This window comes from Catharus ustulatus, chromosome 11 (assembly GCF_009819885.2).
Source record: "Catharus ustulatus isolate bCatUst1 chromosome 11, bCatUst1.pri.v2, whole genome shotgun sequence".
NCBI lineage: Eukaryota > Metazoa > Chordata > Aves > Passeriformes > Turdidae > Catharus > Catharus ustulatus.
The window spans coordinates 19,429,294-19,679,410 of NC_046231.1; the positions used below are offsets into that span (position 1 = coordinate 19,429,294).

Below are 250,117 nucleotides of genomic sequence, written 5' to 3' on the forward strand. Positions count from 1 at the left end.
ACCACCACCTCCATCCCTGAACCACACAGACAAACCTTCAACCATCAGCTCCATCCCTGAACCACAGCAAAAATGCACCCACCACCTCCATCCCTGAACTACAGCAAAACTTTAACCATCCCTTCCATCCCTGAACCACAGCAAACCTGCACCCACCACCTTCTGAACCACACTGACAAACTTTCAAACATCACCTCCATCCCTGAAACACAATAAAACTTCAACCATCAGCTCCATCCCTGAACCACACTGAGAACAAGCCTTCAACCACCACCTCCATCTATCCCTGCCTCACAGAGACGCCTCACCCAGACCGGGGATTGCACAACCAAGGCTGGGTTTGGAGAGCCCCAAGATGTTGGGTTGGTGGCCACGAGGACACCTCAGACACCTCTTCCCCCTGTCCCCAAACCACTGCCCAGCAGGAGGGAGGTGATGGGGCAGCATCACTCGAGTGCCAGTGAGTAAGAGGCCGTGGTTCCCCTCTGGTTTTGTGGGGCCAAGCTCCACGGTTGCGATGCTGCGATAGGTCCTGGGAGCCACCGCTGTGGTCAGCACTGAAGAAATAGTGCAGTGGAGCAGGCAGAGAAATTGCAGAGGGAGGTGGAGTGAGGAGAACCAAGGAACTGCTGCCACAGGACAGCTCAAGGTACCTGGGGCTGGGGCAGGAGCAGAGGAAGGGGCGCGATGGGGGAGGGAGAGGTGGGGTGGTGGTGCTGGATCACGCCAGAGTTGCTGGTGCTTGTCTGAGACTGGAAGGAAGGGTGGATACGAGGAGGAACGGGGAGGAAAATTGAAGAAAGGGATGAACAGAGCAAGGTGAGACATCTGTGCAGTCACCTGCAAGGTTCATCTCTGTGGGCTTGGACGGACTCACCAAAGGAGCCAACAATGACTCGATGGTGCCTGGAGCAGTGAGGAGGCACCAAGAGCCTGCTTCAGTTTAGGGAGGGAACCACAGGCTGCCAGCCTCACTGCTGGGAGGTGATCACAGCAAACCTCCCCCAGCATGGCAGCCAGGCTGCCTCGTTGGGTTGGGTTCACCTCTCCTGGTCACAGGTGACCCCGCTGCCACCCTGAGCACCAAAGCAAAGCAGGTGTTTGTCATCACCTCAGTGACAACAGGCTGTTTCCAGCTCCAAGAACAACATTAACCATAAATCCATCTTGTTCTTAATGGATGAAGGCACTGAGCGAAGGATTTGCATGGGAGTGGCATTCCCAGAAAGGGTGAGGCAAACACCTCCACTCTCCATGTTCTTGGACACAAATGCCCTAAATCAACTGTGTTAAACAGAAAAATATCTCCATGGCTTACAAGAATTCTGCTGGTCACCAACATCTGCTGCCAAAGTATGGCTGCCAAGGTTTCCAGGAAACCCTCTGAGCCTTTTTTATCATATTTACTCAGTGTTGTGACTCAGTGCTGGTGGCACGTTTTAGGAGAGCGTCTCAAGAGATTAAAGCCCTGTTTTAGACCCACACAAACAATCTAACAAGGATTGGGTGGAATACATGCTCAGGCACGAAGGGACTTTGTCCTGCTGGATTTTCAGACATGGATCTGCAGGTACTCAACCACAACAAACTGTTGCTTGGGCTGTCCCAACCCAGAAGACGACAGAGGCTGATTGCAGATCTGGGCCTGCAGCTCCATCTCCAGATGTTACCCCAGGTAACATCAGCCGCCCGTGGCTGCAGAGATGGCTTCACAGGAGGTGCCTACAATTCTTTTTCTCAACCAGCCCGACCAGCAGATCCTTCCAGTTAACCTCCAGGAGATGTTATCTAAATTGGCATCAGCTGGTGGTGTCTGCAGAGAGGTTTGATGGCAACCAGGAGCTCTGTGTGGCTGAACCCATGTGGAAGTGGGGGCCCTCCTGCAGTTTCATGCAGGTGGAACCAAGAACAACGGGAGGCACCAGCACCGAAAGTCCTGTCTTGGTTTCAATGGTGAACCACACGGTTTTGTTGTATTGTTTTTATTCTCAGGCCCAAAAATTACTCCCATCTGGTTATTTCCCCCGAAACCATCGCGAACCGGCACTCAGCCAATCGGAGCAGGGCTCCTCGCCCAAAATTCCGTTCTTCCCTTTTATGGTCACGATCTGGCCTCTCCAAAGATAAAAAAAGGTAGGCACGGACCACGCCAAGATGCGGGCGGTTGGTTCCACATGACAGGTTGTCCCGTGACCTGTCCCCGCCAGGCCACCACAGGGCCACAAAAGGGGAAAAAAACCCAGCGGGCAGAAGGTGATGGCACTTTTGGGCTCAAAAACCAGAGTCCCAACAGACATCTGAGTGGTGAGACACTGGTGGGTGTGGTGTCAGCCCCCCACCCCGACCTAATGAGTATCTGCTAATTGGGGTCTGGAAAACAGCACTGGGCACCATGGCTGGGCTGGGTGTGGTTCTGGGGAGATTTTCAAGGCTTGGCCCAGAGCTGGGTCCTTGTTGAGGAGAAATCCAATGGAGAGAGCTCGATCCAGAGAGGAAAGGGTTTTCCTCCTCCCAGCCCTGTCCATGGGAACTGACAGACACTGATTTCTGTTCATGCCTTCACACTCTGGTGGCATTTCCAGCCCTCAGCCTCAAATGTTGGCATGCAACACATCAGGCCTGTATGGATGGACTCGTGATCTGAGATTTGTCTGCAAATTCAGGGTCCTGGCTGAAAACACCAGAGGTCCAACCCCACCACCAAGGGCCAACCCCAGCCTTCCCAGAATCAGAGGTGTTTGGATCTTCAGGTGTTTTCTGAGCTCTTCCTGGTTCCCAACCAAGTCATTACACATCAGTCTCTGCTCATCTCACCCTGCACTCGAGAGCAGGCTGATAACCAAGAGAAAGGAAATCACTTTCACCCTCTGACCCTGAGCAGCCTCCCTCTGGGCCTTTAGGAACCTAACAGGATTTGCAATTATTTGCTCTTTTCAAGCAGGATGAGCTGCCAGAAGGAGTTGTGGAGGATCAGGGTCCCAAATCCTGGTCTCTGACCAGGCAACTCCACCAGATCCCCATGCACCCACCAGTACTCGCCATGCAGCTGCCTCCTCCTGCCCTTCAAAAAATGCAGAGCATTTCACAAGCACAGTCCCTCGTCATAGTTTGTGACTCTCTTAATTCCATTCTCAGACAGAAAAAGAAACAAATTACTGGAAGAGGCAAAGCACCCTTAGAGCAACATTTGCCTCCTGTCTGAGCCAGTCCTTAATCTGGGGCAGCCCTGTAAGATAAACAGATAAATTCCCTGGAACGTGTTTATTCCCGGCACCCCGATGTATTTCCTCATACTGATCATATTTAAATCTCCTCTCCTGGCATGAGTGCATTCAAGTATTTGGTTAGAAGGCGGATTCATCTGCCAAGTAGGAAAAAAATATAAAGGTGGCATTGCTTAAAGAGGATTTAATGGAAGTCGTGCTGGGCCCAAGCTGAGTTTTTGTCACTTGAAAGCTCTGTAACCAAGGCAGGAAATTTGGTATTAATGAGCAGGGGAGCAGCTTTGAGTTTCATCAACCCTTCTAGGGCAGCACAGGCACCCCAGAGCTGCGGAGGAGATCTCGTTTCTCTCATGTGCTGCTTCTGACAGTCCCATCATGTAAAATTAGAACATGGGAAGTTTCAGGAACGAATTCTCAAATGTGCTTCAGTTGCAAGAAGTAGAAGAAATTAATACCACGGGGAAAATTTCCTGCCAGGCTGAAACTCTTGCCCTGATGAATGAAGAGCAAAATGCTCTGCAGAGTCATGGGCACAGAGAATGGGGAAGGGGAGAGGAGGCCAAATATTGAATCTGCTTTTAATCTCCAAAATTCTTAACTCAGACTTTCACGGCTCTTCATACCAAGAGCGCAATTCCTGCTTTGCCAATTCCTGCTCGTTAAAGGGATGCAGCGACAGGAGAGGCAGGAACAGAAGGAGCATTTCTGGGCAGCCAAATCAGCCCCCAGACTCGTCTGCAAAGCCTGGGTAATGTCACTGTATAAATTCATGAGCCCATTCCTCTGGGGAGCCGGGCTTTAGTGCCAAAAGATATTGCAGAATTACAGCAATCAGAAAACAATAAAGAGCTTGGGAAAACGCTGATGAGGGAAACCGGAGAAATTAGGGTAGTTAGAAAGACAAATGAGAAGGAATAAAACCCAGGTATTAAATAATTGGTGGGAGGCAGGAGGTAGATTAAGAGCTGTTTTCATGGCTGGGACCCCGAGCACAAGGAGCCATTAGATGAAAGGAATAGATGGGAAATCAAACCCCCCCTCAAAGGGCAGCACTTGGCAGAGATAATTAGAGCAGGGAGTTCAGGCTGCAGCCACCATCTGAAGAGGTTCCTGTGAGTGTGCCGTGCCATTCACAGCCACAAAAGCAGCTCTGGAAGGGATTTCAGAAACCCAGCCTGGCCCCCTCCTCTCTCACTCTTTTCAACATCTGCAGGGAAGCAGCTGCTGGACCACAAGACTGAAGCAAGAGCCTGGTGAGATCTGGCATTGGCCAAGAGAGAGCTCAGCCACCCCAGGGACTGCTGACACCCACGGGAGTCTCCCCCCACAGCCTTGACCCACTCTGTCCTGCAGATATTTCAGATCATCCCCATTATTCGTGCCTAGGGATGACCTTAACTCAGCAGATTTCTGGGAATCCAGCACTGTCACAGCTCATTAATGTTTAACTCCAGATTAGGAGGTTGCTGCTATCAGAGCACGGGGGAGGCAATATTCCCCTGAGCCCTGATAACAGATAGCACATCCAGCTCCAGGAGTTAAATAATCAGGGATTAAATAATTAGGGGTTAAATAACACACCAGAGCTGATGGAGTTTATGGCCTGACTTGCTCACTCTTTGCCCCACATTGATATAATCCTATCAGCCAAAGCATATCCAAGAAGAAAAGTGAGAGTCCCTTCTTGCACAGTAGCTGACAGGACCAGAGGGAAGCACAGGTGATTATTCACCCTTTTAGGATGATTTGTTATTATTAACAATACTCTTTTTTTTTTTTTTTTCCTTGTAAATCTCCAGCTCACAGTGTCCTGTCATTACATGAGAATATCACTCTTCCTTTTTTTGAGAAACAAGAACTGCCAGGGCTCCCTGAATGGAAAGACAAGACACAAACGGGTATTTTTTGCAAAGATTGTGCCTTTTAATCCTAATTTCTTGTTTCTCTCTGGGCTGACTTGTGGCTCTCTGAGACATCTTGATTTTTTTTTGGCTTTTTTGCGCAATTCCTGACCTTGGCAAAAGCACAGTGAGATGGTGGCCAGCAAGATAAAATAACGGGGGTGATTAATGCTGCCTCTTAATTCTGCCAAACTTCATAAACTGCTTGACCTCAGCAGGCAAGAGCTCGAAAGTGAAAATAAAAGCCAGGACAAAGGTCACTTATTCCATGCTGGGAGTGGCAGAATTTGCTTGGCTTTCACAAATATTCTCCCAGAGGTTTTATGAATGACTTGTCAGATTTCTTGGTGAGTCTCATGTCCCCAAACAGCCTCCAGCAGCTGGGACCAGTCCAGATCCAGCACTCAGAGCTCCCAAAGTGGGACAGACAGGGCAGGGCCATCCCCATCCCTGCACCACAGGCTGAAAATGTGATTTCCTCTGCATTTCATTGCAAAACTTCCAGGTGGACAAGTATTTATTTCTAAGGGAAGAAGGGAATGGCAGCAACCTCTGCCTTTCCAGCCTCTACCTCTCCAAACATCAGGAGGTGACATTTGAAGAACAACCCAAACACTGAGGACCTTGACATTCAAAGCTGCACTGCAGATGTCCTTCTCTAAACAGTATTTTTAGTTCAGGAGCAGCAGCTCCATCTGCTTCTTCCTCCTTCCCTATAAGTTAAATAAAACCAGAATTCCTGGAATCTAAGCTCCTCGTTCACTTAAGTGAGCTTTTTTTAAAATCCCATCACGTTTTGAGTTTTCTCCTTCTGGCCCCATCAGTTTGCTTTAATACTAAAGGCCAATTTCCCAGCTACCACAAGTAGCTGGAATTTAGGATCTCATTTTCTCCTCTGTTATTCCCCTCTCTCCAATCAGCAAAAAAACATTTTCCTTTAGATGAGAAAATGTCACACCGTGCAGGGCTGCTATCACATCCTGGGGGCCAAAGGACACCTGAAACAGGGTTTTTTATATGGAATAACACTTTTTTTAGCTCATAAACCATGGTAAAAAAAGTCACAAACATCTGTATGACATCCCAGCATCTGCCCCACCTCCTGGAAGTGCCACCAGGAGATTGGCATTTTGTGGCATGTGCCTGGTCTGGAGTGGGGCCACCTCACCAGTTTTGCCTTCATCTTCTGTGGGGTTTTTCTGTTCTTTGGATGGTTTCAGGCAAAACCAGTGTTTCCACAAGCCAAAAATAGGCTTTCAAATGTGTTATTATTGTCAGGGTGCCTGCAGAGAGAGAGAGCTGCTGTGAAAGCCATGGTACATCAGGGACACATCCTTCCCCTCTGGTTTGGGCCAGCAAGTGGAAACACCAATAAATCAAAGGAAAAAGGAAAAACTGATGGGAATAGGATCCAAAAAACTCTCATTCCTCATGGTGTAGCTGTGAATACAAGATGCTGGAAGTCTGTTTGACTGAATCAAAAATTTTTGAGCTCTATGAGCATCCTTTGACAGGGAACACAGACACTCCTCACAATTCCCACCCCTGCTGCTATCAGCAGGGCTTGACATGGTTTTCTGCTTTTCTGCAGGTTTGCTCAGCCTTTCTGTGTCACCACCACCAGGTTTGCTCACCCTTTTTGGGACATCACCACCAGGTTTGCTCACCCTTTTTGGGATTTTACCACCAGGTTTGCTCACCCTTTTTGGGGCATCACCACCAGGTTTGCTCACCCTTTTTGGGATTTTACCACCAGGTTTGCTCACCCTTTTCTGTGGCATTCCCACCAGGTTTGTTCATCCTTTTTGGGATTTTACCACCAGGTTTGCTCACCCTTTTTGGGGCATCACCACCAGGTTTGCTCAGCCTTTCTGTGCCATCACCACCAGGTTTGCTCATCCTTTTTGGGATTTTACCACCAGGTTTGCTCAGCTTTTCTGGGGCATTCCCACCAGGTTTGCTCACCCTTCTCTGTGGCACCACCACCAGGTTTGCTCACCCTTTTTGGGACTTTACCACCAGCTTTGCTCAGCCCTTTCTGTGCCATCATCACCCTGGTGAAGCCACCCAGCAGGCAGAGGCTGAGCAGAGCTGTTTGAGCCCTTGCAAATCCCTTCATGGCTGGCTGGGGCTGTGTTTCCTTTCCTGGGAGGGCCATGCCAAGAGCTCACAACCGGGGTTGCACAACCCCAGGCCAGCGCCGGCTCCCAACCGTCAGCGCTCGGAGGCGGCAGCGCCGGCGGGAGGGGAGGACGTGCAAAGCCTTCTGTGGCCCCCCCAGGCTCTTTTTATACTTTAGAGAAGTTGGGTTCATCCCTAAGTTCCTCTCCCACAGATTGTTCCTGTTGTTGTCGCTGCTCCGACCTCGCAGATCATGTGGCTGGGGGTGACCTGGGCGCAGCCAAGCCGGTGGCTGGGAGCTCCTGCTGGGGACACTGGGGACACTGGGGATACTGGGGACACTGGGGATACTGGGGATACTGGGGACAGAGATCCCTATGACTCCACAGCTGCCTGTTTTCCTCTTCATCATCTCCTCACGCTCAGCTCATCCCTTTAGAGAACTCACTCCCATTTTAAGTTCCTAAATATGCAGCTCTGGCTGTTCTTCTGCCACCTCTACCTTGGCAGCTGTGCCAGGGAGAAGCTCTGGCTTCCAGCACCCCAAGCAGACAGAAGGGATTTCATTTTTGGGGAGCATCCCTTGAACATGCTTGGCAGGAAGGGCAGAGTCATGGTTAAAGGTGAAGCTTTCCCTCCCTCCGCTGGGTATCTCTCAGATTTTATCTGGCTGGGTTCAAATTCCTGGGTTGTTTGGGTGCAATAAATCCTGATTTATTTGTGGGGTCGGGTGTACTTGGAGGCTCAGCCAGGAAATTGAGCTGCAGCCCTGCTTTGATGCACAACTGGGCCAAAGTCGCCCGTCTTGGTCCCAGGGATTGCAGAAGGGAATAAACTCATGGAATAAACTGAGATCTGAGGAACCCACAAGGATCAGTGAGGACAACCCCAGGGATCATTTCAGGTTCTTGAGAGCATTTTCCAAAGCCATGTCCCTGCTCCCAGGGAACCAGGCAGGCAGGGAGGGCTTTAAAACCCAGAGCAAGCACAGAGTTCTGGGTTTTTAAAATTTTGCTGTGATTAACAGGTGATTAAAACTGAATTAGCAGCCGATGAGGCAGCTCCTTGGGATGGCTCTGCAGCAGCAATTCCCCCAGAGCTCCACTTGCAGCTGCTGGGTTTGGATGGGCACTCAGGGTTCTTTTCCAAGGTTTCCAGTGCTGGTGGCCAGTGGTGAATCCCATTCCCTTTGCCTCCCACCAGCTCCCAGGAGCACAGAGTGGATTTTAACACAAAAATCTATTTTTTCTCGGGGAAAAACCCCAAAGAGCAGAGCAGATACTTGGCAGGGAAGCATCCCACCCAAATCCCTGCCCTGCAAACCAGCCCACCCCGTTGAATATTGGAAATTTTCCATTCCAGTGACCATTTCCTGCTTTAACTGGATGGATTGGCAGCACAGTTCCTGCTGCAGGGAGCAGTCGGCGACTCAAAAGAGCAGCCCTGGTTGTTATATAACAGCAGGATGAGCAATAATGGTGAGACTCTGACCGTGCCCGTTACATTTATGGCTGGAGCACGTGGGGCAAGGGGATCAAGGTGTGCAGGGAGGAGAGACAGAGCCAAACCAGCCCCAAACCACGTGAAAAAAACACTGAGAGGGGTGGTGGAGGTTTTTTGGTTGGTTTTTTTTTGCTATCTTTCAGCTTCTAATTGAGGTATGGGAGGTGGTGATGGAGATCTTGCAGAAGGCACCAGCTGGGATTGTCACTGATGTCACAGCAGGGTTGGTAAAGCTGCAGGAATTTATGGCAGCAAGGAGAAAATTATGGAAAAGTTAAAAAAAAAAAAGTGAAATCAGAAGTTTCAGGGTTTGGAGGGAGATGGTTCCCAGTGGGATGGCCTCTCCTCTGAGCCCTTGAGGTTTTCCATCCTCTGAGCTGCAGAAATCTCATCCCAAAGGCCCTGTGGAGCTTCCCAGGCTGCCAGAACCCTTCCTCATTGGGATTTCCCTGCTTTCCCCACATTTTCCCTCAGTAACTCATCCTAACAGGGTGAATAATCACCTGAGCTTTCCCCTGCTGCAGTAAGGGACTCTCTCTTGTGTCCATCTGGTTCTTGCAGGATCAGTGGTGAAAGAGCAGTGAGGGTTTGGGGAAATGATTTTGCACAGCCCCAAAGCTTTGTCTGGAGAGAAGAGCTCTCTAAGGCAGGGCTGGATCCAACCAGGAGGTTTCTCCTGGATTCTCCATTCCCTCTTTCCCACCTTTTGAGGATTTGGAACCAGGAAGGATTCCTGCCTTCACATTCCTGGGATGCACATCCCTGGCAGAGCCATGGGATCTCCCAGGAGAGGATTCCCCATCACCCTCTGAGGGTGCAAAACGGGGCTGGATCTGCAGAGCAGAATTTTTTTCCATTTCTCTCAAAAAAAAAAAAAATTTCTTCCCAAACAAATTTTTATAAACAAAACATTTAAATTTACTTCCTAAGAAAAACCCTTTAAATTTTTTCTCCCAAAACCCAAACCAATACATTTAATTGGGCATTTCCAGGAATTGGGGTTGATGCCCAATTCCAGGCTCCTCCATCACTCAGGACTCAGAAAATCGCACCTGCTCGTGTATTTATATTTTTTTGTTAATTTTTTTCCCCTCTAACAACAGCCTGTGGTTTTCCCAGTGACTCAACACCGGCTCCCAGCAGCTCTGCCAGGCTCGGGTCAGACTCTGTTCTCAGTCAATCAACGCTAATTAACACTGACTAATGGTTCTCCATGGCTGTGGATTCTTCCCGTTCAGACAGAATATTCCCACTGTTCACTTTATTATTTCTAGCGAGATTTTTTTCCCCCATGAAGGGGGAAATCCACAAGGATTTCAAGCTCCTAATTTCTGAGGTTTGCTTAGAAGTCATGTTTTTCATGCTGTTCTATTTGTTACAAACAGAAAACCACTTTTTTTTTTCCCAAATAGCAAAGGATAAGCAGATAAAAAATAAATCAACATCCTGAACAAGTCCCTGTGATCTCAGCTCTGCGCTTTAGCAGCACTGGAATTGGGATATTTGCATTTTGTTAAGGCGTGAGCAAAGTTTGTTAGCAGCAAAATAACTCCCAGGCTCCCTATAAAACCCTCAGTACAAACATTCCCACTTCCAATGATCCAGAGGGTTGCTTTGGGGGCGGGATTTCAAGGAATCCACGCAGAGAGATGTTTTTAGCCCCTGGAAGCACCGAGGAAATATTCAATATATGTGGAAGGAGGGGTTTGGCTGGGGATATGCACAGCACCAGGGAATTTGGGATTCATGGCAGGTTTGGGATCAAGGAATGCACAAGGGTTGTCCATAAAAACAGAGGGAAAACCCTCTGGATTTGTTATTGGTGAGTTTAATCTTGTCTGGAAGAGCAGTTGGTGTCTGTGGAGGGTTTGTGGATTGGAGGGGGGATGATTTAACAATTATCACAGCCTGGAGGGGGAGAGTGTGTAATTTATGGGATGGTTTGGGTTGGAAATGGGCAAGGACTCCTTCCCAATGGATCTGTGCTCCCACAGCTTTGTTGGGAGCAGCACAATGTTCCAACCTGCAGGAATGAGAGGCACCAGGGGGATCAGGGGGATGGAGCAGGGAGGAAAAGATGGGAGAATTGGGATTGCTGGAAAGAGCAGGTTCAGGGTGAATTAATTGTGGCCTGAAGGGAGCCCACAGCAAAGGTGGAGAGAGATTTTGGGCAAGAGCTGCAGTGACAGGAAAGGGGGGATGGCTTCATGCTTAAGGGGCAGGGTTGGATATTGGGGTATTGGGATGTTGGGATATTGGGGTATTGGGACATTGGGATATTGGGATATTGGGATATTGGGGTATTGGGATATTGGGATATTAGGATATTGGGATATTGGGACATTGGGACATTGGGATATTGGGACATTGGGATATTGGGACAATGGGGATATTGGGACATTGGGACATTGAGATATTGGGACATTGGGGCATTGGGACATTGGGATATTGGGACATTGGGGCATTGGGACATTGGGACATTGGGATATTGGGAAGGAATTCCTCCCTGTGAGGGTGGCAGGCCCTGGCACAGGTACCCAGAGAAGCTGTGGCTGCCCCTGGATCCCTGGAAATGTCCAAGGCCAGGGTGGACAAGGCTTTGAGCAATCTGGGCTAGTGGAAGGTGCCCCTGCTGATGGCTGGGGTGGCACAAAATAAGATTTTAAATCCCTTCCATCTCAAACCTGTGATTTATGAGCCCACTCCCAGTGCTGCTCTGGCTGTTTCCCCTCCCCACCTCACTCTCAGGCCACCCTCCCTGGCCAAAAGCCACCCCAGAGCCACCCCAAGTGGCATTTCAGTGGCCCTTGGTGCCAAACACCCCCTGCCCTCCCCAGCCTGAGCAGCCCTGGCCAGGAAAGCGGTCGGAAAATGAAAATGAAGTTTCCCTCAGCAGCAGAAACGCTGGGGTGAGGTTTGATTATTTTGGGTGGCAGCTCCAGCCAAGCAGAACCAGGACTGGGCTGTCCCCACCTTCGAGCAGAGCCTGCTGTGCTCTCACCCCTCTCTAGCGTGGTTCCTGCCAGCACCCAGCGCTGCCAGGGGGGGATTTTGTCACTCATGCCCAGCTGGGTGGCATCAGGGAGGTGCCCAAACCCCCCCAGCACCATGCCCTGACTCCCCTCAGCACCCCCAGGAAGATCAAGGGGTGATCAGTGCAAGGCACAGCCAGAAAAAGTCTTTATTTCCTTATAAACTCCATAATTTCAACTCAAATCTGTTTGTTTTTTTCTCCCCACTGTGGCTTCTCACACGCAAGGAGCCTTTTCTTGAGAAAGCCGTGGCTCAGGGGGGATTTTGGAGGGTGGGTGACCTGCCCTGAGCTGTCCCCACAAAGGGGTGGAATGGGGAAACGCTCCTGAGATGCTGCACCCAAAGGCTGAGCCGCTTTTTTGAAATATTTTTAATTTTCTTTTCAGTTTTGCTCTACCTTGCGGCTTCATGGGAACTCATCTTTGGGCACCGAGCATTTTCATTAAGGAACAAGAATCCTGTTTTTTTTACAGCCCTTCCTCATCACCCAAACCCAAAGGGAAGAATGAAGATTATTACCCAGGAGACAACGAAAGTGGGGCCTTCCTAAATCTGGGCTTTGCAGCTCGTGGCTCCTTGCAAAAGCTGCAAACAGCAGGGACAAACCCCTGGATGAGGATGGGATGAGGCTGTGATGCTTCAGTCACAGAACTTGAATTTCCAGCTCTGTTGGGGCCAAAAAAAATGAGATTTTGGGGCTGGGAAAAGCCCCACAGTCTCTGTAACCATCCCCTTCACGTTTCCTGATTGCCTTTCTGCAGGGGTTATTATTGAGTAATGCCTATTTGGTTGAAAAATTGCACCATAAACAGCCAACAGGGAAGGAAATAAATAATTGCTAATAAATGTCAAAATGGATTTGCAAAGCAGAAAGGCCAAGAAAGAGCAAGTGGTTTTTTCTTATCTTTTTTTTTTTTTTTTTAGCTTGGAAAACAACTCCTTGCAAAGATTGGCTTTGATGAAAACTCTTTCAGTGCCTTGCAGGGGAGTTAATGCTTTGTCATTTCCTCAGAGTGGGTTAAAATCTGTCTGACTCCCCCACAGTCTGCAGCCAGCCTGGAAAAAAACAGCTTTTTCTTCTGTAAAACAAGGAAAAGGCATAAAAAAATTGATGGATTTCTCCTGAGCACACCAGGAGCTTGGAATATTGGATGCAAAGAGCTCAAGTGTTGAGAAAATTGGGAAATTTGGCAGGTTTTTAGTGGCACTCCAGGGTTTGAAATTTCACAAGATGATGTGCATCTCACTGATATTTAGCAAAAAATCAGCTTCCAGGCCCATTCAAAAGTGGGGGAAATAGGATTGAAAGCTTTAAATAAAGTGTAAAACCAGATATAAATTAGGAAAAAGTGAAATAACCAAGATGAAAATGCTGTTCCTTCCCAGCCAGGCAGTGTTTGGGAATTCTCTGTGCAGCCCCTTTCTAGAAGGAGACACCAGCTTTGCTTTGGCCACCACAAACCTTTGATTTAAGGACTCATTAACACCCCTGCAAAGCTGTGCTTGCCAGGCTGGCTGCTGGGAGCTGTAAAAGTGACTGATGGAGGAGGGAAAAATGGGAAAAATAAGGAGAAATCCACCCTCAGCTCTGCCCTTGGACCAGCAGCACCATTCCAGGGTGTTCCCCTTCACCAGGCAGGGCTGCTTCCTCTGATTGCTTCACTGATCTCAGGTTTTAAAGCTCAAAAATCTGATTTTTTAAAAACCACAATGCAAGGAAAGAGCCCCACTTTGAGCTACTTCATCACAAATCCGGGGCAATTCTTTTCTTTTCCTTTTCATTTTCTCCTCTTTCTGGGAGAAACTCGTATTTCCCTGCTGTTGTACTGAAGAAATAAAAACCTCAAGAGCACAGAGGATGCTGAAATGAATGGCCAACCCCTCTGCTATTCCTCGTGGCTCCCCTAACTCCTGCCAGCTCAACTTGTGGTTGAGATTACAGCGATAAATCACAAGCTCCTCTTTGAAATAACAGCTCTGATTTCACCCAGGGGGAGGAAGGAGAAGGAAAAGGACCCGGGAGGGTTGTGCAAGGTGGGGGGACGGGGATGGGATGGATTCCCCTGGGCTTGGTGGGGCATGGAGGGGTCCCAAATAGAAGCACACACAATCCCAGGGGTGTCCTCAGCTCGTGGGTCGTGGCTGGAAATATCAGAGAGAGATTTTCATGTTCCAGCTGCTGTCCTGGTGTAAGGATGGAGGGTTTGGGCTTCTCTTGGGCAAGACTGGAGTGTGCAGCTATGAGGCAAAGGCACCAAACCTGCAGATTTCTCCCCAAAAAACCTAAAATCGGTGGGTATAGCACAGCTTTAGCTCCTTTGTGCCCCAGAAAGCAGCTCCCTGCGAGGGTGGTGACCCCACAAAGCAAACACAGGTGATGGGGAGACCCCACTAAACCCATCCCCATTCCTCCTGCTCAGCCCCCACAAGCAGAAATAACCCCAAAGATACCCTCAGCTTTTCAGTTAACCCAGACCGAGTTTCACCTCATGCTTTGGGATCTTCAGAAACTTGCACCACACCCCTATTTTTAGCCTGTCCTCTCCCCAGCTGCTGTGGCTGGGAGACCCTCGCAGGACTGCTGTGGCCAGGCGTTATTTTGGGGTATTTTTAGCTGTGTCCATCTGTGATGGGCCAGGCTGCATGAAGAAAAGTGTGGTTTGAGCATCTGTGAGCGAGACAGGCCGGGCAGGAGGGGCAGAAACGGTTCCAAAGGCTTTTTGGCCGTGGCCAGCAGCAAATGTGGAAGTGGCTCCTGGATCCTGGGGTCGGGGAGGGTTAAATAAAGAAAAGAGTGGCTGTGACCAGTGGGGTTTGGTGCAGCTGAGCCCGACCTCATCAGCTGGAGGGGAGAAATGGAGCAGCTCCGTGCCCAAACCCATCTGTGCTCCTAATGGGGCAGAGAGGGGGGATAAGAGATTTCTCCTCTGGTGTCACCCCTGTATCTCCTTCTGCAGCTCCTGCATGTTGCACTGCCCTGGTGCAGCCCTGGGTGCTGGAGTTGACCCCAGTTTTTCTCTCCTGAGGGGCAGATTCACAACACCCCAGCAGCCACGGCCCCAGCGCTTCCCTTTTCTCAGAACAAAGGGTGATGTTTCTCCAAGAGCAACAACATTAAAAAAAAAAACAAACCCACCACCCCCAAAAAAGCAACGCTGGAACTTTTACTTTCCTTGTGCCTTTTGCAAAATTTCAGGTGGGATTTGGGAAGTTGCTGCAGGTTTGGCAGCTTTCGACTTCGTGTTTTCACTTTTTAAAGTCGGCTGCGGTGACTGAGATCCGCCGGCCTCTCCCACACTACCTTTGCCTGGAAATACCCACTGGTGCATGGAAAAAAATAAAAATGAAACCTCTCCAAAGGAGCCTCTGGTTTCTCTGAGGGTCTCACGGGATCCCTGGGGACTAGTGAGACCAGGAGGCCGTGGGTTGGTGGGAGGCAGCTCTGATGCTGCTGGGGACTTGAGCAGCTTCTCCAGATGTGGTGGCCAAAGCCAGTGGTGGTGACTCCTGGTGTGGACATGGAGTGGCCACCTGACCTTGCTGATCATGGAGTCTCTGAATGGTTTGTGTTGGAAGGGATCTTAAAGATCACCTCCTTCCAACCCCTGCAAAACTTCCACTACCAAGATGACTCCAAGCCCTGTCCAACCTGGCTTTAAACACTTCCAGCAATCCCATCCTGGATTTTAACCCCCTCATCACCCAGCCTCCATGGGGACACTGACCCACCCAGGATTTCAGCCAGGCAATGCAGGTTGGATCCCAGCATCACCTTCACCATCACCAGGCCCATGAGCTCCTGAGTAGATCTCGACCCCAAAACAGGTCACCCAGAGCTGTCCCATTCAAACCCCGCCATTTCCACCTGGACAGGGATCCAGGTCCTGGCGCAGAGCATCCAAACCTGCCCTGACCCCACCCCACACACCAGAGCTGGACTTGGTCCACACCGTGCTGGCTGCCCTTCCCCTCACCCTGTCCTGCACCCTTCCCAAGCAGGGCATGTCTTCAAAGCACAGGATTTATAAATAAAAGGAATAAATAAGGTCTTTTAATGTTCAAATTTAGCCCCAGGCAGACAATGTGTCCGCGCGGTGAAAGACTCGGTTTCCTGTCTGTTTGTCGGGGCTCCTTAGAAGCTTCCTCTGCACAACAAACCCGGCCAGAGGGCGGAAAGGGTAAGGACCGAGCTGAAACGTGAACAGTGGGATTGCACAACATCCCTGGCAGCCTCCAGGCTCTGGGATCCAGCTGGATCTGGAGCTGAGGGCGCAGCATCCCCTGCGCACCCACCTGGAGATGCCCAGGCAGCACCAGCAGGGCCGAGTGCCCGAGGAGGCGCACACACCCCGGCCCAAAATAGTTCTTGGGATCCACAAAATGAGTCATTTGATTTCTCGACCAAAAATATCTCAACGCGCAGGGCTGGAAGGAAAAGCCGGATGGCGCCTGCACCGGTGGGGCTGCGGCCTGCAGAGCTTTGGCCTGTGGAGCCTCAGCCTGCGGAGCCTCGGCCTGCGGAGTCTCGGCCTGTGGAGCCGTGGCTTGCGGAGCCTCGGCCTGCGGAGTCTCGGCCTGTGGAGCCTCGGCCTGTGGAACAGCGGCCTGCGGAGCCTCAGCCTGCGGAGCCTCGGCCTGCGGAGCCTCGGCCTGCGGAGCCTCAGCCTGCGGAGCCTCGGCCTGTGGAACCTTGGCCTGCGGAGCCTCAGCCTGCGGAGCCTCGGCCTGCGGAGCCTCGGCCTGCGGAGCCTCGGCCTGCGGAACCTCGGCCTGTGGAGCCTCAGCCTGTGGAACAGCGGCCTGCGGAGCCTCAGCCTGCGGAGCCTTGGCCTGCGGAGCCTTGGCAGATCTTGGAGGAGCTCTGGGAGGCTGATCCCAGCTGGGAGTGTGGGAAGAGCAGAGCCAGAGCTCAGAATGATGATGCAGCGTTGTTCTTGTGGTATTTCTGGCCCAGCCAGAAGTGGGAAGTGTCAGAAATCTCATGAGGCCCGACTCGGCCTTGTGAGATTTCCAGCTCTTTTGCAAACACCGCCTGAGGCCTGGATTAATCTCTGACTTGGTTTGCTCTCCCTTTTTGTTGTTTATTCCTATAAAACACCCTTTTGCTCTAAAGGGATGCTCAGTTCTGTGTTCCACCTCAGTGTAGATACAAGGATTAATGTCCCATTCCACCCTGCAACCTCCTGCACCAAAAACAGTGGGAAAAAAATGGACAAGGAGTCCATAAATAACAGCAGGAAAAAGGTACCAAAGCAGGAAAAATAGATTTCTCTCATTCCCTGCATACTGGCAGAACAAACCCTCCTCACCACCCCTGCAGCTTGTCTGACACAGCATTTTTTGGTTAAGGAAAGTTTGGGATGTCAAAAAATTCTCCTTTATTAAGGACTCTATTAAATGTGTCCCTTTCCCCATGAATGTCCCCAAGTTCAAGCTGGGGCTTTGGGGACATGGGATCCTGCAGCATTCCAGGGTCAGACCAAGGGAATCCAACTCCCAGCTCCTCTCCACAAAGCACTTTTATTTCCTTCAGGTCCAAAGAAAAACACTTGGACAAAAATAACCTTGTGGAATTTTTCTTGGAGAATTTTATTTGCTCCAAGCCCCATCCAACACTTCCAAGAAGGGAGCAACCCTCCTGGGAGGAGAAAATATGACAATGAAGTCATTTAGGTCAGAAAAAGATCTCTAAGATCATCAAGTCCAGATGTTTAATGAGGTCACCATGAATAGAGGTGACAAAGGAGAGGCTCAACCCCATTACCAGACACCAGCGAATCCACCCACAAGGAAAAGAGTTTTGACAGCTCTCAGGGCTTTTCCCCCTTCAAGATCTTGTTCCAGACCTGAGAGACACAAAACCAAGAGGGGGTTTTAGGGCCAAGCCTGGTGCTGACAGGAAAGCAGCTCACGCCCCGCTTCTCACCCGCCGAGATGTAAATGAGGCCACTCCTGCACCCGCTCCGGCACTCATCACTTTTTCTGACAGAATTTCTGCAAGGAAATTCTGATTTTGAAAGCAGGGGCACCCCCAGGCTCAGCGTCCCATGGTGGGAAACCCAGGAGCTGAGATCTCGTTAAGAGCAGAGCAAATTAATTAATTCTCGGCAGAGGCCAAAGTTCAAACTCAAGGCTTGTTTGTCACAGGGAATGGATCTCATCCTGGCTCATCCCAGCAGGAAAAGTCCTCCTTGACTATTCAGGAAGCTTCAGTAGAATAAAATAAATATTTATTTAGTGAATTTTGTTCTTCTCTGCACATGGGTTTTATGTATCACAGCTCATTTAGGTTTAATTTTTTTCCTACTTGCTTTTGAAAATTTGGTCTCAAGTGAGAAATTTCTTAAATCCCAGATTCAGCAGGAGGCTGTAACACAAGCACACAATAAATACCTGGAAAAGGAGAGGGGTTACAGGATGGGGAGGGCTTTTTTCAGCTCGTTTCAGTGAAACTCCAAGTTTCGCCTGTACAAAAACTGAGAGCAGCTCTTGCTGTTGGGGGAAAGGAGCTGGGGAACTTTTTTTGCATCTCTGTGAACTTTCAAAGCTTAAGCTCTGCCTTTTGTAGGCAGTGGAGCTGCCCCAGAACCAGTTGAGATGATCACACCTGCAGACTCCAAAGCTGAAGCATGTGATGGAAAGATGCTGGTTTTGGGGAAAATTGGCTTTGCCCCAAATCCAGCCTGAGAAAAGCTGATTGAAAGCACAGGACAGCAGCTCCGACTCTGCCAGCCTCCACTTGTGACCAAGAAAAACCCTAATAAAACAGCTAAAACAGCACAAAAGTAAGGAACAGGAGAGAGATGGTCAACTCACCACTAATTCTTATCTCAAGAAAAAAGCGAGGTGTGCTAAAGTCAGCTCAGATTGGGGTCACAGGTCCATGGGCCACCTCAGGCACAATTCCCGGAACGCCGGGGTTGCCACACCGTGCCCAACTGACAGCTCAGGCTGGAGGTGAACCTTTACAGCACGCCAATAAAAGGGAAAACAAACGTTGCCATTCATTGCCATCCTCCTATTTTAAGATCTGGCCCTGCCCTGAAATCAGATCCCATCTCTGGCAGCACCTCAGCGTCCATGGGTGACACAAATCGAGAGTGAATTATTAAATTCACCGGGCTCGTTTCCAGCCTCACCTCTCCCGATTTGATAAGGAGCAGGATGTCTCAAGGACTGGGTTCTGATGAATCAGCTCCTCTTGAACAGCTCCAGGTTGTTTGGAGATGAACAAATTCCTCGTGGGGCAAGGAGAGAACCAGCCCCAGGGTATTCAGCCTTTGGGAAATGAACCTTCGAGGACAGGCAAAGATTTTCCTGCACCTGGGGTTGCAGCTGGGATGCTGTGAAGAACCAAAATTAGGAGAGAAGACCAGAAATGACACAGTGACCCCTTTTCCTGCAGCAGCTCGGAAAGGTGATGTCACTTTACCAGAAACACGGAATAATTTCTCAACCAGGCAAAACCAAGGCCAGGTTTTGCTTTCACGTCAAGACCTCTGCAGTTTCAAACTCGCAGCAGGAAGAGTTCCAGGCCAGGTAAAATAATTTGGGATGGAAAGGATTGTTAAAGGTCATCTAAAATGATCCATCCAAATGGGATGGGTGCTGGCCAGACACCTGCCTGCTGCACAAAATCCTCCCTGGTACTCAAAACCCTCCAGCAATGGCATCTCTTGGCTTCATGACTCATCTTTGCAGCAAGAAGCTTCACCCAGAAAACCTGATGGGAGAAAATTAAGAAGTTGTGCTTTTTCTAAACACCCCAAACGAATCACCCTCCTCAAAAACCAACTGTGGCAATATTTCCTCAGCCTGAGAAGATGGGAAATTTCAGGGGATCACCATCCTGAGGGCTCACACCGATCCTGCCCTGCTCCAACTCGGATTTGATGTTTCTCCTGGGGGAGTTGCACCCCATGACTTTGAGTGCCCAGCCCAGCAAATCTGTAAAACCCCTCAGTTTCTCACAACCCACAGCAAGGTTAAAATTACCCCAGAATTTCCAGACTCTTGTCGAGACCGAGAGTTTCCCACATCCACCCCGAGGAAAGAGCCACACGGGGTGGGCACAGGGGGGTTGTTTCCCCACCCTTCAGCCTGGTGTTGGTGTCCTGCCCCACAAAAGGAGACCCAGCACCGTCACTGGCTGTGGGCAGGAAAGAGGAATCGAGCAGACACCAGAGATGCTCCTCAGGAGGAAGCCAGGAGAGCCCTTCTCTTCCAGGAGAGACTGGTGCTGTGTCCTGCCCAACGGAGTGGAACCCCTCTCTCCTTTCTGATCCCATCCCTGCATAATGCAGCTCGTGGCTGTCACTCCTCAGGGGCTTAACCCACAGCCAGGAGCAGCTTAAGGGCATTAATGGCCATGGAGAACTGCTGGGGGCTCTGACCCTTCATGCTGCAGCCACAACCCACAGTTCAGGTTTCTCTCAGCTGCTGGTTTTGGGGTTCATCTCAGCCACACTTCTCCTTCCCTCCCAGGGATCTGTTGGATGTTGTGTGGGACCAGGGCTGGACTTTTGGCAGATGTTCACCCTTCTCCTGAGCTGCAGTAGCAATGAGCCTCCCTCCAACCATCACCATCTCTCACTTTCCCCCACCTTTTCCATCTCCTGCTCGGTGGTGAGCACCGCAGACCACCTTCCCCACCTTCCCAACCACCAGCCTCCTTCCTCCAGGCTCTCTGACACCACCACCAATGAACATTTCCTGCTGATTTTCCCTTCCTTGCCTTAAATGTAAGCAAGTGGTCCCTTCCCTTCACCTGAAGCTGAGAGGCTCTTCCCATCTCTCCTTGGATCAGTCTCCTTCAGACCTCACCACCTGCCCAAGGAAGGACTGCAGGTCACATTGGTCACGAGCATTTAGGAGCAGACAGAGAAAACTTGGGTTGAAGCAGCAAAGCAAATCAGCAAATTTGAAATATTTGGTATTTTTACAAAAGAGGAGTCCAGATCCTCCTCCAAAACAAAACCAGACTGTATTTCTGGGGCAGAGGTACAAAAAGCATTCCCCAAAATGATCCCTCTTGCTATTTCCTAGCCATGATCCCAACCTGCCTTTTGCACCCTGCAGACCTGTCCATGAGCCAGATTTCTCTCAGGGAGAAGTGGTTACTTCTCAAATACAGAACAGAAAGGCACAGGCAGGGAATCACTTGTTTCAAACCACTGTTGCTTCCACATCCCTCAGACCTCCCTCTGAAGCCCAACAGAAGAAAAAGCAGGAACCATGGGATGCTGGAAATTAATATTATTTAAATTAATTGCTCCAAAGACTAAAAACTTGTTATTCTTTTGGGGGTTTGAGCAGCCTGGTCCAGTGGAAGATATTCCAACCTCTAGGGATGAGCTTTAAGGTCCCTTCCAACCCAATTCCTTCCATGTTTCTATGATTTGCATTTCTCTAAAAAACACCCAGCACAGAGCAAGGAGGTTTTACATAACCCATGAGAATTATTCTCTCAGCAAGAGCTGGAACAACTCTTCTGAACACCCATCAACATTCACACATTGGGGTGAGCAAGAAGGAAAAGGAATATTTCTCCAGCTTGGAGTGTGTTTTTAACCATCACATTGCAAAGACCTAAAAATGCCATTTTGCTTTTTCCTGTTCCCATTTGAGGGCTGAGACCAAGGAAGAGCAGCAGAGGCCCAGGTTACCTGGTGGCTCTGGGTCACAATTCTGCTTTGGGACACACAAAAAGCTCCGACTGGTTTTTATGGCTCCTCGGTGCATCCGGGTGTTTCGTTACCGCAAACAAATCACCCGCAATAAAAATATGTCAGAGCAGGACACAGCCCCTAAGCACATGCAAACTGAGGGGGAAGGGAGGGGATTTCAGCCTGGACTTGGTTTCAGACTTGCTCTCATTACAAACCCAAATATTGCCGTGTTTCTCCTCGTCCCTACGTTATCTTTGCTGCTGTGGCTTGGGTGGAGCCTGTTTTGACGAGCCTGGTGTCTGTGTTCAGGCAAAGAACTGCAGAGGGAGAGGGCATCTGTCAAAAGCTGATTCTGGAAATTAAGTGGCTGTCATATTTTCTGGGGTTTGGAATGTCCTTTCTTTCAGCCAAGCCCAGCTTGAGGAAATACTCACCTCAGCTCTTCCCACCACCTCCTCTTCATTCCTTTTGATGGAGATGGGATGCTCAGAGCTGAGGAGGTGCCTTGGCCAATCCTTGTGTTGCCTCCACAGGTCTGACCTCACAGTTTGGCCCTTGAACCAAGTCCCACCATCCACCCAAACCAAAAGACAACTGAAAAGTGTCGCATGAAACCACGTCCAAAAAAACCATCACAAAATGGGGCAAGACCCTTGAGATCCACCAAAGTCAACTCTGGATGGGTTTTCCTGCCAGATTTCCATCACAAATCATCATCCTTGGTCATAAAACCACCCAAGGGGCTATAAACCCCTTTGGAAAAGGGAGGCTCCATGCAACTTTCCTGCCTCCCCACGTGGAGGGGGCTGCTCCCATATTACAACACGCTGGCAGGAAGAGCCTGGAGCAGCTCTGGACAGGCTGCTGTGCTGAAACGGGGGCATTGAGCAATCAGACCAGTTGGAGAGCCCGGTGTCTAGAAATAAAAAGTGACTGTTTGTTTTCTAACGCCTCGAGAGGCGCCTGGGGGGGCCGGTGCCAAGCAGGGGCAGGCTGGAGGAAGCAGCTGGAGCTGGTGGCTCCTTGATTCCCGAGCAGTTCAACTGTGAGCTGGGACCTGCCACTCACTTGTGGTCGCACAGCACTGGATGGAGATGCCTGCAGAGTTTTTCCTCTGTCTCCGGGTTGAGTTGGGGTAAATCTCGGGGTTTAGCCAGGGCAAACCTCGCCTTCCTCCTCCCCAGCCCATCAAACTTGTTCTTCACACAGATTTGGCACTAGGCAACTCCTCACACTGGGTTTTAGGTATGTGGGAGGGGTGGGTAGACACTTGTTGTCCTCATGGACACTGAGTTCTTCTCCTGAAGCCACTTTTGGTGGTGTTCTGGGTGTTTGGTGAGGGAAACTCCAGAAATACATAATGAACAAGGTTAATAAAACCCAGGACATAACCCAGCTCATTTTCTTCCAAGGAGAATGCTTCCCAGAGGCCTGACTGCCTTCCAGCCATAAATCTCAGGAGAAAGGTTGGCTTTGAATCCAAATTACATCCCTGAGTCGGTGAACAAAACATCAAGGGGCTGCAGTGCTGATCACATCTTTTGCAGCACCCAGAAATCAAAATGTTCCTGTGTCCACCATGGAGTAGATGTCTCTAGGTTGGAAAATGTTAGAAAATTCCCCCAAATTTCCTGCCCTGGTCCACGCTTCTGTGCCAGATGTCAGGAGGATTCAGTAACTACATGGCTCCTTTCCAAATATTCTTGAGGGAAGCCTGTATGTCCTGCAAGTTAAGGTTTCCTTCATGGAAACCAAGCTCCACTCTCCTTCCCATGTGGAATCTTCTGCTCCTGAAGGCAGGAGTTCAGCCTGGGCAACTCCCAGAAACTCCCTTCCCATTCCCACAGGCCTTCTTGGGAAGCAAGGGGAGATCTTGACATCAAGCTCTGACTCCAAGTGTGGGAAAGCACCAAAAAAAGCAGCAAGAATTTTGGGGAGGGCAGTCTGAGCTTCTCACTTGTGCTCCACTGTCCTGCTGTGCCAGGAGGATCATTCAGTGGAGGGGATGCAGGGATAAATCACACCCAGGGTTTGGGGACAGGCTCCTCAGCCAAAATCTTGGGCCACTTTTGGGACTTGCCAGCAGCCAAGCCACTGACAGAGAGGAGCTGACACTGGCACTGAGGTTTCACTTCAGGGAGGTGACAGAGAGGAACCCAAATGAACAGAAACCAACGAAAGTATTTGAGTCACCAGTCACCCCAAACCACCAAGACAGGGCACAGCTGCACCAGCAGCTGCCTGGAGCTGCCCAGGGCTGGGAAAGGTGCAGGGATGGGTGCCAGGGATGCAGGCTCTGGACTGGGGCACTTCCAGGCCACTTCCCAGCTGGGGAAGTAGGAAAAGCGAGAGATGTGCAGGAGTTCCTTCTGGAATTTCACAAAAGCCATGGTGACTCTGGGGCCAGAGTGAAATCAATTGTTTTACCTTGAAATCTGGGACATCAGCCTTGGAGCCTTCCTCATGATGGATTGTAGGATGGGGAAACCCAGCTTAGGCCTAAACCAGGCATTAAACCTAAGCCCAGCACTTCTGCAAGCCCCACCTGAGCTAAAAGGGGATCCCTGCCCACAATGTTGTGCCCACCCCATTAACCTTCTTACATCCCACTGCCTCCTTCCCAGTCCCTCCTCACCCACCAGCTGTTTCCCCTTGGAATCCCTCTGGGGTGGAAGCTGTGGTGCTGGTTAAGGTCCCAAAACGAGCCCTGGGCTCTGAGACACGCTGACAACACTAAAAATAACCAATGCAATAAAAGGCACCTCAGCTCCCCACGGCTCTTCCGCGGTCTGGGGTGGAAAATGAAAGAGCCCTGGGCAGGAGCAGGTGGCTCCAGGCGAGCACAAGGTGGTTTCTGGGGAAGGACTTGGCCCTGCACATCTGGGGAAACCACGAGAGGGGTTTGGGGTGTCCCAGCTCCAGCCCATGGTGAGCTCCACGTGCTGCTCCAGCGCTGCCCACAGTGGGAACCTCGCTCCCACCTCCGCCCTGCCCCAGCCCACAGGAGGGGAGGGGAGGTTTCCTCACCCTCTGGGTGGGCAGCAAGGGCTGGATTTTAAAAGCAGGATTTTAAAAGCAGGATTAAAGCCCGTGGGATGCTCAGGAAGAGCAGAGAAAGGCTGAGCACAGTGCACCTGCAGGTGCACCTCACTGTCACAGCATCCCACAGCAGCTTTCAGCTTTCAGCCTTTAGGTGTGATTTAGGGTCCTGCTGCATCCCAAAAAAATGCTGCTGTGCAGCCAGCTCTTCTCACAAGCACCAAACCCAAGTGCTGCAGAGGATGGGCACCAGGGCATCCCCCAACAGGGCAGGGGCAAGGATGGAGGAATTCCCTTAATCCTCATGTTTGATCACAAAGTTCTCCCAGCTCAGGGCACCCCCCTTAGACCAGACCCCTGAGAAATCTGCATGGAGAAGGGTCCTGGTTTCTGCTGGGATAGAGTTCATTTTCTTAGTAGGGGTGAGCAATTGTATTGTGCATCACTTTGCTTTTATTCCTCTTTCCTTTTCATTACAATCACTATATTTTATATTTTTATGATTGGAATCCCTGAATGGTTTGCATTGAAAGGGACCTTAAAACTCATCTCATTCCAGCCCCTGCCATGGGCACGAACACCTTCCACTATCCCAGATTGTTCCAAGCACCATCAAACCTTGCCTGGAGTATTTCCAGGGATCCAGGGGCAGCCACATCTTCTCTGGGCAAGCTGTGCCAGGGCCTCACCTCCCTCCCAGGGAAGAATTTCTTCCCAAAGTAAAGGATTTCTCCCAAATATTAAACTGTTCTCCACCCACAAGGTTTTTCTTTCCAATTCCCCTCCCCCTGGAGGGGTAGCAGGGAATGAGGGAGGCACCTGGCTGGGATTACACCATGTGAGGACAGTGAGGAAACGCTCCCATTTCCCATGGGACAAGGAAAAGAGGAAGGTTTTGGACACAACCATAAAAAAATGACCTGGAAGCAGCACACCCAGCTCAGTGCTGAGGCAGATGAGCAGGGACACATCTTCCTCCTCCCTGGAATGAAGGCTCTCCAAGTGACCCCATTTCCCTCCCTCCACTGCACTACAGCATTTTTGTCTCATTTCTTTCCTGCCTGGAGATGAATCCAGGAAGTTCTGGAAGAGGAAGGAGGTGACAGAGGGTTACCACAGACCCCACCACAGGTAAAACCAAATCAGGGGCAAGTCAGAGGTCCCAGACTCCCCCCACAAACTCTGAGACCCCACTCATTCCACCCAAAAAACACATTGCAAGAGAAATACAAAATATAGCACTTTAATTGCAGGGAAATATAAAATTTACCCAAAAAAATTAATAAACCTCAGGCATACAATAAATAGGCAGCTTTGGTGGCACCAGCAGCTCCCCAGAGCTGGGGGCACACACAGAGGCTGTGAAAATGAGGATTTACACATGGATGATGCTGCCTGGACACGCTTGGGAGAGCCCCACACGTGTGTTTGGGAGGGTGAAGCCAAGCTATTCACACTGTGCTGCAATCTTGAAAAACTAAAATTCTATATCTTTATATAACCTCTGGCTCTGGTCAGGAAAAATTAAGATTCCTACATTTTCATATTCAATATTTACATCTAGAATCTCTGCATTGGTTTGCAAATTTCAATCCACTTTGGCATGAAAGAGAAACACAGAAATCTCACAGCAAAAACAAAGAGGAATTTCAGGAGTTCTCTTTGGGAGGCACGCCCTGCCTTCCACCAGCAGGGCTCTTTGAAGGGGGAAAGCTGATTCCTGGATATAATTTCCTAGATTTGAGCATTCTAAGGCTTTTCCAAGAGTCACCTCTTATCAAATTGCTGCTCTCAGCAAGGTCTGAGCTGCAGATTGTTGGGGCAGGTGGTTACAGCTGTTGATTTTTGGTTCTGCTTGACTGGCCATTAACAAAGGCAACACAAAGCAAAGCCAGCCCTGACCTTCCTGCACAGCTTGGATGCTCCCTTGTCCCCCATGAGCTACAGACAGTCCTGGCACTAGAAATTGTCATAAATTGTTTAGAGGACAAACACTGAACATCCAACCGCTGGATTTATACAGACTCTGCACTGGAAACGGCAAAGAATAAAACCCAGCTTTCCCAAAAAAAAAAAAAAAAAAAACAAAAAAAGTGAGGGGATTTTAGGCACTCATGGTACTAATCTGGGTCTGGCTAAGCTCAGACTAGCAGGCTGTGAGGGGAGCAGGGCTCAGACTGCAATCTGCTGGCTCTCTCGGAAGAGCGGCCGCGTGGGGCAAACATCCTGGAAGATCCGGTAGCTCTGGTCGTGCTGGGGCTCCTCAGCCATGGGGAGCATGGGGCTGGAGCTGCAGCTCTTGCCAGCCTCGTCCACCACCTGCCTCAGGTACAGCTGCTCCACCTGGGATAAAGGAAAAAAGGTCAGGATTTGATGAAGTGTCCTCTTTGGGCATCTCCTGATGCTCCATCCCCTGGATATGGGGTGGGGGACACACAGCAGGGCACAGTGGTGGCCAGGTCCTGCCAGGACAGCAGCTCTGACTCCACAAGCACCTCCAGGAGCAAAGGAGCAGCTCCAGGAGCTCCTGCCAGCAGTATTGAGGTGCAAGGACAGGCTGGGAGATGTCCCAGCACATCCAGAGGGATCCACAGGGGCAGACACCCAAGACAACAAGAGGTGACAAGGTCAGAAGTTGTGCAGGAGGCACAGGACCAGTCTCTGATCTTGTAAAATCCTCACAGAGCTCTGCTTGCTCAAGAGGGGATGCCACACCCTCCCTGTGCCCTCCCTGTTGTGTCCCTGCTGCCACAGCCCAAGAGGCTCCAGAAACTCCCTCCTGAGCCTTTTCAACCCTAGAACTGCTGCAGCTCCTCCAAGGAGAGGTTTCTGAGCAGAGCCATGAGGACTGACCCCACATCCCATCCCCTCCTTCACCCCCCTAAGGTTTCCCAACCCCACTGCTGCCAATCCCTGGCTGATGTTAAATCCACCAGTCCATTCCCCATTTCCCACAGGAGAAGTCCCAGTGCCAATGCAGGATCAGGAGGAAAGGGAAAAATTTCCCTGCAGTTCACAAAACTAATTAGGGAGTTTCATTTGCAAACCCAGCTCCAGGAATTTGACCATCACCAGCCCAAGCAGCTCTCAGGAGGCTGTGGGAAAGCACCACACTTCCACCCCCAACCCAGGCACCCCAAAGCTCCATGGGTGGAGCTCTGCTGGCAGAATTCCCACCTTGGCTGGGTCCCTTTTGCTCCCAGCCCCCCGTACCTGGACAAGGATGAGTTTACACCTCAGTGGCACCGCATCTGGGAACTCCTCCCCGAAGCACAGCATGACTCTGCTGTCTGGGAAGCGGCCCTGGTTGTTGTAAAACTGCTGCAGCTCTGCAAGGACAGAGGAAAACTTGGAATTTGCCCTCCAGAGGCTGCCAGCCTTTGTTACACATCCCTGGGATCAAACACCCCACAAGGAAGCTGTGGGCTCAAGCAAAGCCTCTAACTTGGGAATTGGCCACACAACCCAAAAAAAACCCATCAGATTATTCATTCCCAGGTCTGGTAGTGTCACCTGCTCATCCAGAGCACTGAAACCCAGCAGTGATGGATTCTAAGTGGTTAAAAGAAAAAGGGTTCCACCCTTTCAACCCCACCACAGGGCCCAAGGGATTCTCACACTGGGTTCAAGCTCCAGAAACCCTTTGTGCATTGTCCCAAGGCTTTGGGATCCCAGAATTGCCTCAGCTTCTCCAGAGTCATAGGGACTACCCCTGTTATCCCATCCCCTCAAGGTTTTCCAGCCCCAAACTGCTGCCATCCAGGGTTGATCACCACATCTTCAACCAGCCAATGCAGGGATTTATCTTCTACAGGTAAAAAAAAAAAGCAGGAAAAAAAAAAATTAAAAAAAGCAGGAGGCTCCTACAAACCTCGGAAGAACAAATTGGTGTCAAAGATCTTCACCACATCCTCCCGGTCCAGTTTGTTGGGTCTGTCCTTGTAGGCCATGGTGTTGCCACTCCAGAAGACCCTTCCCTGGCACAGCCTCTTGATGAAGATGCCCTGCTTGTTGCTGTGCAGGAGGACACCCTTCTCCAGGTGCCCAAAGAGCTTCCTGGTGATCTGCTTCTGGCGCTCGTTCTGGATGGCGTCGGCCGAGGGGAACCGCACGTGCTCCAGGGCATCGGGGGCGTAGAGCTTCTCCCCATGGCCCGAGGGCTGGCCCAGGGAGATCCTGCAGCCCTCAGAGCACGAGGTGCTGACGTGGCCCACCAGCCTCCCGCTGTAGTAGAAGCTGATCACCATCTGGGAGTAACCTGGGGGGTGATGGATGCGCACGTCTCGTCACCAAAGGACAAACCTGCTCCTCCCTGCCAAATCCCCAATTTCCTGGCAGTGACTCTCTCTTGGTGGAGGGACATCTCCCCCAGCCTGGCTCAGGGCTGAGCAGCAAGTGAGAGCTCCCAATGTTAGAGGATCATGGAATGGTTGGGGTTGGAAGGGACCTCTGGAGATCATCCAGATCGATCCCCCTGCCCAGGCAGGGTCACCTGGAGCAGTGACACAGGAAAAAATCCAGGTGGGGTTGGAATGTCTCCAGAGAGGGAAATCCCACAACTTCCTGGGCAGCTGTTCCAGTGCTCTGACAGCCTCCATGGGAAGTTTTTCCTCATGTTGAGGTGGAACTTTTGCTGGTTTAGTTTATGGCCATGAAATACATTGAACCTCTTCCTCCTGCCTTTACTCCACACTCCCCCCATGCCCTGGGCAGGTCCCCCCATTCCAAAGCACCCCAAGCTGCTGCTCTCTGCCCCCATGCCACCAGGCAGGATTCATCCCAGCCTGGAAATGTGGATAATCAAAGCAAAGCCCCCCTCAAGGTGGGGGACGGAGTCAGAGCCACCTCCTGCCCCCACAAACAGAGGCAGCTGCTGGCCAGGGGAGGTGCCTTACCTGAGTGATACTGCTCATAGCTGGAGTATCCATTCATCAGGGGCAACGCTGTGGGCACAGAAAGCCAAGCTGAGCCTGCATTCCCAGCTCCCAAATCCCAATCCTCCAGTTCCCCCCACCAACCCCCTCATTTTCTGTCCCAGGTTTCCCAGCTCCCACATAGGAAATGCCAGCAAAAGCTCCCAGCTGGATTTCTTGATAAATACTTCAAACATTCTTCATAAGGAAGATTAAATAACTGCTCCCCAGGAAGAATTTTCTGCCCAAAAATCTCCCAAATACCACCCAAGCTGTTGGCTACTTACCAGGGCTGGGCTGCTGCACCCACCAGTCGGGTATTGGGGGGTTCCTGCAGGTCTCCTGGGGGGGTGAGGGGCTCCTCTTGATGATCCCCAGGTATTCATCCACACAGGAGGGCTGTGGGACAGCAGACACCAAGGTCAGAGCAGGTTTGATGCTTCCAGCAAGGCACTCCAGCACTCACTGAGGGTCCAAATGGCAACGCCAACCAATTTTGGGGGGTTGGAAAGACCAAGTCTGGCATTGCCCAGGTTGGATTTTTGAATAAGAGCCTCAGGAGGTACAGAGGGGAAGCAGCCAGGTGTGAGAAGGGCAAGGAGGGGCACAGATCCATCCCCAGTCAAGGTCCCTCCCAGCTGGATGCACCAGGAAACCAAGAGCCAACATCAGAACTGTGCCCTGGTGCTGGCTCAGTTGCATGAACTGCAAAAACAGTGCAGCTTTGCAGGTGGAATTTGGGGCAGGCAGCTCGAGCCAAGCACTCCACCTGCAGCCAGGGTGAGGCCTCACCTCCTTGATGAGCTCATCGATGGCAGAGGAGCTGCAGTCCATCTCTGTCACATCGTTCAGGCTGCTCCCGTTGGCAATCCCTGCCTTGCCTGCAAGGAGAGGTGGGGGCACAGTGAGAACACCCACACTTGCCAAGCACAGCTCATCTTGAAGGGTTTCAGAAACCTTTCACCCAGTGAAAGTTATGAAACCAAGAACCACAGCAGAGCCACATAACAGCACTTTGGAGAGGATCACAGCCCCTCCAGAGCTGCTCTTTGGGGCCAAAAATCACTTTATAACTCATTTTCCTCCTGCACAAGGATCTGCAGCAAGAAAAATCAAAAGCCTGGCTGGTGACAGAGACAGAGCTGGAGCAGAGGAGAGGGTTTAGGGTTTTTTTTGAGCACCCCAGAGACGGGCTGGGGCTGCTGCTTCTCTTTTTTCCACCAGTCACCCCAGTGCAGTGGTGCTGCTGGTGGGAACCTGCAGTGCCATTTGCATAGAGGCAGCTCAGCCCCTGTGTGAACGGGGTTGAGGGGACAGAGATGCTAAAGGCAGATTTCCTGACTGCAAAATCATTCTTTTTTTTGCAAGTTTTTAACTTAAAAAAAAAAAAAAAAGACAAAGCACCCATGTTCCCCTAACCACAAAGTGAGTTATAGTTAGTGCGACCTGAGCCACACTGCACACCAGAGCAGCTCTCTGCAAAATTATTGCTCCTCCAGCTAGAAAAGGGATTTATTGCAGTTCCCCACCATCCTCATAGGGGTTAAAAAAACCAAGCCTGGCTTTTCTCCTCCCATCACTGTCACCCCATGGGGACACCTGAAAAGCAGGACAAGCCAAGATCCAGAGCACAGAGCAGGGCTGTGCTCACAGGATGGACCCAGAGCAGGGCTCAGTGCAATCCTGGGGAACTCACACTTCTGCTCCTCCTCTGGCACGATCCTATAAACCTTGTAGGGCTCAGAGATGTCCAGCTGGGACCTGTCTGTCACCTCCTCAAAGTCAGGGCTCTTGTTGAGGGCGCAGCGAAGCCGCGTCTTCCACGTGGCCGGCTCTGCTTTGTCACCTTCCTTGAACTTGCCTTTGAAAACAGCCCAGGCCTAAAGCAAAGAACAAAAAAAAAACCCTAAGAAAATCCTCCCTCTGAGCTCTACAAGGGAGGAAGAGCTGGGGTTGCAGAGAGCATTTTGCATCTTGCACCTCTCAAGCATCTCTTGGGGATTTGCTGTTTCACTCCTAGACTGCACAGCCACCACACCTGGGGGGTTTGGGGTGCAGAGCAGCACTACCTGCCTCAGAAATGCAGAAAAGTCTTTTAAAACTCAGGTTTTCAAAAAGCAGAGGTCTAAACCATCGTGTGTGACCTAAGGGTCAGGTCAAGGAATTGCTGCTCAATTAAAAATCAAAATTAATCTCATTTTCCAGCTCCTGACTAATACATTAATAAATAAACTGGTTTCTTCAAAACATATTTTGTGTTTTTGGTAGGATAACGTATTTTACCACTGAAGGAAGAATGAAAAATATTACACATTTTTAACTATACATATTGATTTCTTTTATAGATATTTCTTTATTTTCAGAGGGCTGAGTTCAGGGCCATCCTCATAACTCAGTGCTCCCAAACCGGTTGTTACTGAAATTAAACTCCTTCACCAGTACAGACACTGGAAGTGGGATCAGAGGGAAGGGAATTCCTGGGGAAGACCTGACTATTTTGCTTCAGGATGGAATTTTCCCATTTTTTCCAAAACTGGAAACTCCCCCTTCAGTGAAACCCTTCTTTCCCACCTGCAAAGTCTTTTAAATTTTTTTTAATATAAATCCAGCATTTTATCAAGAGAAGCTGATGAGAATTTTAGAGCAGGTCAAAAACTGTAACAACTGGATTCAAACATGCTGAAAACAAACCTAAAACTGGTCCTAACTTTTGACTAAAAGAAATAAATCATCCTAAAAAAAAAAAAAAAAAAAAAAAAAAAAGAAAAAAACACACAAAAAAACTGGGAGAGCAAGTGCAGGCTGTCCTGCAAGGGTTAAAGATGTAAAACCCAGAGACAGTCATGTCCCACCAAGGGACAAAACCAGCACCAGAGAGCACCAAGAAAAAGCATCAACCACCTGTGCCTACCTTGAAAATAGAAGCATCCACCTCCTGGTTGTAGTCCTGCTTGCCGGCGTGCTTCCAGGGGATGCGGAACATGGATTTGTGCTCGTTCTCCCAGATGAGCCCCGGGTAGAGCTCGCTGTCGATCTGCTCGATCAGCCACTGCCGCAGGCGCCTGCCGCCGTTCCGGTCACACATCCTGCGGGGACAGGTGCCAGCCCTGTCAGCTCTGCCATTGTCACCCCAGCCATGTCAGTTCTGCCATTGTCACCCCAGCATAGTCCCAGCCCTGTCAGCTCTGCCACTGTCACCCCAGCCCTGCCAGCTCTGCACTGCCACCCCAGCTCTGCCAGTTCTGCCATTGTCACCCCAGCACAGCCCCAGCCCTGTCAGCTCTGCCATTGTCACCCCAGCACAGTCCCAGCCCTGCCACTGCCACCCCAGCACAGTCCCAGCCCTGCCATTGTCACCCCAGCCCTGCCAATTCTGCCACTGTCACCCCAGCACAGTCTCAGCTCTGCCACTGCCACCCCAGCCCTGTCAGCTATGGCACTGTCACCCCAGCACAGCCCCAGCCCTGCCAGCTCTGCCACTGCCATCCCAGCACAGCCCCAGCCCTGCTATTCCCATCCCAGCCCTGCCAGTGCCACCCCAGCACAGTCCCAGCCCTGCCATTGTCACCCCAGCCCTGCCAGCTCTGCCACTGTCACCCCAGCACAGTCCCAGCTCTGCTATTCCCACCCCAGCCCTGCCAGCTCTGCCATTCCCATCCCAGCTCTGCCATTCCCATCCCAGCTCTGCCATTCCCATCCCAGCACAGTCCCAGCCCTGCCAGCTCTGCCCTTCCCATCCCAGCCCTGCCAGCCCTGCCATTCCCATCCCACACCAGGGATTGGGTTGCTCTGCCCCCTGCTCAGCTGGCACAGGCACCACCTGCAGTTTTTGGAAACCCCACATGCCAGTGTGTGCCCATGGAATTAAATGATCTTTAAGGTCCCTTCCTACCCAAACCTTTCTGGGATCCCACAGTTCTGTAATTCTAGGATTAAAATACGCCCAACCCCACCCCTACTTCTTTTAAAACAAAGAAAAAAAAAAAATCAAGACAATTTCCTTCTGAGTTACTACAAATTCTTCCTCCAGCTCTAGCAAAGTTCCGCTGCCAGAAGCGGCTGACTCAGTGCTCTGCTTATTCCTATTTTGCTGCAGGATAAATGACAGAAGAAGCAGATGGATGGGGATGTCACCTGAGCAAGTGACACTGGGCAGGCCACCCTGGGGTGCCAGAGCTGTTCCTGGCTGGTTTTGGCACAAGGATTTGTCCCGGAGGGGGCAGCAGCTCCTCTCACCAGGCACTATTTGGGGAGCAGATACCAACTCCAAACTGCATCCCAAATCCTCACAGGGACAAGCAACACACAACTGCTGGAAGCAAAGTGCCAGGCTCATCCCTCCCTGTCACCTCCATGGCGTGACAGCAGCTGGTGGCCTGGCAGAAGTGATCAGCAGCTCCTAAATCAACTTTCCAGGCATTTTGGGCTATAAATTTTTACTGGACTGCCTCGCCCTCATTTGTTTGTTATTTACTGCCCCACTGGAAGATTTTTGGGGAGAAAACAAGGATGCTCCCAGCACAGCCTGAGAGCCAGTGGTCCCCGCTTTGCCATGGGCTCCTACCACCAAATCCATCATTTTTCCTCTGCCCAGCAGGACACAGAGACAGCCCTGGTTACATCTCAGAGCACAGCCCCTGTTTTTTAGGCATGGCGAGCACCAACATCCCCAGCCCCAAAGGACATCCAGGAGGAGCGGGGGCACACGCAGCCTCTCCGGGAAATCCAGCACCCAACCCGAGTGATGCCCAAAGGGAAGAACCTGAGAAATCCCGCAGATTTAGGACAATCCTAAATCACCCCGTTTTCCAGAAAGCTTCTCCCCATCACTGCCAGAGGACAGAGCTCAGTCAAGGAGCCCCTTTCACCGGGCTGGCAGCTCCAACCTGCCCATCCCGGGCTCTGCGACTCTGCTCAGGGGACCGCGATGGGGACTTCCCGCATCTGTGCGATCCCAAAAACTCCCTGCCCTTCTCCGCAGCCGTGCGGGTAATCGGGGCAAGCGCCTGCCTTTCCGCCGCTCAGTGCCAGTGCCTTCCCGGTGTCCTCTCTCGGAGGATGCCGGTTTGCCGCGGTAGGTCCCTGTCCATCCCGCGGGGGATGCCGATGTCGGTCCCTGCCCTCCTACAGGGATGCCGGTGCGGGTACCACTCCCTCAGCCGCTCCCTGTCCATCCCCCGGGGATGCCGGTGCCGGTATCTGTTCCCCAGTCGCTCCCTGCCCTCCCCCGGGGGATGCCGATGTCGGTCCCTGCCCTCCCCCGGGGATGCCGGTGCCGGTATCTGTTCCCCAGCCGGTGCCGATCGTTGTCCCCCAGCCGCTCCCTGCCCACCCACGGAGGATGCTGATGCTGATGCTGATGCTGGTGCCGGTACCTGTCCCTCAGCCAGTCCCTGCCCACCCACGGGTGATGCCGGTACCTGCTCCCCGGTCGGTCCCGGTGACAGTCCCGTATCCGCGCTCCCGGTGCCGCGCCCGCGGTTTCACCGCGCTCATTTAATATACCAGTGCGACAACGAGGCCACGCCCACCGCCACGCCCCTCCCCGCTCCCCCGAGCCCAGACTCCGCCCCCTCCCCCGCCCTATCCAATGAGGAGGCGGGGCCGTGCGGGGCTGACCAATGAGAGGCGTCCCCGCGGGGCGCGCGCTGCAGTTTCTCTTAAAGCGCGGCTTTCCCCGAAATCAGCTGACCGGGAGGGGCGGGGCCTGGGCGGGAGGGGCGGGGCCTGGGCGGGAGGGGGCGTGGTTAACCCGCGCGTGTCCCGGCTGTGTCCCGGGCCCGTTCGGTGCTGCCGTTCCCAGTCCCAAATTTATCCATTCCCAGTTTTAATCCAGTTTCCCCAGTCCCCGAGCAGTCTGCCCAGACCCAGACTGGTCACTCTACCCCCAAATCCCAAATCAGCCTTCCCAATCTCAGACCAATGTCCCCATCCCAGCTCAGTCCATTCCCAGTCTCAGACTAAAATCACCAGTCTCAGACCAATCTCACCAGTCCCAGCTCAGTTCATTCCCAGTCTCAGACCAGTGTCCCCAGTCCCAGCTCAGTCCATCCCCAGTCCCAGCTCAGTCCATCCCCAGTCCCAGACCAATATTTCCAGTCCCAGACCAGTATTTCCAGTCCCAGATCAATCCATTCTCAGCTCATGGTCAGTATATCCCCGAATAAACCTCCCCAGTTCCAGACCAGTCTCCCCAGTCTCAGATTAATCTAATCCCATACCAGTCTTCCCAGTGCCTGATCAGTTTGCCCAGTCCCAGACTGGCCACTCTTCAGTCCCAGGTCATTCTATCCCCAATCCCAAATCAGCCTTCCCAGTCTCAGATCAATGTCCCCAGTCCCAAATCAGCCTTCCCAGTCTCAGACCAGTGTCCCCAATCCCAAGTCAGCCTTCCCAGTCTCAGACCAGTGTCCCCAATCCCAAATCAGCCCTCCCAGTCTCAGACCAGTGTCCCCAATCCCAAATCAGCCTTCCCAGTCTCAGACCAGTGTCCCCAGTCCCAGCTCAGTCCATCCCCAGCCTCACACCAGTGTCCCAGTCCCAGTTTAGTCACCCCCAGGCAGTTCCCAGTTTCTTCCTGGATCAAGCCCAGTCCTGGATCATTCCCTCCCTGCCCCAGCCCTTCCCACTGTTCCCAGTCCACATTTGGTGTCCTGACTGTGCCCCAGCCCAGCCAAACCCAGCCAGGGCCAGCAGAGCATGAAGGACCATCTGCAGCCTGACTTCAGAGGGGTTTTTTTTTTGGGATTACCAGATTACACACACATTTCTTGGAAGAAAACCATAATTACTCCCACGTGGGTAATACAGAGAAATGGGAAATGTATGGAGCTGCACAGATGGTTTAATAAAAATAACGCTCTGAGGTGCAAACCTTGCCTGTCATTTCTAATAAAGAATGGCTGGGATGCTCCTTGTTTTTAAACACCCCACTGATCCTCATTGGATCCCCCCCAGGAGATTTGGGATGAGCCAAAAACATCTTCTGCAATCAGATACAGCCATGAGGATTAATCCTCTTTTTTATACCAAAAATACAATTTTAAGCTTTGCAGGGGCTTTGCATCATTACCTCCCCCTGCTAGATAGAGACCCTCCTGTAAAAAATAAAATTCATTTTGTTAAAATTCTGGAAAACTTGTGATATTTGAAAGGGTTTTGCACACAACCAAACTCTCCATAGAAAAATAGATATATTCACCTGAGATACCCCTCAAATCCAGGGAGATTTGGGTTAGGAGGAGCTTTTTGGGCACAGTTCTCACTGGGATGCCAGGCATGGAGGGTGCTGCTGCTCTGGGGAAGCATTCCCTGTGATTCCCCAAATCTGGGGGGGATTCCCAGGTTTTGCTTCGGTGCTGTGGTTCCCTGGGGAATGTTTGAGCCCCAGGATGGGGCAGGGCTGTGGAGGTTATCACACCCCCTGCAAATCTAATCTCAGCTTATCACCCATCTCCAATGACTTCCTATTAACTCCCACTTTCTTCTCTTTTCTCTTCCTGCGTGCAAGTTCCATTTTTCTGCTTCCTAAAATGAAAACAGGGGCTGTAAATCCAATATTGATCCCGTTTGCTCAGCCTCAGTCTCATTAATTGCTTTCCCATTACAACAGCCACAAGGACCCTTCTCTCCATCTAAAAAAATGGGGAAAATCAGCATTTTTTTCTCCCCTGGAATTCTATACATCATGGCTATACACGGAATATTTAAAATTTTTTGTTTTGCTGGTGGTTCTCATCAAGAAAATGGGAAGCAGGGCAGTCATTTCAGTCCATCTCTGTATTCCCACCAGGAACACCACAAATCAAGTCCAGGCACCCTCATGATTTTAATCACTCTCTTCTTTATTAGAAGCTGAGCGAGTCACCCCTGGTGCTGTCACACGATGAATACCCAGAAATATCCCTCAAGAGAATTCCTAGAAATGTTTTTAATCCCTTTTTTTCTTAGAAGGAATTGCAGAACAGACATTTTTGAGTGGACAAACAAGGTATTTATAGTCAAAGGCTGAGATGGCACGGAGGGGTTGAAGGTTTCCATGTAAAAGGGATGAATCCATGGGATGGGACCCTCCTTGAAAGGCAGATGAGGGGGATTCCTGCCAAAGAAAGCTCTGGAAAAGCACAATCCGAGTTTGGGATGAAAAGCTGGACATGGCCATGGGTTTTAGCTTTTGGGGAGAGATAAAACTGGTCCATGGGTTGAGTGAATCCAACCAAGCTTTTGGTTTCTTTGGCAAGCAGGGACATTCAGATGGGGCTCAGGGAAAACCCAAACCCGCTCTGGTTCCAGGGATGGAGGCAGTGGGACAGGCACTGCTGGATTTCCCCCCTCCCTGGGGCTGGGATAAGGAAAATGCCAGATATCCACCTGCCAAGGACAGGCTGCACAGCGAGGGGCAGCCCCAAAACACCTCCAGCCCCTCTCCCCATCCCACAGCCCAGGATCCATCCCTGAAGCACAGGACAAGGTGACCTCTCTCCATCTCATCCCAGCTGGCGTTTCCAAGGTCTGCATCACCTTTTGTGCACCCAAATATTGTCATGGGGAGAGAGGGACAGGGCTGGCTGCTGCTCTGAGGGTGGAGAAGTGGCTGTGATCCGTTGGGAATGGGGGAATGGGACAGAGCAGGACTGTCACCCATTCCCTGGAGCTGGCAGAGGTGTCTGTGAGTGCTGTCCCCCTGCTCCAACCCTGCTGCTAGCACATTTCTGCCTTAGACATGAATCCCTGGAGGTGCTTGGCAAAGGGAAAACTGAGTTTTCCAAGCCCCAGGGCCTGCCTGGGAACAGCCTGGCTGTTTATCTGTTCATCCATCTGCTGCCAGCAGCGGTGCCACCTGCGTGGCAGGGAGGGGGGAAGGTGGGAGCTGGGGAGTGCAGACAAGAACAATCCCTGCTCCCCAGCTGCTGCTGGCCCAGCAAGCTCTGCAGCTCCTCCTGGTCCTGGAATGGGTTCCTGCCGTAATCCCGGCGGATCCAGGCACGGTACTGCCAGCAAAAAGCCAGGAAAAGTTGTCAGAGTGACCTGAAAAGCTGAGAGACCTCAGGCTGCGACAGCTCTGGTGGAAAGCAGCGAGCAAAGCGGTTCCTGCTGCATCTCCAGCGAGGCTGGGGGATCCCCAGGCACACCCAGCATGCAGGAAGGTCCCAATCCCACACCACAGATGCAGTGGCTCCCCCCATCCCAGCACTCCCCACATCCCCAGCCCAGCCCAGCTCAGCTGGGACAGCAGCTTTATTTATTTCTCCTTGCCAAGAAGCTGCTGCTGTTCCTCGTGTGCCTGAATTCCCGTAAGGAATGCTTCCCAAAGTTGTTTTGTTTTTTTTTTTTCCCACAAGCAGAGCTGGTCCTTGCAAGGTGAGGTGGATTTGTAGTCAGAGCACCTCGCTCACCACCGGGAGGTTGTGGGAACCTCTCCTGCCACTCATCCTGATTATTCCAGAGGCAGGAGCACCCTGGTGGCCAGGGGCCAGCTGGCAGCAGCCTGGGAGCAAGGGGTGATGCAGAGAAACTGTTCCCGTTACTGCTGGGATGAGCAAACAGCCAGACAGCCCCAAGGAGCGTGGGCAGGGAGGGGCAGCTCTGCCAGCATCCACCATTCCAGCTGCTCCCAGGGAACTGCCAGAACTCCCTGAGGAGCTGGGAACCAGCTGCTCCAGCAAGGAATCACTGGGGTGAGTGGTGGGAGCACAGCCAGCAACACCAAACATTCAAGGAAAGGATGGAGGGCACCTGGGGGTGCAAGGATCGGAGCCTGGGCAGGGTTGGGATGCAGGGATGGCAGTCAGGGGATCCAGGGGCAGAGGGAAGCAGCTCCCAGCCTTGGCACTCCCAGAGTGAGGTGCCCTCACTGTGGATTTGGCCTCCTGAATGGGCAGGAGGCACCGAATTCCCATAAAAAGTTTGGGATGCAGGACAGCAGGATTGGCAGCTCAGCACTGTCCTGGATGAGCCACAAGGGAAAAAAATTTTAGAGTGACCCTGGTGGTATCCCCCTCTCCTGCAGCCAGGGAAAATCAGCTGGGGCAGGGGGGATTTCCACTGGGAATGTCTGGATTTCCCAAATCCACTCTGTCCCACAGCAGGACTCACCAGGGCTGTGACACAATCACCACCTGCAAGCAGGGAGATCCCTGCTCAGGGAGTGCCACCTGTATTCCCTGCTAGAAAACAACCCCTGGGAAGTGAGACCCAAAGGGTTTGGGACGGGATTTGGGGCAAGATCCATGCCAGGATCTCGTGGGAGGAACACGAAGCTCCATGGGCAGCACTGCCTGGCACCCACCCAGGCTGGGAGCTGGCTCCCATATCCAGGGAGGAGGGAAGGAGAGGATGGGAGAAGAGCCAGAGCAAGAAGTGGTTCCAGCCCATTTCCTCCAGTGCTGACCCCCAGCCCTGTGCCCTCCTCCTCCTCCTCTCTCCCAGGCCAGGGGCACCCAGCCTGTCTGGGATGGCAGCAGGGGGAAAAGGCAGCCTGGCCATGGTGTGGGGGACAGGTCTGTCCCCAGAATGCCCATCTCTGTCCTCTGCCACATCCACACTGTCCTGTCTGTGCCCACTGACTTCCTTTTCTAACCTTACCCATCATCCTGCTGCTGCTCTTGGTCCCTTCCTTCCTTCTTTATCCCTCCAGCCCAGAGAAGCCTCATCTGCCAGCTTGAAACCACAGCTGCACGCTCCAGCAGCGAGGCTGGAGCATCTTCCCCATCCCTTCCTCCCATCTGAGCTCCCTGAGATGAACAAAACTGAGACACCACAGCCCCAGGATGTCTCCAGAAGGTCCAACCTGTTCCTCACAGGTTATAACCACCCAGCACTGAGGTTTTTTCCCCCTGAGCCCAGTGCTGACATCACAGGGAACACGAGTGGGAGTTTCAAGGAAAAGGCAGCTCTTGCTAAATCCCACAGACACAAAAACACAACCAAGCACCTCCACACTTGGCTGTGCCTGGGGTGTTTCAGGGAAAGGGCTGCAAAGCCACTGCCAAAACTGTGAGGTGATGGAAAAGGGAAAGGGAGGAAATTGTGGTGTCCACTGAGCCCAGTCTGGAATTTGGGAGCAGGAGGAATAACTGGGGTGGAGGGAGGGCACAACAAACCCCACAGCAGGGGCTGTGCTGAGCCTGGGAAGGGCTGGGGAGAGCTGGCCCAGCCAGGGGAAGCCCCACAGGGAATCTCCAGCACCGAGGGTGTTTTGTAATCTCTCGGAGAGCATTTTCCACCCTCCTCCACGGGCGTTTCTGCAAGCTGGTGATAATGGGGCAGAGCCACATCCCTCATGTGACAGCAGCCAGGGAAGGGAACTTGGGGCTGGGCTTGGGGCTGGCCTTTGGGCCAGTGTCAAGTGCTGTCCCTGCTCCCTCCAGGAGGAGAGGAATCCCCTCCAAGGGCTCCACAGGGTCCTGCTTGCCCCGATGGCTGCAGGGCTGGCACCGAGCTCAGGGGTGACAGAGCTGTGACATCCCTTGCTCAGGTCCTGGGCAGGGTTACCCTTTCCCTGCAGAGGTGTTTGTGTCCCATGGGAAGTTTGGGATGGGTGAAGGTCCAGAGTGGGAGGCTGGAGGCAGCTGGAGAGCCAGGTGGGAGCTGTGCTTTTAAAAGCCTGTTCAGGTCTTTGCCTTTCAAGGCCTTTCCCTCTGCTTTCCAAGGCTTTCCAGGTCAAAAGTGCAGCTCTGATCTGTGCACTGAGTGCTCTCCCAGCTGCTGGAATCCAGCTGGGCTCGGCTCCATCCTCCCTCCCCTGCACGGGATGGGAACTCATCCAGCCTGAGCTTCTGCTCTGCCCAAACCTGCTGCTCCACCTCGTTTTGGGGAGGAAATGGGAGATTTCTGCACCCACACGTGCTCCTGCCTCCCACCTGCCTCTGAGAGCAGATCCCAGAGTGCCCAGACATCCCAAATTCCCCACAAGAGCCTTCCCCCCTCTCCGTGCTGCATTCCTGGGAACTGGCCCAGCTCCTTCCTGAGCTTCCCAAGGGACAAACTGTTCTCCATCCCTCGAGCTGTGTCCCAACTCAGGAAAACAAGTTTAGGCTTTTCAGGTTTAGGATTTTCAAGTTTAGGCTTTTCAGGTTTAGGGTTTTCAAGTTTAGGCTTTTCAAGTTTAGAGTTTTCAGGTTTGGGATTTTCAAGTTTGAGGTTTTCAAGTTTGGGGTTTTAAAGTGTAGAGTTTTCAAGTTTAGGGTTTTCAAGTTTAGGATTTTCAAATTTAGGGTTTTCAAATTTAGGGTTTTCAACTTTAGGGTTTTCAAGTTTGGGGTTTTCAAGTTTAGAGTTTTCAGGTTTAGAGTTTTCAGGTTAGGGTTTTCAAGTTTATGGTTTTCAAGTTTAGGCTTTTCAAGTTTATGGTTTTCAAATTTAGGGTTTTCAAGTTTAGAGTTTTCAGGTTTAGGCTTTTCAAGTTTAGGATTTTCAAGTTTAGGGTTTTCAAGTTTAGGGTTTTCAAGTTTAGGGTTTTCAAGTTTGGGATTTTCAAGTTTAGGCTTTTCAAGTTTAGACTTTTCAGGTTTAGGCTTTTTTAAGTTTAGGGTTTTCAAGTTTAGGATTTTCAAATTTAGACTTTTCAGGTTTAGGATTTTCAAGTTTAGAGTTTTCAAGTTTAGGCTTTTCAAGTTTATGGGTTTTTAAGAGTTTTCTAAAGTGCACTCACATAATATCAAGGTGCTTCTTCTTTTTAAATTTTCTTTTTTTGTTCTCACATGCAAACCCCCAAATCCCCAGGTGACAAACGGCATTCCCAAAACCCATCTGGAGCAAACAGCTGCATGCACAGGAGCTTTGCTTTGAAAACCTCTCCAAAGCACATCCAAGGGGATCTCACCTCCTGGAGCAGGCTCCTCTCGTACTCCTGCAGCTGCTGCTGGAATCCCGAGTTGGGGCTGGCGTAGGAGCGGGCAGCCCTGGTGGCAGCCAGGCAGCTCTCCCAGCCCAGCTCTGTCACTGTCATCAGGTATGCCACCAGGATGGTGGTGCTGCGGGACACCCCAGCCAGGCTGGGATGGCCCCAGGAGGCAGCTCAGGGAGGGGAGGATCCCGCAGGAATCACCCGTGGGATGCACATTCCCTCACTGGGATAACCCTGACCCCCAAGCCTGTCCCATGTTTTGGATGCTCAGGTGGTCAGTGCAAGGAGCACCCACCCCTGGGAATGTTTTCCTTGAAATCTTTCCCAAAGTGATTGTTGCTCCTTCTTTCATCCCACCCCGTCTCAAAAGCAAAGCTTGCTCTTAAATGAGCACCTGGGTGTTGGAAAGGTGGGGTTTTCAGGTGAGTTTTGGTTCAGTTTTACATCAATTCCTTGGATGAGGGTTGTTCATTCCAGCCCAAGGCAAAGAGCTCCCACATGGGGAAGGACAGAAAATCCCCAAAAGGTGAGAATTGTTATTTAGCTTCCCAAAAACAGCACGGATTCAGAGGTGAAGACCTTCCCACGTCCCTCCCTGCTGTTCTGTGCCTCCTCCTCTCCTCCCTGCCCCTCCCCAGGGATGTCCCACACCAGGGACTTTTTGGGAGCCCATCCCCAGCTCCCAGAGGGTGGGTGGGGGTCCCAGCAGCTCTCACCAGTGCACCAGGCAGCCTCCCCCTGCGAGCCGGCACTCGTGGATGAACTGGATGCACTCCTTAAAATGCTGCAGCCTGCAGGGACAGAGGCAGCAGGTGAGGAGGGAAGGGCTGGCTGTCCCTGCAAACAGCACCAGTGTCACCCCAAAAGCGTTTCCCACACCCAGCGAGGTGTGGGAGCAGAGATCCTTCCCGTGCCAGGTGAAGGGAACGACCTGGGAGACATCCCAGGGGTTTTCTGGAGGGGTCAAGGAGTGAGGGTGATGCCCAGGGGCACAGCCTGCAGGGAAAGGGACACAAATTCTAACAGCTATCCTGCCAAAAACACCTGTCCCTTCCTAGGGAGAGATGGAGAGATGCCAGCAGGGAGGGGAGAGGGAGAGAGAGAAAGGGAGGAAGGAAAGGAGGAAGGGAAAAGGAGGAAGGGAAAAGGAAGAAGGGAAAAGGAGGAGGGAATGTTTTGACCCCATCACTGGAAGGCACAGAGAGGTGAGCACAGCACAGACACGTCCATGGATTGCTGCCTACATTCCCAAAAGCACAACAGGAGCTGCTGGCAAAGCAGAGGGAGCACATCCCCCCAAACCAGAGCATTTCACAGCAAAACAGGGCAGGTGGGAGCCAGGGCTTCCTGAGGGAGAGCTGGAAAACAGGATAACTAATTCCATGTGGACAGAGCTGGGTGCTCATGGCAGGCTCTGGGGACACACATCCCTGCTGTCACCCCTGGATGGGGTTCCAGGAGCTGACATCCCACACTGAGCCAGGGATTCCTCTCCTTCCAATCAAACCTGGCGCAGTTTTGAGGCAGAAAACCTGATTCTGGTAATTTTGTGCTGCTGGTGGCCCTCTCTGGGTTTTCCAGGAGGAGAAGAGGATCCCTTTGGCAGGGATCTGCTCCGGCGCCGGACTTCCTCAGCTCCGCGTGATGGGGTGGGCGTGAGCCCACGCAGCCTTCCTGATTTCTCAGAAGCCAAGGCATGACCTCCCACAGTTATTCCTGCTGTGTCCCTTGCCAAAGGAGCTGGTTTGCCTCTGGGAGCTCTCCAGAATCTCCTCCAAGGGAGCTCTTCACCCTGCCCTGGGAGCTCTGAGCTTGGCACCTTCTATGGGGCCAAAGATGAATTTATTCAGGAATAAATTCAGGGGGTTCTGCTGAGCAGGAACAGAGATGAGGGAGTCTCTGAGGTCATGATCAAGCTAAAAATACCGAGCCTCTCATTCCTGGAAAGAGCTATCAGTGCAAGGATCCTCCAGCAAACGGAGCATCACCATTTGGGAGGGTTTTCCCCACCCTAAGCTCGTCCCAGGGGGTTTCCCTGCCTGTCCTGCTGATGTGCACAGAGCAGGAACATCCCCCAGGGCCTGCAGGTGCTGCCCACACAGCTCCAAACCCTGCAGATCCCCTCCAGCCCCTCGGCAGGACCAGCAGGGATGTTCTTTGCCTGCAGCCTGCATCCCTGTCCCAACCCATCCTGAAGGAATGTGGCTCCCCCATCCCTCCTCACCACTCCACGGGTGTTTTACCCCCAGAAAAAGCTCAGCCTGGGCTTTTCCAGCCTCCAAGCGTGGGATCAGGGAGTGGGATTGCAGTGCTGAGAGCCACTGAGCTCCCAAATCACAAGCAGGACACAAAGTTCACCAGCATTGTGAAATCCAAGGCATAAACTGACAAGCAGAAAATAGTTTCTTGAATAACTCTTCCTTCCTGCAGGCTGCCTTATCTTATTTTTTTTTTTCCCCTCTCTTTTTTTTTTTTTTTTTTCCCTTTCGTAAACACGCCACAAAAGCAAAGAAATGAGCGAAGGGGAAAAAAAATAGCAACCAAAAATCCCAGTTCTTGCTGAGGCAGGGTTTTCTTGTAAAGCTTCTCTTTCCGCTCAGTGGGAGCATGAGCAAGCAGAATTCCACCCCTGGGCACGGCTGCTCCCAAGGATGCTGCAAAAAACCTTGGAAATTAGGTTTTGATGCTTTTTTAGGGTTTGATTGGAGAGAAAAATCCCGTGGATTTGCCAATTTGCTGCTGCAAATGGATGATTTGTGAGTGCTCATCACCCCAAAGCAGCAGCATCCCACAAAATCCTGGGAATTCCTCCCAGCTCCTCTCAGCAGCTTCATCTCCAAAACAGCATTCCAAGACTTATGAGCAGCTGTGCTTTAGATGGTAAAAAAAACCTGTATTTCAAGAAATTTAAGGTGAAAAAAAATTGTATTTTAATAAATTTCTCTTTCAAAAAAAAAGCCTGCAAGACTGACATAAATCATCTTTCTAACACTCCAATTTTCAATCCTGCCCAGTGGAATAATTCAGAAACTTGAGGAAAAATTACATTTCCTGACTGCAAACACACATTAAAAATAAATTTTAAGCCCTAAAATGTTGTTTACCACACGAAAATGAACCCCAGCTTCTGGAAAGCTCGGGGATTATGTGAAATTTCACGGCATGAAAGGACTAAAGCTGAACCTGAGCTGTTATTGAGCAGCAGCTGCCAACAGGAAAAAGGATGGGAAATCACTTACAGGTTTTGACTGGATGAATCCGAGGCTGAGATGCACAGATAGGTCATGTCCTGCAATACAAAATAAAATAGGAATTAAATACCTCCAAGAATCACAAAATCCTCCATTTCTCTCGGTTTTTTTTTCCTTTCTCAGTTGACCTTGAGGAGAGAAGAAAGCTGAAAACCACTTTGGGGTTCCTCTCAGGACAGGCCAGGCTGTGGGGACAACTCAAATATTCAGGAGCCCCCAAACAGAGCCAGGGAGCCCCAAACTGCACCAGGAAGACGTGCACTGACAAAGCCACTCTCATCAATGAGTTATTTCCTCCCCTGTCCTTTTAATACCCCATAAATCATCTGCTGCCTGCTGGCCTAGGTCAGATTACTTTCCTCTCCTTAAAACATCGCTTCCTCGATCCTCCCTGTTCAGAGCTAAATTTAGATCCTTTTTATCTGGGGGTTGGGTTTTTTTTTTAATCCTTTCTTAGCCAAAATAGGGGGGAAATCCTGTAGCCAGAGGGTCAGAGATTGCCCCATCTCCATCAAGTCCCTCCTGGCTCAGCCCAACCCCCTGGACCACCCTCCAGCCCAGGAGGCTGGAAAAAGTGGAATATTTAATGAAGGAAAAGGCAGAGCAAGGTGGGCACAGGGATAATTCCATGCTGGAATGACCCACGTTGGAAGGATGAGCATGGAGAGGTTCTCCATGCATCACCTCACCCCCAGCACCACGCCTGGTGCCATCCCAACATCTCCCTACATTGGGAAGAGCCACCAGGCCATCAAATCCACCGTGGAGCAGCCAAAACTACCTCAACTCACCCCAAACCCTGACCCACACCCCAAACCCCAAACCCCAACCCCCATCTCCCAGCCCTAGATTCATCCCTGCTCAACATGGAGTTGGGTGTCCCCATCTTGGGGTCGGGTGTCCCCATTTTGGGGTCAGGTGTCCCCATTTCAGGGTCAGGTGTCCCCGTTTCGGGGTTGGGTGTCCCCATTTCGGGGTCGGGTATCCCCATTTCAGGGTCGGGTATCCCCATTTCAGGGTTGGGTGTCCCCATCTCGGGGTTGGGTGTCCCCATTTTGGGGTCAGGTGTCCCCATTTCAGGGTTGGCTGTCCCCATTCGGGGTCAGGTGTCCCCATTTCAGGGTTGGGTGTCCCCATTTCGGGGTCAGGTGTCCCCATCTCGGGGTGAGGTGTCCCCATCTCCCCCCTGCATGGGAGCAGTGCCGGGGTTTGCGGTCACCGCCTGGGGCCGTGATTGACACATTGCTCAACCCCCTCCGTGCCTTTCCACTTCCCCTTTGCACGGCTTTGCTCCATGTTGTAAGTGCTCTGTGCAATTTTTCCCCTATTGTCAGTGCTCCGTGCACTTTGCTCCATGTTGTAAGCACTCCATGCACTTTTTTCCCTATTGTCAGTGCTCTGTGCGCTCTGCTCCCTGTTGTAAGCGCTCTGCCCTCTTTGCTCCATGTTGGAGTGTGCTCTGCTCCCCGTTGTAAGCATTCCATGCGCTTTGCTCCGTGTTGGAAGTGTTCCATGCACTTGCTCCCCATTGTAAGCACTCCACTCACTTCACTCTCTGTTGTAAGCACTCTGTGCGCTTTGCTCCTTGTTGGAAGCGCTGTGCACGCTCTGCTCCCCATTGGAAGTGCTCCGTGCGCTTTGCTCCATGTTGTAAGCTCTCCATGCACTTTGCGCCATGTTGGAAGCGCTCCGTGCGCTCTGCTCTCCATTGTAAGTGTTCCGTGCGCTCTGCTCCTCGTTGGAAGCGCTCTGTGTGCTTTGCTCCCCATTGGAAGCGCTCTGTGCACTCTGCTCCAAGTTGGAAGCACTCCATGCGCTCTGCTGTCTATTGTAAGTGCTCCATGTGCTTTGCTCCCTGCTTGAAGTGCTCCACACGCTTTGCTCCCCGTTGGAAGCGCTCTATGCGCTTTGCTCCATGTTGGAAGTGCTCCATGCGCTCTACTCCATGCCCTTTGCTCTGTGTTGTACGCTCTCTGTGTGCTCTGCTCCCCATTGTAAATGCTCTGTCTACTCTGCTCCCTGTTGTAAGTGCTCTGTGTATTCTGCTCCCCGTTGTAAGCTCTCTGTGTATTCTGCTCCCCATTGTAAGCGTTCTGTGTATTCTGCTCCCTGTTGTAAGTGCTCTGCGTATTCTGCTCCCCATTGTAAGTTCTCTGTGCGCTCTGCTCCCCATTGTAAGCACTCTGTGTATTCTGCTCCATGTCGGAAGCACTCCGTGCACTTTGCTCTGTGTTGTAAGCGCTCCATGTGCTTTGCTCCCTGGTTTAAGTGCTCCGTGTGCTTTGCTCCCCATCTGGCCAGCCCTGCGCTCACCAGCCCCAGCTGCTGTCCCGACCCCAGCCCCAAGCTGTTTGTCCTTCCCTGTGCTCTGTCTGTTTGTCCTTCCCTGTGCTCTGTCCGTTTGTCTTTCCCTGTGCTCTGTCCCACTCCCGTTACTCAATGCCTCAGCAGGGGAAAGGCTCCTCCCGGGCTGTTGTTGGGGTTTTCCCTCCCCGTGGTGGCCCCAAAAAGGGTGAGGGGTCCTGGTGGTCCCGTTCCCTTTCTGCAGATCCCAACATTGGGGTGAAGCACCACAGACAAGGAGGATGTGGAGCTGCTGGAGAGAGTCCAGAGGAGCCAGGGAAATGCTCCAAGGGCTGGAGCCCCTCTGCTCTGGAGCCAGGCTGGGAGAGCTGGGGGTGTTCATCTGGAGAAGGCTCCAGGGAGAGCTCAGAGCCCCTTCCAGTTCCTGCAGGAGTGCTGCAGAGGGACTGGGGACAGGGGATGGAGGGACAGGACACAGGGAATGGTTCCCACTGCCAGAGGGCAGGGATGGATGGGGTATTGGGAAGAGAAAATTGGATTGGATATGCCCAGAGAAGCTGTGGCAGCCCCTGGATCCCTGGAGGTGTCCAAGGCCAGGCTGGACAGGGCTTGGAGCACCCTGGGACAGTGAGAGGTGTCCCCGGGAGCGGGGACACGGAGCAGGCAGTGCGGGGACACGGAGCGGGCAGTGCGGGGACACGGAGCAGGCAGTGCGGGGACACGGAGCGGGCAGTGCGGGGACACGGAGCGGGCAGTGCGGGGACACGGAGCGGGCAGTGAGGGGACACGGAGCGGGCAGTGCCAGCTCAGGAGCGGTGACACGGAGCGGGCAGTGCGGGGACACGGAGCAGGCAGTGCGGGGACACGGAGCGGGGACACGGAGCGGGCAGTGCGGGGACACGGAGCGGGGACACGGAGCGGGCAGTGCGGGGACACGGAGCGGGCAGTGCCAGCTCAGGAGCGGGGACACGGAGCGGGCAGTGCCAGCTCCGGAGCCGGTCCCGCTCTGTCCCGTCCCCATCAGCCGCTCCATTCGCGGGGCGCCGCCGCCCTCTCGTGGGGACCCCCCGGCAGCACCGGGCACCCTCCCCGCCCCGCCTGTCCCCCAAAAAACACCGAGTGATGTCCCAAACACCCCGCTACCCCCTCCCCAAATCGCTGAGCCCCTCAGGGCAGCGCTGCCTGGTGTAAATCGGTGTAAATCGGTGTAAATTTGTGCAAATCCAGCATTGCTTCTCCCCAAGCCAGGAGAAGCTCCTGGGGGTTCCTTTCCCAGCTCCTACTGCCCTGGGTGGTCCCCAGACCCCCCACCCATGCACGAACCTCCAGCACGGGCTTGGCACGGTTGTGGACGGACAGGATGTGGGTCACCCCCTTCCTCAGCAGGTTCTCGTGGTCCTCAGAGTCTGGAAATGGGAGCCGAGTGGGAATTACCTGCCCTGCTGGCACACACCCATCACACACCCCCATTCCAGCCCTTCCCACTGCCTCTCATCCCACACAGTGCAGGGAAGGATTCTGGACACCTCCTTCCAAGCAAAATCCCCCTTGGATGCACTGGGTACCCAGCAGGTTCCTAAAGCCACCCCTAAAATCAGAAATTACCCTGAAAACTCAGAAAAGGCTGTTGTGTTCTTGTTGTTGAAGAGGATTCCAGACATGCCATGAATTTCCTGTGCTCCCAGTGCACAGCATCCCTTTCCTGGTCTAGACTGGGATCACTGGCAGTTGGGATGGAGCTCTGGAGCTTTGGAAGCTGAGATTCCCAGCTGGGAGCACATGGAGCTGCCAAGGAGAGGAATCCTCCAACCCTGCCAGCTGCACAAGGATCCCACAGCACCATGGAGGGGCAGGGAAAAACACTTACCACGAATATTCCCGAGGTAGAGGCCGGTGACAATCTGGGAGGTGACAAAAAGGAGAGGGAATTCAGATGGCACCAGGAACAAGGTACATCTGATGTGGTGGGCATGAGCTCCAGGTCTGGTTCCAGCACAACCAGGACACCTGGCACCAAACTCCCCAGGCCATGCCAAACCAAGCACCCACATCCATGGATCATCCTCATAAACAACCAGGAAAGGGTGAGCCCAAACACCTCAGGAGAGCAGAGCTCAGAAAAACTCAGCACAGAAATGGGAGGAGTTTGGATGTGATCCTCTGGAGTTTCAAAGGTTGCATCTGCCAGCTGGGGATGGATGGACACTATTTATAGCAGGATTTCTATTTATTGCAGTTAAGAGATTTCAAGGCTGCAAATTTGGACTCCAACTCACTGCTGCAGGGTTATGAAGGAGAAAAGGGACAGCTCAGGGTGTTTAAGGGGTGTAAAAACCCACCAGAGCATTTCCAGAGCCACAGAAAGACAGAGCTGATGATAGCTGGACTTGCTGGTGCCCATCTGGCAGAAGAGCCCTGCTTGGAGGAGTTTCAGGGTTTTCAACAGCACTGGGTGACATCCAGCTGAACCCCAGCCCATTCCTGGGTGCAAACACCTGGATTCAGCACAGCACACACTGTGAAGGGGAATGAAGAGCCCTGCATTTTATGGAGTCCAAAATTGCATCCTACAGAAGTGTCTGCAGCAATCCAGCCCTTGGCAACAACAGCCTGGGCTCCCCAGAAGGGTTTGGTGGCACTGTGGGGCTGTAAAAACCACTTTGCCTGTCAGGCTGATTTCACAGGGGGTGAATCCTCAGTGTTAAACCATGCAGAGGGAGTCTGCCCTGATCTGATCTCTCTGTTGTTGTCCCAGAGTCTAATTTTAAACTGGAGGACTCACATTCCAAGTGCTTATTTAAGAACACCGACAGAAACTGATGCCCTCCTCCAGCCCTGGAGGAAAAAGCAGCACTGAAACAACACTTCCCCCATTGCTGGGGCACCCCCAAGGGTGGAAAGGGGGTGTGCAGGTACCCCTGTTATCCCTGAGGATGAGAACACCAAGGTTTTACCACCCCAAGGATGAGCATTGAAAGCCAGCTGTCACTTTTCTGACATCTGCAGACACTGAGCTCTTCACCTCAGATCTAAACCTTGGATTTAAAGAAATCCATTTTTGTTTTCTTAATTCTCTTGAAGTGCTTGGAATTCCAAAGGGGTGTGGGAAAGGGGAATGTGCAGATGGCTGTATTTAGGGACCTGGGGAGGGCATCCATGGGCTCAGAAGAAGAGGACATGCTGGCCACCATCCCACTGTCCCCCTGTACCTTGCTCATTCCACTCCCCATGGATTTTCTCTCCCCAGGATCAGGATTCAGGTGGTTGATCAGCCTCCAAAGCTACCTGCAAATAAACACCCAAAATTCCCAAGGAGGGTGGTGAGATCTGAGCCCCTCCAAGAGCAGGAGGAAGGGGAACACAAGCAGAGCCCTGGCACACTCAGCTCACCTGCAGGCTGCTCTGGAGGGTCCTGCTGCTGCTCTGGAGGGAAAGGGAGCAGAGAGTGGCTGGTGCAGGGGAGGGGAGGATGAAATAAGGATCTGGGATCATGGCAAGGCTCAGGTTTCTCTCCTGGCCTCCCTGGGGTTTCACAACTTTTTGGGAAGGAGAGTCCTGGGAGGAACAACTCCCTTATCCCAGCAGCACAAACTCCAGCATTTGCCCCAAAACACCAATTTCCCAGGCACAAACTCGTGGCTCTGTGTTCCTCACCCAGGCAGGAGGTGTGCAAAGAGCAGGGAAAAGCACAATTCCAGCCATCAGCACCCTGGGATTGCCACCCTCATCCTTCTCAGCACCCCAGGGATAAATTTATCACTTAAGGGATTTTTCAGGTGTAGGAAGGGGAGCTTGTTGCTTAATTCCCACCAAACTACCTCACCTTAAAAACCTTCCCAAATTTCTGAGTGTGGAAGGGAAAGAGGGGCCAGCTGAGACCCCACCACAGCTCCTAAACCACAACATCAAGTTTCCTGATGGTTTCCTGTCTCAACTTAAATCCAAATTTGGTTTAGTCTTCAGAGGGGCCAAAGACCTTGGGAATAAAAACCATGGATGTCCACGTGTGGGCACACAAGGAGCTTCATCATAATTAAGAAAATTCCTTCATGGAACAGCTCTGCTCACAGAGACACTGGGAATAATGGGGATTAAGAGCTGTTTAAAGATTAAAAACCTGCTGAGTCCAGGAGACACCAGCTCAGCTGAAGGGAGAAATTTGGCAGCAGCTTTCTTGGCCCTGAAAACACTAAGCCAGGAAGAAAATCCTGTTCAGGAACCCATTGTCCCACCCCAACAAACCCATCCAGAGACCAGCAACAGGGAGCTCTCAAGTTAACCAGACATTTATTAGCATTTCTGGAGGTGGAGAGGGTGTTCCAGTACAACAAGCAACGAGGTCACACACAGGTGATGGAATCATTTCATATTCAAGCAGAGCAGGTTTCCACTGAGTCGCTTTATTTCTTCCATTCGTTCTTTTCAAAATCCCACTGGGCTGAGATGCCCTCCACTGGGTTAACCCTCATGTCCAACATCCTCTTGGTCTGAGCTGACACCCACTCCTCGGAGAAGGTGTGAGGGATGGGGCCATACACTGCAGGATGGGAAGGGAATCATTAAATTCTGTCCAGGTGGGAGTTTTGGGCTAAGTTTCACTAATAAAAGGGTTTTTTTTCCCCCCCTGAACTCATCCCACTGGTGGAGGTTGCACAGAGAAAATGTGGCTACCCTATCCCTGGGATAGTGGGAAGTGTCCCTGTGCATGGATGGAGGTGAAATGGGATAATCTTCAAGATCCCTTCCAACCCAAACCAGCCTGTGATTCTGTGAGCTGTTCAAATCTCCACTCCCCGCCTTCAGTTTCTGCAGCATCCAGCTCAGACCACACTCCCACATGGATTCTCCAGTGGTTTCCTTCATCACCAAGATAACAGCTTCCTGCTTTCCTATTTTTGGGAGCCTCAAGGCAGGGAGCAGCTCCTTTAACTGCTGCTCTGCCTCCTGCCAGCTGGAGGCTCCCTGGAGGTCAGATCCTTAGCTGGGAAAGCAGCCAAACGTGGCAGAAACCCAAATGTTCACTCCAAAGGCAGCAAAGGAGGGGAAGCTCTGGGTTCAGGAATCTCAGCACTCATTCCCTTCCATTTCCTGCCCTCCCTTTCTGTGAGTCAGCTTCCTGAATATTTCTGCTACATCCCCACAAGTTCCAACTCCAGGATGGAGTTTTCAGGGACTAACAGACAGCTCCTGCTGTTCCATAAACCATTCCACCCCACAGAATCCCCATCAGGCATCTCCTGACCCCACTCCCCACGGAACAGTTACTTACTGAAGTGCTTCTGCCAGATAAGGATGAGTCCAGTGAAACCAAGGAAGAACAAAACTCCCCCCAGAACGGTTTTCCACTCGTTTGTCCCTTTGTTCATCTCTGCGTAGGTCTCGTTGAATTTCATCCGATACACTGGGGGAAAAAAAGAATCAAATCCTCTCTTTTAACTTTTCCTGGGGTTTGCAGGTGACCAGGAACTCTGCAGAGGGAGGTGAACAAAGCCTGAGGCTGCCCAAATTGGCACACACCAAAGCCAATCAGTTGTTTCACCCCCACATCAATTTTACTCTCCATTTTACAGATTATCCTAAAGTTGGACAAAAGTTACAGTATAGACTTGAAAGAAGGAAAAACTGGGAGTTCTCCTCCCTCCCCTCCAATTCCCAGTGTGGTTATTGACCCCAAAGCTTCCTAGCACAATTAATTGCAACAGGAAATGCTTTGAGCTCAAAAGGCTTCTCAGCTGAAATCCACAGGAATTTAAAATCCAAAGCAACAGAAAATCTGGAGCTCTCAGAACTTCTGGTTTTTAAACCTTCCCCAGACCAGGTTCTCCCTTCATACCACGAGAGGAGTTAGAAAAGATGAGGCAGATTTATTTGCAAGTCAAAACACCCAGGGGGAACTTTCATCACCTGGAATTTGGTTCATGCCAAGGTCAGTGGTTATTAACATTCAAATCCACGGTTGTGTTTGGGGCTCACTTCACCCAGCTGCCCTAACAATGGCACGTTGTTGTAGTGAAGAGATTTTTTTTCCTGGCTTGTTGAAAGTAGATGAGAATCAAGAAATAAATCTAATTATTATTGTTTGGTTTGTGGGAGAGGAAGGAATGGTTGAATGTGGCCCCAGATATGGAACAGAAGCCACAGCAGGGCCATTTCATGTTCTGTAACAACACCAAAGATCTTGGGAATAAAAACCATGGAGCACACAAGGAGCTCCATCATAATTAAGAAAATTCCTTCATGGATCAGCTCTGCTCACAGAAACTGGGAAAACAGGGCTGAAGGGCTGTTCCAAGCATGGCCTGGAACAAAAAGCTGTCAAAAGACTTTGGAGAAGGGTCTGGAGTGACAGGACAAGGGAAATGGCTTTGAGCTGAGTGGGTTGAGATGGGATATTGGGATGGAATTGCTCACTGTCAGGGTGGCACAGGTGCCCAGAGAAGCTGTGGCTACCCCTGGATCCCTGGAAGTGCCCAAGACCAGGTTGGACAGGGCATGGAGCACTCTGGGATGGTGAAATGAGAGGATCTTCAATCTCCCTTCCCACTCAACCCATTCCACACCACCCAACACAGAAACTGTGCTGTTGCTGGACCCTGGGAGGTCCCTCAGAGCTCCCAACACCTACATTCCACCTTCTCCTCCACGGACAGGGCACTCCACGATGCCTTCTCCTTCTCCTTGAGCGCCTTCTGCTGCGCAGAGAGGTCCCTGACGAAGGCCACCTCGGGCAGGGGCACGTCCCGCCGGTCCACGTAGGCTGGCAGGGTGTAATCCTCAGCCTTGACCACTCCAGCTGAGGGGACACAGGGACATTGCTCAAGGGTCTGCACAAACAGCTCTGACTGCTGGCAACACGAAACCCAGCAGTGCAAAAGTGCAGGAGTGCAGAGTTCAGAATAAATCTAGTTCTAACAGCATAAAAATGGAATTACAGAATGGTTTGAGATGGAGTGGGAAGGGTGTTAAAGCTCATCCCACTGCCAGGGACAGCTCCCACTATCCCAGCACTCCAAGCATTGTCCAGCCTGGCCTTGGACACTGCCAGGGATCTCAGCTGGAGAAAAGGAGGCTCAGGGGGAATTCCTGGCTCTGCACAACTCCCTGAGAGGAGGGGACAGCCCCAAGTCAGGCTCTGATCCCAGGGAACAGGGACAGGAGGAGAGGGAACGGCCTCAGGCTGGACATCAGCTGGAATTTCCCCATGGAAAGGCTGCTCAGGAACTGGAAGTGCCCAGGGAGGGTTGGATCCCCATCCCTGGAGGTGTCCCAGCAATTCCTGGAGGTGACACTCAGAGCTCTGGGCTGGGGATGGGGCACAGCTTGGACTCAATGACCTTGGAGCTCTTTTCCATCCTCAACAACTGTGATTCCTGCCACCTCCCCAAGCTCCCTCCATCCCAACCCTCCCTTCACCCACACTCCACCTAGAGCAATTTTTTGTGTTCCTCCCCTCCAGGCCCTGTTTTATTCCCTCCCTGCTCCTCCAGGGACTCACAATTCAAGGCCTAAATGGACTCACCGTGTCCATGTGCCCTGAGGCACAGGGAGGTGGAGATGGATCTCCTCCCAACCAGGTTGAACACTCTGGAAGCCAACATCCTGCAGGGGCAGACTGCAACAGTCAGTGCCCAAGGTGAAATAAGAACCCTTTCCACGAGATTATATATTTTTAAATATTACACAGCCTCAAGATTTGCTGCTCCCTCTCCAGAGGGCAGCACATCACCCCATGCTGAAAAGGATATTTAGTGGGACATTCTCCCACTGAACTGACTTGGATGAGCCTTCATCTCCCTGTTTTTAACCCGAGCGTCCTGCTCGAAGCAAAGGACATTCCCTTATTTAAACCACGCCGTAATTCCAAAATAAACCATTCCTGGGCGGATTCCAGCCGCCCCAAGCGAGCCGAACCCGAGCACACCCCACAGCAATCCCTCAGCAGGGAGCACATCCCGGGGAAGGTATTCCCACCCCCACGGGATCCCAGCTCCTCCGGTGACCCCATCTGAGCCCAAAGCCGCCCAAGCTCCCGCAAGGATCCGCTGTCTGCCCCTGACCTTGCCCTCCCTGTCACCTCAGTCCCGCCCGACATGTCGCGACACGGGGGACAGAGCCCCGCACGGACACGCTGTAACCCACGGGAGGGGTCGCAGCGCTCCCCCCTCACAGCCCTCCCCCCAAACCCCCACCCTGCGCTGCCCCGCCAGCCCGGGCACGGGTAGGGATGGCGGGGGAGCTCCGTTCTCCCTCCCAGCCCGACGCCAGCCCGTTCCTGGGCTCCTCCCGGCCCGTCCCGGCCCCACGACCTGGCGACCGTCCTCTACGGCGGCGGGACCGGAAGGAGCCGGGACCGGAAGGAGCCGGGACCGGAAGCGCGGGCACGCCGGGAGCGCGGGGACACGAGGGGACGCGCCAGAGCGGCCGCGCGGGGGCTGACGGGATGCGGGCGGACAGATCTGGAGGTCTGTCCCGGATTCCCAAAATCTCTGGATGTTTGAGGATGGAATAAAGCTCCAAGGTCACTGAGTCCAAGCTGTGCCCCATCCTCACCTTGTGCCCAGCCCAGAGCTCTGAGTGCCACCTCCAGGAATTGCTGGGACACCTCCAGGGATGGGGATCCAACCCTCCCTGGGCACTTCCAGTTCCTGAGCAGCCTTTCCATGGGGAAATTGCTGCTGATGTCCAATCTAAACCTCCCTTGGCCCAGCCTGAGGCCAGAAGTTCCCTCTGAGCCTCCTTTTCTCCAGGCTGAGCTCCCTCAGGATTCTCCAGCCCCTTTCCAGCTCCGTTCCCTTCCCTGGACACGCTCCAGCCCCTCGAGGTCTTGTTGTGAGGGACCCAGAACTGGACACGAGGTTCAAGGTGTGGAGCCCAGGACCAGCCAAAAAAAAAAAAACACTGAGAGCTTCCAGGTGTTGGACAGGGAGGGATCAGTGTGACAGCTGGGGACAAATGTGCGTGAAGCATCACTGAAGTAATTTGGGGTGTTACGTCTTCTATAGAAACCATTTTTCCTTTATTATTTGGGATGCCACATCCCTGGCAGTGTCCAAGGCCACGCTGGATGGGGCTGGATGGTGGAAAGTGTCAGGGTTGGAAGCGGATGGGCTTTAAGGCCTTTCCAACCCAAAACACTGCATGATTCCCGATGACACAGAGGTGATCGGTCACAGCCTGGGCTGGATGTTCCCAGATGTCTTTTTCCAACCCGATAATCCCAGGATTTCTCCCACACCGCTGGCACCCACAGCACCCAACCTGCACTGCTCAGCCCACAGACCCCACACCCCTCATCCCACGGACTTTGAGGATCCTCCACAGATTTTTGAGACCCTCCGCAGATTTTTGGGATCCTCCACAGATTTCTGAGACCCTCCACACATTTTTGAGACCCTCCGCAGATTTCTGAGACCCTCCGCAGATTTTTTGGATCCTCCGCAGATTTTTGAGACCCTCTGCAGATTTCTGAGACCCTCCGCAGATTTTTTGGATCCTCCACACATTTCTGAGACCCTCTGCAGATTTTTGAGACCCTCCGCAGATTTTTGGGATCCTCCACAGATTTTTGAGACCCTCCACAGATTTTTGAGATCCTGCACAGATTTTTGAGACCCTCCACAGATTTTTGAAACCCTGCACAGATTTTTGAGACCCTGCACAGATTTTTGAGACCCTCCACAGATTTTTGAGACCCTCCGCAGATTTCTGAGACCCTCCGCAGATTTTTGAGACCCTGCACAGTTTTTTGAGACCCTGTGCAGATTTTTGAGACCCTCCATACATTTTTGGGATCCTCCGCAGATTGTGGGGATCTTCCACAGATTTTTGAGACCCTGCACAGATTTTTGAGACCCTTCTCAGATTTCTGAGACCCTCTGCAGATTTTTGAGACCCTCCACAGATTTTGGGGATCCTCCATAGATTTTTGACACCCTCCACAGATTTTTGAGACCCTGCGCAGATTTTTGAGACCCTCCGCAGATTTTTGAGATCCTCCACAGATTTTTGAGACCCTTCGCAGTTTTTTGAGACCCTCCGCAGATTTTTCAGACCCTGCACAGATTTTTGAGACCCTGCGCAGATTTTTGAGACCCTCCACAGATTTTAGAGACCCTCCACATATTTTTGAGATCCTCCGCAGATTTTTGAGATCCTCCGTAGATTTTGGGATCCTCTGCAGATTTTTGAGACCCTCCACAGATTTTTAAGACCCTCCACAGATTTTTGAGACCCTCCGCAGATTTTTGAGACCCTCCACAGATTTTGGGGATCCTCCACAGATTTTTGGGATCCTCCGCATATGGTAGGGACCCTGCACAGATTTCTGAGACTCTCCACACATTTTTGAGACCCTCCGCAGATTTTTCAGACCCTGCACAGATTTTTGAGACCCTGCACAGATTTTTGAGACCCTTCTCAGATTTTTGAGACCCTCCGCAGATTTTTGAGACCCTCCGCAGACTTTTGTGACCCTCCACAGATTTTTGAGACCCTCTACAGACTTTTGAGACCCTCCACAGATTTTTGAGACCCTGCACAGATTTTTGAGACCCTTCTCAGATTTCTGAGACCCTCTGCAGATTTTTGAGACCCTCCACAGAATTTTGAGACCCTCTGCAGATTTTTAAGACCCTCTACAGATTTTGGGGATCCTCCACAGATTTTTTGGGACCCTCCCCGCTCTCCCCTCACCCCAACCCGCTGTCGCAAAAGCGGCCGCGCCTGACGGCGCTTGGCGCCAGCGGCGGCGCTTGGCGGCGGGCGGGGAGCGGCGTGAGGCGGCTGCGGGGCCGCACCGGGCCGGGACCGGCAGCGGCACCGGGCACCATGAAGCTCACAACCCAGGCTTACTGCAAGATGGTTCTGCACGGCGCCAAGTACCCGCACTGCGCCGTCAACGGGCTGCTGGTGGCCGAGCGCCCGCCGGCCCCGCGGCCGCCGCAGCCCGCGCTGTTCGTGGATTGCATCCCGCTCTTCCACGGCACGCTGGCGCTCGCTCCCATGCTGGAGGTGGCCCTGACCCTGGTGAGGTGTTTCCCGAGGGGTGTGGGATGTGGGGAGGGGTTGTGGTGGAGTTTGCGGGGTGGAGGGAGGTGTTGGCACGGATGGGAGGAAGAGAAGGGTGGGGAGCGCTCGTGGAGATGCTGCAAAGGTTGGGGAAATTCTGCTGGGATAACTGGGGGTGTTCACATGGGGAAGAGAAGGCTCAGAGCCCTTTCCAGGGTCTAAAGGGGCTCCAGGAGAGCTGCAGAGAGACTGGGGACAAGGGATGGAGGGACAGAACACAGGGAGTGGATTTAGATGGGATTTTGGGCAGGAATTGTTCGCTGGGAGGGTGGGCAGGCCTGGCACAGATGCCCAGAGAAGCTGTGGCTGCCCCTGGATCCCTGCAACTGTCCAAGACCAGGATTGAATCAGTCTGGGATGGTGGAAAATGGAATGGGATGAGCTTTAAGGTCCCCTCCAACCCCAACCACTCCATGATTATATGATTGTGAGCACAAGAAGATCCATCCTTTTTTTATATCATTAAAAAGAACAAATTTCTGGTTCCTCCCGGCTCATCTTTAATGTTTCTCTCAGTCTTTTCCATCTCAATAAAAATTTTATTTGGAAACAAGTTCCAGTTGCTTGTAAATAAATTCCAGTTTTCTCCAGCTCTGATGGTGCCATGGGAATGTTGACATCTTTGTGAAGCCTGGAAATGATGAAATGCAGCCGGAGGCACAGGGCAGGAGCTGAGCCAGAGCCCTGATCAGTTAATTCTACCATAAAACACACAAAATTCATCATTTAAAATATCTTTACAGCAGTGTAGGAGTAGCAGAACACTGTGTGTGTTCATTAAATCAGGATTGAATGTCTTTCCACAGGGTTTGTGGCAGCGAATTTTGGTAAACTTTAGGCCTCCAGTGCAGCTTTTGGGTGTAGATCTTGCAGCAGGATCAGATATTAGGAAATAAATCCTGTTTCTTGCAACATCTGCAGGAAGAAAATTATCCTGGAGCCAAAGCAATGGCAGAATTTTTGGTACAAAAAGGTAAAGATTGGAAAACTCTTGGTGTTTCCCACAATAATTAGTGTTTGTGTGGTCCACAGCCACTCTAAAACACAGAATTTTGCAAAGATCTCGGCCTTTTGCTGCTTTTGTGGGTTTTAACAAAGGCAAAGGTGTCAATAAATCCTGTCAGAGCAACAGTGACAATTGGATTTTCTCATGGAAAAGGTTGGAAGGAGCTGGTTCCACATCTTCTGTACAGCCTGGCATGTGGATCCAGAATAAATCAGGGAGATCAGGGTCTTACACTCAACTTTTGTGGCAAAGCAGCTTCATTTCTAAAGGATTTCATGGGATCTGCTTCTTTCCACGTTCAATTATTGCTGATTTTTGGTCGAGGATGGTTCTGTGGGAGGGTTTTTAGAACCAACCCCACAAGTTTCACCTCCTCTTCCCTGCCTTGAGTCATCCCAGAATGGGATGGGAGCAAAAAATCTCCAGATTCCATCTGGAAATAGAGGAGGGACTTCCAAACTTTCAGGGGACACACAAAAAAAAAAAAAAAAAATTAAAACCAGGCACTGAATTCCCCAGGGAATTTTTGGGGTGTCTGTACAGGGTCAGGGATTGGATTGATGATCCTTGAGGGTCCCTTCCCAGCTCAGGATATTCCAGGATTCTCTGATTTCCCGAGATTCATAGCTCAGGAGGGCAGAGCAGAAACTCCCGTGTTCAATTTGCACTTTGAAATCCTTTCCCAAGCCAGAGTCATTAAGAAAAAGTGAATTAAGTTGCACTTGAGCCTCTGAATTTCTCAGCTAATTGATGTGGTTTTACAACCACAGCTCCAAAAAGGAGAAACTGAGGAGTGCTTCCCTCTCCTTTTCCTCCTCCTCCTTTTCTTCCTCCTCCTTTTCTTCCTCCTCCTCCTTTTCTTCCTCCTCCTTTTCTTCCTCCTCCTCCTTTTCCTCCCCCTCCTTTTCTTCCTCCTTCTCCTTTTCCTCTTCCTCCTTTTCCTTCTTCTTTCCTCCTCCTCCTCCTCAAATATTTCTAATATTAAAATATTTCTAATATTAAAATATTTCTAATAATAAAATTATTTCTAATAGGAGCTAATTGCTGTAGGATACCTGTGAGGATAGTGCTAGGCTTGGAAATTACAGCTGGAATCAGCTTTCATTCCAAAATTAGATTTTTTTTTTCCCCTTTTGTTTGATGCAGAAGCAATTTTTAATTATCAATTGGAAAAGTGAGAACTTCAAATAATTCTTTCTTTTCAAGATAATTTTTGGTATGGAACAAAAATGGGTTTATGACAATGGTTTTTAATTTTTAGATTGAGGATGATGATGATTATTGTTATTATTATTATTATTATTATTATTATTATTATTATTATTATTATTATTATAATTTTTATTTTTATTTTTATTATTTTTATTATTATTATTTTACTGTCTGGGCTGCTGTCTCTAATGCCAAGCTTTCAAACCACAACAATTAAAACCAGTCCTAAGCCCTCAAAATGGGTTTGGAATTGAAACAGCAACTCTTGCAGGGCTGCACAGCTCTTTTTTTTTTTTTAATCACTTAAATCCATGTCATCCCTTGGATTATTCACATGGCTGTGTTGTTTGGTTGGTTCTGCAGCCTAATACAATAATTATTGCTGAAAATGAGATTGATTTGACTCCCAGGATGCGACAGGTCAGCACCAGATGTATTTTTGGAGTCCTTTTTAATAGAGCTGGGGAGGGTTTTTTTGAGGCTGTGCTCTCTAGGGACTGCAAAGGAAAATTCGAGCTGCTTCCTCCCCTCCTGCCTTTGTGTTTTGCTGACTTGATACCCTCAATTCTAATAAAAAACATCATCTATATATATAGATGTCATATATATAGATAGAGAGATATTTTCAAAGTCAGACTCAGCAGGAGGAATCCAGCTCCAGTTTAAAGCAGCAAGAGCAGCAATGTTTAAACTCCTTCAATTAAAAAGCAACAACCAATAAAATGACCTAAGTTTTGTAATTGTGTAAATCAAAAATTGTGTAAATTATATGCCAAAAATACATCAGTTTAAGCATTTCCATAGAGATGTTAAATCAGGACAAACTCTCAAAGGAAAACAATTTTATCTCAGTTGGAAAGCTGCTAAATGGGCTGAACTTCTGCCTCACATTTACCTTTTCACCTCCAGCTTTTATTTTCTGATGAAGGCTTTAAATGGTTGTATTTTCCTCTAGAAATGTGACATTAGAAATAAAACCTTTCTGCAAAGGGCAGCCACACATCCACAAGGGCAGGTGAGCACTGACAAAAAGTTGTCCCAACCATTGGTAGGTGAGACCCAAACCCTCTCCAGACCAGGTTTAATTGTCCTGTCACTCAGATTTAGGCCAGGCTTTGACTGAGACAACTCCTTGCTCTTTTGCTCCATTTGGTTAATGCTTCCCATCATTCTCCAAATGCTCTGTTGGGTTTTTCCATCAAGGCTGAATCAACCCAACTGTGAGCACGCCCAGAACACAGAAATATTTCAGGATTTATTTCAACACCGCTTTATTTACACAACAACCATGAGATTTCCTTCATCTTGAGTTGGTTTGTTTTCTTGAATCCTGGAGAGTTTTTTTCCCCCCTAGGATTGATTGTTGCCATTGCTTTTCCAGATTGATTCCTGGTGCAAGGAGAACAGCTACGTGATAGCTGGATATTACCAGGCGAACGAACGCGTGAAAGATGCCAGGTGTGTTGGGCCAATATTTCCTTCTGTTTGCTCTTTTAGCTCGTACCTTGGACTCTGCCAGCAGCAATCATCCCCATAAATCAGGCGTGTGTGATTCACTCTGACAACTGTCAGCTGCTTCCACATTGTCTCCGTGGGGCTGCGGGATGTGGCCTTTGGTCAGGTGCAGAAAGTCCAGGCTTTGCAGAATCCCTGCTCTCCTCCCGTGCCTGCTATAAAAGGCCACTCTTTGAACCAGTGCCAGCTTCTTGAATTGCAGTTGTCAGGGAAAAAGCCAAAATCTGCAGAGTGTTTGCTCGTGCAGTATGGATCTTGGAAAGTCTGGCGACTCCCAGGATCGTATGGGAAGTCAGGAGTGACCTGATTCTTTTGAAATTTCTTAATCATCGCTCAGTTTTGTCAAAGCAGTTTTTTTATGTGGTAAAGAGGTGGGAGATGATGTCAGTCAGGCAGTGATATCTCTTATTTATCACTTCTTTTCCTCAGGATTAGTCATTTTTTTTCCCCTGCTGGCTGGCTCAGATTAGTCACTAAACAATGAGGAACCTTCCTGCGGAGCCACAGTTGAATTTTAAATCTGTGGATTCCATGTTTTCCCCTCTATCTATTGGACAAATCCAAGATTGGGACTAATTAAAATAAGAACAATTTATTTAAAGTGTTATGCCCCATTCCTGGAAGTGTCCAAGGTTGGGTGGGGCTTGGAGAAACCTGGGATAGTGGAAAGGGATGGAATGAGAGATCTTTAATGTCTCTCCCAACCCAAACTACTCCTTGGTGATCTGATTCCAGTTATTTGTTAATATATATTTTTAATATATATTTTTTAAGGAACACTTGTGACTTCTAAAGTATCTAAGAGGGACAAAAGCATTATTTGTCCTTTCATTATAAATCAGCTGGACACATTTTTAGGAGAAGTTATACAGTTTGTTCTCTTTGAGGTTTGAAAGAATATCACAGGCTTGATGGTTTTTCAGAAGTTCAGTTTGATTTCTGAAGATAACTGGCACCACACAGGGATTGTCACTGGCACCACATTAAGTGGCACTGCATAGAGATTGTCACTTTGAAAGGTTTTCAGAGGTTATCTGATTTTGGACAAGTTTTCAGTGCAGGCTGGGGAGAAAATTCAGTTTCTTTTTTAAATGCCTGCCTGGGCAGAGTCTTTGGTGTGGGGGAAGAAGATAGGAGGCCACAAAATGTTGATTCCTAAACCCAGCTGAGCTCCAGTCTGAGTGCTGCAGAGCCTTCTATCAGCTGTGCCATCAGCTCCTTTATCTTGTTCCTGTTTGCAAGCACCCAGAGTCACTCTCCCATCTCTCTGAGCTCATTTCCTGCTGCTTTCAGCTGAAACTCGTGGCTCCCATCACTCAGTTCCCTTTCCCTTCTGCTCCAGCCCAAACCAGGTTGCAGAGAAAGTGGCGTCCCGGATCGCCGAGGGTTTCACGGACACTGCGCTCATCATGGTAAAGAATTTCCTCCCCCTCACCCCCCTGTGTGCTCTGGCCCTGCTGCTGGACCAGGGAAATGCTGTTCTCTGCCTCCTTTCATGAGGAATTCAGGTTTTCTTCCCTTCCAAAATGCTCCAGGGAGGAGATGCAACAAGCAGTGAAGCGCAGAGTAAATCCACAGAGAGTCTGTGGTGAGCTCTTTGCCATCTCAGAGGAGCTGGAGGCCTTCTCTACATTTTCAGACAGCTCCAGCCCTCCTTGTGCAACCTAAATTCTTCTATTTAATGTCACAAACAGGGCTTTTCCTCCTCACTGCTGTGACAAAACACACTGGCAGCTTAAATCTGGCAGTTTGAGGGTAAAACAGTGGATGGGTGTAAAATGCCCTGTTTTTACAAACTGATTTTGGGTTTATCTCATCTCTCGGGGTGCTGAGGAAGAGACTGAGGTTGGTGTTTCTGTGTCCCACAGGTTGACAACACCAAATTCACCATGGAGTGTGTGGAGCCTGCCATCCATGTGTATGAGCTGCACGAGAACAAGTGGAGGTGCAAGGACCCACACGTGTGAGTGAGCAGAGCAGGGCTGCTTGCACCACCCCTGAAGTTTCTTCTGGTTTCACTCAGAGCCAGGATTAAAAAACACAAAAGGAAATGAATTTTCTCATAGTCGGGCTTGGTTGTTTATTAAATCTTATCTGAAGTACAGAGAGTTCTGTAAAAGATAAAAGTGAGCAAAATGGAGATGGATCAGCTGCTGCAAGGTCTCTTAGAGTTAACACTCCAACAGAGAATAAAACCTGTATTATGTAAACTTTTGACCCAATATCCATATTCCCATGACCCTCAGTGCAGCACTAACTGTCCAACCTGAAATCATGAAAGAGACATCACCCAAAATGCTCCATCTTGATCCATACCCGTTACTGTATTATAAAATCCTCAAATTTAAAACCCTTCATGTGAAATCAATTTAACTACACACCCGTGGTTTTAACTCCATCACTCAAATTTGGAAGCCTTCCCCAAGGCCTCAGCTCCAAAGCAGTGTTCTCCAGGGGGTCAGTGCCAGAAAGCACAGGAAGCCCCAAAATCCCAGATTTCTGGGATCCAGCAGTTTTTTGGGAATTGTGGGGGATTTGGGGAAAAGCAGCTTGTCTGTATGAGGACGCTGCAGCGTGCCTTCATTTTCCAGAGGTTTTTTTTTGTGTTGATTCCAACTGATGCCTGGTTCTTTTCCATCCCAGTGACTTCTGTGAAGATTGGACTGAAGCCCAGCGAATTGCTGCATCCCTCCTGGACAGCAAATCCTACGAGACACTGGTGGATTTTGACAATCACCTGGATGACATCCGCAACGACTGGACAAACCCCGAGATCAACAAAGCTGTGCTGCACCTGTGCTAGGAGGGATCCTCCTGACTAATCCATGGGCATTCCCACTCTGTACTGAAGAGAGAAAAAAAATGCTATTTTTGAATGTAAATAGAATTAATATTCAGTACCTTGTGTGGAAAGCTGACTGATTAAAGAGGAGTGGCTGTCCCGTGGCGCGGTGCTGTGTCCCTAAAGCCATGGAATGTTGGTGGTGACATTCCCTGGAAGAGCTGCCAGCTGTCCTCGTGGACACCATCCCACTTGTAGTGAATGTTGCTATTCCTTGGAAAACCAGAACTGCTTTCTGCTTGGCCCCCACTGTTCCTATTCCAAACTTTTGACTTCAGCTTTTCTAATCTTTAGAGAGGTTACTTTTTAACGATTTCTGGAAATACCTTTCCAAAAAAAAAAAAAAAAGAAAAAAAAGGAAAAAAAAAATCAATCCTGTCCTCAGATGAGAGGTTTTAAGGGCAAATAGATCAAATGAGAAGTGAATGGTTTCTTCTGGCCTGGGTTGGAATTGTAACTCTCTTGGCACAGTAAAATGCAACCTGCTGAGGATGTTCCATGCTCATGTGTCACCTGTTTTGCAGTGCTTTGGCATGACAGAGAGTTTTAAAGCAGTATTCCCAAATAATCTGGTGGTTCTGCTCTTGTGGGCTTGGCAAGCACAGTTACTGCTTGAATGTGTTAAACCCAAAGTAAATGATTTATAAAAAGGACTGGAAGCACACTACTAAGTTTGAATGTGCAGTTGGAGTCTACAGTAGTGAAATACTTTATTAATTTTGTGCATTTGGAGGGGGGTGTTAATCAGCAGATCTCATTTTCCACATGATCCAAGTTCATGGAATCAGGGAGCCTGGATACAGCCTAGTTCAGCTTGCCTTGTCTTTCCCTTTAATATTGATTTCCAAGGAGAAGTGTCCTGGACAATGCAGCTTTATACCAGCCTAGAGGAGCTCTTTGTAAGCCCTTGTTGCCTCACTCCTCGTGGTTGTTTGCCCAACTGTAGTTAAACACAGCCTCAACCTGCAACAATTCCTCCAGATTTCCTTCTCTTCCTACCCAGAAACGTTACAAGGAAAATCCAAATATCCACAAAATATCTGTGTGCCTGTCTCCAATCTTAGTGTTAAAATCTCAGCAAAGTTTGGGTTGGAAGGGACTCAGGGATCATCTCACTCCATGGGCAGGGACACCTTCCCCATGACCAGGTTGCCCCATCCAACCTGGGCTTATTTCAAAATGGAAATATCAGAACCTCTCCATTTTGAGTCAATCAGCCCAAGTGTTTTTGGAGAGGCAAGGTTAAAATCCCATTTGCAGCAGGGAATAGAGCCTGGATGCCCCCAGGCTGTGGAGTTCCCTCCAGGTGAGATTCCACAGGACTGTGAGGTGAGGTCTGAGGGAGGAGAGGAGGCTTTGGACACTTTGTGTTTTATCTCCCTGCTGTGCATGGGTGAGGTGTGATTACCAAAGAGATTGGCACCCAGTCAAGAACCTTCCCTAGGCTGAGTCAGGCTTGCAGAAGGGGGAAATGTTTTCACTTGTTGACTGAAAACATGTATTTAACTCCCAAAAACAGAGAGATAACACATTCCAGTGGCTGCTCCACTCCACATCTGTAGGAAAAATACCCTGGGAGCAGAATGCAAAGCACCCAGGCTGCAGGAAGAGCACTTTGTACAAACACCCAGGGAAATCCAAGGCATTGTTCCAGAGGCAGGTCGTTATCTCAGCCAGATTCCTCGTGTGGGGTTGTCACAAGGAGCTGCTGGGCTCCCGAGCTGGGGGAAATGGGAAATGCGTTTTTTGTTCTTTGTAACAGCATCTCCTAATCAAGCTTTGATCATAAATATGCAAATTCAGGCTAATCCTGCTCCCCCTGTGAGGCAGAGTTTGTCTCCTCAGTGTAACCTGCTGGAATATTCCCTGTGACTAACCTGGGACACGGTGCTGGCAGGGGAGCAGCTTTCAGTGCTTTGTCTTCCCCTTTTTTTAATCTTCCCTTTGCTTTCAAATGAGGATTTTTTGCCACCAGCCGAAGCCCAGGCTGGCTTGAAGCAAAGAGGACAAACCTGCAGATCTTATCTCCCCTGGCCTATTTGCATTGAAGGCTGGACAAAAGCAGCAATTCCATAAATCCAGGCAGCCACCGTGGCTCTCCTGAAAGAATGAGGAAGCTGCAGGGCTCGGGGAAGGCTGTGTTCCCCTTTCCTGCTGATGAGCCCGGAGCAAATGCTGCTTTCCTGGCTGCTTGATCCGCTGGATTCAGCGAGGGATTCAAGGTAATTCCTTTTAAAACTTCAGGGGGAGGAAATCTTGGGGAAAGCATCTCTTGCTGGAGCCCTGGTGAGAGCTGGGAAGGCAGCACTGGGAATGTGTGTCCTACTCTTTTTTTTGTTTGTTAGCAAGTAATGACTCAGGATTAACTTTTTTTCTCCCTATCCACCAAAATTTGGAGACTTGGCATGTGCCTGCCCAGATGTTTTAACTCCCAACTTTTTACCTCATCCACACAACATGAAGCACTTGGAAAAAAGAATCCCTGAATGGTTTGGGATGGAAGGGACCTTAAAATCATCCCATTCCACCCCCTGCCATGGGCAGGGACACCTTCCACTGTCCCAGGGTGCTCCAAAACCCATCCAATCTGGCCTTGGACACTTCCAGGGATCCAGGGGCAGCCACAGCTGCTCTGGGAATCTGTGCCAGGGCCTGCCCACCCTCCCAGGGAACAATTCCTTCCCAAAATCCCATCTAAGGGCAGTGGGAGCCATTCCCTGTGTCCTGTCCCTCCACACCTTGTCCCAGTCCCTCTCCAGCTCTCCTGGATCCTTCTCTTCCCCAGGTGAGCCCCCCCCAGCTCTCCCATCCTGTCAGATTCTCTTTTCCCCACTCAAGCTGATTTTTCAGAGCTGTGGCAAACATCCCCACAAGCAGATGGATGACAGGAGCCACAGAATCCCTGCTCAGCTGTTCCTGGGGCACTCACAAGTGAGGTCCCTGCTCCCAGGGAACGCCAGGCTCCGCGTTCTCCCTGAGCTCATCACTCTGTGTGTGCACACGAGGATTTGGGGAAGTTTTTTATCCCATCCAGCGAGCAAAGCAGCCTGCTGCTGGCATTTTCCCTCTCCCCATCTGCTCCTGGGATGTTCCCGAGCAGAGATGTAACAGCTCCAGCTCTCGGAGCAGGTGAGAGGCTCAGCATCACCTGGCACAGCTGGAGCCGGCAGCAGACAGATGTGCAGAGCCCACCCCAGCCCTGAGGGGCGTCCCCCAGCCCCCAAGAATTCCTTCTGCGAGGAGAGGTGACAGTGACAGATGCGTGAAGCAGTGCCGGGGCTCTCTGCTCCCTGGCTCCGTTCCTAATCGCTGCACTCCGCGATCTGGGAAGCGTCTGGAGATGCCGGAGGAGGAGGGCAGTGCCAGGGAGAGCAGGGATGATGCTAATGGAGGAGGCTCTTAGCGGGGTGGGCTTGCGGCTGAGTGCAGCCTGGAAAATGGCCTCGAGGGGAAATGAGCTCGGTTTGTGAGCTCTGCTTCTCGTTTGGGTGAAATTCAGCTCCTGGAGCCGAGCCGGGGCACCCACCCGAGCTGGTCCCTATTGGGCTGCTCCCCTCTCACCCTGCCCAGGCTCTGCCATTCCCAGTTGGACTTAAACACCTCCACACACCCCAGTCCTGCCCCACAACCCCGTCCTTGCTTCCCCCAGCGCCCTGACCCATCCCTCCCGCAGCCGGCAGCGCTTTCTGTGTGCCCAAGGATCCGCTGAGGACTTTATCGATTTCCCTTTTGTTGGTTTTTTTTTTTTTTTCACTGTCGCTTTTAGACCACATTTTCACCCAGCCTTCTCCTCCGAAAGTACACCCCAGCTGCATCCCTTCCTCTCGGTTTCCCGTGCAAGGCGGCAGAGGCACATTCGGAGAGGACGGAGCCGGGGGGCTGGCAGGGGGGACACTGCGTGTGGTACTTCCAGCCTGCCGGAGCTGGGATGAGTGAAACAGGGAATTCTGCTCTTAAAAACACCCGGTAGGTGGGTTGGGGGTGTGGGGTCCCTCGGTGAGTGCTTCCAGGCAGTGCCACTCCGGCTGCAGCGCTTTAGCGGGATGCGGGCAGGAGCCGTGCCAGGCATGGCCCTCTCTGCGCACAGCCAAGGCCGAGGGAAACGACTCAGCCCTTCCTAGAAATGCAGCCTGGAGCTTAAAAGATGGACCTAATTGGAAAAAAAAAAAAAAAAACCTCTATCGAGGTTGTAGCAGCTGGGGATAAAAGGGAAAGCTGGGCCCAGATTAACCTGGAGCTCAGCGAGCCGGGAAGCGCAGGCAGGTCCCTGAGCCAGATCCCGGCCGTGGCCTGGGCTCAATCCGTGCTGGGAGAGAGGTGCTTTGTGCTGGATGCAGGAGGTCTCTGTGCCTCAGGTACGTGCTCACTCAATCCATGCTGGGAGAGAGGTGCTTTGTGCTGGATGCAGGAGGTCTCTGTGCCTCAGGTACGTGCTCACTCAATCCATGCTGGGAGAGAGGTGCTTTGTGCTGGATGCAGGAGGTCTCAGTGCCTCAGGTACGTGCTCGCTCCCGACCCCGCTCCCGCCTCATCCCGCTGGATTTTCTCCGGGGGTGCCTCCAGCCCACGCGGTTCCTGCTGGTCCTGCCAAGAGCCCGTGCTTGGGGAATGCTGGAGCTGCTCCAGTTTCCCCGGATCCTGCATCTTCAGCTGCCTCCTCGTGACATCCTCCTCCCTCCCCACGCCTGGCATCCCCTCCGGGCACCGCTCGCCAGCCCCGGATGGCTCTGGATCTCCGGGAGGGAATTTCTTCTCTGCTCCCTGGTTGCCACTTCCAGCTCCTGCAAACCTCTTTCTGGGGCAGCTCCAGAGCCAGGCTGGGAGCAGCCCCTTCCCCTGCTCGGGCCAGAAGGGACGGGGGCAGGAGGGGACAGGTGGCCTCGTTGCTGGGTTAGCACAGAGCCAGGGTGACGTGTCACCTGCGTTAGCAGACCCTGGCACTCGGTGACCCAGAAAGCTGCTTCCTCCCCCTCCCTGCTGAAAGGGGAGCCCAGCTGGTGTTTGCAGGAGCAGCTCCTGAAGGCAGCCAGCAGAGCTGCTCCGGGCTCTCCAGCCAAAGCTTTTCTTGTGGCCGGTGTTTGCACAACACGTCCCTTGTCCCTGCGGTTCTTCTGGCGCCTGGGAAGCATCGGCTCTCCCTTGCCCTTGCCCCGAGGGGAATTTGGGAGGCTGCCCTCCATCCTCACCCCCCAGCAGGGCTTCAGGATGGAGCAGGAGGGTTGGGAAGCACCGGGAGAGGAGCAGCACGGCTACCAAAGGGACACAGCCAGGGCTGGAAATCAGCCGGTGACCACCTCAGGGGACAGCCAGGTGCTGGCCAGCTCTGGAATTTCCCCCAGGGAGTGAAGGTGGCTCCATATCCCCCCACCCCCTGAGCCCACCCTCCTTTGGCCACTTGCCCTGACGTGATGCTCAGAGCCTTGTGACTGGAATCAGGAACTCCTGGAAGGGATGTGACCCTGCAAAGGGGGTGTTGAGCCCACTGGGCTGCTCCTGTTCCTGGCACTCAGCCCTCCCTAACCCTCCTCACCCAGCAGTGACCAGGACCCCACCCCAGAGGGGCTCCAGGCCATTCCCAGCCACCTCAAGATGAACAAACCCCGCCTTTTAAACCTTCACAAAGGTTTTTACTTTGCTCACCGGCGCTGGGGAGGACGGGAAAGGGTGTTTGACGCTGTGTTTGTGCCTATCAGGTGTCAGCAGAGCAGCTGGAGCTGTGCTGCACCCACAGAACTAACCACAGGTATTTTAGCAGCCGGGTGTTTATGTTTCCCACCGCTGCTGCAGCAAGACAATCACTTTTTGTCACTGTTGTAGCAACAACTGCTGCTCCAGGCCGGGCTAATTCCAGCCCTCGTGGGTTTGGGGCTGTTTGTTCTCACCCAGCAGCAGCAAACAGGTAGTTTTGGAGACAGGCAGTGAAAAAGCTCAGGGTGGAGGTGGGATTTGTGCTGCTCTTACTGGATTTGTGCTGCCAGGGAGCGATCCCTGGCTCCATGGGATGCTGCTCTGAGTTTGGGATGGCATCTTGAAAGGTCAGGTTTGCCAGGCTCTGGTTCAGGACTTGTCTCTAACTCTTCAAATTTGCAGATGTACAGGGGAAATAAATCCACATAAACCACTTAATTTGTTGTTTTCTGGGTGTAAAAAGGAGCTGTGGGTTGCAAGTATCTGCCCAGGACCGTGCCTGCAGCTGGAGCTGCAGCCTTGCCCCTGTGGCAGACTCCCTGCTCCTGGAGCTCTGCAATAACTCAGTTATTTGACAAATCTGAGAAGTCAGATCGGGAAGGAAACCAGCTCTTCCCAGATTTCTGATTTTCATCAGACATGGCAGCACCAAACCAGCAGAAAGTGGAACAAAACCACCCATTCCATCTCCCTGCTGCCCTCCATGCCCATCCCAGCCGGGCTCGGTGGGGCTGTGATCCCATCCCAAACTCCTGCCATCACTTCTCTCCCGCTGCCTGGGTGAGGTGCCAAGCTTTCCTTCCCTTCCATTCCCAGCCTCCCGCAGCCGGGGGGTGTTTAATGTGCGGCCGGCGTTCCCTGCAGGCCGGCGCCCTGCATTTGAACCGATGCTTTTCAGCTCCGGCTCAAAAGGAGCCGGCGCGGGGCCTCGCCTCTTAATTGCGGAGGAGGGGGAACATGGAAAAGCCTCTGGCTGCTGTTAATGCAGGAGAAAGCGGCTGCTCCGGAGGCACAGCCTCCTCCCGGGCATCCTCCCAGCGGGGTGGGAGCCGAGCCGGAGCGCTCATCCTGGGAATGGTGAGGAACCCGCTGCCAGGCTGCCTTTGGGGCTGGGAAGGGGAAAAGATCCTTCCCGCGAGCTGGAGGAGGTGGAGATGCTCCAGAGGTTGATGTCTGTTGGCATCCGGAGCTCAGGGATGCCAGAGCTGGGTGTGGGCACTCACTGGCCCTTTGCTGGCACTTGGTAGCCCTCGGGCTGCTTGTAGGGGGTGAAGGATGCTCGGGGGCTTTGCCGGCAGCCCAGGGCGCTCCTTCCTCTCCGTGTCTCAGCTCCGGACTGGCTTGTGCAGCGGGGTGAGAGTAAAGCAGCGTTTCCTCATCACCCCAGGGCTTTGCTGGGCATGGATGGGGTTGGAGTGGGGGCTGGATGGGAGGAGCCGGGGCTCCGCTAACCTGATTAACCAGGTTCCCAACCAACCTCGCCAAACCCAAAGCCGGCCGGGTGCCACCTCCTCCTCCTGGGGGAACCCCCCTGCCAGGCTCCGGCACCCCGGAGCAGCCGGCTGCGGTGGGAGGTGGGATGCGACCGCGGGCATCGCCCCTCCGGCCACCGGGTAAGTGCCACCCCCTCGGAGCTTTGTCCCTTTTTCCCCTCCCCAGCGCAGCCTCGGAGTGTCCCCCCTGCCCGGGCTGCTCGGTCCCCGCTCCAGTGACGCCTGCGATGAGTGTCTGGGGCTTTTTGGAGCGTGAACTCGTCGGGATGCAAACATTCCTTTGGCCTGGTGCTGGCACACGGGAGAGAACTTGGAGCCCCAGCAGCGAGCACCAGGAATCCCAAATTCTATCCTAAATTCTCTATCCAAATTCTGTCCTAAATTCTCTACCCAAATTCTATCCTAAATTCTCTACCCAAATTCTATCCTAAATTCTCTACCCAAATTCTATCCTAAATTCTCTATCCCAATTCTATCCTAAATTCTCTATCCCAATTATATCCTAAATTCTCTACCCAAATTCTATCCTAAATTCTCTATCCAAATTCTGGAGCTGGAACCTGACCCTCGGCCATGGGGAGGGGGCTGCTGAGTCCTGCAAGGGTTTGGCCACGGGATCAGATCCCAGAGGAGCAGATCCCACAGGATCAGATCCCAAAGAATTAGACCCCAGAGGATGAGATCCCAGAGGATCAAATCCCACAGGATCAGATCCCAAAGAATCCCAGAGGACATCCCCTGTGCCCGGAGCTGGGTGTCCCCAGCGTGACCCTCCTCTGTCCCTGAGTGGTGTGAGCCACCAGCAGGTGCCAAAATCTACAGGATTTGCCTCAAAACAGATTTCTTTATATTTGGACAGTGAGGTCCTGGTTGAGGACTCCACTCCCCAACCCTGGGGATGTCACAGCTCAGGCTGCACCTGGGGAACTGATAAAAATGCAGAACTAAAGCAGAGAGAGCAAATTTTCACTTCCCCTTGCTGGCTGCTGCCGACCCACCTCAGGGCTTCTTGGAAAGGCAGAGGTCAGGCAGGGGGAGCAGAGGCTTTCCTTGGCTCTTTGTGTGGCTCAGAGCTTGGAGGAGCCAAAATGAGTCACTGACCCTCATCCCAATAAGCTTTTCCCAGCAGCAGTGGGAGGAGGGGTGAAGATTTCCCAATAAAGGGACTTTTTTTTTTGGCAGAAAAATTTTCAGCATCTCGAAAAAATGATGTCCCGCAGTGGGAATCATCCATTAAGAAACTCTTGGGACATCAGGGATGCCCAAGAGGGCAGGATGATGTGAATTCCAGCAGTGAATCCCGACAGCTGCTCCAGCTCAGCCCGAGGGAGGCAGCCCTGGGAGCATCCCTCTGTTTCCTTGTGTGGACTCGGGGTTTTCTCTGCAAGAACCAACCCAAAACCAACCCAGTTCCTCCTGCTCACAACCTTCTCATCCACAAATATTTTCATCCCAGTCTTTAGGAGTGGAGAAGCTGGGATGGGACCCCTCACCCAACAACAGGCTCCTTCTCCACCCTCCCAAAAAGTTCTTCCTGACCCCCATCGGGCTGATTGAGTCACTGAAGTGCCGTGACATCACTGGTGGTTTTGCGAGCGAGCAGCCGCGTTTCCTGTGGTGCCTGGGCTCCTGTAGACACAGACACGCAGGGAGAGATGTGAGCTTTCAGCTCCTGCTCCTTCCTCCCTGCCAGGATCGCTTCCCCCAAGCCTCACCTCTCTTCCCCAGCGCCAGCGAGGGCCGGCGGCGGAGCTGGAGAGCTGGATCCCGCTGAGAGGATGAAAACATGGGGCTCAAGTTATCCTGCCTGAAAGGTGAGCCTGTCGTGGGGTTTTGGGGTGCTGCTGCTGCTCCCTGAAGGCATCTCAGGGATGGTTGTACCTGGAGGGGATGCAGGTGTGGGTGGGATTGTGGAGTTTGGGGATGTGGTGGGGTTTCTGAAGTCCTGAGGGTGACCTGTTGCACCTGGATCACTCCAGAGAGGATTTCCCCAGCTTTATTTTCCTCACTCCTGTGCTCGTCCTACACCCTTGGCTCTGGAGAATCCAGAAGTCAGGTGGTTTTCCCTGGAGGCAGGAAAGGGCAGCTCAGGGCCACGTGGATGGGATGCAGGGCTCAGCCCAGGGCCAGGTCCCAGCTCCTGGCTGTCCCCAAGCATCCCCCACTGCTCCACTCTCCCCAGGGATGCTCCAACCAGGAGCTTCTTCCCCAACTTTAATTTTCTTAATGGATTTCTGCTGGGAATGGCGTCAGGGATGTCTGCACTGGGGTGAAGTGGGAGCTTTTAATGCTGCTGGCCTCGCAGGGCGAGGGCTGGAGATCGCATCTCCCATTAGCTCTGCATCCCTCTGACTCCTGATAATCGTCCTTGGGGTCGTTAGGGATGGGATTTAATGAGGATCCCTCTCCAGGAGGCAGGGCTGCCTCTTCCCTGGCTTTTCCCAAGCCCAGATTCTGAGGGATTCTGGTTGTGATGGGCACAGAGTTGGATGCATCACCCAAAAATGAGTTCTGCTCCCTCTTTCCATCAGGGATGTTGGGAGGTTTGAGGTTTCACAAGCCCCTCTGTCCAACAAGGGATAACTGAAGAGGGGAAGCAAGCAGCCAGAGAATCCCAGTCCTGCCCCAAATCCAGGACAGAGCACCAAATATTCTCCCATGCCTCCAGACCCCTGTGATGAGCTTGGAGTCTGAAATAAAAGAAAAGACCCTCCCCCTTTTCCAGCTCCCTTACATAAGGCAAGGCTTTATCCTTAATTAAAAAGAGATTAAAAATATCAGTGTCTGTCCCCTCCGGGCATTTTCCTGCTTGGGAAGAGCTGAAACCTCCCTGGATGCCGCCTGTGCCGCACGGGGGCTTTTCTGCTGATTAAAAAAGCAGATTAAAGCGATCTGCTCCCCTCGGGGGGGGGGGGGGGTGGGCTGAGCAGGTGGGTGAAGGGGGGATCCACCTATGAAACCCCCCAAAATCCAAGGTGGATGCTCTGGATTCTCCAGTGGCTCATAAAGACACCGATAAGGGTGGAGAGCTCGAGGATGCCTGATCTCCTTTTATCCCCCCACTCTCAAAATTTCCCCAGGCTTGAAGATGTGTGTGAGCAACGGGAACGGCAGCGACGGGACCCCGACGGCATCCTCGGGCCAGAAGCACCTGCACGTGCCCTCCATCATCGTCACACCTCCCACGCCCACCGGGACCACGCTGTCCCGCGAGGGGCGGCGCGGCGAGGGCGCCTCGCCCTGCAGCCAGTGCTGAGCGGGGACACGGGGGACAGCCAGCCTGGCAGGACCTGTCCCTGCCCCGTCGGGATGGAGCCACAGCCCGCAGGGTGCGGCTGCCAGGGACACGCGGGGCACCCACCAGGGTGGGTTTGGACGCCAAGGACTGGGGTTTGTGTCTTTTGTTAATAAAACCCCTGGGGCTCCGCACCCCCGGTTTGGCTGTGTCGGCACAGGTGGGGTGAGTTGTGCCCCCCAAAACACTCCCCCACCCGGAGCTGCCCGTGGATGGCCAAAAGTGAGACCTCCACCTCTCCAGCGGGGATTGAAGAATTCATTTCAGCAAACAGCAGCGGGAAAATGAACTCGGCCGCATCCCGGGAGGGAGCCGGGGGCGATGCTTCCCGGGGAGCGGCGGCACCCGGAGCCGGCGGGAGAGGCGGGAGTGTGAAAGCAGATGGAAATTTAATTTTTTAATGACAGCAGCAGATGGCAAAAGACACGCGAGGGGAGGCGCAGCGTGGGGGAGACGTTCCTGGAGCGCCCAGCACGTGCTGGCGGCACCGGGGGCTGCTCTGGGAATGGGGGCTCGGGGACCCTCCTCGTGCCACCCAGGGTGGGGGTGGGTTGGTGTCCTCAAGGCTTGGCTCCCACCCCAGGATCATCCCAAGGGTCGTGGTTGCTGCGTGGGTGGTGCCAGGGCTGAGGCTGAGGTGGTTTGGGAGAGGGATTGGGGAGAGGTGGGTTTGTCTGGTGAGGAGGAGTTTCCGTGGGGCCTTGCAAAGGGGATGCTGACCCCAAAAATCATCCAGAAACCCCCTGGCTGAGCTGGGTATGGGGAAGGGGGTGGATGGAGGGAGGAATGGAGGGATGGATGGATGGAGGGATGGATGGAGGGATGACGGATGGATGATGGATGGATGGATGGATGGATGGATGATGGATGATAGAGGGATGGATGGATAGATGATGGATGGATGATGGAAGGATGGATGATGGATGGATGATGGATGGATGGATGATGGATGATGGATGGATGGATGGATGGATGGATGATGGATGATGGATGGATGGATGGATGGATGATGGATGGATGGATGGATGGATGGATGGATGGATGGATGATGGATGGATGATGGATGGATGGATGGATGGATGGATGGATGGATGATGGATGATGGATGGATGGATGGATGGATGGATGGATGGATGGATGGATGGATGGGTGGATGATGGATGATGGATGTTGGATGGATGGATGACGGATGGATAGATGGATGATGGAGGCATGGATGGATGGATGTGCATGGATAGGGGACAGGTGAGTGATGGCAGCTGCCTGAGCTTGGGTGTCTTCACAGGGGCCACTGAATAGGCAGACAGACAGGTAGCTGCTGCTGGTCTGTGCACAGGAGGGCGGCTGCTGAGGCCTGGGCACAGCCAAGGCCAGAGCCAGAGTCACCAGCCCACAGCCCATGTCACCCATCACAACTCTGTGTCACCCATCACAACTCTGCGTCACCCATCCCAGCCCGTGTCACCCATCAAAACCCAGTGTCACCCATCACAGTCCATGTCACCTATCACAATCTTGTGTCACCCATCCCAGCCCAGGTCACCCATCCCAGTCCGTGTCACCCATCCCAGCCCGTGTCACCCATCCCAGTCCGTGTCACCCATCAAAACCCAGTGTCACCCATCACAGTCCATGTCACCTATCACAATCCTGTGTCACCCATCCCAGCCCAGGTCACCCACCCCAGCCCCAGGGGTCGCGGGGACCCGCGCGCGTTCCCGCAGAGCGCTGCCGCTCCCGCCCGCCAGGGGGCGGCAGAGGAGGGCGCAGCCACTCCCGCGGCGCCCCGGCAACAAGTGCTGAGCTCTGATTGGCTGAGCGCCCGCGGGGAGCGCTGCGATTGGTCCCCGTGCCCCCATCCGGGCCTCCCCCCGCGGGGCAGGGCGGAATTGGACAGCCAATCAGAGACGCGTGCGCCACGGCAACAGGAGTGGACAGCCAATCAGCGTGCGCCGCGCCGAGCCAGGCCCCGCCTACTCCAGGAGACCGCGAAAATGCGCCGGGAGGCGGGAACGGGGCACCGGGAGGCGGGAACCGGGCGCCGGGAGGCGGGGCCTGAGGGGTGCGCAGCCAATAGGGAGCGAGGGCGCGCGGCGGGCTCGGAACCGGCCCGGTCCCGGTGCGACCCCGGTTCCATCCCAGCCTGGTACCGGAGAGGTCCCGGTTCGATCCCGGTCTGATCCCGGTCTGATCCCGGTGAGATCCCGGTGCGATTCCGGTTCCATCCCAGCCTGGTGCCGGAGAGGTCCCGGTTCGATCCCGATCTGATCCCGGTTCGATCCCGGTGCCATCCTGGTTCGATCCCGGTCCGATCTCAGTCCGATCCCGGCGTGATCCCGGTCCCATCCCGGTTCGGTCCCGGTCTGATCCCGGTTCGGCCCCCCCGGGCCCATGGAGCCGGCCGAGGTGGAGTTCCTGGCCGAGAAGGAGCTGGTGACGATCGTGCCCAACTTCAGCCTGGACCGGATTCACCTGATCGGGGTCGGCGGGGCCGGGACTGGGAGGGGTCTGGGGCCGTGGGGACACGAGAACAAGTTCGGGGGGGTTATGGGGCGGGACAGGGGCTGGGTAGATCTTGGGGGGTTGGGTCTGGGGATTGGGTTGGAGGGTTTGGGATTGGGATGGGTCTGGGGTGTTTGGGAGCAGGGGGAGGAGATGGGGGTGATGGGGATGGAGGGGTGGATTTGGGGTGATGGGGATGGAGGGGTGGATTTGGGATGATGGGGATGGAGGGGTGGATTTGGTGATGGGGATGGAGGGGTGGATTTGGGGTGATGGGGATGGAGGGGTGGATTTGGGATGATGGGGATGGAGGATGGATTTGGGGTGATGGGGATGGAGGATGGATTTGGGGTGATGGGGATGGAGGGGTGGATTTGGGGTGATGGGGATGGAGGGGTGGAATTGGTGATGGGGATGGAGGGATGGATTTGGTGATGGGGATGGAGGGATGGATTTGGTGATGGGGATGGAGGGATGGATTTGGTGATGGGGATGGAGGGGTGGATTTGGGGTGATGGGGATGGAGGGGTGGATTTGGGGTGATGGGGATGGAGGGGTGGATTTGGTGATAGGGACGGAGGGATGGATTTGGTGATGGGGATGGAGGGATGAAGGAATTCAGGAATGACAGGGTTGGGAGAAGAGGCAGTGCAGCCCCCCAGGAGGTTGAGGAGGGGGCTGTGCTGTCCCCCACATCTCTGGGGTTCTGTGCACACCCTGAGCCCTGGCTGGGAGTGTCTGGCTGTCCTGGGTGCTGACCAGAACCTGGCCATGTCCAGGGAGATGGAATTTGTGGCTGTAATCCTGTGAAACACCTCAAAATAGAAAATGCACTGGAAATTGCTTATTCCTTCTTGAGGGAGATGAGAAAAAGTCTGAGAGCAAGAATTCTGGGAAGCAAGAGGAGGAAATGCAGGATCAAGCATTTGGCTCAGGCTTTTCCAAATCCTCTGGAAACTCTCAGCACATTAGCAGACGAGTTGTGTGCAGTCCAAGCCTTGGTTGTTGCCCGTCTCTCATCCCTAATTTGTTTTCCAGGGAGATCTGGGTCCCTTCAATCCTGGTTTGCCCGTGGAAGTTCCTGTGTGGTTGGCCATTAATCTGAAGCAGAGGCAGAAGTGTCGGCTCATTCCCCCAGAATGGATGGATGTTGGTGAGGATGGAGGCTCTGCCTTCAGCTCTGGCCTTCAGTGGGTGCAGTGGGAACATGAAATTAAAAATAATTTGTTTTACATCATTAGTGGGGAGCTTAATTCAAAAACACAAAGGAACTGAGAGAGAAGGATCCCATGTTCCACCACTGGAATTCTTTATTTATTCCCAGGGTGGTGAGGCTTGTTCAGAAGAAGCTTTAGGGACTTTGGGTCACAGAATCCCAGAATTTCTTAGGTTGGAAAAGACCTCCAATCTCATCAAGTCCAACTTGTGCAGAGTGCCAAATCCAGCCATTGCTTGGACACCTCCAGGGATGGGGGCTCCAAACCTCCCTGGCAGCCCCTTCCAGTGTTTAATCACCCTTCCAGTCCAGGAATTCCTTCTGATGTCCAACCTGAACCTCCTCTGGCAAAACCTGAGGCTGTTTCCTCTCATCCTGTCACAAATTCCCTGGGAAAATCTCAGTGAGGAGGAGTCCCTGGGTTGTGTGCCTGCTCACAGGAGCCTTTTCCTGCCCTCACATCATTGGGGTTTGGACCATGAGCTGATCCTACAGACACAACGTGGGGTAAAACACACCTGGAGCGTTGAAGGCCTGGCAAAACCTGAGCATCCCTGGTTGTATTTTAGGGAAACTGGAGGAAATCCGGGATCAGGAGCGCAAAGAGGACACCTTCACCCCAATGCCCAGTCCCTACTACATGGAACTCACCAAGCTGCTGCTGAACTAGTGAGTAGGAGCTGAGCTGGGCCATTTTCCACCCGGCTTCGTGTGAGCACGGATGATTTTTCAAGCTTTGCTTGGCAGCAGCCCCGAAGGTCGGTGAGGAAAGGGAGAGTTGAGGGAGGTTTATCCCCCTCAGCCTGCCAAGATTTCGCAGCAGCACTTCCCCTGGTGGTAACTCTGCCTCTCAGGAACTTGGGGAGCGCTCGTTCCGTGGCCTGGTAATTGGGGCTGTGCCGCTTTATTGAGCAGCAGCTCAGCGTGGAGGCCTGGAGGAGCCACAGCACGTTCCACTGCAATCTGTTCAGCAGCCTCCAGCCTCCAGGCTCCTTCCTTGGCTCTCCTTCAGGAGGGAAGCTCCTCTCTCCTCAGCCTGGGAAGCATGAGGCCGGGGATATTCCGAGCCTGAGCTCCTGCCTGCTGAGGCATTTCACTTGTAAAATGTGCTGGCTGGTATTTGTCTCAGCGAGGGCTCTGCTGACTTTTTAAGCCCTCGATTAAGCAGGGTGGGCATTCCAGCTCTGGCTTTTCCTCTGGAGAGGAGGCTCCTGGCGTGCTGCTCCTTCCCAGCACGCTCCAGCAGTGCTGACAGCTCTGTCCGTGCGCATCCAGCGCGGCTCCCAGCTCCTGATGGCAGCGCTGAACGGCCTTAATGGGGTGATGTGGCACATCCCATCCAGCCCTTCCAGCTTAATTCTCCCTGATGGAGCCCTGGGAGCCCCGAGCTGGTGATGTCGTTGTTGTCATTCCCCATGACTTTGGCCAGGTTTGGGACCCTCTGTGCGCCTTGTAGCAGCTGGGCAATTAAAGAGCAGAAGGGTTCTAGTGACAAGCAGCTGCTGCATTGGAGCTGAGCATTCCTGGGGAAGGAAACCATCCCAGAAATCCCAGCAGGATGAGGAGCAGAGAGGATTTTTATGTGGAGTTGCAGGATTTTAGCAAACTCCTGCAAGAACCTTGGGTAGGGGGAGTGAGATGGTGACAACACCACTGAGTGCCATAACCACAGATAACCACACACCCCTCAGAGACTGCTGTGACCTTTCCTTTCCTTCCCCTGTCCCAGTGCCTCTGACAACATCCCCAGGGCGGACGAGATCCGGACGCTGGTGAAGGACACGTGGGACACGCGCATGGCCAAGCTGCGCCTGTCCGCCGACAGCTTCGTGCGCCAGCAGGAGGCTCACGCCAAGGTGGGCCAGCAGGGCACCCCAGCAGGGATCCAGCTGCCCCAGGGTGCTCAGGGGTGAGGGATGGGCTGCTGGGAAAAGGCTGGCTTGGGGAATGCTTGTGCTGGCTTGTGGGTGCGTCATTGGAGTTGTGGGTTGAGCCTCGTGGGTTCCTTGTGGAAGGTGAGGAGTCATGGGATGGCTTGGGTTGGCTCTTAAAGGTCTCATTCCATCCCATTTCACACTTTCCACTCGACCAGGCAGCTCCACACCCCATCCAGCTTGTCCTTGAACACTTCCAGGAATGGGGAATGCTCCTGACATGGTGCTGGGGTGCTTCTCCTGAGCGGGGCTGGCAGCTGGGATGTCTCCAAAGGGAGCTGTGAGCTGCTTCCCTGTCCACCCTGACCCTGTTCTTTCCCCTTTCAGCTGGATAATTTAACCCTGATGGAGATCAACACCACGGGGACTTTCCTTACCCAAGCCTTGGATCACATGTACAAGCTCCGGACTAACCTCCAGCCTGGCGAGAGCTCCCACTCCCAGGATTTCTGACAGAGAGCTGGGAAGGAGCTGGAGCAGCTCCCACCTCCCTGCAGGGACCTCCCAGCCCTCAAATCTCCCCTCTGGAATTGCTCCAGAGCATGGCCAGAGCTCGGTGCTGGGCGGATCTCTGGGGTTGTACTTCAGCAAGGGAACTTCTGAGGGCAGCACAGGCCACACGCTGCCTTGAAAGCCATAAATTTCGAGGCGGTGCTTCCATGGATTTTCTCAGAGCCTTAGGGAAAAAAAAAAAAAGAGAGAGAGAAAAAAAAAAGGAAGATGTGCTGGCAATGAGGTGTCTGCTGGGGAGATCAGCTGGGAAGCAGATCCATCTGCTCTTTGGAGAAGGACAAAAGAAAATGGTTTTCCCTCTCAGATACCAGGCTGTGGGGGAATACCAGCATATCATCCATCTTTATTTTTGTAGTATTTGGGGTTTTAATGTGAAACTTGTCTGTAAAAAAATAGTGATAATAAAAAAAAAAAAATTGCAGCTGAAGAACGGCATCCAATTAATCCTGGGCTGTCACAAACAATGCTTGGAAAATCCTGCAGCTCTCCTTTGGCTCCGGCCCCATTTCCCTGCAGCAGAGCGACAGGCAAGGGCAGGATCCAGGCAGGATCAAGGTGGGATCTAGGGCAGGATCAAGGTGGGATCTAGGGCAGGATCAAGGTGGGATCTAGGGCAGGATCAAGGTGGGATCTAGGGCAGGATTCAGGCAGGATCAAGGTGGGATCTAGGGCAGGATCAAGGTGGGATCTAGGGCAGGATTCAGGCAGGATCAAGGTGGGATCCAGGCAGATCAAGATGGGATCCAGTGCAGAATTCAGGCGGGATCAAGATGGGGTCCAGGGCAGGATTCAGGGCAGAATCTAGACAAAATTTGTGCAGGATCCAGGACAGGATCCAGGCAGGATCCAGGCAGAATCTGTGCAAGATCCATGCAGAATCCAGGCAGGATTCAGGGCAGGATCCAGGCAGAATTTGTGCAGGATCCAGGGCAGAATCCAGGCAGGATTCAGGGCAGAATCCAGGCAGGATTCAGAACAAATTCCATGCAGAATCCAGGCAGGATTCAGGGCAGAATCCAGGTAGGATTCAGGGCAGGATCCAGGCATGATTCAGGGCAGGATTCAGGGCAGAATCCAGGCAGGATTCAGGGCAGGATCCATGCAGGATTCAGGGCAGAATCCAGGCAGGATTCAGAACAAATTCTATGCAGAATTCAGGCAGGATTCAGGGCAGGATCCAGGCAGAATCCAGGCAGGATCCAGGCAGGATTCAGGGCAGGATCCAGGGCAGAATCCAGGCAGAATCCAGGCAGGATCCAGGGCAGGATCCATGCAGGATTCAGGACAAATTCCAGGCTGAATCCAGGCAGGATTCAGGGCAGGATTCAGGACAAATTCCATGCAGAATCCAGGCAGGATTCAGGGCAGAATCCAGGCAGGATGCAGGCAGGATTCAGGGCAGAATCCAGGCAGGATGCAGGCAGGATTCAGGGCAGAATCTGGGCAGAATCCAGACAGGATTCAGGGCAGAATCCAGGCAGGATGCAGGCAGGATTCAGGGCAGAATCTGGGCAGAATCCAGACAGGATTCAGGGCAGGATCCAGGCAGGATTCAGGACAAATTCCAGGCTGAATCCATGCAGAATCCAGGCAGGATTCAGGGCAGAATCCAGGCAGGATTCAGGGCAGAATCCAGGCAGGATCCAGGCAGGATGCAGGCAGGCTGTGCCCGCAGCAGGGCTGTGCTGACAGCAGCTGTAATTATTCCTGGCCCCGAGGCTGCCAGCGCTGCCCTTCCCCGAGCATCTGGGCCAGGCTCCCGCTGCCATCTGTGCCCTGCCCGCCCGGGCTGTGCCCCCAAGGGCTGGCACAGGGGGAGGATGGCAGGAATGACGGCAGGAGCTGCCGGCAATGCTCGGAGCAGGGCTGGGGATGCTCCCTTCCCAACGGAGAAAGGATTCCTTGCTGTCGTTGTGGAAGAGTTTATTTTGGGGATTATTTTTTTTTTTTTTTGGGTGTTTTCAGGAATTACAGCAATATATTCATAAATACCTAATTACTACATTCAACAAATAATATATTACATTACAATTAATTCCGACAAAGCACGCTTTGAACATGTTTAGGGTTGGGTTTTTCTGCTTTTTTGGGGTTTTTTTGTTTTTCTTTCACAGCATCCAACCTGCTCCCAGCAGGCTCTGCCTTCCTCTCCTTCCAGGCTCTCTGGCACAGCTGCTCCAGCAATTCTGCACGGACACAAATGCTCACCACAACCCTGGGGCGGGGGAAAATTGGTCCAAAAACCCTGAATCCAGGCTGGTCAGGAGGGAAAGTCAGCACAGGAGCGGCTGCATCCCAGCCAGGGATAAATTCCCAATGATTTTCCATCCCTGCCTTCTTCCCCCTCCCTCTGCCACGGCACACAGGAGGGGAAAGGAGCAGAGCCACGAGCGAATTTTGCCGTGTTAAAATTCCCTTCGAAGCCCGGAGTTGGCAGCGGCGAGGCCAGAGGCTGGCGAGGCAATTGGGGATTTAAAAAAGATTAAACTAATTTCTGTCACAAGGGCATTTTGCTTTTTAATCTTGCCCAGCTTTTTTTTATTTGGTGAAGCCAATGAGAGAGCAGGGAGCAAGGGGGGGGTTAGTGCTTTTCTTTGCCAGTGCAATGAGGGAATTTAAAGCAGGAAGCAGAGGTCACCTTTTCCCAGAGATGTGAGCTGGTCTCGTGGCGAATTAAAAACAATTTCTAATAAATAATTTAAAAATAACAATCAAATAAAAAGGCTCCCCCCGGGGGAGGGGAGGCAGGGCACACGCTGGTTTTTAGAATTAAAAAATGGCACCTAAGCATGATCCTGGTGGCACCAGGACATCCCTGCCCGCCTGCAGGCACAGCTCCACATGGATTGTCCCCAAAGTGCCACCAAGAGACCCCACAAACCCCCTCTCCCTGTGCCCAAACTGCTTTGATTGTCTTGGTATTTTTTTGGGGGGGACAGGGACACCCCAAGGCCACCCATCCCTCAACCCTCCACCCTCTCTGCACAATTCCTTGGGATTTTTCCTTTGGCAGACGGAGCCTGGGCAAGGCTCAGACACCACCCAACACTGTGACACCCACAGCTGGAGCAGAAAAAGCCCCAGAAAGCAAAGAAAAAGGGTAAAAATAAAAAAAAAATAGTAGGGTGGAAGGGCTCAGCTTCCTGAGGGACTGGTGGTGGGACAGGACCTGCCCCAGTGGAAAAGGGGATTTATTTTTCCTGGGTTTCAACTCTTTTTAAAACATTTCAATATCTTTTCTGGACTGACCAGCAGCAGTACAAACACAAAAAAAAAGCGAGTTAATCCTTTTGCCAGATGAAAAAAATAAAAAAACAAAAACAAACTAGAAAGAAAATAAAAACAGGGAGGTAGAAGGAGGGGTGAAAAAAAGGAAAAAAAAAAAAAGCAGAAACATCTTAAAAAAAAAGGCAAGCTTTTTATAACAATAATTAAAGCAATAAAAACATACAAAACTTTGTTGTTTTTTAATATATATACACAGTACAAGGCTGAAGCACCTTTTTTTTTGTTTGTTTTTTCTTTTTTTTTTCCACCTGTTCAATCCCAAAGCCGGGGTGACAAAGTGACCCCGCGCGTGTCCCTGCCCCTTCCCCGCCAACCAGGAACAAAAAGGGACCTTCAACCAGTTTATTGATTTTATTTTTTGATAGCGAAGTGCATTTCCAGGGGAAGCCCCGGGCTGGGGGTGCCGTGCTGGGAGCAGGATCCGGCAGCACCCGGGGGCCCCGCCGGCTTTAGTGTTGTGGAGTCTTTCATTGTCTTGTCTTTTTTTTTTTTTTCTTTTTTTTTTCTTTTTTTGTAGAAAAAAAAAAACAAAGAACCAACAAAAATGAGCGTTATAAAGTGTGGGTGGGTGGAGGGGGGGTTCAGAGCTGTGGCCCCCAGAGGAGGGGACAGGAGGGGACATGCCAGGGGCTGCTGGCCGGCTCCCGTTTGCTTCATGCATGGCACATTCTCCATTTATTTATTTCTCTTTTTTTTTTTTTTCTTTCTTCCTTTTATTATTAACGATCTTGTTGTCGCAGTTTCGTCCGTCTTTTTTTTTTTTCTTCTTCTTCTTGTCTTTTTTTTTTGTTGTTTTTATTTTTTTTTATTTATTTTATTATTTTTAGCTTCAAACCTCCCAGTGAAAAATATTAAATATTCAAGGTAATAAAATAGATTATTATTTCTAGACTATATGTTCGGCCTGGCCCAAGGAGCGTCACCTGGGATACCCCTTGAAATAACCCCTAGACCACTGCATTGCAGGCAAGGCAAGGCACTTCCGCAGGTGATCCAGCTCGGCTTGCAGGCGCTCCCGCTCCGACACCATCTTCTGCTTCTGGGTCCTCAGCTCCTGCAGGCAGCAGGGAAGGGGCATGGTCAGTGAGCACTGGAGAGCTCGTGGGGAAGGGGGATAGAGGGGGAATAGGGTGGTGGGAATGGGGTGGGTAGTGAAGGGTTTGGGATGTAGCAGGGGATGGGCAGTGCAGGGTTGGGGATACAGCAGGGAACAGGCAGAGAAGGGAATGGGATACAGCAGGGAATGGGCAGTGCATGGATGGGGCAGTGCAGGGAATGGGAACAGCAGGAAATGGGCAGAGAAGGGAATGGGATACAGCAGGGAATGGGCAGTGCAGGGAATGGGATAGATATAGCAGGGTTTGGGATACAGCAGGGAATGGGCAGAGAAGGGATGGGGCAGTGCAGGAAATGGGATACAGCAGGGAATGGGCAGTACATGGATAGGGAAGTGCAGGGAATGGGTGCTGCAGGGTTTGGGATACAGCAGGGGATGGGATATAGCAGGGGATGGGATATAGCAGGAGATGGACACTGCAGGGAATGGGCACTGAGAGTTTGGGCACTTCAGGGAATGGGCAAAGCAGGGTTTGGTATACAGCAGGGAATGGGCAGTGCATGAATAGGGAAGTGCAGGGAATGGGAACAGCAGGGTTTGGGATATAGCAGGGTTTGGGACATAGCAGGGGATGGGACATAGCAGGGGTTGGGATATAGCAGGAGATGGACACTGCAGAAAATGGGCACTGCAGGGAAGGGATGGGGCAGTGCAGTGAATGGGCAGTGCAGGGTTTGGGATATAGCAGGGAATGGGCAGTGCAGGGTTTGGGATATAGCAGGGAATGGGCAGAGAAGGGAATGGGATACAGCAGGGAATGGGCAGTGCATGGATAGGGCAGTGCAGGGAATGGGTGCTGCAGGTGTTGGGATATAGCAGGGGATGGGATATAGCAGGGAATGGGATACAGCAGGGAAAGGGCAGAGAAGGGATGGGGCAGTGCAGGGAATGGGATACAGCAGGGGTTGGGATATAGCAGGGTTTGGGATATAGCAGGGAATGGGATATAGCAGGAGATGGACACAGTAGGGAATGGGCACTGAGAGTTTTGGCACTACAGGGAATGGGCAAAACAGGGTTTGAGATACAGCAGGGAATGGGCAGAGAAGGGATGGGGCAGTGCAGGGAATGGGATACAACAGGAAATGGGTAGCACATGGATAGGGAAGTGAAGGGAATGGGTGCTGCAGGGTTTGGGATAGAGCAGAGGATGGGATATAGCAGGAGATGGGATATAGCAGGAGATGGACACTGCAGGGAATGGGCACTACAGGGAATGGGCAAAACAGGGTTTGGGATATAGCAGGGAACGGGCAGTACATGGATAGGGAAGTGCAGGGAATGGGTGCTGCAGGGTTTGGGATATAGCAGGGGATGGGATATAGCAGGAGATGGACACTGCAGAAAATGGGCACTGCAGGGAACGGGCACTGAGAGTTTGGGCACTACAGGGAATGGGCAAAGCAGGGTTTGGGATACAGGAGGGAATGGGCAGAGAAGGGATCGAGCAGTGCAGGGAATGGGTGCTGCAGGGTTTGGGATATAGTAGGGGATGAAAAATAGCAGGGATTGGGATATAGCAGGGGATGGAATATAGGAGGGGATAGGCACTGCAGGAAATGGGCATTGCATGGATGGAGCAGTGCAGGGAACAGGCACTGCAGGGTTTAGGATATAGCAGGGAATGGGCACTACAGGGAACAGGCACTGCAGGGAATGGGCCCTGCACAGGATGGGTACAATAGGTGTTCATGGATGTGCTGTGGGAGGATTGGGTGCCCAGGGGTCAGATCCCAGGAAGGCTGGGTACCCAGGAGGGTTGGATGCCCAGGGGATGTGTGCCCATAGAGCTTGGTGCCCAGGGGATCAGTGCCCAGGGGATCAGTGCCCAGGGGATCAGTGCCCAGAGGATGTGTGCCCAGGGGATGTGTGCCCAGGGGATGTGTGTCCAGGTGACCAGTGCCCAGGGGATGTGTGCCCAGGGGATGTGTGCCCAGCTGACCAGTGCCCAGGGGATGTGAGCCTGTCCCCACTCACCGCCATGCTGTGTGACAGCTGCTCAGCTGTCAGGCTCAGGGTGTAGTGCTGGGCCTCCAGCCGCCGGCACTGCGTCTGCAGCACCTGGCGCTCCAGGTTTTGTTCTGCAATATCCAAAGGACAAGGGCTCAGCACCAGTTCCTCCCACGGAGGGTTCCAGCCCTGCTCTACACTCTGCCCAGCCAGCAGTGATTGCCCCCAGCATCCCAGAACATTCCCAACCCTGGCACTGCCTGTGAGGAACCTTTAGGTCCCACTGGGAGGACATTGGGCAGCTGTAAATACACCAATTTTTCATCCATACATTAATTTTTTGCAAAAACAACACCACTGCCTGTTTCTTTCATGCTGCTCCTGCACTGCTGGAAATCCCCCAGTGCTTCCCCAGCCCATCCCAGCAGGAACCAGTGACATCTCCCACAGCAAACTAAATCACAAACTGGCATTTCACCCTCCCCACAGCCCCCCTTACCTTCTATATGCTCCTGGTAAGCTTCAAAAATTGCCTCGATCCCTTGCCACTTGGGCCTGGGGTAATCTTCCTCCTCTTCCTCCTCTTCCTCCTCCTCCTCCTCGTCCTCAGAGGCAGAGTCCCGGGGCAGGGGGGGCAGTGGCCGGAGCGGCCCCTCGGCCGTGCCGTTGTGCGGGGGCCCGGCCAGGCGGGTGGACGCCTGCAGCTCCGGGATGTTGTAGTGGATGGAGGTGTCCAGCTTGTGGTTCTGCTCCACTGTCCCCCCTGTGGGCAGCCACAGTCAGCCCCTGCCTGCTCCCCACGGCCCCTCAAGGCATTCATTCCCACCCTTCCCAGATTTTTTGGGGGGTTTGCAGAATCTTCTGTGGGTTTTTATCGCTCCTTGCATGCTGGAGTGGTTTTATTTATTCCAATCGCTCGACTGAGTGAGTTTGGAGGCTTTGGAGCTGTATTATCCCTGATTTTTAGCTTCAGCAATGAGCTCCTGGGATGCTCCAGCAATGAGGTTGCCAGTGTCAAACCCTGCTGGGGGGACAATGGGGTGATATCCCAACCAGCTTCCTGCATCCCTGCTTCTTTTTCTGGACAGCAGGGGGATTTCTTGATTGGCAGGGTTGTTTAACACTGGAAAGAGCTGCCCTGAGAGGTGGTGGAGTTCCCATCCCTGGAGGGGTTCTAGAAGGGCTACATGTGACACTCAGTGCAGAATCTTACTCTCCTGGACTCTTAAGTACTTTAGATTTGTAAGTCAGGCATGTAAGGAAGTTATTGTTGTGTGGTGTAGTAAATTCTGCTTGAATCCCTTGCTAAATTGTTTAAGTTATCAATTAAGGTTAAATGTTGTTAAGTTTAAGTGCTGTTCAGTTAAGTGCTGTTGGACCTTTAAACATAACCTGTTGATCAATCCAGGCTCAGTTTAGCACAGGGATCTACTCTGAACTTGGGACTCAATGAGAGTCTTCCATATTCCTTTTTGTCCTTACCCCTTCCTATCCTTTTTTTTTCCCCACTCCAGCCTCCACAGAGATTATTTGGGGTTTATTTATTGACTTTGGATTTTTGTTTGCTTTTCCTCAGAGTGCTTTAACCCTCTCATAAACAGGAGAGCGAACTTTGTTGTGATACTGGTTTTACACTAAACCTGGTTTTGCTGACACTTTTGCTGGCAATTCTTAAAATGACTTTAAAACACGATCCCCAACAACTTCCTGTTACCTTTGTGCTTCTGCAGCGCCTTCTGCGTGGACTGCAGCACTGACTCATGGAACTGGTGAGCAAATTCCTCAGCAATGAAAGGCTCCCAGGGCTTGCTCTTGCCGTTCATGCTGTGGGACAGCGGCACCGGGATGTCCTTGGGGAGGGGACCCCTGACGTAGCTGAGGATGCTCAGAGCCTTCTTCCCGGCGTGCCCATCGCTCAGCCGGGGCTTCTCCGGCGCCGTGCCCGACTCCTTGGGCCTCGGTGGCTCCTGGGGTCTCAGCTGCTCCAACCTGGAGGCTTCTGCTGCTTTCGGCACCTCCGGCACGGACACGGCGATGCCCACGGGTTTATCCAGGTCCAGGAGCAGCGGCGGCACCGGAGGCTCTTTGGGAACAGGAGCAGCAGTTGGGTACAGCCAGGACTCCATGCACCCCTCAAGACAAAGCTGTGCCCCCCAACCCAACACCCAGGGAAGCACTTGGGGCGCTTACCAGTGCTGGGAGCACCGGGGCTGTCCCGTGGGGAGCTCTTCACCACCACAGCAGCCGGCGTGGTCTTCTGCTTCATGGCCTGCAGCATCTCCACCAGCTTCTCCTTGTCTGCAGCATGGGAAGCTGAGGTTTAGTGTAGCCTCTGCTCAGCAGAGCCAGCTCAGGGCCCCAGGAGGATCCCCCAGGGCACCCCCAAACCCGAACATGCGCGGGCCATGGCTGTTACCTTTCCTCTTCTCGGCGCTGATGTGCGTGAGGTTGAAGATGGTGAGGAAGCGTTTCTTCTCCTCGAAGTTGGGGCTGTTGTTCATCTCGTCGGGGCTGTAGCGGGTGGAGAGCGGGAGGCGCGGGGAGGGCGTGCGGCGCTTGTTCTGCACCGTGGGCGGAGAGGGGCTCCGCTCCCGCAGCATCCGCCGCCGCTTGCGCCGCTTCTGGCTCAGCAGTTCCTCCTTCTGCTGCTGCGTGGTGAGGCCGAAGAGCTGCAGGAACTCCAGCTTCTGGGGCGACCAGGGGGAGAGCAGAGCAGGGTCATGCCCTGTCCTCGCCTTCATCCTCATGCCCATTGTCATCCTCGCCTTCATTCCTATTCCCATCCTCATGCCTACCCTCATCCCTGTTGTGAGCCCCATCTCCATTCCCATTCCCATCCCCACTCTCATCTCCATTCCCCATTCCCATTTTAATCCCCATTCCCCTCATCCTCATTTTCATTCCTGTTGCCATTCCCATCCCCATCCTCATCCCCATCCCATTCCCATTCCTATTCCAATGCTCACCCTTACCACCATCCCCATTTCCATCCCCATCTCCATCACCCATCTCCCTCCCCATCTTCATCACCCCCACCTCTGAACCCCTGGTTCCTCTGCAGATGGGGATGGTGGCTGTATTGGGCACTGGGAACTGCTGTAAATGAGGGGCTGTTCCCCCTGGGGACAGGGAGGGGACAGGGAGGGGACAGGGGGTGCCAGCAGTACCTCAGAGGACGTGTCCAGCTTCAGCGGGGGCTGCTCAGCCACGCAGCGGAGATGGGCCCGCACCTCCTCCTCGTCGCTGTCGTCACAGGAGTCATCCAGGTCGTAGTAGTACCCTGGGCATGGGGAGAGGCTGGTGTAAGGCTGGGGACACCGTGGGGACCTGCTGGGAAATCTTCTGGGACACAGTGGAGCCTCACTGGGGGTGGGGGTGCAGCAGGGTAGGATGTCAGGAGGGAGTGATGTGGGTCCAGCAGGGTGAGGGGAGCCCTGACCCCTCTCCAACAGCTGTGGGACCCCAGAGGGCATCGCCCATCCCTCCTGGCATTGTGGGGTCAGTGAGGCACAGGTTGGGGAGGCTGTGGTGGAGCCCCCCTCCCACTGGAGTGGGGACAGCAATTCCAGCCCCTCCCAGCTCTCCATCTCCTCCTCACTGCTGTTCCCATCCCCACTCCAGCAGCCCCATCAATATTTAAAACCCTCTTATTAGCTCCAGTTCATCATTTATTCATGGGGCACGTCTGGAGCGCAGGCTTTACCGAACCACCCGGATGTGGGAACGCCGGCATTCCTGGGAGACCCCAGCCAGGTCCCGGTGCCAGGGGGGGAAATCCCTGCTCCCTCACCTTTCTCACGGGCCTCCCGCCGCCGGCGCTCCTCCAGGTCCAGTTTGCTGACCAGCCTGCGGTGCTGCTGCACGAACTCGTCGTAGATGTACATGGGGTCCTGGGCACGGGGCTGGGGGGGCCGGTAGGGCGAGCTGGGCTTGGTGGCCTCGGGGAAGGGGGTGGCTGGGGCTCTCTGCTGGCTCAGGATGCTCTGAGTGGACTTTTCCAGCTCAGCTAGGAAGGGGGTGTGGGTGAAGGCTCCGTGCTCTGGGGCGCCGGGCTCCCGTCCCGGGGGGTATTTCTCCAGAGTGTCCCTCTTCCTCGGCCCCTCCTCCAGCTTCTCTGGGCAGAAGACCCTCTCCACCTTCACCAGTGGGATGCCCTGGCGGCCAGGCTCGAAGGGTGCAGGGTGGCTGTGGAGGGCGTGGGGCTCGGGGAGGCGCCGGGGAGGGTCGGGGGGGCTCTCCATCAGCGAGACGGGGTTCCAGAGGGACGTGGTGACAGGGTGGTGCTGGGGTTTGGGGGAGATGAGGGGTGGGGGCCCGCCAAAGTGCTGCCCTGGCTCCCGGCTGCTCGGCTCGTGGCGGCTCGATCCCAACCTGCAGGGAGAGGAGAGCACCGGAGAGGTGAGGAGCTGGCACTGCCACCAGAGAGCTGGCAGAGCTCCAGCCCCGGGGGATTTTGGGGAGGAAAATCCCTGTGAGGAACAACCAGAGGGGTTTGTGCATGTGGGGCTGCCACATTTGTCCTCTCCCCACCACAAACCTGAGGGATGGGGCAGAGTTAAGGCAGTGCATGTGTGGGTTGGGCAGGGATGTGGCTGCATCCCAGGAGCACTGAGCTGGAGACCCCAGCCTTGACCCCTGCACGGGGACAAGCGAGCCACCAACCCTGCCACAGCCCCGTGGAAAGGGCAGCACCCCAGTGCAGCCCTCCTCTGACAGCCAGAGCCGGAGCCAGCCCGTTTGCAGGATAAATATTTCATGTGCCCAAGCTGTGCATTTAACACTTTTCCGCTCCAGCGCCCCAGAGCTCCGCGCGCGGAGCAGCAGCTTCAGCTCGGCACCGCCGTGGAGTCACCACCGGCGGGGAGCACAGCCTGCCCCCTGGGATGCAGGAAAAGGATGGGATGGAATATCCCCAGCTGCAGGTGTTTCGGGGTGACCTTGCTGTCTCCTCTCCGCTTTGGGGTGGGAGGAGCGGATGGCGAAGGGAGCCTGCGGCGGGCGCTCGCCTTTGTGCCGCGCCGTGATCCGCTCCTTATTATCCTCCATGAGCCGCGCTAATCCCCTGGATACCCAAAAATAACAAAGGGAGCAGGCGGCAGAGCTGCCTGGATGAGCCTGCACCGCTTAAGTGCTCAGCCACGGGGGCCAGCGAGGCTCTGTCAATCAATGTGGGGCTGTGCGCACGCTCTGCTGCCCCCCAAACTGCCCAGACTCAGCGCAGGTGCCCCCCAAACGAGGCATCCACTGCCCTGCCTCACTGCCTGGGAGGGGGGAGCTGCAATTAGCGGTGCTGGTGGCTGGGCAGCACCTGGCCACTCGCCGCTGGCCCCCAGCCACCTCCCGGGCTCGGCGCCGGCCGCCGCGCAGATGTCGGGCACCGGGAACGCCTGGCACTGCCAGCACAGCCGGCCTGGCTGGCACTGTGTGGCAGGAACCCACTGGCACTGGTCAGGCACCGTGGTTTTGGCTCATAGGATGGGTGAGGGGCATGGCTGTGGGGTGGTGGATGCTTGATGGGGGGTAATAGGGTAGGTACAGCCACAGGTTGGGGGGAAAATTTTATAAATCATCATATCATGGCATCATGGGATGGTGTGGGGCAAAGGGACCTTCAAGATCATCCTATTCCATCCCCTGCCATGGACAGGGACACCTTCCACTAGACCAGATTGCTCAAAGCCCTGTCCAACCTGGCCTTGCACACTTCCAGGAATCCAGGGGCAGTCACAGCTTCTCTGGACACCCTGTGCCAGGGCTCCCCACCCTCACAGGGAATGTCTTCCCACTATCCCATCTAACCCTGCCCTCTTTCTATATAAACACATTCCCCCTGTGCTATCACTCCTTTCCCTTGCCCAAAGCCCCTCTCCAGCTTAAGATAGGGATATTCCAGCAAGCACTGCTGAAACATGGGAAAACACAGCTCAGTTTTGGTGCGGGGCTGGCACCATCCCTACCTGGGGTGCTCGGGCCGGTGCTCGGGCTCAGCTTGGTTCGGGGCACGCCCTATGTCCAGGTGCTGCTCCAGCACTTGCTGCCGGAACTCCGAGACCTGGGACTGCCGATCCTCCTTCTCCTGGCGCAGCCGGCGCTGCCGGGCCAGCCACTTCTCCTCCTCGTTGGTGCGGTGGATGAGCAGCGCCGTGGCCGCGCTGCTGCCGGGCAGTGGGAACACGCTGTGGTTGGGGATGAGGCTGGGCACGGGGTGGTGGGAGCCTGGTGGCGGGTGCAGAGGGTGCTGGATGGGCTTTGGCGTGGGCAGCACCGAGTCCTTGAGTTTGTCTGGGGAGGAAAAGGGGTGATGGAGAGTCAGGGTGTGGAAGAGGGGGATTTTGGGGTGAGGGTCACTGTGGGGCAGACACAGGGGGCTGCCCACTCGCTGCCAGCCCAGCTGCCTGGCACGCACTGGGCATGGTGCCAGCCCAGCCCGAGTCAGACGGCACCGGCACCGTGCCGCCGCTCCGAGCTGCCGCAGCTGGGCTGCTGGCAAAGAGATCTGGCAGCCAGGACAGCCCATCCCCGTCCCCAGCCACCTCCCGGGGCCACCCACCCCCTCAGCTTTGCCATCTGGAGGGGACAGGGGACCAAGGCCAGCTCTGGAAGGCGGGCATTACCTGCTCTGCTGGGTGCCAGCGGCTCCACCGGCTTGCCCCGCTCCTCGGCCGGGTGCCCCCGCAGCCCGTGCAGCTCTGCCACGGGGAGGAAGGGCCCCTCCATGGCTTTCACCATGCTCAGCTCCTTCTCCCGGGCACGCTCCCGCTGCCTCTCCAGCTCCCGCTCCCGCTCCTTTTCCCGCTCGCGCTCCAGCTCCTTCTCGCGCTCCCGCTCCCGTTCCCGCTCCTTCTCCCGCTCCCGGTCGGCTTCACGCTCCCGCTCCTTCTCCCGCTCCCTCTCCCGCTCCCTCTGCCGCAGCTCCTCGTCCATTTGCAGCCTGCAGAGAAAGATCAGAAAGAAAAGCACCAATCCCAAACATCCCCCCTTGGAGTACCCCTAAAATCAAGCCTGGATGCTCTGCCAGCATCTCCTGGAACACCCTTGAACCTCCAGAGCACCCCCAAACAATTCCTGGGCACGTGCCAGCATCCTCTGCAGCACTCCCAAATCCCCAAATTGTAGAGCACCCCAAAACCACCCCAAGTTCTCTGCCAGCACCCTGTGGAGTGTCCCCCACCACCCATCAGCCCTCCCGTACCTCTCTGCGGCGAGGCTGGAGATGCGCTCGGACTGCAGGGCGGACAGGGAGGAGTGGGAGAGCTCGGGGGGGTACCGGACCCCCGAGAGGTGCAGGTGCATGGCCGAGGGGTGCAGGGGTGGCAGCGAGCCCGGCGCTGGCAGCGGGTAGAAGGGGGACCTCAGTGCTGACAGGCAGTACGACTCATCCATCCTGGAGAGACAGGGGAGCTCAGCCAGGCAAAGAATCCCCCAATTCCCCTCCCAGGAGTCAGATGGGAGAATGGGATGGAGAGCTCCAAAACACCCTCAGTGGATCATGCTCCCACCTCCCAACACCCCAAACCTCATCCAGGGGTATCCCCCAGGGATCCCAAGGCGGGGAGGTGCCCACCTGAAGGCAGGATGAGGGAAGGGGTGATGTGTCAGGTAGCTGGGGTGGTAGTAGGCAGCGGCAGTGGCCGGGTCGAGGCCGAGGGGCGGCAGGGAGGACATGCGGAGATCCTCGGCCGTGTGGTAGGGACGGAAGCTCCGCAGGTAATCCTCGGTCACCGCGCTGGGAGGCACCACGTGGTGCACCGGCCGCTGCAGGCTGGGGGACAAGGAGATGGTCACCATCCCTCCCTGTCCCACCTCGAGGAGATGTCACCTCCCCCAGGTGGGGCCAGAGCTCACAGGGGACACCCACATCCTGCAAAAACCCGAGCAGACTCACTTGAGAGGCGGGAAGCGGGAGTCCTGGACCACGGAGCTGGGGGGCAGCCCGAAGGAGTAGGGTGTCCCCAGGAGGTGGGAGGGGACAGTGGGACCCCCTGCTTTCTCCTGAGCCAGGGGGGGCTCCGAGATGAGGCGCTCACGGCCGGCGCTGCTGCTGCTGCCTCGAGACCCTGCTTCCTGCTGGAAGGCAAAGGGGCAGAAATGGCACAATGGGGACAGCAGGGGATGGGGAATTCCTGCTGTGTCCCCACCCCAAGACACTCAGGAGGTCACCAGCCCTGGCTAGCAGCAGTACTCATGGAAGGATTCATCCACCAGGACATCTCCTGCATCCAGGCGTTGGAAGGGCAGCTGGAGGGGTGGGAGGGTCTGGGAGGTTACACCAGGGGGGCCCCAGTGGGAAAGGAGGTGCTGAAGCCAGGGCAGAGCTGAGGGCAAGACACCCATTACCTGCCTGGAGATTTATGGCTGCTTTGTTCTCCCGAGCTATTAATCATCCAGGGAGGAGTGACACGGCCGGGGGAAATCCAGGCGGCCCTTGATAAGGGCCATAACCCAGGGGTCAGCCCACAATCCCCCCGGCATCAGCACCCTCCCACAGGGCCCCAGCAGCTTTCCATCAGCTGGTGTCAGGATGAAGGTCACTCCCTCCAGCTGGGAAGGGATCCCTAGCAAAGGGAGAACAGTTTGGGGTGACAAGAGACCCCACAGCTCTGACAATATGTGGGGTGACCCACCAGCAAGGCAAGTTTTGGTTTAAAAATTATTATTTTTCATTGCACCTTCTCCTTCTAGCAGCTCAGGAGGAGGAGGATGGTGGCACCCACATCATCCACCTCCACACCCCATCCCACCCAGGGCAGGGCCAGCCCCAAGGTCACCACAAAGGGTGCAGTGTATCCCCCTGCACGGAGCTCATTGTGCGTGCCAGGCTCTGCTCTAATTACCTCCCATCTCCGATTGTCTGCCAGACAATCACCACGCTCGGTTAACCCCCCCACCGGGGGGGACACGGGGGTGACACCGGGCTGGGGAGCTCCGGGACACCCCACACACCCCTCTGAGCTCCGGGGGATCACAGTTCCATTTATTTCTTCCTCCCCACCCCTGCCCCCAGCGTTTCTCATCCCCTAGCCTCGCCTCTCCGCTTTGTGGTTTAATTAGTCTTTCCAAGTGGCATAATCCCCCCGGGAATCTGCTTGTAGCATGCGGAGGAGAGGAGAACCACTAACGATGCTTCTTAATTAGCTGCTCTCCCCCCCTCCCCAGCTCCCTCCTCCTCCTCCCTGCTCGCGTTCCCCTCCGGATGGCGGATGATGGCAGCAGGGGGACGATGGCAGCCCTGGTGACACAGCAGGGACAAAATGTGGGCAGCCCAGTGCTCCCACGATATCCCACACCCTCCATCCTTCAGGGGCAAGCCCCAAACACAGCCATACCTGTCTGCCCTCGCTCCTCCAGACCCCGTTGACCGTCTTGGTGGGGGCGATGGTGACGACGGGCGGCGTGCTGGGCACGCTGTGCCCCCCTGGGGGCACGATGATGGGGCCCATGGGGCCACGTTTGGGTGTGCTGGCCGGGGAGCTGTGGTTGGTGGCCGGTGAGGACACTGGGGACGACTCGCTGCTCAGTGAGGAGCCTGGAATTAAATGAGGAATTGAAATGAGTTAGGAGAACAGCAGTTAACTGGGTGAAAGCAGCCCCTGAAGGAGCTGGAGGCATTCCTGACAGGATGCCTCACTGCAGGGAGCAGGGCTGGGGCACTGGGATGTGCTCAGCATCCTGCCAGACTCCCAAACTGGACCCACATCCTCCCAGCCCAGAAGTTCCCAGTGGTGCTAAAGGCTCCACACGGTGGGATGGGGATGGGGCAGCCCCCTGCTCCCACCTAACAGGGACTGCCACCACAAATCCCCTTGGCACAAGTGACACCGATGTGATGCTGGCCCCAGCCAGCCACATCTTCCCAAGGCAAACCCAGAGACTCCTCAATCCAGCTGCAGAAAATGTCATGGACAAGCCAGGGCCTCTGGAGACACTGGGATGAAGGAGTGACTCCCTGGAACCCTTGGGCAAGGCTTTGGTTTCATTTGCATAATACATCTGCTCTTTAACTTATCCCCACCCCAGGGATGCTGGCCATATTTCCAAAGGAAAAATAAAAATGGAGTGAAAGTGGAGAACAGGAAAAGCAGAGAAACACAAATTCCACATTAACTGGGGCACAGGGAGCTTGATGTCTGCTCCACGGAACACTTCCCATTCCTCACACCCAGCTGGGGAGCCTGGGGGGGCTCTGAACCCCCAAACTCTGCTCCCTCCACCCCCAAGTCTGGGTCAGAGGGAAATTCCAAGATGCCAGCAGGGATCAGCTGCTGGAGAGTGAGGAGTGGGCTGTGTCACAGGATGGGGGGACAGCAATGCTCCCAGGCAGTGAGCAGGGCATGGAGAGAGGCTGTGGCTGCCTGAGTGTGCAGGGTGTCCCCTCACCTTCCTGAGTGTGCAAGGCCACTCCCCTGAGTGTGCCAGCCAGCTCCTGTCCCGTGGGCACAGCAGGACACAGCTCCTCACCCTGCACCCCTCCCCTTGCCCTCTCCTCACACCACACAGCACCGGCAGGGAGCTGGGAATGCCAGGGGAAGCAGGAGCATCCCCGGGCAGCAGGAGGGATGCTGGGGGCTCCAGAAGGATGCTCAGTGGGAAGGATGCTCAGCAGAGCAGAGGCCAGGCGGAGCATCCCGCTGCCGGCCGCCCTCCCTCATTAATTATTCCCGAGTCGCTCCGAATCGCTTTCATTTGAAGAGCAGCAAGGCTGGGGGAAGGAGAAAGGCTGTCCCCGACAAAGGAGGCCGATTTGACACCCACTGAAGTCTATCTTGTCAGCGCAAGGCCAACAACAATTAGCAGCCTAATCCCCTCTGAGCTGGGAAGCCATTACTCACCACGCGATAGCGTTAACAATCAATACCATCACAATGAGCCCGGCAATTAATGAAGCTAAAGTCTTACTTCAGAACCTTAATTCTCGCTGTGTGGCTTTAAACGGGAGGGTTTGTGATCGTTATAATTAACTGGTGGTATTCAGCCAGGAGTTAGTCAATGAAACTAATCTGGATTGGAGATGACAAGAGGCACAGTGTGATGGTGTCACCTTTGTTTTCTGACCTCCCGCTTCCCGCTCGGCGATAGCAGATTAGCAGCCCGGGCTGACAGGCAAATGTAATTAACAGCTGAGACCCTGACGGAGAACTGGGAAAAAAGAAGGGAAGGAGGGGTGGAATAAAACCCACCCTGCGGACAGCCCCGGGCAGGACAAGAGGCAGCAGCTCCCGGGCAGGCAGTGGCTTTGTGGGGCTTTGCTGGGAAGGGGTCAGTCAGGATGAGCCTTGACAGTTTGGGATGCTGTGGAGCAGCAGGATGTCCCTAGGGATGTGCCAGCACACCTGTGAGCCCATAAAGCTGGAAAAAATACAGTGATCCTGTGTGGATCTGGCATCTGCCACAGCGGAGCATCTCCCGGGGTGGGAAGGGAGGTGGAGGGAGCATCTCCTGTTGTGGGAAGTGGGTGAGGGTTTGAGGGAAAAGCAACTCGTTTCCTGGTGCTAAAAAACGCAGCAAGGAGAAAAAACCCCTTCCCAACACACAGCCAAACCCACACGGATCAAAAACCTCTGGATGGGCCACTTGAGGCACCCAAATGGGCAAGGGAGGGGTTTTTGCAAACAAACTACGCAGGTGTTAAGGGGAAATCCAAAGGGAATGAGGCTGCTTCTCTCCAGTGCCATAAAATCCATGCCCAAACCTGCTGATGTCCCTTGGAATGGGCTGAGCAGCACAGGGAGGGCACAAGCTGTGGGGTGCAAGGGGAAAAAAAGCAAAAAATTCCCCAAATTCAATCAATCGCTTCAAAGGAAGCAGATGGGTTCCAGAGGAAGCAGCTGGGAAAAACCAGGAGCTTCCAATGAAGATGAAGCATCACCAAGACCTGGTTCCCTCAGAGTTACAGGGACCTGGTATCCCCACACGTTTCCTTGGGAGCAGCTGATGCTTCAGGGTCAGAGATTTTTGGGCTGCAAGGAGGGTCTTGTAGACGGTGCTTCCAGAAGGGATTTTCCAAAAAGAGCCTTGCAAAAGGGGTCTTGGGAAAAGGATTGTGCCAAAATAGGGTCTTCCAAAAAGTCTTTGCAAAAAACATCTTGCAAAGGGGTCAGGTGTTTTTTCCAGGGATCAAAGTGCCCAGGCAATGATCCAAAGGGAGCACCCACTGATGCAAATAGCAGGGATAAAGACTATTTCATCCCAAATTGATGATACCAGCAGTCTCCTGAAACACTTCCCAGTCTGGGGACTGCCTGCTTCCCCATCTGGGTGTGGGAGCCCAGGCAATTCCCATGGGATACCCTCCATGAGGCAGGGGGGGACTAGAATCCCACATCCAAACTGAGACAGGGGGGTGTGATGGAGGATGTGGGTGACAAGAGCTGGGCACCTCCTGGGGCTGCTCAGCTGGGAAATTCAGCAAATTTGGGGAAAAGCAGCGTGGTGGGATGGAGCAGGGCTGATCCCAGGGTGCAGTGAGCGATACAGAACTTGGATGAACCAAATTTCCAAACTGCCCCCTCGAGAATGACAGCAGGAGGAGGCAAAGCTGGGAAATCCAGGAAAACACCAGCTCCTGGGTGTTTGTCCCCACCCTGTCGGTGCCCCTGTGCCTGTCCCCACCTCTGGGCTCCTCGGCTTGCTTGGCGAGCTTGCGGAGGGCGGCGGCGAAGCTGGAGGAAGGTGCTGCCTGGACGGACAAAGTGCTGCTGGCGGCGGGGCTGCCATTGGGAACGATGGAGCCGTTCAGGGGGGACGGGGTCAGGGGGCTCACGGTGGCAGTGGTGCGGGTGGCCGTGGAGAGCATTCCTAGGGACGGCGACTTCGGCTCATGGCTCATGCCTGCGGATGAGACACACCAGGTTAGACACGGGGAGACGGGATCCTCGGTTTTTACACAGTGTCTTTGCTTTAGATCCACCCTCCTAAAATGCACCCCAGGTTCAGGCAGTGGGGGGAAGCACGTCCCAGCATCCCACTGAACTCCTGGATGATAGAGCAGGAGGGCTCAGCAGAGCTCTGCAGGAATGGAAAGGGCGTTTTTGGGGACACAGGGACGTCAGCACCTGATGCAGGTGATAGAAAGAGGCGCAGTCCTCTGACTTTTGGTGCTGCCAAAACCCAAAGCAGCACTGCTGCACCCCTAACTGCCACTATTGCACCCTCAAATCCCAGACACTGCACACTCAAATCCATTGTACCCCTAAATTCCCAATATTGCATCCCTGGATTCCCAGCACTGCACCCCTAAACTCCCACTGCTGCATCCATGGATTAACAATATTTAGTCCCTGGGTCTTCAGCACTGCACCCTCAAATTGTCAGTAACACAACCCTGGATCCCCAGAACTGCACCCTTAAATCCCCACCACTGCACCCCCAAAACCCAAATACTGCATTCCTGGATCCCCAGCACAGCACCCCCAGTTCCCCACACTGCACTTTCAAATCCTCACACCCTTAAATCCCCACCACTGCACCCCCAAAACCCAAATATTGCATCCCTGGATCCCCAGCACAGCTCCCCACACTGCACCTTCAAATCCTCACACCCCAAATCCCCACCACTGCACCCCAAAGCTCCGAGGTGCCACAGGGCACAGTGACCCCAAAAGTGAGGTTCAGGTGCTGAGCAGGAGGGTGCAGCCCTTTCTGAGCTCCCCCAGCTGTCACACCAATTGCTCCAGGGCTCTCCACCTCCCAAAACAGCAACTGCTGATGTCAGGGGCCCTTAAAATAGACTTCACCCAGCAGCTTCATTAACACCAGCCTAAAATTAGCCTGGCTCCCAGGTGGGCAGGAGGACAGGGGGGTCGTGGGGCAGCCCCCAACTCCCAGCAGGGCTGAAGGCAACTCGAGGCATTGAACACCTGGAGCATCCTCTGCAGAGAGGGTGGATGGAGCATCCCCGGAGCATCCCGCGGATGGGCAGGCAAGCACGGCGGGCGCTGCGGGAGCCGGGGGGGCACGGGGGGCACTCAGCGTTGATTAATCTTTGCCCCCCGGCCCCAGGAGAGGCGGCCGGCGCGGCGGCGAGCTCCCCTCTGCCCTCATTATACAAGCATTTATTAACTCCGGTGCTCTCAGCCATTGACTGCCGCCTTGTCGACACGCTCGGCTCATGTAAATTCATTACTAGAACAGCTGGGAAGCCAACCCGCCACGCCAGCCTGGCCTCGGCACCCCCGGGCTCTGTGCTGGCACCCCCGGGCTCTGCTCCAGCCCCGGGTGAGGGCTCGGTGCTCCCTGGAGAGAGGGGGGCACCGGGATCTGCCTGCAGCACCAGGCGCCCACGCACCATCCAAAGGGGACACAGCACTCCAGGCACAGCTTGCAGCTCCCGTTCACCCCTGAGCACTGCCCCACATCCACCAGGCACTGCCCCACATTCCCCAGGCACTGCCTGGCATCCTGCTGGCACAGCCCTGCATCCTCCCAGCACTGCCCCACATCCATCAGGCACAATCCTGCATCCCCAGGCACAATCCTGCATCCCCAGGCACACCCCTGCATCCTCCCAGCACTGCCCCACATCCACCAGGCACAATCCTGCATCCCCAGGCACAATCCTGCATCCCCCATGCTCAGCCCTGCATCCTCCCAGCACTGCCCCACATCCACCAGGCACAATCCTGCATCCCCAGGCACAATCCTGCATCCCCCATGCTCAGCCCTGCGTCCTCCCAGCACTGCCCCACATCAACCAGGCACAATCCTGCATCCCCCCAGCACTGCCCCACATCCACTAGGCACAATCCTGCACCCCCAGGCACTGCCTGGCATCCTGCTGGCACAGCCCTGAATCCTCCCAGCACTGCCCCACATCCATCAGGTACTGCCCCACATTCCCCAGGCACAATCCTGCATCCCCAGGCACAATCCTGCATCCCCAGGCACTGCCTGGCATCCCCAGGCACAGCCCTGCATCCTCCCAGCACTGCCCCACATCCCCCAGGCACAATCCTGCATCCCCAGGCACAATCCTGCATCCCCAGGCACTGCCTGGCCTCCCCTTGGCGCAGCCCTGAATCCTCCCAGCACTGCCCCACATCCCCCAGGCACAATCCTGCATCCCCAGGCACCATCCTGCATCCCCTTGGCACAGCCCTGAATCCCCTTGGCACAGCCCTGCATCCTCCCAGCACTGCCCCATAACCTCCAGACAAAGCCCCAAACACTTCCCAGTGCCCCCCAGCTCCTCCCCACCTATTCACCCCAACACAACCCCCATCTCCAGCCCCAGTGCAGACGCCTTCCCACCCCTCGACGGGATCAGCAGCCTGGCACACGGGCACGGGGCTGGCGGCAGGGCATCACCCGTGTGATGCTCAGCTGATCCCCACGGCCCCAAACGCCTCCCGGCCAGCTCATGATCCCGATGGGATTTGCCAGGCGAGCGCAGGGCAGCCGGGAGCGGGTGAGTGACCGGGCAGAGCGCGGGGAGCTCCCATGGCCCCCGGGCTGAGCCGTGCCGCTGCCCCAGCCGCGCTCCAAACCAGTTCTGCCGCTCCCTCCCGGTGATAAAATCGGCGCCTCCGCCCCGGCTGGGGCCCGAGCAGCGCCGCTCACCCGCCGTGCCCCGCCGGCGCTGGCGTCCGTCTGTCCGGGCGTCCCTGGGCTGCTCCGCGGGACAGCCGCCAGCTGGGGAAACTGAGGCACGGAGAGCTGGCTGGGCGGGAGCATCCTCACTGGGGTGGGATGGGATGGGATACAGGGATGGGATGGGATGGGATGGGATACAGGGATGGGATACAGGGATGGGATACAGGGATGGGATACAGGGATGGGATGGGATGGGATACAGGGATGGGATGGGATACAGGGATGGGATGGGATACAGGGATGGGATGGGATGGGATGCGGGGCTCCCACACTCCATCCCCCCACGTTGTAACCCTCGGATGCGGTAGCACCCCCATCCCTCTGGCATCCCATCCCCGGCACGGCGTGGGTGCCGCTCACCCCTGAGGGTGGCTGGGGACGCCGTGACTCCCCACGGTGAGGTGGGGCTCCCCCAGCTCTGCCCCTCCCCAGCTGCTTCTCCCAGCAAGCAGATCCGTGCGGAAAAACAGGTCAAGTTTGGTGCCTGGAGCAGCCCGGGGTCATGGCAGCATTGCCTCACCAGGGCGGGGAAATGAACCCCAAAACGGGACAAGCTGTCCCTCCGCTGTCCCCAGCCCTGTGTGGGTACAGAGCTGGCACTCCCCTGCAAAACTGATGCCTGTACCCCACACACAGAGGCAGGGGGGCTGTGGGGGCCACCTGGATCCCCCGCTGAAGCCACGAGGGAGGCTGGGGAGCAGGGAGCAGGCGATGTGTCACCCTGTCCCCGTCCCTCCCACAGCATGTGCCCGGGCACAGCAGTACAGGGAGTGTCTGGCATTCCCGGTGCCCGCTGGCTGCCTGCCCGAGGGAGCAGGCAGAGGAGGAGGAGCGGGGATGGCAGGGTCACTGCCACGCTCCCCTCACCCTTCCCGCAGCGCCACACATGGCACTCGCCATGGGGCTGGCATCTCCGGCGGCACAGGACCCCAAAGCCCTGACTCCCGGAGCCGCCCCCCCGAACCCCCGCATCCCCGGCTCAGGGCTGGGAGCCGGGAGCTGGGAGCGTGCCATGTTCTCTCCATCTGCTCCTGATGATGCTGGCGGGTTTTTTGGCAGCGGGAGCCTCCTCCGGCAGCGAGAGCAGAACCAGTCTGGCTGCCTGGTGGGGCTGGAGACAAATAAAACCCCTTGGCAGCCGCTGCGGGCAGGCTGGAGCGGGCAGCGAGGGGCAGGGATGGGCTCCCCGCGCCCTGAAATCCATGGGCACGGCGTTCTGCTGTCGGGAAACGGGAAGTGGGCAGGTTTAGCACCTTGGCTCCGCATTGCCCCCTTCCCAGCACCTTGAAAGGCCTCTAATGAGCGTGGAGTGCCCTTGGGAGCAGATTGCCATTGAACTCGACCTGCACCAGCCGCCCGCTCTTAAAGCAGCTATTTTGAGCTGCCGGGCTCCCAAGTGCTGGAACTAATAATTTATTACCAAATACGATCAGGCAGCAGCTCCAGCCCCTGGCAAATGGAGCGGAAAAAAACCCAGTGCGGTGGGAGGCCGAGGGAGTGGGGAGAGACGAGCATCCTGCATCCTCCTCCCCCGGGATGGATCCGCACCCACCCCGCAGCACCGCAGCTGGGACGGAGCCCACTTGGCCAAGCCCCTCTGGAAGGCTCCACCACACTCACTGCCGATGTTCCCCAAGGGATTTGGGGGTGATGAGGTCCCCCCTCAGCCTTTCCCCCCTCTCTCAGCGCCTGTGCTCCCGCTCCGGAGCCGCATCCAGCTGCACGCTCCAAGCAGGAACAGCTGCTCTTGCATGGATTTTCAATGCTAATGGCCTCGCATTGTCAGCCCCCCTTCCCTCTGCCTGGATGCAGCCAGGATGGAGGGCAGGGGGCCAGGGCCAGCACGTGCCCATCGTCCCCCTGTCACACACCCTGTCACCCCCCGGGGCAGGGGACAAGCAGGGGACAGGCAGAGGGGACAGCTCCTCTCCCGGTGATGTCCTGCCGAGCCGCCGCACGTTTTCCACCCCTCATTAAAGCAGCTCTGCTGCTGCACCTCCAACATGCTCCATTAATTAATTAATTGATCGATCGCAGCCCGCTCTCCTGCCCTCCCTCCCCACTTCCCAGCACGCAGCTGAAATGAAGGGAGGTGGCCAGGCTGGGTGTCCCCAAGTGTCCCCAGGCACAGAGAGATGTCCAATTTTAGGATGCTCAGGGCAGAGCACCGGGCCCATCCTGGGAACATCCCCCATTCCCTTGGAGGGGCCTGGATGGGTTTCCCATGGTGAGATTTGGATTTGGGGCTCCCCGTGGAGCCTGGCACGGCCCTGAGCATCCAGCACTATTATCTGGCTGGGCCTCCATCGATCACTCCTCCATGGACCATTGATCTGGCAAACGACAACAAGCAAACTAATAAGAGCTCGTTTGGAGGGCGCAGCCCGGGGATGGAGCGATGCTGGGTGGTTTCTCTCCCTCCCCGGCCTTCCTGAGCCCAGCCAAGCAGCTCTGGGAGCATTTTCAGCCCCCAGGAAATTGAGCCAGGGAAATATTTACTTCAAAGCAACTTTCTACCCTGTTTTTGCCCTGTTTCCAAGCTGGGAGCTTGGAAAATCAAGGCTCTGTGCCCCAAGGGTGCTGCCGAGCCCTGAACTCCCCTCTGCAGTTTAAAGGTTGGGTGGGCAGCTCCTCTTGGCTCCTGATGCCCAGATCCAAGTGCCAGCTGTCTCCTGAGGATCCCTCTGCTTTGGGGGAAGTGGGGTACAGCCCTCACCCCTTTGCACTGGTGTCTTCTGGGGCTCAGTGGGGCACTGGGCACTCCTGGGGTTGCCAGGCATCACCTGGGAGAGACTGGGCATTGCACTGGGATACTGGGAATTGCCTGGGAGAGACTGGGCATTGCACTGGGACACTGGGAGTCGCCTGGGAGAGACTGGGCATTGCACTGGGACACTGGGAATTGCCTGGGGGAGACTGGGCATTGCACTGGGACACTGGGAATTGCCTGGGGGAGGCTGGACATTGCATTGGGATATTGGGAATTGCCTGGGAGAGACTGGGCATTGCACTGGGACACTGGGAATTGACTGGGAGAGACTGGGCATTGCCTGGGAGAGAATGGGCATTGCACTGGGACACTGGGAATTGACTGGGAGAGACTGGGCATGGTACTGGGACACTGGGAATTGCCTGGGGGAGACTGGACATTGCACTGGGACACTGGGAATTGCCTGGGAGAGACTGGGCATTGCACTGGGATACTGGGAATTGCCTGGGGGAGATTTGGGCATTACACTGGGACACTGGGAATTGACTGGGAGAGACTGGGCATTGCTCTGCAATACTGGGAATTGCCTGGGAGATACTGGGCATTGCACTGAGATACTGGGAATTGCCTGGGGGAGACTGGGCATTACACTGGGACACTGGGAATTGCCTGGGGGAGACTGGGCATGGTACTGGGACACTGGGAATTGCCTGGGGGAGACTGGGCATTGCACTGAGATACTGGGAATTGGCTGGGGGAGATTTGGGAATTGCACAGGGATGCTGGGTATGGTCTGAGAGAGAGTTTGGCACAGCACTGATGGGCATTTAATGGCACTGCCAGGCATTGTTTGGTGCTGCCAGGCATGAAATGGTGCCACTGGGCATTCCCTGGAGCCACTGGGCATTGCACAGGGCTGCTGGCCATCCCATGGAGGCAGCACTGGGCATTCCCAGGTGCCACAGGGCACTGCACAGTGGTGCTGAGCATTCCACAGAGCTGTTGGGCAACACCTGGGTGGCAGCCAGGTGCCACACGGCGCTGCCAAGGCTTGCACAGCGCTACCAGTCACGGCACAGCCCGAGAGCAGGCAATGCCTGGCACCTCCAGGCTGCCCTGCCATGCCCACATCCCCGTGGCCCATGTCCCCATGTCCCCAGGCTGGCGCAGGCGTGCAGCAGCGGCGCATTGTTTTGGGCGCAGGATCCCTTGCCCAGCAGATGGCAGGTATAACAAAGCAGCTTGCTGCGGCCAAGCCAATTATTTATCTAATTATGATTTACCACTTAACCACATGATCTTTCTGCAGAGTTGTAGGCAATTAAAACCAGGGTGATTATGTGGATTATGCAAATCGGCTGGAGCCGAGCGAATAAAATTGGAGATTAGAGTTTCACGCAGGCTGGATCTTGTGTGGGGCAGGTCCTGGAGGGGCAGGGGCAGGGCAGAGGGGTGCAGAGAGGGGCAGGGGGCTGCAGGCAGGGCAGGGGGAGGCAGGGCCAGGGGGCTGCAGGCAGGGCAGGGAGCCAGGACTCAGCCAAGGGAAGGGGCTGCAGGACACAGCTGGGAAGTGCCAGGACAAGGTGAGCAGATGTCTCGTGCCACCCCCCTGCAGCATTGCGAAAAAACTGCCAAAAACTGTCCCCATCATGGGATGGGTGCCCACAGGGGGTCCCTGCTGCTGATGGGTCACTCTGCTGGCACCTGGGACTTCCCAGCTGCACCCCAAAAAGCAGAGAGGGCTTCAGTGCAGCCCCCATCCCTCACCCCATTTATGGGGCAGCTCATGCCAGGCTTCAGGGGCATTAATTACAGGTATTAATGACGAGTACTAATAACAGGCATTAATAATGAGTATTAATAAGGAGCATTAATAACACAGCCTGGCAGATTACGCCGCCCGCCCGGCTTGATATGAGATTTATGGATGGCGCGAAGTCCGGAAATACAGGAGTATTAATGGTAATTCCTCGTGTCCTAGCAAAGGTCACAGGCAATCTCCATCAATCCTGCTGCAGAGCTGGGGGTCTGGCCAGGATGGGGGGGGGGTCTGGGTGGGATAGGGGGGTCCAGGCAGGATGGGGGTCCCCCCTTGACCCCCAGCAGTTTCTGGTGGTGCAGATGGGCCAGAGTGAAGGTTTTACATTGGGATAAGAAATTATCCCCAACAAACAGTGAATTTGCTGTGTGGATTTTCATTTTCCCAATACCAGTGCCATCTGCTCCTGATGGGTGCCCCATGTCCCTCATGTTGTGAAGGTCTAGGGAAGACCTTGGATTTCTCCAAGCCTGGGAGCACCTGCAGCATCACCAGGGCTGCCTTGATCAGTGTCTCCCTTTTCACAGAGCCCCACAGAAAAAGGAGGAAGGTTTGAAAGAGCAGAGATGTCCCTGGAGCCAGACTGCTGGGGACAGGAACACGCTGCCAGCACTGGTGGGACAGATCCAGCATGCTCCTCATTGCAAGGAAGATCAACCAAAACCCCAACCAGGGGAGCAGACCCCTCTTCTCTTCCCACGCCGGGATTTAGGGTGATTAACACCAGTGATCCCATGTGCCAGTGCTGGGAGGCCAGCCTGTGCCCCCAGGAGCAGCATCTTCCCTTTTTGCCTACAGTAATCCTCAGCCTTTCGAGCAAATTATTAAAATTCACTTATATTTAATCTGCCTGCTGGAATTAATTGAATTTTTACGCTTGGCAAATGTCAGTGGGTGCACGCTGCCTCCCAACGGGGACCCGGCTGCAGGTGCAGCGGGCACGGCTCATGGCTCTCACCACCCTCCAGGGGAAAAATCCCACCCTGGAGCAGGGCACAGGGTGCCCACAGGCCCCGTTGGCAGGGGCAGTGGGATGCCAGGATGCAGGAATGCTCAGCACACCAGGCGTGCATCCCTGCGGAGGGAGGCTCCCCAAACCCCACGGGATTCCAACCGTGGTGGCTTTGGAGGGGACACAGGGACCCCCTCTCTCCCTTTCCCACACCCGTGCTGGAGATGCCAACATCCTGCCTGGCATTGTGGTCACCCTCCGGGCGATGAGAGCCTTCCTCCCCTCCCCATCCTCCTCCTCCTCCTCGCAAATTGCCAAAGCATCTAATTTGCCCGCTGGGAAGGCCGAGGGAAAAGAGCTCTATTTTGCCGGTAATAAGCCCTCCAGACAAAGGCGGGATGAGCCATTCAGAGCCGGGAAGGGGGAAGGGTCCGGCCCCACGCCGGAGCGGTGCCAGGGGCTTGGGAGAACGAGAAATTCCCTCCTGGTCGGGGGAGCCAGCACTGGGACACACACACAGAGGATGGGACACTCACCCCAGCACGACCCCGGGGTGGGACACACACCAACCACAGCGCTGGGGACACTCCCACCCTACAAACCGACCCCAAAAATCCCAAATCCCAAATCCCTGCCTCGCTGTTGCCCCCGGTTCTCTGCTCGGGGATGCTCCTCGAAGTTCACGGCCGTGGAGTTCACGGTCAGCAGGAGCCACGGGGGACCCCGGACCCGGCGGGCAACTTCCAAACTTGACTGGCGCTTGCCCCCCTCCACCGCCCGCCCGGGATTATCATAAATTAAGACGTAATTACTCCATGGAAATTTACAGCACAAAGCTGCGGCGCTAACAAGTGTGTTTGGCGGCACCGGGGGGAGATACAAAGCGCTATTGTCTGGCAGGCGCCAAAAAAGCTGCTCTGCCCCCAAAACCCACACATCCCGGGGACAGGGATGAGGGTGGGGATGGCGGTGGAGTGACAGAACGGCAGCAGAGCAGGGAACAGTGTTGGTTTGACACGGAGCTCCAAAAGGAGGGTCCCAGCAGGGAGGGGTGGGTGAGGATGGGTGAAGGATGCCCAGGGTGATGGGTGCCCTCCAAGCAGGTGCCACGGCTCTGCTCCCCAACAAAGACATCTCTTTTATTGCCTTAAATAACTCTCAGCTTCCAGTCATGGGTGCTGCACCCAGCAAAACCCCCCCCTCTAAGCCCTTCTGCCCAACTCCAGCACGCACAGGGTTAAAACTGAACCCCCTGGGGCACTGGGAAGGGGGGGGACACATGGGGACAAGTGCCAGCGCTGGCGTGTGTCCCCCCCCCTCGGTGCTGCCACATTCCCCCAGCTGTCACAAGCATTAAAAAATAATAATCATCAACGTGGCAAAAAAAAAAAAAAAAGACAACCAACAACCGAACCCAACAAAACAGTGCGAAAAAATTCAGGCGCCTAAAACAAATCCAGCAATAAAGGAGCTGGGATCCTCGGAAAGCTGGCTGTGCAATTAAGCAGTTTTCTGCTGTATGCCGATAATCACCTAATTATACTATTAATGACAGTTCAACCTGCTCGGAAATAAAAGGACATTCTTCCATAACAGGATGCCAGCTGTTTGTTACAGATGTCAAACATCTTTAAAGCATTATTATTAAAAGAAGGGGGGAAGGAGGAAGCTTGGGGATGCTGAAGCACAGCCGTCTTTCCCCCTCAAAGCATCTTGCAAGGCATGAGGGGGGGTTTTGGAGCGTCACCCCCACTCGGAATCCGGGAGAAGAATCTGTCAGAGGGGTTTTTTCGGCGGGGGTCGATGTTTGGAGCCATAAATCCCCCACGTCGGGCTCGCGGCGAGAGGCGCCTGGGTTTAATTAAGCGCAGCGTTTGGGAAATAAAGTTAAAAATCAGTCATAAAATTAGAGGGAGGGGATGCTCCTGCTGCCAGGCTCGGGGCAGGGCTGGCCCTGCTCTCCCCCTCCCCGGCTGCCACCGCCGGTGCCTCCGCCGGCGGTGCCCGCGCACGTGCCGCGGTGCCGTGCCAAGGAGCATCCCGGCAGGTGCCGACAGCCGGTGCCAAGGCGAGGGAAAAGGGGGGGACACGCCACAAGAGAAAGGCAGCACCTGCTCCCCCTCCAAACCCCGCCGAGCGTGGGGAGGTTTGGAGGTGAGCGGTGCCCGCTGCACCCCCGGGGATTGGGGCGCGGCGGTGCCAAGGAAAGGGGGGTGGGAATTGTGGCAGGGGTGCCCCAAATTTCCAGCCAAATTCCTGCTGGGGTGATTCCTCCTCTCTCCCCGCTGCTCTGTGGCTTTGTGCTGGCACAGGGTTCCCGGGGGGCAGCCGGGTGCCCACCCACCGTGGGGTGATGCCAACGCTGGTGTTACCCACCCACCCAGCCAGACACCTGCCTTTGCACCCTGTCCTATATAGCTACCGGCAAACCTGCCTGTAAAACCACCGGGAACCAGGTTTAGCCTGGGAATAAAGAGATTATGGGGACTGGGGGGGGAGAAAGGAAGGAGGAAGGAAAAAGGGGGTGTCTAATTCACCCTGCTCCTGGCTGTGTGGGTATTGATATGCCAGGTGCCTGCAGGGCCAGGATGGCTGCAGAAAGGATTTTGGGGGTGCTCACCCACCCACTCAAGAGCTGGGGGGCTGTGATGGATCCCCCTACCCAGGCCAGGACCCCCTGGCCTCTTGGCATGTGCTGGGCTGGCACTGGCCCCACTTGCCAGACAGGATCCAGCAGGAAAAAACCATCTGGGAAGCGTCCCCCCGAGCTCTGAGCAATGCCCCCAGTCCCCCCCTTCCCCTGGCTTCCCTCTCCCCCCCTCCCCTCCTCAAACCATCACGGGGAAGCTGGAAAGTGGTTGACATGGTTGCCATGGCGACCGAATTTAGGACTGGCGAGAGGAGGAGGAGGAGGAAGATGGTGGGGTGGGCAAGGGAGGAAGGCAGGAGGACTTCCCAGCACCCCAACACAGCTCGGACCCCCCGGCATCACCCAGCCCCCCCCAGCACCCCACCAACACCTCCTGTGCACCCCTCCACCCCCACACACGGCGAGGATGAGGAAGGGCATCTCCAAATCCCAGAGCCAGCTGAGGGGATGCCAAGAGTGGGGCTCAGCCCCGAGCACCCCAAACCCAGCCTGGGGGCGGCTGTGCCCGCCCGGCGCTGCCGAGAGCCGCCGGTGACTCACACCTCGCACCAGCGGCACCCGCCGAGCGGGTGTTTACGCGGCATCACCCAGCTCCTTCCATCTGCTTTGATCCAGGGGCTAAATATTCCCGGCCCCGGCATAAAAATAGGAACCATTTGGGAAGGTCCTGAGTCAGCAGCATCCGCTGCCGGCACCCACCGCCATCCTCCCCGGCACGCCAGGCACCGCCGGGGAGCCCCAGGGCCCCTCCAGCACCTGGGGGATTTGCCGGGTTTGGGGACACCCATAGGGAGGGGGAGCCCCCAAAAAGCTGTGTGTATCCAGGTGCCACCCCCGTGCCTGCTGGAGCAAACAGCCAGGCCCTCCGGGGATGCTCTGTGTCCCCGAGGGGTGCCGCTGTCCCCAAAGGAGGGTGGTGACACCGGCCGTAGGGTGACAACTGCACTCACGATATCTCAGGGAGGATCAGTCTGAGCATGGTTACCATACAGACCAGCAGGGAATGGGGTCCCTTCCCTGTCCCCCAGGTCTCAGTGCTGCCTTGATGGCAGGTCCCCACAGTGCCCAGTGTCCCCTCGCAGCTGGCTGAGCCCCGTGGCACAAATCCAGACCAGAGGGACGGAGGGGACAGAGGCATCGGTGACCACAGGGATAAAAGGGGACAGAAGCATCAGTGACCAGAGAGACAGAGGTGACAGGAGCATTGGTGAGGTGACCAGAGGGATACAAGGGGACAGCAGCATTGATGACAACAGGGACAGAAGCTTCAGTGACCAGAGAGATACAGGGGACAGGAGCATCAGCAACACGAGGGGACAGGAGCATTGGTGACCAGAGGGACCGAGGAGCCCCGGGGGGGCCGCCTGCATCCTGGGCCAGCCGAGCTCGGGGGAACAAGCCACGGAGGAGCGTGTGACACGGGCCACGGGCAGGCAGTCCCTGAGGCGGTGACAGTCCCCAGCAGGACTCGCGCCGCTGAGTCACCGCCACCAGCCCCGCGCTGCTGAAAGCCCAGGGCGGGGGGAAGGTTCCCGGCTCCATCTGCTCCCACCCGACCTGGCCCACCGGCATCTCCCAACGCCCGGCAGCTGCCGCCAGCGATCCCGCTGCGTGCCAGCGCCTCCAGCATCATCCCCCCTAATTGCTTTAAACCTCGCAGCCTGACACTTCCATGTTCCTCTCCGTCTCGCTTTTCTCCTCCGATTTTATTATTCCCCCTCCTCCGAGGTGGTTGAGGAGCCGGCCGGAGCAGGGTTTTCCAGGGTGCAGGAATTAGTGCATGAGCCACAACGGCAAAACCAGAAGTTTCACGCAACAGGAGCTGCCGCCGGGAACCCCGGCTCGACCGGCGCGTGCTAAATATGGAATTTAAGGGGGGAAAAAAAAGCCAACCCCAAACCCGTCTCCCTGCACCTGCAGCCCTCGGAGGAGTCCCCACCGCAAGGGACGGCCCCGAGGCCGGGCAGAGCTGCTGCAGGCAGCGGAGAGGAGCGGGGAGCAGACGAGGTGGTTTTTTTGGGGGGGGAACACGGGGAGCGGGACCCCCAGAGCCGGCACAGGGGTGGGAGCAGGGTGGGAGCGCTCAGGGTGCCACAGGAAAGCAGGTCACCCGTGTCCCCACCGCGGCACAGAGCCGGCAGGGGATGTCACACACAAACCCTGCCAGAGCGGGGGGACCCCCGTTTGGACCCCGGTGCCCCCCGGTTGCCCTTCCCGGCTCGGCTTCGTGCGCGGAGCGCAGGCGCGCTGGGAGAGCCGCTGGCTCCGGTAAGAACGGCCACATGCCAAAACCATTTCCTCAAACAAACAACCATCCACCGGGGGAACGGCCACGCGTGGCCCTGCCACTGCTCCCCACCTCTGGGACAGCTGCACCCCCAAAGCGCCTCGAGTTCACGGCCGAGGCTCCCAGCCCGAGGCTGCATCCGGAGGCTGCACCCCGAGATCACATCCTGAGCTCACAGCCCGAGTGTGCTGAGCCCACACCGCCGGTGTGCACCCCAACCACGCACCCCCAGAGCACCTCCCTTACACACCCCAAAGCCCCCTCAAAGCGCTCAGCCTGAGCACACACCCTGCATGCACCCCAACCCCAGCGCTGCTCCCCAAACCCCCCCGGGGATCCCCCTCCCTCCTCCCTGCCGGCTGGGGTGGCACAGCAAACTTTGGTGCCCCAAATCGCCGTGCCCTCGCAGTGACGAGGCTGGCACCCCAAAACACAGCACATCCCGCATTTCTCCCCATCCCGTCTTTGCCAGAACGCCCTCGGCTCCTCGGGGACGGGGAGAAACCCCCGGGGTGAGGGAGTGGCAGCAGGAGGAGAGAGGGGGATCCAAGCACCCCAAAACACTGCAGTGCCGTGCCAGGGCTCTCTGCTCCCCCCTCTCCCCTTTTCTCCCGACACCAAAACCTCTTCTAAGGCGCTGGAAGAAAGTAAGTTCACCCCCAAATTGCCCTTGGCTGCCGCTGGCTGGGACAAAGGGGAGTCCCCGGGTTGGGGGGGGACCCCAGGGGGAGACCCCGGAGCGGGGGGAGAGGGAGTGCGGGGAGCTGGCGGCAGCATCGCTCGGTGCCTTACCTGGTAAGTAATAGAGAGGTGGTTTCAACCCAAACATGATTTATGTTACAGTTCCATTGCAGCCAGGAAAAAAAAAAAAATTAAAAATAAAAATAAAAGAGCCAACGTGAGGAGGATGTGTCAGGAAGCAAGAAAAAATAAAAAAAAAAATGAAAAAGAAAAAACCCCAAAAATTAGCACCAAGCCACACGGAGGGGGTTGGAAAAATAAACCAGAGGCGAAAAAATACGGTGGAGCGGGGAGGAGGAGAAGAAGGAGGAGGAGGAGGAGGAGGAGGAGGAGCGGGGGGAATCAAGTGCGTGGGGGGAGGAGGAAAAATAAAAATTGAAATAGCAGCGAGCCCAGGGCGCCGGCAGAGGGTGGCGGTGGCGGCTGTCACCGGCGGGGCCAGGGCAGGAGCCTGGCTGCCACGCGTGACGCCTTCCCGGGGGTTTTCCTGCCGCTGAGCCCCCAGCTGCCAACCGCAGGCACACAAAAAACCAGCGACCAGGAGGAGGAGGAGGAGGAGGAGGATGAAGAGGCGGTGGGACCCTCGGCGGCGGGGAACGCACCCCCTGAGCAATGCAGCGGGGTTCCCCCCACGCTGAGGAGGGCGCTGGGGGGCGTGGGGAGGGTGAGCCACGCGGGGGCTGCGAGCCGTGTGTCCGTCCGTCCGTCCGTCCGTCCGTGCGGCCGGAAAGCCCCGTCTCCGCGGGCTGCGCCAAGGCGGGCGGGCGAGAGGCGGCAGACTTGCCCCTCGATCAATTTTCATGCAAGAATCATTATCGGTAAATTGGAAATCTGGCTCCTTGACAGCAGATTTGTCTCCCCTAATGACGGGGAGCGGGCAGGAGGGCGGCCGGCAGCTGCTCGCCCCAGCACCCTCCGCCCACCGCCCGCGTCCCCCGGGCTCCAGCCTTTGGCCCCGGCGCTTTCGGGGGAGGGGGCGAACCCCCGGGGCGCCCCGGGGAGAAGCCTCCTTCCCCCTCATCCCCCCGCTCCTCCTCCTCGCCTACAGACGGAATAATTTTAAATTTTTTTTCTTTCTTGCCTTTTTTCTGTTTTCAAACAGCTGCCGATGCGGCGGGCGGAGGGGAGGTTGGTGGGGTGGGGAGAGATATGTAAAATAAAAATAGGAAACCAAGCCCCCCCCTCAACCTCCAGTCGCTTCAGAAGGGAAAATTAGGAAATAAAACAATAAATAACCCAACTTTCCTGCCTGCCGGGAGCTGCTTGCTGCTTCACAAAAGGCAGGCGAGCAAAGCCGCGGCGCGGGGGGCTGGGGGCGAGCTCCTGCTGCCCCCCCAAATCCCCTCTGAGCCCCTAAATCCCCCCTTGCCGGCCTCGCTGGGTGTAATGAGCCGCCCGATAGGATCTCCCCCATCCCCTCTCCGCTGATGCATTAGCAGATCCGGGAAGACATGCTTGCAGGCAAATAGGGCTAATAAATGCTATTACGGGAGCGCGAGGGAGGCTGGAGATCCTGGCTGCACCATAGTAACGAGGGCCCGGCTTAATTTGCTTTAAGCAAACGATCAAGCCAAGGCGGGGTGGAGAAAGGAGGGGACGGGGTTGGGGGGGGAGCGGCGCTGGCTCCAGGCGCGCTTCCAGCGGGCACGCGCTTCTCACGGGAGCGCGCTTCTCACGGGAGCGCGCCCCTGGCTGGTACATGTGCGTCTGAACCCCCCCCTCCCCTCCCAGCGCGCCCCCGCCCAGCTCCGTCCTCCTCTTCCCAAACTGGTTTTAACACCAAAGTTCACAAGGGCGACGTGTGATATCTCGCCCCTGCAAGAGAAGCCACATCCTGTATGATAATGACCAGCCCTTCAAACAGCTTAAAGATACAGAGGCCATTCCCAGGCGCCCGCTGCCTGCCCCTGCCTCACCGGAGCGTGGGGACAGGGGGCACGGAGGTCACCGTGTCACCCCAAACCCATCCATCCAGTCCCAGGTGGCCCCCGCCTGCTCCAGAGCGTGGGGGCAGAGGGGCATGGGGGTCACGGTGTCACCCCAAATCCATCCAGGCATTCCTGGGAGATCACTGCCTGCACTGGGTGTGGGGATGTGGGGCATGGGGGTCACGGTGTCACCCCAAATCCATCCAGGTATTCCTGGGAGATCACTGCCTGCACTGGATGTGGGGGCATGGGGGTCACAGGGCAACCCCAAATCCATCCAGGCATTCCTGGGAGATCACTGCCTGCACTGGGTGTGGGGATGGGGGGGCATGGGGGTCACGGTGTCACCCCAAATCCATCCAGCCATTCCCAGTACCCACTGCCTGCCCTACCTTCACCAGAGCGTGGCACAAGAGGGAAAAGAGGGGTCACAGAGTCACCCCAAAGCTATCCAGCCCCATGCCCGGGCATGGATGGTTGGGGGGTGGTTATGAGAGGTCCTCTGGCTGTAAATGCACACACACACAGGTATTCCTGCACTCCCACCCTGCCAGCCCTGCTCCCCAAAATCCCACCTGACAGAGACAGAGCCTGTGCAAACCTGCACCTTCCTCCTCCTCCCCACCCCGCGTTAAAATATTGCTTTCCCCGATTCCAGGTCGGGGGATTATTATTATTATGTCTTCTCTTCCTTCCTAACCTACATCTGTCAAGATCGGCGCTGGGAGTATTTCTGGCCCGTCCCCTGAGTCATCGTCGCTCGCGTCCCGCTCCCTCCCAGGCAGCTCCCGTGTGTCACCGTGCTCCGTGGGGCGCTGGGAGCTGCTGCTCCCACCCATGGGGTTCTGCTCCCACCCATGGGGTGCTGCTCCCACCCATGGGGTGCTGCTCCACCGTGTCCCCCCACCCCGGCCAAACCCCCCATCACACCTCACTGGTGCACCCTATAATGTCCCTGATGGGGTGACACACCTGGGGGTGCCCCAAACCCAATGGGGACCCCCCCACCCCAGGCTGGGAAAGCTTTGGAGTCACCACGTCACCCAATTCCCACCCAATTCCCACCTGGCTTGCAGAGGGGTTGGATTTGCTGGGTTCAGGCAAGCACCGGGGGACCCCTCCCCTGCTCTCCCCCCCCACGGCAGGAGCCGTAAAAATTAATTTGCAAACATGTCATTACACAATAGCTGTGCAGGCAATAAACCTGTAATTACAGGCGGCTAGGGGAGCGGGCAGGCAGGGAGGGGAGGGAGGGCAGACCTGCCTGCCAGCTCCGGTTTTGGGGTTTCACCCCCCTCTCCCCCACCCACCCCCCACCCCCCCTCTCCGCTCCCTTTATTCATTATGCAAACGAGAATTGCTTCACTCCTGGAAGTTGGGCTCCACTTCAAAGGGGCGCCCTGCCTGCCCTGCCTGCGCTCCCCGCCCTGCCTCCCAAAACCCCCGCTCCCCAAAAACCAGGAGCACCCGTTGCTTGGCCGGCATGGGGAAACCGAGCTCCAGCGGCTGGGGCAGCCCCGTTGGGAAACCCTTTGCGACATCGGCCCAACCGAATTATCCGCCACCCTCCTGGGCTGTCCCCGCTCTGCGGGCAGGGCCACCGCCGTGCCTCAGTTTACCCACTTACCACCCCGCGGGACCGGCCGAGACACCCGCCCGGGCCACCCAGCAGCCGGCTGGGCCACGCCGAGCCTCGCCCCTCGCTAGCGGGAGAGCCTGCCGAGCCTGACCCACTTCCCCGAGCGCCGGGAGGATTAATTGGTTCCTTTGCTCGCGCGAAGCCGCCGGGAGCTGGGGCAGGTGCCAGGCGGGATTAGCAAAGCATGAGAGCGCAGCTCGCGGGGCCAGCCCTGCCCTCGCCGCACGGGCATCCCGGATGGCCACCGGGACACCCCTCCCCGGGGATGCTCGGCCTCCCCCGTGGGTCTCCCCACGGAATGGGATGCGGCCGTGCTGGGGACATCCCCCCAAGTGGGATGCTCAAGCAGCTCTAGGGAAACTGAGTCACATTCCCTGCAGCCCGGCACCCTGGAAGCATCCAGCGGTGGGGACACGGGATCAAGAGGAGCGAGCAGTCGCCTCCCATCGTAAATAAGCAGCTCAGCGATGATTTCCTGCTCTTGTTGACCTTTGACTATGCAGAATAAAGACATAAATCCATATTTTAAACCCATCTGAGCGCCAGCCAGGCCCACAAAGCCATTTACAGCCTGCGATTTGGACGGGGCAGTGAGCAGGAAAGCGATGGTTTCTCGAGGTGACATTCCCCAGGAGGGAAATGAAGTGTTTTATTTGCAGATATATAGGGCACGGTCGTTCCTCCGCTTCCCCTTCCCTCCGCCCTCGGCTCATAAATAAAACATACGGCCGTGTAACCGGCTAATTACGGGAGGATGGCAAAACCCCGCCGGTCGCTGGGAAAAGAAATCAGCTTTTTAATCAGCCCACTTTCCTCCCCATCTGACTTAAGGAGAAACGGGCATTTCGGGTGCTGGGATGGAGCCGAGACTCTCCGGCGGCTCGGAGGCTCCCTCTGGGGTTGTGCACCCCAATCCCTCGGGGCAGGTTTGGGGTTGCTTTGGATTGGGGAGGGTTCAAACTGCTTCTGGTGTTATGTTTTTTTTCCCCTGGCTGGGAAAAGGATGTCTTTGAAAAGTCTAATTGTTCCTTACACATTAGATACATTAATGAGGTCTCTGATCAAGCGGCTGGCTCTCCGGCAAGGAGGCTTCAAGTAGCAATTTTCCATTTGTGTTTCAAATTTTAATGAATGTTCCTGTCTCCGGCTGCGATGCGCGGTGATAATCCGTACGGCTCGGGTCAGCGCCGGAGCAGGGGCTGCCGCACGGGAGGGCTTGTACAAGGGTTTGATTTCTTTGGGGAATAGTTCATACAAAAAATGGTAATGGCAGAAGACAGTCTTCCTTCCCCCTCGGTTGCCAGAGCCCAAGAGCTACAAATCAGAGGGTTATTATTTCTTTCCGATGTCCCTAAAGTATCCTATATCTTTAGCGGGAGAGTAAAGTTCAGCCCTGATAAGATTGCGGCGCTGGGTGAGACGCGCTTTGCCTTTCCTCCTGCCTTGTTTTTTCTTCCCTCCACCTCCATCTCCTTCTCCCTCTATCCCTGAGGAGGCCAGCAGGGTGTCCCCAGGGCCACCAGCCCACCCCAGGGCCCCACATCCAAGGGCCGGATCCGGAACCCACCCCGCCAGGACAAGATTTGTATAACCTTGTTTTGGCATGCCTGCCATTAACTTAATTTAACATCCATATTGCCGCTACTTAATTAAATAGATGAACTCATTTTACATTTGCAAGTCTTAATTCATCCTGAACAAAATTGGCCATGTTTCGTTCTTTCTACGCTACCAGCTCCCCGGAACAAATGACTGCCTTTTGTAGTTAACTGCTAGTACAGGTTAAAAGCTAATTAGCAGCCCGGGTTGGGTGTTAACTTCCTTATTTATCACCCGGCGCCACTCGGTGAGCGAGGGGGCGAGGGCTGGCACTTCCAGCTTCCTGCGTGGGCCCTGGGGTCGGGGCAGCGGCGCTGGATGCGCGTGGGATGCACACGGGGGTCCAGGGCACCGTGCCTGACCGTGGGCTCCTGATGCACAGTGTTGGGTTTCAGGGGGCCTGGCACATCATCCAGGTGTGTAGGATCTGTGGGGCGTGGGGGATCATGCACAGCACACGTTCGGTGCATCGTTTTTAGTGTGTGATGCTTGACATGTGGTGCATGGTCGTGTGTGGGGTTCAGCACACCGTGCCCACAGGTGCAGTGGCACACAGGATATGATGCATGGCATGTGGCTCACCGTGGATGATGCACAGGCCTTGACACACAACGCTCAGGGGTCACTGAGTGGGCTTTGACACGTGTGGCCCTGCCACAGTGGTGCTCAGCATCCAACCATCATCCAAACATCTCCCTGGAGAGAACCCCTCCGCCTCACCACCCTGCCAAGCCACTGTGAGGTCTGCCATGCCCACCACAACCTCCCTGCAGGTACCAGGGGAGAGGCCCCCACGCAATCACCACTCTAGTTTTCCAAGCCCACTCCCACTCTGGCTGCTCTGGGGGTGCCCACACCAAACCTGGAGGCTGTTGAGCCTCACCACATCCCACCCACACCCCCTCCGTGTGGCTCTGGCTGAGGCAGGGGGCACAGCAGCGCTGGGGGACACAGCGACTCCTCCAGCAAGGCAGCCAGGCTGCGCTGAGCCTGGCAGGAAGCCGCTCCAGGAAGGCTCATCTGGTTTGACTAACAAATTGCTAACTGCTTCCCCCGAGGCAGGTGGAAGGAAACAAGCTCCGTGGCTGTAAACAACCCCCCTGGCCCCCCGCTTCCCACCCACGGCCCCTCACAGCCCTCCCCAAGCACTGGCCAGGGGCAGGTTGAGACAGAAAACACTTGTGCAACACCCCCTTCACGCTCTGATGCAAGCCCTGCCAGGGGGACAGGGCCCCCCCAGTCCCTGCCAGGCGCCCAGGGACGCTTGGCACCCCGGGCAGGGCGTGGGGTGACGCAGAGCTTGCGCCAGCCCAGGCTGGCCCTGCAGGACAACACCTCGCTGGCGCCTGCCATGATGTCCCAGCTCTGGTGTGACTCAAGATGGTGGCATGGGGCAGCCAGGGGAAAAGCCCACCACGCTGGTGACACCATGCTGGTGACACTCTGCCAGCACCAGCCAGTGCAGGGGACCCCGAAGAGCAGCGTGCCCAGGAGAGGCGACCATTGGTGCTGGCAGCTGTCATCACGGGTGATGTCCAGCCCTGCTAACGGGGACGTGGCGGAGGTGTCGTGGGGACAAAGTGGCGGGAGGGGACTGATAGGCATCTCCCTGGCCTGGTAAACCGATCTGCCCCCACCTGCTGAAATAACAGCGAGGGGAGGCTGCTCTGGTTACCGGCAGTGCCGGGGGCCGGCTGGGTGCCAGCGCCCTTGGCCGAGGGCCAGGCAGCTCGGCGGGCACCGAGCGGGGACCCCCGTCCTCCCCCCTTGCCCAAGGCACCTCACGGAGCTGCTCGTCCCGCTCCCCGGCGTCACCACCCCGCCTGCTCCCTCCCCACCCGGTATTTCAGGTCTGGCACCCAAGCTGGCGCCTTCGGGAGCCAGCGGTCCCGCAGGGACATCACCCCTGCCCGGGGCCACCGCTGTGGGGATGACACCAGCCACGCCGCGTAGGAGCTGGAATGACTCTCCAGGTTATCCCGAGTGGTTTTGGCTGCTCTTTGGCACAGAGAGGGGCAGCACCAGGATGAGGAGCCACCACGGTCAAAAAAGCAAAGCCTGGTGGCTGGATGCAGCCCCTTTGGGAGGAGGGATAAGCACTCCCAGGTCCCCTCTCTCCCCCCAGGCCCCACCAGGACCCCATCCCAAATCCCTGCCATCAGCAGAAGCGAAGGAGCGGGGCCGTAGGAGCGAGGGTGATAGATAACAGCCCTCTGTGCCGGCGAGATAAATAGCCCCAGCAGCGCCAAGCTGTACTCGGCCAGAAGCTAATAGGGGCTGTCAGGGCGGTTTAGAGGAGCAGAGCATCGTTTCGGGGCCCGGCTGGGAGGACGCCGAGGGGAAGTGACAAGGAAGCTGAGCAGAAAGCGACAGGCAGTACACAAAGAGCATGTCCTCTGTAAGTGGTGATAAACCTTGGAAAAAAAAGAGAAAAGCTAAATCAGTTGTTTAGCCGATGTACCACATGCTGACAGGGCAAATGTGAAGGCTTTTATGGCCACATGGGTTTTCATTTGCAGTTATTCATAGCGGAGCCGGGCGCTTTATCTCACTTTACATTATGTGCAACCACAATGCAGACACTTGCACCGCAACGCATTGCCTCCCTGGAAAATATTAATATGTAAATGTCAGGCTCAGAGGGCAGCGAGGGAACGGCAGGCAGGGAGCAGGCCGGGAGATAAAACCTGCCCTGGAAGGGAGGGGGGTGAGCAGGACCCCCAGCCCGCACCCTGGGGTGTGCAGGAAGGGGGAGGCACAGCTGGGACGGAGCGCAGAGAGGAGCTCGGTGTGCATCTGTGTGTGGGCACACGTGTGTGCACCATGCACAGCCTCAGCTGAGAGGGATGTGTGTGTGTATGAGCACCAACACGTGTGCACAACATCCCTCAGCAGAGAGGCACGAATTTCTGTGTGTGCACGACACCTTCGCCGCACAGCGCGTCACCTCTGCGGGACGACAGGCAACCTCGGTGACCTGCCAGGTGTCACCACCCCACAGCTCCACACCAGGCACACCTGAGCACCCCCAGGTACCCACGGGCAGCCCATCCCCAGGCCATGGGCACCACGCCGGGCTGGGAGGCAGCCCCGGCCGGGCAGAGCGCGCCGGCGCGGCGTGCCAGCGCCTGCACAGCCCCGGCGGGCAGCGCTCCAGCCATGCCTGCTGTTCCTGGGCTCCATTCCTCTCCAAGAGCCTCCAGCCCCGGGGTAGTGCCAGACTGACAGCCTGGAGGCTATTTATTCGCAGGCAGAGGCAGCGGGAGCTGCTGGCGGATGCAGCCGCCTTTGTCCTACAGGGAAGTTTGCTCCCTGCCTCCTGCCTGCCCCCCATCTCCCCTGCTTTTCCACCTCCACACCCCGATGCACCATCCAAACTGCAGGGAGGTATTTGGGCCAGTTCCCAGCCCGGGTTTCCCAGCCCTAATGCCCACTGTGCCATGGCAGGGCTCGCCACAAAGATCCTGGCACACAGGGACACCAGGCAGCTGCCACGCTCCCCCTGCCCCAGCAGCCCTCAGCATCACCCAGGCAGGCCAAGGTGCTGGAGGTGGCACCCCGAAGGTGGTTGGGGCAGGAGGAGGGGGGCACCCACCCCTGGGCTTTGCTCTTCAGCACGGTGCCTCCAGGGTGGGGGGCACCTCTGAAACGCAGCCCCCTCGGCCGTTACCAGGAGAATCGCTGGCAGCCGGCGCTGGCACGGGGACAAGCCTGGGAGGGAGGTGGCCCCCCAGCACCTCAGGGAAGGGAACAATCCCTGGGCATTTCTTTTTTGGCAGGCCCCGGGTGCCCCCCTCTCTGCACCCCCCGTCCTCCTCCCGCGCTCGGGCGCAGGGACACAATTAAATCAGTGTTCTGCTAACAATCTGCCAGCTAATAAGACATTTTCCTCCCTCTCCCTCCTCCCCCCCACTCCACCCCAATCCGTGTGTGATGGGAGCGCTTTGATATGAGAGTGGACTCTAATGGGTTCGGTGTAAGGGAGCCTTAATTTATTACGTGCCTGTAATTGATGTTTGTATAAAGTAGCTCTTACAGCTCCTCAGAGCAGGAGATGAAAAGCAATCAGTCAGCCATTTGCCTCCAAAGGAAGGAGAGAGGAGAAGACAGACAGCGAGAAAGAACCAGACATACTCATCAAGCCTGGAGAAAAACCCAGAAAACGAGGGAACAAACAAAATCACCCCCACGCAGCCTCACCAGCAGCTCTGGCACCGCTGGGTATCACCACCAGCATCCCTGGGTACCACCAGCAGCATCTCTGGATATCACTGCCAGCATCCCTGGGTACCAGCATCAACATCCCTGGGTAGTGCTGCCAGCAGCCCTGGGTACCACTGCCAGCACCGTTGGGTATTACTGCAATCATCTCTGGGTAGTGCTGCCAGCATCCCTGGGTACCATTGCCAGCATCCCTGGGTACCAACACCGTCATCCCTGGGTACTGCAGGCAGTCCCTGACTGCCACCAACGGCATCCCTGGGTGTCACTGCCAGCATCCCTGGGTACCAACACCATCATCCCTGGGCACTGCTGGCAGTCCCTGACTGCCACCAACAGCATCCCCGGGTACCACTGCCAGCATCCCTGGGTACCACCCTGGGTACCAGCCGCCACAATCCTGCGTACCTCACTACCCCAACATTCCCAGGGCTGCATCCTGGTGGGAATGCCGGGGGCAGGGCAGGATGAGGCCCCCTCCCCGTGCCAGCCAGGGCTGATTAGGCTGCAGCAGCCGGTGCTGAGCTGCTCTAATGACGGCGGGCGCTGGGGAGTCACGTGCTGCCCAGCGCCGGCTGGGGAGCCGTACGTCACCGGCCCCGGCAAAAAATCGGTGCTAAATTGAATCAATCCATCTTGGAAATGGCTCTTGTCAGCCAGTGTCAGGGAGAGCGTCTGCAGGAGAGGGATCAGGCGGGGGCAGGCCGGCGAGGGCCAGGCAGGCGGCACCGCTGCCGCGGCACTGCCGGGCGCCTCCTGACCCCCACATGTGTTGGATATGGGGGGTCCTGCTGCTGTCAGGGGGGGCAGAGCAGGATGGGATCTTCATCCATCCAGCAGGAAAAGCAGAGCCTGGAGCAGACTGCATGCCTCAGTTTCCCCACACTCCGTGCCCCTCTATCTGGTGAAGGAGGGCAGCTCCACATCAGGTAAAACCCCAGGAGGGTTGGAGGCCCCCCCAGTGCCCACGTGCATCCCAACACTGTGCCCAGGGCAGAGTGTGCCAAGCTGGGAAGGACGATTCCGCACCAGGGAGACAAAGACGCCGGCACTTGACACAAATATAGATGGATCCTCGGAGTACGGACCCTGCAGCCTGGCAAATTAAAACGTAGCGCGAAAGGGGGGACGGAAACAGCCCTGGTGATTGATTTTCCATCCAGACATTCAAACCAACCGAATATGTCACCCAGACAAGCCCTCGGAAAGCGGCGGCAAGCCCAGATTTATCCTCCACTTGGACCAGAGACCATCAATCCCTATCCAACCTGGGAAATGGCTTCACGGCCCTGCCTTCCCATCACGGTGCCCATCCCATCGCCGGGCCAGCAGGTGGGATGGGCACCACGATGGGAAGATGGGGCACAGGAGCCGCCACCGTGCCAGGAGAGAGGATCCAGGCACAGGGACACATACCCAGGCTGCTAACGAAGGCAATTAGAGGGGAAAGCATCCCTCGCACCGCTTCTCCTAATTAAGAACCATCCAATTCCCCAACCCGCCTGTTCCCCGGCTCCGGTACAGCCTGTTATTTACCTGCAGCTAATAGGTTGGGCGCAGCTAATGATAGTCTTGTATCAAATGGCTGGATCTTGGCTTCTGACAGCTTTAAAGACCCGTCTCGGGGACACGAGGGTTTCTAATTACGGGGTTCGTCACGGGAAGGCTGGGTTCAACGCCAGTCACTCTCCCCGGGTGACATTTCTGCCCGGATTGGAAATCTAAACACAGCCCAGCCAGTTAAGGTTAAAAATACGGCGCTTGACAAGACAAGGGATCATAATTTGGGTCACCGCCGGGTTTAATTAATTGGAATGGAGCAATCAAAGCACAGCGTGCGGTAATTACAGCCCCGGTTGGGGCAGGGCTGGGGGAGGCGGGTGAAGGGATGGGGGGGATGCTCCCCACCGTGGGGACGGGCAGGGAGGCATCGCCCTCGCCCCGGGGTGCAGGCAGGCATCGCGTGCAAGGAGCGGGCAGGGCAGGCAGGGAGAGGCGAAGGAAAGCGAGCTGGGAGCTTCCAAGCACGCCATTCCCAGCGGATCCAGCCCCGCAGGAACCCCGGTCAGAAGAAGCGGTTCCATCCCCAGTGTCCCCATCCCTACAGTGGCACACGGCTGCAGCCCAGGCTCCCAGGCACCACCGCGGCTCCGCGCCGAGTGATTTATTTTCACCAATTACCAGGGCACTTTTCCCTTCGCCTGGACCACGCTTAATTGATTGGAACCTATTGAAAACAAATTAACCGGCACCAGGGCGCAGGGACCTGTTTATGGCTCCTCCGTGGGGCAGCGGGGAGGACACGTGAGTGGCTCTGACACGTGGGTGATGTACAGTGGGATCAGAGGAGGAAGGCTGGACAACCCAAACATCCCCCTAAATATCCCCAGCGCTGCTGGTTGGCTCCTCTGCGATGGTTAATGCTGATGTGCAAGGGGAAACTGAGGCAAGCAGCAGCATGGAGCTCACATCCTGGCACTTCCCTGCTGGAAAAACTCTCTGTGGCATGGACAGGACCGAAACGTTCCTCCCCACCGCAGCGCCCCGGAGGAGGGATGCTCACAACGGTGACCCCATTAAGCAAACCCAGCTAGCATTAATTTGACCCCATCCGCCGCGCGCTAATCAGCTGTAACCGTGGCACCCAGCTCAATCCAAATTGATTTACCGAGGCTGGAAATGGATACAAATGTGATTAAAGGCTTTTTATTTTCCATAGGTCCTCTCTAAAATGATTTAAATCAATTGCTACGTGCAGGGTCCTCTTCCTCCTCCCCGGCCGACCCCGCGGCGCCGCGCTGTCGACCGGAGGGCGCGGGTGGGGGGAATAACACCTCACTTTCCAGTTCTGCCCCACAAAACCCCCCCAGAGGGGAGCAGCACCCCAATTTCCCCCTCTGACCCACCCATGCCCCTCGCTGGACCCCTCACATCCTTCATGGGCGGGATGCCGGCGCGCCGGGCGGCCCTGGCGAGCGATCAAAGCCCATTAGGCTGAGCGCCGATGCGCGCCCGTTGTTCGTCAATTATTCAAACAATAATTGCACCCTTATTTAAAGTCTAGTCTTGCGTGCGCGGCACTGCAGGCTGCCAAGGCCCACGTTAGATTTACACCCCCGGCGCGCTCCCGCCGCCAATTAATTAAGCAAACACATTCCTCCGCACGCTCTCAGGTGTGCAACCTGCCCAGCTCAGGTTCAGCCCGGCAGCACTGACACAGCCCCACCTGGGCGAGGGGTCACAGCCCCTGGGGGGCTCCATTAGGGCTCCCTGCTTTTAGGATTTCCCTCAGGATGGCTGTTCTCACCCTGCTCCAAAGCTGATTAAAGATTAAGCAGTCCCCTCATCTGCCTCCCCGCTAATTTTCCCAAATTTGGGGGGGGAAAAAAGCAAGGAGGAGGGGGTTGACATCAGTATCCATTGTTGGGGGCCCCCCTCACCCCCAGCAGTCCCTAACAAGGGGGGAGGCTGGGAGTGACAGTCACCAAGAGGTCAATTCATTCATCTGGCCATGTTATTACAAGTCCAAATTTATTGTCACCGGGCCACATTAGCACTGGCACAGAGGACACGAGGTTGCACCCCTACTGAATAAGCAGATAAATGAAAGACATCTGGAGAGCAGAATGAAGGGGCAGATTATTAATGCTGAAATTTAGAAGCCAAGGTCTAAGCCACGAATCCATCAGCGCAACCAGTTATGTCCAATAAATTAGGAGAGATAAGGATTGAAGGATGGTATATTAAAGGCAACATTCATTTCTGAACTGGCACGAGGGCTTGCAGGCATCCTGCCTCTGCAGGGTTAACCCTTGGTGGGCAGGGATGTGGAATGTGGGATGTGACAGAGCTGGGGAGGCCCTGCACAGAGCCAACCATGCCACCCTGCCTGATGTGGGGCTGTCCCCAGTGCTCACAGGGGGGTGTGAAGGAGGGTGCACCACAACAGAATGGGCACGATGATGGAGGTGCAAGGGGACAGAGGAGAGGTTGGCACTGGAGGAGCACAGGGAACCCCAGTCCTTCCGGCAGCCCATCCATCCTCCCCAATTAAGGGAGGTCTGGGGGTCTGCAGGGCTCCTCACAGCATCTGTGACCTCTGTCCTTGGGCTGGGTGCAGCTGGCCCTGACGGTTCTTTGGGGACTCATTGCCATGAGCGACAGGTAAGGACTGAGGGGACAGAGCCTGTCCGGCCACCCCAGCCCCAGGCCAGACAGCTGCCACCAGGAATTGTCCCCCTATTCCTCCTCCTTTGGCTGCTTCCCACCCACAGCCCCCATCCCACCGCACCCCACAGGTCCCACCACACCAAAACCCTTGGTTGTGCCTGCCTCAGTTTCCCTAATGGCATCTCAACAGGATGGCAGGATCTGGCTACCTGAGGACACTTTGGTCCCTATCCTGCTGATGTGAGGCTGCAGCCTGGCACCTCCAGGACACGTTTTTCCCTGGGGAAAGCAAGGGGACACAGCAGATCAGGGACCCATGACCCCCTCAGTGGCACAGCTCTAGGGACAAGTGAGCACCTCCACATCATGATGCCTGGAAGGGGAAAAACCAGGATTTTTTGCTCCCAAGCATGCAGCTTGGCTGGGTGACTGCTCAGCACTGAAGCCACCCACCTGTGTCTCCCCTTGGCACCCCACAAATGGCATTTTGGAGGAGAGATGTGCTAAGATGGGGAGATGATGGTGAAACAGGGGGCTCCCCAAAGCTGGCCCCTCCTGGCCCAGCAGCAAAGGGATGTAGGACAGGAAATCACACAGGATCCCCCAACACTGATCTGGCCCCCACAACACCAACTGAGCCCCCTGCTCAGTCCCAAACCCTCCCAGCACCCACCCAGCTCCAGCCTCCCCAGTTCTCCCAGCAGTTTCGGTCTTCCCAGTGCTCCCACCAGTTTCAGCATCTCTTCCCCTCCCCACGGTGGCTCCCAAGCAAATTTCAACCAGCCTCATCTGGCATCTGAGGGATTTGGGATTTGTTTAAGCTCTTTTCACCCGCCGGACTTTAATCGGCGCGTTTGCCTGACCTCCAGCTCCGCGCAACCCCGGCAGTGCCGGCGGTGCCGCCCGAGGGTCCCGGCTCGGGGCCATTCCCAGCTCCACAGCCCGGGGCTGCCCCCGGGATAGCTGGGATTAGCTATCAAATAACTTTGCATTTAAACCCTTTTTAACAGGGCTGGAGGTCGGGAGGGTAAGGGCAGAGGTTAAGCCTGGCCGCGGCCGGGCGCTGACCCCGCGGCCGGGGACGCCGGAGAGGGGACGGGGCGGCACACGGGGCTGGGGGCTGTGGGACCCTCGCCCCGGCCATGCCACCCACCCCAATCCCCTTGCACAGTGGGGTGTCCCCACAGGAGAGGGTGTCCCCAAAAGAGGGGTGTCCCCACAGCCCCAAACCTTGCCATCCCCATCACTTACTGAGGCTCTGCAGCAAAGACGACCAGCTCTTCATCTCCAGCATGGTGGGGGTCCCGTGCCCCCCTCCCCAGGCTGGTTTTCAGGCTGCTGGGGGGGCCCAGGATCGGTCCCACACCCCGGCAGTGGGAGGCACAGCCCCGGCACTGAGCCGCCGGTGGGTGACAGCAACCATTTTATTGCCTTTTAACTCTGCCTGCGCGGCTCCGGCGCGCTCATCCTCCCCCTCCCTGCTTCCCAGGCTGGTCCTGAGTTGGGGAGCTTTGCTTTTCCCTCCCTTCCCTCCTCCTCCCTCCTTGCACTTGATAGCAGCCTTGTCAAGACCGCCGAGCTGCGCTGACCCCTGCCCTGGTGCTGCTAATTAAGGCGGCACAGTGACAGCCCCAGTGCCTCGCCAGCGCGCCAAGGCACCGCTGCTCCTAATTGGAGACGCTTTTGAGTTCTCAAAAACCACCCAGTTGGGGCTGGGGGTCCTGGAGGGGTCCTGCACCCATGCCAAGAGGTGTTGCTGCAGGGAGATGCAGCGCCCATCAGCATCCTGGATATTGAGACCCCAGAAGTTATTGAGAAGCTGATGCAAAATTGGATAAAAAAGACCCTGAAGTCAGGAGGAAAGTGGGACTGGGATGGATGGAGGTGAGCAATTCCCTCGGGAACGTCCCCTGCATGAGGGGCACCTCGTGCTGGGGCCTCCCGAGGTATTTTTGGATGGTGAGGAGCGAGGGCACTGGGCATGGCAGGCAGCCAGGACATGGGGCTGTATCTCCCTGTGGCAGAGCAGGGACTGCCAGGGCTATCAGCCGGGACACCTGGCTCCTGTCCCTGTCCCTACCCCTCTGCTGAGACCCTGAACACCCTGGGGAGCCCCAGCATGGCTGGGGGAGCTCGGAGGGGCACACCAGCACCCCTCCAACCCCGGGGCCGTGTCCCCTGGGCCGTGCCAGCAGCCTGACGGATCTATTGTGTCGTGACAGACGAGCTGCTTTATCGCGGCGAGGGAGCCAGCGCCAGCCGTCAGGCTGACCCCGCTGGCGGGCTGAGGAGAAACAGAAGAGGGCTTGTATCATCCGGGGGGTCAGAGGGCATGGAGGCAGCCGGGCCCCCCCCGCAGTCCCAAATTCCTGGGATGCACGCCCGGGCAGGCAGCTGCGTGCAGCCCCTGAGCCACAGGTGGGGGGCTGGAAGGGTGTGGGGACAGACATCCCCCCCTCAGCACCCCCAAGTCGCTGTGCTGCCAGCCCAGCCTCCCCTTGTCATCCCTGTACCATGGGGACTATGCCCTGCCACAGTGTCCCCAAGCTGTCATGTCCTGTCCCATCCCTGAGATGTCCCCAGCTGCCCCCTCCCACTGCAGAAGCTGCCACTGTGGGGGGACACAGATGGACTCACAACCACCCCTGGTCTCCCAAGCCAAACCAGCGACCAGTGCGGTCACTGCTTTTCCCATGCCACCCCAAAATCCAGTGTCACCTCCATGCCAGGGCTCTAGTGGGACGGGCAGGGTGACATGGTGACTGCAGCCATGACGCACATGGAATTAATGGGAAATCACATCCCCAAGGCTGGAGCAATGTCCCAGCACAGTGAGATGGGGATGTTTGGTAGGACCCCACTCCCTGCTCCCAGCAGCAGGAATTTTGGGTAAGCAATGCTGCCCACCCCCAAAACTGTCCCCAAGACTCATATCCCTCTGGGATCAATCCCACTGGGCTGACATCCCTGGCATCAGGCATGGCCAAGCTGTGGGGGCATGATGGTGCCAACCGTGTGGGTCAGAGCCTGCCTTTGCCCCTTGCCCTGACTCTGGGGGTCTGTGTGGGTCAGTGGGGAGTAAATCCCCCACTGGAACCTCTCTGAGCTCCCCATCCCTTCCTCCCCTCCCTTCCAGCAGCCTTTGTGCCTCCGCCGAGCCGGCACCTCCGGGGTGGACGCATTAAAGCAGCACAAAGCAGAGCCGAGAGGCATTTCGGGTGCAATTTTCCCTGCTCCATTATTGACAAACAAGCTGCTTTGTGCAGGTGATGCCGAGGCCAGCACAGCAGCTGGGACGCCGTGCCACGCCGTGCCAAGCCGTGCCAGCTGGACAGCTCCACTCCTACCCCACAGCCAGCCACTCTGCCCTCCCACCCGCCACATCCCAGTCACCCAGATCCATGTCACTCCTGAAAACCAAGGGGGAAGAGGCAGGGGGAGCTGTCTGGGTTGAGCAGGGGTGCCCAGGCGGGCGCTGGCATTGCCGGCGGGCAGCCCCTTTCCCCCGGCCGGGGCGGCTGGGCACAGCGTGCGGCGAGTCTGTCGTTAGCGCCGTGCCAAACCCAAAGTGGCTGCTTCGGAACGGCAATCCAATAAAAGTGCTACTTGTCTATTTATCATCCTCAGGGCTTTTTATCACAGTGCAGATGGCTGCTACCTTCGCAAGGCACAGCAGTGTGCTGGCACGCGCCCGCCGCACAGAAGCTCGGGCGCCGCGGAGTCTGTGCGTACACCTGCGAGGAGCTGGCGGCCGCCTGCTCCAGAGAAACCGGCCGGGAGCCGGGCAGCACCGCCTGCCAGCACCACAGCGCCCCAGGACACGCCAGGTCCCTGCCTGGGTGGTGTTTGTATCGGGCATCCCACCAGGGATGGGCATTGGGCATTGGGTATTGGGCATTGGAATGGGGCACTTGTGCCTGGGATGTCCACAGGGCGTTCACACCGATCATTTGCACAATGTTTGCATGGTGCATTTGCATCAGGGATGGGCACTGGGCATTGGTATTGGGCATTCCTCATCCCTAGAATTGGTCAAGACCGGGTTGAACAGGCCTTGGAGCAACATGGTCTAGTGTAAGGTGTCCCTGCCCAGGACAGGGGGTTGAAATTAAGAGATCCTTAAGGTCTCTTCCAACCCAAAGCATTCCACAATTCCATGACTTGCACTAGGGATGTTCATGAGCTGTTGGCACAGGGCTGTTGCAGTGGGCACGTTCACTGGGCACCTGCAGGGAGTGTTTGTCTGCACCGGGCACCTGCACCGGGCATTTGCACCGGGGGTTATTAGCGGGCGTTCCACCGGGCACCCACAGCCTGTCATTACCCAGCTGGGAGGGCTGTGGGCAGCAGCAGCAGCGGCAGCAGCGGGCACAGGGCGGTGGGTGGGAGCCACTGGAGCAGGTGATTAAAGCTGTATTAAGTGTCTGTCTGCACGCGGGAGAAAACACACCTAATTATCCAGCGGAGTCAGCCGGGAGGGAGGAGCTGCCCCGATCGCAATCGCGTAATGAAGTGGAACGCAGGGCCAGGCCTGGCGCGGGCCGTAATTAAAAGGCAGCAAAGCCAGAACTGCAACGGTGGCGGGCAGCGGGCAGGGTCCCAAACCCGCAGCCTCTTGGGAAGAGGGAATCGCAGATCCATGGGAATCCCTCCTCAAGGAGCCCACTCACATCCCCACTCCAGGCCACGTGCACCCCACCTGCTTGTGCCAAACCCCCCAGCTGTATGGCACAACACCGGTGCACTCCAGCAAAGCCACCCGGGTGCCAGGACGCGGTGCCAGCACCCAACACCCCACCCTGCCCGCGGGCACGGGGCAGGCACCGCCGTGGCACCGCTGCATGGGCGTCGAGCGCGGCCCGCTGCGCAGAGGCGATGCCGGGACACGGAGCCCGGCGCCGCTGGAACAGGCGGCGGCGAGGCGGCAGGGGCGGCCAGCCCCACCTCTTGCACCGGAGCCAAAGCCGCCAACCCACGCCACCGCTCCCCGAGCGGGTCCGGCGGGTCAGGAGCGCCCCGGGGAGACGCCGTGTCGCCCTGCCTGTGCCCGGCGTCCGCAGCACCGCTGCAGGGACCCCACGCCCGAGCCTCCCCCCGGTCCGGCTGCCCCAGCCGGTTGGGAAGCGGCCGGGCTTGCCCGGGAATGCCGCTTGCATCAGCCCCGGCCTGGCTGGCACCGCTGGCAGGCGGGGACGTGCAGTGCCGGCGGGCAGCACGCTGGGGTCAGGCCCTGGAGAGATTCAGAGGGGTAAGGGCAACCCTGGCAACACCACGGGGACCCCCAGACCCCCTGGGGTGGTGGCACAGGGGATACTCAGAGGGGCAGTGACCACCCATCCCATCTCCCTGCCATTCCAACTGCGACACACTGCGGTGCCAACACTCACAGCCTCATCCATGGCACGGCGACAACCTCCACTACAACGGGTGGCACGGTGGCAGGCGGTGAGGACACAGGAGGATGTCCCCTCCTTCTCCTCTCCCTGTCTTTTTCTCCTTCTAATGTTTTTTTTTTTTTTTCCCTCCAAGCTCTCCAGAACAAAGTACACACTCTACCTCTTCAAACCCACCACCATCTGTCCGTCCGTCTGAGCGCCGCAGCCCCGCCGCTCCGAGCGGCCGCCTCCGAGCAGATGGTGACAGGGGAAGGACAAGCCGCTGCCACACAGGGCCTCGACGGCGGCGGGTCACGGCGGCTCCATCGGCCCTGACCTCCCCATCCTGCCCGGCACGGTAATTACCCAGCAAACAGCCTGCGCCGGGTCATTGTGCCGGACACCAACAAAGGGCGGCCGACGGCGGGACCTCCCGACCCCTGCCAGCCCCTGGTGACCCCCGCCACCCCTGCCCTCCGCCAAAAGAGCAATAAATCAAAGAGGAGGGACGGGGACAGGCTGGCAGGGGGGATGGGGATGGGGACTCCCTCCCCACCAGCACGTGGGTGCACCCCCAGCACCTGGGCGATGAACACTGGCTGCTCCAGCATGGGGGCCAAACCCATGTCCCTGCTGCCCTTAGGGACGCACACAGGCTGTGTGTGTTCCCAGGCTGAGCGCAGAGGAGTGAGGGATGCTTCCTCCCCCTCCACCCTCCGGTCACAGCCAGTTAATGGGGAATTTCATGGGTGCGGCACAGCGGAGCGCGGCCGGGAACATGCCGGAGCCATCTGCTCGCAGGACCTGGGGCTGTCGAGCCGCCCTGACCTCGGCAAGGCAAACAATTTGCAGGAGCAGATGTCGCACCCTCCCTTCCCCCCGGGGCTGTGGGTGTGTCACCCCCGGGCTCAGCACCCCCACAAACCCCCGGCACCTCGGTGGGGTCCCTTGCACGGAGCTGGGGGCACAACCAGAGAGCAAAGGCACCTTGCAGAGACCGCAGGAGTGACGCCCCCCAAAATTTCCTTTGGGAATCCAGGCATGGCACAGTGGCTCAAAGCATCCCTGCTCCCTCCTGGCACCCTGGGCACCACGATCAGGTGCCACCTCACAGGTTGCCATGCTCCTGTCCCCACTGGCAAGGATTTGGAGAGCTGGCTGTGCCCATAGAGCTCATGGCAGCGGTGCACGAAGGTGCCTGGCTCTGTCACCACCCGCAGGTAGCACGGCGTGGCACGGGGGGCAAAGGTGCAGGTGCGGCAGCAGATCCCGGCCGGAGCCAGGCTGGTTGCCCGCAGGTCCTCGGGAGTGGCTAGCACCGGTGTCTTTGGGACTGATTAACATTCATTCTGCATGATTTAGGACCTAATCTCGGTGAAACTCCACAGCGCTTTATTAATAGCGCATTAGTGGATAATTCATGCGTTCGGATGAAAAATCAGCCCGTGTTATTCTCCGGGAGGGGGGGACACGCTGGGGGGGGGACACGGGCAAGGGGAGGGGGGCACCCCACTCGCCCAGCCGCCCGCACCTCCCTGCCGCCGCCGCATCCCGGCGAGGCAGCAGCCCTTCTGACAACTGCCACCACTCATTAATCTTGACGAGTTTTCTGCTGAATATTCTTCCACAGGCTTTCAAACCGTTCACTAATTGCAATTAATCACTTACCGAAACAGATGTCAGGAACAATGGAATTGGGAAGTCTGGAGGCTTGATAAAGCTGTCAGAGGAGCGCGCTCGTGTGGCAGCGGGTGCCAAAAGGCGCTGGCAACACCTTCCCCGAGCCATGTGCTGGGGGGACCCGGTGACCCCGTCCTGCCCGCGCGGCATCTGTCCACCCCGGAGAGGGAAAACGCACGGAGAGGGGGCACAGGGACGCTCTGTGTCCCCATCAGCCACCAGCGCATGGGACACGGGGACATGGGAACTGGTTTTTGGTGGTGGGAGTGGCACACCTGCAGGGAATAGCAGGGATGCCACCAGCACAGCTTCACCCTGACACCAGGGCGGCTGGGGCTCTGCTCTCCATCAGGAAAGCCGCACGGAGCCCCAGCGGGGCGTCACGTCCGCCGTGCCTCGCACAGGCGACGGCACGTTCCCCGTCCCTGCCAGACGCCGCTTTAGCACCAGCAGGGATCCAACAGCCTTCCCCGGCAGGCGCGCCACGCTGTTTACCCATCACACATGAAAGGTGCCGAGCTGACAGCTCCAGAGATGGGAGAGAGCTCCCAGAAACACTGACAGGGCCACGGTGCCTGCACGCCTTCGCCTCCTGCCCGTGGAGACCCCAAAGGCCACCCCACAGGTGACCCCAGCAAGGGGCAGCCCCCAGGTTTCTGCTCCCCTGCAGCTTTACCAGCTGCCCCACACCTCAGCTGCTCCCCCAGTTTGAAGACACGCTTTGGGAACACGGTGGGGACAGGTTGGGACGGGGAGCACATTCCCAATCCCCCACGAGGCAGAGGATGCTGCACAGCCTGAGGCCACCAAGCGCAGTTAGCCCCGAGTCCCCAACCACTGTGAGGACACCGCCGTGGGGACACCCACACCTCCCCAGCAGGGAGGACTGGAGCATCCTTCCGGGGCTGGCACAGCACGAGCCCAGCCCGGGGCTCATGACCGGCGCGGCCTCGACACATGTTACAATAAATATTCCGCACAGACACCGTTCCATATGTATGATCCGGTGGGGTGATGATTTTTCTACTGATCACTGGAAGTGACAGCTGTGCAGAGAGCAGGAGAAACAAAGGCACCGACTGCTCTCCCCGCTACACTCCGCTAGCAACATGATGGTGTGACACAGAGTGGCAGCATCTGGTGGCACCGGGACAGGACGCCTGTTAGCACCCACCACGAAGGGCTGGCCACGGGGTGGGGACAGGGATGGGGTGGAAATAAGGATGGGCAGCCATGGGAATGGGGTGGAAATAAGGGTGAAGTGGACATAGGAATGAGGAGGCCATGGGGATGGGGTGGCAAAGAAAACAGAGTTGGGGTGGTAATGGGGACAAGTGACAATAAGGATAGGGTGGTCACGGGAATGAGGTGACCATAGGATAAGGGTAGAAATAAGGATGAAGTGGAAATGGGGAAGGGGTGACCATGGAGATGGAGTGGAAATGTGGATGGGGTAGCAATGGGAACAGGAATGGACAGAGGATAGCAGTGGGTGCTGGGTAGCAATGAAGATGGGATGGCAGTGAGTATGAGGTGAAAAGAAGGATGGGGTGGCAACATGGTGACCATGGGCATGGGGTAGCAGAGGGTTATGGGATGGTTGTGGCAATAGGATGGAAATAAGGATGGAATGGGTGGCAATGAGGACAGGATGGCGATGGGAATGGGGTGGAAATATGGAAAGGCAGTGTGGATAGGATGCCAATGGGAACAGGGCAGAAATACGGATGGGGTGGCCATGGGGATGGCTCCCATCAGCCCTCTCATGTCCCACAGTAGCACCCAACCCCTCCATTCTGCCCTCCTGCCCCCACAGTGCCCATGGGATGGCTACCAGGAGCACCCGGCCACCGCTGCGCCCGGCCCAGGTAGGGTCAATATTTGCATTTGATTTGCAAGCGTTTCCTCCCCCCAGATAACGGCGGGGCTGCTGCACGTACAGGAGGGAGAAGCACTGGGTTGGGTTAATTATTAGTGAGCATGCAAATTCCCCCTCCACGAGATAACAATAAACACCGTGATTTCAGCGAGATAAACAGGGCTTTAAATTTCCAGCAGCCTTTACTGGTGTAAAAATAAGCGTCCCTTATTTATTTAGCTCCTTTGAGAAACCACATCAGTCCCCAAACACAGTCTTTTACTGTCAAGCTACAGTAGAAGCCTTTATAGGCGGCGAAGATCCTGACAGCTACCCCTAGCACAACCATCTTTTATTCATGCTCATAATATAAACTGTATTGCCTCAGAAACAAAAGGATTTAACTCGCTGCTGGCCGGGTGGCAGCGGCCGAGTCGAGGTCCCTGCTGGGGGCACGTGGTTGGGATGGCTTTGCTCTGATATCCCACAGCTCTTCATCCCTCAGGATGCCTCCTCCTAGGGACAGCGCTGAGACAGACCCCTGCTCTGATGCATCAGCACATCCAGGGATAAAATAAGCCAAAATAACAATCCCACCCCAACCTGGAGCCATTAGGCAAAGCCTCGGTGCTCTGCGGTTCCGAATCCCACCCTGCCTGCACAGACACAGGAAGAGCAGCGGTTACAAGAGTGGTTCGTATTTAATAATGCAATTTATATTCCACTCTCAACATAAACTATTGTAAAGGCACACTAATGTAAAAATACATCTGGCTTGTCAATAGTTTATCTTCTGGATCTGCATCTAAATCCCTGGGCATTCTTGACTTATGGCTGCACCAGTGTCTAATGAATAAAAAGGTGCAAATTATAGGCCTTGCTTTAATGCTCATCATAAAATTAGATGATAGTTGCAAAAGCTGCATTCTCCTGCCCACAGTGCAGCAATGGTAAGCTATAAATAAAGTGTATTTAATGTATCCCAGCGCTGCGCAGAGCCAGGAAACAGTATGTTACTGCACAGCCTTCAATGGATCCGCCACCAGTTCAATGAAGTGATAACTGATCCATCATGTGAATTTATGTTAACTGTCTGCTCGCAAAGTCACGGCCCCAGCACTGTAAATAGCCCACAATCCTTCCAGCCCGGCCTGCCTGCCAATAAACCTGTCACCAGCAGCCTGGGAGCAGCCACCTTAGGACACCGCAGACAAACCATTACAGCTTGGGTTTCCTCCTGGTTTTTCCATCGCCGCCGTGCCTTGGTTTACCAGCAGCCCAGCACCCCCCTTCCTCGGGGCTTCCCAACCCTGTGTGATGCTTTTCCACCTCCCTGGAGCTGTCACATCAGGGATGTGGGAAGCCCAGATGGGATCCGGGGGGCTGCGGGTGCGTGGGTGGGATGGCTCCCGTTCCGGCGACAGGCAAATGATGGGAAGGGAGGGACAGGCTGGAAGTGGAGCCCCTCCTGTTGGAGTTCCTGCAGCAGGGTGGGATGTAGAGCCAGGAGGGATGGTGGGAACAATTCACTGGATGGGGATAGAAATGTAACTGCATTGTGACTGGAAAGCAGAGATGTGTGTCCCAGGGCTGGCACTGGGGAAGAAGTTCCTGGGAAGATGTGGTCACCAGGAAGGAGATGTTCCTAAAAATGTGGGTCCCCAGGGAGGAGACATCCTCAAGAAGGTCTTCCCACAAAGCAGATGTCTTTGGGAAGGAGATGTCCTTGGGAAGATGTCATTTCCTGGAAGGAAACATCCCCAGTGAGGATGTCCCTGGTAAGGTGTCCCTGGGAAGGTGATGTCCCAGGGAAGGACACATCCCCAGGTAGAGAATAATCCTGAGAAAATGTGCGAAGGAGATGTCCCCAGGAAGCAGATATCTTTGGGAAGGAGATGTGCTCAGGAAGAAGACATCTCTGGAAGGAGATGTCCCCAGCAAAAGGACATCACTGGGAAGGTGCCATCCACAGAGAGTTATCTCTGAGAAGAAGGTGTCTCTGGGAAGATATAATCTCCTGGAAGGAGACATCCCCCGCAAGGATGTCCCTGGGAAGGTGTCATCCACAGGGAGGTGTCTCTGGAAAAGTGTCAGGAAGAGGATGTCCCTGGGAAGATGTGATACTCAGGAAGGAGATGTGTCTGACAAGATGTCTCCAGGAAGACACAGTCCTGGGGAAGATGTTCCCAGAAAGCAGACATATTTGGGAAGGAGATGTCCCCAGGAAGGAGACATCCCTGGGAAGATGTCATCCCCTGGAAGGTGACCTCCTTGGGAAGATGTCATCCCCTGGAAGGTGACCTCCCTGGGAAGATGTCATTCCCTGGAAGGTGACCTCCCTGGGAAGATGTCATCCCCTGGAAGGAGACATCCCTGGGAAGATGTCATCCCCTGGAAGGTGACCTCCCTGGGAAGATGTCATCCCCTGGAAGGAGACATCCCTGGGAAGATGTCATCCCCTGGAAGGTGACCTCCCTGGGAAGATGTCATTCCCTGGAAGGAGACATGCCTGGGAAGATGTGATCCCCTGGAAGGTGACCTCCCTGGGAAGATGTCATTCCCTGGAAGGTGACCTCCCCAGCATGGATGTCCCAGGGCAGGCATCACCTGCAGGGATGCATCACTGGGAAGAAGATGTCCCAGGAAAGAAGACATCCCTTAGGAAGGAGATATTCCCCTTCAAACAGCCCAAATCCATGGAGCCCCAGCAGTGAGGAGACACAGAGATCCTTGGGGAGCAGGGTGGCACCCAGAAGGACACGGAAGCAGCACTTGCCATCACCCTGCTCTCATTAACGTGGTGCTGAGCAGCCCCTAATAATAGCAACAGTAAATTCTCCTACCCAATTCGGGTCCATTTCTATAAATAATGTAGAATCTTTTTATTTACTGACAGGTTGTAAAAGTATCAGTGAGAATAATGTGAAATCAGGCGCTGCTGAATAATTCATGGCAGCAGCTCGGCTCTCCCCGTCCCCGCGCTCCCCTGGCCCCAGCGTTTACACGACAGCACCTTGCGCCCGGGTTTATCTCATAAAAACCAGGACTAACGACCTGGCACTAATTCTTTATCAACAGGGACTTTTACAGTGAGGGGAGGAGGAAGGAAATAGAAAGAAATAAAAATAACCCTGGGTGCACCCTATAAAAAATGCATGGGCCCATGTCCTCGCCTCCGCACGGAGCTGGCCATCCCTGCCTCCTCCCATCTGTAATTCCTCACAGACCCCACAGCCTCTCCAAAAATTAGTATTAATTAGCAGCAACCACAGCCCCACACTTGGGGTAGCGAGTGCAGAAGACTGGCACGACCCTGCTGGGACATGGGGACACCGGAATGACCCATGGGAACACCAGGACTGATGGAGAGACTGGTAGGACCCATGGGGACAACGGCAGGACCCATGGGGACAACGGCAGGACCCATGGGGATGATGGTAGACCCTTGGGGACGCCAATAAGACCCATGGGGATGGTGGCAAACACCAGCAAAGCCCACAGGGATGATGGCAGGACTCAGGGGGATGGTGACAGGACCCATGGGGATGGTGACAGGACCCCTGGGAACACTGGCAAGGCCCACAGGGACAATGGTAGAACCCATGGGGACAATGGCAGAATGCTCCCTGTCCCCATGCCACCCTCAAGGATGCCAACCTAGGGCAGCAAACCCCAGCTGGGGGGGCAGATGGGTTAAATTTGGGCAGAAAAAGCTGATCACTGGGGCAACTAATCCCTGTAACAATCTGATCTGGTGTCCCTCATCCCTCCTGCCACCACTGAGGGCGATGGGGACAGCGGGGACCCCCCCTGCAGCCGCCCCCATCCCCTCCCCAGAACAATACCTACCCGCCGCTGTTTTGATGTGCGGCACAAAGCCGGGAGAGCTTTCCATGTAACATGATAAAAGCAAGTCCCCAGCCAGCACAATTATTTGATAATTCTCCCTTAACACCCATCAAATTAAAGCAATGTCCAAGGGCTGCCTGAAGTGGCACTGATAGGTATTAAACTTTAATGAGATTTAATGGCACTGCCCTACTTTTTAAGCGCTCGGGCCTACATTTATGAACATTTAATTTCCCGGGCCCTGACCTCTTTTTTTTTTTTCCCCCTTTTCCCCGTGGCCCCCCCTGCCAGCACAGCTGGATTCTGTTAGTGCTGGCAGCCGCCCCGACCCGGGATGCTCGGGATGCTGGGCCAGCCCTGAGCCCATGGAAATCTCCAGGCACTGCAGGGTGAGATCTTGACTCCTGCAGGGAGCAGAGCAGGGAGGGGGAGCCCAGGGAAAAGCCAGGGGGGAATGGGGGTGTAGATGTGATTCACTGAGAGCGAACGCAGCCAAATTTATGGAATGGCTTAATTAATTTGCTCTTGGGATGGAATGACACTGTGGGTCCCGGTGGTTGGAGGGCCCTCATTGTGCTGTGATGGTTTTCTTTAAGCACCCCTGAAAAATAAGTGTGTCTCTGCTGCAAACCCACCCCCCAGGGCAAATCTAGGGGGTCAGACCCTTCAACACCCCCAGAGCTCAGCCCACTGAGCCAGTTTATTGCTGCCCTCTAGTGTGTAAGGGACAGCCCAGGCCTGCTGTCACTTGTTCCCCTCCCACCGTGTCCCCCTGGCCACTTAGGATGCTGTGTCTCAACTGGGGACAGCTGATGAGATGCTCAAAGCCCTGACAGACAAGGTGCTAGAGAGCATCACCTCAGCACCCCAAAATCCCACTCAAGGGGCTGCAAGGGGGGCACCACGGCACAGACTGGCACCAGTGACACCAGGCATCACCTCCTGCCCCACAGCACGGCAAGGCCAGGTTTGATGGGACTTGGAGCAACCTGGACTAGTGGAAGGTGTCCCTGCCCGTGGTAGCTGGGTGGAATGAGAGGAGCTTTGAGGTCACTTCCAACCCAAACTACCCCGTGATTCTGTGCTGGGATACAGGATGCAGCATCTCCCTATCCTGGGAGTACCAACCACAAAGAGGGGTTGCTGGAATGGGTGACCACTCATGGCATGAGGGTCACAGAAACTGAGGCACACACCAGGGCAGCAAGGTTTCCGAGCTGGAAATGTCCCTCTCCTGCCTTCCCAGCACCCACCTCAACTGCAGGGAGCCCAGCAGCAGGAATGCAAAGGCAGGGCAATAAAAGGGAGCGTTATCAAGCGCCAGCAGAGCTGACAGCTCAGGGAGGAGAGCAGGCAGGGAGGGAAAGGAACAGAAAGGAAAAAAAAAAAAAAAACCCCACCCTTAACCCCGAGATCACTTATCATTCAGGCTGCATCACGCATCTAGAAAGTGCAGACACAAAAATGTAATGTCATAACATTCGCAGTTCAATAACCTTTGCTTCACGAGACGGCTTGAACTGTCAGAGGAGCTGGAAGGTAAATATTTCAGCGCCCAGCACTGAATGCAAAGGCGTGGGGAGGGGGTCGGCCTCGGCTTTCCCCGGCTCGCCTCGACACGTTCAAATATCCCCCGCCGTAAATCCCGGCCGGCGCTGGGGAAAGGCCGTGGCATGGATAAAATACGAGCAGATATAAAGCCAGACACCTTTATTGTTCAGCAAAGTCTTCCAACAAGTTATGAACCCGCAGCTTGACCCTAACCCATCATCTTGTTATACAGCGGAAACAAAGGCAGCGCCGGGAGCCGGGGCTGGAGCGGGGCAGGATGCGGGTGGGAAGGAGGAAAATCCAGCCTGCCTCCTCCACGGGGGTTATTTGGGTGTAATTCATCCCTAAACCCCACATCCACCACGCTCCAGGCTGCCTGAGGGGAGCAGACCCTGTGTTAGCCCCTTGCAAGGGGGTTCAAGGGTACAGAATTCCCTTGGCCGGGGTTAACAGGAGCAGGACCCAGCAAACACTGGTTAACCAGGACAGCTCATGTGCCGTGCAGGCAGGAGGAAGGAGATTGCACAGCCAAGGAACAACGGCTGCGGGGGGGGTGCCAAACCAGTGAGGGATCCGAAGGGGAGCAGAGTGATTTCCCAATGGGGAAAATTCCCCTAACAGCACTGGGAAGGCGCTGGCAGCAGGACCAGTGCATGCAAAGCGACAGCAAGGTCACAGCACAGCGGGCAGCAGCCTGGTGTCCAAGCCAGCTGCATGGCACAGCACGGTGGGCAACAGCAGCGCCAAGCAGCTTGCGTGGCACACGCCGCACGGACCTCCCCGCTGCGTGGCACAGCTGGGGACAATCAGAGCCACCTGCCTGCAGCTGGGCTGGCAGCGCCACGGCGCGCCCCGAACGCTGCAAATCAACACTCACAGGGGAGCAGGGCACCCCAGTGCCAAGCAGGGAGGGTGTCAAAGGGGGCACGGCCGCGGTGAGGAACAGTTAAACGGCCCCCGCCCGCACGGGGCATGTGGCAACAGGCACCAGCACACCCTGCCCAAACACCTGCTACCGCCGCGCTGGCACGGGGCGAGCGCCCGGGGCGGGCACGGCAGCGGCGGCGGTGGCGGGGAGCACGCCAGGGCCCGCAGCAAGAAGCGGCATGTCTGCGCTTGGCAGCACAACAGAGAGCAGGTGACAAGCGCGCCGGCAGTCGCTTTATTACAGGAAGCCAGCACGCAAGCATCTGACGCCGCGCTGCCCGGAGAGAAAATAAAACACCCCCCTCTCCTGCCATTAACAATCCCTCTGTGGGTGAGGGAGAAGGGCCCCTGGATCAGGGGGGTGGGTGCCCTGCTGCAAAATGATGGCCTGGTGGCATCACAGCTCAGCTTTCCCCCCCTGCATCACTCCCAAGGCCAAGTAAATCCCAAGGGAGTAAAATTATGTGTGTGTGTGTGCACAAACATTTTTCCTCGGCAAACACTCCCCGAGACAACAAAATCAGCCGCCCCTGCACCCGTTCCCGCGCCGCCCCGCTCCTCTGACCCAGCAATTAGAGGCAGGCATTAATATTTAAATATTGCCAGCTCGGGAGAAGGGAAATCAAATAAAACACAGCCAGCGTGCCGGCAGCACATCCAGCTCCTGCTCCATCGGCCTCAAAGAGGGTGCAGGGCAGCAGGGGGGTGCTGTGCCACATTGCTGGGGACACCACGGTATTGATGTCACAAGGGGGACCCCCTTTCTGGGCCAGATCACGGTGGGCAAGCAGCAGTGATGTTCTCGCCTTCTTGGTTTCAAAGGAACCCCAACCCCATGCTGACGATGTTTTGGGGTCCCCACTCCCTCCCAGTCACAAAGCACCCACCTGCAGGGTGCTGGGGGCACACACATCCAGGCTGTACCCGCCCCCTCCCACCGAGTGTCACCCCCTGGTCCCGCGGGTGCTCGGAGGCGGCGCTGGCCCAGCAAAGAGGATTTACTGCTCAACGCAAGGGGCTTTAGAGGCAATAACTTTCCCTCCTCTTGACTTAAATGGATTTGAAACTTCAAAAAGGATCGAGGGGGCAGGCTGCCAAGCGGCCGCCCCCAAGGGCTGACCCCGCAGGGGCTGGGGGGGCCGAGGGGGGGCTGCGAGCCCAGCCATGGCCAACGGCCGTGGCAGATAAGGGCTGGGGGGGCCCAGAAGGCCCCGAGATAAGGCGGCCGCCGTTACGGGCGCGGGAGCTCTGGGGTGCTTCCTCCCGCCCCGCGGTGCGACCGCAGCGGGGTGCCGGGCTGGGGGGATGTGGGGCAGCCAGGGCACGAAGCACGAGGCATGGCGAGGGCCAGCTCAAGGGCAATCCCCCTGGCAGCCTGCCCAGGAGGCCACTGCAGGCCGAGCTCTGTCCCAGCTGCTCTTTCTCGGGGCGCGGTGGGGCCGCCCCATTGCACCCCACAGGTGGGTGATGCACCCCAGCACACGGCGGTCCGGGCTGGGTGTCCCCACTGGGCTGTGGTGGCAGGGGACATCTGCTGCCTGCAGTGAGGCCAGGCCTTACACGCGGAGCTGGCAGCAGTGCCAGGGCTCGGGGACAGAGGTGTGACCCATGGCACCATGCCCTGGTGTGGGGGAGAGCACCACTGCCTCCCACACGGCTGGCACAGGCACAAAGCCCCCAGGAACAGCCCCTCCGAGCCTCAACCTCCCACGGGACAGACAGCAGGGTGAGGGAGAGGGCTGGCAGGTCACAGAAACAGAGGAGCACCAATTAAAACTAACACCCCCTCCCCAAGCTGCCCCCCCAACCTGTACCCCCCTCCCAGCTGCTGGCGTGCCAGGAAGGAATAAACTGTCCCGCGTCCTTCAGCACCCCCCCTGCACCCCCCGGCAGCCTGGCCCCCCGCCAAAGCCACCATCTCCTCTCTGCAGCTCCCTGCCCTGCAGCCAACACGCTCACCCCCCTGCACCGGCCAGAACAGGCCCCGTGTGTGCACACACAGGAGTACAGCCCCAGCGGGACGTGCAGGCACACGCACCCCATGTGCCCCCAGCCGGGGTCACCGCGCCCAGCGCGCAGCGCCCGACACCCTGCAGTTGTGCAACGCTCGCACACACCGCGCTCGCAGCCAGCACCCCCCTGCACGCTGGTTTTTCAGCCCTGTGGGACCCGCTGTTTTCAGCTGGGCAGCCCTGCCAGGCCGCTGTGGCCGTCACAGTGCCTGGCAGGTTACACAAACAGGCTGCCAGGCGCACACGCAGCCGGGCGCACGCTCGCCTCGCTCACACCCACAAACCACACGGGCTCACCCCGGTGCTCGCCGGCGCACGCGCGCCCTTGCAGGAAGAGGCGCTGGCTTCCCGCTGCCTTTTCCCTCCATTAACTCCCTCCCTGGATCTGGATCCTGCTCGTGGCCCAGCAGCACCCACGGCTCTGTGCCCCCAGCCACGGCAGGAGGACGGAGATGAGGATGAAGGGTCACTCGCCCTTGCTGCTCCAAGGGCTGGCAGTGGCCTCTTGCCAAGGGCTTGGGGACAGATGCTACGGATGGGGCACTCGACAGATGTCACCCATTGGGGACTGGCACCTATGCAAAGCAGACACGGGCACCAGCAGGGCTCGGTGAGCCGGCAGCCCCAGGGCGAAGGGCATGGTAAGGCAGCACAGGCAGGGCTGGAAGAGCCAGGATGGAGCAGGGCAATAAAGGCGGAGGCAGGCGAGACACCGGGGCCGTGGCATCACCCTGGCACAGGGTGCGGTGCCCAGGCTCTCCGTGTCCAGCTCAATCAGCAACACAGTCCCTCCCCAGCTCCAGCGGTCCTGGGTGTCCAGAAATTTGGATATGCAGCTTTGGAGGGTGGGTAAACTGAGGCACAGCCCCATACTGCACCCTGTAAATCGAGAGAGGGACAGGCAGCAAAGCAAGGAGAAGGGTCAAGGTCAGGGCCAGGGGGTGCCCTGCCAGCCATGGGAAATGACCCCAAGGGTCTCTCTGGAATGTGGGTCATTGGGAATGAGCACTCAGCTGGCCCCAGACCTTGAGGGCACAGAACCCAGAGGGTCTCATGTCCCCACAACATTCCCCAGGTGGATCCTCAGCTCCAAAGCAACCTCTATTTTCCACACCATGGGGTTCCCCAAGGCCAGGGTGACCTCTGTCCACAACACCACAGGGCACCTGAAGCTCGGGGTGACCTCTGTCCCCACCATGATGGGGTACCCCTCCACCAGGGTGACCTCCACTCCTCACAAAACAGGGGCATCCAGCCAAAGGCAACCTCCATGCTCCAGGCCACAGGGTCCCCCTGCCTCGGGGTGACCTCCATCCCCGAAACAACAGTGTCCCCCAAAAGCTCAGGGTGACCACCACCCTCTATGTCATGGGGCGCCCCAGCTCTGGGGTGACATCAGTCTGCACATGATGGGGTCCCCCAACTGCAAGGTGACCTCTGTCCCCCACATCACAGGGACCCCCAACCCCAGGGTGACCTTGGTCTCCCAGAACACGGGCTCCTCCAGACCCAGGGTGACCTCTGTTCCCCTTACAACGGGGTTCCCCAACCCACGGTGACCTCCATCCCCCATACCATAGGTTCCCCTAAACACAAGGCGACCTCTTGCCCCTTAGACCATGAGGTCCCCCAACACCAGGGTGACCTCCATTCACCAAACAACACTGCCCCCAAATCCCAGGGTGACCTCCATCCCCCACACCACCATCTCTCTCAGCCCCAGGGTGACCTCTGTCCCCCAAACCACAGTGTCCCCCCACCCCCGGCTGACCAGCAGAGGGTCTGGGGAGGGGGAATTGCGAGAGGCGGGATCACACCAGCCCTATCCCACCCCTCCAGCACAACTCCCACCCGGGGAGGGGAGGGGGAATCCCGCTGCCCCCTCCCCACGGCGCTGATAGGGGGGTCCCCATGGTGGGGAGGGGGGGGTCACTCACCCGCGGGCCGCGCCGTCCAACGGGGGCTGCGCTCCTCCATGGGCAGCGCCGGAGGGAGCGGAGCGGAGCCGAGCCGAGCTAAGCCGTGCCGAGCCTTCCCCCGCCGCTTCCTGCTTCCCTCGGCGCCCGCCCGCCGCCCCGAGAGCCGCACGGCTGGAGCGTGACTCACCGGGGGCCGGGCCGGGCAGGGCAGGGCAGGGCGGCGGGGGCGGCGGGCACCGGCGGCGAAACACGGGGGGCTCCAAAACGGGGATGCTGGGCTAGGGGAGGAACAGCCCACCTGGGACCACCCCCCTAATTTAGCGGGGTTCGCACAGTGCGGGGGGTTAAGGATTAGGGTGATGGGGGTGTCAGTGCTGGGTATGGATAGGTGATCCCTTCCCCAAATGTAGATATAGGGGGATGGATGTGCCAGGTACTGATGGGGTTAAGGGGTTGGGGTGGGGATCCAGGACTGTGACCCCCACCCCAAAACTGCTCCAAGATACCCTGGGGGTCAGGGGTGCTGAGCACAGTGAGCACACAGGGTGGTCCTGAGCCCAGACCCTGCAGAAATAAGGGGTGGTCCCAGGGCAGCCCCCTCGGGGCACTCCAAAATCCCCAGGCACCCCCTGCACCAGGCGTGGGAGAGGGAACATCACTGTCCCTCCCAGGTGGGGATGGTGGGGGTCACCCCTGTGCCACCCCACCATCACCTGGGCTTGGGGACACAGTGACACGAGTGGGGTGGGGCTCAGCCCACTCGCACAGGAGGAAGTTGCCCATCATTCACCGGCCACACCAGTCGGTTCCACGTGCCAGACAGGCTCAGCTGGCTCGGACAGCCGGACCCCCACCTCCCTCGGGCAGGAAGGAGGCTCCAGTGAGGAATCTCATCCTGGCACTGCCAGCCATGAACTGGCATCTCTGCAGGAGGAGAGGCCATGACAGGGACACCCTGCCATCCCCAAACAAACTGCCACAGCACCACACGCACACACAGAGCCCCAAATCCCTTCCCAGCTCACCCTCACCTCTGCATCCCCTCCATCCTCCTCCTCCTCTTCCTCCAAGAGGCCCCAGTGCCCGCCACGCCGGTGCTGCCGCGGTGCCTCTGCTGCCCGCCACCCCCCCAGCCCTCCTCGTGCTTCCCCCCCCACCCTCCTCGTGCTTTCCCCCCCCCCAACTCCCTTTTCCCGTTCTATTTTAAATTTTTATTGCATTCTTTTTAAAGAATACAGAGGAACAAATGCCCTTATCAGCAATTCTCACAAGGTATAAAGAGCCGCTTTTATCTCCTGCCTTTACTAATCTAGAGCGAGCCAATGCCTGTTAATTTTTTAATTTTCCTGGTGAATGCATTTGTGGTTCCGTCAGCATCCATCCGGACACGCAGGCAGGATCCCCTCGGCGTCCCAGCCCAGCCACCCTGCCATGGGATTGACACCGTGCTGGCAGAGCTGTGGCTCATGGTTTGGCAACCACAAAGGGGTTTTGTGCACTGGGAAGTCCCGTGTGTCACATGAAGCTCCCCAGGACACCCTGGCATGTGTCACCACCCCCAAGATACGGAGGTGCTCCCACAGATGCCAGCCTGGCTCACGGGGAACGCTGACAGTGTGGGTCTCCACACTCAGCATGGGGACAGATCCCATGCCAAGCTGTCCAGATGTCATTGTCACCCTCTCTGGCCAGGGGCAGAGGGGGGGGTCACCCCTGTGTCCCCCCCGGGAAGGGACACAGCGCAGGCTGCCCGCACAGCAGGGCTGGGAGCGCAGCAGCCGGACGCGGTGCGCAGATGAGATGTGGCAGGCGTGTAACAAGCCATTAGTCACTGTCACCTTTGCCCGGCAGCCACTGGCAGGGTAATAAATCCCGGGCTGACTCCAGCGGGCCCGTTCCAGGCCACGGCTCCCAGCTTGCCTCCCCACCACTGCCGGCTGGGCTGTGAGCAGCTTGTAAATGCATCCTGCCCTCCCCCCCCTTGGGGACACAGCGCCTTGCGGGGTCCCCAAACCACAGCCAAACCCCTGTGGGGCTGATCGATGGGTGACATGGGCCGCTGCATTCCTGAGAAATATCCTTCTCAGGGAATGTGAGGGGTCACCAATCCCCACCCCCAAGCGGCCCCCTGGCCCTGCAGGCTCTCCCTGCCTGCCCCAGCTTCCTGCCCGCTGCACCTTGCGGTTCCTGACTCTTCCCAGCCCAACGCCAGGAACCGGCATCGGCGGTTGTTACCGGATCAAAGGAGCCTGGCATGGGCCAGCACAGCACGGCCCGGCGCGCCCGCCGGGAAGGGCTGGCAAACAAGCCGGGCCAGGGAGGCGGCAGGCGGGAAGCACGCATGATACCTCTCCTAAAAATGCTGCTGCTCCTGACGGACAGGGCGGCCGAGTCCCTGGAGCCGCGGTCCATCCCAGCCCCGGGGGCCCCCCAGCTCCCCAGCACAGCCAGCCCAACACCGCGGCTCTCCTTGGCGCCCACGGCCTGACTCACGGCCCCGGGGATGGCGGGCAGGGACTGCGGTGCTGTTGGGGTCACCTTGGTGTTGGATCCCAACCCCAAGCCACTGGGAGTGAGCCTTCACCAGGAGTCCCAAGCAGCACATCGGGCTGATGGCCACCCCACAGTGGGACAGGGGACATCCCTTGGGAATGGCAGCCTTGTACCCTCCAGTATCCCCCCGCATCACCTACTTGTGGCTCCAGCGTCCGCACCCTCCGCATCCAAAGGCGTCCGCTGGCCGATGTCCGGGACGGTGCTGCCCGTTCCCGGGCTCTCCCCAGCGCTGGCCACTCGGTGCCGGGACTCGCCGGCCGCAGGCTTGGTGGTGGCTGTCTCCAGGGACGAAGAGGACGCCTGGAAGAGAAAAGCAGGACAGACACTCAGCGCCGTTGCCTCTCCTGGTTGAAGCAGCACCAGCACGGGTGGGGGGCACGGGGTGGGGTTTGGGGGGCACAGACACAAGATGCTTTTGTTTTCCTGCCGGCCGGTGCACGTGGCCAGCGCGGGAGCCGCACGCCAGCCAGCGCCACAGGGCTACAGCTGGATCCGGCCGATGGCTCCCAGCACAGCCAGACAAGAAAGGCTGCAGGGGGGGTGAGGACATGAATCAAAGCGGCGTCCCCTCGCCCGCCGGCGGCAGCTGGCCGGTTAGGCAGCTCCCGATTACTCAACCGGGCAGTGTTTACTCGAGATCAACAACCCCCCATCGCCTTCCCTGCCAGGCGGGCGAGGGAAACGTGCTGCTGGGATGGGGATGGCATTCCTGCTGTGCCTTGTTTGGGGACAGTCCCCCCTCCTCGACCCCCGGGTGCTGCTGTGGCTCCGGGTTTGTTGTAGCTGTCACCCTCCTGCCCAGGCACACAGCTTGGGCTGTCACCGCTCCTGTTTAGCTTTAATAAAGCAACAGCCAGTGACACCACGCTCATCCCAGCACTGTGCCACCCTGGGAAGGACACACGCACAGCCCAGGCTCACGGGATGCTGGACCCACCCCAGGTACAGTGGGGTGTAGGTGACCTCCCCCTGTGACATCCACAGGGGACACCGTGCCCCTGATTTGGGGACATCAGGGCCATGGTGAGGGTTTTATGCCGATCCTGTTTTCCTCGGGATCACTCCTATAAACACGGAGATGGATGGTCGGCTGATGCTTTGCAGGGAAGCCCTTAGACTCAATGAGCCACGCACACCAGCGGACGTATAAATTTACCGTTTGCTTCCTGGAAAGGTTTAATTTATGGAATCCATATGGCAGCGCCGCACAACCACGAGCGCTTGGCACATCCTGTGAGTCCTCGAGTGCCACCACGTCCCAGCTCCAACTGGCGGGGTGCCACTGGCTGCCCCAGTGATGGCGGGATGCTCTTCTCCTTCCCAGTGATTAACAGAAGGTGACTTTCACAGCGGGCAGGGGACAAGCCCAGGGATCAGTCCCCATCCCTGACAGCTTGGTGTGGGATCCCTAGAGGTGGCAGGGATGTCCCAGAGGGGAGGCCGTGCCACTGCTCCTCCTCCCAGGACAATGCCACCGGCAGCAGCAGGCAGCAATCCCCTACCTGTGGGCATGGGAAAAGGCTGGAGGAGCGCTTTGATACCCGGAGCAACTAATCATTAATTAGCATTAATCACTCCCCATCATGTGTCACAGCAGCATTGGGCAAGACACAACTGGGAACTGCCAGACCAGGGTCTTGGTGGGGAAGGTGACAGCTGGGTCAAGGCTGGCATCCTCCTGCTCCCCAAGGAGTCTCCCACGCCCCAACCCACCCCTCAACCCACCCATCATCCAAACAGCACCAGCAGCCCCCACTCCCTCGATTTTCCTGCCAGGGGATGCTGTGATGCCAAGGCACCAGAGATGGGTCCCACCTGCCCAAGGGCAGCCAGGATCCCACCCCCCCTCACCACCCGTGTCCCCTGGGACCCCCAGGCTCCGCACAGAGCACCGGCCGCCTCCTTGCTTTAACTTCACTCAGCCCTATCTGTCAGCAAATCATCCCCGGTTACACAGATAAGGAATAATTGATGCAAAGGAGCCATCTGTTTGCGAACACGGAATATCTGCTCAATTAGGAGGGATCTGTCCACCCAGATAAAGCATGGCAGCAGCCCCTCGGAGCGGGGGCCTTCCTCCCCAGCCATGTCCTCAAAGACTCACCCCCAATTAGAGGTGAGCAGGTTGATTTGGGTGCTAATTTGCTAAGCAGCACCCTGAGGTGCTTGGGAAGAGGCTGGGAGGGAAAGGGTGCTCTGCCACCAAGCGCTGAAATTTGAGGGGAGAGCTGGCAGATCCTCCATGTCCCACTGGGATGAAGCTCAGCTCCTCCTGCCTCTGGGAAATGCTTATCCCACATCTTTCCAGGGGTGGAGAGAGGGGACCAGGATCTGTGCCTGCTGAAAGGTGCTGAGCTGAGGCCGGCCTGCTCCTGACATGCAGATGGAAAAGCCTGAAACAGCTCCCAGGACATCCACAACAGGGACTGGGGACACAGGGCACAGCCTCAGGCACATCCAGGTCAGGGGCAGGTGTGCAGTGAGGTGACAGCAATGTGACATCGTTATGTGATGTGAGCACAGGAAGAACGGAGCTGGCACACAGATCAGCTCCACAAGTGACAAAACCACCAGGAACCAGAGCTGGCAGGGGTGGCCCCATGGCACCACACTCCCGGGTGGTATCTGTCCCAGCAAGGTATAAGGGACATGGGCAGCTTGAGAGGGGTCACAACTGAGCTGGTGGCCTCCAGGGACAGTGCAGAGTGGCACTGCCAGACCCCACATCAGCCGTGTCACCAGCATGGTGCCACCCCTGCTCTCAGTGTGGTGCCCAGGGCAGGCAGAGTGGCAATCTGTGGACAGAATGGCACTAAGGGCAGGGGATGGTGCCCCCACATCCAGTGTTCCCAGTGTCCCCAGTGTGTCCCTCCCCACCAAGGGCACGTTCCTTCTGCTGCCATCACTGGGCTGAACACCTGCCACAGCTCCCAGCTCTGCCCCCAGCTTTGGGTTGGCAGTGGTGGAGTGGGAAAGCAGAGGGCAGGAGGCCATGCCAGCACACTTCCTGTGCCTTCGGGACACCCAAAAACGTGGCTTCCCCATTCCCCCTCCCCTGCTGCCGGGACGGGCTGCAGCGTGCGCAGCGCCAATGCCGCCCACGGAAACGCCGCCCACGGGAATGCCGCGGGCACGGCAAAGCCCCCGCTGCGCCACCCCAACCTCCACCCTCCCGGGTGGCAGCACCCCGGAAAACCCCTGCGCTGCCAGCAGCCAGGGCACCGGGGGTGGATGCAATCTTTGGCTCTTGGCTGGCATCACCCCGGCGAGGCGGCGGGCACGGAGCCCGGCGAGCAGCGGCACAGCCGCACCGGGGTTTGGCACAGCCGCACCGGGGTTTGGCACAGCGTCGGTGCCAGTTCCCGTGAGTGAGCGAGGGATGAGGTGAGGAGAACGCCCAGCACCGAGGGGCCGCATCCTGCACTTCCCAGGGGATGCAGAGAGCTGGCTGTGAGGCCTGGGGGACACAAGCCCTCGCTGTCCCCGGCTCCCCCCAGGCCTGGGAGGCGGCGCTCGGGATAAAAGGTGTTTTTGGAGTGCTGAGGGCTGCAGGAGCAGGCTCCCCCCAGTTCCCTTTGTCGCTGAGGCCCTCGAGCCCCCCGGCTCCTGCTGGGGCTTTTATCAGAGCACAGCCCCTGCCGTGTGTTCCCCCAGACGGTTCCAGCTGCTCTTCCCTCCAGGAAGCCTCTGCCCTTCTCATCCTTGTCCCAGCAGCCTGAAAACAGAGCGTTTTCCCACAAGAGCAGGCTGGGGTGCCCCTGGGGAGCTGGGGTCCCTGCAAGTGGTGTGACTTGGCCCTGACGGGTGCCCACGGGAGGGGTGGTGGCTGGGTCCATGCATCTCCACTGTATTTAAAGTTTCTCAGCCGTGTTTGCTGGCAGAAAGTTGGAACCTACAATTACAGCTGTGCTAACTCCTCATTAAAGAGGGGAAGGGGAAAAAAAAAAAAAAAAGGAAAGAAACAAAAGGCTCCAGACTGAGACACAGCGCCGTTAACCCTTCCCAAGATGGGGATGTGGCCCCCCAGGAAATAAATACAGCTGGAGGGATGGCTCTCCGTGGTGGCAGGTGACACTGTGCACCGAGGGTCTGCCCATGAGCATCAGTGCCCACCCGGATCCCCACTCCACGTCCTGGTGCAGCAGCGGTGGTGCCGGCTGTGCCGCGGCGCCCGCGTGGGCACGGCTGCGGCTGTGCCGGAGCCGTTTGTCACGGCAGGGCTGCGGTTCCCGCTCGCTCTCCAGCAGCGACACCGTGACGCCTGCTCCAGGAGCCCACACAATATGTTCGCACTCATCTCGCAGCTGCCCCCAGACAGCCCGAGGTGCCGGCGCGGGGGCCGGTGTGTGCCGGCAGAGCCGCGACGTGCGGCGAGCCCAGGCGGGAACTGGCATGGCTGGAAGGGGCTGGAGACTGTGGTCAGGCTGGATGCCACAAGGGCAGACGAGGCTGGAAACGCTGCTGGCATGGGTAAGGGATGCACCAGCAGCCCCCCGTGCCCAGCACACTCACCCAGGCTGTGCCACGAGCCCTGGGAACAGCGGGCAGGGGACAGGCCTGGCTGTGACCCCCATGTGTCACTGTGCCACCCTACACCACACGGAGCAGAAGCTGGTGCAACACACGGGGTGAAGCACATCCCCCCAGGACCCCATCCCCACCTCAGCATGACCACAGCCCCCCTCATGCCCCATCCCCAGGGACCAGCATCACTCTCCATTTCCCCCCCCCCCACCCTTTGGCGACACCACCTCAGCGCCGCGGCCGCAGCGGCTCTGACAGCAGCTAACGAGCTGCAGGCAGCAATTTGGGTTATATATAGCCCCAAAGTGACTGCATCTAATTGCTCCAGCGCACACCGGCCCCGCCGCGGGGTCCGGGTGCTGGGGACAAGGGGACAGGGCCAGCGGCACGTGCTCAGCCCCTTTCCCCGGCTGTCACCCCGTGTGACCCCCCGGGCACCCTGAGGCTGGCGGGGCACAAGCATCACCCCATCCACGCCAGTCCATGGAGCTGGGCTGTTCCTGGCAGCTTTGTGCCGGGCCATAAGCGGCTTTGGCTAAAGCTGCCGTCCCAGCCTGTCCCAGCCAGGGACCCTAAGGAGCTTTTGTCCCCTCTCATTAAGGGGTTTCGGCCAGGAGGCCACGGGGTGCAGCACCCAGCACCTCCTCTCCAGAGCCTGTGGGAGGCACGGCTGCAGGGATGGAGGGATGCAGGGATGGAGGGAGGGAGGTGCTCCCTTTGTGGCAGCCCCCATCCCCTCGCAGCAGCTGCCAGGCGAGGCGGCGGGCGCGCAGATGCGGCCGGGGGAGGTGCTGTGTGTGTGTATATGTGTGTGTGTGTGTGTGTGTTTAGGGGGGTCCCCCGCAGCGGCTCCCCACGCTGGCAGGGCAAGCGGCGGCCCCCGCGTGCAGCCGCCGGCGGGGAGGGGGAGCCGGAGCCGAAATTGTTTGCCAGCTTCCTCGAGACGGCACAATGCAGGGCGCGCAGGCGGATCCGGGGTCAGGGGTGAGAGCAGCAATAAGTGGTTTATGCCTTTTGTGAAGAGGCTGAACTGACAGCTCGCTGGATTAACAAAGACGTCCTCTGTTCCCGGGCAGGTCATGTGGAAAGCGCTGCGCCGACCCCTGTCACTTCTTTTTTTTGCAAGAACAGACATTTGTTCGCCAGCGAACAGGGAGGTGATGGAGGGGGAGGCGGGGGGCACGCAGCCGCCCGCTCCTGGCTTTTCCTGGAGCTCTTCTGGGGCTCTGGGCGTGGGGATCGGCGGCTGCTCGCTGCTCCGACAGCCCTGGCCACGCCGTGTCACCTCCCGTGCCTCAGTTTCTCCAGGTGGTGGGAAGAGATGTGCCTGGTGGGATGTCAGAACCTCCACCCCAGGTGCACACAGAATTCCCCCCGTGCTCATCCTTCCATCAGCCCAGCACCAGGCTGGTTGGGCAGGATGGGATCTGCATCCTGCTCGGTCCCTGTCCCACCATGGGGACACACATTCCCAGCTCGTGTTTGCCAGTCCCTGCCAGGCTGGGGAATGCTCCCTTCAGCCTCCTTTCAAGGCAGGGAAACTGAGGCAGAGGAGGATGTGAGCATCCCACAGCAGGGCTGGCAGCAGCACTGCCACTCGTGGTCCCGGCCCTGCAGGGAACAATCAGCCTTTTCAATTCCGCAAGGATTTCCTCAAGGTTGTGCAGCACAGAGCCTCCGCTGTCATCATTAGACTCCAGAGTTAACAGCTGCAGTGCTGCCGTTCCACACTGACACAAACTGCTCTGGCTGGGACAGTCACTCCCTGGCCTCAGATGTCCCTGCAGCTCCCACCTCCTCCTGTCACCACACCCCAGCCCTGGCTCTAGGTCCTCCTGAGACCACAGGGCCCAAAGCTGGGATGGGAGGGATGCAGCTCTGTGTCTGCCACCCAAATCCTGCTGAGATCCCACAGGACATGCAGCTGCTCAGCCCCAGCCCCTGCTCCCCATCCCCATCTCAGGGACTCCACAAGCCAGCACAGCTCACCCACCTCCAGCTCCAGAGCTGCCGGGCAGTCTGTGACCAGTGTCCCCTCCCCGCCACCATAAATACCTGTCATGGGAACCAGAGGCTGCCACAAGGGGCTTTTCACTCCGGAAAACCCCACCCACCCCACAGCGGCTCATGTTTTCGGGACATTCCCACACTGCCAACCCCCGCGTGCTCAGGGGTAAACTGAGGCAGGGAGGAGCTGCCAGGTGCTGGGTGAGGGGACACATCTGGGGGTCCCCATCCCTCTTGGGGGAGGGGACACCGCAATCCCAGCGAGGGCCACGCTCCGGCTGGGCGATCAGCCCGCGGCACGATGGCATTAAAGCCTCAATCCGTGTCCCTCAATCCGCCGTGTCCCCCTTCTCCATCCCGCGGGCAGCTTAGCGCCCGTTCCCGGCTCCCTCCTGCCATCTAAAGACGGACTTACCGCCAGGTCCGGCGCTGCCTTAAGCCACAGATTAAATGTGAACCATCTGCAAGGGGAAACTTTAATGCAGGATAATACCTGCCACACACACCCCGCCGTGTCACCGCGCGCCCCAGGCGGGCGCAGAGCCCCGCGGTGGCATCGAGTCCCTGAGTGGCACCACGTCCCTCCATGGGGATCTGGAGGCTCTGTTCCCATCCTCCTGGGTGTCCCCATCGTCCTTGCTGTCCCCATGAGGAACCATGCCCAGCCCGTGTCCCCCCAAGGCAGCCACCCCAGGCAGGGGACACCCAGGCACGTAGGGGACTCCAGCCAATGCCCCACGTAGTTAATTACTTTAAGTGATTAATGTCTCTTCATCAGGGCAGCAGATTAGACCCTGCAGCTGGGAGCTGTTTTCCCTCACAATCTCCTTGCCCAGGGGACAGCAAGGGGGGTCCTGCACTGTCCCCGTTTTTAGGAGGAAATTTGGGCAGCCCCAAAAAGGTGGCCCAGGTGTCCCCTCAGCCTGGCAAAGTCCCCAGACCAGCAGCATCACCTGGGGTGCAGCAGGGACATGGGGTCACCCAAGCTGTCCCTAGTGCCAGTGGGGACAAAGCTGGGCTGAGCATCACACAGCCAGGAATGACCTCTGGCAGGGAGGATGGATTCCTGGGGGGCAGGGAGCCCCAAAGCTGGGTGGGGAGGATGAGACACCTCCTGCCAGCTCAGGACCCCCAATGGGATCACAAGTCCCTGCTCAGCTCAGCAGGGAAAGGAGCCAGGAAGGTTTTCCAGCACCCAGCCCTGATGGAGAATTTACAGCCAGGATCCACTATGGGCTCAGTAATTAGTGTTGGGATGCTGAATCAGCACCTGGCCATTGGCACTGAAGGGATGGAGCTGGGGGGGCTCTGGTGCCCCCCAGGAGGGACACAGGAGGCACTGGGGTAACCCAGCAGTGCCTGACAGTGGAGGGGGCAATCCCCATGGCTGGGAACACTGGAGGAAAGCTGGCAACTCAGCATCCCCTCCCACTGCTGCTCCAGGACCAGCTCCAGCCCAGCACCCCTCAGCTGTCACTTTGGGAATGCCCAAGGATGGACAGAACCCCCCTGTACTGCTCACCTAAGGACAAAATATCCCTTCACAGCCTGGATGCTGCATCCCAGGACGCTCAAAGCCTGGGATGCCCGAGCATCCTCCCAGCTGTGCCCGGGCAGCCCTCTGGCCTTGACGGCTGCCATCAATTTGCCGGGGTCGGGAATGGCAGGGCCGGCTCCCCGGCAGATCCAGCCTGTGCTCCGTGGCTGATTACAGCCATTTCCCTGCCCGTGCCCCCTCCCCGCTGTCTGCCTCCTGCCTCCGTCTGCTGCCTGGTTTTATGAGGGCCATTTCCAAGAGGTCGCTGGAAATAGATTTTTATCACCTCGTGATAAATATCGTTTATGGTGACATTACTGCTCCGAGCAGCCGCGCAGGGGGAGGGAGGAGAGGCAGGCGGACGCCCGCTCCCAACCCCAGCTCCACGGGGCACCGCCTGGGCCCCTCCTCGTCCCTGTCCCCCTTCCTGGAGGTTCGGGTAGCTCCATCCGACACCATCCATCCCTCCATCCATCCATCCATCCATCCATCCATCCATCCATCCATCCAGGCGGCAGGAACAGAGGGAGCTGCATCATTAGCCCCGCGCGCCATTAAGCACTTAAAAAGCCATAGGAATAAGCCGCGCCATTAGCTGGCAAGCGAGCTGGGAGGGGAGGGATGCACGGAACCAAGCATGGACCAGGGAATGTCACCACCCCGAGGGCTCCAGTGTGCCCAGGAAGTGCACACAGCTCCAAGGTGGAAAACCAGGGGCTTTCAGAGCTGACACATCGCTCCTACAAGGGGTGACACCACTGGGCGCCTGTCCAGAGGGACTTTTCGGGGAGATCTGGCTCCTTGCTCATCCCCTCCTCTGCTTTCTGGCACAGAAACCCGAGTGGAGCTGAGAACTGCAAAGCCATGACAGCGGTGGCCCCGCGTGTTGCAACCCTGCACAGAGGTGACCCGGTGGCCCAGGGTCCTGCCCCGGCCGAGCCCGCAGCAGGGACAGCTGCCAAGCCATGCCCACAGGCAGCTGCCTCTGGAAAAGGGCATGGCAACGGGCAGGGGGCCAAGGCCAAGCTGCTCTCCGTGCCAGCCCTGCCACACACAGCGCTGGGCACTGGCCACCCCCGTGGAACAATTGCCCCCTTCACCAGCGCCAAGGTGAGGGGGTGTCACCTGTGGGGACAGAGGCACAGCCCCCAGGGAGCCAGAGCTGGGGTGAAAAACAGCAGTGAAACTGCACTCCCAGCAAAGAGCAAGCATGGCCTGCAGGCACTGCCAGCCCGTGCCAAGAATCCTGTTTGCTCTCCCCAGCCCTGGCACTGGGTCCCTTGGGCAAGCCGCCTCCTGCCCCACTGCCTCAGTTTCCCCAGCTGGGAGGGATGGTGGGGCACAGGCAGGGGGTGGGCTGGCACTGGGGGGGACCCCAGCCTCGTGTTGTGGCTCCTTGTGACACGCAGTGAGAACTGGCCGTGACACAGAGCTGTGGTGACTGATTTGGGAAGGGACTCCCGGTGTGGGGCTGGGACTTGTGTGGGGACAAGCATGGCCACATGGCAGCACGGGCCACCTGGCACGGTGGCATGACCCCTTCTCAGCTCCCCACACCTGGTGGGCAGAAAACAACACCAAAAAGGGACAGTCCAGTCACCCTGATGGCACACAGGGCTGCATGGGGACAGCCAGCCCCACATGCAAGGACGAGGAGCGCTGGTGGTGTCCACTCTGTTTCCCTCTCTGCTGCCAGGACAGATGCCTTGGTCATCCAGTGCCACCCCCACGTCATCACCCACACCAGGAGGTGTCCCCTGCTGCCACATCCCACCTCTAGGATCCCCAAGCCACTGCATCCCCTTGGGGACAAGCAGTCCCTTGTCCAACAGAGACCCTGGAATGCCCGGCAGCAGGATGCCTGCAGCGCCAGCAGCCTCCTGTGCCCATGAAAGGAGATTTGTTCACCTGGCGAGCGGCTCGGTGACCCCAAGCCCAGCTCCTGCCACCACCTCGTGGCTCCTGGCACGCAGGAGCCAGCACAGCCTGGCAGGGCCACCCCGCTGGCGGTCGCGGTGACCTTACAGCGCTGCCGAGCGCTCCGAGCCCAGCTCTTGGCCCAGCACACGGATCCTCCGGCCAAGGTGGGCTGGCAGCTCGGCACCCTCCCTCCCACAGCGCCCTCCTCACCCCGGGCTGGCAGGGAGCAGGCAGCAGCAGCTGCAGGAGGTGCGGACAGATGGACAGATGGACAGACAGCACAAGCACAGCCCTCTGCGTGCCACCCTCTGAGCTCCGGGGTGCGGGTTTGGGCATCCCCTGCCCTTACTGGGGCTGGCAAAACCCACCCCACAGGCCACCAGCATGTCTCACTGAGGGGACAAATCCCAGCTCAGCACCCCAGCAGTGTCCCCCATCACCCACAGACAGAGCCTCTGCCCCAAACCCTTCGCCTGCTGCCCCCCAGGAGCCAGATCTGAACCCCACAAGGGTGCTGCAGCCCCCGGGTTGGGGTGCCCCCCCATGCACCCCATTAGAGCTGTGTATGGGTCTGCTGGGGTGCAGAAAAAACATTTTACTACTTTAAAAAAGAAAAAAACAACACAGAAGAAAAATGAAGTGCAGAAGGCACCTGGCAGCAGCACACAAAGTTTGCAGCAAGTTCCACAAAGCCCCCCCCACCAAGTACCTGCCACAGGTCAGGGGGCCACAGGGGTCCCCCCACTGTGTCCTCACAGCCACCCACAACAGGGACCCCAAACACACCCAGAAAAACTGGGGGGGACACGCTATAAGTCAAGCGGGGTACAGGGTTTATCCCCCCAACAATGTCAGTGGGGTGCCCACCTCAGGGCTGGACAGGGGTGAGAGGGGGGTAAGAGGATACAGGAGGGGGTGGAGGCATTTAGGATGGGGATGGAGGGGTATAAGTGTGAGGGGGGTAGAGGCAGAGATGAGGGAGGTGCAGACCGGGGGTAGAGGGTACAGACATGGGCGGTACAGGGATGGGATGGGATACAGGGATGGGATGGGATGGGATGGGATGGGATGGGATGGGATACAGGGATGGGATGGGATGGGATACAGGGATGGGATGGGATGGGATACAGGGATGGGATACAGGGATGGGATACAGGGATGGGATACAGGGATGGGATGGGATGGGATGGGATGGGATGGGATGGGATGGGATGGGATGGGATGGGATACAGGGATGGGATGGGATGCAGGGCACAACCAAGGTGCGTTGAGGGGGGTACAGGTAAGGTTGTGGGGACGCTCGGAGGGGAGGGCACAGGCAGTGCCTGCCCTGCACGTACCTGCGGGGCGCGGTGCGGGGCGCGGTGCGGGCGGCGCGGTGACCCCGGCGGCGGCAGCGGGAGGAGGCAGCGCCGCGCACACGCACACGCGCGATCACATCCCGAGCCGGCGGCGAGAGGCGGGGGACACACACACACACACACACACACACACACACACACTGCTGGGGGAGGTGGGGGCTGTGCTGAGCTGGGGGGGTCAGGGAAATTAATAACCGAGAAAAAGGCACTTACCCCCTCCGCGGGGCTCGCCACCGTGCCGCGGGGGTGGCTGGAGGGTGGCGCTGGGAGGGGAGGGGGGATCAAAGGCTGGGGGGGGGGGGGGGTCTCGCCAGCCCCCGCTGCCTGCCACAACAAAGAGCCAGACACAACAAAAGCAGCATATGGCCAGAGCCGCGCGGGGCTGTAAATTAAACATAAAGGGAAGATTAGATAATTAATGAGCGCTCCCGGGCCGGCCCCGGGGGAAGGGGAAGGGGGGAGCTGCCTGCTGCGGGGAGCCCCGAGCCCCCCGCCCAGCCCCGGCGGGGAGGGGGCCGGGGGGCACCTGTTGGGAGGGAGGATGGGCAGCGGCCGGGCCAGCCTCGCCAGCTGCTCCGGGGCGCAGCCTAAGAGGATTAGCGGGGGCATCCCGCCCCCGGCAAAAGGGCTGGAAGCTGCAGGGCTGGGGGCGGGGGTCCCTTGAACCCCCCCACGTGCGGTGTCGCCTCTGCCCCATGCCGGGGGGAAGGGGTTAGGTTCGAATCCTGCATCCCTGCATCCTGCATCCCTGCATCCCTGCATCCCTGCATCCCTGCATCCCTGCCCGGGCAGCATCCCGGGGGGAGGGGGGTGGGCTCGCATCCTGCATTCCTCTGCCTCAAACAGCGGCACCCACAAACACGCAGAGGGATTCAGGCACAGCTCAGCGTGTTCCCCCGGCCGTGTTCCCGCACAGAGCCCTTTGGGATGCCCCAAATCCACCCTGCTAGGCAGGAGGGGAAACTGAGGCAGAACGGGGGGACATTGAGGCAAGAGAGGGACACTGAGGTGGGAGGGGGGAAACTGAGGCAGAGTTACACAGAGGAAAGAGAGGGGAAACTGAGGCAGGAGAGGGTGAGTGCATGCATGAGGGCAAACTGGGGCTGTCCCCAGGCAGCCCTGGAACATCAGCACCGACGTGTCCTGGCGGGCTGGCTGCCCCCTCAGGCGGGGGAGGGGGTACCCCGGGAAGGGGGTGCCAGAAAGAGCGTCAGGCTCGGCCCGGCCAGGGGAAGGAGTTAATCCCATTATTGGCAGGCTCACAGATGGCGGCTGCACTATTCCCCTGCTTAGCAGATTGAACAGATCAGGCAGGAGGGAGGGAAGGAGGGAGGGGGGGATCTCCTCCCCAAACACCCACAAAACAGGGGTGTGAGGGGCTGTGAACGCCCCCCCTGCACCCCACGAGAGCCTGCGAGCACCCAGGGGTGCTGCCCTGCTCCCCAGTGCCAATATAAACCCATCCACTCTGCCCTGGACAAGGGGTGGCTGACACAGCAGGGGACTTGGGGACACCCCTGCTGTCCCCACGCCAAACCTGCCACCCCCCAGATTCCCCGGGAGGTCAAGGGCCAGGTCCTGTTTCCCTGGCTCGGGGAGATTTCAGCAGCTGCTCCCAGGGCATCAGCAGCCAGGAATGGAGCCCGGGATTAGGGAGTGTGGGAAAGGGCTGGCAGCAAGCCAGGGACAGAGAGGCTGCAACGTCCTGAGCAGGGAGGACAACCGAAAAGGGATGGAGGAGGGACAGAGGGAAGGATGGAGGGATGACAGGAGGGCGGGAGGGATGAGGGAAGAGCAGAACCAACAGCTCCTCACCCCCGTGACACCAGCGTGGAGCCGCAGGACTCCAGCCAAGCCACTCCACCCCTGCCATGAGTTCAGGGCTCAGCGACCTCCACCCCACAGCCCCCTGGAGACCCCACATAACCCCAGGTCCCAGCTCCTGGTGGCTCCCAGCCCCAGTGGGCAGGATGAGGCCACCTCCAAAGCAAAGCTGCCCACTTTTGGAAAACCTTTGGAAAACACTGTGCCTTTGATTCTGCGGGGTGAACAGCCTGGTACCCCACAAAAGAACCTCCCCACATCCCTCTCATCCCCCCTGGAGGGCACCCTCAGCATGGGGAGGGCACAAGGTGAGACATCCCCCTGCAGAAGGCACTGACCACCACACTGGGGGTTGGAAAGGCAATGGGAGAGTGGGAATTTGGGTGGAAAAGGTTGGGGATGTACCCACTGCTCAGCATTGGTGTCCCCATCCCTCTCCTTTGGGGGATCTCTGCAGATTTGAGAGTGCAGAACTGGAGTGAGCACAGCCCCAGCATCCCAAAACAGCTCAGCTCGAGGGAATCCTCACCAGAGACCGACCCCCAGCAGGAGGGGACAACCCCAGAGCCCTGGGGACACCTGGGGGTACCCAGGGAAGCAGGACAGCCCTGGTGGGACCCTGTCAACACTACAGCACAGGGCAAGACCCCAAAGGGAGAGAACTGGCAGGAGGGTGGGCAGGCTGCTCCTCAGCCCTTCGTGCCTCAGTTTCCCCAGCCGTGCCTCAGTTTCCCCAGCCGTGCCTCAGTTTCCCTGCCATTCCGGCCCTGTGGCTGCAGGCAGGATCACCACGGGCAGTTTCACCAGTCCCTGCCCAGCCCCACGGCTCACCCAGCCCACTGGGAGCACGGTGACAGCTCTGCTTCCAAACCTGCCCTTCCAGGAGCTCCAGCACAGCTCCCAGGCACTGGCACAGGGCAGAGGGAGCTTGCTGGCCACATGGTGAGCATCCCTCTCTACTGCCACTCCTTGCTCCAGGCACCAGCCAGCTCAGGAACATGTCTGTGCCTCAAAAGCCAGGTCAAAGCCCTGGTAAACTCACTCTGGGACATCCCCAGCTCCTGCCTCCACCCCACCCCAGCACAGGGCTCCCCAAACCTCAGAATCCCCCTCTGGAAGCTCAGCCCAACCCTGCTGCTCTCACAAATAACTGGGTGCCGAGTTGTGGGGATGCTCAGCCCTCCCCAGCTTTTTTTGGGGGGGATCCCCCCATTCCCAGCTGGCAGCTCCCATCCATTTGAGATGTGAGGATCCATCAGCTGGGAGCAGACAGGTTGGGGCTGGGAGCTGCCTCCCGTGCCAGCCCAGACAGGCTCCCAGGGGACTAATACCGGCATGTAAATATTAGATACTTCTGTCTCCTCTGAGGCCAATTACACAAATCGTGGCAGCTCCCGCAGGACTCTCCGCTCCTACTTACTGTATCATCATTAACAGCTTATTAGAGAACAGCTGCTCCAAGAGGGGGAAACAAAAAAAGGAGAAGCCAGGAGGAGAGGCAGGAAGGAGACAGGCACGTAGGAGGACGAGGAAGCGTGACCTCCAACCTGCCCCAGCACTCAGGGACACCAGGAACATCATCCCCATGGTGGCACTGGAGTGCCCAGCCCTCTCTGCAAACCACGGTGGGATTTGCTGTGGGATTCCCAGAAGGTGTTGGGAAGGGGACAGAGGGATGGGCCCAGCTGGTGCTGCACTGGGAGGTGGCTCCAGGGAAAGCAGGAGTTGGAGTGAAGTCACCAAAGCAGCCTGGCACCCCTCACACAGGGGAATTTTGTGGCTGGGAGGTCCCTTCATGCCCAGAGGGAGGATATTCCTCAGCCTTTGGGTGCTGGGATGGGAGGACAGGAGGTTTAGGATCAGCTTCTCCTCCCTGAGCGGGGGGGACACATTCCCTAAACCAACTGCAGCATCATTAAAAAGTGCAGCTAATTGGGAGCCAGACACTCCCTGCCCTCCTCCCAATCCCCTAGAGGTGACAGTAGCCAGGCTGGCATGGCAGGGGGGTTTTTTGGGGTGCCACAACTCTCCACCCTTCCCACTCCCTCCATCATTCCCATCCCTCACACCCATCCATATCCCCTGCGGCCACCAAGGCCAGCCGGGGTCCCCAGCGGGGTCAGGGCAGGGTGGCCAGGGCAGGTGGCCCTGCTGGGAGCCGTGTCCCCGGGAGGATGTCACGACATGCTCGTGGTGCGCTCTAGCGTCAGGCAGCATTAATGCATTGCTGGCAGCAGCACGAGCTGCACAGCTGGACACGGATCCGCCTGGGGACGGACACCTGCACCTCACACACACACAGAGGGACACTGGCACAGCCACCAGACCCCTCCTGTGCAGGGGACACCCTGCACAGCTGCACCAGTGCCCCAAACTGGGGGGCAGATGTGCCATGCTGGGGGGACAAACCAGCCCAGGCAGGGGCAGATGCTGTGCGGAGGGGAGGGGGAGCAGGGCTCCCCAGGGCTTTGGGGGGCCGGGGAGGCAGCAGCTTCCCGTCTGATTGCTAATTATCCTCGTTATTCCGTGTCAGACACTTTATGAAGCACCGGAGTGATTTGCTCTTTCCCTGTAATTAGGCACGTCGCAATTACCATCTAATTCAAGTCGGAGCTCCGCGTCCTCACGACCTTCCCGGCCTCGACACGATGTCCCTGCTCGTGTCCCCAAGGCCCCCCTGGTGTCACCTCTGCCCCATGACTGCTTCTCCAGAGAGGAGAGGGGCACCGAGGGGCTGGTGGAGGACAAGGCACTAAATGTGACACCAAAACCCCAAACCAGCTTTGGGGCCCCTCTCTTGGAGGGTGACAACGCTCCTGAGCATCCCTGGGCCCTTGGGATTTTGGGGTGAGGGCTGACACATAGCCTGCCCACACACAGCTCCCAGCCAGCTGCCACTTTTGTCCCCTGTAGTGTCATTTTAGATTCCACAGGACACATTTAACACATCCACGTCACAGCTCCCATTCCCACAGGGACAACAGCACAGAAACAGCAATTAAAAAAAAACCTACAAGGCTTTTTTGGGGGGGGAAAAAAATGGAATATAGAGAGCAGGAGCCTGGATGATTGATCTTCCCAGTGTGACACTGGGATTCCCAGCGGCATTTGCTCCAGGAAGAGCCACATCCCCCCCTGGAGCATCCCAAAATCGCCGCCAGTGCCGCAGCCCTGGGCGCCGCGCCGTGCCAGGCTCCGGTGGCACCAGAGTCCCCGCAGAAGGATCCCCCCCCCCCTCCTCCTCCCAGCAGCTAATTAATCCTTCTGCTCAGGCAGAGCTCATTAGTGCTGGTGCAGCACGGGGCTGCTCCGGCCACCCGGCACAGCCGCCCTTCCCAGCAGAGAGCAAGGGCAGTGCCAGGGCACCAGCGCTGCCTGCACCATCCCTGCCCTGGCCTCTGCTCCAGTGGCCTTTCCTGCAGGGTGGGGGTGCTTTTCCAAGATTACAGCATGAAATTAAAAAAAAAATAGGGAGAAAAAGAAAAAAAAATAAAAAAGGGAGAAAAACAAAATAAAAAGCGGGGGGAAAAAAGGGAGAAAAAGAAGAAAGAGGGGTGAGGAGGTGGAGAAAAGGAGAAAACCCCCTCCCTCCCGAGCGTGAGCGGGAGGGAGCAGCGGCCAAGGAAAGCAGAGGAGTCAGCCAAGAGCCTCTCTCCGTGGCGGCAGGGCGCGAGTGGGCCGCCCTGCAAATGTTTTGAATTTCCAAAACAGAAGGGAGAAGCCAAGAGCTGCCGAGTTCCCCCACACGCCAAAGAGGACAAAGGGCATCCCTGTGTGCTGGAGGGGAGGGCAGCCCCCAGCAGCACCCCTGGATGTGCCAGGTCGGGGGATGTGGCACAGGGGTGCTCCCAGCTTGGCTCTGATTGTGGCCAGGGAGGGGAAATGGGTTCTGGGTGGGGGTGGACACAGGGCTGGTCACCCATGGGATGAGCAGCCACAGGGACAGCGCTGAGCAGAGCTTGGAGTGACTCAACACCAGCAAAAAGCCCCCAGCTCCCTGTCCTGGCACAGTGGGAGCCTCCCAGCTCCCATCCTCTCGGGAAGCCACCCCTTTGAAGAGCCAAACGTGCTGGAAAAGCCCCGAAGCCGGCATGCTAGAGGCTCTCCTTGCTGCAGGAGACGCTGACACGGATCCAGAAGGAAATCCCAGTGCCCACCCCGGCTGCTGGCAGGGATGTGAGGATGCTGCATGGGTGGTCCAGCCCCTCTGAGTGATCCCATCCTGCCGGGTGATGCCGTGCCCCAAAAAGCCGATCCCACCCCATAAGGAAGATGGGAGATGGGGCAGCATCCATGGGAATGCCAACAGCACAGGCCCCACACCAGTGAGGGACCCCACACCCCTCCCTGCCCTGCAGATTATAACCTCACACAGATTACAACCTTAAATTATTAAACCCCAACAAATCCAAACCCCATCTGCCTAATCCTGCCCCCCCTCAGCACAAACCCCTTCCCAGGAGGATGGGGGAGAGTGAGGCTGCCTGGATGCCAGCCCTGCTACTGGGAGGGGTGGGAGAAGGCACGGGGGGAGCTCCCCCAGCCATGCAGGGAGACAATATCGGGCCTATGCGGCCCCCTCGCCGCCAGATGTGTGTTAATAAGGCAGCTGCCCCCTAAGCTAATAAGGTCACTTACTGGCTCCAGCAAGACGAGAAAACAAGCAGGGGCTTGGCTGCGGTACAGCCTGACTTGGCACTCGCCGCACGCCGGCTTCCTGAATTCTTGCCGCTTCCAGAACAGCGCAACGGGGTGGAAAAAAGCACAGAGAAACCTCCCTCACCCCCCAAAAAGCACCCCCAGCATCCAGCATCCCCCCTGGCACTGGGTGCTGCTGCCTGTGCCCTGCTGTCCTCACCCCACTGCGGGGTTTATTCCTTAGGGAATAAACGTGGAAAAGCAGGAGAGGGGGGGATTCCTGCAGACTTTCCCAGCAGCCCCCCCTGGCCCCGCTCCCTCCCTCGCCTGCCCCCGATCATGGCGCCTACAACTCCCTTTGTTTTAATATTCTAAAGCGAGCCAGATGCCGGCTTTAATCCCCTCAGCTGGGGAGGATTTGCAAACACATTAGGAGGCAGAGCCGGCCCCTGCGCCCCAGCCCCAGCCCCACTGCGCCCCATCTGCCGCCTGGGGAAGGGCATCCCGGCCCCTAATTGCCTTCTCATGTCGGGATTAGGGGTGACAAGGTGTCCGACAAGGGGACACGAGCATCCCCGGGGAGGGTGCAAACCCCTTTGGTTTGCTCTCAGATTTTGGGGGTTTGCCCTGGTGACACGGTGCCAAGGGGATGGGATTGGTGTGGATGGGTCCTGCAGGGTGGTGGGAGCTCAGGAGAGGGGCAGAGGTTGGGCTGCAGCTCTCCTGAAGGTGGGATGATGGATGGTGTGTGTGTCCCAGCGGTGCAACCTCCAGAGCAGCTCTCCCACATCCCTCGTGGACATTGGGATATTTTGGGCAAAGCTCTGGGGGTCCCTCCTGCAGCATGAACAGGAAAAGGGATTTCCATCCTGACCTCCAGCACCTCCAGCTCCTGCTCTGCTGCTGCCTCCTTCCCCTGGGATTCACAAACGAGGCTGAGATTAAACAGGGACCAGCAGCAGGAGCAGAGTCAGATCCCGCAGGAGCAGCTCCAGGTGTGCATCCCATTTGTCCGACAGCATCCAGGCCAGCTCCTCTGCATCACCGGGCTGTCCCAGCACAGACAGACCCTTCCCACAGCCAGCAGGGGGAATTGGCCTCTCCAAAGTGGGGGGAGGCAGCAGCAGAGCCCTGGGAGCTGCAGGGTGACAGGAATGTGATCCTGGAGCAATGTCCCAACCTCACAACATCCCAAATGGGGAAACAGCCACCACACAAGATGCCCCATAAACCCCCTCCTCACCCAAGGGTCAGCTCACAGAATATCCCTGCAGGCCCTCCAGTCCAGGCTGGACTTTGTGGGGGATCCCAAACAGCTCACAACCCTGCAGGGACCAGGTATCCCTCCGAGGATCCTCCACATCCTCCTCTGTCCATCTCAGCCCTGCCTGGGAGGTTTCTGCTCCAGCTTCCCCAAAGAAACAGCTCCAGGAACACAGAATCTTCCTGAGCTATCCCAGACCCCATATCTGCACTGCAAAAGCAGCAGGGTTCTTTTTTGAGGGTGATTTTTTTTTTTTTCTTGGTGTGTTGTTTTTTTTAAGACCAGGATCTCCTCCATAGCACTTAGCAGCCAGGAGTTCCGAGGGAGCAGAGCTCAGTGCTTTAGAACGACGCCTCATTTGCCAAGAAATAATCCCAAGGAGAAAAAAAAAAAACCACCACTAACTCAAAAAAACACCCAAAAAACTCAGACTCAGAAGATAATTAACTCCACAAAGCAGCGACCCTGAGTAGCTGAAATCTTCGCTGTAACTCCCCAGCCTCTTCTCCAAGGAATTATTTCTTCCTGTCTCCAACACAACAGCACCAGCACCCGGAGGCCTGGGGATTTTATTGGGGTTGTGTGTGTCCCCCAAACCCTGCAGACAGATTTGCCCCCACCCAGGTGAGGTGGGGGGCCCAGTCCCACATGAGACCCCACATTTCTGTTTGGGTTGCAATGGGATCACTCCCCAGCCCTGTGAGGGTGGCAATAGGGACACTGAGGATGTGGGATTGAGGGGGGGAATGGGTGCTGCTGGCCCCCAACACCCACCAGCACACCCTGACAAGGAAGGAGCCACTTTTCAGCTTCCTTCCTGCAGACAAACAGCAGGAAAAGGCAGGACAGGCACCCTGGGGGTGCATTTTACCCCTCCCCATTCCCTCTCCCACCTTTAAGTCTGGCAGAAGGGATGCTCCACCAGCAGCTGACCCTGGCAGCATCACCCCCCTGGCAACATCACCCCCTGCCCCTCGCTGCCCCTCACCAGGGAGGGGAATTGAAGAGAGAAGAGCTGAGAAAAAGCAGTGCAGAGCCAGCCCTTCCCGCTGCTGCTCCCCCCGGCATCCCCCTTCCCCTCCTGACCGCAAAAAGCCAACATCTCCCTGCGCCCCTCCAGCCAGGGGATGGGAATGTGGAAGCAATTGCACTTGGCAAGGCAGCAACAGTGAGTCAAAAACAGTTGTTTGGCTTGTCAGCCACCCAGGCCCTGCAGCACTCTTGTTTTCCTTTGCCTGCCTTAACCCCTTCCAGCCCCACACGCTGTTCCCAGCAGGACCCAGAGCCCCCAGCCCCACCACGGAGAGGAGAGAGGAGCTGGGGGGAGCCTCATGGCACAGCCAGGCTGTCCTGCTCCCAGAAATGGCAGAATGGGCATTTCTCTGGCAGGAAACCTGCAGGGAGAGGGTGCACTGAACCTGCCGTGGGGCACAGGGATGTCCCAAGGCCACCAAGGATGGTCGGTGGTCCTGGAGCATCCCACCCACTCACCCCAGGGGATGCAGACAGCTCCTTGTCCCTGCATCCCAGATGCCCCTTGGCAGGCTGAAGGGACATGGCCACGTGTGCTGGGGACCCTGTGGCACTCCAGGGTGGTCAGACCCCCCGGGCAGTGCCAGCCTGGTGGCACTGGGTGATTTAAAGCCCTGAGCACAGCAGGCCCCATCCCATTTACAGCAGTTTAGCACAGCCCAGGCTGCTTCCCACTGGCTCCTCCAGCCCCTTCCCTGCTGGCCATATGGAACACATCCAGGGCCACCAGGGCCTGCAGCAGGGGCTCTGCTCCATGCCCAGGTCACCCCTCACACCCCAAGATTGGGGTCCCACACTGCTGGGACCCCAACTCATCCAATCTGCCACCAATTCGGGACAGGATAGGCGGACACCAGGATCCATCCACCCCCTCCCCACCATGGAGACCCAGCCATGGGGATCAGGATATGGGTCAGGGTATCCCTCTGGGCACCCAGCCAGGTCCCACAGCTCTCCATTTCCCCCAGATTCACCCCAGAGAACACAGACACAAAGAGAGAGGCCAGGGATGGGGGTTCACCCTCTGTCCACTGAGGACACCCCCCCAGTGCACCCCTCCAGCACCACCAGGGCGAGGGCATGGCTGGGGAAGAGTTAAACCCTCTGGAAGGGGAGGAAAAGCGGAGGGCAAGGCTGCGCCCGCCGGGAGAGACAAAGCGAGATGCAGGAGCCAAGAGATGAAGGCGAGGATGCGATAAGAGGGGAGCGGGTGTGTGCGCTGGAGCGAGGCAAGGGGAGGAGGAGGAGGAGAGGTGGGTGATGACCAAAGTCATTGAACATTTTTTGGCACGCCTACCCCCGAGTATCCTGGCCGTTGGCCCAGCTCGGAGCTGAACTTAAACAAACTCCTGTTGCAGCCATCTGCTTGATTTTAAAATAAATCAAACAATCTGTTGAGCCGTGGGTGATCAAATTTCCATCTGTGCGGACGCCTGCTCGCCTCCTCGGAGCCTCCGCTTGCCTCTACCAGCCAAACACTCCTGGCAGCATGTGGCCTCCCTAATTCCTCCAGGAAAGGGAGAAACCGGACCTCCCCCTGCACCCCGGCCCCCTCCCGGCCCTTCCCCACCACTCGAACCGAGCTGGGCTATTTTTTACAGCCGCCCACCAAACAGACACGTCCTGGGTTTAAACAGGAGGAAAACGGGGCTGGAGGGAAGATCCCAAGAGGGATTGAGCTGCTCTGCTGCTGCCCACGCTGGGGGGATTCCTCATCCTGTCTCCATCCATCCATCCCACGGGTCTGAGGGAATGGGAAGGGAAAGGGCAGCAGCTGCTGGCCCCAGCCACGATGACTGTGGTGCAGAAATAGCAGCTGTGAGGCCAGAGCTGTGTGGCTGTCCCCAGGATGGGGACACCAGGCACACGTCACCTCCAGGTGCCTGAGGGTGCCAAGCTGGCAGCCACCACCCCCAGGCAGCCTGCTGGACCTCAGGTACACCCAAAATCATCTCATCCTGAGGGTTTCCCCCCTCCTCTGGGAGCAGGGAACCCAAGGGGGGCAGCACCACCTGCATTCTGTCCCAAGGTCCCCAAAGTGTGAAACGAGAGGCGGCATCTCCCTCCTCCACTGTCACTTTGTCACCTGGGGGAACAGCACCCATGATATCCATGGCCCCAAAGCCCCTCTGGGGGGTCAGTCCCTTGTCCAAGCCAAGGACAAACCCCTGCTGGCATCACCCTGACTTTGCCATCCTTCCCCAAACCCTTCCTTCCTCTCCAGGCAGAGGGCACCGGGCACGGGGCCAGCACAGCCAGAACTAGGGCAGCAAGGGCTGGGGAAAAACACAGCAAAAGGACTAAAAGATGAGCAAAGAGGGAGGAAATGGTTGTGAATGAGGATGGATAAAGGATGGAGCCTGATTTGGGCTCACTGGACCCCAGCAGCTCTGGTGGGGAAGGTCAGGATGAGAGCACAGACTGTGAATGGAACAGGGAGGAAGGACACGACAGCAGGATTTGTTCCTCCTCCAGGGCTTCAGCTATTGGGGTGACACTTCCTGAGGGTCCCCATGGCATGGTGGAAGCAGCAGCAAGGAAAAGGAGGTGCCCAGCACCCAGCAGAGCCCTGCCAGGAGGCCGAGCCAGCAGCTAGGGAACAAACCTCACCCGTGTGGGACATTGCCAAGCCAAGAGCTGTCCTGGCCAGCCCAGGGCCAGCCTGGCCAAGCCACTCACTGCTGGAAAGAACAGGGAGCAGGGTGGCCCCCACCCTGCTGCAGCCTCAAAATGCTTCCCAGTGCCAGCTTTTGGGAGGGGTTGTCCAGCCCCAAGCAAACAGCATTGCAGCACCCCAGGCTGCAGGATGAGCAAGATCAGCATGAGAACGGTGAGATCAGCAAGGAAAAAAAACTGGAATGAGTGATACAGCAGCTTGGGTGAGCCCAGTGCCACAAGGGAACAGCCCCACAGGAAAATCTGCTCCTGGGGATCCACATCCCTGAGTTCAGGAGGTGGCTGAGATGGGGAGCTCCCTCCAAATGCTCCTTATGGAGTAAAATCCAAGCAGAGCCCAGACAGGATGCACAGCAGGGAGCAGGTTACACAGCACAAGCGGGAAGAAGAGGAAAAAAAAAAACCACCAAACCCCTTTTTGGAAGAGGAAAGAGCTGACAGGACCTGGCTGAGAAGCAGGAGAAAGCCCAGATTTCCCAGTTACTGTGCAGATGTTCTGGACTGAAAACAGAAGACGGCAGGAGCGAATTCATCTCCCCCTCCAGAGACGCCGCAGCCGGAGCATCTGGACTGTGTCTGCAGGCAGCAGAGCCGGCTCCCCCTGATCCCTGGGAGCCCCCAGCCCCGGGGTGCCCACCCACACCAAGAGCAGTGACAACCCAGCCCTGTCCCCACACCAGGCTGGCCTTGGCACCGCTGCCTCCAGGGAAAATGGAAATGCCTTGTCTTTGAGGTGTTTTCACTCTGGGATAACTCCTGCTGCCTGCTCCAAGGGCTGGGGGCAGCGATGGGGAGAAGAGAATGAGGCTGGTTTAGCAGTGAGGACAAGGAGGGGGCAGGAGACATCCATCCATAGATATATGTATGAAAATACACACTTACTCCTGGCCAGGATAATAACTGGAATCATCAGCACTTGATCATCACTCAATGTAAAGCTTCACAGCCGACTGAAGCCAGCCCCTTTCCAGAAACAAGCTGGAAGCAGCTGGGAAGTGATGGTGGCAATTTGCTGTGTGTCCCACACCCTCAGCTGTCTGTGTGTCCCTCCCTCCCAAGTCTGTCTGTCCCACCGTGGCTGCAAAACACTGAGCCCAATGTTGTGGCTGTCACCAAAATGCTCCCAGCTCCAAGGTCCCTCCCTGGTGTCCCCAGGGACAGAGGTGGCTGCTGGTGGCCCCTCAGATCCATCAGATGATTTCCAAGGAGGGGCAAGGAAGGGACAACAATTAAAACCTTTTTGGAGGGTCGGCTGGGAAAACTCCCCCTGCACGGAGCTGTGGCAGAGCCTGGGCTGTGCCATGGGATGGGCACCCACAACAGGAATCCCCAGCCCCAAAACAGCAGCTGCTGGGGACACACTGGGTGACAGCACACCAGGACACAGCCTCAGGGGGTCACAAAGGGGCTGGAAGCTGGGAGCAGTCCAGACTCCTGCCCTTTGGCCAGGGAAGGCAGCTGGCCATCCCAAACCAAGGAGGGGATGCCCCTGGCTGCTCTCTCCACCACCCCTCTCCCATCAGGAACTTCCCTCTCATCCCAGCAGGGTCTCTTTTCAGATCAAAAGTGGAAGACAAAAATTCAGAGAAAGCAAACCAGACCCTGCAAGCCCTCCTGCCCTCTTCACATCCCTCATGGGGGGTGCCAGGACCTTCCCCATGCATTCCTGGTCAAAACCAGCCCCAAAACCCAGCTGCTCACCCCTGCCAGGATACCAGGGCAGGCAGGAAGAGGCAGCACCGGGCAGACAGTGATTTCCTGAGTTTGTGTGCCAGGGGTTATGGAATAACCCTCAGTAAATCCTGCAGCAGGTCCCTGTGCCACCAGGAATGACCCATCCAGCACCAGTGCCACCAAAACACAGAGGCTTGGATGGAGGGAACTGCTACACCTGCACCATCACAGCAGGGACACTCCAGCCCCATTGTGGGATGGGATGGGATGGGATGGGATGGGATGGGATGGGATGGGATGGGATGGGATGGGATGGGATGGGATACAGGGATGGGATGGGATACAGGGATGGGATGGGATGGGATGGGATACAGGGATGGGATGGGTGGGATGGGATGGGATGGGATGGGATACAGGGATGGGATACAGGGATGGGATGGGATGGGATGGGATACAGGGATGGGATACAGGGATGGGATGGGATACAGGGATGGGATGGGATACAGGGATGGGATACAGGGATGGGATACAGGGATGGGATGGGATGGGGTGGGATGGGATGGGATGGGATGGGATGGGATGGGATGGGATGGGATGGGATGGGATGGGATGGGATGGGATGGGATGGGATGGGATGTCAGGCAGCCCAGGGCAGGCACAGGGCTCGCTCTGCCCCAGCACAGGACACAGCACGCCCAGCACAGGCACCTCTCTGGCAGGTTGGAGAGGGAAAGCCGGGGCAGCTGCTGCTCCAAGCACGCCAGCTCTGTGGGTAAACAGATGACTTCAGTCTCCTGAGAGCTACTAAAGCCCAGCAGCACTTGTGCTAACGTGGAAGGAGGCAGGAAAAGAAGGAAACTAAAGAGGGAGAAGCAGCCATACCCACGCCAGGCTGCAAAGCGCACCCAGGAAACATCACCCTTCTCCCAGCCCAGCCAAAAACCCACCCTGGAGCCACCCCCTTCATCCCTGCCCTGCTACCAAAGATCCAGCATGGAAAAGGAGTCACACAGCAGCCAGAGCAGCTGCACAGGGCTGTTTATCCAGCCATGGCACGGCTCAGCTCGCCTGTGCCAGGAGAGGCTGTGGCAGCTGCTCACCCAGCACCGGGAGCAAACCACGACCTGCCCGCAGCAGCCTGGGCTGGCAGCAGGGCTCCAGCACCCTCCACACGGCCCAGGGAGGGGAACCAGGCTGGGAGTGATGACTTTGGCACAGGAGCAGCCCCGTGGTCCTCACAGCACAGCCAAGGCACGCCCGAGGCACCGCTGGCACTGGGTGCAGGACCCGGGGCTGTCACAGCCCTGGGGGATTGTGCTGCTGGAAAGGCTCCTGCTGCCAGCTGCTCCCAGTGAAGAGAGCCTGGCATGGCTGGGAGGCTGCCACTGCCTCCTGCCCCAGCTCCCAGGGATGCTCCTGCCTCACTGTCCCCCTGGATTTGCACCCAAGTCCCCTCCCTGGAGCAGTGTCCCCCTGACACACCACAGGGACATTTCCATGCTGTCCCTTCCAGCCCAGGATGGCATCATGTGTGTGGGCTTTTGCTGCAGGGAGGAACATCTGGCCAGATGCTGTCTCCAAAAAAGGAGCCAAAGGGGCCATCAAGGACCAAACAGAGCCCTCCCCACCCCAAAAACCATCATGGGAACACATTCATACTGCAGGCACAGAGGTGTAAACAGGCTCCTGGCAAACCCCAAAACACGGTGGGTCCCCAAAAACTCCCCAGGGAATGGAGATGGCTCCTTGCCACTCGAGGACAGTGACAGGGCTGTGAGGACAGGACCCAGGGGTGAAAAGCCAACTCCTGCCATTCCTGATGTACTTGGAAAACCAGGCACCCAGGCTGCTGTGCAGGGAAGTCCCTCCTCGCTGGGAAGCAGCCAAGGAGCATCCCAGGCTGTCCCCTGTGCGCCGGAGCTTCCCGGATGGCTGGGGAAGGCCAAGTGTCTGGACAAAACATCTGTCCAGCCACAGCAGCCAGACCGTCTGTGTCCCTTTACCCCATCTCCCGACTTGGCTTAGACTCCAGAGGATGCTCCAGCAGTTGCAAAAGCGTTTTCACTGCATGGGGGGACTGCGTGGGTGCCCACGGGGGGATTTCGGGGGGTGCAGCACAGTGTCACACCAGCACTTTTGGCAGGTGCCTGCTCGAGCTGCCAGCCCTGCAATGTTGCTGCTTTTGGGAAAGGCAGGGAGAAAGCAAAGAGCAGGGAGGTGAAAAATAAATATATAGCAGCCAGCTGGTGAGCTGTGGAGTCAGCACGAGGTCTGCAGGACGCGGCGCTGGCAGCGGCGCGGGAGCCCTGGAATTTCGGACAGCTGCTCCAGCAAGGTCAGCCCGGCCACAGCAAAGACCCCTGTGCTGTTCCCCACACTGAAACACAAACACCCCCAGCTGGAAACCCATGGGGACCAGCCACCAGCCCAGGGGGTGAGTCTGACACAGGTTAAGTGGAGGGTGAGGATGAGGAGGGACAGCCAGGTGCGAGTTCCCACACATCAAGGCAGCCCTGACCTCAGGCAGGAGAAAGCCTGGGGCACATTTTCCCCGTGTTGTTTTCTTTGTTTGCCATCCGGGAACACGATCCCCAGGGAGGCCGTGCCCCGAGACATGAAGTCATATCATGATTATATTGCCACCTCCATGCTGGGATTGAGATCTCATCTGAAAATGCCAGCCCGGGTCGGTGCTGGCTGCAGCAGCTGCTTTGCTGACAGGCAACGTGGGCCTCACTAAAAACAACTTCACACGCTGCAAACTGAACAGGTTTATCCCAATGGGGTTGGATTAAATTGGTCTGATTTTGCTCTGAATCTGCTGGAATTTGTGATGGCAAAAATTGCCACGAGCACAGGTAGAACCACCAAAACCGACCTGAGAGATTGAGATGAGTAAAACCAGCTCTGCTCCTTATTTAAGGGATGAGGAAAAGCCAAATGCAGCCTGTGCCACCCCCCTGGAGCCCACACATGATGCCTGGGGTGGGGACACAGAGGTGCCATCAGCTTGGCCAAAAAAGCACCACCACCCAAAACACTGCCACTGTCCAGAAGGTTTTTGATTTCCTTCAAAATCCATAAAAGATGCAAAGAAGGTGCCTACACAGGTCTGTTAATTCTCATGCTGCAGTGCACCCAAATATCCCATAATGTGGCCTGGTGCAATGCAGGAGGAGGGCTCAGGCATCACTCCCCGCCTTCTGGGTTTGCTTTTCTGGCATCCAGGAGCTTTGGCTGCCTCTCAGCATCAGTGGGACAAGGTTTAGTGGAGAACACAAGAACTCTTTGATTTTTGCCCAAAACCCTTTTGGAAAGCCAAAAGGAAAGTGCCCACCAACAGCTGTCAGCTCGATGCAGTGATTTGGAAATGCAGCCATGACCTTTGGAGCTGGGAACCTGCAGAAGGGGCCAAATCTCCAGCTGAGCCAACAGCACTGCTGGCAATTAGTAAATACAGTGAACTCAGCCCCTGGGGCCTGACTGTGCCCTGCCAGGCACAGCCCCACACAGGCAGCCCCAGGTGTGCTCTGAAAAGTGGGAATGGGGATGGAAAACAGCACGTGATTCCCAGGAACCGAGGACAAGGCTGGGGGAGGCAGTGAAATCCAGCTGCTCCCGAGGAGCACCGTGCCAGCACCTCCACAGCACCACCAAAGGACACTGAACACACGTTTGTTTGGGCTGGAAAAGCCCTCCAAGATCATCGAGCCCAACCGTTCCCCCAGCACTGCCAAGGCCACCAGTGACCACGTCCCCAAGGGCCACACTTTTAAATCCCTCAAGGAATGGCAACTCCACAGCCATGGGCAGTTTGACAGAGCTTGATGACCCTTTCAGTGGAGAAATTTTCCTTAAAATCCAACCCAAGCCTCCCCTGGCCCCGCCTGAGCTGTTCCCTCTGCTCCTGTCCCTGTTCCCCGTGAGCAGAGCCTGACTCGGTGCTGTCCCCTCCAGTCAGGGAGTTGTGCAGAGCCAGAATTTCCCCCTGTGCCTCCTTTTCTCCAGGCTGAGCTCCTTCCCAGCTCTCTCAGCCTCTCCTGGTGCCCCAGCCCCTTCCCAGCTCTGCTGAGCCCTGGGGACACCACTGGTGACATTCACTGCCACTCCCCAGGCCCAGCACCCAGACACTTTTTTAGCCAAGCAACTCATCCAAGCCATGAGCAGCCAGTTTCTCCAGGGAAATGCTGTGGGAAACGCTGCCAAAGCCTTTACTGAAGGCACAGACAAGATCCAGAGCCTTCCCTCACCCACTGAGTGGGTCACCTTGTCACAGGACATCAGTGACAAGGACCTGCCACTCATGAACTCCCGTGGGCTGGGCTGGATCACTTGGTTGTCCTGAACAGCTGTGCTCAGTTTATGGTAGGATTTGAGAGCTTTCCAGACACCTGGAAGTACTTCCAAAAAGTTGTATTTAAGGGAAAAAAACCAAGAAAAGCTCAAGAGGAGTCACTTTTACAGGTACAGAAGTGCAGAGAGAGCAGTGGGAGGTGAAGATGGGAAGAGCTGGAAGACAGGGGAAGCTTTTCCTGGTGAACAGAGGACACTGAGAACACCAGACAAGCAGTCCTTGAGCTGGGAATGCATCACTTCACCCCTGTGGAGAGGGCTGGAGAGCCTGGAGGTGACTTGAGAAGGCACAGCCAGACAGGAATGGGTCACTGTCACCCAAATCTGGGCATTTTGTGGTTTATTCAAAGCCATCGCTCCCAACAGCAGCTGCTCGAGGAACCAGCTCCTCCTGGGATGGATGCACATCCCACTGGGATGCAGAGGCAATTTATCCAGATCAGCAGGAGGAGATATCCCACCTGGATACCCCAAACTCATCAAAAAGTGCATTGATCTACTCAGCTCCCCCTAGTAAGAGGCACAGCTGGAAAGAGAATCCATTTTCACGGTGCACATCTGGGGACCAAGGGTGACAACCCAAAGGCTGCCCAAGCCAGATGCTCTTTCTACCCAGCATTGCCATTTTTTCATGGAAGAGAGAACGCAAACCCACCCCACACGTGCCAACCACAGCAGGGTTCTGCAGAGCTCACCTCCAGGAGATGCTCCAGGCACCACCACACCTCCACAGAGCATCACTGTTCCACTGCTCCCCACCACCAAACCAGCAGCAGAGGCACCACCCCTATCCAAAAATATCAGTGGCTCCTCCCTCCTGACAAACCTCAGATGTGGGGGTCCCTCATCAGCACCCCCACACTGCCACAGAGAGGACCTTAGCCCCATCCTGCTAAAAGGGGGAGATGTGGGGGTGACTGGTGGCTTTTGGGGTACTGACCCCAGGCTTTGAGCCATTTGTGTCAACTGTACACAGGCAGGACAGCAGCAAACCACAGCTGTGTGCAGGGGGTGTGAAAAAGCAAGTGCAGCCCAAAAACGAAGTTGCAGAGATGAAAGGAGAATTGGGGAGATGATTTTAACTGCTCAGGGTCGTTCCCTCCAGCCTGGTCCCATCAGAACAGGGACCTGGGTGTCACACAAGAGTGAAAGGCTCATCTGGGGTGACTTTCAGCAGCAAGCATGGCTGAACAAGGGTACAGCTAAATTAACCAAGTGCCCTACCCAAGCATTAAGCCGTGTTTTAAATAACCTTGACATCTGTGAGGTCTCAGCCTGCTGGAAAGCATGTGGAGACAGGGAGGGAAAATGCGCCAGGACCTTCTGGCCAGCCAGAGTCTCCACCAGGACACGGCAGAGCCCGGCCACGATGTCCCCAGGCAGCTCTGCTGTGCCTCCTGCCACTCAGCCCCTTGCAGCAGCCCCTTAATTTGCTCATTAGCAAACCCAGGAACAAGAGGAGGAGCTCAGCAGTGTCCCTTCCCTGTGCCACTCTCTGTGTCCTCGTGGGACTTGGGGATTGGGGCCAGTGGGGACGAGGACTGGCGTGCCTGAAAAATGCTGGGATCTGGGGGGGTCACTGAGGAGCCCCACGGGAAGCAATCAGAGCATCCATCCCTGCTGGAAGAAAATTGATGTTCATAATGTCCCATGAGGTGGCCAAGAGGGCAGAGGCCTGAAAAACCAGCTGGGGACGTGCAGATGATGCCCCTGTCACCAGCTGGGCTCTGCTGGGCACTCCAGCAGCACCCCTGGACCAGCACCAGGGATTGCTCACCTGAGTCCTGAGTGCCCCATGGCCACCAGCACCTTGCAAATGCCACCAGGCCTGTGACCACATGGGCATCACAACCCACCCAGCAACCACGAAAATAAACCACAAATAACCCATAATTATGTCAGGACCATCCAGCTGAAGTTGACAGACACTGAGGGGAACCCCCCAAAAGCAACAGCTTCCAGAGGATTCTGGTGCCAACACAACCTCCTGTGCCATCCTGGCACCCTCCAGGTGGATGCAGCTCCTGCCTGGTGGCTTTCCAAGCAGTGTCCCTCCCAGCACAGGAGCCAGCACAGCTGAATGGGAAATCATATTTGTAAGCAGCCAAGGGAGAGAAAAGGAGCGCTGTCTTGGAAGGACTGGTTTACATTTCTAAAGAAAATGCCAGCGCCTCAGAGAGCTGCAGGGTTCTGGCTAAGGATGGAGCTGAAAGGCTTTGAAAATGACCTCGGGGATTTGGGATGTTGGCACTTGACAGAGCCCAGCCTGGGGCCTGGTTTGGTGATACAGAGCGCTGGCTCTGGAGAGCTCCCATAAACTGAAAATTCGGGAGTAAAAGCTGTTATTTCTTCATCCCACGAGAAAGACAAGCTTGGGAAAAATAAACTTTTGCTGTGCCATGTGCTTTTGAGGTGATGCCCCCAAAGCAACCTGCGTGACCCCAGGGAGAGCCACAGGAAGGAGCAGCTGGGGAACCTGGCAGCACCTGGGTGATGACACCTGTGACACCCCTCAGGGTTGCAGGGCTTTTGGGGAGCAAAACCAGAGCAGCACGGGTGGGGGGCACCCAGCCCTGTGCTCACCCCACAGGCTGTGGGAAGAACTGGGGCTTCTCCAAGGGAAACCCCTTCATTAAGGCACCTGGTAAAACTGGGGATAAGTTGGGAAGTTTTCTACAGAGCTCATGAGCTCCTTCCAGATTCCCAAGGATGCTCCCATGGAGGGGGGCCAGGCAGCCTTCCCATCCTTCAGGCACCTCTGAGCACCCCTGATGGCAAGCTGGACAGGACTGGGATTTCCTCTGTCCTGGCTCCCACCTCCCTCATGCAGAGCTGCCAACAGCACAGACACTTCTGGAACAGGACAGGTCTTGGCTCTTCCCACCTCCTTGGAAGGATTTTTATCTGTTCCTTCACAGCTTGACAGCTCCAAAAGTTCATTGCTAAAGGCACCCCATCCATTAGCATTCGCCCCCAGGAACCAGACCCAAAAGAAGAGCATCCATCTACGTCACTGCTCCAACTCCTCCTGGATTCCAGAGGTGGGAAAGGAGGGCTGGGGTCTGGCCCAGCTGCCTTACCTTGGGGAGGACAGACGGGGGTGCCACTGCCAGCAGCTCTGGCGGGGTCATGCTCTTGCCAGCCAGCACCACAGCCCCACACTCTGCACAGGCACCGATGGTCAGCTGCTTGCCATCGTCCACCAGCAGGCTGTTGGCCACGCGCAGGGTGTAGAGGAAGACGGGAAGCCTGGCCACTTGAACCGCTCTTAATCCAAGGCATCGCTTCTTCTCCTGCCGGCAGAAGAAGCAGACGAAGGTCTCCACTTTGTACTGCCGGGACCAGGCGCTGCTGGGGTGGTGGGAGTTCCTGCCCTCGTGCTGCAGCCACTGTCCCAGCAGGTCGTGGTAGCACAGGATGCAGGTGGCCACCAGCCCGGTGGAGTCGGCCGGTCTGGCCCGCGGGGCGGGCGGGTAGACCGTCAAGAAGGGGAAAAAGGGCTCCTTCTCCCCAAATCGCCCCGGAGGGTTGACGTTGAGCTGGAACTCTTTGCCAGCTCCCAGCTCGGCCCCGCAGATGTAGCAGACAGAGGTGGGACCGGGCTTGATGACAGCGGGGTGGCCCGCCAGGTCACCGGCGGAGAAGACCTGGTGGTACCTGCCCAGGAAACTCTGCACGGAGGAGATGAGCTCCTCGTTGTGACAGGCCCTGTACATGGCCCACAGGTCCTGCAGCACCCCGAAGCACTTGCGGCAGCTGCTGACCTCCCAGTGCTTGTTCAGCCCCTTGGCACCGGGCGGGCAGGGCAGGAGGCTGAGGAAGGGGAAGTGCATGGTGCTCTTGGCGTTGCCGTTGGTGATTTTGGCCGCCACCGGCCTCGCCTCCTTGCCGCACTCCTCCCCGCAGAGGTAGCAAGCCTCGGGCACCGGCGGGATGCCCGTCCCGTCCTCCTTCATCCCCCGGCGGCCCTTGGCGGGCATGGCCCCGGCCCCGAGGGGCACCACGTAGAGCCGCTGCAGCACGGGCACGTTGGCCAGCTCGAAGCTTTGCCACTGCTGCATGAGGGAGGCGAAGCAGCAGGGACACACCAGGGTGCTGCCGGTGGGGGACAGCGGCTGGGCGCCGGGCGGGGGGCTGTGCAGCCACAGGAACGGGAAGAAAGGTCCCGGCGAGCTCTTCTCCTGCTTCTGCACGTGGACGCGGTGCTGGGCGCCGGGTGCCAAGGGGCTGCCGCAGATGTAGCAGGCGGTGCCCGGTGCCCAAGCGGGCCGCTCGCTGCCTTCCTCCTCCTCCTCCTCCTCCTCGCTGGTGATGTTGATCTCGCTGTCCGAGGAGCAGCAGGGCGGCCCCCGCTCGCTCCCCGCCGCCGGGGGGGCCCGCGCCGCGCCGCCCGCCCCCTCGGGCTCCGACAGGGGCTCGGCCTCGGAGAGCTCGGAGAGCTCGGAGCCGGCTGCCGGCCCTTCCTCCTCCTCCTCCTCTTCCTCCTCCTCCTCCTCCTCCTCCGGGTGGCCGGCGGCGCGGCGCGGCGGCGCGGCGGGGTCCCAGCCCGTGGTCCCCCGGCGCAGCCCGGCTCCCCCCGCCGCCGCCGCCGCCGCCTCGCACTGATGGGGCCGCTTGAGCCAGTACATGCGCTTCTCCACCGGCGTGCGGCTGCGCTCGAAGGAGTCCCACTGCTCGCCCAGGAAGCAGCGGCAGACAGCGCAGACCAGGGCGCAGCCCTCCGCCGAGACGGCGCGGGCGCCGGGCGCCGGCTCCTGGTGCTGCAGGAAGGGGAAGAAGGGCCGGTGGTCGCGGGGGGGTCGCACTTGAAGCTTGAGCTCTTTGCCGCGGCTGATGCCGCCGCCGCAGATGAAGCAGCAGAGCGGGGGCGCCGGGGGTTGCGCTGCCCCGGGGCCGCCCCCCGCCGCCGCCGCCGCCGCCTCGCCGGCCGCCAGCGCGGCCATCAGCCGCTGCTTGCGGGAGAGCGGCGCCGCCGCTGCCCCCGGCCCCGCCGCCGCCCCCGGCCCCGCCGCGCTCATCGCCGCCCCCGGCTCATCCCGCGGCTCCGCCGGACACGCAGGCTCGGGGGGCGGGTTTGCGGAGCGCTCCCCCCCCACCTCTCCGCCCGCCTCCTCCCGCCGGGGGAAGGCAGCGAGAAAGGAAAGAAAAAAAAAAATTATAATAAAGCAACGGCAACAACAGCGACCTTAAAAAAAAAAAAAAAAGCTCCCAACGGCAACAAAATATCCACGAACGGCAACAAAAATAAACCCGGGATAAAAGTTCGGTGCGAAAGTTTGGGTCCCGCCGGCGGCGCGGAGGAAGGGCGGCTGCCGGCCGCCTCCCGGCCCCGGCGCCCCCGGCCCGGCTCCTCCCCGGCCCCCCCCGCCGCGACCTGCCCGCCCGGGGGGGCCCGGAGGGAGGAACGAGCCGCTGCCACCCCCGGCCCGCCCGCCGCCAGCCCGGCGCGGAGCTCAGCCCAGGGACCCCACGGGGGAGGGACGTGGGGATTTACAAAGCCACCCCCCGAGGGGGTTGATGAGCGGCCCCACGCGGGGATCCCCTCCTCGCTCGGCACAGAGTCCCACCGCCACCCCCGAACTGCAGCACGGCGCTTTGTGCGGCTCCCACTGCCCAAAGGCACCGTGTCCTGCTTCAGGCCGGCAGGACGAATCCCACCGAAAGCACCGGCCTTTTCCTGCCCTTTCCAGCCATTAACTCGGTGTCCCGACCACCCCCGGCAATTTATTTCCCATTTTAAAACTACTGCCGCTGTTCCAGTTCAATACCAGATTCTATTTCCCGCTTGGTCCTAAAATGCTGCATCGCTTTGCCACTCACTGGTAAATAGCTGATGCGTTCCCAGCCGGAGCTGGCGGCGTTTCAGCGGCGCATGCAATAATCCCGGTATATCCTTACCTGCCTCGCAGCCTGCGATAAGATTTAATGCTTGGAAAGCACTTTGCTGTCCTTGGACAATAGGCACCGCGGAAGCGCAGACTGTACCCAGGGCCAGCCTCAATTAAACCTGACTGATTAACCACCCAGCGGCTCGTCAGCATGCCCACCGGCTCGGCACGGCTCTCCCGATTAAATAAATATATCAGGAGCTGGAAGGGGGATTTTTTTTTTTTTCAAACAGTCATTTTAGGAGGAAGCCTGCTCCTCCAGGCAGTGCTGTGGAGTTTTTGAGTTCGTGGCAAGTCACTGCAATATCCCAGGTGCTGTCCTTGCAAATCTCCCTGAGCTCGGAGGGCGCAGAATGAAACCCAAAAGAGGCAAGGTCAGTGGTTGGATAGGACACAGGGGCAGAGGGACAGCGGGATGAATGCCTGAGCCACGTGCCAGCACACCCAGATGATGCTCAGAAACCACATTGTCCCTTGCTCCTCATCACTCCTCAGGGCTCCCTGTCTGGGTTCCCCCTGGGCTGACCAACCCTTGGTGTCACCTCCCACCCAGATTGCGGGTGACAGTGTCCGGTGCTCCCCAGCAACTGGCCCTGAGATCAAACAGATTGTGTGACATCAGCTGGAGCGCGGGCAGGGGCAGGAGGGCTCTTCAGGGACCCGGATCCAGTTTCCACGCAGATGGCTCCGGTAGTAAAGAAGCAGGGGGTGGGAGGCAACACACAAAGCGGGAATACGATACCTTGGGAGAACTGGCTCCACGGGGCTTTTTCAGGGGTTTCCAGAAGACAGCAGGGCCTCGTTATATTTTATTTATTTATAGGGCTGATGTGGTGGCTGCTCCATGCACCGAGGGCAGCGGGAACGCCGCGTGTCGGGGTGGACATGACTCAGATGCTCTTTAAAGACGCACACCACGGTCTCACGGTGTCACCCCTTTTCCCGGATGGAAAGGGGCCACTGGGCCGGATGGGATCCCTGACCCCGGGCGGCAGCACCGGATCTGGGAATGCCTCACCCCAGTTGCCCAGCTGGAGCTCCCCCGGGAGCTGTGGCCACCAGCTCAGCCCACCCTTCGAGCGCAGCCGACAGATGCTCTCCCGCCTGCTCCGCAGATGGGCGAGAAAACAACACGCTGTATTCAGAGTCCAGAGCTCAGCAGGGCCAAACCCCCCTCCCCACCCTGTCCTGAAACACCAACCCTCCGTGCCCCTCTCCAGAGCCACCACGAGCCCCTGGTTACCCCATTCCCCCCTGCACCCCTCTGGGACGTGGCCTCAGAGCAGCTTCCCGGGCCTTGGCTGCGCCCGGACAGAGCAGCTCATTTATCATCCTGTGCCGCCCCGGCCCTGCGGTTGCTGTTTGCAACAGAGAAGCTGGGAGGGAGAGAAAATTTCTCAAGTCGGCCTCGGCAAGAACTGAAAACATATGCCCTGGCGGCAAACGCGTCCCCCGGGGCGCGCGGGGATCAAGGCGAGCCTAGCGCAGGATTTTCCACCGCGGCTCCCGCCGGCGCGCAGCCCTCCTGCCAGAGCTGGCGTTCCACAGCCACCCCAGGGCTGGGGGTGGTGACAGCCAGGTCTGCTCCTCCAGCCCAGCGCTGTGAGCACAGTGGGATGCAGGGCAGGATGGCTCCTGGCTTGCAGCGTGGCCAATATCCCGCTGTACCTTGCTGGCTGCGGTGCAGAGCTGTCCCCTTGCTCAAAGACAAGCCCTGGGGACAGATGGCTCTTACAAGGTAGGGGACAGGACTCAGCACCAGTTGTGCAAGGTGCTGTACAAACAGCTGTGATCGTCCTCGTGGGGCAGGGGGGCTCTCCCGGCTTGTATAGGGCAGGGATTCAGAATGGATGCATGAGCGGCCCACAGGATGCTGGGTCCATCCCCATCCTCGTCCCCATTCCCATTCCTGTCCCCATCCTCATTCCATCCCCATGCCTGCCTTGATTCCTCCATCCATCCCCACTGCCAGCCCCAATCTTATCTTTATTCTCATCACCATCACCATTTCTGTTCGCATTCCTGTGCCTGCCCCTGTTGCCATTCTGATCCTTATGCCCCTTTCTTTTTCCACTTCTGTCCCATCTCATCCTCACCCTCATTCCCATCCTCATCTGCATCCTCATTCCCATTTCTATTCTTATCTCCCTCCTCATCCCATCCTTGTCCCATCATCTCCATCTCTGTCCCTATCCTGTCCCTTTTGCCCTTGGGGCCCTGCAGGACAGGCCCCAGCAGCACCCATTCCCTGGCACCCCTAGGAGCAGGCACGTGCTGCAGATCCCACATCCCTGGGACCGGGAGGTTAATATGGAAATTACCAACTGCTTATTCCTTCCAGCTGTTGCTGTGAGTCATCAAGTGCCTTAAAGAGCATTTCAAACAACACAGTGCCTTCGAGACAGCATGACTGCTGCCCCAGCCACCCCCTCTGGATAATCCTCGGCAGGGTCTGGTGTTTGAAAAGGGAATATTTCTCCAAGGAGGCAATTCCCAGCCGTGCATGGCCATGCCTCCACGGCGCCTGTCCAGGCTCCCACCTCCACCCGTGGGCTCCTGGCGTCCTGCCCGAGAGCAAAGCCAGGCAGGGAAGGGCACTGGGAAGGGCAGCCCAGCCCTGTCACCATCCCTGCTCAAAATCCAGCAGGGACATCCAAACCACGTGATAGCAGGGGTGAGGATCCCTGCTGTGCCACCTGGGGAAACTGAGGCACGGGGTGGCCGATCTGAGCTCCACAGTGTCACCTGCCTGGGGTGAAGGGGTAGAGTGGCTGCCAGGGGACGCTGGGACACTGGTCTGAGGTTCAGCGACCTTAAACCCTGCACTCAACAGCTGTATTTGTCTCGGCAAGCTTTTATTTCCTTTTTTTTTTAACAGAAAAGGCTGATCTCTGCACTCAGTTGGTGCTGATTTTTCAGATGGGAGAGATAGGGCTGGTTCATGGAAATAGTGGGGATATATCCCTTATCTGCTGTTTCAAGTTCAACCTTTCTTTGAACTTCTGGACTGACTTCATTGATTTTTCACTGTTCCTTTCGCTGGAAAAGCCCATGCAGTTTTTCTCCTGCTGGCAAACTGCTTTCCCCCAGCCCTTCATGTGGCCGTGCAGGTGAGTCAAGGATGCTCCCGGCCAAGATCCCAGCTGGTGCAAGCAGGAACATCTGCCTCTGCACAGAGGGGAGCCTGGAATCAAAAAATAATGACCCGAGGAAAGCTGTGCACAGGTGACAGGGAGCTGTGACACAAGTGGAGGGGAAGGGGACACGGCCATCCCACGCTGCAGACTGAGAGAGGAGGCAGGGAAGGAGGGAAGGACGCTACTGGGATGGTCCCCACCAGGCAGGAAGGTGACTCTGGGGAGAGGAGGGGACCACTGGCTGCCACCACAGCCCTGTGGGGACACCCTGAGCCTCTCTGCTCTGCTGGGTGCAGCAAAGGAGCTGCTGCTCCTGTGACAGCTGCAGGACAAAGCCATGCAGGGACACATCCCGTACCTGGCACGGTGGTCACGGTGGCTGAGTCCAACCAGGATCCCCAGGAGCACCCTGTGAGTCAATAAACACAAGTGGATGATCCAGCACCCTCAGTCCACGCCCCAAATCACTCCATGGGCACACACAGCGTTGACCTTGTGCTGCTCCTCCTGCTCACCCCCACTGGGACCAGGTCCCAATTCCCCCATGTCCTGTGAGCCAGGAGGGAGCCACGTCCCCTGCAAGGCACAAGGGCCCAGTTTCTGGTTGTGGGGTTTTTTTCATAAGGTTGTTTTTTATTTTTTTTAAGAGATTTTTTTTTTCTTTTCCTTTCCAGGGCGAGCAGCTCCGCAAATGCCAAGTGCTGATGCCAAAGGGCCGTGTCAACAAAGAAAAATGAGTGTGGCTGTTAGAGGCTGCTATTAAAAAAGGGTGGAGAGGAGAAGGAGAGGGGGGGTGAAAAGGAGAAGAAAAGGTTTGTCACTGCAAATAATAACAGTTTTCAGAGCAGTAAAAATCCAGGAGCAGCAGCCGGACCCCTGCAGTGCCCTTGGGTGCTGGCACCAAGCAGGGGCTCCGTGCCCTGTGTCTTTCCAGGGCACAAACCCAGCCCAGCAACTTGGCATCCCCTGTGGGCAGCACAGAGTGTTTTTCAAGCTCCAAGGGTTTTCCAAGCCTGCTGTGCTCCTGCTTGGCCTCCGGGCCCTGCTGCAGGGAGCCACGGCAGGGCTGGGCATGGCATCGGCTCCCCAGGGCGGGACGGGCTCGAGGTCCTGCCCCGTGAGTGCCAGGAGCTATTTCTAGGCAAGCCCTGGCTGCTGCCGAGTGGGATGGGAGGGAAGGAACCTCTCACATGACTCCGAAGATGCAACGGGAAGACTCGGTCTCTGGTTTCAGTTTTCTATTCCCAGCCCGTTATTCAGCAGGCAAAGATGGATCAGCCCCGCAGGAGCTGGGGCTGGATCTGGGGCTGGAGTCAAGCAGCTTCATCCCCCCTGGAGGCAGGTGGAGCTTACAGCTCCTGCCCAGCTGAAAATCCCCCTTGGCACCGCCTCTCCTTCCTGCCGGGATGTCAAACCCAAGTGGATGTAGGGGATGCTCAAGTAGCACCACTTGGGAAAAGACAAAGCAAGCAGAGGAAGAGACAGACAAAGTCTAAATATTACTCCAAAATCCAGAGTGAAAGCATTTTTGAGAATAATCCACCAGTTCGTTTCATTTTGACTTTTTCAAAAATATTCTTGCTTAGTGTTTTTGAAGGGGACCATGGTCTGCCCTTAGCCATGATTTTATTTCCACATCATCTTTCATTCCCACCTTTCCCATGCCACGGCCACCCTCTGTGCCCATCTCAAAAGCAATGGCAGAAGGCAAACCTCTGGAAAAGCCTGGTTTCCAAGTATTCTCCCTCCCCGCCCCCACAAAAAAAAAAAGAGAAAACTTTGGTCAAAATTGAGATGTTCCCACAGAAATTGGTATTTCCCGATGGAAAAACATTCCATCAGCAAAACACTGACCTGCTCCAGTTACAGCCTGGTCATGGCGATGAGGCAAAGCAGCTGGGAAAGGAATTAGAGGGGAGCTGGGAGCTGGGTGGATTCACCACATCCTCGGATCCCGCTCCTCCCCGGTGCTCCCCGCTGCTGGGATGTGCCAGGAGGAGCCAAGCTGCCAGCACAGCACCCTGAGGTGACATGGATGGCTGTCCCCAGCCCTGTGGCACCCCAGGGTGTGACCACCCACGGCCGCTGCTCCCCCAAAGCCACCTGGAGCTGGGGCGAGCCAGCGGTGCCAGATGTTCCCAAGGATGGAGCTCTGCAAACAACCCCGGTCTGTGCTCCTGACTGGGAATATCTGGCTGGATTTAGCGAGCTGGGGGATGAGATCAGAGGAATGAGGGCTGGGAGCTCAGCAGGTTCACCCTCAGAGCCGGAGATCAAGGGCTGCCTCCAGTGTCTTCCCGCTAAGAATTTGTGGAAGAGCTCGTTTGGGAGGTTCTCCTGTGCCTTGGGGTGGCCAAGCAATGGATGGGGTTTGGGTTTGGTTCTTTTCTGCAGGCAGGCTGGAATGGATCAGGAATCAATGGAACAGATGAGGAATCCGTGTCCCCTTGTGTAGGGTGAGAAGAGAAACTCCTGTGTTGGAGAGATTTTTGTTGGCAATAACAGAAATCTGGGGACATGCAGCAGCCAGAGCAACCTGAGAAGGGTCCAGCCCCACCATGGCAAGCACAGATGCCCAGGAAAGGAGCCACCATCCAGGTGGAACAGGCCCTCACCTCTGTCACTGCTGGCTCACCCTGGAACCCATCAGCCGTGATGGACACATCCCTTGGGGCACAGCTCTCACACCTGGGGAAACTGAGGCAAGGGATCTGCAGGAATGTGAGCCCAGACCTTCCAAATTGTTCCCTATTACAAATCCTGCTCCCCACCTGCCTGGGTGCTTCTCATCTCAGATATTCCATGTGGGCCAAGCATCGCCTCCTCTGGCAGCTCCTGCCCGGTCTGTCCAGCTGAGGTTCATCCCTGTGTCCTGCTAATCATTTTCCTGACCAAACCTGCATTTCCAGCAGGGATTTTCCCCTTCCAGACTCTCTCAATGCCCAGTGGACCCCCCTCACCTCCCACACTGTGACACAGGAGCACTGGTCATGATGGGGACACTGGACCTCTTGACCTGTGCCCAGGTTGTCTCCCGGGCAAGCAACATCCCCTTCCTGGGAGGAATTGTGCCTGTGTCTGTCTCTGACCTCTGCTAAACACATCCATCCCAAGGGATGTGCTGGCCCTGCTGGAGGCAGAGGAGATGGAGTCTGATCCCACCAGGAAAATAAATGTGCCTTCATCCAAGGGATTCCATGCAACCCCAGCCTCACATCAGGGCGCACCCCATTCCTGCTCCTGCCCTAAATCAACACCAGCAGCAGGACCCAAAAGCAAATTTATCTTAAAGACTTTTTAAAACGCATATAAAAAAATACAGCTTCATCGGAAAGGCTTTTTTTTTTCTTTTTTTCTTCTCTTTTCCTTTTTTTTTGGGGGGGGGGGGGGGTGGAAGGTTTATGCCTCCTTGGAGACCTCTTCAATAAAACGCATTCTGGCTCTGTGAGCGTCTGACTGCAAATCAGGTTCCAGCCGTTCCCTTCCTGTGCCGACCTGCTGGAGTCGGCTGTTATTCTTGGCAGGGTGCCCCGAAGGAAGAAAAAAATTCCCCCCCCAAGCTCCCAGCGGCTGGGAAATGCTGATGACATGACACCTTCCAGCATTCTTCAAGGTCAAGAGGGGAGGGAGGGAAATGAAAGGGGAGAGGGTTTTTTTTTTTCTGTTGTTAGCATGGGTTATTGCTTCGCTCAGGCATTTCCCTTTGATGCTCGCTCCTTGTTACACAAGATGTTGCAGGCTCTCCGTGCCCCGGGTACGAGCTCACCCCCTTCCCTGCTTCCCAACAGCAGGGATCTGCCTCCCCAGGGCGTTTTGGGACCAGCACTGCATGGGCTCAGCTTAAACCCAAGCTGGTTTTAACCTCAAGGAGCGTCACATTTGCTCCACCTCACACTGCCCAACAGAGCTCCATCCATCCAGGACCATGCCATCCAGGAGCCTGTGGTTATTCCAAACCAAAATCTGTCTCCCTGGCATCTCCCCCATGGGGTTCCCCACACAGCAAGCCCCCATCCCCCTCAGCCAGCCCTGGGTGCTGCATCCAGCTGATAGGGACACGCAGCATCCTCGGGGGTCCCCTGCCCGCAGGACTCCTGCTCTGACAAATAAAACTTGGCACCTCTCTCCTTGAGATCCAACAAATCTCTGCTAATCCCCCTGCTCCCAGCTGCCAAATCCTCCTCCTCCTTCCCCCAGCCAAGGTGCAGAGCTCTTTGAGGCAAGCTGCACGCAACCATTAAACTTTGCAGTGAGGCATTGCCATCATCAGGGCGCAGAGGACGAGTGGCAGCGCTGATGTCCCTCGTGGCAGTGACAGGGAGGCTGCTGCACCCCTTGGAGAGGTTTTGGGTGGTGCCCCAGCTCGGGGTTGATGTGCTGCTGGAGCACACAACAGCTGCTCTGTGCCTGTGCATGGATCCTTCGCTCTCCCATTTTCCCAGACCAGGTTGGAAGGAAAATCCAAAACGATCCAAGCTCTGCGACAAAGGGAAGCAAAGCAGATGCCAGCAGGGGTGTTCAGGGACAAGAGAACAAGGCAGGGACAGTCTCACTGTGTGTGCAGGCAGGTTTGGGATGGGGTGACAGCCTGGACCCCTGGGAGCCCAGGGACATTGCTCACATCGTCACAAGCTGCATCACCACACCTGCAGTTCAGGATCTCCCTCGGGGGACTGTGCTCCTCCTGCACAACTGAGTTCTCACTGCCACAGCATTCCATGGGCCTGCCAAGGACCATCCTTGAGCTAACCCACCTGCACTGGGATCCCATTGCTTTCTTCACACATTTTTTGATGGGCCAGGGCGCTGAATAGGCCTGTTGGATGAGCTGGATCAGCTCAGGGCTAATGGGGCTGTCAGGTCCTTGTTGGGTTCCTGAGCCATTATCCAATCCTGCCATTACCAGCACCACAACAGCTGGGCTGGAAAGGAGCTGTGGAGAGCCTCCAGGACACCCCAGCATCCCTGCAGGTTCCCCTGGAAGCTGGTGCACAGCAGCATCCTGCCCCAAGGGCTGCTGGAGGAAATCCTGGAAGGCCATCTTACAATGCAGCCCTTCCTGTCCCCGAAAGACCGCGGAGCACGGAAAGGCACCGCGGGCTGGGGCTGCAGCCAGCCCCGGGGGGACGTGGGCCTGCCCCCCGGCACCTTGTCCAGCCCACCTGGGGCCACTTCCCGCCGGGCTCCCGGCCAGCACCGCTGCTGCTTTGTCTTCAAAACCCAGAAACACAATGGGAGCAGCGGGGGGAATGGCCCAGGACCCCGCTGGGGCAGAGACAGGGGCACAGCCAGAGCAGCACGGGGGAGATGCTGCCGCTGGAGATGCTCCTGTGCACATCCCACCTGCGCAGAGGGAAATGTGGCAAAGGGAAATATCTCAACATCCCCGAGCTGCCCTCCTGCTCCTGCCAGCCCTGCCATGCCCCCAGGGTCCCTCACCCCGCGGTGGGGCCAGGCAGGCCGGGTGGCAGCAGGTCATGTCCCCACAGTGCGGTGACAGGCTCGGCGCGGGGCTCCCGTGTTATTGTTCCCGGTTGTTTTCCAGCGGGGAGGCCGCGGGGCCAGCTGGCTGCCGCCAGCCTGGAACAGCGTGGCCTATTTTAAACCGCTTGCACAAGGAGTCAGCAGCTCCAGCTCGGATTTTTTCCGAACTTTATTTGTCCAAACGCTCCACAGGGAGGGAGGGAGGGAGAGCAGGAGGTGGGGGAGCAGCTCCCGGCTTGTTCTGCCGCCAGCAGCTCACCTGCACCGCGGTGGTCTGGGGTGGGATGGGGCAGAGAGGATGCTGAGTGCAACACCCAGCATGGAGCAGTCCCCAAATCCCCCAGGAGCAACCAGAAAGCTGGAGGGGACAGGGGCAGAGCATCAAAACCAGGATCATGACTGTAAAAGCAGCAGATACCTGTCCACAGGCTGAGCTGTGGCTCTCTGGAGCATTCCCAGGGCAGCCAGCTCTGCTGTGCCAGAGGTTTATGCCAAGCAGCCACCCAGTGGAAAGAGCCAGGATGAAATCCCAGCCAGACCCTGCTGGGAGCACCAGAAGGAAGGACTGGAAAACTCTCCCACTCTCATGATGGTCCCACAGCCCCACCGTGTCCCTGGTGGGCCAGGCCACCCTGCTGAGGATGCTGCGACCTGGGGATGAAACATTATTAAGTATCGACAGCTTTAAATTAAAATCCCTTGTTTGTACTTTTCCACATCAGACCACATCCACCATAAACTTTTTGGGAGGCCAAGCCTTCCCTGAAGGTCCCAAAGGACCCAGAAACACAGAGCAGCAGTGCTCACAGGGAGTCTTTCCCTCACAGAAGATTTGATATTCCACAATGCAAGCAGAGTACCCATCACTCAGGAATTTTTTTTCCATGCTATTTTCTTCAGATCAAACTGCTAACTACACCTCTTTATGAAACAACTCCTTCTGCCTGGGCTGAGGTGAGTTCAGAGGATCCCTTCCAGCTCCTCTCTGAAACCCAGCAGCTCTCACAAGGGTCAGCAGCCAAAATGATGTAAAACACGATTTCCTAACCCTGCCGGTGGGAAATCACTGGAGAACAGAGGGGATGACTATGGTTTAAAAAATTTAATTGTGCTCAAAGTTTTCTTGGGTTTTTTTAAACTGCTTCCCCAAAGAAGTGGGAGCTGCTGTGGCCAGCAGAAATAAATTTCCTTTTCCAGAGTCACCGGAGCCTTTGCACATTGGGGAGGGACTGAACTTCTGCTTGGGGGGACCTGAGCACGCGTTCTGTAACTGCTAAACCACCCAGCTCACAAAACCTTCTTCTGGGGCTTTAAACTCTTGGCTGGAGGCCCTCCCGAGCTTTTGAGTTTGAAGAACAGCCCAACTCTCGGAAGAAAAGGCGAGGGGGGAGAAGTTATCAGCTGTTGAGTGCTAGCTGGATGGGACAGAGCCGCCGAGCCCTGCGCTGGCCGGGGGGACGCCGGGGAGCTCCACGGATGTCACGTTGGCTCGAGGCAAGATGTTTATGGCCCTGGCTGGAAGCCCTTCAGAGGAGCCCATCGCAGTGATTTACAGCGCTTCCGACGGACACGGAGCCGCTCCTCTTGCACTGACCGGGCTGCAAAGAAAACATCTGCAATCTGTCCAAGTCAGCCAGGGGGCTGAGGGAGGCACTGAGCGTGTGTGTGTGTGCCCGAGGGCAAGGTGACACCAGGGCCAGCGTGTCCCTGCACCGGGCACCGGGGCAGGAGAGCAGCGAGTTCTGCTTGAGGACACCCAGATCCTGCCCACTGCCCTTCCCAACCCTCTCCCTTCAGCACTGCAGCCCAGAGGTGCTAAAACAGGGATTAAATCAACAGGTCTGCCTCTCACAGCAGAGCTGCCTGGGGAGGATGGAGCCCAGCTCTGTGTAATTCTGGATTTAATCTGGCAAGCCCGGAGTGTGGTGGGAGCGAAACCAGCAGCCCCTGGCTCCACCAAGGCTCATCCAACATCCACAGCAACCTCCCAGGTGTTGGAATCTGCTCCCACACCCTCCTGGTGCTGCCAGCAGAGGGGTCTGAGCCATGGGCAGCCCCCCAGGGACCAGCTGGGCTCCCCCACCTTGGTGCCATGGCTTTGCCATCCATCACTGTCCCCACAGGCCGGGATGTGGGAAGCAAACACAGCCACGATGGCTGATTTCCCCTGGATTTGGGGAAGAGTGGGTGGGAAGGATTTAAGTCTGGACACCAGAAGTAGTTTCCCAGCCTAGGAAAGGGACCACAATCCTCCCACACACCGTGCTGCACCCACTGAGTCACTGTGAAAGGAGAAGAAGGGGTGATGCTGCCCTTGCTGGGACCCCAAATCCACACTCACACCCACCCCACTGAGCAGGGCAGCCAGAGGAGCCACATCCCGTGGCTGCCAAGCCTTGCTGTGGGTCAGGGATGATTGCAACGAAGCAGGACACTGCCCCAGGGGCTACAAAATTTTTTTTCTTCTTTTAGGAGCTGAATTTTGTAGGAAGAAAAGAGCTTTAGTGCAAGTGAGGGGTTGGCAGCTGCCTCCTGGAGATGCTGGAGGGTTCTGTGCCTCCCTGCTGGACACCCTCACCCATCTCCCTCCCTCCCCAGCTGCTTCCCAGCACAGAATGGATTTTTAAACACAAACAGCCTCTGGGCAATGCAAGCCAGCAAGAAAACAGGGATCACTGCCCACTCCAATGAACTGACCCGCACAACCCCCATCCCACAGCCCCCAGGAGATGTCCCAGCCCTGAAATGGTGAAAAACCCCCAGGCAGGGTGCAGGCAGGTGGGTTTGCCCCCCCTAACAGAGCTCACATGGTTCCAGTCACACAGAGGCCATCAAGTGAGTGACTGTGAGAGGGATGAAGGCTCCCAGAGGCCCTCAGCAGCCTCCAGCACAGCATTTGAGCAGTAAATGGCTTTATTCTCTTCCCAGCACTCCCCCATTAAACACTCCATGTCTGCCACCGCTTTAAGCCAGTGATAAGTCAGATTGAGGAGGGTGAAGAGGGGGATGTAAAAAAAGCACCCCCAGGCATGAAATGCCAGCGAGCCCCTGCTCCCCCCTCCCAGGATTTATGAATGAAAACACGTTTCGCCTTGGCACCGCAAGTTTCCTCGATGCACGATGCAAGGAGGGGGGGAAATCCTGGAATTATGAGGCTCCAGCACCAATTAGGGCTGTTTACATTGACGTAAAGTCTGGGTGAAGTCCCCACCCCTGCTCCCAGCATATTTATGAAATTAGTCCTGCTGACACTGACAAATGCAGGAGGGAAAGTCCCGGGGAGCAGGGATCCAGCCCGGCACTCCGTGGGGTTTTTTGAACCAGCAATGAGATAGTTCCTATAAATATCAGCCCTCAGCCCAAGCAGGACAAAGGGGTTCAGCTTGGGGAGCCCTCAGCATTGCCCTGGGGCAAGGATTCCCTGAGAGGGAGGGGAAGGCAGCAACACAATGGAGAGAGGCTGGGATGCATAGGAAAACTGTTCACATTTGAGAATTTCCTGGATAAATGTGATCCAGGCTCCCCCTCCCCAATCCAGGGACCTCAGGCTGCTGTGACCAGATGGGATCTGACAAAAAAGGGATTTTCTACCCGAATTTTCCTGATCACTCCCTGCTTCTGCACCAGAGCAGGACATCCCAGGCTCCATCCACGGAAAAAAAAATAGCTTTATGGCTGAAAAATCCCCAGGGAAACCTTTTACCCCCCAAGCCCATAAAGGGAAACCATCTGAACCTGCTCCCCACCACCCACACAGCAGCACAGACGCAGCCCTGGGCGCCAGCACGGGCGTGTTGGAGGCAAACCTTCAAATTAGGGAGCTTGGCCAAGCCAAGACATTCCCACTAACGGCTCCTGGCACGGGAATTTGCCAGGGGCTGGGCAGGATTCGTGCTCAGAGGGAGATGCCACGGCTGGTGCGTGGCAGGGGACACGGGCTGGGAGGTGGAGGGGGGCAGAGCCCTGCCTCTGCAGAGGTCAGCGAGGCTGGGAAGGCTGGAACCAGCTCCAGAGGGAGGGAATGAAGGCTTGATCCAGCTGCAGAATACCAGACGGGTTTGTGGAGGGATGCTGAGCACATTCAGGGGTTTTGGGGGAGGGCCTGGGGCGAGCCAGCAGGAGCTGAGCCTCGGCAGCATGGAAGATGGAGAGAGTGATTCCTGAATGCTGCCAGGCTCAAAGTGAGCCCAAATCCCTCAGGAAGGAGATCCAAGCGTGGCAGCAGATGGATCAATGCAAACCACTCTTCTTGCTGCACCCTAGCCTGGGGAGGCACCACCAGAGAGGAAGCAAAGGCGATGGAGGAGGAGGAGGAGGAGGAAGAGGAGGAGGAGGAGGAGGAAGAGGAGGAGGAGGAGGGGCTGGAGCTGCCCAGTGCTGCCTCCCTGCAGGGAAGCCAAGTGCAGAAATGCAGGAGCAGAAGGATAACGCCTTGGGCAATGGGATGGAGAGGGATTGGGAGAGCTGCAGAGGAAGCATTAAGCAGGGAGAACCAGCCCATAGAAAGAAAATTACTTCCCTTTTTCCCCCAGAACAGAGCTCAGTGCTAACCTGAGGAATTCCCCACGGCACTGCTGCAGCAGAGCTGGAAGCTCAGCAGGATTAAAGCCGTGGATTAATTCCTTTCCCAACAAATAAATATCTCCTAGGCCGTTATATGGACAGCGAGACCATCTGTGGGGACACTGATGGTGATAAAAACCACGGGCACAAGAGGAAATCTCAGGCTGTAGAGTCCTAATCCAGTCAGATCTGAAGGCAGATTTTCCCTGCTGCCATCCTGACAGCCAGCCACTGGAAAACCAGAGGTTTTGCTCAATTTGATAAGGAGAGAGGAGCCTCTGAGCTGGTTTTTGCAGCCTTTAGGCACTGTGTGATGGAAAAGCAGCACAAGGAGCATCGCCTCGCTCTACACCACAGAGTTTTTATTTGTTAATGGCTTCTGGGTTAAAAATTATTGAACACAGGCTGCAAAACAACACATTTCCCATCTGGCAAAGCCTCTCTCTTTAGCTAGAGCAGCTCCACACTCGTGAGGTCTCCGGCACACCGAAGCCAAGAGCCCACACGGGGTGGGAGCAGCCCCCCTTGCAGTGCCCTGATGACTTGCCAAAAAGCAGAACTTCCAGCAGTTCAACTAAAAATGGCAAATCCTCTTTCATCCCCCCGGCGTTATTTTTACCCGGTGTCCCAGCACAGGGACAGCGCTGCCATTTCAAAGCTTAGGCTTGAGCTTAACGAGCTGGGAAAAGCTCAGCGGTGTCTGCAGAGTCTCGGGGTGAAAGCAGAGCAGAGAGAGGAGCTGCTTTAATTTTATGATGAAATAACTCCCCGTGCTGGGCCACGGGCACCCTCCTGGGTGGACCTGCTGGGTTTGGAGCAGCTGGAGCTTTTGCTGCAGGGAAGCTCTTGGCTGGGACTTACCTTGGGTAAAATAAAGCAGCTTTTTCAGCAGCAAAGCAGCTTCTAGCAGGGAAAGCAACAGAGATTCCCTCCGTTGTCTGCTCTGGTTCAGGATGATGCAGGAGGAAGGAGCTCCATCCTCATCCCCCTCACCAGGGCTGACCCTCCATGGAGGTGAGAGGAAGGAACACTAGGGAAAAGTGGGATCAAGAGGAATGGGATTTTGGGAGGTGGGATTTTCAAGCTGATAACATCTGCCTGAGATGGCTTTGAGCCGGGGCACTGGGTATTCCCATAACAATAAAGCCATGGGGGGAAAAAAAATCCCTTTTGTTTCCCAGGCCAGTGGCTGGAGCAGTTCCTGTTCCAGGGATGGCATTAACGGGTTTGCTGGAGCACTAATTATGCAGCAGTGGGGATGGGGGAGGGCTCAGCCCTGATTTTGCTTCTTTTTCCCTCTAAATAACTCGAAATAAATAAGGAAGATGCAGCAAGGAGCAGGGAAGTTGGGGGACTCTTGCTCCATTAGCTCCTGGTAATGATATTATTTGTATTAAAGCCTGAGATAAAAGCAGCCAGGCAGATTTCAGCTGAGATCTGGGTGGGAGATGGGATGGCGCTCCTCTCTGGCCATAGGGATGCTGGAAGCTGTGTCTGTGCAAGTGTGGAAGAGAAGAGGGGGAAATACACACCCGCCTCCTCATATTTCCCTGTACATACTGGAAAATGGGATTTTTTTCACCCTAGAGGGGAAGCATCCCAGGCTTTTCCATCCCAACAGCAGGGCTGTGCCATCCCAAGAGCTGCTATCCCCTGCCATGCAAACAAAACAAGGATAATTTGGCTGCCTATCCCGGATTTTGCTTCCAATCCCATTGGGAAGGGATGCCTGGCAGCCTGGGGGTGCAGCAACAAATAAACTGCATTGCTTTAACACTGTTCCCATTAAGCGACCACAGGCGCAAGATTTGCTGTTGCAAGCACCGTGGAAAAAATCAAGGAAGCCTCTTGTCCCATCTCCCAGATGAAGGGGAGGAAAATGAACCATGGAGAGGAGAAAACAGGGAGTTGAAATGAGTGTCAGCAGCTCAGCCTGGCTCTGTTGACACCACCCGGGATGCCCTGTGTGGTTTTGTGCTGGTCGGGGAAGGGCTGGAAAGGCTCTGCCTGCATGGAAAACAAACCCCAAACGTTCCCCCACCTCCATCCAGGCAGCCCCAGCCCTGGTTTTCATGCCTGGCTGGAGTTTGCAATAGCAAAGAGCCAAATAACTGGGTCAGGGTATCCATCCGTGCAGGCAGAGCTGGTGAGGCTGGGGCAGGAGGCTCAGAGCTGCCCCAGCTCCAGCCAGGGGCTGGGTGTGGATCCAGCCCGGCTCCCGGCTGGAGCCGCTCACAGACACACGAGCGCTGTCTGCGGCCGGAGCCACACAGGGACACCTTGTTCTGCCAATCCACAGCCAGGCTCTGCATTTTACAGAGCTCCAGCAGCCTCTTCTCGCCCTGTCCAGGCCCGGGGAGACCCTCAGATTGTCCAGCAGAGAGCCAGGACGCGCACCGAGCATCCTCAGGGCAGCGCTGCTCGGGCACACCGCTGTGCTGGGGGATCTCCTGGTCCCCAAAAGCTCCAGCCGGCTTTCCCAGCATGGAGCAGATGGCACAGCACGGGAAGGCAGCACAGGCATCACCAGCTCCATCTCAAACCTCCCTGACAGAAGTATTTCCCCCTGGAGCTGGGATGAGTTTTGCCCCATCCCTGTAAGTGCGGCAATGAGGGGATGGAGCATTCCCACTCATTTTTGGGGGTGTTTCCCCAACTAGACAGGCTTTGATGGCTCTTTCCCTCCTCCTCCTCCTCTCTTCCGAGAGCCGGGATGGATTTGTGAATGGGCTATTGTGAGTGGATGGGAGAGAGGGAAGGGAGCAGATGGGGAGCGGGCTCGTCCCCGTCACGGCCCGGTGGCCCGAGCCCTGAGCGATGCAGCCAGGTGCTAAAGGCCAGCCTTGCTTGAAGGTTACCCAGATCTGAGAAACCCGAGCTGCAAAAGACCTTGCAAAAGGGCAGACCCGGCCTTATGGCCCGTCTGGAAGAGCAGACCTCCCCTCTGCCTTGCACCCTTTCTTTGGGGCTGCACCCAGGGGTGCCGGCTGGGGGACAGCCCCTGCTCGCTCTGCTTTCCAGGGCAGGAGCAGCCTCCTCCTGGGGCAGCCAGGAATTCAGTTTTAGAAAAAGAAAGCCCGAGCCAAGCCCTGAGCCCAAACACGGAGGCGCTTTGGCCCCCAGCCCTGCCCTGGGAACACCTCCGAGCCTGCCCTCACCCAGGCGGGGTGGCAGCAGCTCCAAAAGCAGCCGAGGGGGTTGGGAGCAGGGGCAGAATTACACCCCACAGCCCCAATCCTGACAGAGCTGCGTGGGTGCCAGGGCACCCCGGGGCATCCCCACCTCCATCCCTGCTGCCTGTGCTGCTCCCCTGCTCGCACGGGGGGGATGTGGGGGACACCCCGAGGGGGACAGAGCAGAACCCCCACCCGCCACACACACACATTCCAGCGGCTTTACCCTTCGGAGTCGCGGCGGCTGGAGAATTCCAGCTATTCCAGCATCTTTATCTTTTTTGGCTACCATTTCTCTTTCGGCCACGTTATAAATTAAAAGCTGTTTTGCTTTTAACCTCCTCCAAGCTGCACCTTTTAACCTCCCTCCCCCGGCTGCTGGCAGGGAGGGGGCTGCTCCTTGCCGGGGCCGATGCTCTCGCCTTGGAGGTCTGCCGCAAGCCAGCGAGCCCGATTTTCCCCCCTCGCTTGGCTCGGCACCGGGTGCCAACAAAGGCTCCTTGCAAAAGGAGCTTGTCATCGCTGATGGATGACGTGGTTGTGCGGCGGCTGGAGCCAGGGAGCCGGGCTGTGTCTGCACGGGGGCTCAGCCAGCCACCTGGATGGCACTGACAGGCTGCCCGCCAGCAGCGCGGCGGCTGCCGGGGCTCCGCGGGGCTCCCCGGGCAGGGGGACAACCGGGGAGTGGCACTGGGACAACACGGGGGTGGCACTGGGATAACACGGGGGTGGCACTGGGACAACATGGAGAGTGGTGCTGGGACAACACGGGGGTGGCACTGGGGTAATCCGAGTGGTGGCACTGGGATAACCCAGGGGGTGGCACTGGGGTAACCCAGGGGGTGGCACTGGGACAAAATGGGGGGTGGCACTGGGATAACCCGGGGAGTGGCACTGGGATAACACGGGGTGGTACTGGGACAACCTGGGGAGTGGCACTGGGACAACACGAGGGGTGGCACTGGGATAATCTGGGGAGGTGGCACTGGGATAATCTGGGGGGTGGAAATGGGACAACCTGGGGGGTGGCACTGGGACAACACGGGGGTGGTACTGGGATAACCTAGGGGGTGGCACTGGGATAATCTGGGGATGGCACTGGGACAACCTGGGGGGTGGCACTGGGATAACACGGGGAGGTGGCACTGGGATAACCTGGGGGTGGCACTGGGATAACCCGGGGGGTGGCACTGGGATAACTCAGAGGGTGGCTCTGAGATAACCTGGGGGGTGGCACTGGGACAACACGGGGGGTGGCACTGGGATAACCCAGGGGGTGGCAGTGGGATAACCGAAGTGGTGACACTGGGATAACCCTGGGTGGCACTGGGACAACACGGGGTGGAACTGGGGTAACCTGAGGGGTGGCACTGGGATAATCTGGGGGGTGGCACTGGGATAACCCAGGGGGTGGCACTGGGATAATGCGGGGGTGGCACTGGGACAACATGGGGGGTGGTGCTGGGACAACACGGGGGTGGCACTGGGACAACACGAGGGGTGGCACTGGGACAACCTGGAGAGGTGGCACTGGGATAATCCGGGAAGTGGCACTGGGACAGCACGGGGGTGGCACTGGGGTAACCTGGGGGGTGGCACTGGGATAACCCAGGAGGTGACACCGGGACAAGCAGGGGCACCCTCTCTCTGCAGTCCCACAGCCACAGCAGCTGGGACAGGGGTGGCTCTCAGCCCAAAGACCCCGAAGCCATCCCTGCCGGTGACCGATGGGTTCGGAGGGGCCGGCCGGGAGCTGGGGAGTGACAGACAGGCAGCGCTGAGAAATAATTCCCTCCATCCTATGTGGCTTCCTACATAAGGTATCAGTGCTGCTCTTGATTAGAGAAAAGCTTCCCATATTACAGGCTTTTGGCTCCGGGGAGGAACGAGTTGGCCAATTGCAATTATTAAGACATTTAAAGTGCATTTAACCCAGGAGCCCTTATTTTCCCCTTTCAATGTAACCACTAATTCCTCCTAAATGGTCTGCTCCGCACTCCCAAGCAGACAAAGGCTTTAATGTTCGCCTGGAAAGGCTCATGGCACAGGCACCGGGCACGGCGAGGAGAGAGGAATGAAAGGCTGGTGCAGCCTCCAAGGGGGAATCAAAGCTGGAGACTGGAGCTGAGCACAGCTTGGGAGGGTGCAGGGTCCAGGCAGGGGCTGAGCGGGTTGGAAGCACGGGATAAAGCTCAGCAGGGCAAGGAGAGGCACAGGGAAAGGTTGGGATTGTGTGAAGCCTTGCCAAAGTTACCCCGGGGTCACCTCAGGGAAACAAAGCAGCCCAAGGAGACATAACTCACTGTCCCCAACAGCTGGTGACCCCAGACACCACGAGGACACTCACCCTCCCACCTTGCCCACATCTTGTTTGGATGAACAACTGACTGCTGGAGCCGTGGGAGCTCATCCTGCTGCCCCGGTGGTCCTGGTCCGCAGCCAGCAATCCCCTGGGACACCAACCCCTGCCACTGCAGCTCGGGGACAGCCCCCAGCCACCCCTCAGCGATGCAAAGCAGGGCTTGCCTGTGGCTCTGTGCTTTAATCCGGGGCCAGGGGTTATTTGCCTTGTTGCTCGCTGCTGTTGGATCCCCCTCAGGCAGAGCCTGGAAACGCTGGATTTGTACCAAGATGAACCCAGGGCTGCAGCCTGCAGCAACATCTGTGTGTCCTCACCAGCCAAGCAGCCTGCTACCCTCAACATCCCCCCCAAAAAAAAAATCCAGGCTCCCCATCCCAAAAATACGATGTGGAAGGAGTCTGTGCAATTAGCATCCCTATCTTCAGTTCACTGCCTAAAATTTGTGTTTATCACCTCTGAAGGACTCCAAGCCCCAGTGGAACACCCAAGCATTCCCACACCCCGCTATTTTTCACACTCAATTCCTCCCGGAGCGAGGGACTCTCGGAGGAAGGTTTTCCCCCCCAGCCCTGGCTCAGCAGTGGGTTCCCATTCCCAGCTGAAGTTATCGGCACACTCGGACCCGATGGGGAAAACAGATGCAGCAGCAGATGCGAAAGTCATCGGCTCCTTCGGGGCGGGAGAGAGACGGGCCAAAAAAAGCAGAGCAGGATGGGCAAAGGGAAAACAGATTTTTTTCTTGGCGCTGGGGTAACCAGGAGGCGGCACGGCAAGAGCCGGTGCGAGCCCGGCTGTGCCGGATCCAGACCTTTTCCCTGGGGTTTATTTCCCAAACAACAACAACAAATTGGATGCAGATTCCAAGGCGGGTGGGGAAATAAAAGGAAATCAAACCAAAATCCTTTGACTGCAGAGATTAAAGGGGATCAGAGGCCAAACACACAGTCAGCACCCAGCTCCTCAACTCACATGATAGAGGCTGCTTTGCATGCAGCCTGTAATTAAACAGCTGTGTTTTCTTTAAAGTATGATTTCCAGTTTGTTCAAACACCATTTTTGCAGAGTACCATGGGATTTCAAATGAATCGACTTTTAAAAACGTATTTGGCGGGGTGGCCTTGGATTTGGGGTTGGGGAAGGAGGCAGGAGAATATCTGGAGGTGGGGGGGAAATGAAATAAAATCAAATAACCAGCAGAGCAAACACTTCTGGGGTGGGGAGAACGTGCAAAGCAGGGCCAGGACTGCCATCCCTGGCAGAGGAGAGATGGACACTCAGCAGCTGCCAGCAAACACAGGGTTAAGACTCCAACCAGCCCCTCTATTAAGAGCTGAGCACATTTAATGGTTTAATATTAACCCAAGCGTGACGGCAGGATTGCAGCCCTACTGTCTCGCCTTGGAGCTCAGCCCCAGCGGAGGCTCCGGCTCCCTGGCGAGTGGGCACTGGAAAAGCTGATCCCAAGGTGCTGCCTGCTCCAGCATCCCCGAGCTGGGATGCCAGGAGCCCTTTTGGCACACACGGAGCGGTGCGAGCAGGGCTCAGCAGGTAACGCTGCCCGGCTCGGCAGATAGTCAATACCTCATTTGAGGTTTAGCCTTCCAAGCATTTCCCATTCATTTCTGCAAATGGATCGACTCCCACGTCTGCGGGAAGATCGAAGCGCCCCCCGCCCATCCCTCGGGCTGGCAGGGCTGAGGATGCCCGGCCTCCCCTCCCGGCAGCTCGGGGCGTTAATGGGAGCTCGATGCGGCGCTAACGACCGCTCTGGGTGTGACCTTCGAGCAGGGAGAGCGAGAGCTGTTCCAGAAGGAAAATTGCGGCTTCAGCCCGCTGGCTGGTTCAGGAGGCTAATTGCAGAGGGGCTGGCCGCTGAGGATTGGGGGTGATGGTTCACGTCTTGTCTGGGTTTCAGCTCTCCCGGCGCTCATCCTGCTGCAGGCTCCAAACTGCGGCTGAGCCGGCTCTGGCTGTGCCCATCTCCCATCTCCCATCTCCTATCTCCCATCTCCCATCATCTCCCACCTCCCACCTCCCATCTCCCATCATCTCCCATCATCTCCCATCTCCCATCATCTCCCACCTCCCACCTCCCATCTCCCATCTCCCATCTCCCATCATCTCCCATCATCTCCCATCATCTCCCATCATCTCCCATCATCTCCCATCATCTCCCATCTCCGGCATTCCAGCCCTCCTCCAGCACCCCTGCAAGAGCTGTTCCTCCAGATCCACATCCCACAAAACATTTCCCATAAGCCATTCCCTCCCATCGGGGTTGCTCCCTGGGCTTCAGGGCAGCAGCCAAACACTTTTCATCAGTGTTGGAGTGGTTGTTACCCGCAGTTGTGTTCACGGGAAGGATTCACAGGTTAGGAAACACAGCAGCTCTGCTGCTGGTAACCCCATCACCCCTGGAGGCAGCTCCACGCCTTGCTCGGGCCCAAACCCTGAGCCCAGAACAGCTCTCCCACATTGGAGCTCATTGATGGGGTCATTACGGCCCAGCTCGGAGCCATTCCTGAGACGATCATTCCCACTTTGGAGCCATTATTCCTTCCCAAGGATGGGCTCGAGGGTGGGAACTGTCTCTCCATCGATGGGGTCCCCACTCCAGGTGCCACCACGTTGCCCAGCAGATGCTGAGAACTGGCCGTGCTCCCAGGAAAGGACCTTGGCACCCCCGTGTCCCCCGTGTCCCCCGCAGCCGGGATGCACCAGCCGAGCCTCCCGGGGCAGGCAGGGTGATTTTTTGGGGACAAGGCGGTTGCAAAGGTCACTGTTGCCCTCTGCTGGTCCAGGGACAGGGAGAGCGGGGACGGCCCGGCTCCCACCCCGGGGGCTCCAGCCGGGCTGGCCGGGACACGCTGTCCCTTGCTGTCACACGTGTGCTGAGTGTGTCCGTGCTCAGCCCGGCTGTCACCACCTCGGCAAAGCCGTGTGTGCCTGTTCCATCCCCCTGGCTGGCAAAGAGCTTTTCTGGTCCCAGATCCCTGCTATCTCTCACTTAAGGATTTTCCTTACAGGTCCTGCTGCCAGCTGAGCCTGCAGAGACGCTCAGCCAAGCTGGGCAATGCAGGAAATAAATCAAATCTACAGGAAATAAATCAAATATCCAGGGTAGAGATCCAATCTCCATCCCCAGGGGATTGCAACCTGCCCCTGGAGCCACACTGCCTCCCACCCCCACCTCCATCCCCAGGCAGAAAGCGCCCATCCCATCAGGTAACTCCTCCCTCCCTCCCTCACTCCAAAGCTCCATCATTTTCCCTCTCATAAGCAAATCCATAGGAGGTATGGGAGGCTGGCATCCGGAAGGCAAAGTCTGCAGATTGCTAAATCCAAAGCTGTCGTTGCAGTCCCAGCACTGGCAGAGGGCCCTGCCCTGCCTGCGGGTCCCCAGGCTTGGCACCAGAGCTGCTGAGCCAGAGCCTGCCCGGCAATTCCTGCCCACACCACGGCCCTGAAAGCTCCCGGGCACACGGGGAGGAGGGATGCTCTGTGAGCAGTGGGAAGATGCCTCAAGAGCCCCAGGAAAGGGGAATCTTGTGGGACACTGGTTATGCAGCAGCAGTGCTGGCACAAATTCGGGATGGGAATTGTCTCAGGGCTCTGGGGAAGGAGAAAAACTTGGGATCCTGGTAATGCAGTAGCATCAGGGTATGGGAATGGGAGATGTCTCAGAGCTCTGGGGGAGGAGAATCCCTCAGGATCACGGTAATGCAGGCACTGGGTGTGGGCACAGCCATGGTCAGGGGAGCCAAAGGTGTTGTCTGTGCGTGGCCCCTCCTGCCACCAGGAGCACGGACCTCCCCCAGGTTCCTCTGTGTCCTGCTCCCGGGTCCTATACAGTGCTCACAAACCCCTGTCAATAAGCATTAAGAAATCATCCAGCTCGCTGGGGAAGGGAAAAATCTGTAGGGTTAAGATAAGACATGATGACAGAGCAAGACAGGGAGTTATCTCGGGCATGGGGGGAGGAAAAGAGCAGGGAGGGAGGGAGGGAGGGAGGTGGGAAGCAGGGCGATTTCCCCTGCAGAGCAGCAGCCTGCCAGGCTGAAGGTCAGCAAAGGGCTGTAGCAAATCAGTTTTTAATTGAAAACGAGCCCAGCAATGATGCCTGGGCACAGTTACCTGTGTGGGGATGTTGGAGCTGGCTGCCACCAACAGCTTTGCTCTCCAAATACACCAGGGTTTATTCTCCCACCAGCACAGCTCCCCAAGGAAAGCCATGTGCAGGGAATCACAGCCCCTCCTGCATCCCTCCCAAGGGAGGAAAGCAGGGAGAGAAGAATCCTGCTGTCCTGCTACCTCCCAGCGAGAGCAGGAGGTGGAGGAGAAGGACCCTGTTTGGATCTGGCGTTCAGAGACACATGGAGAAACCACAATTTCCTCGAAACTTTGCATCTGCTGATGAGCAGGGGCTGTGCTCTATTGGATCCATACGTTGTTCTGTGCAGCCAGAGCCAAGATCCCACCGTGGGATTTGTGGGGCCTCGTCAGGAAAATGCTCCAGAGCTCAAGAGGTTCCCAGGCAGCTACAAGCAGGCTGCATCCTCCTCCCTGCCCCAGGTGTTCCTCCAGCAGAGATTTCCCTTTCATTCCCACCACTCTCCCACCTCCCAGGTAGCTCTGGTGGGGACCTGCTGGTATTCCCAAGAGTCCATGGATTCAAGCCATGCATCCCAATCCACCCAGCATCCTCCAAAACATTCCTTGTCTCTGGAGAAAAGCATCCCCAGACATGCCCTCAGCCTCACAGCTTTCCCTCACTCTTCACTTTCACATCAGCTTTTCCCACTTTTTCCTTTCTGGTGTCAGTTCCCTGCTCTCACTGGTCCCCAGCTCATCTGTGTAAATTGATGTGACCCCACCTGGCTTAGAAGTATCAGAGCAGCTTGGAAATTGTTTGTTTTTGGCAAAAGAGTGGGAAGCAGAAGTTTGCTGGAATAGAGAAACTCAGGTCATCAATCTGGAGCCCACCAGCACCGGGAAGGGCAGGAATCACAGAGAGGCTGGAGGAGTGAGCACAGCTCCTGCCAGCCTTGTCCAGGTGTGTCCTGCTGGATTCTTGGCCTCAGGGTCCACCTGGTGGGTGGACACCACTCCTGGGAAAGTGTCTTGGTTTGAAAGGCAGGTGTCTGCCAAGGAAGGCAGGAACCGCCCTTGAAACAGAAAAAAAAATTACCCCCTTCCCCTCCAAATTATAATAATTTTGAAATTAAGAGGCTTTCAGGTGAAGATAAGGGGAACAGTTCTTTATTAGGCAAACAAACAACAAAAAAGCCAAGGGTTGGATGGTGACACATCTCTGCTTCTCAGAGGGTTTTTGGGGTGGGAAGGAGGGAAGTCACCCCCTCTCCTCTGTACTGCCTCATAGCACATGAAACCTGGAGATAAAGTGGGTTTGGATGTTCTGTCACCACCAGCTGGGAAACCTCCACGTCCTTCTGGTCCAAATGAGCCCAAAATGAGCTTTGTCCCTCAGCATCCTTGTGGACCAGGATGCAACCAGAAAAAATCGTTGTTGCCACTTTGAGCTGAGCAGCTCATGTACTTCAGTGGTGCTTACAGAGATGAATCCCTGTCTGAAAACACTTCCCCTGAATTAATACCCATTTTTTTCTCCATTAGCACTCCTGTCAAGACAGATTTGCTGCCCTCAGGCACTCAGAAACCAAAGTAAAGACCAAAAGCTGGGAACAGAGGAGTTGCCCCTCACCCTAAAGTTCAATATGGTTAAACAAAACCTGATTATTCCCATCAATCCTGCTTTCCTCCATGGAACATTCGTGTGTCACAACGTTGGGAGATGCTAACTCACTGCTGGTGCCTTTAAGGGAGTTATTTCTGATTCAGACCAGGGCCAAGGATCAGCTCTGAGTGTCCCCAGCAAGCAGCAGGATGCTCAGGGATTAAGCCTGACACGCATCGCCCCTGAGGGACAAGGAGAAGCTGTCCCTGCAGTTTCCCATGGGAAGGGGGGGGTGGAGGGGGGAGAACCATTAAGCAGCTTCTTCCCCTGGGAATAATTAATCTGCAAAGCCCACGAGGAGGGAATGGCTGTGCTGCTCTCTCTCCGTGCTCCCATTCCCAAGGGGGACCCTGGAAATGCTCCAGTCAGATCCCATCTCATGGTAGGGGGTCCCTGCTCTCCACCTACAGGGTCTTCAAGGGCATGGAACAGTGTCCAAAGGGCAGGGCAGGGCCACCTTAGCTCCCCAAAGCAGCACCTGGAGGCATCCAGAGCGTGCTGAGCCTTTCCCCAGCCTGCAGGCAGCCTTTCCAAGCTGATGCATTGTTAATCTGGAGCTGTGGAAATTCTCCAGCCCTCGGAGCTGTTCTGCATTTTGGCTTTGAGCTCCTGTACCCAGGGCAGGGGTAGGAGCAGGGCTGTGCCCCCCAGATGGGGCTCTGAGCCAGCACATCTCATCTCCCTGCTTTCCTCAGGGCTTTGGGGCTGGGATCAGGGCAGCAGGAGAGTACAGTCCATGGGCACCCCCAGGGTCACATTTTGGTTCTGGAGACAGCTTCAGTCCTGTCCCCAGTGCTCCAGGGCAGGAGGTGGCATCCCAGCTCAGCAGGGCGGAGGATGATGGATGGGGAGGGAATCAGCATCCTCTGTTCCTGGGGACAAAGCACCAGCAAGCCCTGGTGAGTGCAACAGCTCTGTGAGAGCAGGGAGCTGTGGAAAGCCAGGAGGGCTGGGCACAGAGTGCCTTTGGGATGTGCTCTCCCTGCCAGCACCTGCCACCTGTGGCAGCCCCTTCCCCAGCCCTTTGATCCAGCTCCAGCTCCCGGCTCTCCTCAGCACTCCCGTTGCCCTCTCTCCAGGGATTTTCCAGACCACCTGGGTAGAAGCATTCCTGCATTCCCCCGTGTGCCTCGTTCTGCCATGCCAAAAGCCAGGCTCCCAAAATACTCCCACTTTCCAGAGCAATCACTTTCAGCTCCCCTGAGCTGCCAGGGCCCACGGTGAGGGTTTTGCAAAAGCTTTTTATTCTGATGTGCAAACACCAGCGGGTCTAAAGCCACGCTTTGAGCTGGAACTGGCAGGGCTTAATCAACCCAGGGCCTTGGGAAGGTTCACCAGCTCAACCTGCTGTGTTTACTGGGAATTCATTGCTGCACCAGGCTGAGCAGTTCCACAGCATCACTGCTGGGCTCTGATGGAGAGCATTCTGGAGGATTGCAGGATGGGGCTGGGTGCTCTGTGCTGGCACTGGGATCCTCACCACCCTGTAGCATGAAACCCCAACTTCACCACCAAAGACACCCCAGGGGTGTCCCCAGTCCCCTCATCCCTGTCACACCATCAGCCTGCAGGACACAGCCCCTGCTCCCCGCTCTGTGTCCAAGGAGAGCCAGCCCCCGGTGGTTTCACCCCCCCTCCTTCCCTTGCAGGCTGTTTTTCTCCTCCTCTCCTCCTTCCATCAAGCAGCAAATATGCTTTCAGAGCAATAAGACGGCTGTTCAGCCTTTGGAACAAATGTTCTCTGCCAGGCTTCGAGCACAGGGGCGGAGGGGGGACTCACACTGATTTAATGACAGTGATTTAAGCAATTTGATCCATTTTTATGGTGCATTTACAGTTAGGGGAAAGGGAAGGGAAAAAAAAAAAAAAGAGGAGAGAGAGAGAAACACAGGAGTGGAACGGAGGCAGGAAAGGTTAGGGAACGCACCCCAGCAGGCGCTCAGAGAGGGAGAGGCTGGCACAAGCTGTTCCCCTGGCTGCTCTGCCAAGGCAAAGCCTCGCCAGCCTCCTGCGCCCGGCTCCAAAACCTGCCTGGTGTCAGCCTCAGCTCCCCGGGGCTGCAGCTCATCCAGGAGCTGCTGCAGAGCCTCCCCAGGTCACAGGGATGCAGGGGTGTGGGTTCAGGGCAGCACCTCCTTTTCATTGGGAAAATGCAGTAAGGGCACAGCCAAACCTCAGCTCTCATCCTGCTTCCCTCATTTACCCCTGATCACATGGATCACATGGATGCAGGGATGTGGGTTCAGGGCAGCACCTCCTTTTCATTGGGAAAATGCAGCAAGGGCACAGCCAAAACCCAGCTCTCATCCTGCTTCCCTCATTTAATCCCTCCAAGATCCCATGCATTTCCCAATTCCAGCTATAAGGATAGAAGTTACACTTTTAGGGTGCTGAGGGATGGGCTGCCCATGCAAACACACCAAATCCACTTGGAATAGAGGTGAAAACAGCTCTGAGCTCACCCAGCTCAGAAAACCTCAGCCCCAGGGAGCCTTTCCCATGGTTCTGCTGAGACCTGTGCCCCTCAATCCATGTGCTTCATCCTGGCCCCATTCTGTATCTCCCAGCATCCCAGAAATTCCAGCCAGATGTGGGTCATGCCAACAGATCCCACTGTGGATAGCACCTCGTATTCCAAGGGGTCTCTGCAGGAGGTGCTGCACCTGTGGGAGTGCTGCCAAACCCACCCACCCCATCCTGCCCTGCCCTTCCCCTCCAGTGGGGAATGACCCCCAGTAAATCCAGGCTGCACCAGCCCAGACATCACAGAGTAACAGAATTGGTGGCAAAACACTGCTCCTCCCTCAGGAAGAGACCTTGGATGTGCCCACACTCAGCCTGCCAACAATCACCCAGCTTGGCTCTGTGGGAAAAAGGAAGAAATTCCATGGGAATCCTAAAGGATCCCTCTTGGAGGTCCCCTCTGCCATAGCTGGTGGCTTTGTGGGACCAGAGCTGGCTGAGGCATCGCACTCTGCCCAAATCCTCACGGCCTTGGCAGCACCTTGAGGACTCAGTATCAGGGAAAACACAGCTGGACTCACCCTGCTCCTGGCTGGAGAGCAAAGTGAGTCCTGCCTCAGGAAAACTGAGGGGAAAATATCATTCCAAGAGCGTTTACATCAATAAACAGACGGGAGCAGCCTCTACCAAACCCCCTGCACAACAAACTTCCAATTGCATCCTGCTACTCCACCTGCAAGGAAAGCCCTGTGCCAAGAGCTTCCCCTGTTCCCAGAAGGTTTGGGTGCTGGTGGTCCCTCTCTTTGCTGCTCCATCACTTGTGCAAAGCAAGGGCTGTCCCAAAACACGGATCTCACTCCTGCTATCCCACCTGCAGTGCTCCAGCCTGCTGCAGGCACAGGGATTGGGAAGCTGAAGCTGTCACCACACAGAGATGCTGCACACCCCCATCACTTATGCTTGATTTATCCAGCTTGATGCCCTTTGTGTCCCACAGGAACGAGTTGTGGCACCTGGGAGCTCTCTGTAGGATGGGGAAAGGGACAGCACAGCAATGTGGGATCTCCCAAACTGGGCTTTGGCAGCCCACACCTCCCCAAGGAGAAGGAGGATGGAAAAGGTTGCACAGAGAATCCACCTTCCTGCTTGACTGGTCAGTCCCATGGCCAGGAAAACTCTTCCTAGAAGTCTGTAGAATTTTTTCCTGCTTATTTCTTTGCTTTTTATTATTTCATTTTTTTACTATCAAGGCTCATCTGGAGGCTACAAATGCCCTGCAGGTCTGTAAGGGACAGGCTTTGAACATATCCCAAAGGGTTCTGCTTGGAGTGCCACCACGGGAGCTGCTGGCACTGCCACCTCCACGGACCCAGAGACATCCAGGAGAGCAGCAAGCCCAGCCTGGCCTCGGGGGGGTTGTTGGCTTTAAATACCTCCAAAGGAAGAAGGAAAAAAAGACAAGGGGAAAAAAATTCCAAGCAGCAAACAAAATAAATCTTCCTCTCCAAGCCAAAACAGAGAGAAAATAGCCAGGGACCTTGGCCGGGAAGTTGTTTATTATTGTCCTGGGGTTCACTGCCAATTTCAGCAGTTGGACAATTTTCCTTTTGCAGCCCAGAAATAACCTCCCCTTTGCCAGGCAGCCCCGGGTGCCGCAGGGTGGGCTCATCTCCTGGATTCCCAAAACATCCCTGCTCTGTCCAACACCCCGACCTGCCCGGAAACCCCCGGGCAGCAGAGGGTTCAGCTTTGCCAAAGGGAATTTTCGGGAATCACCTGCAAAACCGAGATCTCTGTGAGCGGAGCAGCAGGATGCGCTGCCGGGCGCAGCTGCCCTCTGGCTTTGTTTCCAGGGATTAAAAGGGAAAAAAAAAAAAAAAAGAAGAAAGGACTAAAGCTCAGGAGAGATTGACACACCTGCCTGTGGCATCACCCCGCAGCTGCTCCTCTCCACCCCCAGGAAAGGGGCAGCTGCTGCTCGGAGGGGCCTGGGGGTCTCGTGGGAACAGGGATGGGTAAAATCGGAATTGCCACGTCCCCTTCGCATCCCTCTCCTCATCCCACGAGGACGCAGGACAAAGGGAAAGGCAGGCTGCCTCCAGCACGCGGCCTTTTGTCTCGCAATTAAAAACAAACACAAAATAAGAGCCGGGAGGGACCCGCCCGCTGCGGCTCCTTCGCACAGGCGGCTCCTCCGGCTTTCCTCAGCCCAAAGGAATCCGCGGGCTGGGAAATCAAATCCACGTGGGATGCGGGAGAACGAACGCTCCTAAGGGGCCACACGCCCCCCCAGAAGCCCCCGGCCCCTCGGGGGGAGCACTCCTCCCTCGCAGAGCCGGCAGTGGCACAGCTCCAGCTCAGCCACTGACTCCACATCCCCTCTCCTCTCTTCCCTCCCTCCTTGCCATCCCTCTGCTCCCCAAATGTGAGCATGGGGATGGGAAACTCCTGCCCAGCACCCTCCTCAGTGGATTCAGCCCCTGGCATCCCCCAGGAGCCTTTGGATGCCCCCAGCCCAGGAGGAGATGCTCACGGTGATGTTTTACCTCCCACCGGTGTCATCACTGCTTTGTGCAGGTGACAACAGAAAGCACAAGGTTCTGGGCCACCAGGTGGGTGGGGATGAAAAGCAGGGTGACAAACAGGATCGAGGACAGCTTGATGTGGCAGAAAAGCGCCTGGAGGAAGCGCACCTGGAGTCTGGGAGCACCACTCAACACCATCAACAGGCTCTGAGGCTGCTGAGTGTCCTTGTAGGAAAGGACTGAGCCTCTCAGTGATGCTCAAAACCCAGGAGATGCTCAGTCCCCTCTCCTCAACCCACAAAACCCATAAACCCATCAGGAAATCACATTATCGCTACACAGAAGCTGAAACTCCATCTGGCCAAGAGAATTTCCAGAAGAATCTCCTTCACTGCATCTCCTGTATCCCTGGGACAGAGCTGGGGTTTGCTCCCCTTGCTGCCCCTGCACGTCAAGGTCACATCAGGCTTTTGCCCAGGGCCCCAGGAACCCAATTCCCTGCTTTGCAAAGGAAAAATTAAATTTTCATTCAAATTTTCACTTCAGCAGCCAAGATATCGGCTCAATTTCCACCTGCTGCTTTGAAGCCTTCGCTTTGCATGGGAGAAGCACACAACTGAGAGTTTTCAATTATAGAGCACTTGCATATAAGGGCAGGAACAGCCAGGAGTATGGATTTTAAGCCTAAAAAACATCAAAATAAAAACAAAACGAGAGGCACTGGGAAGGACACGCTGCCCTGGGAGGGACTGCTGCTGCTTGGCTGGGTGGAGCAGGGCCACCACTGTCAGCCCATGCTTGCTCCAATCTCAGAGCCAACAGCTTGTGACATGAAGTTGGGCCCTTCTCTCCCAAAAATCAGCCCTGCAGTTCTGGCTGGGAGGTGCCAGGGCTGAACTCGAGCCAGGTTTTAAGCAGGAACATGAGGCAGGTTTGAACCTTTCCCTTGAAGGATGCATGAGTGGGGCTGCCTTCCCCAGGCTATTGCTGTACCCTCTTCCAGAGGGATAAAAGAGGATTTATCTTCCCTGCAGGGCTGGGGATTCCCACTCTGAAGCTGCAATTAGACTGGAAACTGCTCCAAGTTTCATCAGTGGGTTTGGAAAGGTGGGTGGGAGAAGAGACGAGCTTGGCACTGCTGGGCTGGAGTGTGGTGCCCAGCCAACACCCCCTGAGGGATGTCTGCTCACCCTGGAGACCCAAAAGCAGCTCATCCCAATGTCCTGTAGGAGTGATTTCCACCTGCATCTCCCAGGGATGGCTCTCTGAGAGTCAGTTTGCTGGGTTGGAACTTCAAGGAGCAGAAGTCCATGAATGGCTGAATCCTGTCCCCAGCAACCCCTTCTACATTCCAATAAACCCCATCACATGTGGGAAGAGCAGTGCTGGCTCCCAAAATCATCCCAGGGAATGTGAAAACACAGCCTGGCCTTCCCAGCTGCAGCATCTCACAATTCCTCCTCCTGTCCCTTGTTCCTTGAGAGGAGAGATCGCCACCTGGCTCTGATCTCCTTTCAGTGAGAAGTTCTAAGTATCGTCCCAGATCTCCAGATATTTTCCCTCAGGCTGCCAGAGCAGGCAGGGAGCCCCTGGTTTGCAGCCTGGAGCTGCTCACAGCCTGATGACCCTCACAAGCCCAGACTTTCACCTCGGTATCAGCGAGCCAGCAAATCCCAGCGTGTGGGACCACCAGGAACGTGACATTTGCCAGAGCCCCTGCAAGCAAAGCCAAGAACTGGGTCAGGATCTGCAAAAGGCAGCAGCAGGGAAGCCTTTGGGGACACTTTAAGGAGGCTTTGCAGGAGGAGATGCTGCTGACACTCTGCAGACACCCAGCATTTCCCAACAGATCCAGACATCTCCAAACCGGACCCCGTGGAAAAGGAGGAAAACACACGGCTGTGTCCCCTCTCCCCTCTCCAGCTCCTCCGAGGGGACCAACCCTACATCCTAAGGGACCTTCCCAAGATCAGACCCTCTCCTTGCTCCCCCATTTCCAGGCAGAGCATCAGCATCTCCCGGAGCCATCCCGTGAGCGATGCTCGCCCCCGGCCGGTGCGGGGAACTCCCGTGGCCCCCCCGGCAGGTCCAGCTGCACGGCACACCCGAGGGGCCCGGCAGCAGCTGCCTTGGCCCGGCTTCAAGCCCAGCACTGCTCGAGAGCAGCTTGTTATTTCGGTCCTGCCACGGGGTTATTTTTAGAAAGCGCTGAACACCCCTTCTCCCAAACGGCTCCTCCAGGGATGACCTTGCGGAGCTGCAGCCGCTCATTCCCCGCTCCAACACCCCTTTCCTTGGGGATTGTCACCCCCCTGTCCCCAGGGTCCCCACCCTGTGCAAACCCCGGTGGCAGCAGGGCGAGGAGGGAGGGAGGGAGGGAGCTGAAGGCTGAACTACATCTCAACCCCTGCCGCCATCCAGGTTCGCTCCCGGTTTCAATTATCACCTGCTGGAGCAGCAGCTGCCGAGTGCCGGGAACTCAAAGCGAGTCAACAAGGTCTTGTTGTTTCAGCTGCTCGGGGGCACGGAGCTCCGTGCGCTCCCCCCGCCCGGCTCCGCAGGGATGCGGCGGCCCCCGCTTCCACAATTCCCCCATCCCGCTCTCCCGGGCAGGTAAACGCTGCTGGAGCTGCCGAGGGGGGAGCGGAGAGAAACCTCAATAACAACAAGGGGGGAAAAAAAAAAAAAGAGAAAAAAAGAAAGAAAAAAAAAAAGCCCCAAGAAGCAGCCGCTGCACAGAGGTTATCCGGGGGACAGAGCAAATAATTGGCGAGGCGAACAATGCATTTTAATTAAACCTCTGCAGGAAACGAGGGGAGGGAATCAAGTTAATTGCACGGAGCGGGAGCAGGAGATTAAAAATGCTCTTTGCTCAGAAGATGGTGGCTCCCATCCGCCTTTGCCGAGGAAAACAAGGCCACCTGGGGTGGCAGTGCCGGCGTGGGGACACGCAGCTCGCTGGCTCTGCCGGGGCTTGGTGTGACAGCAGGGTCTGGGGGGATCATGCTGATCCCCTCTGGGGGTTCCCGGTCCACAGGGATGGGTACAGGATGAGCCTGGGTGTGGGAGCCACTCCTAGGAAGTCCTACAGGAATGGGGACATTGCTTGTGTGTGCAGGAAAAGGACCATGAGATGTGTCCTGTAACAGCTCTGTGTCCTCTGCTCAGCCCAGGCCATTCCTGCCACTCTCCCCATGAAAAACCATCAGCCTTTCCCTTTTCCTGCCCATGATATTTCAAATTTCACCTCTCTCTGCTTGGGACCCTCTATTTTTCTCAACCACTTCCTTTCCTGATCTTTCCAGCCCTTGTCTCCACCCCACCCTGGACACCACAGAAGGAGAAACCCCAACCAGTGAGGCCCAGAAGAGCAGCACACCCAGGCTCCCTCCTGCTCCAGAGAGCAAACAGCATCACAGACTCCAGGCTGCTGGAAAACAGGGGCAGGACTGAGCACCCCATGCCTGGCACAGGGAAACGCTCCCAGCTCAACCCATCCCCTGGGCACCCCTCCGCAGGGCAGGAGGCACCAACCTCTGCTCCCAGGCAATTTGTGAGCTCTCGAACCCTGCCCTGCCTCCCGCCGCCTGCTAATGAGCCCCAGCCCCGTCCGCCTGCCATGAGAACAGCAATCAGCGCCGCCGCTCGCCTGCTAGCAACAATCTCCCTCCTTCCCTCCTCTGCATAAATTTCCCAGGCTGTGGTTTTCAGCCTCTTATCCCACATAGCTTTATTCACAAGAGAAGTCCCACTGGGGGCAAGGAAATTACTCCAGCGAGGAAAATTACCCGGGCACAGGATGCACACCCAGGGCACCGTGCGAGGGGCTGGGGTGGTTTGGATCCACGGAGGGAACTCAGAGCCAAGCCTTGCTCCTGACCACGGGTAAGAGCCAGACAAATTATAGCAATTAAAAAGAAGAAAGAGGCATGTGGACTTTCATATCCACAAACCTCAGGATGCAGCCGGTGGGGGAGAGAGCGTTTCCCAGTCGCACGCAGGCACATCACAAAATACTCCGTGTCCTCAGAGGCACAAGCTGTCCCTCCAGGCACCGGTGCCACCAGCGTGAGCACGAGGCTGGGACAGCCTGTCCCCGCACAGGATGGCTGTCAGCAGCAGGACACAGGCTGTATTGTCCCCAGAGCTGGAGATTGAATTGCAGGTTGGCCCTCCCCGCTGTGCACAAGCGCTGCCCTGATGGGAAACGAGAGTTCAGCCGCGATCTTCCGCTTTTCCCCTGCAGCTGCGGGCGGACAGGCAGGAAAACCACAGAGCTCTGCTCAAACGCTCACACCGAGCGGCTTTCCAGCCAGAGAAACGCTGCTGCTTCACCACATGCTTCAATTGCATGGTGGGAGGGAGAAAATTGACCGCTATTTTCACCCCAAACCTGCGGCGGAGCCGGGAGGTGAAGCTCATCACGCTGACAGCGAGGTGGCTGCAGCATCCCCAGGCTGTTTGTTCAGCAGGAGCATCCTAAGTGGGAATAAAGCTGGATTGCACTCAGCATCCCTAAAAAAGGGAGGGGGAGCAGAACCAGCAGGCCCAACCTAAAATCTTTCACAGGCACCCCCTTACTGCTGCCTCTCCATCGCTCCTGGGGCTGTCCCAGCCCTCCTGGAGGAATCCACAGCATCCCTGGAGATCTGCAAAGATCCCTGGCTGCACTCTGCTCTGCCTGCCACGCTGCAGGCACAGGGACATTTGGCAGCTGCCTGCCGGGAAGGTGTCTGGAGCGCTGTGGGAACATGAGTCAGAGCTGCCTGCTCTCCCTGACGTCTCCCTCCTGCTCATTTATTCAGCACGTCAAATATTTGCCCTGCACAGACCTGCATTATCCAGGAGGGGTTTTTTTTTTTTCCCCCCCTTCTTCTGGTAGTGACAGCTTCAAAAAAGCCACCACAGTGCCATCTTGGGAAACTTGACCTCCCAGCTAAGCAGTTCCAGCATTCTTTTCCTCGCCTGCTCCAGGGACCGGCTCCTCTTCGAGCAGCCATCCCCTGGATGCCAAAACCCACAGGCTAAAGCAACAACCCACAGGGCTGCAGCGGGGAAAGGTCATTTCAGACCCACTTCCAGCACAGCCTGAGTGACAGCAGAGCTGGGAGCCTGCGGGAAGCAAGCAGTGGCCCTGCTGTCCCCTCGTGTCCCCGAGCATCCTGCCTGGAAGCGGCACACGCAGTGGCAGCAGAGGCCAGCCAAGGAAAACTGCTCAATTTTGCCTCCCTTCGGCAAGGAAGTAGCTTTGCTGGCTGCCAGCCCCACAGAAATCCCCTGAGGACTTCAGTCTTTTCCTTTTTTTTGAGTCACATCCCTGGATTTCTTGCTGAAAGGGCTGCTCACACCTCGAATTCCCGATCCCCAGGGAGAAGGAAAGGTGTTCATCCTTGATTAAGAGCTAAATGCTGGACAAGGTGACCTTGAGCAGAGGTGGAACAAGAGAACTCGGGTCCCACCTGGCCCCATGGGATTTTTATCCCAGGGTTGCAGCCAAAAATGTCCCATTTCATGGAGAAAGTGCAGAGATGGCTCATACAGCACAAGCTTGGGGATGCAGCTGAACGGATCAGCTGCCAGATAAAGACAGCGTGTTCTGGGGGAAAACACACCTGCCTCCATCCTGGCTGCAAAAGGAGCAGGAAAATCTCCTTTCAGTCTCCATTCCCAGCAAGGACACACACAAAGCTTTCACCTTTTGCCAGGCCTTCCCAGGATCAGAGCTGGCATTTCTTGCTGATGGGGGCTCCAGAGCCTGCTGGTCCCAAGCCAGCCAGCTCAGCATTCCTTCTCTTCCTTGGGAAGCCACAATGCATGGAGAAGCCTCAGGGCTGGAATAAAACTACAGAAAGCTTCTGCAGTGCTGTCAGAAATAGCACCAGGAGAGAAGGGAACTGCCTGGTGGGTTTGGCCTCCTCAGTCCTGCATCCTGCTCCATCCCTGAGCTCCATTCCCAACCAGCCCCAGAGGGAGGAAAGCATGCTGATTTTTCTGGGATTTTCCAGTTTATCCAGCATTTACAGAGCTCATTCCTCTTTGCTTGTGGAGGGGCGAGTTTGGCTGAGCCCACAGCAAGGACAGATGAGCTCAAAGTGCTTTGGGGAAACCAGCTGGGGAAAAAACCCTCAGCCAAGACACCCCCTTGTGTGTCCCAGCTGGACAAGGAGCTGCAGTGACCTTGGCCAAACATGGCCTGGAGTTGGAAGTGGGGAAGGAGAGGATCTGACTCACATCTGGGATGTGGCCACAGAGGACAGATGGGTTTTATTACTGTCCAGTCCCTCTCTGCAGCTCTGTCTCAGTGACTCAGCCTTGCCTTTGGGCCCTTCCTAAAGGAGTCACAGCACAGCCTTTCCCAGCAGCTTCCCTCTGCTGCAGTAAAACAGATTTGGGAAATTCAGGCTCCTGTGAAGGGGAAAAAAAATAAATTAAAACAAATCAAAGTTATGTTTCTCCATGGGAATCTTTCCATTTCAATTGTAAATCATTCAGAGAAGGATGAAATCAAATGTTTTAGTGGCAGGATTCATCTCTCTGTGTTTAGAGACTTAAAATCCAAACATGCCCCAATCCCAGTGGGAAGGACAGTGAGGAGTCCCCTGGGTTTTCTTGGACACATCCCACAGGACAAGAAGAAACATCTGGAGATGTTCCATGCCTGGAGGGAGGAATAAGAGGATTTCAGCAGGTTTCCTTCCCTCAATCCCAAGGAAAATCAGCAACATTTAGTAGAGAGAGCCCCAAATCACTGAGACCAGGCAGAGCCACCATGTGTTAGAGAATCTAAGGAGGGGAGCTGGGTACAGCTCATGGTTCCTGGGCCTTCCTGTGGAATCCTGACACAGCTCCCTCACCTTGGGAAGGGCTTCCCTTCCCACACCAACCCCCAAAGAGCCTTGGGCACACCTTCACCATTTACCCACCAGGTACCGAGGGACCACGAGGTGACAGCCCTGCCACATCACACCCACAGCAGGATTTGCACATGGGGCAGAGCAGGTGCAGCACATCATCCAGGAGGGTTTTCCAGCCTTGACAGCACCGGGAGCCAAAGCCCCGTGAGCCCCCCGGGGCCGAGCGCTGCCCGGCCGTGCAGTTCGCCTGGCAGACACTGGATGGGGCTGCGATCCCGGTTACCGGCACAGCTGGCACGGCCGGGGGGCACCGCGACCTCGGCCAGATGTTTTGGGCGGTGCCAGGCTGGCCGTGCCACAGCTGCCACCATCCACGCGGGATGCTGGGGCTGCCATCAATCCAGGATGCTCCTGGATGCTGAGAGAGTTTCTGGCAGCGCCTGGACAAGGCTGGAGCCTTCACCTCCGAAAGCTTTTCCACGTTCTGAGCGCGGTGATGGAAACGGAGAGCGGGAGTTGCTGCCTGGCAAAGTGCTGATGAAGATTTCTGCTGGATGCAAGATGAGGTGAGTTCCTACCTCCCCCTGCCTGAATCCCAGCTCTTTGAGCGACTTTGGACAAGGGCAGGACAAGAGGGAAAGGCTTCACTTTGTCAGAGGGCAGGGTGAGATGGGATATTGGGAATAAACCCTTCTCTGGATCCCTGGAAGTGTCTGAGGCCAGGCTGGATGGTGTGTGCTTATCTCTGGGACTTTCACCTGTTTTTCCAGCACCTTCTTTGCTGTGCAGTGCTTTGTTCACCCCTCCTAGCTCAGTGCCAGCTGTAATGTGCTGAGGGGATGGGTGAGGACCAAAGCCTGGGTGTTGGTGGGTTCTGAGGTGGCTGGTCCTGCGTGTTGGGGTTTTTGCAGTGGCAGCAGTGCTCCTGGCTGCATTTTGGCATCGTGCCACCACATACCCACTCCAAACAAAGGGCATTCTGTGGGCACAGCGCTGCCCTTTGAAGTCTCAGCTGTTACCAAGCAGGTGCTATCAAGGGAAATGTTGATGCAATCGCTTCCTCCAAGCCTCTTGTCCCCAACCTGGGCTGGCTCTGTTGCTTGGGGACAGACCTGTCCCCTCTGCAGGGCTGTGTGCCAGCCCAGGGCACGCAGGGATGGTGACAATGACACTCCAAACCTTGCTGTGATGCCACCCCTGTCTCTGCTCTGCTCCCAATCCCTTGGGAAGCTGCTCTGTTCCCTGGATTAGACATTACCTTTCCCATTCTCCCTGGAGCAGTTCCATCAGTGCTGGGGGAAGGTGAGGTGCAGGGATGGGCTCACAGGGGTGTGTGCCATGGGGACCAGAGCTTGTGGAGTGTCCTGGGAGTGCTGGCTGTGCTGGTCAGGGACATGCTGCCTCCCAACGGTGCTCTGGGGACACAGCCGTGTCCCCTCTTGTCCCCTCTTTGGGAGCAGGAGCAGTGGTTTGAGCCCATGAGCTCTCTCTGTGTGCTGAAATCAGTGTGGCACCAGGATCTCACTGCTGCTGAGATGTCTGGGGGACACTGGCACAGGACATGGCTCTGCCCCACAGCTTCTGGGGGATGCAGATGGATTCAGGCTGTGCTGGGACAGCCCTTTCCTCCTGCCCCTACAGCAAATTCTGCCCCACAGCTCAGCCAGAAGTGGTGGAAGTGAAGATCAGGGCACACAAAAAAAGGCGTTTTGCTGCTTGCTTTTGTGGGTTTGCATTTTGGAGCTCTCTTGTGGGTTTTTTTTGGGAGAGGTTTGTTCATTTGCTGTGTTTTGTTCTCCCGTGGTTCCTGCAGGAGTTTGGGGCAGCAGTCGGAGCTGGGGACACCCTTCTGTTGGAATTCAAAATGCAAGCAGTTCTCAGAGCATTGGGGCTGTAAAACAAAGCTTAAAGTTAAACACAAGATTAGAACTGAGACCTTGGAAAAGGCTTCCAAACTGAGGTGCTAGAAATGAAAAATGTAGATTTAAAGGAGAATGTGGATTTAAAGGAGAATGTAGATTTAAAAGAGAATGTAGATCTAAAGGAGAATGTAGATTTAAAGGAGAAGGTAGATTTAAAGGAGAATGTTGATTTAAACAAGAATGTAGATTTAAAGGAGAAGGTAGATTTACAGGAGAATGTAGATTTAAACGAGAATGTTGATTTAAACAAGAATGTAGATTTAAACACAAATGTAGATTTAAAGGACAATGTAGATTTAAAGGAGAATGTAGATTTAAACAAAAATGTAGATTTAAAGGAGAATGTAGATTTAAAGGAGAAGGTAGATTTAAAGGAGAATGTAGATTTAAACACAAATGTAGATTTAAAGGACAATGTAGATTTAAAGGAGAAGGTAGATTTAAACACAAATGCAGATTTAAATGAGAATGTTGATTTAAACAAGAATGTAGATTTAAACACAAATGTAGACTTAAATGGGAATGTAGATTTATAGCTTAAAGCAGAGACCTGTTGAGATAAGTTTGGCTTTAGAGTTTTAGATACAGAAAAAATAGAAGTAGTTACAAAGGCAACAAGAAGTTTTAGAGTGCAGCAATGTAAGTTTGTGTGTTGTGATATGATTGGCTAAGAAAATTCACGTTGTATTGTGAGTCAATAGCTTAGTATTGGCTTAGGAGCATAAATATCTCTGTTGGCAGTGTTTTATTGGTTAATAAATCCTTAAAAGACCTTGTAACCATAAGTCTGGGGGTTTCTGAGCCATACTGTGGCCATCTGCAAGACAAACTTACCCTTTTCTGCCTGTGTGGAAGACAAGAAAAATAAACTGCGCATTTTAAGGCACCTCAGAAGTCCTATTTCTCTGCTTCATTTGGGAAAATAAAATCCCCACAAGAAGATGTAATGTGGGATCAATAAGCCTGTGGCCAAGGTTCAGTGTTACTCCTTAGAGCGCATGAATATTTCCAGGAGTTGGGATTTTTGTCTGATATGTGCAAGTTTTGGTTTTTTTTAATCTATGTGAAATAAAGTGTGGATTCAAAGCTGGGCTGTGGAGTTTGTTCCTACAAACAGACAGGTTTGTGTTACTCCTTGAATCCCAGAGATTCACCTCCAAATCCTGGCCAGACACTTTTTTTTTTCTCACATTTTCTCTTTCCAGGTCCTTCCTTGTGCTACCCCTGCCTGTTGAAGGGATGGCTCAGAGCAGAGTGAGGATGGGAATGCAGAACCTGAGCACAAATCCCAGTCTCAGTGGTTGCAACTCTGTCCTCAGCAGCTTTTTACCTGGAGAGAAAATAAAGATTGCCCAAAACTCCCCATTAAATTGAAGAATAAAATATTGATGTGTCCTAAAAGACAAAAAAGTCTTTTTGTCGTGGAAGAACTGGTTTGGAATTCTGCACAGTTGGAGAAAGAAGGGACCTGGCCTCCCTTTGGCAGCTTAGAAAGTGAATTAATGTCAGGATTATTGTTATACCTCCCTCAGGAACAGCACTGGAATGGGATTTTATGCACTGAACTCTTCATTCTATTTTTCTGAGGTCACAGGGGTCATTTGAGGCCCTGATCGGGGTTACTTGAGGTCAGTGGGGTCATTTGAGGTCACAGGGGGTCATTTGAGGTCATTTGAGTCCCTGAGAGGAGTTACTTCAGGTCACAGGAGTTCTTGAGGTCATTTGTGTCCCCATTAATTGATTGTGGGGTCAGATGGGGACAGAGGGGTTAATTCTGCTGAGCTGTGGCCAGACAGGAAGGGACACTTTGGATCAAACACTGCCAGGCCAGTCCAGGGTCACCCAGTGGTGTCACCCATCCTCTGCCCTCTGTCCTCTCAACATAATGACAGGGGGCTTGTTGTTAGCTTCATTAATATTTATTATTAATTATTATTATTAATTTGTAGCATTAGTTTATTGTTTGAGTGTTTATTATCATCTCCTGTAAGCACTGCCATGTATAGTATTGGTATTAGCTATTAATACAATAATTAATAAATTCTACTGTTGGGATCTATTAAATTCTACAATACTTATTTAATAATATCCGATAATATTTACATAATAATACCTACATAATAATATTTACATATTTAATAAATATTTATTCAATAATATTGACTATATTATCTTCTAGCATCCAGTAGTATAATCACCTATTACAACTTAAAACTATGATTATTTATTAGTGTTGGTAATTAGTAATGCATTATTAGCTGTCACAGGGACATAAATGTGTCCTGTTGGAACCTCCATGGGATTATGGAATGTTCTTCCCACCCTTGTGTGTGTGGGAGGAAACTCCTCAAGTCAGCTTTGAGGCTGGACTTTATTTTCCTACAGATTAAAAAAAACCCAAAAAAACAAAAAAAAACCAAACCAAAAAAAACCCCAAAACCTGGCAAGTACCAGACCCAAAAAAATCCCAACTCCTGGAAATGAACACACAATCCAACAAAAAATACCCAAAAAATACATCCAACCCAAAGCTTTTGCTCTGAGCACAAAAAGCCCTGAGGTGGCACCGACTGGCTCTGGCTAACACAATTTAAATTTGTGGGAGCTGCTGTTGCAGCAGCTGTGCAGTCCCTCAAATAAACCCAGAGCGGAGAGGGGACCCCTGCACAACCCCAAAGAACACGCCTTAAAGCTTTTCAGTGGGAAGAGCAGTGTTGGATCCCAAAATCATCCCAGGGGACGTGGGAACGCAGCCCAGCATCTCCTCTTGTCCTGGAGAGGAGAGACCATCCCCAGCCGGCTCTGATCTCCTCTCAGTGAGGAATTCTCTCTAAGGATCCTCCCAGATCTCCAGAATTTTTCCTTGGGATGCCAGAGCAGGCAGGAGCTGCACAGAGCCTGATGATCCAGCCACCCCAAAAACCTCCAGCAAATCTCTGAGTTCCCTTCCAAACCCTTCCAGCATCCTTTGCCGGCTGCACCAATGGGATTTTCCCAAATTTCACCCCCAAACCAGGGCAGGACGGGAAGATCCAGCCCCAAAGCAGAGCCTGAGCCCAGTGAGAGGTGCAGCCCTGCATTGCAGATCCTGCTGCAGACAAGGGCCAGCCCCAAATTCCCTGGGACCTGCTGTCAGCCCTCCCAGCAGGGCTCTAAATCCACCCGGACCTCCTTGGCTCCAGCTGGCTGAGCAGAAAGTGAGGCAAAGCCTCTTCTAACTCAGGGAAAAAAAAAAATTTAAAAAAAATTGGGAGAAGTCTCCATAAATCTGAGGCAGTTACTGGTGGAGAGGACTCCCCTCCTCCTGCTCCACACACTGCAGCACAAATTATGGCCCCAACCTCGCTGTTGTTCGGTGATGAACATCTGAAAAGGCAGTGACAGATGAGAGGAGGGATGATTTAACAGCCATAAATCCAGCCAGCTTAGAGGTGTTTTTACAACCAAACCCATCTTGAATCCCCTCTGTTATGAATACTTATCACTCCCAGACACTGCTACAATGGAAAGATTTTTAACAGCTTTAATAGAGACGCAATAAAACCCCCAGAGCCGGGCGAGCAGCCGTCCTTCGATCCCTCCCGAGGGAGGGAGAGGGGCTGGGAGCTGCTGGCTGAGCTCAGGCTGGAAGGAGCAGAGCTGGAGCAGCCACTGGGCTGACCCTGGCTTTAGTGGATGGGTGGAATCATCCCAGAGCTGGATCAGCTTACCTAAAGCTGCTGTGTGCTGTAATTACAGTAATTTCACAATTATAAGCCGCACTGAATATAAGCCGCACTTCCAGGTGACAGCAACTTTTCATTCTTTGTCCATACACAAGCCACACCTGATTATAAGCCACACATTACAATACAGAGTGTGATAAAAGGTGTCTGTTCTGTCACCATCTGTTGAGGGTGGGGCAGTGATCCTGATCTCATGGGAGATATTCTGCTAATGGGCCATCCATTGAAACCAGCTGGGGCAGTGTTCTTTATCTCCATGGGATATCTCCTGTTCATGGCCATGGTTTATAAACCAGCTGGGGCAGTGTTCTTTATCTTTTCACAGCCCATCCTTCCTCCAGCCAGTCATTTTCTGCTCATGGCCATTGAGTCCCACTGTGGCACTGATAAAATTACTGCATCCCATTGGGAGTTGCTCCAGCCAGGGGGAAGAGCCCAACATTTCTTACCAAGATAAAAACAGAGGGTTTGGGACACTAAGGGAGCCCCTTTCTCCACTGGACTCCAGAGGAAAACCGGATTTCTCCACATCCCCACTGGAGCTCCGGAGGGAAACTGCACCTTGTACAGGAGCACTGCTCCAGCTGAGCCACATCTGCCACTGCAGGAGGATGCAGCCACCATGGGATGGGACTGCTGCCAACACCCTGCCTGCCTGACGGGTGTCAGGCTGTACTCTGACTGTGTCAGGGTTTGGGGTTTGTTTCTTTGTAGTGCTGTATTTCTATTTTAATTTCCCTAGTAAAGAACTGTTATTCCTAATTCCCATATCTTTGCCTGAGAGCCCCTTGATTTCAAAATTATAATAATTTGGAGGGAGGGGGTTTACATTCTCCATTTCAAAGAGAAGCTCCTGCCTTTCTCAGCAGACACCTGTCCTCCAAACTAAAACAGCAACTTTTCATTCTTTGTCCATATATCAGCCACACCTGATTATAAGCCGCACTTTGGGTTCAGACCAAAATTTTAGTCAAAATGGTGCGGCTTATAATGGTGAAATTAATGTAGTGCCCAGCAGGGAAGGGGACAGGGACAGGCTGTGCCTGGGACATCCAGTACCTTCTCCAGGGCCTTCTCCTGCAGCTCACACCTGGCCTAACCCACCTGCAGGCATTTAAACCAAGCCTGGGCTCAGCTGCACCAATGACCCTCCTGGGTGTGGTGGCACCACTTTTTAACCTGGTGATGGCTCAGTTGGCTCATGGCCACCACCGCTCAGGACAGGGACACTGTCCCAGAGCTCAGGAGAGCTCCAGGGTAACTGGTCATGGATCTCACTCCCTCCCAGGCTGGGATTACGCAGCCCCAGATCTCATTCCCATTTCCTAAACTGTCCCTGCAGCCTCCCTAAACCATTCTGAGCACTCAGCCAGCAAAACCAGGAACAGGGAGGTGCCAGGGGGCACCCACTGCAAAGGGCAAATACCTGAGGAATAAACCCCTCCTTGCTTGTACACACAGCCTTATCAGGCACAGGCAGGAGATAAGGAATTCAGCAGGTGAGGGGAACTAAATTGATCCCTTGTTTTCCATAGCTGAGCAGTTCACATCCAGGGAAAACTGCCAAGATTTGGGGGGGTAATGAAATAAAAACAAGGAGCAGGGAAAGCTCCTTCCTAAGAGAAATGTGGCTACCAAGAGAGAAACCAGCCCTGCAGGACAAGGAACAGGCTCAGCTTGGCCATACAGAGACCTGAGGGGACGTGGACTCTGAATCCTGGGTGGAATATGACACTCCCAGCCTGTTAACCTAAGGGAACATCTTTTTCTTTAATAAGATAATACCAAGTAATTGATTTTTAAATACACTGAAATCAAATGTCCTGAGGCCAGAGCAGGATCTCAGCTCTGCTGTCAGCTCAGAGGCCACTGGCAGAGATGGAAAGCACGAGGGAAAAGAAAATAAAAATTAAATCTCCTTCATGTGCTTCTCTGGCTCCAGGGCAAATGTGAACATCTCTGTAAAAGGTGCAACAATTTTTCTCTATTAAAAAATAAATTATCAAAAGGGAGAAGCTGGTGGAGGCACCAGGGACCACTGAGGTCGAAGAGGCAGCGTGGAGAAAATCCATCTGTTTAAAACACACAACAATCGAGCAAAAAAAAATAAAAAATAAAAATTTTGAAGATAATTTATTCCAATCTCTCTCACACACACTCCATCCTTCACACAGTCCCAGTCGAGGAGGGTTTATGGCTATTTTTTATTGGATTTTAATTGTTTTTATAGAAAAATACACATGCAAATAATATATATATATACTTCAGCGCTGAACTTTTCTTTTCATGTTGGAAAAAATAACAATAATAATAATAATAACAATAAAGAAATGAAGGAAGATTTGGGAAAGACCTGAGTGGAGACAGGGACAGGGAAGGCCATGGGGATGGGATGCTCCAGGATGCTGAGCTGCACATTTTATCCAGCAGGAAGGTTTTTATTGGGATGAGGGACCAACATCAGCCCCTCACCCCAACAAAAACCCTTCTCCAGTAACTCTGGCCAAGGAAAAATTGGTGCTGGATTCCTCCTTCCTACAAGAGCCAGCATGGATCCCACCCCAGCAGCAAGGGAAGCCCAGCTTAGGTAAAAGCATCACTTTGATGCTTGGAAATTACACCAGAAGCTACATGGGGGGAAAAAAAATATCCTTTTATGCTATTTCCTATGGGATACAGCTGGCAGCACAGGGAAAATGGATTGATTGGAACCTGGACTTGTGTTTCAGGATGATGATTTTGGGGTGACACTGTTGGACCCGTGGCTGTGCAGGGCTGGGGGGTTCTGCTCCTTGCAGAGGGGAGCAGCGATGTCCCCGTGTCCCCAGTGATGTCCCCGTGTCCCCAGCAGTGTCCCCGTGTCCCCAGCAGTGTCCCCGTGTCCCCAGCAGTGTCCCCATGTCCCCAGCTCTCTGCAAACACCATGCCAAGGTCCAAGGGATAAGACAGCCCCCCTGGAGCAGAGGAGGAGATGTCATTTCAGGCAGTTTCAGGTTTGATGGATGAGTAGCTGGAGCGAAGAGCTGGCGAAGGAGAGGGCAGAGAGGAGCAGCCTGGGGAAGGAGAACAATTAATCCACTGCCACAGGACGCCAGGAGGCTTTGGGAAATGTCACAAAGCAGCAGCATCCCGACACTGAGGGGGCAGCAGGGAGAGGGATGAGGCGTTCTGTCATCTCCTCCCACGGCAGGCAGAGCTCCTCTGCCTCCTCTGCCTGCAATCCTGCCCTCGGCCATGGCTTTTTTCCTACTGATCCAGGCTCATGCTATGGAGCAAGCTGTTGTCTCTTTGCCCAGAGGTACAAACCCACAGAGGCAGCACAGTGAAGGCTCCCCAAGGGAGGGATTTCCCTCCAGCTCCCAAGGAGCTGCACGCCGAGGGTGGCAGCAGCGCTTTGCCAGCCCCACCTTGCCCCTTGCCCGTGTCCCCAGCCAGTGGTGGCATCCCTGGTGACACCACACGACCTGAGTGGTGGCTGGGTGCAGCCCCAGCTCCTGGCTGTGGTGCTGCCATCACCTCCTGCATCCCTGGTGCAGCTCCAGCATCAGCGAGGGGACAGCAGCAGGGAAAGGGAGCCTTGGGTACCTCTGGATTTACCCCCAGACACCTCACCAGCCTTTCATGGGGGGCTGCAGCACTTGGGGGCTGCACAGCCACGCTCTTCCTGCTTTTCCCTTGTGTTTTGTTTTGATTTCAACCAACAAAATTCACTTTTGGGACTGTCTACTCTGAAAATAGAGGCGGGAGGGTCTGGCGAGGGCAGGGGCTGTTTGGCTCCTATGTCTACAGGCTGCCCTGGGGCAGCTCTAGAGTTTGGTGGACGATCATGCAGGTTTTATTGCAGCTCGTGTGTGTAGTTTGGTTTGTAGGTAGCCCAGCTTCAGTCTCAGGTAGCCCCGGAGGTGGGATCCTCTCCCCTCCCCACCTGTCCGGCCCTGGCTCTCCACCACCACGTGCCGGCCTGGCGGCTACTCCACGGCCATCTGCTCGATGTGGTCACTGAGCAGCTTGTATTGCTCTGGGGAGGAGAGAGAAAAGGGTTTAGAGAAGCTGCTGAACCATCCCAACCGTGCTCCATCCCCTCCAGAATCCCAGGAAGAAAATGAAAATGAAAAATGCAAATTCCCCAGGCTCCTCCCTACCTTCATCCAAGTTGCCGATGGTCGCCTGCTTCTTCAGGAAGTCACTGCAGAGCTTCTTGCTGAGGCCAAAGGCCAGCATGTTGTGGATGAAGGTGCTGAGGGAGGACAGAGAATGTGAGAAGAGAGCATGGCCAGGCTGCCCCTTCCTCCCCCCACCTTCCTCCCCCTCCCCTCAGCCCCTTGCTGCGGGCACTGGGATGATGCTCAGTCCCTCCGGATATTCAACCTGGGGGCAGGTCCCAGCGAGAGGCACCACAGATCCTCTGCACCATAAGGGATGTCCCCAGCTGGGGCACACCTGGGGGGTGTCCCCAGGCCTGGGGGGTGTCCCCAGGGGGTGTTCCCCTGCCCTGCTCACCCCAGCTGCCCGAAGGTGATGTTCTCGTTGAAGCGCAGGCTGTCGTCGCGCTCCTCCTGCGTCATGTGGCACCACTTCTCCCTGCAAAGAACGAGCCAGTGTGGCACCTGTGTCACCACTGCCACCTCAGCACCCCCTGTCTGCTCCCTCCCACCCTGGGCCACGCTGCTGGAGGACAGGAAGGCACTGAGAGCCCCTGGCTGTGCTGTGGGTGTTGGATGAGCTCACAACATGGATCCATCTGCAGAGCTCTCAGCCTGGAGCAAAGCAAGAGAAGCCCCAGGAAAAAACTTTATTGAACCTTGGCTTGGCATGGATTAAGAGCTAAAAACAGCATCGATCCCTCCAGCACAGAGCTCACCTTGAGTGGCACCGTGGGCATGAGGAGGGAGCAGGGCATGGCCACCGCAGCAGGGCACGGCCACCCCAGCAGGGCTCTGGGAGGGTGACAGGGGACACCAGGCACCTGTCCCTCATCTGCAGCAAGGCTCCACCTCCCCAAATCCCGAACATACCTCCCCCTTGGGCAGGGCAGGAGCTCCCACACCCCTCCCCACGGCTCCACTCCAGCTCCCTGCAAGTGCAGCATCACCTTAAGGGACGGAGGGGTTTAAGCTCTGGGTGTGAGCAGAGTCCCCACCCCAAGCCTGTGCCACGGGGATGTCACTTGGGGTGGTGGCAGCTGGGCTCAGTGCATGCATGCCAGGGAAACTACAGCTCCAAGGTGAAGCCAGCCCCTTCCCAAGAACCAGGTGAGGTTACAGCCAAGGAGAAGAGGAGAGGAAAAGCGAGGAGAAACAGGGAAGAAGAAAAATGGAGGAGGAGGAGGAAGAGGAGAACAGCAGGAGAAGGACAGACACTTGTAGCTCGCCACAATACCAAGCAGGAGGGGAGAGCTGTGCTGGGTGCAAACTGGGATAGAGGGGGTCTCACCCCAAATCCTGGGGGCTTGGCTCAGCCCCAGTGTGTGGGACTGGAAGAGGAGGGGTGCTCAGCCAGGCTGACCCCACAAAAGGAGCCAATCCCCACTAAATCACCCCAACCCAAACGTGCAAAGCTGCTGAGCTGAGCCTCCAGCCACCAGCTCATTGTTTACAGGGCTCTGGAAATGTACACAATATGTTTCAGGGGATTTTTTTTAGAAATGAAAAAAGGTGTAATTTCTCTCAGATGAAGCTTTAGGACAGCAAATAAAACCCACAGCCAAATGTAGAGGCTGAAAGGAGAGGGGAAGAATCGAATTAAGGGGCTTTGAAATCTGGAAGCAAAACTTCACAGAGCCCACTGGCTCACTTATAGAAGAAGCATGTTTGTAACTCTTTTTTCCTGTCCTTTTATGTTTTGGAGGGAGGAAGAAGGGAGAAAAAACATTATCAAAGTACCCCCCACCAAAAAAAAAAAAAATTGGCCGTGTTTCTGGCTTATTACTGGAGAGTAACATGCCTGGGAAAGGAGAAAACCCACATGTGGCTCCTCTCAAAGCCTTTGATCTTCACACTGGCCCAGCAGGACAGGCACAGGGCTATGGGGGTGTATTTTGGGGTATCCAGGGAAGCTTTGCTGTGCCTGGAAGTGCTGAGAACCCTCCATCAACTCTTTCCTCTTCCATCAGCAACGTTTGCCCCCACACAGCAAACCCCAGCAGCGACATTTGCACCATCCCTCAGCCACACAGAAAACTCACTGCCAGCCTTCCAAAACTCCTCATCCTCCTGCTGATGCCATCACCTGGAGGGATTTGCTCCCACACTCCACGAGAGCAGTGACTGCTCCCCTGCCCCAAGGACACGCTCCCAATCGTGACATGCAAGCCCCCATCTGCAATTCTAATCTTGTTAAGGGATGGCAGCAGAAAAGTGCATTAAAAACGGGAAAGGAGCAGCTTTTCCAGCTGGCAAAGGATCCCCAGCACCTCTAAGTGGCAGCAGAAGGCAGGAGCAAGCAGGAAGGACAGGAGAGGGGGATGCTTTCTTCACAAAGAGCCTCAGTTCGTGTCCAAAACCTGCCCAGAGGGATGTTCCCGGCAAAACATCACAGCTTGAAACCATTCAGGCTCCTTTTTAAGAACCACATGAAAGAGGAGCCAATCCAAACCCCCCTGGCCCTCGGGGAGGGCGATGCTCACGCTCAAACCTCGAGCAGCTGCTCCCTCTCCACGGAGAAAGGGCCCCAAAACACATCCCCCCCCTCCCCAGGGCAGGATTTGGAGCTGAAGGGAGCGTCAGGCTGTGGGCACTAAGGAAGGACAGGGACAGACACACCTCTTCTCCTCTTCCTCCCCAGTGTTCCCTCTGGAGCGGCGGCAGAAACGGGGCCGGCCAAAGTGGCGCGGGCAAAGATCATGCAAGGCAGAGGGATGGAGGGGAACGGAGAGAAGAAGAGATGGAAGAAGGTTGTTAGAGGCAGAGAGAGAGGAAAGAGAGAGAGAAAAAGAGGAGTTTAGTTCGGAGTCCTTCCCCCCCTCCCCTGCCCTCCCCCAGGAGGACAAAGCCCCAGAGACGTCAGGGGTGGCCTCAACCCCATCCCCACAGACCTTCTGAGCACCTGCCATGGCCAAGGACCGACCTGGAACTCCAAATTCCAGAGCTCCCTGCAGGGATTTCCATCCTCAGCAGCATCCCAGCTCTGTGTAAGGACCCTGCATCCTCCCCAGAGGACTCAGGGGGGTCTCACCACCACCTCCCAACCCCCCCAAAACGCTCAGGGTACCCCAGGCTGCAGCTCCCAAAGCTCCTTTGTTGCTCAGGCTCGTTCCTGCAGCCAGGCTCAGCCATCAGATTAATTGGGGAAGGCACTGGGAGCAGGGAGCAGCTGCTGGCAGAGTCTGTCCTTGTGAGGCATTTGCTGCTGCTAATTTGGGGCTTAATCAAAGCAAATGCAGTTATGGTCACATTGCTGCTCAATAGGCTCTTCCTGTGCTGGCTTGGGAGAAAAAAAGGAAAGCAATAAAGGGGAAAACAGGGATTGATCCGTGAGCTGAGGCTGGCACAGCATCCCAGGGTGTGAGCCAGGGCTGCTGGGGCTCAGATCAGGATTTGGGAGGACACAGAGTGGGGCTGGCTGCTCAAAAGGGCTGCTCTGAGCTCGGTGATTCCACCCCGAGGGTCAGAGCCTCAGGGCACTGCACAGACCGAGCTCGGTGATTCCAGCCCGAGGGTCAGAGCCTCAGGGCACTGCACAGACCGAGCTCGGTGATTCCAGCCCGAGGGTCAGAGCCTCAGGGCACTGCACAGACCGGCTGGGAGTGGGAAACTGCCCCAGGAGAGGATTGGAGCTCTCACACAGCTCCAGGCTGGAGCAAGAGATGGGAACAAGCTTGGTGAGTGTCTCACACACTTCTGCACCCCCCAACATGAGCAGCCTTTTCCCTGGCAGGTTTATTACAATTTTCTGGGCTGGCAGTGCCACCATTCCCAGTTTCTCTCCTTGCTGGCTGCAGGGACAGCTGGGACATGTCCTCCATCCACTACACCCCCTGATGGCACCCAGCACCTCCCAGACCTGCTGGCAAACCCAGCACCAACAGCCTGAGCCCTGGCTGGGATTTCTGGGCACATCTCTAGGGCTTGGTTCCTCCAAAAAAAATAAAACCTTGCTGCTCCCAAACCCCTACCAGCCTGCAGATCCCCAGGTTTCCAGTCAGGGATGGAAAGCAGAGCATTTTCTCAGCTCAGGGCTGTTGGGAGGAGCATCCTGGGGGGCTGGGGGGGACATGGAGTCCCTGTTCCCACTGGGATGGTCCTACCTGGTGGTGGGGGATCTCTTCCTGCGCTCGCAGTGCACGGCGTCGAAGAAGGCGGCGTTCCAGAAGCGGAGGTTGTGCCTGCAGGGAGGGAGGGACACGTTGGGAATGGCCAATTGGGATTTTAGAATTAGGGTGCCCAGAGAAGCTGTGGATGCTCCTGGATGCCTGGAAGTGTCCCAGGCCAGGTTTGGAGCAGCCCATGGATGGGGTGGAATGGGATGAGCTTTAAGGTCCCTTCCAACCCAAACCGTTCCAGGATTCCACAATCTCACCCTGAGTCCTCCCAAAGGTCAGGATGGGCCAAACAAACCTGGCAGATTTCTGTGCACACTCTGGTGTGCACAAGGGACGTGCCAAAGCCAAGGCCAGCTCTGTTAGGGACATGTGGGGACATGTGGCCAGCAGGACAAAGCCCTCCCCCAGCCCCAGGCTTTACCAGATCGGCTGCTGCTTGAGGTGCATGTACAGGTAAATCTTCTCCCCTTTCTTCTCCTCCTCTGGGCTCTGCAGGGACACTGTGGGGACACACAGTCACACACCAGCATCTGGGGCACTCCCACCTTCCCACCCCACTGTGGATTTTGTGCCCCCTCCCAGTTTGGTGGCTGAGCAAACCAAACACATCCCCTACACATCCACAGCAATGGGAGAGGGGCTCTGAGAGCCCTTGGAGGGCAGGGATGAGCCCTGATGAAGGCAGGGGTGTCCTGGAGGATCCTGGAGGGACTGCACCACTGGTTTGGGAGCTCACACAGATACTGGGGGGACTGGTGCCCCACCAAAGCTCAGAGGCAGTGGGTGCCCCAACCTCTGTCCTCTGTGACACTGAGGACAAGATCCTCACAGGATGAGAGTTGTGAGATTTCAAATTCCAGCATTTCCAGCCCTCTCTCCCTCCCCAGGGCTGCCCTGGCCATGGCTGTTTCAGCTCTCACCTGTCTTCTTCAGCTTCTCCTTTGGTTTGTCCTCACCTTCGCTGTGGCACAAGAAATCAATGTCAGCTCCAAAAATCCTGTCCCACCAACAGCCCATGGCCCCCCAGGCAAAGGGGACCTCATTTGAAAGACTCCCCTGATCCTCTGCCACCATCCCCAGGGCCAGAAAGGTGACAAAGGGACGGTGACATCCCTCCCCTCAGACCCAGCACAGAGATGATGCTTGGAACCACATAACTCCATGGCTCTCTCAGTTTTGAGACAAATCAGGAGGAATTAGGACAATGGCAGAGGGAAACAAGACTCCCAGACTATGAGGGGACAGTGACCCAAGCATGGGACCAGGCTGGAGACAGCTCCTGTGGCCATGGCAGCCCCATGGTGGCCCTACACCCTGGTTTGGTAGCCACAGGTGGTACCCACTCGCTCTTTTTGGTGGCAGGACCCTTCAGCTTGGTCTCCAGGCCCCCAAAGAAGCCCTTGACGTTCTCTGTCTTGGCTGAGGTGTTTTTCAGCAGCCTCTCTGCAATGTCCTTCTTCTCAGCCAGCCAGGTGTTCGCTGACTTCAGGTAGGAGTCGATGCTGCCCGTGGGCTTCTCCTTGGCCTCCAGGGGCAGGGAGTGAGGTTTCCCTGGGGAAAATGTGCCAGGAGCTCAGGGGTGGCACCACTGAGTGCTGCCAGCTCCTGGGGACCAGGAGATGGGGACACCCAAGATCCCATCCCAGCTCCTGCAGGTTTTTATTTTTATTTTTATCCTTCCTGCTTCCATTTTGGATAGAAAATCCAGTCCCCCATGAAGGAGCAGCCACTGCACACCAAACAATAAACCTAAGATATTTCTGGGTTGGGGTGTTCACATCCCATCCCCAGGGGCTGGGAGCATCTAGGGGGGTCACATACAAATATTCCTGGCTGGAAGCAAGAACAAAGCAGCAGCACCACCCCAGCGAGGAGTTCTGCCAGGTTTGCACAGATTCTGAGCTCTTTTCCACCTGGGCCACCCCTCCAACACCTTTCCCAAGCACAGAACACATTTCAGAGCCCCCACAGGACTGCAGACTCCCTTACCTATGTAGTAATAGGTGAAACACATGGTCATGAGGTTCTTGGCAGGGCTGAAATCATCCATCTGGTGACACCTGGCACAGAGGGGGACAGTGAGGACACCCTGTCATGGGAACTCAGGGCCTTTTGGGAGTCCCCACGAGGCCCCCAGGACTTACTCAAAGAGCACGAGGGCGAAGGACTGCATCAGGCGGTAGAAGGTCTGCTCTGACACACACTTGGAGTTGCAGCGCTGCAGGGACAGAGCCCAGGGGTCAGCACAGCAGCAGGAACAGCCCCAGCCCCCCAGGACACCCACTCATGGCTGAGACTCCCCCCAGAGACAGCGTGGTGCCTGTCTGGGCTTTGTTTTTTATTTTAATAGGATGTGTCTGAGTGCTGGTGGGGTCTAATTTTAAATAAAAAGAGTGAATTCTCTCTCATGTTGTACCAAGGGTGTGTTTAACTGCTCAAAATGCATTTATTCACTGGTCTATCTCACTCTGCTGTGGTTCCTCACTTTCCTCGAGTTCCTGCCTTGCAAAAATACTCCTCTGGGATATAAATAAATCCCTGTTGCCTCCCCACCACTCCCCTCACCTGGGCGCTCACGTATCTCGCAAACCACTCCCTGCCCTTCCCGTCCTCGCTGCTGCAGAGCTCCCCAAACCTGGCCTTCTCCTCTTGGTCCAAATCCTCTCTGAAACAGGGAAAAAAATTAAAAACATCATTAAAGCCAAGGATGTGACCTGCACCCCTCAATCTCCTCTTGGTGTCAGCATCCTGGTGCTGCAGTGCTGAGGAAGGCAGAGGAAGAGGAGCAGAGCAGCATCCATTTTGTCATCCCTGGCCTCTGCTGCTCTTTTCTTCCTCTCTGGCAGCAGGGAGAGGGGAAGAGCCAAGGACAGCAGGAGCAGAAACTGAGCTCCAGAGACAGGCAGGGAGCCCCAGAGCAAAAACAAGCCCTGTTGCTGCTCCTCATGCTCCATTTGCTCCATCCAGCCTGACACGGAGTTCCAGGGACCACAGCGCCAGGATGCAGGGCTGGGGGCACAGCCAGGGGCTAACACAGGAGCCCTGGGCACGTGTGAGCCACTGGCATTTCTGAGAGCATCAGTGGGGAGAGGAGATGGGCACAGGGAGCGCCTGGCATGGGAATGGGGAGAGAGAAGAAGGGAGGGAAGCTGGGCTGGGAGATGAGCTGGGATGCGGCCAGCAGAGGGGTGCAAGGTGAAAACATGACACAAACTGCTGTTCCCAGAGTGGGAGAGCAGCCAGCCCCAATCCCATCCCCTGGGCACTGCCAGCCCTGCTCACTCACCCCCCTGTGAAGATTTTCTCCACGTAACTCCGCATGAATTCCCGGCGCTCGGCCGTGGCCTCGTCCCGCGCCGACTCCGTGCTCTGGCTGGAGGAGAAGGACTCGTTGGAGGAGGAGCGCCTGGGGCCACCCCAGTGCTGGGGAGAGTCCCCCATGTCATTCTCGCTGTCTGCTGACTCGGTGGCATCGCTCTCCTCCGCGGCCACGCCGTCCCCCGTGTCCCCTGGGTGGTTGTTGTCGCTGGGGGCGGCGGGAGCGGCGGGAGCTGAGGGGTCACACGAGGGAGCTTCGGTGTCAAAGTCTATGAGGTTCCCCACAGGCACATCCAGAGGGGCCTCCATGGCTGTCCCAGGGGATGTGGCAGGGTTGGGGACGCTCTCTCCTCGTCCTCTTGTCCCTCACTGGGGCGTTGAGGCCATGGCTGGGCTGGCAGGAGTGGCTAAGGCAGGCAGCACCTCCTGGCGGGGCACAGGTTACCACAGCACATCTGAAAGGCACAACGGGGACAAAAGTGACCCCAGGGCCACCACCCACCATGTCCCCAGTGGAGGGACACACAGAGCTGGCTCCTCTCCCCCAGCCACGTGAATCAGCAATCCCATGGAATGCTCACGTGCTTTCAGCACCACTCCAGAGGGTTTTCCCAGAAAAGGGACAGCCAGGGCCTCAGCTCCATATGTCACATTTGGGATGTGACATCTCATGGCCTGATGGGCAAAACTGGGCTGGCAGGAGCCAGCAGCTGGCAGGGCACTGGTGGCTCTGCAGGGCAGCCCTGACATCCAGCCCTGCCCTCTCTCTGCTCCTGGCTCTGTCTGACCCTGTTTGCAAATGGGATCATCCCTGGGGTGGAGCATCCTGGGGTTTAACACTGGGAAGGGGATGCTGGACATGACAGAAACTGGAATGGGATGAGGATGCAGAGCTCTGGACTGCAGTTGTGGGGTTTTGGCACCCCAGATTGCAAAGGTCCTGCAAAGGAGGTGCAGAGACCACAGGGACTGGATGTGCTCATCCTGGTCAGCACTGCAGCAAAAGAGACAAACAAAGGGCCAATCTGGAGCTGCCCCTGTGTCAGAGAGTCACTGGTGTACCCAGTGAGGGTGTTTCTGCCCCAGAAGGAGGTGAATTAGTGTCAAAAACCCAGCACACACTGCAGCACCCAGGCACAGGGTGGCACAGGAGCAGGGACAGCAGCACAGGTGGTGACAGGGAACAGTGACAAAACCAGGACAGCACGACAGCAACATTGACACAGCCCTGCTGCCTTCCAGGGAACTGATCCCAGGACACAGCAACCACCCCCAGAGCAAAAACCCCCCAAAGAACCAATGTCCAGTTCCTCAGACATACAGGAGTTCAAATGAAACCAAATCTGACGTGTTTCACCGAGCACGGCACAGTGGGAAAACAACCCCTGGGCTGCAGGAGCAGCCACTCTTCCAGCAGCATCCCCCTCCTCTTCTCCCCCTTTGGGACACTGGACAGTGAGAGAAACACAACAAAAGCCCCTGTCCCCAGAGACAGCAGGGACAGAAAGAAAAGTCACCTTGGGTGGCAGAACCTGGCTGGCAGCGTGCTGTCACACTGAGCCCCCTGGCACACACCTGAAGCTGGCTCACAGCAGCTGCAGGGACACTGCTGCACTCCAGGAGCTGTGGAGAGCTCAGTTCCTGGGAGAGGAGCAGCCCAAGGCTGCGGCACAGCAGGGATTGGCCCTGTTCCCATGGGGATCCAGCCAGCTGCAGCCTGGCTCCGTGTCCCTGGCAGGGTGAGCCATCCCACAGCACCCTCCAGCTGCAGGGACAGCCATCTATCCATCCATCCATCCATCCATCCATCCATCCATCATCCATCCATCCATCATCCATCATCCATCATCCATCCATCCATCCCTCCATCCCTCCATCATCCATCCATCATCCATCCATCCATCCCTCCATCCATCCATCATCCATCCATCCACCCATCATCCATCCATCATCCATCCATCCCTCCATCCATCCATCCACCCATCATCCATCCATCATCCATCCATCATCCATCCCTCATCCCTCCATCATCCATCCATCATCCATCCATCAATCATCCCATCCATCAATCATCCCATCCATCCATCATCCATCCATCATCCATCCATCCCTATCCATCATCCATCCATCCATCCATCCATCATCCATCCATCCATCCATCATCCATCATCCATCCATCCATCATCCATCCATCATCCATCCATCCATCCCTCATCCATCCATCCATCATCCATCCATCATCCATCCATCCCTATCCATCATCCATCCATCCATCCATCCATCATCCATCCATCCATCCATCCATCCATCCATCATCCCATCCATCATCCATCCATCCATCCATCATCCATCCATCCATCATCCATCCATCCCTATCCATCATCCATCCCTATCCATCATCCATCCATCCCTCCATCCATCATCCCATCCATCCATCCATCATCCATCCATCCCTCATCCCATCCATCCATCCATCCATCCATCATCCATCCATCCATCATCCATCCCTCCATCATCCATCCATCATCCATCATCCATCCATCCATCCACATCCATCCATCCATCATCCATCCCTCCATCCATCCATCATCCATCCCTCCATCCATCCATCATCCATCCATCCATCCATCATCTATCCATCCATCCATCCATCATCCATCCCTCCATCCATCCATCATCCATCCATCCATCCATCCCTCCATCCATCCTTCCCTCTGGATGGAGAGAAGATCCCAGGCAGAGCTCAGAGCCCCTTCCAGTGCCTAGAGGGGTTCCAAGAGAGCTGGAGAGGGACTTTGGATAAAGGCATGGAGTGACAGGACACAGGGAATGCCTTCCCACTGCCAGAGGACAGGGTTAGATGGGACATTGGGAAGGAATTATTCCCAATAATTGGCCCAGGTTGCCCCATGACCCTCTGGGAGAGAGGACTTGGAGTTCAGCCCAGGAGGCCAAGAGAGTGAATCCTGCTCACACAGGGATGGAAAAGATTTAATCCCTCACTGAGCAGCTCATGGAAAAGCCCTGCCCTTGAGTGAAGGTGTCCCAGGGCCTTGGCAGCTGCTGGGGGTGCCCAGGCATCCCAGACATCTCCAAAGGGGTTGGGTTCTCAGCACAGAGCCCAGAAGAGCTTCAAAACCAAAAACCAACTGCAAACCAGCCCTGTCCCCACTCCACAGCCTGCTCATTGCTCCAGCAGAACAAATCCATGCCAGGAATATCCAAAATACCAAACAGGAGCATCAAGTCCCACACTGGCACAGTTCACTCACAGACACCAGCACAGCTGCACATCCCACCACTGCCCAGGAGGGTCCCAGCCCTGGCTGGGCCGAGTTTGAGAGTAAATGAGGGCTCTGGAATAAAAAGGGACTTTCAGGCTGCTTGGGAGCCTTGATACAACATCACCAGCTTCAGCATCATCCTGAAATTCAGCAGTTCCTGGGCTGACTTTAACCATGAAGCTCAGCCAGACCAGCCCAGGAATATCATCCAGGAATGTGCTGAAGCCATGCATGGGAATGCCACCCATGGTGCCCTGAAACTTTGGAAAATGCCTGTTTTTACTAAAAAGAAATGCTGGGTTGGATGTGAATGATTCACCTATAGCTGCTCATGTGTGCAAGCAGCTTTGATCCATGACCTGCCCTTGAGTCCAGCATTCCTGGCTGGACCTCCCAGCATCCCTAAACCCTGCACTGAGTTTCCCTCGGGGCTTTTTCCAGGTGCTGAGGTCAGGATTGCTGCGGGGCCTCAGCAATTCACACCTGGGAAATGGGATCTAATCCCAGTTTTCCCACAGGAATCCCAGCTGGGAGCAGGATTTGGCCAACCTGTGTCCCAGCTCTCCTCTCTCTGCAACCACAGCATCCCAAAGGCTGGATGACAAACCGAGATAATCCCTGTTATCAGCTCGGGGGTGGGTGACATCCCACATGATGACAGTGCTCAAACCCACACTCTCTGCACGGAGATGGTGCTCCAGCCTGGAGCTGTCAGGGATGACTAAAAACTGTAATTAAAGCCAAGAAACCTCTGGCTGCCTCCTCGCAGCCTCATCCCTGCAGTCTGGCACCCAGACACGGAGTGCAGGAGCTCTGAGAGCCCCTGGGAACATCCAGCTCCGGGAAAAGGGGAAAAGCCACAATCGATGTTCATGCAGGACTCTTGGCAGCCCAGAGGGGACAATTCTGCTGCTCTGGACAGAGCCAGAGCTCTGCAGAGAGCTGAGGCACTGCATCCCTGCCAAGGGCTGCCAGGGCAGGGTTTGTGCCCAGTGATTTCAGCACATCCCACCTCTCTCTCCCAGCTGTGCCACGGGATAAGGTTTTTTTTTTTTAGTTTGTGGGAGGGGGGTCAGAGTTTTGCTGCCTTCTCCCAGTGTGGGACACACACGGGGAGTCACTGGCACGGTGCCACTGCTCAGTGCTGGCACTTCTCCACGCTGCAGCCCTCCCTGGAAATCCTCCCTCGTCCCACCCACCCTGGCACGGGTCTGGCACGGGAATTCCACCTTGCTGCTGGTGCTGGCACTGCCCGGACCCCCCGCACCCACCTGCACTGCAGCCACGGCTCCGTCCCCGCTCGGCAAGGGCACGGCTGAGTGCCTGCCAAGGGAAACTCCGTGTGCCGGCAGGGAACAGCCTGTTTCCTCCCAGGAACTGGTCAGTCTTGTTCCCTCGTGTCCCTGCCCCGCGGAGAACAGCAGGGTCAGCGCTCCGGGCTGTGCCAGATCCCCAAAATCTCCCCAAACCCGCAGGCACCGCGCTCACCCCGCTGCCAGGCACCCCCCGTGAATTTAAACACACAAACCTTGTTTAAACTCATCCTGCCACTCTGGAGACCCCCAAACTCAAGCTGTGCCCTGGCCAAGGCTGCAGCACTGCCCACAGCTCTGACATTCCCAAAATCATTCCCGGTGTGCCGGGGGGTACCTGGGGGCGGTGCTCAGGTGGGGCACAGATCGCACACACACACCAGAGTCAGCTCCCACCCATCCTGAGCTGGATCCCGATCCCCGACGAGGGAGGATTTTGGGGTGTGATGTGTGTGAGTCTAGAGGATCTTTCCCCCAGCATCATCTCCTCCCCCAGCATCATCTCCTCCCCCAGCCCCGGTGTTGGAAATCTGCTGCTTTCCAGGTGGATCCTTCCCCTTCCCAATCCCGGCACAGAAAAAACCATCGCTCAGCGCTTAAACCGGAGCCATTTCCAGGGAATGTGAAGCCCGGCGAGCTCCCAGCTTGCCCCGCTTCCCTGAGAGCTTTTTCCTTTCCCCCGCTGCCATCAGACACCAGATGGCAGCTCCCCGTCCGCCTGGACTCGCGAGGAGAATTAAATGTCTCTCGAATAGAGCCGAGCTGCGCAAGTCGGGCTTTTGTGGCGAGCAGCGCTCTCTGCTTTCACATCCCCCGGTCATGGCCACATCCCCAGGGAGACCCAGAATTATTCTGCAATTCCCGTTTTCACCTGGCAAAAAACATTCCCCGTGGGGGCCATATTTTGGAAAGGAAACCCCCGAAAAGAACACGCGAGCACCCGCAGCCCCCCATTCCTATGGGCAGGGAGGGGATGGGGATGGGATGGGGATGGGGATGAGGATGCAGCCGGGGGAACACCGGGAGCATCCCCACCCTTCCCGGGGAGGATGGATGCATCCCTTTGGAAAATCATCGTGGTGTCACCTGCCGGCGGGAGATGCGGACAGAGGATGGATTAAAGCCCAGGCCTGTCCCCAGGCAGGGTCACAGCGCCATCTCCGCTTTCCCTCCCTCCATCCCTCGCTTTTTACCTGCAGCCAGCAGCCTCGCAGCAGCATCCGGCCCGGAGGTGGCCGGCGTGGCCAGCACGCCGGGGAACGGGCGATGTTTGCGAGGCGGGGGCGCTGCGCTCCCTCCCTCTGTCCGTCTGTCCGTCCGTCCCTCCCTCCCTGCGGAGCGCCGCGGTTGCGCGCACGGCGCCGGCTCCGGGAAAAGCGCCGCGGAAAAAAACTCGTGGGGTGTCACCCTTAGGGTGTCACCCTTAGGGTGTCACCCGTGTGCCTCTCCTGCAGCGTTTTATCCCGGGAGGGATTCCCACTCTGCGCATCGCCCCCCCCCAAAAACAGTCCCTGTGCGCCCTGGAGTGCAGAAAAATTCGGATGCTCATTAAAGGGGGAGTTCTCCAGATTAATAGCTGCATGGGAAAATATCCAAAATATCAATCAAAATATCCCCATCAAAAGGGGGAGCAAATAATCTTAAATCCCTGAACGTGCAGATATCTAAAATATTAAATAAAATAAAGTGAAGTCCCATTAAAACAGGGAGCAAATCATCTTAAATCCCTGAATGTGCAGATATCTAAAATATTAAGTAAAATAAAGTGAGGTCCTATCAAAACAGGGAGCAAATCATCTTAAGTCCCTGAATGTGCAGGTATCTAAAATATTAAGTAAAATAAAGTGAGGTCCTATCAAAACAGGGAGCAAATCATCTTAAGTCCCTGAATGTGCAGGTATCTAAAATATTAAGTAAAATAAGGTGAGGTCCCATCAAAACGGGGAGCAAATAATCTTAAATTCCTGAACGTGCAGATATCTAAAATATTAAGTAAAATAAAGTGAGGTCCCATCAAAATGGGGAGCAAATCATCTTTAGTCCCTGCACGTGCAGGTATCCCAAATATTAAGTTAAATAAGGTGGGGTCCCCATTAAAAAGAGATTTTCCAGGCCAAAACATCCCATCCAAGCCACTGTGCACCCTGACATCTGCAATATTAAACAAAACTAGGCAGGATCCCTATCAAAGGGATTTTCAGCTCTTTTCCTCACCTTTAGCTGGTTTTCAGGCCTCCCCAGGATTGTGAATTATCTGCTCTGCTCCTCCCCAGCTGAGCCACTCTGGGGTGAAAAAGTCTCAGGTGAGACCAGACGGGGGAAATCCCCAGTGGGGAGGACAAGAGCAGAGCTCAGGGAATTGTTGCACCTCAGAGGGGTCTGGCAGAAAAAATTCCAGAGGTTTCATGGCAAGAGATGGGAAACAGGGCAAGGCTGAGCCCCTGGCAGGGATGTCAGGGGTTACAGGGCTGGGGGCAATTTTGGGGTGCTCCCAACAACGGGGAGTCTCTGATACAAAGAGAAGAAAATGAGCTCACCAAGCCCTCCCAAAAGGAGCCAGGCACTGCTGCATTAATCCTCTCTGAGGATTTTGGGGAGAGGAGGCTGGAACCCCCCACATCAGCACAGAATCCCTGCTCCTGCTTATCCTCCCTGCCCCAGCATCACCCAATCCCCAGCAGAGCCCTGTTCTGTGCATCCCCACGGACAGGGAGACAACAATTCCCGGCCCAGCACATCCTGGAAGACCTGCTCTGATCCTCAAAAGAGTAAAATCCAGGAAAAACCACATCCTGCCCCTCTGGAGGTGCCAGTGAGCAGCAAATTGTGTGATCCCAGGGGGCACAGCTGGGGTGGGAAATGCAGCATCCCTGGCACAGCCTGGCCAAACCTGAGTGCTGTGCTCAAGGGCACCCTTGGAAAAGAATGCAAAGCCTGAATTGTGTGGATTTCAGCGCTGTGGAGCGAGGCAGGAGTGAGGGAGATGGGTGAGTCACTGCTGCCACGGAGCATCCTCGTCAGGAGAGCTCAAACCGTGGCAATTAGTGTGAAATTGCTCATTGTCCCCACACCTCAGCGTCAGCCCACGGAGGGAACAGCAGAGCCTGTGACACAACACTTGAGCTCAGCACAAACCCAGCAGCATCCTAATTGACTGTCTGCCCAGGGTGATTATTATAATTAAGCCAGACTTCAGGAATTGCAAGTGACAGGGAAAAAACACCCCCCAGCTCCCCGGATCTGATGTGACACCGTGGGGAGGGTCTTGGTGCCTCCCCTGTTCCTGGTCTTTGTTTTTATCTGTTTGTTCTGCTGCTGACCCTGGGTTTGGAGCATGGGAGGTGCAAATCCTGGAATTACACTCCTGGAAGTGTCCAAGGCAGGGCTGGACAGGGCTTGGAGCAGCCTGGGACAGTGGAAGGTGACAGTGAGGTGGGATGGGATGAGCTTTAAGGTCCCTTCCACCCTAAACCTAAAATTCTATGGATCTATGAAGTTTTGTGCCTCTCCACCTCAGCTCAGAGCTCTGACTGGGAATTCTCCACCTTAACAAGGAAAGGAGAGACCCCAGGCTGCTCACCAGGGCCTGGGAGAGCATCCACCCCACAACTGCCAGGGCTGGAGCAGAACCCAGGCTGGATTGAATTATTTACCCCCCAGCACCCTTAGGAGACACCCAACACTTCCCAAGCAGAAATCACTCCATGGTGGTGGCCCCAAAAACACCCTCCAGGGAGGATGACCCCTCTCCAGCCCAGAACCATCTCCCACTCCCCCCTGGCACCCCCACACTCGCTGCTCCCTCCCTGGCACCTTGCAGGGACGCCCTGGCAGCAGCTGCAGCGCTGGCACGGGGAGAGCTGCCTGTGACGTGGCTGTTCCTCGCTGCACACAAAGGCTCCGGGGGTGGCTGTGGCTGTCACACACCACAAGTGCCCTATTTTCTCCTGTTTTCCCTTTTTCATCCATCCCAGCACGGCTCCAGCAGCAGCAGCAGCAGCACAGCCATGGGGTGGGTGCTGAGCACAGGGTGACACCCCCATCATGGACAGGGTGACACCCCAACAGGGACAGGGTGACATCCCCATCATGGACAGGGTGACACCCCCATCAAGGACAGGGTGACACTCCAACAGGGACAGGGTGACACCCCCATCAGGGCCAGGGTGACACCCCCATCAAGGACAGGGTGACATCCCCATCAGGGACAGGGTGACACCCCCATGAGGGACAGGGTGACACCCCAACAGAGACAGGGTGACATCCCCATCAAGGACAGGGTGACATCCCCATGAGGGACAGGGTGACACCCCCATCAAGGACAGGGTGACACCCCCATCATGGACAGGGTGACACCCCCATCAACCCAGGGGAAGTAACTTTTGTGCAAGTTGCTGAGGTGTTGGGTAATTTTTTGCTTCACATCCCCTGAGCTGCAGGATGAGGCACAAGGGCCAGGGGAGGAGCTGGCGGATCCAGGAAGGAGCCAGGGTTTGGTGGCAGAAGGATCCCACAATCCCACAATGTCCTGGGCTGGAAATGACCCACAGGGATCATCCAGACCCTGCACAGACACCCCAACAATCTCCCCCCGTGCCTGGGGGTGCCCAAAGGCTCCTGGAGCTCTGTGCCCATTCCCTGGGGAGCCTGGGCAGTGCCAGCACCCTCTGGGAGAAGAACTTCCCTAAAATCCACCCTAAACCTGCCCTGGCAGGGCTCCAGCCATCCCTGGGTCCTGTCCCTGCTCACTGCAGAGGTGTCACTGCTGCCACTCCATTTGTTACTGGGGAGAAAGGAGATAACAGCTCTGATAAAACCCCAATCCCAGCCCCTGGGGCACCACAGGGCCAGGCTGACCCCAACCAAAGAGGGGCAGCTCCTCTGGGCAGGGCTGTGCCAGCAGAGCCAAAGCTCCTGGAGAGGGACAGGGACAGCAAGAGGTTCAACATCACCAGGATTAATTAATCTGCATTAAAGAGACTCCCAAAGAGAAACCACCCAAGCCCCAAAGGATACTCACCCTCCACCATCTCATGGGCTAGAAGATTCGGTTCAGCCTCCCCAGACAAGGAAGATCCGAGTTCCTGGGGCTGGGCTGTGCCCCAGAGCCCTCTCCCAGCCCAGGAGCTGCTCCCTGGGCCCTCAGACCCAACACCAACCCCAGCACAACGCAACCAGCGTTGCCACACCACGGATGGTTGTGACACAGCTGCTGGAAACCTCAGTAAGCTCTTCCAGACTGACCCTCTGCAAATCCCTCCTAATCCAATCTTGTTTGTGGCATTAAGAGCGCCCCTGTTTGCTCAACTGTTGGGAAAATCTCCATCTTTTCTTGGTCCTGGTTGGAGCTCTGATGTAGAATCACCAGAGCTTCCCTCTCCTCATGTGTGGAGCTCCACATCCCACAGCTCACCAGCCTGGGCATGGAAACCTCCCTCTGTGCCAGTGAGTTCTCCTTTGGTTTAAAACAGTTTTCTCCACCTTACCCAAGCACAAGGGAGGAGATAAACCCTGCTCTGAGCTTCAGCTCCCCCCATAAATCCCAGGGTAGGAAACAAACCCCAAACCCCGTTAGCTTGGTGTGAATTCCCACAGAAAATGCCAGAGCCACGTTCCCCACTGTGTCAGGGGTTTGGGAACGCTCTGCCCTCCCTGAGGCCATCCCAAGGATGGATCCCACTTTAGGAGGACACAAACCTGTGGGTTTGCCCCAGGCTGTCACAGCCACAGCCTCTGTGATGCTGATTCCTTCAGGGGAAGGAAAAACAACCCTGTCCCTGTGTCCCCAGGGTGCTCTGGGTTAGCAAACATCTGCCACCCCACGTGTGGCAGAGCAGCTCAGCCTGGAGGATGAAAGTGTTATAATTCCCCTCAGCCTCCCTGGAATCTGCAGGAAAGTCGTGCCACTGAAAAGGAAACCTGTTTTATCTTTCCCAAAAGGAAAGCTGAACCTGTTTATAAAGGGAAACACGGCTGGCACAGGCTGGAGCAGCAGGAACTGTGCTCCTTTCCCTCTTCTTCCCCTCCAAATAAGCCTGGATCTTCTTTGGATCCCTCAAACAGGAACATCCACAGGGATCTGCACCCACCAACGCTGCCTGCAAGTCCTCATGGAGCTGGGGAAGAGCCCCAGAGGGATCAATCCGTGACAAACCAGCCCTTGGAGCATGGATAAACCAGCCATGGAGCCCCAGCAGAGCTGGGCTCTCCTCCCTCCCTCCCATTCCAGGCAGTGGGAAGGGCAGGGAGCGGCCGTGGGGCTGCTGGGAGGACAAAGGTGACAGCTCTGTGTTGTCACAGTGTCCCAGAGCACCTCGGGATGGTGGGACCCACCTCAGCTGGGGTAAAACAATGGGATTGACAGGGAATGGCAACAAAACCCAACCCTGACCACCCCACAGCTCCCCTCCAGCCTCCCACTGCAGCTGCTGGTGACACCTGTGGTGTGTCCCAGGTCCCCTCTCCTGCTCATCCTGGTCACAAGCCAGGGATGAGCATCACCTTCATCACCTCCATCACCTCCATCACCTCCATCACCTCCATCCTTCCTGGGAAGAGGAGCTGGTGGAGCCCTGCAGCCCCCAGAGCTGGGGACACAAGCTCAGGACACCCTGGTGGCCACAGCACCCCAGGGAAGGTCACCAGGGTGGTGGGACAGAGCCCAGGGATGTGGATATCAACGTCCTTTTCCTGCTTTCATTCCCAAATCCTGACAAAGGTTGAGCAGGCCACCTCAGCCATCCCCCTCCCTGCAATCCCAGAGGATTTGGGATCAGCCATCCTGGTCAGCAGCAAGGGACAGGGAGGA

The 250,117-nt window shown here is 56.1% G+C and overlaps 7 protein-coding genes and 2 long non-coding RNA genes across 16 annotated transcripts; 4 read left to right on the plus strand and 5 right to left on the minus strand.

Annotated features, from left to right (window-relative positions):
- Positions 1-25,716: 25,716 nt before the first annotated feature.
- IRF8 (interferon regulatory factor 8) lies at positions 25,717-34,889 on the minus strand. The gene is made up of 9 exons (XM_033070176.1): positions 34,823-34,889; positions 32,314-32,488; positions 31,099-31,282; positions 30,195-30,283; positions 29,690-29,801; positions 29,385-29,432; positions 28,361-28,747; positions 27,703-27,818; positions 25,717-26,832 (listed from the first exon to the last, which is right to left on the minus strand). The coding sequence occupies exons 2-9, from the start codon at positions 32,485-32,487 to the stop codon at positions 26,662-26,664; spliced, it is 1,281 nt and encodes a 426-aa protein (XP_032926067.1). The 5' UTR covers position 32,488; positions 34,823-34,889; the 3' UTR covers positions 25,717-26,661.
- A 2,993-nt stretch (positions 34,890-37,882) lies between these two features.
- Positions 37,883-51,034, minus strand: LOC117001499 (dual specificity protein phosphatase 22-B-like). Its single transcript, XM_033069902.1, has 7 exons — positions 51,014-51,034; positions 49,672-49,705; positions 49,128-49,210; positions 45,489-45,538; positions 42,966-43,040; positions 42,226-42,397; positions 37,883-38,392 (listed from the first exon to the last, which is right to left on the minus strand). The coding sequence occupies exons 1-7, from the start codon at positions 51,032-51,034 to the stop codon at positions 38,204-38,206; spliced, it is 624 nt and encodes a 207-aa protein (XP_032925793.1). The 3' UTR covers positions 37,883-38,203.
- Positions 51,035-52,074: 1,040 nt separating this feature from the next.
- Positions 52,075-56,216, minus strand: LOC117001595. Its single transcript, XM_033070028.1, has 5 exons — positions 56,111-56,216; positions 55,324-55,403; positions 54,430-54,597; positions 53,074-53,205; positions 52,075-52,341 (listed from the first exon to the last, which is right to left on the minus strand). Exons 2-5 carry the CDS (start codon positions 55,400-55,402, stop codon positions 52,205-52,207), a joined length of 516 nt encoding a protein of 171 aa, XP_032925919.1. The 5' UTR covers position 55,403; positions 56,111-56,216; the 3' UTR covers positions 52,075-52,204.
- Positions 56,217-58,565: 2,349 nt separating this feature from the next.
- EMC8 (ER membrane protein complex subunit 8) lies at positions 58,566-66,099 on the plus strand. Its single transcript, XM_033070045.1, has 5 exons — positions 58,566-58,829; positions 62,471-62,547; positions 63,947-64,016; positions 64,473-64,567; positions 65,248-66,099. The coding sequence occupies exons 1-5, from the start codon at positions 58,632-58,634 to the stop codon at positions 65,405-65,407; spliced, it is 600 nt and encodes a 199-aa protein (XP_032925936.1). The 5' UTR covers positions 58,566-58,631; the 3' UTR covers positions 65,408-66,099.
- A 5,922-nt stretch (positions 66,100-72,021) lies between these two features.
- Positions 72,022-76,056, plus strand: LOC117001610. Its single transcript, XR_004419077.2, has 3 exons — positions 72,022-72,211; positions 74,356-74,441; positions 75,708-76,056. It is a non-coding gene; the product is annotated as an uncharacterized LOC117001610 (long non-coding RNA).
- Positions 76,057-77,967: 1,911 nt separating this feature from the next.
- Positions 77,968-82,477, plus strand: GINS2 (GINS complex subunit 2). Of its 2 annotated transcripts, XM_033069716.2 has the most exons (6): positions 77,975-78,079; positions 78,168-78,403; positions 79,463-79,577; positions 80,210-80,309; positions 81,370-81,496; positions 81,902-82,477. In XM_033069716.2, exons 2-6 carry the CDS (start codon positions 78,314-78,316, stop codon positions 82,025-82,027), a joined length of 558 nt encoding a protein of 185 aa, XP_032925607.1. In that variant the 5' UTR covers positions 77,975-78,079; positions 78,168-78,313; the 3' UTR covers positions 82,028-82,477. The 2 variants fall into 2 exon arrangements, with proteins under 2 accessions (XP_032925606.1, XP_032925607.1); XM_033069715.2 differs by having other exon boundaries at positions 77,968-78,403.
- Positions 82,478-85,711: 3,234 nt separating this feature from the next.
- GSE1 (Gse1 coiled-coil protein) lies at positions 85,712-183,630 on the minus strand. Of its 5 annotated transcripts, none has more exons than XM_033069740.1 (17): positions 182,364-183,630; positions 150,611-150,773; positions 101,052-101,270; positions 97,769-97,968; positions 96,328-96,506; positions 96,007-96,204; positions 95,635-95,826; positions 95,057-95,373; positions 94,400-94,724; positions 92,233-92,813; positions 91,610-91,722; positions 90,859-91,129; positions 90,633-90,740; positions 90,157-90,525; positions 88,942-89,205; positions 88,470-88,573; positions 85,712-86,429 (listed from the first exon to the last, which is right to left on the minus strand). In XM_033069740.1, the coding sequence occupies exons 1-17, from the start codon at positions 183,342-183,344 to the stop codon at positions 86,295-86,297; spliced, it is 4,719 nt and encodes a 1,572-aa protein (XP_032925631.1). In that variant the 5' UTR covers positions 183,345-183,630; the 3' UTR covers positions 85,712-86,294. The 5 variants fall into 5 exon arrangements, with proteins under 5 accessions (XP_032925631.1, XP_032925629.1, XP_032925630.1 ...); XM_033069738.1 differs by having other exon boundaries at positions 90,633-90,755; XM_033069739.1 differs by having other exon boundaries at positions 96,328-96,509.
- Positions 183,631-221,779: 38,149 nt separating this feature from the next.
- Positions 221,780-224,812, plus strand: LOC122149423. Its single transcript, XR_006163034.1, has 2 exons — positions 221,780-222,053; positions 224,615-224,812. It is a non-coding gene; the product is annotated as an uncharacterized LOC122149423 (long non-coding RNA).
- Positions 224,813-230,116: 5,304 nt separating this feature from the next.
- KIAA0513 (KIAA0513 ortholog) lies at positions 230,117-244,661 on the minus strand. Of its 3 annotated transcripts, none has more exons than XM_033069812.2 (13): positions 244,503-244,661; positions 238,681-239,167; positions 237,960-238,059; positions 237,539-237,612; positions 237,384-237,454; positions 236,738-236,945; positions 236,315-236,355; positions 235,816-235,894; positions 235,380-235,457; positions 233,896-233,925; positions 231,635-231,715; positions 231,277-231,371; positions 230,117-231,152 (listed from the first exon to the last, which is right to left on the minus strand). In XM_033069812.2, the coding sequence occupies exons 2-13, from the start codon at positions 239,019-239,021 to the stop codon at positions 231,103-231,105; spliced, it is 1,248 nt and encodes a 415-aa protein (XP_032925703.1). In that variant the 5' UTR covers positions 239,022-239,167; positions 244,503-244,661; the 3' UTR covers positions 230,117-231,102. The 3 variants fall into 3 exon arrangements, with proteins under 3 accessions (XP_032925703.1, XP_032925704.1, XP_032925702.1); XM_033069813.2 differs by lacking the exon at positions 244,503-244,661 and adding an exon at positions 243,268-243,362; XM_033069811.2 differs by lacking the exons at positions 233,896-233,925; positions 244,503-244,661 and having other exon boundaries at positions 238,681-239,151.
- Positions 244,662-250,117: the final 5,456 nt, after the last annotated feature.

Bases quoted from the DNA above. Each gene is read 5' to 3' on its own strand.
- IRF8 (XM_033070176.1), bottom strand. From the start codon at position 32,487: ATGTGTGACCGGAACGGCGGCAGGCGCCTGCGGCAGTGGCTGATCGAG. The intron at 30,284-31,098 runs GTGAGTTCCCCA...CTCTCCTTGCAG, and splicing joins GCCAGAGGAGGAGCAGAAGT to GCAAGGCAGGGATTGCCAAC. The intron at 27,819-28,360 runs GTTTGTAGGAGC...CTGTCCTTGCAG, and splicing joins CACCAATTTGTTCTTCCGAG to AGCTGCAGCAGTTTTACAAC.
- LOC117001499 (XM_033069902.1), bottom strand. From the start codon at position 51,034: ATGGGGAGTGGAATGAGCAAG. The intron at 49,706-51,013 runs GTACAGGGGGAC...GTCACCTCCCAG, and splicing joins TGGGGAGTGGAATGAGCAAG to ATTGTCACCGGCCTCTACCT. The intron at 38,393-42,225 runs GTGAGATCCCCT...TTTTGCTGGCAG, and splicing joins AGAGGAGCCTGCTCCAGGAG to TACCGTGCCTGGATCCGCCG.
- LOC117001595 (XM_033070028.1), bottom strand. From the start codon at position 55,402: ATGTTGGCTTCCAGAGTGTTCAACCTGGTTGGGAGGAGATCCATCTCC. The intron at 54,598-55,323 runs GTGAGTCCATTT...GTGTCCCCTCAG, and splicing joins CCTCAGGGCACATGGACACG to CTGGAGTGGTCAAGGCTGAG. The intron at 52,342-53,073 runs GTAAGTAACTGT...CCCATCCTGCAG, and splicing joins TATCTGGCAGAAGCACTTCA to TGTATGGCCCCATCCCTCAC.
- EMC8 (XM_033070045.1), top strand. From the start codon at position 58,632: ATGAAGCTCACAACCCAGGCTTACTGCAAGATGGTTCTGCACGGCGCC. The intron at 64,017-64,472 runs GTAAAGAATTTC...TGTGTCCCACAG, and splicing joins CGGACACTGCGCTCATCATG to GTTGACAACACCAAATTCAC. The intron at 64,568-65,247 runs GTGAGTGAGCAG...TTTCCATCCCAG, and splicing joins AGGTGCAAGGACCCACACGT to TGACTTCTGTGAAGATTGGA.
- GINS2 (XM_033069715.2), top strand. From the start codon at position 78,314: ATGGAGCCGGCCGAGGTGGAGTTCCTGGCCGAGAAGGAGCTGGTGACG. The intron at 78,404-79,462 runs GTCGGCGGGGCC...TTTGTTTTCCAG, and splicing joins ACCGGATTCACCTGATCGGG to GGAGATCTGGGTCCCTTCAA. The intron at 80,310-81,369 runs GTGAGTAGGAGC...CCCCTGTCCCAG, and splicing joins ACCAAGCTGCTGCTGAACTA to TGCCTCTGACAACATCCCCA.
- GSE1 (XM_033069736.1), bottom strand. From the start codon at position 183,344: ATGCAGCAGTGGCAAAGCTTCGAGCTGGCCAACGTGCCCGTGCTGCAG. The intron at 91,723-92,232 runs GTGAGGGAGCAG...CCCCATGCCCAG, and splicing joins GCGGGAGGCCCGTGAGAAAG to GGTACTACTACGACCTGGAT. The intron at 88,574-88,941 runs GTAAGGGGGGCT...TGGATATTGCAG, and splicing joins TTACCAGGAGCATATAGAAG to AACAAAACCTGGAGCGCCAG.
- KIAA0513 (XM_033069812.2), bottom strand. From the start codon at position 239,021: ATGGAGGCCCCTCTGGATGTGCCTGTGGGGAACCTCATAGACTTTGAC. The intron at 238,060-238,680 runs GTGAGTGAGCAG...TCCCTGTTTCAG, and splicing joins GAGAAAATCTTCACAGGGGG to AGAGGATTTGGACCAAGAGG. The intron at 235,458-235,815 runs GTAAAGCCTGGG...CCCTCCCTGCAG, and splicing joins CTCAAGCAGCAGCCGATCTG to GCACAACCTCCGCTTCTGGA.